The sequence below is a fragment of the Sciurus vulgaris genome (assembly GCF_902686455.1).
Source record: "Sciurus vulgaris genome assembly, chromosome: X".
Classification (NCBI taxonomy): Eukaryota; Metazoa; Chordata; class Mammalia; order Rodentia; family Sciuridae; genus Sciurus; species Sciurus vulgaris.
This window is the reverse complement of record NC_136471.1, coordinates 102,331,815-102,606,413: the sequence shown is the minus strand read 5'-3', so window position 1 is coordinate 102,606,413 and position 274,599 is coordinate 102,331,815. Positions and strand designations below refer to the sequence as shown.

Sequence of the window (274,599 nt, the reverse complement as noted above, 5' to 3'; positions counted from 1 at the left end):
AACCCAAGGGTACTTAACCAATGAGCCACATTCCCAGCCCCTTTTTATTTATTTATTATTTATTTATTTATTTGCGGTGCTGGGGATCGAACCCAGGGCCTTGTGCTTGCAAGGCAAACACTCTACCGACTGAGCTATCTCCCCAGCCCTTATATTTTATTTCGAGGTAAGAGCCTTGCTGAGTTGCTTAGGGCCTCACTAAGTTGTCGAGGCTGGCTTTGAACGTGCAATCCTCCTGCCTCAGCCTCCTGAGCTGCTGGGATTACAGACGTGCACCATCGCGCCCAGCTAAATTCACATTTTTGCAGCAAAATTATCTTATTTTGCGAATGCTGCAGCCCTTCCCCTGTGAACTCTCCTCGTGTTAAGTATTGGCTATTTCTGTCTCTTCTTTGGAAATACTAGATCATTCCTAAATAACATTTTGGCAGGTTTGACAAGATGGGCCTATTTAGTTGTTTCCTACCATTGATTGTGAGATGCTTTTGAGAATAACTTGCTAAAACTCTACAGTGGAGGAAACTTTCCTTTTGCCTCTCATTGAAGTACAAATAATAGAAAGGTCTACATTGTTCTAAAAATCAATCAAGTGTTCTTACCCCTACCCTCTCCTGGGTTTATGGGGGTGAGTGCTTTTCTGGAACCTAACAGGGAGTGTGTTCGGGGGCAGGAATCAGTCATGCTGCAGGGTAGTTAGAATCCATTTTTCTTTCACAAGTATCTTATGTAAACATTGCCATCGAAGTTGGATTGTTATGATTAAATATGAAGTAAACCAATGCCTTTGTAATTTAAAACTGATGAGACTTTAAGTTCTAGGGGAAGAAAAAAAATTAATTGCATGACAGCACTAATCCTTATAGGGTAAATGGTATCAGCATCCTTCTATCTATGTTAGGCAGAAAGCAATTAATTAAAATAAATGTTCTGCCAAGATTATTATACCTGTTGCTGATGATTTGCTCTTAAATTAAGTCTAATTTGTTCAGGAACATAAATCACAGTGTCAAGACTTGTGTGAGAGGCAGGAAAGGCAGACTCATGGCAGATTGTTCTAGTGACATTGAAAAGAGAAAACCTAATCTTTCCCATCATACTGGTGTAATATTCTAGGTTTCTAAGATATTTGAGATTCTGCATGGGGTAGTAATTGCTTAGGGCCTGATTCTACTAGGAATAATATACAATTGACCTTAAGAAAGTATGAACTGGGCGTGGTGGCGCACACCTGTAATCCCAGTGGCTCAGGAGACTGAGGCAGGAGGATTGTGAGCTGAAAGCCAGCCTCAGCAGCTTAGTGAGGCCCTAAACAACTCAGGGAGACCCTGTCTCTAAATAAAATACATAACAGGGTGGGGGATGTGGTTCAGTGGTTAAGCGCCCCTGGGTTCGATCCCCCCCAGTACCAAAAATAAATGAGAATCATGTACGGGGCTGGGATGCGGCTCAGTGACAGTGATTCCTGTCATGTGTGAGGCACCGGGTTCCATCCCCTGCACTGCACTGCAAAAAAAGAAACAATCGTGCACACATATAGAAAACTTTCAACTCGGAAATACGCTTGAAAGACACAAAATGAGACGACAAATGAAAAGAGATTACGCCCTGTCTTTGGGGATGGGAAAATACAATATCTGTAAAAGGAGTCTCCAGAGAGTGCATCAGCACACGTGCACACACCCACATTTGTTTTAAGGAATTAGCACACGTGATAAGGAAGGCCAGGAAGCTGGAGTCTCAGGCAGCATTTCTGTTACAGTCTTGAGGCGAATTCCTTAAAAATACAACCGTCACGCTGTGGGTGGGGTAGCTCAGTGGGAGAGCACTTGCCTAGCCCGGGGAAGACCGTGGGTTCCATCCCCAGAACTGCAAAAAAATTTAAAACACCAGTCCTCGGAGTAAGGGCCCGCTGCACTGCAGTACGACCTCATCTTAACTAATTATGTGTGACCCGATTCTCAAATAAGGTGACGTGGAGGTGGGGAGTACAACTTTACCATTTTTTTCAGGGACACAAGTGAACCCGCAAATACGCCATAAATGTATCAGTTCTCCCCAAGTTATTGACAAACAAGGTAATTCCGATGGAAATAACAAAAACAGTTTTATGGGACCAGACAAGTCGATCCTGAAGTTTGTATGAAAAACAGAAAACACTGGAAAGGAAAGGTTACAAGGGTAAACTAGCTCTATCAGGTAAGGTGCTAGCAAGCATGCTGGAAAACCTCCATGATTAACCCATTCTGGCCCCTTTATCCCGGATGTGGAGCACTATTAAGAAAAAAAAAAAAGCAAGTTGATAACTTTGAAATAATTATGTTTTAGAGGTCAATTCTTATGAGAAAATAGGTGAATGACTAGGGCATTTGAAAATGTATATACATACATTTCATAGATAAATGAAAATACAAAAGGATATATAAACTCTAGATTATGAGATTTCCAATCTATTTCAATGCATCTGTCGATTGCATTGAAATATTTGCAGAATTATAAACTTGGGATTTAATGGGTTAAATCAGTGCTGAGGCTGGGGTCATGGCTCAGTGGTACAGCGCTTGCCTAGCACGTGTGAGGCACTGGGTTCGATCCTCAGCACCACATTAAAGTAAATAATATAAAGGTATTGTGTCATCTACAAAAAAAAAAAATCTTTTTTTATTGTAAACAAAGGGATACATGTTTCTCTGTACATGGAGTAGAGGCGTACCATTTGTGTAATCATACATTTACATAGGGTAATGTTGTTTGATTCATTCTGTTATTTTTTCCCTTCCCCCCACCCCTTAAAAAAATTTTAAAAAAATTGTGAACAACATGCATCCAATTTGTTTACAATAAAAAATAATAATAAATAAAAAATTGTGCCTGGGTTCAATCCCCAGCATGGCAAAAAAAAAAAAAAAAAAAAAAAAAAAATTGTGGTGTTGTTGCCTTCATAGATAAACCACATGAGAGTCCCCCATCTTTCTTTTCCATTTTCCTTCTGGCTTCCATATATAAGAAACACATATGACTCTTGACTTTCTGTTTGGCTTATTTTGCTTAAAATAATGCTCTCAAGCTCCATCTATTTTCTGGCAGATGACATAACGTTGTTATTCTTTATGGCTGAACAAAACTCCATTGTGTTTATATACCCCCCCCCAAAAAATAGATAAACCAGTGAGATAGCATTTCTCATCCATCTAATTAGCAACCATTTTACAGCCTGACGGTATATTCTGTTGAGAAGCTGTGAGGTAACACTCTTGTACACCGTTTGTGGCACTAAAAATGGAGAGCAAATTTGCCAGTATCTAACAAAACCAAATATATTTATTCTTTGACCCCAGAATATCACTTTTAGGACTTTATTCTTAAAACATGCCTATAACAACAAGAAAATACCTATGTATGAGGATGTTAAGCGTTCCACGTGCTTGTAAAATGCTACCAGAGCATACGGGTTAAATAAGCTAGAGTACGTCCACCCCCAAATACTATGCAGCTGCACCAAAAGGAAGGAGGGAGGGAGGGAGGAAGAAAGGAGAAAAGAAAGGATACATTAAGTGAAAAAAGTATATTGTTAACGTCTGCGTAAGGAAGGGGAAATAAGGAAACACGCACTTATAGCCTCACTCTGTGTGAGAAAAAAATGCAGCAGGTGGGCTGGTGTCCTGGCCCACTGGCAGAGCGCCTGCTAGCACGCGTGAGGCCCTGGGTTCCAGCCTCAGCCCCGCATGTAAATAGAAGGTATCCATCTACAACTAAAAATATATTTTTTAAAAATGCAGGAAGTAAAAACCAGACAAAATGAAGTTAGTTCCTCTAAGGTAGGAGGGGAGATAGGATGGACTACATAAGGGAGGGAATGTGCTGAGTGAACTGTTCTGTGCCGTTTAATGCTAAAGGTCAGAGGAAACAGCCTCGGGAGGCTCACCCTGTCCAAAGCTGAGCATCAAAGTGAAAGGGAGAGGGAACGATTGTCACCCCGTGAATAAGCTAGGAATCCGTGGAACCATACTGATAAATGTTAGGGACTGAAAGGGCAGGAAGGGAGGGCCTCGTTCACGGTGGTGAAAGAAGCCGTAACTTCCAATCCATTACAGTAAATCTGTCAGCTTTGTGTTGCTGCGACCAGAATACCTGACCAGCACAACTCAGAGGAGGGAAACTTCATTTTGCTTCATGGTTTCAGAGATTCAGGCTACGGTGGGCAGAGTCCATTGCTCTGGGCCCAAGGTGAGGCAGAACATCATGGAGGAAGGACGTGGCAGAGGGGAGCTTCTCAGGACATGGTAGCTGGGAAGCGGAGGGAGAGAGAGCAAAGCAGAAGGGCGCAGAGAAGATGCACCCTTCCAGGGCAGGCCCCCAGTGACCCGCCTCCTCCAGCCACGCCCACCTGCCTACCGGAACCGCCCACTCAGTTCATTCAGCTCGGGTGGACAGATTAGCTCCCAGCTCTCATGAGATGATCGCTTCCCCTCCAAACATTCCTGCATTAACACAGGGGCTTCTGAGAGATCCCTCGTGTCCAAGCTGTAACAATATCGATTCAGAATCAGTGGCGAGTGCTAACTCGATGGCAGAGGAAGCCTGACAAGCAGCAGACTGTTCAAAGACTTCAAGTAGCCACGTGCCAATGGCTTATTAGGTGCCAAGGGTTGTATCTGCAGCAGTGCAGAAACCGGACGATGCCTCGGCCGGGCAAAACGTACATTCCAGATGAGGAGTCGGGGGTCGTGTGCTTCTGAGGAGGCTGCAGATCACTTTTACAGTATTTTGGCTGACATACAGACGAGTGAAATTATGGCATTTGCTGGTAAAAGAAAGGAACTGGAAGCTATCATGATAAGTGAAATAAGCCAGTCCCCCCAAAACTAAGGCCCAATGTTCTCTCTGACGTGTGGATGCTAACTCACAACTAGAGAGCCGGGAGACAGATAAGTACCGTGGCCAGACCAAGGGCAATGAAGGGAAGGGAGGGAAAGGCGGGGAGACGGTGCAATGAGTAGCTTTCCTGTGTTCACACACGAATACACCACAGAGAAACTCCACATTGTGTACAACCACAAGAAGAGGAAGTCGTACTCCACGTGCGTATGATTTGTCAAAATACACTCTACTGTCCTGTATGTCTAAACAGAACAAATAAAAAATTTTAAAAAATTAAATTTTTTAAAAACTAACAATATTTTGGCTCAGATCCTATAACCTGAATGTAATGGTGAGGAAACATCAGGCAAACCCCAACTGAGAAATAGTCTATAAAAAAACTGGCCTGTACTCTTTTCAAAAGTATCAGTGTCGTGAAAAACTAAGAAAGGCTGAGCGAACGTTCCAGATTAAAGGGGACTACTAAACGCCCCACGGGATGCTGTACTGGATCTTGTACTGAAGAAAAAAAAAATGCCATAAAGGACATTATTGGGACAATTGGCAAAACTGGAATATGGACTACAATTAAAGTTTTATATTAGTGTTACACTTCCTGAACTGGATAGCTATTGTGGTCACGTCACAGGAGACCTTTGTTCTTAGGAAATGCATGCTGAAGTATTGAGTAAAGCAGAATGATGTCTGCAATCTACTCTCAAAGGTTCAGATAAATAGTAAAGTGTTTGGAACACACGCACACACACACATCAATAAAGAGAATCAAACATGACAATGTTTACATGTAGTTGTCATGGTTTGTTCTGTGTCAGCTTAGTTGAGCGGCAGCCATGTTTCCCAGAATCCTCTATCTGTTTGGTTCCAAGTAAGAACTGGCTCTCAAACGAAAAAGCTTCTGAACTGCAAAGGAAACGATTAAGGGCATGAAGAGAGCCCACAGAATGGGCCAACTACTCCTCCAGTAAGGGATTAATATCCAGAATACACAAAGAACTCAAAAAAATTAATACCCAAAACACCAAATAGCCCAATCATTAAATGGGCAAAAGAACAAAACAAACTTCTCAAAAGAAGAACTATAATACAAATGGTCATCGAATATATGAAAAGATGTTCAAAATCTCTAGCAATCAGGGACATGCAAATCAAAACTACAACTCACTCCAGTCAGAATGGCAATTATCAAGAACACAAACAACAACAAATGTGGCAAGGTCTGCACATTGACTAGAACAGCCACTCCGGAAAGCAGTGTGAAGATTCCTCAAGAAACTAGGGAGGAGCCACCTGTGACCCAGCTATCCCACTCCTTGATATTTTCCCAAAAGCTCTAAAATCAGCACACTCCAGCTATACAGCCACATCAATGTTTACAGCAGCACAAGTCACAATAGCTAGATTTTGGAATCAACCCAGATGCCCATCAGTTGGTGAGTGGATTAAGAAATTGTGGTATATCTACACAATGGAGTTCTACTCAGCCATGAAAAAGAATGGAATTATGGCATTTTCCAGTAAATGTTTGGAACTGGAGACTATTATGCTAAGTGAAATTAATTTTTTTCCCCATATGTGGAAGCTAGAGTAAAATAAAGGAAAGGGGGAGGGAAGAATAGGATATCATAAAGAATCCATCAAATGTAAATGATTAGAGGAAGGAGAAGGGGTCGCGGGGGGAACACATCACCTTTCAGACACATCACCTCCCAGCTCCTTCCTCCACGCTGTCCCAGTATCTGTGCAGCAGAGCAACAAGGAACTTCAGCGGTTTAGGATCTGACAGGCTGTGGTCGTGCCCGCTGACACACAGCAGCTGTGCTTGCTGACATTTCACCGTCAAGGCTCACAGTGGCTGATGGGTACCTGGAAAGGGTAACCGCAGTAGCAGAAGCAGGAAACGATGTCATGGGACAGAACACACTCCCTTTAGGCTTAGCGCAATACAAGTTCCTAAGCTGTATGAGCTGGAAGTCCCCAGGTGGTTGACGGACTCGCACCCACGTAGGGAATATAGAATGCACCCTCCAACAAATTGTACCAACTCCCTTGCCTTGATGTACCCCAAACTTGCTTATGTGCTCGGGGCTCAGACTTCGGGAATTATCCGCTGGGCTGTGGCGCCACTAACAAAGTGCTGCTTCCAAATCTCAGTGTCCCGACCCTCATTTCCCGCCACACCTGGAACTCAGCGCTCTGCCTTCCTGGTGACGCAGGTATCCCAGAAAGGGTCTGTGGGAGTCCTCTGTATTATCCTTACAAGATAAAAGTTTCAGAACTGGGGGTGTAGGGCACTTGCCAAGCAATACATGAGACCCTGGGTTCCAAAATTCCTAGCAACCCCCGCAAAAGTCTTTCAAAGGCAAAACCCTATGTTTTTATATATCTTTCTGAGATTTAAAATATTGGATGAGCTTCTCACTAAAAGGTTAAAAAGTTCTTACTTCTGGTGCAAAGACTAGGTATAAGAAGTAAGTGCTAACCTATTTCCTATGACAGGGTGGCAAATATGCCACTTCAAAATGTGTCACTTCAACATAGGGATTACTTTAAGCTAAAAGCACCGGATGAATAGCAGGTGCAAAAAGGGCCTTGTAATCTTCCCCCTTTGTTCCCCCAGAGCACGAGATTAAAAACCCCCATGTGAGCCAGGCGGGGTGGGGCACAGGCCTGTAATCCCTGGAGCTCGGGAGGCTGAAGCAGGAGGATCCCAAGTGCAAGGCCAGCCTCAGCAACTTAGCGAGGTCCTAAGCAACTCAGTGAGACCCTGTCTCTAAATAAAAAATAAAAAGGGCTGGGGATGTGGCTCAATGGTTAAAAACCCCTGGGTTCAATCCCTGGTACAAAATAATTGATAAATAAATAAGTTTAAAACCCCATGTGAAAGACACCCCGTCTGTACCAGGAGAAACACTTTTTGATAGTCATAGCAACTTCTGTCCAAGCAGACCTTGTTAAACTAATTCTTATCTTCCTTTAGCCTCCCCACTTAAATTTACTTTTCTCCAATTGCCTCTTTCTGTTCAACCTAGTCCCAAAGCACGCGGGCCTTGCCTGTTCTTTGGGGTCTTGGTTGCCTTGCGAGGGCGCCTATGTCAAGTAAACCTTCTACTGAATTTGTATGCTTTCCCGGTTAATCTAGCTTGTGTCAACTGAAGTCTCGGGCCCAGCTGGGACCCTAAGAGGGGAGAGGTAAAGTTCTGCCTTCCCTACAACAGGATCCTCCAAAGGAGACCCTGGCAGGAGAGTGAGCGGAAGGAGATGGCGACCTTCTCTGCTCATTTTGCCCTTGACCTGTGGGGTCAGGCGACTGTGGACACTTGACTGGGGCGGAGAGAAAGGGAAAGATCAAAAGATGGGCAGGAAGCAGCAGCAGCTCCCTGGGGGCTGAAAGCAACCGACTCCCTTCTGCCTCTTCACTGCACAGAGGAACCCGGACTGGCAGAGGACAAGACAAAGGGGCATTTTATAGTTAGAGAAACTGAGGTCCGAGACCCCGAACTTGCACGGCTTCCTCCTGATGGCTTCTGGAAGATGCTGGAGCAGCTCCCGGCCTTTAGCCACGACTCGCAGGCGCACAACAGCCAAGAACACAAAGGAGTCGAATCAGGGCCACAGATGGCTCTGAATTCCTTTCGGCAGTGTCTGAAAATAGCAAAGCCAATATATCCGCCTATTGTTTTATTCATCCAGCTTCTCGGAGGCACCGTGCGATTTCATCGCTTTGGTAGCACTGAAGAGCAATCAAGGAAATCAGCACGGGATATGGCAAAAAATGAAAGTTTCATAAAATACTCAATTCCTTCGCGTTCTGTTTTCACAGCCGTAATTCAGGGACACGTTTTCGTAAGGGTCGGCCAGCATTCCCGAGAAAATCCACGGAAATACATTTCTGCTTTTTATTGTCTTAAACTACAAGACCGAAAATCATTTTAAGAAAAAGTGAAAAGCTGCGACCATTAGAGTAAGAACTTGAGTCAGATAAGAATCATCAATAGAGTTTACAACCAGTGGGTTAAATATCTGATGAGAAAATAGACATTTAAATAGTCTCAGAGTTCTCTCCCCAAATTACTGATTAATTGCAAAGGGGAAAACACTGACTTTGCCGTGGAGAAACCTGGCAAACCTACTTTAACATCTCTAATAATAAGCAGACAGACATCGCGTGCTCCCTTACGTGCCGCCCTGGGGAGACACCGTCACTTCCGTGGTGTGGCTGCCAAAAGTGAACACCCCGAAGGTAGCTCTCTTAGTCAGCTTGGGATGCTACAATAAAATACTTAAACTCAGCAATTTATAAGCAACAGAAATGGATTTCTCATAGTTCTGGAGGCTGAGAAGTCCAACATCCAGGCACTGTCAAAGCTGGTGTCTGGTGAGGAGTCTCTGCTTCCAAGATGGCGCCCTCCAGCTGTGTGGCCACATGGCAGAGGTGGGAAAGGGGGCTAGAGCGCTCCCTCAACCTCTCCCATAATGGCCCTAATCACATTCACAAGGGCTGAGCCCTCATGACTGAGTCACTTTCCCAAGGGCCTATGACTTAATACTGTCACCTTGGGGAGTAGGTTCCCAAATATGAAGTTTTGGGGGGGACACAGACACACTGAGATGATAAAAGTAGGCCTGAGGAAACACCAAATGATCTCAAGTTGAGGGACATTCTATGAAACTGCAGGCTTGAACTTTTTTAATATGCCGAGGTCACAGATCAAAGAAAGGAAGAGGAACTCTTCTAGATTAAAGGAGACTGAAGAGACATTACAAGGTCATGTGTGATCCTGGTCTGGATCCTGAAGTAGAAAACCAATATTGTTGTAAATACTGAAAATAATTAGGCTCATTAGTATTGAAAAGAATGAGGCTGGGCGTGGTGGACAGTATTGGGTCAATTGGCAACATTTGTGGATTGAAGAGTATACTATTACATCAACATTAAATATCTTGATTCTGATGGGCGTGTTGCGGTAATATAAAAGGAAGTCTGTGACTGTCTATGTTCTTAGGAAGTACATGCTGAATTTTTAAAGAAATATCCTTAGGGGTGGAGGAGAACCAAAGAGAATGTAGCAAAATGTGAATGGCTGGTGAACCCGGGTGAAGGGTGTATGCGAGGTTTTGGAGGTCATTTCTTGCTTTGTTTCAGGCTATTCCAACTGCTCCCCCAGTCTGACATTATTTCACAATAAAAAAGTTTAAAAGAAAAACTAAAATGCAATCTCTTGGAACTGGGGGTGTAGTTTAATGGTAGAGAGCTTGCCTAGCATATGCAAGGCCCCTGGGTTCAATCCCCAGTACCGCAACAAAACAAACCAAAAAACAAAAATGTACCCTCTCTGGTCCACTGCCCTGGAACTCACGGGAGAATCATGTAGGCCCAGGGTTATTCATGACGAGCAGGAAGAAAATATGTGACGACACATTTTCAAGACTGGGAAGAGGTCTGAATTCTTCTTTGTACTTGCTTGTCTTCTCCCATCTTTTTCCTTTGAAGGATGATAATGAACTTGACAGCGATGTTCATGTCAGTGTCTCTTAGTTGAGTCCCACAGTGGGCTTCACGTTAAAAAGGCAGCACAAAGAGTAAAAATGCCAATTCCAATAATATTAATGGTAAAGGAATATTATTGAAAATAATGAGGCTGGGCGTGTTGGCACATGCCTGCAATCCCAGCAGCTTGGGAGGCTGAGGCAGGAGGATCGTGAGTTCAAAGCCAGCCTCAGCAAAAGCGAGGAGCTAAACAACTCAGTGAGACTCTGTCTCTAAATAAAATACAAAACAGGGTTGGGGATGTGGCTCAGGGGTGGAGTGCCCCTGAGTTCAATCCCTGGCACAGACAAAAAAAAGAAAGAAAAAGAAAATAATGATAAATCGGTAGCTGTTCAGTCTCATCTACTAAAGCACTGGAAAATAACACAGCAGACTACTCCATCTGTGGGGCAGGATCGTCCAGGATGGCATTACCACTGTCCTCTAAGTCTGAACCAATTTGTCACTCACTACCTTTACTTCAGACAGGGAAAGTTTTCTATAGTTCCGTTCATTCCTACCTCTGTACCTTTTCAATCTATCTTGGAGACTCTATTGCTTCTGCTTCTTTCAACTGCTAGCCAAGTTCCATTATGCTTTACCTTCCATTCCTAGAGGAAGTCTGGCCATTCATTATAACTATAACGGGTAAAAAACATCTCAAGGCACCAACTTCACATGAAGGCTATACAGTTGCACCCTGGTATCCATAGGCTTGGTTCCAGAATCTCCCATGGATATCAAACCCTGTGTATGCGCAAGGCCCTTATATAAAATGGCATAGTGTTTGCATAGAACCTACACACACATCGTCCCATATACTTTTAAATTAAAAAAAAAATTTGGGACAGGGGCTCTCTAAGTTGCTGAGGCTAGCCTCAAATTTGTGATCCTCTTGCCCCGGTCTCCCAAGTTGCTGAGATCACAGGTGTGTGCCACTGGGCCTGGCTCATTCCCTATACTGTAAATCATTTCTAGATGACATAATATCTCATACACCACAGTGACACAGCCACCTCAATGTTCACAGCAGCACAATTCACAATAGCTAAGCTATGAAGCCAACCTAGGTGCCCTTCACCAGAGGAATGGATAAAAAAAAAATGTGGTATATATACACAATGGAGTATTACTCAGCCATAAAGAAGAATAAAATTATGACATTTGCCAGTAAATGGATGAATCTGGAGAATATCATGCTAAGTGAAATAAACCACTCTCAACCAAAGGTTAAATGTTTTCTCTGATATGTGGATGCTAACACACAATAAGGCAGGGGGAAGGGAAGAATAGGAATAGACAAAGGGGAATGAAGAGAAGGGAGGGGGATGGGAAAAGGAAAGACAGTGGAATGAATCTGACCTAACTTTCCTATGTACATGTATGAACACACCACAGTGAATCTCACCATCACATACATCCATAAGAAATTAATTTGGTGGGGGGCATTTCCAGGGATTGAACTCAGGGGCACTCGACCACTGAGCCACATCCCCAGCCCTATTTTGCATTGTATTTAGAGACAGGGTCTCACCAAGTTGCTTAGCACCTCACTTTTGCTGAGGCTGGCTTTGAACTTGTGATCCTTCTGCCTCAGCCTCCCTAGCTACTGGGATTACAGGCGTGCGCCACTGCACCTGGCCATAAGAAATTAATTTTAAAAATAATAACTATAGGTAAATGGTAAAAAGATGAATAGCAGGAAGAGAGCAGGGGAGGGGTAAGGGAAGGGGAAGGAGAGGTGCCGGGGTCTGAATTAGATTAAGATATATCCCATGCTTGTGTAATTATGTCTGTGATGGTTTGGAAGTGAGGTGTCCCCCAAAAGCTCACGTGTGAGACAATGCCAGAAGGTTCAGAGGAGATATGATTGGGTTGTGAGAGTCTTGACCCAATGAGTGAATGAATCCCTGATGGGATTAGCTGAGTGGTCACTGGAGGCAGGTGGGCGTGTCTGAGGAAGGTGGGCATTGGGGGCGTGGCCATGGGGTGTATATTTGCATCTGGAGAGTGGAGTCTCTCTCTGCTCTCTGATCACCATGTGAGCTGCTTCCCTCTGCCACACTCCCCCACCATGATGTCCTGCCTCAACGTGAGCCCCGAGGAATGGAGTCTGCTGTCTATGGGCTGACACCTCTGAAACTGGGAGCCGGCAGATAAACTCTTCCTCCCCTATAATTGTGCTGGTCAGGCCGTTTAGTCACAGTGGCAAAAATGCTGACTAAAACAATGTCCAAATGGATTCTACTGTTATATATAACTAAAACAAACCAAGAAAAAGAATGAAAAATACTTAATAAAATGCAAATGGTATATAAATAGTCATTCTATGTTATTTGTTTAGGGAATAATCGCAAGAAAAAGTCTTGTGTTCTGTACAGATGAAATTTCTCTGCAACTGTCTTCAACCCTTGGTTGGTTGAATGCATGGACGCACAGCCCCTGGCTATGGGGCCAGCCGCACATGACCGGCATCCACCAGCAAAGCTCCTTCGACGCTACACTTCCATTTCTCCAGCTCCAAAATGCCCTTTGGAATGGGACCCCTTAGGGGTTGGGGAGATAGCTCAGTTGATAGAGTGCTTGCCTTGCAAGCACAAGGCCCTGGGTTCAATCCCCACCACCCCAAAAGAAAAAAAAAAAAAAGGCAGACCTTGTTATGGTCAACAAGGGCCACATTTAGTCAACACCTTAGAAAGGCTTGAGCGGAGAAGAAATATTTCATTTTTTTGGCAGGGGGTCGGGTGCCAAGGGCCTCACACATGCCAAGTACACACCCTCCCACTGAGTTACACTCAGAATCCTCTCAGCTCTCCCCTTAAGCTAACAGAAGACAGTGACTTTAACTGGAGGAGAGGATGGGGACACAGACTCATATGTGTGTGTGTGTGTATATATATATATATTTTAAGTACTGGGGATTGAACCAGGGGCACTCTACTACTAAGCTGCGTCCCTAGCCCTTTTATTTTATTTTGATATAGGGTCGTGCTAAGTTGCCCAGGCTGCCCTTGAACTTGCCATTCACTTGCCTTCATCTCTCGATTAGCTGGGATTGCAGGGTGTATGCCTCCGTACCCAACCCTTAAGAAATAATTCATTTGGTGATTCTTTCCCCAGCCTAAAGGAACTTACGACATAGTTAGAATGACAAAAACTCATCAGAAATTACAGTGATCTGTGCAGAAGATACAAGAAATAGGAAAACTTAATCCTGTTTTCTCATGCATTTGCTATGTCGCCATGGCAAATGACATGATTTCTTATGGCCTCAGGCCTTCTTTGTAAAATGAGAGTGGATTGGATGATAATAATAACAAGTCAAGGGTTGGGGTCGTGGCTCAGTGGTAGAGCGCTTGCCTAGCAAGCATGAGGCACTGGGTTCAATCCTTAGCACCACATTAAAAAAAAAAAAAAAAAAAAAAAAAAAAAGTAAAGAGGAAATCAAGGTTAAATTCTTTTAAAAATAATAACAGGTCAAATTCACTGAGCACTTAGTACATGCCCAGCCTACACCAAGCCATCACCGTGGATTAACACGCTGAAACATCACAACACCACCGAGGTGGGGGCCACGTCACGCTCCCTTTACAGATAATCTGTGAGATCCTTTCAATTCCAGTTCTATAATTATGTGATTTCAAGTAATGTGGAGGTAGAGTGTATTTTTCCAAAAGTGGCTACCACAATATTTCCCACCTCATACACTCTTCTTTGACTGTGACTTGGCTACTCCTGCTGCCTTTGAGAGGTGAGTCTCTGTCCCCGCCTGTTGAATTTGGCTGCATTTGTGACTACAGAGAAAGCAAGACTGCGTGACTTCTCAGGCTAGGGCCATAAAAACTCATGTGGCTTATATTAGTTTTCTGTTGCTGCACAAGCAATTACTACAAACCTAGTGGCTTAAAACAACGCCCATTTATTAACTCATGGTTCTGTGGGTCAGAATAATGGACACAGCACAGCTGGGTTCTCTGCTCAGGGTCTCAAAAGCCTGAAATGAAGGTGTTGGCTAGACTGAGTTCTTGGTGGGTCAGGGGAAAATCTGCTTCCAAGTTCATTTGCGCGGTTAGCAGAGTTCAGTTTGTTATGGTCCCAGGACTGAACTCTCTGCTGGCTGTCAGCCGGGGGCTACCTCCACCCCCAATGTCAGCTACGGAGAACCTCTCTCACATCAAATCCTCCATGCTTTGAATCTCTGACTTCCTGTCTCTGATCTCTAGACTCTTGTTATGGTTTAGATATTAGGTGTCCCCCAAAAGCTCATGTGTAAGACAAGTTTTCCACAATCCCAGAGTGCTGGGGACTCGACCCCGGGCCTCCAGCATGAGAGTCAGGCACTCTACGAGATGGGCTAATGGCCTGCACTTATGTAAGACAAGTTTTAAAGGAGAAATGATTGGGTTACGAGAGCCTTAACCCAATCAGTGAGTTAATCCCCTGATGGGATTAATTCAGTGGTGACTGAAGGTGAATAGAGTGTGGCTGGAGGAGGTGGGTTATTGGGGGGAGTGCCTTCGGGGCGAGTGGAGTCTCTGCTTCCTGATCATCACGAGTCACTTCCCTCCACCACACTTCTGCCACATTGTTCAGTCTCACCTCGAGCCCCAAGGAATGGAGCTGGCTGTCTATGGACTGAGACCTCTAAAACTGTGAGCCCCCAAATAAACTTTTCCTCCTTTAAAATTGCTCTCATCAGGTCTTTCAGTCCCAGCAGTGAAGAAGCTGACGAAAACAACCCTGATTTAAACAGCTCAGGTGAGCAGGCCAGGTCCCCTTGGACAATCTCCCTGTGTTAAGGTCAACCAAGGTGGGATCTCAGCTACATCTACAAAATATAATCATGGAGTAACATTAATGATAAGCAGAGGTTCCAATCACACGCAAGGGGAGATTATACAAGAATGAGGATCACTGGGGTCATCTTAGAATTCTGCCTACCACATAACTTCTGTTCATTCTTATTTTTCTTTTTTGCAGTACTGGGAATTGAGCCCAAGGTCTTGTGCATGGCCTCACTATACCACTGAGCTACATTCCCAGCTATACTTGATTCTTTTATGTTTGCTCTTAAAGGTCAACCACCATGCTATAAGGAAGTCGAAGCAGTCTGTGGAGTAGCCCAAGTGGAAAATAAGCCTCCTCACCCTGTAGCAGCCCCAGCTGAGCTCCCAGCCAACAATCAGCATCAACTTGCCAGCTGTGTGAGCCTTTGTTTCTTTTTTTGGTACTGAGGATTAAACCCAGGGGTGCTTAACCACTGAGTAACAGCCCCAGCCATTTTTTGTATTTTACGTTGAGATAGCATCTTGCTAAGTTGCTTAGGGCCCCACTAAGTTGCTGAGGCTGGCTTTTTTTTTTTTTTAAGGTTAAAATTTTTTCTAATTAGTTATACATGACAGTAGAATGCACTTTTTTTTGTTTTTTTTTCTTTGAGGTTTTTTTTTTTAATTTATTTTTATTGTAAACAAATGGGATACATGTTGTTTCAGTTTGTACATGGAGTAACAGCATACCATTTGCATATTCATATATTTACATAGAGTAATGATGTTTGATTCATTCCGTTATTTTTTTCCTTCCCCCCACCCCTCCCAGTTCTCTTTTCCCTCTATACAGTCCCTCCTTCCTCCATTCTTGTCCCCCCTCCCACCCCTCATTAAGTGTCATCATCCGCTTATCAGTGAGATCATTCCTCTTTTGGATTTTTGAGATTGGCTTATCTCACTTAACATGATATTCTCCAATTTCATCCATTTGCCTGTAAATGCCATAATTTTATTATTCTTTATAGCTGAGTAATATTCCATTGTATATATATACTACAGTTTCTTTATCCATTCATCAATTGAAGGGCATCTAGGTTGGTTCCATAGTCTGGCTATTGTGAATTGAGCCGCTATGAACATTGATGTGGCTGTATCTCTGTAGTATGCTGATTTTAAGTCCTTTGGGTATAGGCCAAGGAGTGGGATAGCTGGGTCAAATGGTAGGTCCATTCCAAGTTTTCTAAGGAATCTCCACACTGCTTTCCAGAGTGGCTGCACTAATTTGCAGTCCCACCAGCAATGTATGAGTGTACCTTTTTCCCTACATCCTCTCCAACACCTATTGTTGCTTGTATTCTTGATAATTGCCATTCTAATTGGGGTGAGGTGGAATCTTAGTGTAGTTTTGATTTGCATTTCTCTTATTACTAAAGATGTTGAACATTTTTTCATATATCTGTTGATTGCTTGTACATCTTCTTCTGTGAAGTGTCTGTTCATTTCCTTAGCCCATTTGTTGATTGGGTTATTTGTATCCTTGGTGTAGAGTTTTTTGAGTTCTTTATATATTCTGGAAATTAGTGCTCTATCTGAAGTATGAGTGGCAAAGATATTCTCCCACTCTGTAGGCTCTCTCTTCGCATTGACGATAGTTTCCTTTGCTGAGAGAAAGCTATTTAGTTTGAATCTATCCCAGTTATTGATTCTTGCTTTTATTTCTTGTGCTATGGGAGTCCTGTTAAGGAAGTCTGATCCTAAGCCAACAAGGTGAAGATGTGGACCTACTTTTTCTTCTAAAAGATGCAGGCTCTCTGGTCTGATTTCAAGGTCCTTGATCCATTGTGAGTTGAGTTTTGTGCAGGGCGAGAGATAGGGGTTTAGTTTCATTCTGTTGCATATGGATTTCCAGTTTTCGCAGCACCATTTGTTGAAGAGGCTATCTTTTCTCCATTGCATATTTTTGGCACCTTTGTCTAGTATGAGAAAATTGTATTTATTTGGGTTTGTGTCCATGTCCTCTATTCTGTACCATTGATCTACCTGTCTATTTTGGTGCCAATACCATGCCGTTTTTGTTACTATTGCTTTGTAGTATAGTTGAAGTTCTGGTATTGCGATACCCCGTTTCATTCTTCCTGCTAAGGATTGCTTTAGCTATTCTGGGTTTCTTATTCTTCCAGATGAATTTCATGATTGCTTGCTCTATTTCTGTGAGGTACGTCATTGGGATTTTAATTGGAATTGCATTGAATCTGTATAGCACTTTTGTTAGTATGGCCATTTTGACAATATTAATTCTTCCTATCCAAGAACATGGGAGATCTTTCCATCTTCTAAGGTCTTCCTTAATTTCTTTCTTCAGTGTTTTGTAGTTTTCATTGTAGAGATCTTTTACCTCTTTGGTTAGATTGATGCCCAAGTATTTTATTTTTCTTGAGGCTATTGCAAATGGAGTTGTTTTCCTCATTTCCCTTTTAGCTGTTTCGTCGCTTGGGTATAAAAATGCTGTAGATTTATGTGTGTTGATTTTATAGCCTGCTATTTTGCTGAATTCATTGATGAGGTCTAGAAGTTTTCTGGAGGAGGTTTTTGGATCCTCTAAATATAGAATCATGTCATCCGCAAATAGTGACAGCTTAAGTTCCTCTTTTCCTATTCGTATCCCTTTAATTTCTTTAGTCTGCCTAATTGCTCTGGCTAGAGTTTCGAGGACAATGTTGAATAGAAGTGGTGAAAGAGGACATCCCTGTCTTGTTCCCGTTTTTAAAGGGAATGGTTTCAGTTTTTCTCCATTAAGAATGATGTTGGCCATGGGCTTAGCATAAATAGCCTTTACAATGCTCAGGTATGTTCCTACTATCCCTATTTTTTCTAGTGTTTTGAGCATGAAGGGGTGTTGTATTTTGTCAAATGCTTTTTCTGCGCCAATTGAAAGAACCATATGATTCTTATCCTTAAGTCTATTGACGTGATGGATTACGTTTATTGATTTATGAATGTTGGACCATCCTTGCATTCCAGGAATGAACCCCACTTGATCGTGGTGCACAATTTTCTTAATATGTTTTTGGATATGGTTTACCAATATTTTGTTAAGGATCTTTGCAACTATATTCATCAAGGATATTGGTCTAAACTTTTCTTTCCTTGATGTGTCTTTTCCTGGTTTGGGTATGAGGGTGATATTAGCTTCATAGAATGAGTTCGGTAGGGTACCCTCCTTTTCTATTTCCTGGAATATTTTGAGAAGTATTGGAATGAGTTCTTCTTTGAAGGTCTTGTAGAACTTGGCTGAGAATCTGTCTGGTCCTGGGCTTTTCTTGGATGGTAGATTTTTAATGGCTTCTTCTGTTTCATTGCTTGATATTGATCTGTTTAAATCGTGTATGTTCTCCTGGTTCAGTTTGGGCGGAGCATATGTCTCTAGAAATTTGTCAATGTCTTCGGTACTTTCTATTTTGTTGGAATACAGATTTTCAAAGTAGCTTCTCATTATGTTCTGTATCTTAGTGGTGTCTGTCGTGATATTTCCTTTTGCATCACGAATTTTAGTAATTTGAGTCTTCTCTCTCCTCTTTGTTAGTGTGGCTAAGGGCTTATCTATTTTGTTTACTTTCTCAAAGAACCAACTTTTTGTTATGTCAATTTTTTGAATAGTTTCTTTTATTTCAATTTCATTGATTTCAGCTCTGATTTTAATTATTTCCTGTCTTCTACTACTTTTGCTGTTATTCTGTTCTTTTTCTAGGGCTTTGAGCTGTATTGTTAGGTCATTTAATTGTTGACTCTTCATTCTTTTCTGGAATGCACTCTATGCAATGAATTTTCCTCTTAGTACCGCTTTCATAGTGTCCCAGAGATTTTGATATGTTGTATCATCATTCTCATTAACCTCTAAGAATTTTTTAATCTCCTCCCTGATGTTTTTTGTTATCCATGTTTCATTCAATAGCATATTATTTAGTCTCCAAGTCTTGGAGTAATTTCCTTTTTTTATTTTGTCATTGATTTCTACTCTCAGTCCATTATGATCTGATAGAACACAAGGCAGTATCTCTATTTATTTGCATTTCCTAAGGGCTGCTTTGTGGCATAACACATGGTCTATTTTTGAGAAGGTTCCATGTGCTGCTGAGAAGAAAGTGTATCCGCTCATTGATGGATGGAATGTTCTATATATGTCTATTAAGTCTAGGTTATTGTGTTATTGAGTTCTATGGTTTCTTTGGTTGGATTTTTGTTTGGAAGATCTTTCTAGTGGTGACAGCAGTGCGTTAAAGTCACCCAGAATTATTGTGTTGTGGTCTATGTGATTCTTGAAATTGAGAAGGATTTGTTTGATGTACAGGGATGCACCATTGTTTGGGGCATAAATATTTACTATTGTTATGTCTTCCTGATTTATGGTTCCCTTAAGCAGTATGAAATGTCCTTCTTTATTCCTTCTGACTAACTTTGGCTTGAAGTCCACTTTATCTGATGTAAGGATGGAAACCCCTGCTTTTTTACTGAGTCCATGTGCGTGGTAGGTTTTTTCCCATCCTTTCACCTTTAGTCTGTGGATGTCTTTTTCTATGAGATGAGTCTCTTGCAGGCAGCATATTGTTGGGTCTTTCTTTTTAATCCATTCTGCCAGTCTATGTCTTTTGATTGAGGAGTTTAGGCCATTAACGTTCAGGGTTATTATTGAGAAATGATTTGTATTCCCAGTCATTTGGCTTATTTTTGGTTTTTAAGTCGGCTTGGTTTCTCCTTTGAGTGGTTTTTCTCTAAGGTAGTTCCCCCTTTGCTGACCTCCATTGTTGTTTTTCATTTCCTCCTCATGGAACATTTTGTTGAGAACATTCTGTAGTGCAGGCTTTCTATTTGTAAATTCTTTTAACTTTTGTTTATCATGGAAGGATTTTATTTCATCTTCAAATCTGAAGGTTAGTTTTGCTGGGTATAGGATTCTTGGTTGGCAACCATGTTCGTTCAGAGCTTGAAATATGTTGGTCCAGGCCCTTCTAGCTTTTAGAGTCTGGGTTGAGAAGTCGGCTGCTATCCGTATTGGTCTCCCCCTATATGTAATCTGATGCTTTTCTCTCGTGGCCTTCAAAATCCTACCTTTATTTTGAATGTTAGGCATTTTCATTATAATGTGCCTTGGTGTGGATCTGTTGTGATTCTGTGCATTTGGTGTTCTGTAAGCCTCTTGTATTTGATTTTCCATTTCATTCTTCAGGTTTGGGAAATTTTCTGATATTATTTCATTGAATAGGTTGTTCATTCCTTTGGTTTGTATCTCTGTGCCTTCCTCAATCCCAATAATTCTTAAATTTGGTCTTTTCATGATGTCCCATAGTTCTTGGATTCTGTTCATGATTTCTTACCATCTCTGTTTGGGCGACTTTATATTCAAGATTAAATATTTTGTCTTCATTGTCTGAGGTTCTGTCTTCCAAGTGGTCTAGTCTGTTGGTGATGCTTTCCATTGAGTTTTTTATTTGGTTTATTGTCTCCTTCATTTCAAGGATTTCCGTTTGGTTTTTTTTTTTTTTTTTTTTTTTTTTTTTTGAGAACCTCTTTTTTGAAATGATCTTTTGCTTCCTGCAGGTGCTCTTTCAGCTTATTGCTATTATCATTCATTGCCTGCATTTGCTCTCTTATCTCATCCTTTGCTTCACGAATCATCTTAATCATGTATAATCTGAAGTCCTTTTCTGACATTTCTTCTAACATACTGTCACTGGATTCTATTACTATATAATCTAGATTTGTTTGGATCATTTTCTTCCCTTGTTTTTTCATGTTGTTCATATGTCTTCCCTTTTAGCGCTGCAGATCTGGGGTATTGCAGATTTCCCCCTATAGGCTTATAGTGGCCCTACAGGTTTCCAAAACCCTTTCTTTTAGGGGAGATCAATATTAGCAGTGCCCAAATCAGACACTATGCAATCCTAGACCAAATAGCCCCTATGGGGACAATAACAAAATTGTCATAATAAACAAAATGAGTTCAAATGTTATCTTCGGTAAAACAAACAGGTTTGCAGTAAGGTCTGCAGTTTCTAATGGAGGACAAAGAGGATGCAGAGGGATGTAGAATATGGCTGTTAATGGGATAAGAAAAGAATATACAGAAGTTCTAGAAAATAGAAAGGGTGAGAGTGTAATCAAAAGAAATCGGATGTTAGCATGCAAAAAAGGGAGAAAGAGACTCTGAGGGAACAGGTAAACAAAAGGAAAAGAGAACAAGAAAAGTAAAGAAATAAAAACAAATTTTTTCAATAAGGAGAAAAAAGAAAATCTACAGTATAACAGTCATATAGTAATGAAACCTCCCAGAGTTCAGTAGCCTGATGCATGAGAGGTACCTGACAATGAGCTTCAAGCCTCCAGCAGGCGTCTCAGGATGGGATTTGCCCCACCCGTAGATCGGAGCTAGGGCTTCCAGGATTATCCAAGATGGCTGCTCTGGCTTTGAAATGTGTTGGCAAATGGGGAGCTGCAGCTCAGGGGTGGACGTGGTCAGCTGGAGGTCCTGGAGACGGGATGCAGTTGGTCCGGCAGGGGTCCTGAAGGTCCCGTGTGTTTGGTGTGGTTGTGGGATCCTGGAGGCCGGGTGCAATCAGTCGGTCTGGGTTCCCAGGGATAGGGCTCAGTCAGTTGGTCTGGGGGTCCTGGCGGCAGGGAGCAGTCAGTCGATGTGAGGGCCCCAGAGGCAGGGAGTGGTCGGTCGGGCTGAGGGATCCTGGAGATGGGCCTCAGTCAGTCTGGCCAGGGGTCCTACGGGGCCTGGCTGTTGTCTCAAAATGGCCCTGAGGCTGGCTTTGAACTTGCAATCCTCCTGCCTCAGCCTCCGGAGCTGCTGGGATTATAGGCATGCACTGCCACACCAGCTGAGTGAGCCATTTTGAAAGTGGATCCTCTAGTCCCCAAGATGAACCATGCTGCTAGTGATGGAGCTGTCCCCATTAAGTCCTGCTCAAATTGCAAATTTATTGCCAAATAAAGGATTGTTGTTGTTCTCATCCACTAAGTTTTGGGGGGATTTGTTTCCTTAACCATAGACAATCAAAATCAAGTAACAACCTATGTGACATGACCTACAAGTACCAAAAGCTGCTTGTACAAGGAATAATAGCTTATACTTTTTTAGGATATTGAATCATCTGATATGATGATTTAGTATAGGCCTAAAATGTCATTCAAATCTGGGCACAATGGTGCATGCTTGTAAACCCAGCAACTCTAGAGGCTGAGGCAGGAGGATTGCAAGTTCAAGGCCAGTCTCAGCAACTTAGCAAGACCCTGTCTCAAAATAAAAAGAACTGGGGTGTAGCTCAGTGGCACCCCTGGGTTCAATCCCCAGTATCAAAAAAAAAAAAAAAATCATTCAATACAGACTGGATTTTTTATTTGGGGGGGGTATTGGGGATTGAGCCCAAGGGTGGTTAACCACTGAGCAATATCTCCAGCCCTTTTTATTTTTTATTTTGTGACGGGATCTTGCTAAGTTGCTGAGGCTGGCCTCAAACTTGCAATCCTCCTGCCTCGGCCTCCTGAGTTGCTGGTACAGGTGTGTGCCACTTCACCTGGCTTAGGCTTGCTGATTTATTAATTTAAACTTATACTGAACTGATTTAGGTCAGAATATCTGTCATCCATATCTGGAAGCCTAACATTTTAAAAGGGTTATCTAAAAATTATGCCACTTTTCTTTTGAGCAATGGCTATATTATATATTTTAAGCAGCATTTGTAAAATATTTGGAATGTAAATGAACACAAAATGAATATTAATTTTGAAAGATACAAAAGACTTGTTTGTAATCACTAAAGTATTAATATTTCAGTGCACATTCAATTACTTTGCAACAGTTGCTATTTTATGGGAAAAAGAAAACACTGGGAAAATGATCTCTAATTTTGTCATTAAAGAATTTTCATCAACAGATATTAAAACTACTAGGTAAAAGATTTGGAGAATATAATATCCGTACTCTCTCAAAGCAGCCCCCTCCTTGCATTATCTGTTGATTACTGAGGGGATAAGTTTCCTTTACCATGGAGAAAAATGCCGGACAATTCAACCATGTATCAGATTTGCCATCAATGATGAAACAGCATGGTACCAGGCGCCTCCCACTGTGTTGCACTAAAGACACATTCCCTGTGTAGTTATTTTGCCAAAAAAATGCTTAGCCTCAATCTGTGACAAAATAAACAAATCCAAATTAAGGACTTTTTTTTTTTTTTTTTCGGTATCAGGAATTGAATCCAGGGGCACTCATCCACTGAGCCACATCCCCAGACCTTTTTAAATTTTATTTAGAGACAGGGTCTCACTGAGTCACTTAGGGCCTCGCCGCTAAGTTGCTGAGGCTGGCCTTGAGCTTATGATCCTCCTGCCTCAGCCTCCTGAGCCGCTGGGATTACAGGGGTGAGCCATGGTGCTCAGCCTGGGGACATTCTTTTTTTGTGTTTTTTTTTCCAAATTTGTTTCTATTGTTTGTTATTATTTATTTAAACTTTGGTTTTTCATTTCCCAGAGGAAAAGAGTGGTATAAAGAGAGGTTTGATCCCATGGGAAGAGTCTGTGGGACTCACTCCTTCTATTCCGTTTTTTCCTTGAAGATCCTGTAGAGATCCTCCACTGTGGGACCCACAGATGTGTCCTATTGCAGGTTTGACAGCCGTCCAGGAGAAAAATGTTCTAATTCTCCAACCTGGTCACAAATCATGTCATGCCACCACTGTTTGAAGAAGGAAGAAGAGCTGAACGTGCTGTAATCCCAGGCCGAGACAGGAGGATCAGCAATTTAGAAACACTTTGTGTCAAATAAAAAGCCTGATGTGGTGGTGCACACCTGAAATGCCAGCAACTTGGGAGGCTGAGGCAGGAGGATCACAAGTTCAAACCGAGCCTCAGCAACTTGGCCAAACCCTGTCTCTAAAATATAAAAAGGGCTGGGGAGGTGCTCAGTGGGTAAGTCCCTCTGAGTTCAATCCCCAATACCAATAAATAAATAAGAGGGCTGGGATGCAACTCAGTGGTCAGGCACCCTTGGACTCAATCCCCAGTACAAAAGAAAAAAAAAAAAAAACAGAAAGGAAAAAGAAAGAATGTAAATTGGTCCACTTTAAGCTTTGAACGTGGCACTTGCTGCTCGCCACTGCAATTGAGTTTTGAAATGGACATGTGTCTTTCTCTTCCTCTCTCTGCTCCTCCCTAATCTCTCCCCATCCCTAATCTCAGGGGAGACAGGATTGCCTTTCTTCCCCAACCTAGGCAGAGTTCTCTGTCCCTGAGCACTCACCTACCACAGGAATGAAATAATCCAGACTTTGGGGATGGTACCAGAAGATCTCAGAAATGACTGTCTCCTAAATTAACAAGTGATCCAGACAGAGAATATGTGGAATGTAGCCTTTGAGTCACCTCTTTAAAAGCCCCTTGTTCCCGCTGATGAACAGAATCACACCTTTCGGACAGGAGTCCCCTGTGTCTCTCCTTTGGTAGCAAAGCAATAAACCTTTTTCCTTTTTCTCAAAACTGTGTCCTTTTTATTGGATTGGCATTGGGGACAAGGACTGAGCTTTAGACAACAGGAAGAAGAAAGAGAGAAAGAAAGGAAGGAAGGAAGGAAGGAAGGAGAAGGACAAGGTCATATCAACATAGTCCCACCCTGCACCCCCACTGAAGGGGGGGTGTGCAAAAAAAACCCAGCAAAGCAAAAGTAAAGGGAGAGAGAGAGAGGAATGGAGAGAAAGAAAAAGAAATAAAAAGAGAGAAAGAGAGAGAGAAATATGAGAGGTAGCCTAGGAACATTCCTAAACACCACTGACTTGGACTCTTCAAAAATGTCAATGGTGCAAAAAGCAAAACAAGTTGGGAGCGCTCTTAAAATGAAAGAAGATTTAACCCAAAGAGTTAAGGAAATGTGAACTTTGATTAGATCTTGAATCTTCTCCCCTCTGACAAGAAAAAAAAAAAAAAAAAAAGACATAAAGCTGTAAGATTTAAATATGCACTGCATATTAGATAATAGTGCTGTACTAAATGTTAATTATCTGAGTGGATTATTGTGTTGTGGTTAAGTAGGCGAAACTCCTTGTTCTTAAGAGACAGATGCTAAAATATTTACGGGTGAAATGTTGCTATGAGCTGGATGCCGTGGCTCACGCCTATGATCCCAGCAGCTTGGGAAGCTGAGACAGGAAAATTCTGAGTTCAAAGCCAGCCTCAGCAACTTAGACCCTAAGCGACTCGGTGAGACCCTGTCTCTAAATTAGATATCAAAAAGGGTGGGGATGTGGCTCAGTGGTTAAACACCCCTGGGTTCAATCCCCGGTACAAAAAAAAAAAAAAAGAAAAGAAAAGAAAAGAAGAGAAAAAAAAAGTCTATGCCTCCAAGTAACACTCGGGTCAACTGTGTAAGGACTAGAATTCTACACCCGGTTGAGGACTTTTGCATCGACAGCCTCCTTGCCGAAGCTGGTAGCTGGAGGATTTCAGGTCACAGTGGTGGCACAAGGCAGCAGACAGCCTGCATACTCTGCGCACCAGGCTGGCGAAGGTGCACGCCATCGGCAGCATGGACAAAACAAGCAGTTTCCTGTTACCGGATGCAGAGAGGTGGAAGCTGGACCCTCAGCTCCCTGGGTTGCACGTGGAGTCCTGAGTGTGTCCACAGCAGAGTGGGGAAGGGAGAGCGAAGCCACGGTTCCACCTCCGTCACAGGAACCAAAACACTGGCACACTCGGGCGACGTTCGGTTCACTGTACACCAGGGCGCAGCCACGCGTGCCCACCCCAATAGCCGGCACACAACGGTGGGACGTGCGCCCTGACGCACTTTACGGCAGACACGCAAAGGCGCGAAGGCGAAGCCACGCCCCCACGCGATAGCAGCACGTGCGGTCAGACACACTTTACGGCAGTCACGCGGAGGCGCGAGGCCGCTGGAGGACGCCGCGACGGGGGCGACTGCGTGCGCTCCACGTCATTGAGGGCTGCCAGTTCAGCCGTTGGCGGCCCCACTGCCAGGCGACCATGGGAGTCGTGGCAGCGTGGTTGAAGCAGACGAAGGACTACGTGAAGACGAAGGAGTTCCGGGATTACCTAACCTCCACCCACTTCTGGGGTCCTGTGGCCAACTGGGGCCTCCCACTGGCCGCCTTTAAGGACATGAAGGCGTCGCCGGACATGATCAGTGGCCGCATGACCACAGCGCTCATCTTGTACTCGATGACCTTCATGCGCTTCGCCTACCGTGTACAGCCTCGAAACAGGCTGTTGATGGCGTGCCATTTCACCAACGTGGTGGCACAGAGTGTGCAGGCAGGCCGCTACATAAACTACCACTATCGTGGTGGCGCCCAGCGGGCCACCCCCCACAAGACCTGCGGCCCTCCAGCAGCCAGCTCCGGTGTCCAGCCCCCAAAATAAGCTTCTTGCTGTCTGTGGACTCCATCAGATCTTTGCAGCGTGCAGGCGATGAACCACATTTCCTTCTGAAGACCGATCAAAATTGGTTTTGACTCTCAACAGTGAGAAGCTGATTGAAAACTGCAGTTTGGTTAATAAACAGCATCAAACTGAAGCCGTTGATCGTTGCCTGTTTTGTTAACTGGAAGTCGTTTTTTAGTGTTGGGTAGTTTGGCTTCCAGGATCTGCACACTGGGGGCTACAGGGGGCAGGAAGGCTTTGGAAAACGTTTAACATCTCCCACTCAGCTCAGTTTTTTGTTTTCTGCACCTTGTGGTTTAGCTCTCTGGGGAACATGTTTTCGATACTTGTTTTGGGTGCCCAGGGCAAGTCAGGGTGCTTAGTATCACGCCTGACTTTTTTAAAAAAATTAAAAATTGGTTCTAATTAGTTCTATATGACAGTAGAATGCATTTATTCACTTTGATACACATAAAGGGTAGTTTCTCCATTTTCTGGTTGTACATGTTGAATCACATCAGTCGTGCAAATATGTACATAAGGTAATAATGTCTGTTTCATTCTATTATCCTTCCTATCCCCATATCCCCTCCCCTCTACCTAAAGTACCTCTATTCTTCCCTAGTGTCCCCCTACTGTGAATTAGTATCCACATATCAGAAAACATTCAGCCTTTGGTTTTTTGGGTTTGGCTTATTTTGCTTAGCATGATATTCTCCAACTCCATCCATATACCTGCAAATGCCATAATTTTATTCTTCTTTATGGCTGAGTAATATTCCATTGTGTATATATACCACAGTTTCTTTATCCATTCATCTATTGAAGGGCATCTAGGTTGGTTCCACAATCTAGCTATTGTGAACTGAGCTGCTATAAACATTGATGTGGCTGTGTCACTGCAGTGTGCTGATTTTAAGTCCTGTGGGTATAAACCCAGGAGTGGGATAGCTGGGTCAAATACAGTCACAAGTCTATACCAAAATAGTTTGGGGAGCTATTCTATTGAATGAAATGTTTCAAAGTGGGTTTAAACATGAATGTGAAATCCAGTGTAAACGTTTAAGGCCTAGAGAATCTAGAGTCAATTATAGAATCTGCCATGGAGACGGGATAACAACACTGAGGATGGTTGCTGTTGAGGACGGTCTCTGTGGGTTCTAGGTCAATACAAAGTCAAAACAACGCCCTAATTCTTTCCTCCTTATCCTTAAAAATGGAGATGGCCATTTGTAAAACTGGCTATCACCCACATTGAATGCTAGCTAGGGTTGGGATGTGAGAGTAAGTGATCAAAGCAGTATAACCCAGAATATTCCCCTAGAGATCCTGTGGGTGCTATAGACTTAAACCAGGGAGCAGAAGAGGGAAAAGGGAAGGGTGGGGGCTGTGGGACCATTACCTCCAGGGCAGAGGCTGCCCTCTAGCATTCGACCCTAAATTTCCCCCTGCCCTTGCCTCTGGAGGATGCAGGAGGATCCAGATTGGTTATTGGGGAACTCAATGTATATTTGGAAGTGCTTAAACTATGCTTTTATTTGTTTTGGTACTGGAGATTGAACCCAGAGGTGCTCTACCACTGAGCTACATCCTCAGTCCTTTCTGTTTTTATTTTGGGATGGGGTTTTGCTAAATTATTGACGCTGGCCTCCAACTTGTGATCCTCCTGCCTCAGCCTCCTGAGTCACTGGGATTACAGGCATGCCTCATTGTGCACAGTTTAAACTACTTTTAAGATTTCAAATGCAAAGAAATTGGAAAGGAAACTGAAAGGTTCTGAAGACAACAGCTTTTGGCTCAGTTACATTAGTAGAACTCTGGAAGATTCCTCACCTTCCGGCATCTAAGCGTTAGACCTCTTTGGGGACAGTCTTTCACATTCTGCATATGGCAGAAGGGGTGGGGCACAGAGTATGGGACAGTATACTGTATTATCTATTGCTGTGTAACCAATCACCCCACAATTTAACAGCTTAAAAAACGAATCCTATCACAGAATTTCTAAGGGTCAGAAATCTGGGCTGCAGGCTCTGAGTATCTTCATTGAGCTGGAAGATACACTTCCAGGCTCACTTAAAGAGTTGTTCACACGGAGTTTCTGTTCCATGTCATGTCACTAGGGCTGCTAGTGAGGTGACACAGCTTCCTCTAGTGGTGTTCCAAGAGAGCCCAAGATGGAATCCTAGTCTTATACCTTAATTGCAGTGACATATGATCACTTGTGCTACGTTCACACAGACCAACCATAGACACTGGGAGGACGATGTGAGGGTAGGATTACCAGGAGCTGAGGAAGCTGGCTACCACATGGTTCTAATAAAAATTGTCATGTTTCCCATACTCAGTATAAAGTATGTTAGGTCATTGCCCATCTTTCCAAAGAGATGTCACAAGAAGCTTAGTTTACAGTTGTGTGATCAATTACTACTGTGCATACATATCAGAGCATGGGTTTGAGAAGTTTTTGGAAGAGCAGCTCTTAATATTTTAAATAATCCAGACTACAATGTAGTCATAAAACCCAGCTCTTTGAGTTATGAATATAACTCATAAGAGTTATAATACATCAAGTCATAATATATCAAGATTTCTATTAAAACAATAAATGGTTTTTTCAGAGTAGAAATTATATTTTTAGGCACGTCTTACAAAACATATCGTGTAGCCCGGTACGGTGGTGCATGCCTGTAATCCCAGCAGCTCGGGAGGCTGAGGCAGGAGGATTTGAGTTCAAAGCCAGCCTCAGCAACTTAGTGAGGCTCTAAGGAGCTCAGTGAGACGCTGTCTCTAAATAAAATATTTTGAAAAGGGCTGGGGATGTGACTCAGTATTTGAGCGCCCTTGGGTTCAATTCCTGGTACCAAAAAACAAAACAAAACAAAACAAAACAAAAAACATTTTCTCATTTGAACATATTCCAATAAATGGTCATTGTCTACCAAACACATTTCAGTGCAGGGAGGTTTCTAATTAACCTGTAAGGAAAAAGGAGGTAATCTCTGCTGATAATTTCCTGTCACTCTACATTTATGATTTAGAGGTCAAAATGCCCAGAGTCCCCAAGACTGTAGCACCTCTGTGCTAATGCCACGGTGCACACTTACCACATCTAATTTGGAACATGACCACCCAACTAAGACGTGCCTTTGTTGCTTAGGCTATTAGTGTCTAAAGCAACAGAAGTTATTAACACTTTAATAAAAAATGAACCTCTTCGTATCATTAGGGTAACAATTTCATAGCCCCCTCAAACTCTCAAACATTGTGACCTTGGCAATTTAAAACTGTCTACAGATCTCTACCACTACTTTATGAAGCCAGTAATAACATTATCTGAGTTTTCCAGAAGTTTTGTCACCAACACACGAATCATTTCCCAGAATTCAGGTGTTTTTATTGAATTCAATGTCACATCTTCCTCCCCGAGTTCTTGGAGATCCCTGGTGAAGAACAGGCTAAAGCCAAGGAACTGCCTTATGTTTGCAAAAAAGTTTCTCCTTTTTCTGGTACTGGGGATGGAGGCCAGGACCTTCCTTGCACATGCTAGGCAAGCACTCTACCACCGAGTTACATCCTTAGCCGTTTTTAAATTTTGAGAAAGATTCTTGCTGAGTGCCCCAGGCTGGCCTTGAACCTGTGATCCTTCTGCCTCAACTTCCCCGAGTAGTATTACAGGTGTGCACCATCATGCCTGGCTCTCAAAATCTTTCCAAATTATGAACCACACACTTTGTATCCCGTGAAGAAGCGGAGAGCAAATCATAGTGCTGGACGATGACGAGGCACGAGGCACCCTACAGTGAACCAAGACAGCTCGAGGCAGAAAGGAACACACTTCCCGGCCATCCTGCCGTGGCCCCTGGAGGTGGAGTCATGAAACTGAGGCTACAACAAATTCTGGGATATGTGACACAGATGTCTTGCAATTTGAATTTATACTCTTTATTATTTTGAAATTTAAAAAATTAAGAAAATTCAAAATACATGTTTATTGTAAAAATTTCTTATAGGAATATACAAAACAGAAAAACCAAATAACCTGTAAGTACCCCATGGCCCCAATTCCTTTATAGACATAGCACAGCAAAAAAGGTTGGGAAAAACGCGCAACTTTCCAGACATGTTATTATAACATAAAATAGTCATACGGCATGCTACGTGCTATTAAACATTTTGATTTTCTATTTATCTACTTTTGCCAGTGGTGCTGGGGAAGGAACCCAGGGCCTCACGTGCTGGGTGAGAGCCCCACTTTCTACCCCACGTCTCAGATCATCCTGCGGTACTGCGCTGCAGTGCTGTCGTGCTGACAGTTGCATGCTGTTCTGCAGGACGGATGCGCTAGACTTCCTTTAACTGGTCCTCTGTTGGCTTACCAATTCGACTGTGTGCACGCCCCCGGGCCCCTCCCTGCTGAAGAGCATCCACAGGTTGATGTCCGTGTCCGTGCTACATTTGCTTTAGAGCCTCTCTGGGCATGGCTTCCTTTCTGTTTAAAAGTTATTGATATGAAGTTTTCTGAACAATGCCTTTGATTTTTCAGAGCACACACATTCAATGAGATGACAGCTTGTCCCTCATCATTATTCATACTTTATAAATCTTTATACGCACGTCTCTTTCAGTGTCTCTAACGTGGTGGACATTCAATAAGTGCTTTTTGGATACATAGGGAGAAATTAACCAGACACAGGTATAAAATGGAACAGTTCACTTCCCAAAGTTCCTAGAGTTAGGAATCAGGTCTTAAACTGCTTAGTTTAAGAGATTCCCTCTGATTCCACATTTTGTATCTCAGAGCTAGAAGCTAGGGGACATTTCATTGAAGTTTCTTAGTTTGGGAAAGTTGCAAGATGGATGAAAATTCGTTCACCACTGAAGTCTTCTCAAAGAGCTCCGTGAAATGAAGAGGGAAAGAAAACACAAGACCAAACACCGCACAGCGACTGGCAAGACTAAAGCGCAGAGTTGTAGGCCCATCTGCATTCACCCAGGGTTTACAGATTCTATTAAATGCATTTTAGGGTACATGTGTATGCCGAATATGCCTCCTCCCTCTGCCCACTCTCTACAAATTACAACCTTGACGGGAAGCTGAGTAGGCAAAGGAGCAGGTCACTTTCACTCAGGCTTGGCATGGTGCACTTCCCGGGCAAAGCTCTGGGAACGTGGCAATTCTGCCCCTGAAGGTTCAGAGGTGGCCTGACCCAGTTTAGTAGCACTGGCCTTGCACATGATCACATGGAGGCTAAGGTGAAAGTGAGGCCGGCCCCACAGACCACTGCCTACGATGGCACAGGGCCTGTGCGATTCAGGAACAAGCGGGCCGAAGTCACGAGTGCAAGATTTTGGGGGGTAAAAGGAATAGAGGAAGTAGGAATGAATTTGTCAATCTGTTGAAAGGAAATGCTGTCTTAGTTTACCAGAATGCTGAAATTTCACAATGAAGGACCAGGCTTAGTTAGCAGTTGACCTCCAACTACTCAAAGGCCAGCAGAAGAACATGCAGCTGGATGAATACTCACTGGCCACGGCTGCCACAGGGTTCACTTCCCGTAAGTGCACTGTAAACAAGCTGCCAACTGAGTTTCCCCTTGATGTCCCTGATATGACGTGGGCCTGGACCTGTCCCCTGCATGGGTCAGCCAGGTCACTCACTGTTCTCCAGGCCTGCGCCGACCACCATGCTGTCCCCTGGCCAACAGCTACAGTCTATTCAAACGTGTTAGTAACAGGTCTGTATTAAGTTGGCTATTACAGGCAGGTTTTCCTCTTGCCTTCTTCCAAAATGGAAGGGTTCCATTGCAACACTTATGTTCCAACCCACCCCTAACTATCTGCGTGAGTGACACTGTCAGGTAGCAGGCAGGGGGACAGGACACATCCTATCCTCCTCTGTGAGCCCTTGACACAGGCCTGGCCTTTAGCATGATAAGCAGCTACAGGCCAGAACCAGAAAAGAATTTCACCTCTGAAACAGGAAAAAGTCCCTGGCTAGTCAAGCACAGTGGCACTAGCCTGTAATCCCAGTGGCTTGGGAGGCTGAGGCAGGAGGATCACCAGTTCAAAGTCAGCCTCAGCAAAAGGGAGGTGCTAAGCAACTCAGTGAGACCCTGTCACTAAATAAAATACAAAACTGGGCTGGGGATGTGGCTTACTGGTTGAGTGCCCCTGGGTTCAATCCCCAGCACCCCCGCTCCCCACAAAAAGTCCCTGGCTGTTAACAGCTATGGCAGAGTATCTGTTTGGATTGGTATACATTAATCAACCCCAAATTTGTGAATATGGAAAAACACATACACACACACACACACACACACACACACACACACACACACACACTTCCAAAGAGTCAGAGCAAAGTCCAGGACAACAAAACCTCCTTTTTGTCGAGGGTACAGTACTCTGGAAACTCCTTCCTTTTGTACAGAAAAGGATACCTGAGCTGGAAGCCATGCTGACTTTCACAGGACATGCCTAATTTTTGTCAAAGGCCAACCTAGAATGAAAGAGAATGTTTTTTCATTTCCTTTGTTTGAGGACAAAAAAGGTAAATACCAAAGATGGTAAGTAATGTTAACCAGTTTTCCTTATAGAAAGAAAACTAGTCACTTGCTATTAGTGCCATAGTAAGAGCTGGGTGTCTTCCTGGGGGGCAGAAATGGTCTTGGATTATGCTATGAAGTTGATTCACCAAAGACCAGATCAGTGACTTCAGGTGTATTTGGCTAAACAAAGCTGCCAGGGAGATGTTGTTGAATTTCCTCCCAGACGTGAGAACCATTCATTAGAAAAAGAGCGCAAAGCTCAGCGTCCTTCCTTTGAAATAATAAGGACATAGGGAAGCCCGGGAGGTTGCTGTGTTCGTCATCGACTCACACAAGAGAACAGACATCAAAGAAGCGAGGCGACCCTCTCTGTAGTTCACATCCTAGGCCCACTCACCTCAGTCCTTCCTTTCCAGTGCCTGTCTCCCTGGTTCCTTTGAATCTCTTTTTTGTGGATGGAGGCTGTCTAGCCTCTGCATGTCTTCTCTAAGACCATTTCTAAGATCTTCATTGTTTCTCAGAAATTCCTTCACCACTTTCAATCGATCTGCGATCTGCAAGAAGAAACCATACAAAGCAGGGCTTAGGGTAATTCTTCTGGCAGACTTACAATTCAAATGAAAAACCTCCTAGCTACAAGCCAGGCTCCAAGGGCACGTTCAAGTTCAAGGCCTTAGGTTCCATCCCCAACACCCCGCCAGCCCTGACTGAAAGACTGGCTCCTGCTCAAGTGGCCTCGAAGAAACGGAAATCTTGCCTACAGGTATCTGTCCATAAATGGGTTAGAGTTTGAAAAACAGAAACGAAACAAACCCTTTTAAACAAGGTACCTTCCACTCACACAAAACACAACCCAGGATAGCTGGTTTTCACACCATGCAAGGGGGTGTTTGTTTATCTACTAAAAAAGCATATTTTTTTTTTTGCTTTAAAACTTCCTACGTTTATATGAGAGCTTCATCACACACGTGAATGTGTGTATTCATCTATATAGATGGATATACGCATATATAAAATGAAGCCCTTTCGTTTGGAATTTTGTACCTACTTTATTGCTGTTAAATAAACAAACAATTTATATAAATATACAGGTATAAAATTTGAAATCTACAAGGTAAAAGGTAAAAAGCCAGCCCAGCCCTCTTCCGAACCCTATCCCTAGTTACCCGGCTCCTCTCTCTAGAAGTGGCCATAATGAGCCATCTGTTCCGTTTCTTCCTGAGACATTCCATGCATTTCCGTGGAAGCGTGTCTGTGGGCACTTTTGAAAACACAACTGGCAGGGTACTAGCCACTGTTCTTCAACTGGTCTCTTCTGCAGATTACCAAGAGCACCTTCGTTATTTTTTAATGGGTGAATAGTATTCCAATTATGGCTGCTTCATATTTGAACACATTTCAGACCTTCTGTTCAAATAATGCTGCAGCAATTAACCTGGTACATGTGTTATTTTGCACAAATGGCACGTCTGCTTGTGGGATCTGTTTTTAGAAGTGGGATGCAGTTTGAGTCTCCTACTTTAATAGATTTTGCCAACACTGCCACGTATAAAGGTTATGCCAATTTGAAACTGCTCCCAGCGACATGCTTCTCAACGTTTGAGCTAATATGAGTCATGAGAGCAGTTCCATGCGGCATTTTCACTGGGCTTGTCTCTCACTGGTCACTGTACTGATGACAAAGGTGAGTTATTCATATTTTGAGGTGTGGTGAAATGTTTTTAGATGGGCGACCCCAATTCTAAGCTAAGTCAAGGTTATCTAAAATCTAATGGGGGGAAAAAAAGTGCAGTACCTACCCTAGTGGAGCGGTAGCTCTTACACTTTAGAGTGGATATAAGCGACCTTGATAGAGTAAGTCCAGGGTGGGACCCCAGCACACACTCAGATTACTGTGACACAAGCAACCAAAAGTCAGGGGGAAGAATGACTAAGGCTGTGGCCAGGATGATCAGCGAGCAGCTGAAACTGACAGTTTTCAGATTGGTTGGTAAGCAGACTGGGGCTGTGCCCTTCGGGTGGAGCTGTTAATTACATGACTGGCTGCCAGTTCAGAGCTTCAGCAAGATGCCTGCACTCTCAACAACAAACCTGGAAACCATCAAAATGTGAAAGGACAGTTATTCAGGAGGCTGAGGCAGGAGGATCCCAAGTGTGAGGCCAGCCTCAGCAACTCGGTCTTGCCTCAAAATAAAAAAGGGCTGGGGGATAGCTCAGTGGTAGCACTTGCCTAGCATCCACGAGGCCCAGGCTTCCATCCCCAGCACTACTACATGCACACACACTGAAAAAGCGAAAGGAAGACCACGCCAACGACATTATTCATGGCATGCGTTGAACTGTTAGCTCTTATGGACCACGCCTGATGTCATCCAGTGCCCAGGACTGCGCAGGGCAGCTCTGTGCCACAAGAACGTTTTCAGAAGGACTTCTGATCCTCACTGGGTCCTCCGCTCTCTGAGACCTTGGGAACTGTGGAGCTGAGATGCTTGTGCTGTCGCCTCCTGACCCTCTCTGTCGGCCCTCAGAACTGGATGGCTCTATTCTCAGTTTCTTTTTCTTTGCTCAAGGGCTTATGCAGAAACCTCTGTGCTTCCTCCACCATCTGCTTTAGTTTTCTTTTCCATTCCAAGTTGCCTTTCTTTCACATGCTTTCCAACACGAGTGCCTCAGAATTGACATTTCTTGGAATTTCAGTTTTTCCCTTTATGTAAAGCAATGAATGCAATAAACGTGTTTAAGAAATGTTCATGGCCAGGGTGATTATTTTAGCTTAGGAATGAGGCAGTCAAAAAAAGGCTTAAAAAAAAGTTACTGGGGCTGGGGATGTAGCTCAGTGGCAGGGCACTTGTCTAACATGCATGAGGCCCTGGGTTCCATCTCCAGGCCCACAAAATAAAAATATTAAAAATTATTAAGAATAAGTGAGGCACTATGTGCAGTGATGTACACCTGTAATCCCAGTGACTCAGGAAGCTGGCCTGGGCAACGTAGCAAGATCCTGTCTCAAAATAAAATTAAAAAGGTTCAGTGGGAAAGTGCCCCTGGGTTCAATCCCCAGTACTGCAAAATTCTTTTTTAGAAATTTTAAGAAGTTAAGGGGTTGGGGATATAGCTCAGTTGGTATAGTGCTTGCCTTGCATGCACAAGGCCCTGGGTTCAATCCCTGGCACTGCAAAAAAAAAGAAAGAAAGAGTGAGGGAGGCTTGCATACTTTTATATGTAAAGGGGTGGGGGGAAGCAGAGATGGGAAACTGCAAGTACTAGAAAAATCATCAGTGTGGTCATACCCGCTTGGACACTGAAGGCCAGCTTTGTCATTTAATTAGCTAGCTGTGTGATTTCGGGAAAGATATTTAAGACATTTGACCTCTCCAAGCTAACTTCTATGTATGCAAAATGAAGACAATAACCCAACACCACTTAGGATTCTTGCTGGGAATCAGAAGGGATCTACTAAGAGCACCTGCCAGCGTTCGGTCTGCCTCGGCCTTTCCTTCCCACCTCATCAAACAAATGTTTGACTTATTGAGAGACAAAGTCCCACGCGCCGGTCTACTGTTCTGATAAAGGAGGCTGGCAACTCCATTCTTCAGGCACCTGAGCTGAATTTGCGTCATCTTTGAGCCTCTCACAGGGCACGCCTGCCCACCTCGCCACCTCTGCCCACCCCCATCACCGTCCTCTTACTGGGACATCGGCAGTCGCCTCCTTCCAGGCCTCCCTGCTGCGACCTCTGCCCCTCTCCTCCGCCACCCCAGGGCAGCCTCAACAAGAGCTGGCTCCTTTTGTCATCATTACCACCTCAAAGTCAAGAGCCTGGCTCCTTCGAGGCCCATGACCTGCCTCGTCTCCCTTCACTTCTCATCTCCTGGTTATATTTCTCCTCCCTCAACTCGGCCACATGGCTCAACTTCGCTTCCTCTGCCTGTGTTTTTCCTCCAGGTGCGTGCATGACTAATCCTCGCCTCCTTTGAGGCAGTGCTAAATCTGGCCTCGATGAGGCCATTCTGACCACCCTGACACTTGTCCCCACAGGGCCACTCCTGACCTCGCCAGGCTCTGCTCTACGCATTCTGCCCCACGTCATTTACCTGTTATGCTTCCTCTTTACTGTCCATCTCCTTCTAGGGGATCTTTGGTTCACTGATGCGGGCCAATTTTCCAGGGCTGTGCCTGGCATGTAGTAGGTGCTAAGTACTCTGGAATATAATAAACGAGGCGCCATTTTCTATCCTGTCCTTGATGATGGCGTTGAGTATACACGTTCGCCATCCATTCTCCCTAGGCTTCCCTATGGATCTCTGTGAAGGTGGTTCCCTCGTTAGGGTTTAAGTAACCTATAATGATGTCCAAGTATGTGCAAATTCCTCACATTTTTCAGCCATTCATTGTGACCAATGTCCTCTCACTGAGGGTTGGCAGGACTACGTGGAGGGAACTTGGCAGCAGTGGAATTCTGGGGCCTGAGCAGTCGCTGCTCCCATTTGGCTCCAAAGCAGAAAGCATCTTACCATTTCGCTCCATGGGCTTTCCAAACCTACCGCCACTGTTTTAACCAAACCCAGAAAAAGGCCTCAATCAACAATCACAAAAAAAGTTCTGTGGTCATAACATTATCACTATTTCTCGACTCCTGGACATGTTTTCTCCTGCCACCTTAAAAGAGAATGCATCTCACCAGTGATAGAGTCTTACAGTCAACTGGCAGCATTTTTTTCTTTCTTCAAAGTGACTGAAATAATGGTGTGTCTTACAATTGATGGCATTGTAGACTGACAGAAATATGGTCTTATTGCATCTTGACTTTGGAGACTTAACCCTAAAGAACATGGATCACCTATGCGGTACTGAACTTTCAGAAAAGTACACGCTGAAAGCCGACCTTCAACTTCTTTGAGATAACATGCCAATCAATCCCAATTTCCATTCTGATCAACTGAAATGTGAGGGCATATACCATGGTCAGCAGAACAGAAATCAGAAAAAAAGGAGAATTTATCAACCCTACAGAGAGACCTTGTAACCCAGAGGACAGGCCAATTAGCCCTTATTTCCTCTCTGTAAGAGAGAGAAGGAGGGTTTGAAATTCACAGTTACCAGAGCATCAGGGACACCAGCTCTCAGCACAGCGTGTGGAAAGCCACAGGCGCTCTGGGCGGCCCTCGCGCCCCAGCGCCAGCTTCTTGGAGCCCTTGCCATCTGTGTGACAGGGGAGATGGCCAGACGACTGCTGGGTTCCCTTCCAGCTCTCAGTGACAGACTCCTGGCTCTAGCGTATTGCCACACATACACTTTGCTCTTTGCTATACCAGCAGGAAAAGAACTGCAGCTCCCCCAAGAGAGGAGAGAAGCACTGGGGACTCAGCAGGGAGTCTGGACTCCTGGTTGTTTTCTCTTGTCCTATTCTGCTTCCAAAAGCAGCAGCAGGAAGAAAAGCAGGGCTGGTTCTAATGACATTTTAAAATAAAGTCAGATGCAACAGGATTTAGAAGAGAAGACTCAGTGTTCTAAGTTATCATTTAAAAACCCCTGGCAGGCACACGCACACACCAGTGGTACTGGTCTTTGGGTTAACAGAGCTTCCCACACTGACTACACAACTGGATCAAAGCCCAAATGGTGAATACTGGCATATTTACTGGGAAGGAACACCGCCTGCATTAAGTAAATACTCACCCTGTGTTTAATAAGGCAACCCAGCAAAACCATTTCCTTGGCCAAGGAGGAATGCAGTTTGGTGAAAGGGTGTGTCCCAGATCTCCTGGTGATCTAGAATTTGAATCCAACTAGGACTGGAATACTTCTGAACCTTACCTGAATGCAGTCCTGGGGCTGTTGCTTTTAGACCTTGTACATAACGAAGGAGATTCCTGCCTCCTGGGCTCCCCAGTAGGGCTGGGGACCACCCAGACTACGGCTAACCTGCATGCAGGTCATGAGCTAGAAACCTCCATGATCCTTTACCCCTTCTCTGCTACTTGTAGCCTCATGCCTTCTCCCAAGTATGTACCTGGCCACTAAGCCCAGCTGGCTGAGCAAAGCCTCCAGAATCGGGCTCCTCCTCCACAGTCTAGCTTGTGTCCTTGTTCTCAAACCCTCACGTGACAGGACAGTCTCTGGTTACTCATCCAACCTCAACTCATCCAAGTTCACTTTTTGTTTTTTTTAACCTTTATTTTATTTATTTATTTTTATGTGGTGTTGAGGATGGAACCCAGTGCCTCACACATGCGAGGCGAGCGCTCTGCCGCTGAGCCACAACCCCAGCCCCAGAGTTCACTTCTGAAAAGCCACATCTATCATTGCTGCTCTTTCTTGCTTACAAACACGCCAGCTTCCCACGGCTTTTTGGGAGTAAGGCACGAACCCCTTGGTGTGGCACAGAAAACCTTCCAAAACAAGGCCTTGGCCCCTCGTCCCACACTCCTAGCTGACCACACTTCCTGTGCTACCTGGGCATCAACCAGGCCCAGCGCAGTCTCTTGTGCCTTTCCAGGTGCTGTTCCTTCTGCTAAGAACATCCTTTTTTCTTTGCTGATTTGCAGAAATCTTGTTCAATCCGTGACTTCCAGCTCAACCGCACCTTCTTGGTGAAGACGTTGGGCAATTCCCTTGCCTAACAGAGAACCATGCCCCCAGCATCTCGTTCAGAATTTTGCTGCAGCCCCTACGCACATTAGGCCCCATGCACGAATTCAGATTCAAGTGAAAATATTTGTTAAAATGCAATATTGGCTGGGGTTGTGGCTCAGCGGTAGAGCACTTGCCTAGCATGTGTGAGGCACAGGGTTTGATTCTCAGCACTGCATACAAATAAAGATTCATCCACAACTAATAAAAATATTTTAAAAATGTAATATTGACCTGTGCCAAAAGAATATTCACTTCTGGGAATTACTTGTCTCATTATTACTGTGTCAACACTATCTGCTCCTCCTCCCGAGCACCCTTCTTTCCTTACTCACACAGAGCACATAAGTCTTTCCTTTACCTCTTCGGGCAACACCTCTTGTTCTTCTGCTTGAAGATACATCTCTTGAAGTTTTTCTTTCAGTAATTCCATTTCGATTTCATTTACTTGGCTTGCACTCAGGTAACTTCCTGTATCACATTCATACCCATCTCGCTGGTCTTCCTCAGGGATGTGAACAGCCCAGTCAGATGTCAACAACTGTGGGATGACAGCACAAATATATGAACTGATTTATTTATTCTTTTTTTTTTTTTTTTTGATATTTTTTAGATGTTGATAGACCTTTATTTTTTTATTCATATGTGGTGCTGAGGATGGAACCCAGTGCCTCACGCATGCTAGGAAAGCGCTCTAGCCCTGAGTCACAACCCCAGCCCCTATTTATTTATTCTTAAAAATCATTGTTTTTGTTGTTGTTGTTGTTGCTTTTTTGCAGTGATGGGAACGGAATCCAGGGCCTCGTGCATGCTAGGCAAGTGCTCTGTCACTAACCTACACCCTACACCCTCAGTGAAGGGATTTGATGGAAAAGATATTCCATTAGATTGCTCAAAGAATGTGTAATTGAACACCATTAACTGGATCTATTTTAACAATACACTGTGATTACAGAAAAGCTTCTCAGTCCAGAATAATTTCAGATTTCCTTTGGTACTATTTCCTCTGCCAATTCTAAAATTTAGTTTGGGGCTGGGAATGTAGCTGAGAGCACTTACCTAGCACACATAAGGCCCTGAGTTTGATCCCCAGATCTACAAAAAGATAAAATTTAATTTAAATCTAATAAACATCAAATTCTACATGAGTGACCAGTTGCTTCTGACTCCTTAGTTCTGTATACCAGAACTGATTTTTTTTTTTTTTTTTTTTTTTTTGATGAGGGGATTGAACCCAGGGCTGCTTAACCACTGAGCCACATCCCCAACCCCTTTCTGTATTTTGTTAGAGAAAGGGTCTCGCTGAGTTGCTTAGGGCCTCGCTAGGTTGCTGAGGCTGGCTTTGAACTCAAAATCCTCCTGCCTCAACCTCTGGAGCCACTGGAATTATAGGTGTGCACCACCACACCCAGCTCAGAACTGATTGTTACCTGCTCTATTCTGGAGTATACTGCCACTATCTCTGGGATATTCTTGAATTCATTCAGAAAATTTTGGATCTTTATCTGAAAGTCTCGGAGCCACGTAGATGATACTTTCATCTCTGAAGAGTGCATGATCTCATTGCGACACTTAATCACCTACAAAAAGATAAAAAAAATAAACAGCTTCAAAAATCAATGGGGTGAACTGAGATCCCGTGGCTCCAAAGAAAAAGCGCAGAAAGGCTTTATTAATTACAAAATCAACGAGTGTGGTCTCAGTTGGTGGGGGGTGGGGAGTGGGCAGAGCTTTCTTGGAACCATATGCATAATGTCTTATCAGCATAGTGGGTATGCAGAACTCCAGCCCCCAAGTCAGATCTATATTTAATTTCTTCTTGCCCAGAGAGCACACATCAAGAAGTCACTTCACGAGTTGAAATGCCATCAAGGTATTCATTCAGATAATAGCAGGGAGACCGGAAGGGACCAAAGACAAATTGGAGTGTGGATGTCCCATCTTAAGAGAAGCCTCTACTCAACTCATGGCTTTTTGCTGTGGTAGCTATGAGGCTGGTGTCACCAGGCCTTCTGATTTTTTTCAAGAGAAGCTAGAAATTAATATTTTTTATGACGATTAATTATAATCTAAAAAAAAAAAAAAATAACAATGAGGCAGGACAAATAAAACCTGACTGCAAACCAGGGTTTGGCCGCAGGACTCCAGGAATAAAGAGGTGACCACAGGACTGCAGTGGTTGTGTCTTCTCCCCAAGGCTCTGGAGCAGATCCCCAAGCAATCCCAAAGTTCTTGATCTGCACTGTAGGTGCCTGGAAGTCCTGTCAAGTCTTGAGGGGATGTTCAACCCCCTGCCACGCAAATAATAAACTAACCAGAGAAAGGAACAGAAAGAGCCTACAAATATCCGCAGCCTTTGTGATCTTGTGTCTGGCTGGGTATTTCACATTTCTCCAAATCTCTTAACTAAAAACGACCTGCCAAAGGGCAAGCTTATCAGTTCTGGGTATAACCACAGGCCGAAGCAGACAATGCAAAAATCTTTTAAATACTGCTGGAGTGCCAGGGAGTTGGGTCAAGGGAGTTTTCTGATATGCAAACCATGATGAAAAGAAAATCAACTTTTGCCTGTATTTTAGGAAAACCGGTGCTATCATACATGTTAACATATAATTCACAGAAAGTCTTCCACAGTCTTGGTTAAAAGATAACAAAGGGGCCTAACCATTGTGATAGGTCTTCGTAAGGTCGTAAAGAATTCTTAATCCTTTCAGTTGCTGCCCACTGGCAAAACATTCGGCATTTTCCCTACATATCATAAATAATCCAGCAAAGCTATCTGCTCTTTTCAGTGACCCCCCAGAATAAAAAAATGTTCAAGCGTTGTTATCTGCTTGGTGAGCTAGTGAAAAAGCTAAATCTTCCAGAGGAAATCTGACAAGCAGAGTGATCTGACAGTTTATCCAAGCACTCTACCAACTGAGCTATATTCCCAGCCCCTCCCTGTGTTTTTTTAATTACGGTGCTGGGGATGGAAACCAGGGCCTTGTGCGTACTAGGCAACTGTTCTACCACTGAGCTACACCCTTAGATTTTAATTTTTTCCCAAAAGAGAGAATTACTTTGCTTCTGTTTATGGCAAAACAGGGATGAGAAATCTGAGCTGTGTCCCTTTGAAAAGCAAACATCACAGTAACAAGTTGCCAGGAAACGTTAATTAGGTGAGAACTAAAGGGTCAGTTCTTGATTGCATTTGCAGGAAGGTTCTTGGACATCACACATCAAATGAGCCCACGAACCAGCCTAGTGATGCCAACTTTGGACCCAAGTTTAACTTTCTTTGCACACCACTGCTCTGGGGAACTACTGTGCTGTGCCCATAGGGGTGCCTTACAGTCACAGGGTGTGCCTCACAGCTGGCCTTGGCAGTCCCCACCCAACTGACTCAGGGTATGGTTTTGAATCTAACAGCTCTTACCTCTGTGACTTTCTTTCGATCAACCACAAAGTGATCGCAGGAGTTGATGAGACTTAAAAGAGCAACTGCATCACATTCCTCGGGTCCTCGTTTGTCTGTTAGTCCTCGGGGCATGAAGGCCTGTAGTAGGGGGAGGGCAAGTGGCCTCTGAGTCTCCTCCAACCCTAGGAGCTGGAGAGGCAAAGTCACCTGCCTATTTCCCAAGCAATGACTGAAATTCTCCTACACTCGAAGTTTCAAGTTAGAGACACATGAATTCAACAAGTGAGAAAACTGTCACAGCTAAGCCTCGGCCAAGGGCAATAACTGAAGGGCTGCACTGTCCCTCTGTATTAGATCCACCTGACATGACTGGGTTCTGACCTGTCTTAATGGTGCATGAGCAGAAAAGGACAATAGACGGTGCCTTCTTTTTTTTCCTTACTGAATTTCAGTGCCCGAGTTGTCAAAAAGCGTTTGAAAATGATAGTTACTCCAAAGTGGATGCTTTCTAAGTGACTTGAAAAAGTTCAGTACAGTTGCATTGAGTCTGGGCTTTAAAGCGTGAGGAAGCTGGTTTAAATGCCAGCTCAGTCACTCGCTGGCTGTGTGACCTTGGATAAATTACTTATCCTCAAATTCCTCATCAGCAAATGGAGGACACCTGTCCTCATCCACTGTGAAAGATGAGAAGCGAGCGAGTACAAGCAGAGGATGCGTGCAGTGCTGGCCCGGCCAAGTACTGGCAATTACTAAGTCGATGGTGTGAGGTTCGGCAGGACTACAGGGGAGTCGCGGAGGGAACCCTAGGATTTGAGGCCCTGCACACACCAGCAGGCCTCGTTTTAGCACAACCTTGCCTTCAGTAGGATTTTGTGGCATGGGCCACAAAACTTGGGCAAACTTCTTTCCTGAAATGTCGCCAAGCTTACATCTGGATGCAACAACTTTCCCAGGCGAGGACTCTCAAGGGTACATTCTGCCAAGGGACTAGAACAGACGATACGTGAAAAAATTACTCTCAACAAGAGCTCTAAGTAAAAGAGATCTTCTCCACTGAAAGCAAACACATTTCAATAAGCAGGTAACTGGGATGCCTTCTAGGGTGGCTTGTAACTGTACTCCGAAAACGCCGAGGAGAGTCAGGGCTATGCTCCTGCTGGGAGGGGCGCTGAAAATCTTAATTCAGAATTTTTGTGTATACTGAATGCCCCCTACAAAGGCACAGTTGCCAGTACCATCATTATGTTTCTTTGTCTCCATGGCCACCGACATGCCAACAACTCAAAGAAGCCTACACAGATGCTACAAAGGTCAGCAAACTAAAACAACGAGATGGAAGAGAAGAAACTTTGCTTAATTCCGCTTTGCTGGAAGGAAAATGTGAAGGTAGTGGGGCTTTAGCTGCCTCCGAAGCAGGCCTACCTTTTCTTTTCCATTGTAAGGTAGGTCCTATCTGGCACTCTCTCACTGATATAAACCAGTCTCTTGCACATTACCATTTTATTTTAGTAATTATCAAACTAGAAGCCTCTCTCCCTGCACTGCAGTCACTGTGCTGAGGAGGAGATGAGGCCAGATCATGCTGGGGCTCACTGGATCTGGGTAGAAGTGTGGGGTGTGTTTCAGGACTGTCAGGCAACCATGGGTTTTAGGCCAGGGCATGGGACGATCGAATCCCACTTGAAGATGGCCCACCCAGACGTGCCGAGAGAAGCGGAGAAGCCTGGGTGGGAGGCCTCAGAGTTCAGGTGGGAGACAGGTATGAGCTGTGATGTGGAGATGGAGAGGAAGAGGGATCCAAAAGTGTTTCGCAGTACAAACAAGGACACTGAGAGGGAAAGAGACAAACTAAGAACGATTCCAGGAAGTTACTGGTGTGAATGGGATGGGGGTGGAGTCTTTAGAACGCAATACGGTGATGAGAAGGCATTGAAGTGGAGGAGTCAGGTGAGCAGTTGGATCCCTGCCCCTGCAACTCAGAATTCTGAGACAGAAGAGCTACAGACAAAAACCTGGGAGCCTTCAGCATGAAGGCGACCTTCAACTCCAGAGGCCTGGCGATATCATCAGAGAAGGAGGCAGAAAAGGCGCCAGGGAGGTAGGAAGAAAGGCAGGAAAGAAAGATGTCACAAAGCCTGGAGTGCTTCAAGAAGAGTGGCTAGGCTGGGTGTGGTGGCGCATGCTTGTAATCCCAACAGCTTGGGAGATTGAGGCAAGAGGATCATGAGTTCAAAACCAGCCTCAGCAACTTAAGGAAGCCCTAAGCAACTCAGCGAGACCCTGTCTCTAAATAAAAAATAAAAAGAAGGGTTGTGGGTGTGGCTCAGTGGTTAAGTGCTCTGGGTTCAATCCCCAGTATCAAAAAAAAAAAAGAGTGGCCAGTAGTCCAGTAGCACTGCGTGCCTGAGAGGTAAGAAAGACGAGCTGAAGGTCACAGATGCTCTGAAATAGCAGGCAGAGAAGTCAGGGTGGAGTGAACTGAGTTCATGGGAGCTGAGGGAAAGAGGACAACACTGTTTTTGAGAATGCCTCTGGGAGGCAGGCAGAGGAATGGGGATATAGCTGGAAAGAACGGATCAAGGGAACTTTCATTTTTTTCTAAATTTTATTTGCTAAGTATTTACTCAAGTGATTTTTAAAAATAGCTTTATTGAGATAAAATGCCTCCAAGTATACAATTCAGTGGTTTCTATAATATTCAGAGTTGTGCATCTATCACCACAGTGAACTTTAGAATATTTTCATGACAAGAGAAACCCCATATCCATTAACTATTATATCCATATCCCACAGGCCCTGACAAAAATGGACGTACTTCTGCCTCTATAGATGTGCCTAATCTCAGCATTTCATATAAATGGAATCTTAGAGAATGACTTCACTTAGCATTGTTTTCAGGATTCATCCACGTTGTGACATGTGTCAGTACTTCATGACTCTTTAGGGCAAGACAACATTCCATTGTATGGTTCTGCTCACCCATTCATCATCTGGTGGGCATCTGCGTTGTTTCCACCTACTGCAAACAGTGCTGTTATGAACACCTGTGTACATGTTTCTGTGGGGATGTACGTTTTCATTACTCTTGGGTGTGCACTGGGGTAGAACTGCTAAGTCATACAGCAACTGTCTGATCCTTTCTTTTAAAAAGAAAAAAATTAAATAAACCAAGGTGATATTCAAGCTATTTGTATGGTGATGGGACTAAGTTAAGGGGAAGGAAGAGTGGACAAAGACAGACTCACAGTCCCTGGGCAGGTGGGAGGGGATAAGATCCAATACACAAGTAGAAGGAGGAGACAGGAGATACCCTCCTATGTAATAAAAGGAAGTAAGGGATGTACCTGGTAGGCTTGGGGAAGATGAGGAAGTCTGTGTTTGGGGACATCCGTCTACTCCATGACATGTGAACAGGGCTAGTGGCTGGGAGCGAGAGTGGAGGAACCAGAGTGGAAACTTAGTGAGGAAAGGTAGGAAGAGTAATCTCCAGGGAGAGGAGCGGCCAGACCACTGGGGTCCTGATCAAAAACCCGATCAGCTCTCTTGTGAGCCCCCTCACCAAGTAGAAGCAGATAATGGTGTCATTAGGGCTAGAGTTGGGCTGCAAGGGACTGATCATAATGATGGATGATGGAAAGGGAAGAGACAAAGGCAGGCAGGAGGGTCAAGGTTGCTGGATATTGTGAAAGTAATGGGAGCCTCAAAGGCGTGATAGTATGAGGACAAGGGGTGGGGGTGGGAGTGTTTGAAAAAGTGTGCCAAAGGCATGCAGGACGTTACCATACTGAGCATTCCTGTGCCAACAGAGTCCAGGTGTGAGGATGTAAAAGGAAGGATGAAATTAAGTGGAACAAGGATGCCAGAATAGGGAGCCCAGGAACTAAAAGGTCTTTTGTTTGGGGGCACTGGGGATTTAACCCAGGGGTGCTCTACCACTGAGTCCCACTCCCCAGCCCTTTTTGAGACAGGGTCTTGGTGAGTTGCTAAGGCTGGCCTGAAACTTGTGATCCTCCTGCCTCAGCCTCCTGAGTAGCAGGAATTACAGGTGTGTGCCATCACGTTGGTCTCCCAGGAACTAAGAGGATGGGGTGGGAGAAGGAATATAAACACAGGCGTGGACTAGAAGGTCTGCAGGTGACCAGCAACAAAGAGGATGAAAGAGTGGCATGGGCTTCAAGGGGATTCAAGACTATGAAAACGGCAATGAAGACTAAACAAGTGAGGCACAGTCACCATCAAGGGTAGAGTATTGTTACCTTAAGTTTTTTTCTCTTTTCTAGGTAAAAGACGTTGGCAACTCCATGGTGGCAAGGAACAAAATGGGGAGGAGGGTGTGTGATAAGTTTACTGGTCTCCAAGTCTCGGGGTCATGGGCACACTCCTTTTTAAAGGTTAGGAAGCAAAAGCTGGCCCAAGGTCACACCAGCAGCTGAGTCGGGGTTCATGGGCTTCCCAGAAAGCAGACAGAAGAAAGTTTCTACTTCACTAAGCTGGTTTGGGTTCATCCTAATAGTCCCAAACTGCCTAGACACTAGACCCAGATAACCAATCTCTCTGCACCTCTGTTCCCGGGGCCCGGGCTTCAACACGGACCCACTAGACGCCCGGGGCGAAGGCGCTTACCTTGGCTACCTCCCAAGCGTCCACCGGCCAGCGGCCCGGCCGGCAGTTTCCCCAGTGCACGTCTCCGTTTCGGTTGATGTGATGTCTCAAAATCTCCCGTTTCCACTCCGCGCACACCTGACACTGCGGCTGAAACTACAGGGGGCGGCGCTGAGGAGAGCCCGGGAGGGAGGGATGGCATCGGGGACTCGGAGCCACGCGCAGGGAACGGAACACTGCGCTCCGGGACCGGAACAGGAGTAAGAATGGGAATGGGGTGGGAAGCTCTGGTGAAGGCCCCGGGCCACATGCTCACCTGACGGGCACGCGGGCTGCACCGTGAGCCGCCGCGGCAGGTGGCGCTGGGACCCAGGCCGGGAGCCGCGGCGAGCAGGCCGCGGTGGAAGGAGAGCACCTCACGGCCGACGAAGCCCTGCAGGCAGCTGCGCAGCAGCAGCAGGCAGTGTCCGGCTTTCACCCAGTTCTTGTACTCCGCGCAATTGAGGCGCGCAGCCAGTTCCGAGAGCACCATTTCCCACACTAGCCATGGGCGGGGCGGACCGCAGTGCGCAGGCGCCGGCGCCTGGGAGGCGCCTCAGGCGCAGGCGCGGCCCCGCCCAGAAGTTGCCGCATGCGCAGGGTGGTAGAGCGCAGCGCTGCGTCACCGACCCCGGGGGCGGAGCGATTTTGCTTCCGGGACACGTCGGTGACCGCTGTTTAAATGCTTGGTGCTCGCTGATGTAGCCTCAGCCTGAAACCCTTTAGTTCCTCTTCTCTGTCCCCGGAACCGAGACCCTGCCAGCCTCCCATCCACTTCCTCTCAATGTACAGGCTCCTGTTTTAACTTTATCGCAGAATTAGTGTAAGGTACTCAAGGCACGCTTCCTGAATTATGTGTATTCCTTCCATAATGCAATTCTAGAAAGTTCACTCGTTCCTAAACCCACAGACCACTGTAGCAAATCCAGACATTAGTGAAACGTGACCGCTGGCTCCCTGCATCGCGCACCTATTATGTGCCTGCGGTGTGCCAAGGTGATACAAAGCTCAAAAGCTCCACTATCGATCACCAAGCAGAGGCCGACAGGGCTTGGATTCTGGAGGCTGCACAGCCCCAAGCCGGATAATAGTGCCCGGAAGCATCGGGCAAAGGTTAGATTATTCAGATTGCACAAGGCAGTCTGATTTAATTTCCAATTAAGTGCCTAGGAGTTAGAGGGCATCAGATTGTCAAGTCCAAGTGATAAGATGTCATGTCAGTTTTAGTTGCTTTTAGTGAGTTTTCTGAGCTTAGAAAAGCATGTCCAAATTGTATGTAGTTAAAAAGGCACTGAAGGAGGAACTAGTGTGAACAATAGAAAACCTTCCCCTGACTGCATGGTTCACAGCAGACATAGTGTTGGGGAAGCAGCAGCTCTGGACACGAACTGCCTCTTTGTGGTTTGAACTTAAGCAATACCAATTTCATCCCAGGTTAATTTACTTCATTTCTTTGGGCCTCCATGTGTCATCTGGATATTGATACTTATCTCGTATGGTAGGTGGGGGTGGGGATGAAATGCTCGCTGAAACACAACAGTGCCCAGGTAAACTTAGTAAATATTAACTATTATTTTGTGTTGACCTAAATATGCCCTCTTATCAATCAGTTACATTCTTGGGCAAGGTATTTTAACAAATCACTGCCCACTTCGAAGTGGAGGCAATTTATAGAAAATTGTGAGCAGATGATGGTGTTCCTGGAGGGCTGACTGGCCTCTGCTGTCTTAATAACCTCAGTACTATATCCATCCTAAATAAAGCAAATCGTACCCTTTGACACCTTGTCCATTCCACATGAAACCAAATGAAAATTTCACGAGAAACAATGGAATCTACATTAACGCTTTTCCTTCCTGTCCTTTGTAAATTCTCTTAAAATTTTCTGTATATTTAATATCAAGAACACTTGGAGCTGGACAGAGGCACACACCTGTAGTCCCAGCTATTGGGGAGGCTGTGGCAGGAGAATTGCTTGAACCCAGGAGTTTTGAAGCCGCCTGGGCAGCATAGCAAGACCCTGTGTCTTAAAAAAAAAAAAAAAAAAAAAAGTAATCCTCTTTATTTCTTTGGGGGGGGGGGACAACATAAAAGAGAGGAGTAACTTTTATATTGAAACTGTATCAGAACTCAGAGTAGCAAAGTTATACTTCCTGAAGTTATCAAATTAAACACAGTCCAAAGACTGTTAGCATTCTGTAGCCAAACAGGTTACTGTGTTAACTGCAACAAAGTTATGAGTGGTATTTAAATTCAAAATCGTGTAAATTTTTGTTTATGCTTGCACTTAGCTCAGAGTTAATTTTCAAATGTAAGGTTCAGCTCCTGCTATTAATAACTTGGTATATTCTATTCCAGTTTTCACTTTCCTCCTTATTCTAAAAGGACTTCTACACATTTTGAAACAGCATTTCTGCAGATGGAGAAAAAAAAAAAAAAAAAGGTGACAAATTAGGATGGGTTTCTTCTTTCAAGGTTAAACTAATACTAAACCAGACTACAATCCAAAGCATCTTCACCAAAATTAACTAGAGAGAGTTGGTAGTTCTCTGAAACGTGTACAAATTTTATTTATTAATGTAAATACTAAAATCACATTGAAAACAACTTAAAGTTAAGTCCCACACCACCTACTATGGAAAATTACTATGGGCATCCAGTCCCTTTGATTGAACCTGGGTAACAAATGAGGCAAAAGACATGGTTTGTGATGAAACTTACGATTCAAATGCTAAATGTTTTCAAGATTTAATAAAGTGTGTGTATATATATATATATATATATATATATATATATATATATATACATATATATATCTCAATTCCAAGTACCAAGCATGATATCAAAATTCAAATTCATGGGTTGACTCTTAATAAGCATCAAAAGCAAATTCTTTTCACTGAATCCTATCTTACTCTTGATTTGCACAATGCATTCAAAGATGAGTTGTGATTAGGAAAAAAGTGTCCATCGAATGCACCATGTGTAAAAATGCAATTAACATTTCAAAACCACATTTAAAAGGGAAAATACCTGAAAAGTTAACTCTATTAATAAAATTATTTGAAACAATGTTATCCTATCGATAAAAATACACTTCTTATATATACATGTAGATTTCTACATGAAAGAAGGGATTCAGCTCCAAATAGAAAAGAACTGACCCTTGATAAAGACATCTTAGATTGCCAAACTGATGTGATTATCACTCTAAGGAAATTGAAAACAGAAGGATAAAAAGGCAAGTTAAAGGAAGGATAAAAGTTTAGTCACCTACTCTTGAATAGGGGCAGAGTTGGGTGAGAAGCAGGAGATGAAGGCAGAAGACAGAAATAAGACAAAGAAGGCCTCAACTCTGACCAGAAATGAATGGAGAATCAAGCAAAGTTGAGAACAGACATGACATCGTTGCAGCGAGAGGCTTGAAGCTATAATTTGGTGGTTATAGTTGCAGAAGCCCAATTAAATTATCTTAAAATGGAATTAGACAAAGCATCTAAACTTTAATGGAGAGCCAGCATTAGAGTGACCAGATAACTCAGCATGGCAATATCATTTTAAAAACGTTCCCAAATAACATCAAGTCACCAGAAGATCTCTGATTCAAATCATGTTCTCTGAAGCCGAAAAAGTCCCCGACTGGGAGAGAGAGTACAGGTCTCCAAAAAGAAACACTGCTTAGATGCATCAGTGCCAGAAACTCCACTGGACCCGGGACAGGTCCTGAATCTTGGACTCTTCAAGATGCCTGGACCAGGTTTCTTCTAAGTAAAACATTCTACTATTTTGTTGACAATGGATTGAGATTGTTTAGAACAACCCCAATTTTGGTGGGGAAGGCAAGGAGAAGCGAGACAAAGAAATGTCACAGAAACTTCATGCAAGCGTAGAACATTAGAGTTTTTGTTTCCTAATTAATGTTGTACACAGAAGCATCCTGTAAATGAAATTTGCCTAACAGAAAAGTCTCTGTATCCTCAACAGATGAGAACGATTGCATTATTTGAGATCCTTGATCAGTATAAATCACTGTCTCTTCTCAAAAGACTAGGTTCCTTTTAAATGTTTCACCCAAATCCTACACTGAAAGACAACCAAGGTGCTAAATATTATCAACAGTCAAGTTAGGCATGATTCAAGAAAATAAATTAACCTTGAAATAAAGAAGATGTTTCTGGTCAAATTTCAGACATATCTTATTAGAAATTACTGGCCCCACCAGGTTAAAAATGAAGGGAGGCCCTAAGTCTAGAGAGCTTATACACACACAAGTGAGTGTCACTTTTTTAAACCTAGTTTTATTAAATATTGCTTCTTTGGGATGTGTTTATAACAACTCCCAGAACATTTTCATGTAAGGATTCAAAGCGGTCATATTAAAATACAGCTCCAATATAAAGTTTATCACAGTTTTACAGTATTCAAAAATGACAGACCTGCCTTAAAAAACAAAAATCAAAAAAGGACTATTACACCCAAAACATAAGAAAACAATTAAATAAACAAGTTTGGCATTTTCATAACTTTATAGTATAAAACAGAATATTAAATCTATTACTGGCAAGCGGACACTAATGAATTACCTAATTTGAAATGTGTCCCATTTAAACACACTATACAAGTTCACTATACAAAAGATTGAAGGTCTTTTTGATGAAAGAAGTGCACCCTGAAAATTTTTGCCAGTTTAGAATATTTATCTCTGAAAGTAAAAAAAAAAAAAAAAAAAAAAAAAAAAAAAAAAAAGTCCTTTTTCTTTTTTAAACTGAAGGCTGAATTCAGATTTTTTTGTGTTGTTTTGTCTCATTTGTCAGCCTTCCTGGTTTAAAAACAATAGTGTCTATGGACGCCCACCAGGGGGCAGTGTAAGATTAGCCATTAAATCACGAACAGCTGCAAATATTGTGCATTCACCTGCAACAGAGAAAAATGGTCATTAGCTATTCGCAATACAGGAAAGATGATGTTAACACACCGGTGGGGGAAAGGGGAATTAAATCTAAAATTACTAAGAACTTTACTAAGAAATACTAAATGTTTAACTGTTCAGATTATAGAGAACTAAACTGGTGTGAAGTATTGGATTATATTTGGTTTGCAATTTGTTTTCTCAAGAGAGAATTGTGGACAAGTCCCAATTAGGTGTGAATTTAAGAATATATGCCAAGGGTTGTATAGAAACGATGTTCCTGTGGATAAGCCTTTAAAATTGGGCTTTAAGCTAAAGTTGAAGGCTTATGCATTTTGGACCTACTGAAAAGATCGAGTTTGTATTTATGTATTAGTTCCAACTTGAGTGGTGTCCTTCTAATGTTGCATTATAGGCCGAATAAAAACATCTACGACAGCACTGTCCAACGGAACGTTGGGATGATGGAAATGTTGTATATGTGCACTGTGGCTACTGAGCACTTCCAATGCAGCTACTGCGACTGAGACTGAATTTAAATTTGAATTGAAAAGGTTTCTTTTCATTAAATAGTTACATCTGGCTAGTTACAGTTATACTGGACAGTGCAAGTCTGACATCTATTGGAGATTTCTCCCAAATTTCAAGGAAAAGGTCAGCTGCTGGAGTTCAACTTTAAAATTCAATTAAAACCAATTAACAACAAAAAAGAAGTGAATTTTCTTAGAAACACTTCACCACAGGAAAGTGATGGTGTAGGAGGCGGGCAGAGACTGAAGTAAGTAAGTAATCATGGCCTCTGGCAAAGGGCAGGATGTGCGGTGACCCTGTGGAAGTTACTGCCAACCTTCTCTCCAACCACAAGGCACAGAAAGAAAAGGAAATCCAAAGGCTTGTCCAGTCAAAGGGGGAAAACAAAAAGGAAAAGAAAAACACGTCTACAGTATCTCACCAATTTCATAAATAAAAGAACCAAAATATCTCACCAATTTCTTAAATAAAAGATTGATATATATACATGTTTGTGCATATATATATATATATAATCTTATTAAAAATATTTTCGTTGATAAGTAGAAAAACTTGCTTGATCCAACAGGATCAAAACATTTTCCTTTTCATTTTAAATTCCACAAGACATAATACATAAAAACACATAAGATAATGATAGCCACAAGCTCGTGAAGGAAGGGTTGTTTATTATCAAAGTTCTACTGGACTGCTGCTTTGAGAATTCTAATGGCTTTGAACTTTGACTCTTGAGGGCCTATTTTTAGCTGAAAGAAGAGAGAAGTCAAAGGATGAAAGCAGAAAATTGTAAGAAGTGGAAGAAGTATTACAACAAAAGAAGCACACCGTTCTCTACTGCCCAGTGTATTCCTTATGAACTAAGTGAGAACCTGCCTAGGTACAATATGGGGAAACAAAAGGTTAAAAATGTCAACTCTCGTGATTCCTTAAGCTGTGGTACCTACAAATGTTTCAGAGAACAACTTTCCCTCATTGACCATAATTTTGTCATCAAACTATTCTGAGATACAGAGGACTTCCTCAATATTAGAAAAAAGCAAAATTTCCATTGAAATTTTCTCAATATTAGAAATGAACAAAATGGAAGAAAAGTTCCCTTTGCTGAGCTTCATGTTCTGAAACCGCAAATCTAGCACTGCCAGGAGTTACGTGTTAAGCGTAGGCTACTCCAGTATTGAAGGGACCTCGTTTATCTTTCTAGAAGCATTCTGGTTTCCTCGGAAATGTCCAGTTTGAGAGCTTCATTGTGCACTTGGTGAAAAGGCTCACTTGCACCCGCCTGACACTTATATAAGAAGCCCAAAAAGCAGTGATGCCATTTGTATCAGCTTTTATTCTTCACAAAACATTTAGAAGATACAGAACTTTTAATGAGAGTATTCTATTCATGATTGAACCATGAAATATGAGAAACCAACATGCATTGCGACTTTGTGATGTACAGAGTGGCAGATATTGATGGTAGGGCAGGAATTCACAGCCATGGAAAATTCTATCATCCTAACCTAGGGCTTCGTGGCAATGTGTGCTATAAATACAAACTTCTGGCATTAGCAACTGGGTCAGTCCCAACAGTCAATCACTAACAAAAATAAAAGTCCAGGCAGCAGAGAAATGGACAAAAATGAAGAACCAGTGAGAAAGGAAGAAAGCGACAGGCAGACATTAAGAGGGCCACAGCAACCAGAGCTCTATTCCTAGGGTTGGAGGGAGGGAGGGAGGGAGGAGAGAAGGGGGGTATCTCAAAAGAACTTTGATAACAGATATGCAAGAGAACATCGTCTACTGGTCATGTACCTTGTCGTGGTGGGTTCATCTCTGCAAACCTCTTCAGAATGTTGCTGACCATCATGGGAGCAGCAACTGAAGAGTTCTGCTGTCTGGGAATGTCTGCCTGCTGAGTTGTACCTGAAGCCATGTCATAAATGATGGGAACTATAATACTAACAGGTTCTTGGGGAGGGACCGATGTTTTCTGAGTTAGTTGAAGCTGCAAACACACAAAGAGAATAAAAACAGAAGAAAATAAAACATCTGTGTACATTTGTCAAAGGTAATATCATTACTCTACTTTCACATTAAGATATGGCAAGGACCAGAAAATGAAATAGGATAAGAAAAGTGACAACTAAATATTAAGATGAAACTGTGTCACACAGTGACCTAGTTGAATTCATTTCTACCGTTCCTAAAGGAACCAGGGTCCCATCAAGTCTAAACTGTCCATCAGGGACTCTGGGCCTCTGTTTGGCCGTAATGAAGAATTCATGCAGTTAGCCAAAAGGTGTTCTGTTACCCCCACGTGGCACTTTTTCCAGAAGCTCTGTACACACACACAGATACTGGGTGATACTTACAAAAAATAGCATTTTGGATTTCAGCACCACAGCAGGCGTCCCAGGAGGTGCGATTGGCGGTGCGCTGGGGGGAATCGTCAAGCAAAACTGAACGTTCCATTTCAGCTGTGTTGCCTGGTCAGGGAACTGTTTCAAAAAAGCAGACAGACAGAGAAAAGTCATGACAAAGTCCTAGAAACGTTTAAAATCATGAGTCTGAAACGTCAGAATTTCACTTTACACCCAATTGTTAACAGAATATAAAGCACATAACCTGCATTTTCTCAAAAGAACTATATACATACAACAACTGAAAAGTCAACTCTGAATTGTGCAATATGTTGCCCTTCCTTCCCTCTCACACCTTTCATTCCCAAGGCCTATGGATTCAGCTTCTGCAGTGTCCCTGACACCTGACCCTAACCCTCTTTACATGGAGGCCACCAAGTTCAGGGATTCCTTATTTCTCCCACGGTCCCCTAAGGTCCCCTAACAGCCCCATCCAGTGGCTGCCTCTCCCAATCTATTCTACTATCAGTTACATATCCAAGACTGTGGTTCTTCTGATCAAGTTCAGAAATGTTCAGTGGCATTCATGGGTGACTGCATTCAAGACCCTTCTTAACTGGCGGCAGTCTAGACTTTCTAGTTCTGCTTCTAACTCCTTCCCTAAACAAACTAGTCAATGTGTTAATTTCAAATCCTATCTCCTGGTGTTTTTTTTTTTTTTTTTTTTTTTTTTTTTTGGTACCAGTGATTGAACCCAGGGTCACTTAACCACTTAACCACTGAGCCAACCCAACCCTTTTTTCGGTTTTTATTTTGAAATAGTCTTGTTAAATCCTCAGGGCCTAAGTTGCTGCTACTGGCCTTGAACTTGCCTTAGCCTCCTGAGTCGCTGGGATTATAGGAGTGGGAAGTGGTGCCTGGCTCCCCTGGTACTTTCTTAAAACATATAAATATTTACTCCTTTAAAGAGTTATACATTTCTTATTGACATAAATAGTTGCTGTAGGCCTAGTACATCCGATGCCAAATGTTAAGACTATTAGCAAAGGACATTGCTTCCCAAATACTAATAGTAAAACACCAACTAAAAGGAGGAATGAGGTATTAGAGTTACTCAAATAGACACTAGAAACATTAAAACAAGAAGACTACTGTAAGATTGGAAAAAAAATATAATCAGCTGCCACCTGGATTCTGTCTATATAATTTTAAGAAATAGTTAAACCTACCGAAAGTACAAATGTAAAACCAGGAAAAAAAATATTTACAACTGGGTAGGAATAGAGCTAAATGGTCAAATGCTTACCTAGCATCCACGAGGCCTTGGTTTCCAACCCAGCAACACACACACACAGACACACACACACACACACACAATTATAACTAATGTTTCAAGGGACTAACTTCTATAATATACACAGAGCTCCCACAAATCAGTAAGAAAAGACCCCAAATCTAAAGATCAATAAAACTGTTGATAATGATGTGCAAAAGCAGACACTCTCATAAATGGCTGTGGGAATATAAACTGGCATAACCTCTATGGAGAAAAATTTGGCAGCATCTGTCAAAATTACAAATATATATATATCCTCTGACCCAGCAATTCATTCTAGAAATGGTTCCTACAGATATACTGGTATATCGATAAAAAGTCTATTATGACCCTGTTTGTAATAGTAAAACATTAGAAACCATTAAATGACTATAAGATTGCTTAGCCATTTTAACACATTCATTAAAAACTGCTAAACTTTGTTTAAAAAGGAAAACACTCTTTATGTACTGATATGGAAAGCTCTTCAAGATTCATTCAGTGAATTAAGCAAGACATTACTCCATTTCAAGCAATATGTCAAGCTCAATATTCTGGAAATCTTTCCACCAGAAACACTAACAAATATTTGGAGTAGGGAGACATCATTTTAAATGCTGTTGTGGGTTGAACTGAGTGCCTGAAAAAGATATGAAGTCCTAATTCCCAGTACCTGTAAAATATGGTCTTTGCAGATATGATCAGGTTAAAGATGAGGTCATTAAGGTAAGCCCTAATCCAATATGGCTATTGTCCTTTATAAGAAGAAAAAAGACATAGGCAGAGATACACAGAGAGGATATACAAGCTAAGGAACACCAAAGATGGCTGGCACCGCCAGATGCTAAGAGAAAAGCACAGAACAGTTTCTCCCCTAGATACTTCAGAGAGGGCATGGCCCCACGGACACCGTGATTTAGGACCTCTAATCTCCAGAGATCTGAGAGAATAAACTGTTGTTGTTTTAAGCTATTCAGTTTGTGGTAATTTGTTGTAGCAGGCCTAGAAAACTAATGCAAATGCAGACAGAGCTACACAGGGGAAAAAAAAAAGAAATCCGCAAAGACCAATAACAGAGCAAGAGCAGATACCTAGCACTCCAAAGGTGGCTGCTGCCCAAGCAGCATCTGCTGTCTGTGACTCAGCATTTCAATCTTAACAGCTATTCATGGGACACAAAGTCTGTGACCAATAAAGGTGGGGACTCAGATCTTTAAAAAATGTTCTAACATGTAAATGAATGTTTCTAATATTTCATAATAAAATGGAAAAAAGTACGAAACAGCATGTGTAAATGTTGTTGCTTTATTAAAAACGCACATGGGAGAGATGTATTAGTTTTGATGAACGGCCCACCTCTGCAAAGAGGGGCCAGCCACTTCGAACTCTGGTTGAATTCTAGCTGGACAGGGATAGAGAGCGAACTTCTCACTATATCACACTGTTCTGAACTCAAGAGAACAGAATAAGTCAGCTGGTCAAAGAGAAATAAAATTTAAGTTAAAAATTAAGAATTGAAGAGAAAAATGGAATAAACAACATAAATAAGTGAAAACTAATAAACGTTGATCCCAGCAGTTCTAACCTCCTCAAACAGACCTTGCCAGAAAAGGATGCATTTCTCCAGAACTTACCAGCTCTAGCTTCATAATATGCACACAGTCCCTGAGGATGTGTGTAGGTGCTCCTAACAGCTTGGTGAAGGCTATTAATGTATTGGCTTTAAAAGGTGGTCCTGCAACCTATGGGGACAAACAAAGCCAGTTATTCTTCGTCCCACCTGGACTTCTCCGTTTCATTAATCATTTTAAAATCATGCATTGAACACATACTCTTGTTTCAAAGAATTTCTCCAAAACTTGAAGTTCATCAGGTTTCCACTGTCCTGCGTTTTCAGGTGTCACTTTTAGCTGAAGGGTCTGGTTGGTTTTGGGACTAAGAGCTACTCTGCATTTCAGGGCATCAGTTTTAAACATGATCACTCCAGGTTCATTGGAATTGATCAGCTGCAGCTGTAAAACAAGAAGGATACATCAAATGAACATGAATTGTTTCAAAGGAAAAACAGCAGTTCACACAGATGAGAAAAATGAGGTTCAAAGAGCTGGAAGCTTACCTGGATTTAAAGTGGTAGAACTCAGGCTAGGACACAGGTGGGATGATTACCAGTTTGCAGGCTAATTTGTTCAACTTACGCTAAAACTTTTATTATTTTTCCGAATCTGATATTTGAAACATTCACCATTTTGACTAACTCATTAACACATACAGATATCGATAGTAAGTAGAAGTAACTGACAGGTATCAAATGCAAAGACATTATGCAAAGGACTGTTCATAAAATCTCTCTCATTCCCTCAACTGTTCTTAGATTGATACTATTTTTGTTCCCTTTGGAACTGGGGATTAAACTCAGAGGTGCTTAACCACTGAGCCACATCCTCAGTGCCTCCCCCCAACCCGACCCGCTTTTTTTTTCTTTTTCTTTTTTTTATTGAGACAGGGTCTCACTAAGTTGCTGAGGCAGGCTTTGAACTTGGATCCTCCTGCCTCGGCCTCCCAAGTTGCTGGGATTACAGGCATGCACCTCCATGCCCAGCTGTAGATACCATTATCTATTTTTACCGAAAAGTAAAGAAATCTGCCTGAGTGTATATTAGCAGGTGATACGGCCTGGCCACAAACCTAGGCAGCCTGAGTCTAGAAGTCGTGCTGTGAATTATGAACTATCTCGCAAGGGTAGCATCACAAGATCAGATGTCTTTTTCTGTAAGCGCTTTAACTAAATCCAATTGTTCATGTATTTTAAAAGGATATTCTTCCTTGTGATCATAAATAATTTTACTTCAATGGAGACTCAGATTCAAAGCCAGCCTGCCTGCAAGGGCACTCTCAAGGACAGAGAGTTATTCCTACACCATTCTCTGCAAGGTCATATCCTATATGCACACTGTGGCGACCTATTTATTTCTAGGTTCACGTTAGTCCTGTACCACGGAAGCCACAGCACAGAAGATTATGAAATGTAGAAACGTGTTAACACAAAAGAAAATGGTCCCTTTTGAAGGCTAGAGCAGAATGAAAAGCATAATCCTAATAAGCTAGTTACAGGAGGTGCGAGAAGCCTCACTTTGGTTCAGATCCTTTTCTGCAGGACAACTCAGCATTCTGCCTTTGACAGTCACCACTTAGAAGGTTACGAGGTACTCATACCGTTTCCTGTTGAATGATTCTCTGAAGGTGTCGTCTCATGATGACTGATCCAAGGAATCTCTCCAGTGGGGAACAAAGGTAACTACCTGCCAGGCCGGGCACAAGGCCTGGCGTTGGAGAGGGCAGCAGTAAAATGTTCAAGGCACTGTGAGTGAGGATGGTAGGTATGGACGCCGCCCAGGAGCGCTGAGGTAGTTTGCGAGGTGGAGGCATGTTTGTTGGCATGGTTTGGGAACCTTTAGGGAAGGAAAACATCATTTCATTTACAAACACATACTACCTTATTGCTTCCTGTTTTGCTTTCATTATAAATCATTGTTATTCTAAATCATTTTGGACCCGTTTAGTTACTCCTTGTGGTGTTGCACTCGTCTATTAATTTCCCGTTAGCAAAAACAGTCCTAATTTTTCGCCTTCCTGCAGCCAGGCCCCTTGCAAATGACTCTGCAGGAACTCCTCACGGGGCGGGGCGCAGTCTTCTACTCCACCTGGAATCTGGCTGGCCTTGCAACTTGCTTTTGGCCAAAAGGATGCAGCAGAAGTGACACTGGGCTGACTGCAAGCCTAGACTTCTACTTCCTCTTTTGGAACCCTCTCCAGTCACCATGTGAACAAACTGTGATCAAGCAGGAGACCACGCAGCCAGCAGAGGCCATCTTAGGCCAGCTAGTCCCAGTAACTGACCAAACACACGTGAGCGAGCCCTGCAGAGCTTGCCAGACTACACAATCGGGAGCTACTGTATGATTGTTGTTTTAAGTATTAAAAGCTGTGCAGCAAAGGCCAAGAGATACATTCTTATCATTGTTCTCTGTGTTAATCTGTATAACCTATTTCTAGGTTCATGTCAGTTAACCTAAGGTATCGTCTATGGTTCAACATGACAGCTAACAATGTAGCAATCATGACAGATACTGGGACTTGCTTTCTAAGGCTTCTGGAAAAGATATCCCCCCTTTCTTACATTTGGCCTAACTCTGCAAATTAACAGTTAGGAGCTGATTTACTATGTGGATAAATGTGAAAGTTTTTAAGTATCCCTATTCAACACATAGGTCATAACCTTCAACTGTGAGAATGGAAATAAATAGGCCATCTATTGATTATATTACAAAAGAACATAAAAATGTTGACGACACTCACTTGTTCCAGCTCGAGGGGAATGAGAAGCATCAGGAACTGGAGAGTGTAGTGATGGGTTGGCTGGTGACATTCCAGGCAAACGTGTTGCTGGTGAGGGGCCGGACACTTGAGGAGACCCGGGCCAGTTCCCTGCTCGTCCACTTGGTGACACCATAGTGTACGGAGAACTAGGGTCAAGAGTTCCTGAAAAAAGTAAACAGATGGTTCTCAAAATCTGCATTTTAATAACCAAAAATTATGTGATAGCATTTGAAACCTTACATGGCGGTGATTTAATTTTTCTTTCAATAAGATATTTCACTAAAGCTTGATGCTTTTTAACATGTCATGCCTGAATCTCTATGTTGTGTAGATTATGTACTTTTCAACTGAACGGATGGAAGAATTTAGGAAAAAAGACTAAGAAAAGCTAAGATTTAATTCACACAAGCATTACGTAATACGTCACAATCTACTTTATGCCACTATATCTGCCTGAAAATATTAAGCCAACAATCTCAAAGCTCCTTTAAGGAGAGAAAAATTTTATTTTTAAACTAACCCAGACAAACTATTTTCATTCTATTCAGAGAAGGACAAAGAGAGGGAAAGTTTCCATTTTCTTTATTCACCAAAGGCCACCTTTACTAAAATATGAACTCAGATACAAGTTCTGAAAGCACAGACTTCCTAAACAATTTAAATTTCATCCTACAGACTACCTTTGACATATAATTTATAGATCTGTCGCCCCAAAAAACCAGAAAACACTTCTACCTTATATGTCAGCGAGTAAATGGTCTTTAGAAAGGGTTCAATTTCACCAGTAATCAATGAAACACATATTCAACAATAAGATACCCTCTTCCACCTATTGAAATGGCCAAGACTTTTAAAATTATAACATCTCCCCTCCCCCATTGGCACTGATGCAGGACAACAGACATTCTATAATGTACAATGCTATAGGAAATTAGTACAGCCTTTTCAGGTGAGCAATTTGCAATGTTTCGAAACTTTAGAATTTCTCAAACCCTTAGACCAAGATGCCAAGTCTAGGAATTTTTCTAGGAAATAATCATGGGTGTGGGCAGAGACAACACCTTTATTTTTAACTGTGAAAAAATGGAAACATTCTCAACATACAGTAAATAGGACAGCAGTTAAATCATGGTATGCTCACACAAAGGAGTACTATAAAGCCATGTAGTAAAATGATGTAGTTATTACTAACAAATAGTTCCACAAATATTAATAGTAAAATGTAAAATCACAGGGGTGTGCAGCTTAAAAACTGAGGAAGCTCTTTATGTTCTCATATGACACAGTATTCATGATACATCAAATGAAAAAAATAAGGCACTGAACACTATATGGTACACTGTCACGTGTGTAAGAAAGATACATATTTGCTTGCATGTATAAAACAGCTCTGCGAAGTATCAGAAATTCATACCAAATACCTCTGGGAAGAGGAACTAGGTGGTTGGTAGAATAAAAAGGAAACATTTCGCTACATCTCCTATCCTTTATTTGAATCCATTCAAAAGGTATCTTTGAGTTAAAAAGTTAAAAAATTCAAGTGGCAAAACAATTCATATTGCCACTGGTGGGGGAGGTGTCTGGGGAGGCAGAGAGCAAGCAAGAGCCACAGAGAGGTGAGAAGGCAGGAGAACAGGAAATGCATGACAGGAAGGGCCAAGCAGAGCAAGGCAGTGGGGGCAGAATCCAAAGCAGAGAGGACCAGCTGGTCATTCATTACCTCTGTGTGGTGTGATTAGGAAAAACTGATTTTCTTCTCCTTAAGCAGTACTTTGGCTACTTCCTTAGTAAACAGGCACGGATTTAGCAATAAGAAAATTCACTAACAAAAATTACTTTCATGTCAAGCTCTTATGCTATAGAGATTTCTACGTGTGAACTCACCATGTGGACTAGCAAAACTGGCCCCTGGTCCTATTGAGATTCCATGCGAGGATGGGGGAGGAGTTGGAACAAATGACGCTGGTGATGGGGCTCTCAAAGCCCCACTGGGGGAGCTGGCAGCATGCAGGTTTCCTAATAAAGGAAAATAATTATAGATGATCTTGCAGGACACCTTTTATGTCCTGTCCAAGGACCCCAAGTTAAAAATCTCCCTAGAGACTAACAAAACAAGTAGTAAAGCTCCCATAAATAATGTAACGAAAACTGGGAAGATTTCATTATTGAAAAAGAGAGCTCAATTCCATGGGCCCAAATTCTAGCTCTTATATTGACTAATTAAAAAAAAAAAAAAATCCAGTGTACTTTTTACTCACTCACTCAACGAGTAGGCATGAATGCCAACTTCATGCCAAGCACTGTTCTAGGCATTGGGGATGCAGCAGTTAACAAAAGAGACAAAAATTCCTGTCCTCGTGGAGCTTATATTCTAGTAGAATGAGAAAGACAAACATCTATGTCAGGTAATAATAAGAGCTATGGAGAAAAACTAGAGCAAGTAAGGGGGCAATTTCATGTGGTGGTGGAGTTGAGTGCTATTCGTTATATATAAAGTTATGAGAGGAGACTTCGCTCTCTAAGGGGGCATGTGAGCCAAAGACAGAAGAAAGTGCAGGGGGAGGCATGAGGACACCCAGGGAATAAGCTATTCCAGGTAAACAAAGAGCTAGTAGGAAGGTCCCAAAGGAGGAAGCAGTTATGTGCACCCGGGAGGCAGCCAGTGTGCTGGAAAAATGAGCAAGGGCAAGGGGAGAGGGGAGGGGTCCGAGAGCCTGGGCCAGGGACCAGGTCCAAACCACAGGAACGTGTAGGCCACTCTAAGGACTCAGGGTTCACCCCGAATGAGTGGGAGGCCAGGGTGGAGTTTGGAGCAGAAGCCTTGCCCTATCTTCTGTCATAGTTGCTACGGGGCAAACAGACTACAGAGCCAGGGTAGAGGTAGGGACAGAGAAACCAGTCACAGGTGACCGCAACAATCCAAGTGGTTGGATTCTGGGTAAAATCTGACAATAGAGCTGACAGTGACCAAATGTGGATATGAAAGAAAGACTTCCACAGAATGAGTCTAACAGGTTTGGCCCAGGACACAGGAAGCTAGCGGCTGCCATTTTCTAAAGTGGGATGTCGGTGGGAGGAGCAGGACAGGGGCGCAGGGGCCAGGAGCTTAGTTTCAGCTATGCTGAGTCGCAGGTAGCCACTAGACATTATATGTAAATGGTGAACAGACAACTAGAAAATATAGGGCAACAGTTCCAGGGTAAGATCTAGATTCGATATATAAAAACTGGAGACTTGAACTTATAGAATTTAAAGCCATAGGATTTATTTTAATTTAGGATTAGAAGGGGGAACTATGGCTACCAGGACTATGAATGAACACAACATTAAAATATTTGTTACATTACCATCACTATCTTAAACACTGGCAGGTTTCAAAGTCTCTACTACTATTAAGAAAATTTCATTTTTTATATTCTATAGTACCTAAAGCAATATCTTATACTCAAAACTATGTTGATCAACTTGATTAACCTTTAAGTGTTATATTTACTTATTTAGCTATATGATCTGGACAAGTGATTTAACTTCTCCATACCTCAGTTTTTCTCCATAAAACGGGGTTAATAACAGGACCTATGCCACAAGTTTGCTGTGAGGATTAAATGAGTAAAGTGCTTAGAATAGGGCTTGGCACACAGTAAGCACTACATACTTGTCTGCTACTATAATTATTTCCAAATTATTTCCCCTTCTTCCTATGCAAAAACAATTGCAACACACATCCTAGAAACACAGTCCCCTGGGGTTCCGTTTCGGTATTTGCCTACTTCCTCCCTAGCCATTCTTTCAACATAGACCACTGGTGCTCCTAAGGGTTGAGCTCACCCACCCACTCGGGCTTCAATGACCCTTGGACATGACAATAACTCCAAGTCTTCATCTGTGGTCCAACCATCTCTGACGGGCCATAGGCCTCAAAAGAGCCAAATGCCTATGGCAAGCCACATCTTAACTCAGAAGTCTCTGGGGACTTGCAGAAGCAACAGGTTCCAGAGAAACCACCCCCCCTTTCCCATTGAAACCTGCCCCTCCACCACTCTTACCCCTTTCAGTTATGCAAATTGAACCCCGCAGGGCCCTGCTTAAATGCTACAATGGCTTCTTAAGGGGGAGGGGTGCAGGTGAGGCATCTACAGGAAATAACAGTCAAACCCCCGCTGAATGTTCTTGCAAAAGCCTAACCCCTTTTGTAACACTCACCACACCTGGTATTACAGGTGCAGCCTATTTATCTAGGAATCTAAAGGAGAGGAAGCATGTCACACACCCCCTCCCAGAAAAGGGGGGATTAAAAGATTTTTTTTAGGTGAGGATTTTTAAATTTCTTTTTCTTTTTTTTTTTTTTTAATTTTTAAACCATGCCACTGTAGTAATTTGAAGAGCCATGAGTGGCTAAGTGTGACACACCAAGTGGGGCTGGGATCTGCCAGGATTGTTTTGAGTTGCCTGGGTAGTGCTGGATGTCAAGTAGCCCAATCTGGGCAACAAAGCCAATCATTACCCCGCGTGTGCCACGTGCCGGGCCACAGACTAAATAACTCATGTGAATTCAATTCTTGGAACATCTCTAAGCAAAATGTTGTATATTATCCCCCACACCCCGCCCATTTTACAAATGGAATTAGCTGGTTTAACAAGTGATATCCCTACATTTCCTATCTACAGAATAATAGATTCTGCTGATCAATACAAGTTTCTTTTATATATATATATATATATACACACACACATATACACACACTCATATAGACATACATAAATCATTTTTTGTATCTTATAAAGGAAAAAAAGCACACACCGCAAGGTCTGCTTTATAATGTGAAAACTTAAAAGTGCAAGTATCTGTTGGATTTGTCCCTTAAAAAAAAAAATCAGTTTTATGTTTATCCTGTTTTTTAATAAGCTAGAATATCTTCAAATGGCAATGTATTCTTTAGTTGACTAGACTGATTTATTCGCATCAAATAACAGGATTTTACTACACAAATGCTTTAAAAAATTATTCCTTATTACATCCCACGTTATGTATCACATTTTGTATGCTCAAACTTTTCGTTGAAAAAACATCATACTTCATATCATTATCACTGATGCAGAACAGATTAAGTATGGGAGCTGGCAGGCAAGGGGTGGCTCCCCACAAGAAATCTGATACCCATCTTCCTGCTAGATAAGCAGGAGAGGAGGGAGAGCCACTATCAGGCTCCCTGCTGGAGCCCTAGCACCAACTAGCACTTGGTACAGAGCAAGTGCTCAAGAGATTCCACTGACTCAGTCAAAAGTAAAGCTGTGTCACGCACTTTTACAGTGCACTTCGTGGGGCTGCCCACAAAGCCATTTTGTCTGGATTAACAAGATGTTCACTACCTAACTCTGGAGCCTGGGGAGTAGGCCTCCTTCACATATATTAAGGCTTGGAAAACAAAGTTAATGTAGAAGGAACCTTTATGTATTTTCAAAACTAAGGTAGTGGACAGGATGTGACCCACAGGCCTCAGGTTGTTGACCTCTGACACAGATCATGTTGTGATCAGTACTCCTTGAAACTGTGCCATAAGTCTGGCTCTGGATGACAACATCTTCACTTAGTTCAAACCTTTTTTTAAAAATTTTTTTTAAGTTGTTGATGGACCAATACCTTTATTTTATTCGTTTATTTCTATGTGGTGCTGAGGATTGGACCCAGTGCCTCACACGTGCTAGGCAAGTGCTCTGCCACTGAGCCACAACCCCAGCTCCTCGAACCTTTTAAAGTGCTCCACAACCATGAACATAGATTTTATGACCTTGACATAAAGAACACACGGCATCTATCTAGCCATAGACCAGAAAGGGAATTCTCTCTGAAGCCTGAGACCACACACACGGTTTGCTCAGTGTGTGTGTGTGTGTGTGTGTGTGTGTGTGTGTGTGTGTGTTCTGGATTTGAAGGCTGAACATGACAAGTGAATAAGTGGTACCTTACCTGGAGACTGTGTGTGCATCATAGAGGGAGACTGATTAACTGTGCTGTGATAAGATGTGGGGGGTGAAGTAAGAGGATACGCGCCTGATGTTCCTGGCTGCTTTGGAAATGGCTGGAAAGAAGAAAATTCAACGTTGACAAAATGGCTGACTCTAGACAGTATAAGCGTGTGGCTTTCCTCCACTGTAGCTACAGTATTAACAATTACACACTTTGCTGGTTACCAAATAGAAATAGGACATATGAAAATATCCAAAACATGGTCTTTAAAAACTCATTCAAAAGGTGTTTTAAACAGCAACATCCTCAATTCCTGACCTTGTAACATCACTGCTTCTAGCCACCTAGGTTATCTTTTGCCCATTTTATCTACCATATCCATATCACTGATTTATCTCGACCATTTATCAAGATTTCTTTGAGTCTAAGGTGTGTTCCTACACATTTTCATATCTCTGAAACTAGAATATATTATTCAATACCTGGAATGTTGGTTTAATGTGCAGTGTGTTGCTTTCTTTCTTTTAGAATACATAAAAATGCTGCATCCTACATTTGGTGGAGTTTAGAGTCAATGAAATACAATAGTTCAACCTGACCTCTAGTTACCTTGATCTCTAATAATAAAAAAAAAAAAGGATTATCTAATTACCTTCCTCGTTTGATATTTTAAATTGAGGCATGGGTCACATACAGTAAAATGGATAATTGTTAAACATGTGAATGGATTTTCTTAAAATGTTACCTACCAGAGATCAGGATACTGAAGACCATTACCAGAACCCAGAGGCCTCCCTATATACCACCTGCCAAATCTCTTATCTTTTCCCCAAACATAAGCACTGTTCAGACTTCCACTAGTCAACTTTAGTCTTGGTTTGTATTTCATAAATATACTGAATGTACTCTTCGGTGTTTGGCTTCTTTAACATTATCTCAGTGAAATGCATCCAGCATGTTACAAGTGACAGTAGTTTTTCTCATTTCGGTAACATATTCCATTGTATGAATACACCCCAATTTACTCACTCATTCTCCTGTTGCTGGATGCTTGAGTTGTTTATAGTTTTTTGAATGTTGCTGCTATAAACATTTTTGGTTTTTGATCCACTGCAGTTGCATATATACTCAAGATTAGAATTGTTAAATCATAGTCACATATAATGTTCAGCGTTAGCACCCTGGAATACAGCTAAACACCACAACAAGGCAGTTGTAGCATTCTACATACTTTCTGGCAGTAAAGGAGTGTTTTACTTGCTCCTAATACCAAATTTTGACACGAATTAGTGATTGTTTTTCTTAAAGCCATTTTCTGTGGGTGTGGAGTGTTATCTCAGTGTGGCTTTTCATTTGTATTTCTGTGGTGCCAAATAAGGTTTGAATATCTTTTCTGTTCAGTTGGTCATTTGGACATCCTCTTTCATGAAATGCCTTGAATCTTTTGTTCATTTTTAAAACTATGTTGTCTTCCCCGCCCCCTTTTCCTTATTGATTTTTCCTTAGCTATATGAAAGAAATTATAGAATTCAGCTAATTCACAAGCTACAAAAATCCTACATTTTGTAGTATTATTTTATCCAATAACACAGTATGTATCTTTCTTTTTGGAAATTTAAACAATGCAATCTTATAACCAAAACTATGACATTCCTAAGTTTTTATTATTTCTTCCTTTTTCATGGACTAAAACTGCATTTTACATAAAAGAGGAAAAGCCACCTGCTAACTTCATTCAAGTACATGAAATTCTTTATGAACATTTTTTCCTCCTGTCTTACCAAGAAGATTAACAGTTTACAAATAAGAATATAACATAGATATCCGGTAAACAAAAAGGAATTGAAAACTGAAATTGTTCAATAAAATGCTCAATTCTTAAGAGTACCTAGAGCCAAAGACACTAACTAAACACATTTAGCCACAGCAGATGAATATTCTTTTAAAAGATCTACTTACAGGTTGAATATAGAACAAGAAAAAACAAAATTCCCAGAGCTTTCACAAAATGACAAATGATTCTAACTTTTCTGGAGCATTCTAACTTTTCTCCAACCCAACTACTTCTAATCCTTTGGCCCTGGTCTGTAACTATTTTCCTAGATAAAAATCTCATGTTCAGTATGAAATGCTACTGGTACAGACAGCTCTCAGCAAAATCAGAATATTGAATAAACTACACTGTAGGCTCTCACTGTGGCAGACAATGAGTTCTACACGACAAGAAATCCTTGTAGAAAGGTCAATGAACAACTTATCTTGCAGAGAGAGAGAGAACGATGGATCATGTTCTCCATTCATTCTCCAAGCAACACTGGCCCTACTATGGCTGTGGTCACTAGCCAGCCCATTGTAGTGTCATCTTTCCCAAAGATGTGGCTTACGCTCTGCCATATATCAGGTACAGGAAAGACCTACAACGCAAGCGTGTGGTTTCCTCAAGAGCTGGGCCAAGGCGTTCTTCCTCCACCGTGTCCCAGCATCCTCAGAGGACTACCATTTCATTTGAGTCCAAGTCTGTCACAACAGCCCCACACCTTGGCTACACAGAGGCACTCATGTGGGGCTTTAATAAACTTTCCATCATTTTCATGAAGGACGAGAAGGGAACCAAGTCCAAAGGGGAAAAAACTAAATAGCTGCCAGGAACAATATATTTTCTATAAAACCCTCCTTCTGGAAAGAGCCTGGCACTCTATCAAAGATACAAGCACCATAAAGTTGCAATCACTAAGTGCCAGACCAGAAGCTAGTCCACAAAAACAAGGAAGTGAACTCTCTGCACAATGCTGGTTCTACGCACTGCTGTTTCAAGGAGATTTCTGGATGAAAAGCAGTAAGTTACTGTGTAAACCAAATCTCAAGGATGTGCCGAAGAGCCTTGCCTATTGGCTATGTGTCCACATGACTAAAAAAATGGAGCCACTGAAGGCTCCAGTCTAGAGACAGGAAGCCTCTACAGAGCTGCAACAAATCTCTTCCAGGTTAAGGAGTCACCCAGGACTGTTGCAGGGGTAAGGGATCATTGGCCACCCTCTATTTCAGGAAAGTCAGCGTGAGAACAAATGCCGGTTTAAGGGCCTGTTCAATTCCCAGACACCCAAAGGTGACAGCACAGACCTGAACACTTTGACGATTTGATAACATGGCTCATCCAAGGGGCCTGAGGTAGGAACCCTTGCAATTTGTCCACTTGCCTTTGCAGGAGTCTCTACTGAATATGTCTCACCAGACATTTGACTCTCTGTGCTTTGGGGTGGGGGTGTGACGAGCCCAGGGGTACTATACCACTACGCTACATTCCCGCCCTTTTCATTTTTAAGTCAGTGTCTTGGCCAAGCTGCCCAGGTTGGCCTTGAACTTGTAATCCTCCTGCCTCAGCCTCTCAAGCAGCTGGATAAAAGGCGTGTGCCACCATGCCTGGCTCTAACAGTCGTCTTTCAAGACATGGTAAGGACATTCGCCCAAAGATCTCAGCTCCTACGGAGAATGTTTCCATCCTTGGAGTCACACCATTTTAAGTGCACAAATGGTTTCACTGTCTGAAGTCACTGCTTTCTCTAACACTATTCACTTCCTGTCACTGACAGCCTCCTCATCTCTCTCACCATTTTTCCATAAGGATTGCCTGGATATCCTAGGCCCACCAAGAATGTCCTTGGCCTTTCAACAAAGAAGCCCCGACACCTGTTCAACCTATAAAGCTATGCAAATGTGACACTGTTTGGAATTTGGGAGACATTACCTGCTGCTGGGGTGGTGGCTGGAGTTGTGATATTAAAGAATCCATCATATCTCCTCCTATAGGAGAAGGGGGATTATCATCCTCATTTACAGACCTTCTTCGAGCATCCTGATTGCTGTCAACAAACATATTCAGGAAAGTCTACAGAAACAAACAAGTGAAATTTACGTTACCTAACCTTATTAAAATATTTTTAATCATTTAGAATATCTGAACAGAAACAAAACATTATATCCATCCCTGAAAACTATTTTAGGACAATCTAGAAGAGAGACAGCTAAATTTTGAAAGGGTATAATTGAGGAAAATAATAAGCAACAATAAAAACATCTAAGTAAAAAAAAAAAAAAAAAAAAAAAATTATAACAAAGTAGTATTGTGCAAGTGAAAAGGTGAAGGAAGACGTTTACCCTGGGCTGAAAACATAGCTCAGGGGAGGAATCCCTGCCCAGCATGTGTACGGTCCTGGGTTCCATCCCTCAGCATAGCTTTAAAAACAAGACCATCCTGGCACCTCCTGCCACCAGGTCTAAATATTTTCTTATCAACTTCTGACCCAGAAATCGGAGAAAAATTAAAAGCTGTACATTGGCAACCTAAAGTAACTTGCAAAATTTTCCATTTAGTGAGAGTTCTCCCTTTTTAAGCTAGAAAATCTGACAGGAAAACTGAGTAAGAATTCATCCAACTTTTGGCTCTTTATATCATGGGTGGGGCAACTTTGTTTTATAGAATATAGCATCAAAAAAGTAAGCAAAGCTGCCAGAGTTTGTGTCCCAAGCACAGATTGTTTAATACCCCCCCCACCTTGCCAATTTAAAAAAAAAATGTAGATCATAAGCTTATCAAAATCATCAAAGAGGGCTGGGGAGATAGCTCAGTGGGTAGAGTGCTTGCCTCGCAAACACAAGGCCCTGGGTTCAATCCCTAGCACCGTGCCAAAAAAAAAAAAAAAAAAAATCATCAAAGAGCTATCAAAAGTACACAGTCTGACTTTAAATTAAAGATGATAAATTTGCAACACATATTTCATCTTCTCTCAATACCCTACTAAAATTTACTGGAAGGGCTGGGGATATAGCTCAGTTGGTAGAGTGCTTGCCTCACAAGCACAAGGCCCTGGGTTCAAATCCCCAGCACTGCAAAAAATAAAATAAAAAATAAAAAAAATTTACTGGAAAAAAAAATTTAAAGCAGTAAGTTACAAAGACAGAAAGAATGGGAGAAGAGAAAAAATAGCAATCCATTCTGCAGGCTGTGAAGCAGATGGCTGAACCATCCGATGTGAGAAAGTCTGAGCAAGCCACAAGGGAAGGCCAAGAAGCAAAGCTATTTCCATCCAGACCCCCAAGACACGTTGGAACTGGCAGCAACAGAGACCTCTGGAAATGGGGATACAGGTGGCACTGAAACCAGAAGGACTGGGTGAAAGTCTCTTGAAGAAACACTGAAACTCCCCCAGACTCTGTACTGCTCTCAGTGAGCTCGGCTGATCTCTACTGCGCTGGAGGAGCTCCGACTTGGGGAACTCCAGGATCAATGGAGGGAGTGCCATATTAAGAATGGGGATTCAAGTACGCAAACTGAAAGTCAAGGGTACCAGCTTTCATTTTCTGTGTGTGTGTGTGTGTGTGTGTGTGTGTGTGTGTGTGTGTACTATAGATTAAACCCAGGGTCTCAAGCATGCTAGATAAATACTCTACCACTGACCTACATCCCTTTTATTTTAGTTTGAGACACGGTTTCTCTAAATTGCCCAGGATAACCTCAAACTTGCAATCCTCCTGCCTAATTCTCCTGAATAGCTGGGATTATAGGCTTGTGCTACCATGCCCAGCATTCATCTCTCATCTGACTTCACCCAGATTAAGAGCCAGATGCATGCCATTTATTCAGGAGACCTGGATACTCTCATCTTGGTATTCATAACAATCCAATAAAAAGACTGAAAGCTACTAACATTGGGAGTTTCCCTAAAATATGGTCCAGGCAGATCATCCTGTAATGAAGACACAATCTTACCCTTAAATAACAGTAAAGGTAAGAATTACTTAATATATGAAGAAAGGCACTAACATGAAAAAGATCAAACCACCCCCTTTCCCCCACCCCAAACAAAAAGCAAGAATGGAGATTATGTAGGAAGAAAAGAGGTAAGAGAAGATAAAGTAGCTATACAAGTATACAAGGACATGACGTCATAAAATGAACATTTAGGAGCAAAAAATAGCTTTGAACATTTAAAAAAAAATAGCAAAAGAAAAAATCTTGGCAGAAAAGGTAAAAAAAAAAATTGGAAGGGGAAAAAAAAAAAATACTCCCAGAAACAAAGGTAAGAAAATTAGAGGGCAAGTCTAGGATGCCCAGCATCAGAACAGTAGGGTTACCGAAAAGAGCTGAGAGAAAAGGAGTCCAGAAATAATGCAAATAAATTTCCAAGTGCAAACGGTAGTAAGTTTTCAGATGGAAAGAGCCCACTCAGTCACGTAAGGTTCAAGAATCAGAACAGCATCAATTGTCTCAATCGTCACAATGGAAACAAGAGAACAATGAAGCAAGGCCTCAAAATTTTTACAGAAAATGACTGCAGCCTCGAATTCTGCACCCAGCCACTGTCAAATAGATGAGGGCCAACTAAAGATGCTTGCAGCAATGCAAAATCTCAAATAAGCTCCTGTGTTTAAGTTACCGTGTACCTTCTCCCAGGAAGCTAGTACAGAAAGCCTGCCGCCAAAACAACCAAGTAAACCAAGGCAAAGTACACCAACATGGGGTCCAAGGCACAGGGCATGCAAGAGAAGCCAGAAGTGAAGAAATCGCCCCCCCTCGTCCTGCAACAGATCCCTATGTCACAATTCTGTAAAAGGTCTACAGTGCTACCAGTCCAAACTGGAGCAGGTCAGAGGACTGTGAACGAGATTTCTTCGAGATGAAAGACACGAGGTATTTGATAGATCTGAGAGGAGAGTTACATAACTGGGAGAGAGTGTAAAGGTGAGTTAGTGGGAAGTACAGAGAAAGCTGGCCAGAAAAAAGGACCAATGAAGGGCTCCCAGGAAAATAAAATATTGAGCAAGAAGGGAAAAATAATAGTAAGCTGTGGTGGAACAGTGTCTACATATTCCTAATAATCTGAACACTCAAAAATGATTGCGTCATAATTACTATCCAACCATATTTCAAAGACAGAAGGAAAGAACAAGTTTATGTACTCGAAGCAAGCTAGGAGGAGAAAGGGGTATGTAAAAATAAATAAATACATCCTCCTTTCCCGTGGTAAGAATCAGATAACGACCTCAGCCGAAAGGTGAACAAACAACACTGTAAGCATGCTACTTAAGATATGGATATAAATTCCAAGAGACTTGACTATCTATAAATTAAAAACAGGTGTGTCTGAAGAGCCAGAAAATGGCAAGAGTGGGTTGCAAAAGACTATTTTTCAATACGGCCTTCTGGAACTTTTTTTTTAACCTTTGACGCTGGGGATTGAACCCTGGGCCCCATGAATACTAGGCTAGCACTCAACCACTGAGCTACATTCTTGGCCCACCTTCTGGAACCATTTGACTGAAAATTATAAACACAAACAACTGAACCACCTCATGAGAATCTCCAGCACCTGTGGCCCAGAACGTCACATTTTTGGAAAGCATCATAGTGGAACCAATGATGACACTTTTTCAATACTCAATGATAAAGACAACCTTTTAAATTCCTTAAAGTTTCAAAGAGCAAATATGGCGGTCTTCAGTATCTTCCACCTTATTCGTCACTGGGCAGAAAAGAGAGGACTTCTCGTCACCTTGTACATATGGGTACAGCACTTCATCAGAACTTTCAGCTCCCTCAGAAAAAACTTACAGAGATGATGAGGTAACATTGATACTTATTAAATTCAAACAGGACTTTGTTACTTCTCCCTGTTATTTCTCTCTCAAAGAAATGTTTTAGAGGTCATTTTTTTAAGTTGACTATGTCATACTCTAACGCTGAAGTCTGCTCATTACCTTTAGCCCTGGTGCAGGATAAAAACCTTCAACTAATTTGCTGTTATCGAAAAGACTATAGGCACCATCTCGTATTGCCACGACGCCTCGACTCCGACAATATATGTCAATGCAATACATATTCCTGAAGGCCAGTCTGATGTGGGTGGAGGACTGCGGCAGAATGGAGAAGCACTGGTAGGCAGTGTTGGTTCTCTGGGTCAAGCCCAACATGGGCACGGTGGGGAGTTTGTTGATGGCATTTAACGGAGCCTGAGTGTCAAATAGTACCTATGAGGAACAAACGCAGTGAGAGAAGTCGGTTTCTGTACAAATGCTAAAGCCTCAAAATTTTCAATATATAACTGTCAAGAATAAGACAGTGTCTTTCTGTAAACTATCCCTGGGAAAGGACACAAACTAGATCATGTGTCCACTCTGATCAAAGAAAACTCCCAAAGAACTATTCAAGATATAAAAGACAAAGGTACCTATTTAAATCATTAAAAACAATTCCACGTGATTTTTTTGAGTTTTGCATGAGAAACTAACTGCCAAGGTCTTAGATTTTAGACAGAAAATAAACTAAGATTACCTGTAATAGCTGAACCACATTTGGTGTTTTGTTGAACATTTCTTGAAGCTGATGGAGAATGGTATTGTGACAGTTACTGCAACCTGAGTTTGGGCCAACTGTTCCCAAAGAAATGTGAAATTTCTGATGGATGGAATTCCACTGGATACTAATCTACATCAAAGAGATCACATATTTCAGAAACTGGGGAAGTTACGAGTCAAACACAAGGTAAAATTTTAAAAGGCAAAATGCCAAAGATCCAAATGTGATATTTTTTTGAAAATAAATTAGACTGGATTCAAACTCCAGATGTGCTGTTAACAAGGACCAGTATATTCCCTAAACATGTGCATATTACCTTCTTCTATTATATAAAACAGAAAGAGAAGATGTTAAAGAAAAATTTTTGATTACATTTTATTTGGTAATTATCATTAGCATTTCTCACTTTCTATTTTCCTCTTGAACTGAAGGAAAGTCACACTCTTGGTACCGTGAACTAAGGAGCGCTGTTGTAAAAGAGAAGGAAGCCACCTCCAACACAGATGCATTTAGTTAATAGACTTTAAAACGCTCAAGTGATTTCTGATATTATTTGATATGGAGGAGACTGGAGACAAGCCAGCTGGTTGAATTTTTACATTCAATTTCTAGGACTTTACATATGAGGTGGGGAAAAAAAAAACCTAAATTACAGGGAATGCCTTCAAAATTGATAGGAAGCCAGGCGCAGTGGCGCACACCTGTAATCCCAGCAGCTTGGGAGGCTGAGGCAGGAGGATGGCAAGTTCAAAGCCAGCCTCAGCAACTCAGTGAGGCCCTGAGCAACTCAGCGAGACCCTGTCTCTTAATAAAATAGAAAAAAGGACTGGGGATATGGCTCAGTAATCGAGCATCCCTGGGTTCAATCCCCAGTACCAGAAAAAAAAAAAAGATTAAGATAGGATCAAACAATAACATTCACGGAACCCAAGGGAAGGCGTACTATATCGCTTATAACCATTCAGACATACTCTGCCTTTCAGCAATCATGTTGCCAAGATCATCTAGAATCAGTGGGAAAAAAACACGTATTAGCATCAAAAGCATATTATCTTGTCCAAAACTCTTCACGATCACATGTCTCATCCAAGAGGGTATGTTTGCTTTCAATCTGAAGAATTAAGCTTTACAGTATGTCATATTATGTCAACAAAATATTTCAAATTTACCAATTTATCCATTTTTACTTGAGCCCTTACTTATTTTAAGGCAGTTTTCATGTTTCTGAAGTTCTTGATCGTACAAAGATTTATAAGAGAGGGACTTCAGACTTACTGAACTTCCCTTGGTGGTTCCATAACACAAGATAAGTTTTCGATAATTATAAACACGAACTTCTGAGAAAATATTTAGATGTGCTGGTATGTCTAAGCAGAAAGGAAACAAAAAGGAGATTAATATACACATGTAAAACTTAAAATATAAATGGTAATGTTATGTGCCTAATTAAAAGATCTCTAAGTAATTGAATTAAAAAAAAAAAGAAGAAGGAGGCAACAGCATAAATAGACAATATATTTCCATTTCTCTAAAAAGGGGCCAGGGCAGGAAAGAGATTACTGAAACACTCTGGCACTGTCACTTGCTACACGACCTTCAGCAAAGTTCTTAGTTTCTGTGACTTGCCTTCTTTATTTATAAACATAAGGAATAATACCTACTTCCTCAGAGGTGATTGTGAATATTAAATATTAATGCAAGCAAACTGTTTATCATATTGCATGGCACATAGTAATAAGTATTATATGAAGCACACAGGGATTATTACACAAAGGCACATCTCTGTGTAAAAATTTCTGGAAGCAAAATAACTTAACAGTGGTTGTCTCTCGGGGAAGGAAGTTGAAGTCTGAGGTAAAAGGGACATAATTTTCACTAGACATAATTTTGATTTTTTATTTCTTTTAACTTTGTGCATGCTCTACTTCATCATTTAAAAGGGGGATATATATATTTTTTTTTATTTAAAAGGAAGATTAGCAACTCAGGAGGCTGAGTCAGAAGGATTTCAAGTTCAAAGTCAGCCTCTGCACCTTAGTGAGACCTTGTCTCAAAATCAAACATAAAAAGGGTCGGGGATGTGGCTGAGTGGTTAGGTGACCCTGGGTTCAATGTACAGTACCAAAAAAAAAAAAAAAAAAGAAAAGAAAAAAAGAAAGAAAAGGAAAAAAGTAAGATTATCACATGTACCTGGTAGAGAACGTGCAAATTCCAACACACACTCGTATAATCGTGCAATGCTGTTCCAGTCATTAAGGAACATTTCAACCACTTTTCTACCACCAACAGGTTCAGACAACAGATTTTCATAGGTCAGGTAAACGTGCCGGGACGGGCCTACGGGATTAAATGAGAAGATTAATAGTAATCAATACGAGAAAAAGAAAATCCAGAAATTTGCAAAGACAACGGGTGTGAAACATCTCACCTTGTTCCCTCGTAGAAGTGCCATTAAGTGGACAATTTGCAAACACCAACTCTGCCACCCACGTGCGGTTATTTCTACCTTGTAATCGGAAAGTGCAATCAAGAAGAGAGCGGTCCAGAGCCTTTTGGGTTTCCTCATTTACACCCTTACAGGGGGGAATTCTGGTGATGAAAGATAGTATATGAAGTGTACTTTACACAGAAAGACAAAGCACAGTGTACACAATAACAGGCAGGGTGTGACATTAGCGCTGCAGTTTAAGTTTTACGTCTAGGTACTTTCTGCAAAGGAAGGAAGCAATTCACAGCAATTAATGGTATTTAACCCATTTCCATTCCTATCAGCCTGAATTAGGACCTCTCGCTTCAACAAAGTAATGTTTGTATTTTTCCTAATCTTGTTAAAAAAGACTTCAATTTTACAGAATGAAAATTAATCAACAGTGCAGGTTCTATCCTTCAAAAAAAAAAAAAAAGCTAAGGAGAACAAAATACTTGTAAAAGTACTCTTTGAAGACAGGACAATACACTATAATGAACAGGGGCTTTGGAGTCTGGGACTTGTGTGCTAGTTCTGTCGTGGCCACATTTAACCCCTCTGAATTTCAATTTCCCAGCTATAAAATAAAAATTACCTCATGAGTCACTGATGACAAAATAATATAGAGAAAATGCTTACTGGGGCTGGTAGAGCAGATACTTGTATATGTTCATACTCTTTTGTAGTAAAAGCAAATCTCAGTTACTGGTTGAATTGCCATGACAAAATTCTGGGTGCAAGATCCTTCCTTCACCTCCTCTCTGGAGAGGTAACCCTATTATGATGGAGCTCAACATGTAGGAACTAATTGAACATTCACACTGTCATAGATATATCACATATACAAAGAGTATAGTAGCTTTGGTGTCTTAAAAATACTGACAATGTATTTTCCTTCAGTAGCTTTATGGATTATTTCATTTTATCATAAAACATTAGAAGGTAATATATTTGACTTGTTAATAAATTATTTTAGTAATGGATGAAATACTGAGGTGATACGGTAATTCCACATTATTCTTTTAACTTAGGGATAATGGTTAATTCTCAGATGTGGTAGAATGGTTATCTACATCAAGACAAACAATAATCAAACAAAAAGAATGTAATTGGAAATACGGAATCTTGGCTCAGTCCTCTTATTTAGAATATAACACCTAGAACAAGGTTTCTCAATATTTCAAACTGGATAATTCTCTATTGTTTAGCGAGGGGGCCTGTCTTGTCTTGCCCAACCTTGGCCTCTCCCTACTAGATGTCAGTAGCATGTTCCACTCCCTCTTCTCAGTTAATGATAACCAAAAAAACCCCAACATTATCAAATGTTCCTTAAAGGGCAAATCTGCCCTGGGGTTAAGAACCCCTGACCTAGAATGAAAAACTTAAGACAACAAAAATGAGAATTACATGTGGTAAAAATAAAATTTGTGGGCTAGTGATGTAGCTCAGTGGAAGGTGCTTGCCTAGCCTGCGTAAGGCCATGGATTCCATCCCCTGACCACAAAAATAAAAGAAATTTGTAGCGGGGCGGAGAAGAAAGCTATGTAGATTGCATAAAAATACAACTAATGTACTCTAGAAATTTACAATTAAAACTTCTATCACATCTTCTCATCAAAACATAATTTTAAAGTTTTTCAAAAGTTAAATCTTTCAAACTATGTACTTTGCATCACTACCAGAAAGAGTTGTGTATTTTGCAAACATGTTCTTCAAGTTGACAGGTATACTGAGGACTTGCCTGCCCTAACCCCTCATGACATAACCTTCCTCACAGAAGCAGGCAATTCAAACTTCATGTCGAGTTTGAAAATATCAATGCAGAACATTATCTTCCTTAAGGAAGTAGGTTTTTCATGAAATACACCTGGTTGGAAAATGGAAACACAGAAGTCAACATGTTCTGAAGTGAGAACTAAGGTAACGTGTAAGACTTCTTTTAATTTATGCTCTCGGGGACAGCTGGACCCTGAAAGTGCACTATGTGTCGGTTTCTTAATCTGTGACACAGATATAATTGGCTCCATTTCATGGAACCTATAAAATATTTGTCCACTTTTATTTTTTATTTGTGAAGAACCCAGGGTCTTGTGTAGGCCAGGTAAGCACTCTGTACTGAGCTACCCCCACACACATTCATTCATTTTTAAGATTGTAATAGAAAATAATCTATGACTAAAAGTTTAGAAAATTTTCTCAAGATTAAATACATTATAGTAATTACATACTAATTAGATCTGATAGGATTTTAATTTAATAAAATAAAATCAGAGACATTTATTACTTTTCCCTCTTCACTTCTATACCCTATCCTGATAATGAACAGTATTTACTAGACAAACGTATCTTTAATTTATCCATTTCCATATATTTTCCTATAAATTTAAATAAAGAAATCAAAAGCCAGGATGAAAGATTTTGTTTAAAAATCATTGTTAAATGAAGCTAAAAAATATGAAGTGCTTCTCTGGTACGTAAGACTCATATATTCTCTTGTGTGAAAGAAGAAAGGAGATTCTAAAACTTCTCTTGGAAAAAATGATGAGAACAAGATATTTAAAAAATCTTGTAAATCATGAAAAATATAACTTTAGAAACAGAATACAAATGTTAACATCACTGACTTATCTGCCATTTCCAGGAAGAGTTAAAAAGAAAAAAGAAACCTATATTTTAGGCAAAGCAATTCAAAACCAAATGCAATTAAAACATATTACATTTTTCTACTGAATTCCAATATAAGACCAGCTCTGTCTCCTGAAAACTTTGTGTAGAAATGGTATTAAGATGGTCAGCTGGGGGCCGGGGAGATAGCTCAGTTGGTAAAGTGCTTGCCTTACAAGCACAGGGCCCTGGGTTTGATCCCCAGCACCAAAGAAAAAAAAGATGGTCCATTCTTAGGACCCCAAGTGAGCACCATGCCATGTGCTATGCCCACACTTACTTGCTAGCCCTTTCTACCTTCTACAAAAGGAAATACCCACATAACAAAAATTAAAGCTCCATTGCTTAAATTTACAGACCTATGTCTTAGCAGACAATCAATAAAAATTGTTTCTATATTAATAAAATACATCAAGCAACTTCTAAGAAACAATTAAATGGTCCTGCCAAGGGAGTCCCCCCCAAAAAAACTGTTTTCTGGACCAAAGCGGCTCATCTCATAGATGGTACGCCAGCACTGCAAATTCACACTGGATCACTGTATAAAGCACAGGGAACCACTTTAGCTTTACTTCTAAGCATCCTTCAGCTCTTGTCCTCTGTCCACTTAGAACCAAGCCGTCTGCTCACCTCCTTTTGTATACTTGCTCCCGGTGATCTACTTTATTGCCCCAGCTCAATCCAGGATGAGGACTTTATCTACTTACGTGCGGACCCGATACGAGAACTTGAGATACGCCCCTCCCTGCTCAAAGGATGTCTAGGGCACCCGAACCTTAGCAAAGCCCTTTCAAACATCTGCTGTGTCCCTTATCTCAGAAACCACCACCACCATCCATCATCTGACCAAGATAGAACTAAGAAGCATCTTTGCCCCCCACCCCCCACCTCCAACATCAACCTAATCACCAACCCTTGTATATTTCATCTCCGAAGTCATTGTGGAACCTACCCTAGTCCAAGCTACCAACGACTCTATGTGAACCAGTTCAGTAACTGGTTTCTGTTCCAATTGATTCTCCACACTGCTACCAGGTTAAGCTTTCAGAAACCCTTATCTAACGATGTCAGTTTCCGCTTAAAGTCACCTAATGGCTTCTGAGTGCCATTAAGATCAAGTCCCAGTTACGAGACCTGACCCTTCCTTCTTCCATCTCTAGTCTCACCTCTCCTACCTGCCGCCATGCTGAACTCCCTTCAGCTCCAGGATATCTAGCTCTCTCTGGCCTCCAAGCCTTCACATTGGCAGTGGTCTCCTCAGGTAAGGATCTCAAAGTCCCACCCCACCTCCCTTTCCTCCTCTAGAGACTTTGCTAGAGACTTCTTCAGTCTGAGTGTAACTGTTACTTCCTCAGGTATACCCTTCCTGACTTCTGAACTGGCCCACATTCACCTGCTTTATGAACCCCAAGTGTCCTATCAAAAGTCAAGTCGGACACAAAGTCACATTCAGTAAACATCCGCTGAATGAGTTAAACGGGGAGGAAACATTCTAAAACAGCAATGGTGCTGAAATGCCACTCCACAAGTTAAAGAGAAAATGCCCCTGGACGTTAGTAATCCTACACAGAATCCATGACACTCACAGGTTCTACCGTCTTATGGAAGGAGAGGTACAGCAATGGCACTGTGACTGCAATATGTGATACCAAGTGAGACACACAGCGGGGACTTACTTTAATAAGCGAATTGCATGGCTAAAGCCGTCACCTTCAACTTGCACTCCTTGATGTGGAATCTCCAGATTGGACAACTGGAAAGAGAAAGGCACACGTTCTAACCGACCATTAATTTTACAAAGGGAAGGAACTACCTTTACTACGTATTAGTATCTCTCTGTTCATGGCGTCTGTTTTAGGGCCAGACTTTCCCAAAGTTAGAACATTATCAGGAATGAGCATTATCCCCATCGTTAGATTCCCAGGGAAACTCATTAAATCCAGTCAAACTCAAAGCTGCCTCAGTCTCTAGTTTTTTCAAAACGCCTTCACAGGTGGCAAATCTTCAAAATTCAGGAGATTGACCTAATTTTTTCAGTGAGTCAAAAGTAATCCAGATTCAATTCTGGTAGTTCCAAATGAAGCAACTGAAAAATAAGACAAGTTTTCTTGTGTAATTCTATTGTTTGTTCAAAATAAAGCTTAAGTCACAGTCATATCTTATTTCTAATCATTAAACAATTACTTTTTAGTTTCAACTTTGACGAAATACATTTTGAACAATTAAATCATTTTCTATGTGAAACCCAAGAAAATAAAATTTCAAATTTATGCATTTTCCCAATGAAATCTCTCTCCCAATTGGAGAAGTCAGAAAGCAAGTTAAGGAGATGAGTGTGGAAATGGTGCCTAAAAACCCTTTCTATGGAAACACGAGCTGTTAAGGTATGCCAGAAAGCCATCTGAACGACCAGAGAAAGGCTTGCTGCCCTTGGTGATACTGCTGGGTCTTGTATGACAGAGGATTTATACATACCTTGTTCCAGAAAGAATTTAGGATAGCTCTAATTATCTCACTGAGGCCTACCTGCTCTTTAGCCTAGGAAGGGCAAAGGTTTAGAAAACCAGTTGCTGGGCACTACAGGTTCAGATTCAAAGGGAAATAAAGTGTGGGATGGCGATGGCTCAAAAAAATGTTGACACTATTCTATAAATCAGACAGATAAACATCCCTGGTAAGGTTAGATTAGTTACTCATATCTCAGTGTAAATTACTGGAAGCATAGAAAGGTGCTTGCCTTTGCTTTAACAGAGCTACAATTTTCACTAAAAGAAGTAGAGTGAATTTTTATGAGCTTGACTGAGTTCAACAGAGCATCACAGAATGTTCTTATAGGTCCTACGTGTGTACAGGTATTCAGAGAAAACATACGTCTACAGGCATCAGTCTAAGGGGCCTGCAAAAACACACATTTTCACAAATTCTGGTCTGTATTTGGAGAAGAGAGGACACAAATGCACTGCACTGCACTGTCCCAGCACCATGTATCCTCCCTTCCCATAACAAAGGTAATAACTAAATGACAGTCATATAATCCATCTAAATGACATGATGAAAGAGTCCAAGAACATGGTAAGTAAATAGGAAACACGAATACTTTGTACAGTTTAGGAGCCATGACCAGTTCCCAGACAGAAGGACATTCATCAAGCTCACTCACAGTTCTAGGAGCTAGGGGCCATTAAGGACATGAGGACCTATTTTAGGTGTCTGTTTCTGGGCTTGGGTTTCTCTCTGGGCTACCGCTGCTCTTTGCAATTCCACACCTTATCCTCTTCCTGCAGATCCCAAAGCCTGCTTAAAGCAGGGGCTGGCAAACAGTTCCTGGGCCCATTCCAGTCCACTGCCTAGTTTTTGTAAGTAAGGTTTTACTGGAACACAGCCATGCGCATTTGCTTAAATATCAACCATGGCCAGTTCACACCGCCACAGAATGTTTGAATAGCTGTCAGAGACTGTATGACCCACAAAACCAAAAACATTTACTCTCTGGCCCTTTACAGAAAAGGTCTGCCAACCCACTTAAAGGCCTGAAAGGTATACTGAAAAAGTCTTCCCAAGGCCATCATAATCAGCCCAACTGAAAAAGCCCATTTTCATGTTTCTGGGGCCTCTTCATTTCCAATAACTTACAGAGAAGGGGATTCGAACAAAAACTACAACTTTAAACTAGAGGGAAATAGGTAGGGTTTTAGTGTACCACTTTTGAAGGATTGCCAACCCTTGGCCAAACCCCTTTTTGGAAATACAAAACATTCACATTGTTACCTCCCTTTACTTTCATGTTTGGGAATCACACTGGATATCACAACTACATATTTTTAAAAGACACTGATTCTGCTTAAGTCCATTGCTTCTTCCATGTGACAATAGTAAAAATTTAGTTTAATATTTGTTCTCACTTGCTTCTCAGAAAGCAGCCCAGTTTTATTAGTGCTTAAGCAACACGCACAGCTTCACCAACTCAAAAAAGAGCCACCCCTTTATTAAATAACCATCTCTAACAGGCTTAAACAATGCTCCAGATAAGAAGGAAAAGTAAGGTGTTAATTCTTAAAAGCTGTCCATTTTTTTTTTTAAACTGGGAAGAATTTACTATCCATTTGCATAAAGAGCAGAAGGCTCAGAATCTGGAATAGAGAGATAAAATAATTTAAGTTATGTTTTACACGTACACCATGAGAGGCTGATTGTAGCCCTACCCTTCCCAAAACGAACAGGATGACAACCCTTCTGGTTCATCTAATCAAATCCACGAAACTCTAGCAATGAGTTTTTTAAAAATTCACACAGAATATTGAGAATAGTTCCAAAAAATTACCTCCAACCGAAGTCCTACAAATGGCATGTTTGTATCACACATAGCAACAAAGTGAGCTAGAACTTTATTGAAGGCACACGTTTCTCCTGATCGCTTGGTTTTCTTGGATTCTACTGGACACAGATCATCAGACAACTAGGATTAAAGTAAAACAGTACAGATGACGCAACTCAGTAAGGCAGTCACACCAGTCACAAGACTCAAGGTCAACCAAAACAAATGTTGCACCTTCATCAAGGGTTTATTGAGGAAATATTAACCTGAGCACTGATCATTTAGTTGAAAATACTGTGTGCTTAACAAGTTCACTTGTGGAAAATGGTGTATAATTAATTAAAAGAAGCACCAGTAGCAAGAAAATGTAGAAAATTGTTACTTAAGTATCATTGCTGCCCTTTAAAAAATCTTATCTTTTCCATATTAAAAATGGGTAGGGGTTGGGGATATAGCTCAGTTCATAGAGTGCTCGTGGTCAAGCACAAGGCCTTGGGCTCAATCCCCAGCACCGCAAAAAAGAAAAAAAACAAAAAATGGGTAAAGAACACACAAATGGGTAACACACTCACACAAATTCTGTGCTCACTTCTGTATATGATCATACCTTACGCTTGGTTCCAGTTCTAGTCTGTTTCCCAGGTTTTGTACGAAAAATCAAGTCCTGGACATTTTCCTTGAACTGCTGAAGCAAGAGGGCCACAACAGGGCTGTCTTCACGATCGGTGGCATTCACAGACATGAAGTAGTATTTGTATGACAGCTGCGTAGGTTTATTGGGAACCTCGAGCATCTCCACAACCTACAAAGGCCGGGACCAGAAAGGAGACTCAGAGAAATACGAAGTGTTGGCACACACCTGTAATCCCAGTGACTCGGGAGGCTGAGGCAGGAGGATGGCAAGTTCAAAGTCAGACCCAGCAACTTAGTAAGGCCCTAAGCAACTTAGCAAGACCCTGTCTCAAAATAAAATATAAAAAGGGCTGGGGATGCGGCTCAGTGGTTAAGCATCCTTGGGTTAAATCCCTAGTACCAAGAAAAAAGAGTCAGATTTTTTTCTCATAATAAGTATGGCTCAGAATTGTAAATCCCCTGTAAGTTTTATATAGACAAATCAATCACCATGTCAGAAAGCATTCCTAGTAAATATATATATATATATATATATATATTTTTTTTTTTTTTTTTTTTGGGAGGGGTGTGTAGGATACCTGGGATTGAACTCGGGGGCATTCAACCACTGAGCCACATCCCCAGCCCTATTTTGTATTTATTTAGACACAAGGTCTCACCGAGTTGCTTAGCACCATGCTTTCGTTGAGGCTGGCTTTGAACTCGTGATCCTTTTGCTTCAGCCTCTCGAGCCACTGGGACTACAGGCGTGCTCCATGGCGCCCAGCATAAACACATATTGTTTAAACAATAGACCAGACTAAAGAAAAGTGATCTAAGTAAGCCAATCATAAACCACAGCAAATGGGACATTTAAATTATTAGCAATAGGTGTTCTTGATATTCATACTTAAGGTTATAAACTGAAAAACCAATTTATGTCTAATTTACGTCTATGGTGGCTGCTACATTTTCTAGAATGGTGTCTATTTTAAATTGCCCTGCTCTTTCCCTATAACCATCAAAACACCTGAAAATTCCATCATTATGCCAGAGAAAAATGATAACTCTTTCTCACTGGGAAGAATATAAAAATAAATCCCCATTTGTCAACTGAAAACTCAACTCACTGTGAGGACCACAACATCAGCAACACTTCACAATGATATGGAGCTAACCATGTACCAGGGACCGTAAAAAGTGCCTTACAGGTGTGAACACTTTTAATCCTAAGAACCTTATGTAGCTGTATTTTTCTGAGGAGGAAACTGAGGTGCAAAAATGTCAGTTACACACCCAAAGCCATACAGCTAAGAAGAGATGGGCTCGTGCTTTAATCTTGGATGTTTGGCTATATAGAAACCTGGCTCTTACCCACTATATGAGCTTGCTATTTTTAAGATCAGGCTAAAAAAATGTAACAAAAGTGATCTAGTGACAGAAATTAATGTCATTAGAAAAGGCTCCTGCTGGACACAGTGATGCACGCCCGTAATCCCAGCAGCTGGGGAGGCTAATGCAGGATTGGGAGTTCAAAGCCAGGCTCAGCAACTTAGCGAGGCTGTAAGAAACTCAGTAAGATCCTGTCCTAAATGAAATATAAAAAAGAGCTGGGGATGTGGCTCAGTGGTTAAGTGCCCCTGGGTTCAATCCCCAGTACCAAAAAAATAAATAAAAGAAAAGGCTCCTGACCAACATATTCTTTCCTGTCTCCTCCCCACATGTTCTCTTCAGGAAAGCATCACATTGCTGATGCACCTCAGGAAACAGAAAAATTAAAAGGTAAAATGAACACTTGACCAAAGAAGACAGATGAATGGCTCAACATCGTCAGGCGGTAGGGCAGTGCAAATTAAGACTATCAGAATGGCTATTTGAAAAATCACAATACCAATTGCTAGCTAGATTGAGGAACAACTTGAACTCTGAAAACACTGCTGGTGGGAATGCAAAATGGTTGACACCTTAGAAAATAGTCTGGCAATTTTTTTTTGGTACTGGGAATTGAAACCAGGGACACTTACTTAACCACTGAGCCACATCCCCCAGCCCTTTTTTATTTTTTATTTAGAGACAGGGTCTTGTTGAGTTACTTAGGAGCTCATTAAGTTGCCAGCCGGGCTTTGAACTTGTGATCCTCCTGGCTCAGCCTCCCCAGCCACTGGCATTACAGGCCTGTGCCACCATGCCTGGCAGCAATTTCTTATACAGTAAAACACACACTTGTGTGTTCCAACAGTCCCGCTTCCAATTACTCATCAAAGAGTAATGAAAACTTAGGTTCTCACAAAAATATATGCAAACGTTTATAGCAGCTTTAGTCTCAAATGCCCCAAACTGGAAGCCACCCAGATGTCCTTCAAGGGGTGATGAATTAAACTGTAGTAACTCCATACCACGGAATACTATGCTGCAATAAAAGGAGGAACTATTATGTACATCACAGCATGGACAAATATCAGAGGCCTTATGCCAAGGGGAAAGAACTAGACTGACAAGGCAACGCCAGAGACAGAAAAGGGGGGAGTGACTACGAGCGAGCGCAAGGGTGGTTACTCTAAAAAGACAGTATGAGGGAATTTGGGGAGGTGACAGAACTGTTCCATCCTGATTGAAATGGAGGCTGCATGGTTGTATGCATTTATGAGAACTTACACATACGCTAAGATGTCTGAATGTTTCCTGTATGTAAATTATATCTCAATAAAGCTGACCAACTGGCAGAAAGACATTTAAAGGGAAACCCACTGCGGCAAGCCTCTCCTCTGTTCTTAATGTCCATGGTAGTAGTTCTTTTCACGTTTATGAACATATCATCCCTACATGATAAATCTGAACGACGTGGGAATAACCTACATTTGGTTTTTAGTGTAAACCATATGAAACAAATTATTGCTTTACCACTGGTCACTGACCCTAAAACCTGGGTATTTACTGATGCTAAATAAGGTCAGAAAATGAAAAATATATGTTAACTTTCAAATTTTATTTTGTGTGAGGCTGAGTATAAAAAATCTATATGGCCAGGTGCGGAGACGCACACCTGCAATCCCAGCAGCTCAGGAGGCTGAGGCAGGAGGAGCGCAAGTTCAAAGCCAGCCTCAGCAACTTAGCAAGGCCCTGAGCAATTCAGTGAGATCCTGTCTCTAAATAAAATACAAAATAGGGCTGAGGATGTGGCTCAGTGGTTAAGTGTCCCTGGGTTTCATTTCTGGTGCAAAAAACAAAAAAACAAAAAAACAATACGTGTTCATAGGTGTAATTACTATGCATATATTCTGCATTACCACTTCACGAGTGAGTAGGCAGCTCACAGAGAACTAAAATAACAGCCCTTTGGTGTGTGTCACATCTAGTTTCACAACAGGTGTTTTAAAATTCAGAAAAAAGTAAAATTCACATCAGTGACAGATTTATGAGCCTATGTAGAGAGATATCAGCCTACACAGGGTATCTTTTTAAGACAATATCTTTCAAAACTTTAAAGACAATTCACTCCCAATATCTTCAACCAACAATCTTGAACTAAAAATTTCGAACACCTTTGATTCTTCACCAAAAGTATCTACTTGGTGCATAAGAAATTCCTACGAGGAGGAAATGTATTAAAGTAAGCTCATATTTTAAATGCTTTCAAGTTCTAACCAATTCAAAAAAACCAATTGGAAAACAACCAGGAAGACTAAAAATTAAAAAGAAAGGATCTTATTGTATGCTGCAATGTACATGCAACCAACATTGAATATGCCTTCAATTAGAGATGAGAAAATAAAGCTGTATCAACCAGCCCATATTCAAAAGGCTGCTTTACACACGCTCATATTTAGTTAAAGCAAATAAATTTATCTAACACCAAAGCATCTCCAAACCATAACAGTACCTCACAATTTTTTTTCTTTTAATAGAGATGCCTCATTCTAATCAGAAACTAGAAATCAATATAGGAAAGATTCTAGAACGAAAGATGTAGATGACCTTAAATTCCCCAACTAAAACTTGACTTTCCTCCCTCTCTAATCCCTACCGGCTGAGTTGAGAATCACTACATAAAAGTCAAATGTTCAATAAAATTCATTTGCAAACTAAATTCAATAATAAATCATTCAGGATACTAACAGAATTATTGGACTTGATCACTCCAATCAACTTTCTGCATACTTACAATGTAGTATTGCGGAAGACGGGTAAGTTTAATAAACAGCTTATTCTTAGAAAGGTTTCCAATAGGATGAGTAGAGTAATTGGAAAGCTGCAATGTCTCACTGCTTATCGTAGGCAGATGTTTTATAGATTGCTTGCAACGCTGCTGTCCAAGCCAAAACCTTAATTTAAAAGAGATAAAACACATCATAAAACCATACTTTTCTGATTAACTGCAAGTTACTGATTTACAAATAGATTGAAGATCACAAAAAAACCAACAATGGAGCCAGGTGTGGTGGCGTACACCTGTAATCCCAGTGGCTCAGGAGGTAGAGGCAGGAGGATCACAAGTTCAAAGCCAGTCTCAGCAACTTAGCAAGTCCCTGAGCGACTTAGTGAGACCCCGTCTCAAAATAAAAAATAAAAAGGGCTAGGAATGTGGTTCAGTGGTTAAATGCCTCTGGATTCAATCTTCTATACCCAAAAATTAAAAAAAACAATCAATTGGGAAACTTAACTGAATTAATAAAAGGACACATGACCATATCAAAGAATTATTTCATCACAGCTTTGTATTGGACTGTTCTCATTCTAGTTTAAGAAGTTTAAACTGTGATGTGAATAATTTTGATTATTTATAAGGCAAAATTAACTGTAAGGCTGAGATACTAGCTTAGTTTATTATAAGGAATGGCAGACTTCCTATTTAAGAGGGCATAAACTAATCTCAACAACTGTTTTTAAAATGCTTGCACTGTTCATAAAACAAAACAGAAAAACAACAAATAAAAGTTTTTCTCTTTTCTTTTTGGTGTCATTGAAGATAAATAGTTCTAGTATTAGATTATGTATGTATATAATGCCTGGTGTATCTAGCAGATGCAAGTATTAATTACCTACTCCTCCCTTGCTTTCAGGGAAGTCCCCATATTTCGCTTTGCTGCTTCCACTAGAGTATTATTCTTATTCCCTTTATTTGGTTATACATCCTTGAGGCTAGCATAGCACATAATCAAATATGTAACAAAGGGATAAAATGATTGGTACGCAAATTCTCACTAAAGCACAATGAGATAACTATAACAATTTTCATAGCAATGTAACAATGCCAAAACATCCATGCTCATGATCACTAGATTCACCTACCTCACTGAAAGGTCATAGATCCGTTGGGGTGCTTTTACATTAGCACAGTGAATTGCATGTGGTACAAATCACATACTAGTTATGTGCACTAAAACCATGTTAGAAGCTAGGCAAGGTGGCACATGCCTATAATCGCAGCCACTTGGGAGGCTGAGGCAACAAGATTCCGAGTTCAAAGCCAACCTCAGCAAAAGTGAGGTGCTAAGCAACTCAGTGAGACCCTGTCTCTAAATAAAATACAAAAAAGGCTTGGGGATGTAGCTCAGTGGTTAGGTGACCCTGGGTTTGATACACAGTACCCCTCCCCCCAAAAAAAGAAAACCCACACTGGAGCTGGTAGCACACATGCCTGTAATCCCAGCTACTCAGGAGGCTGAGGCAGGAGGATCACCAAGTTCAAGGTCTGTCTGGGCAATTTAGTAAGACCCTCCATCAAAATTTTAAAAACATAAATAAAAAGGGCTGTGGTTGTGGGTCAGTGGTAGAGCACTTGCCTAACATGTTCAAGGCCCTGGTTCAATCCCCAGTACTGCCTAAATAAACAGAAATATGTTAGACTATACCACATTTTCAGGGTAGTTTGCTAGCTGTTACCCAAAAGTGTATAAAATCTGAAAACCATTTTATCCACTAGAACACGAATTAACTACAATGACTTTAAAAGATCAATTGCTAGACCTGGCTACTGACGAAGGAATGAAGATAAATTTTGAATACTTATCATTATTTGCTTCATTTTGGATAAAAGTTATAAATGAATATCCCGAATTTGTTAAAACTGCTTTCAAATCTCTACTTCTATGACCATCAACATGCCTTTGTGAGACTCACCTCTCTACTATGTATGTTATTAAGATAAAAACAAACAGGGGGCTAGGGCCGTAGGTCAGTGGCAGAGTGTTTGCCTAGCACATGTGAGGCACTGAGTTGGATCCTTATCACCACATAAAAACAAATAAGATAAAGGCATGCTGTTCATCTACAACTATACATTTTTTTTTTAAAAAAAGCACAGTTAAAAAACACAGTTAAGACAGATATACATGGGCTGGGGATGTAGCTCAGTTGGTAGAGTGCTTGCCTTGCATGCACAAGGCCCTGGGTTCAATCCCCAGCACCACAAAAAATAAAAAATAAATAAATAAATAAAGATAGATATACATCATCTCTCATGATTAGTACTACCATCAATCCAACCTAAATCAGTTAAAAGAAGCAAGAAACAAGCTCTTCTGCCGTATCAAAAATTTGAAATGATACACAAGGTAGTCCTTTCCAAGTGTATGCTGAATTGCTATTTTACTCTTGATTTCTGTTGTGTTATGATTTGCGGAAAAACGTTTGTAAGACTGATTGTCTAGGGCTGGGAAGATAGCTCAGTTGGTAGACTGACTGCCTTGCAAACACAAGGCCCTGTGTTCAATCCCCAGCACCTCAAAAAAAAAAAAAAAAAAAAAAAAAAGAGTGATTGTCTACACTAAGTGCCTGTATGTATATATATTCCATGGATAATGTGCAGTTTCTGAAATTTTCTTTTTTCCTGATACATTTGTTCAAATTTTATTTACTGAAGTGCAATTTTATGTCTATTGACTCTGCTAATAAGAATTGGGGCTTATATTTTGACATGTCTTATCATTTTTTTCCCCCTAGAATTCATTTTTGTTGCCTAGTATAAAGAAGTTATCACATGAACAGATGTTCAACATCATTAGTCATTAAGGAAATGTAAATTAAAATCACAATGAGGTACCTATTCACACTTTCTAAGAGGCCTATACTCAAGGACAATGACAAGCATTAGCAAGGACATAGAAAAATAGAAACCCTCACACATTGCTGATAGGATTGCAATATGACACAGTTACTTTGGGAGAGTTTGGCAGTTTCTTTAAAACGTTAAACATAAATGGACTGCATGCCCCAGCAATTCCATTCCTCGATATGGACCAAAGAAAAATGAAAATGAAAGTTTACACACACTTGCTATGAGTAGTAATAGCAGCATTAATCACAATAGCCAAAGAGTGGAAACCACCCAACTGTCCACCAACTAATGAACAAACCAAAATGTGTCATTGTACAAAACAATTTAGCTATAAAAAAAAAGTACTGGTACATGCTACAATATGAATCCCCCAAACATGCTAGGTTAAAGAAGCCCATCACAAAAGAACATATATCTTATGATTACATTTATATGGAAAGTCCAGTAAAGGCAAATTTACAGAAAGTGGATTTGTAGTTGCCTAGGGCTGGGAAAGGTGATTAGCTATAAATGGGCAATGTTTTGTGGTGGCGGAAATGTTCTAAATGTTCTACAAGTGAATTGTAATGGGCACAAAGCTTGGTAAATTTACTACAAATCAGTGTACTGTATACTTAGGATGGGTAGAGCTTCTGGCATATAAAATATACCTCAAAATGTTGTCTTAAAAAAATTTATCCTGTGACAGATTAGTGATAAACTGGTTATTCATCACAGAAAACTTGAGAAGCACTACTGTTGTAAGTAAAAATCAAGACTTTTCTTATAAATAATGTTAATTAGAATAAGATATATTCCATTCATGTATAATTTTATCAAAATGGACTCTACTGTCATACATAACTACAAAGAACCATTAAAAATAAATAAGCGGGGCTGGGGAGATAGCTCAGTTGGTAGAGTGCCTGCCTCACAAGCACAAGGCCCTGGGTTCAATTCCCAGCACCACAAAAAAAATAAATAAATATATAAACAAACAAACAAACAAACAAGGGCTGGAGATGTAGCTCAGTTGGTAGAGTGCTTGCCTCGCATGTACAAGGCCCTGGGTTCAAATCCCCAGCACCACACACACACACACACACACACACACACATACACACATATACACACAAAATAAATAAATAAATAATGCGAGCTAAAATGCATACATACATTTGATAAGTGAAAGGCTTCTGGGGACTTGGCTTTTAATTTTAAGTTATATTTCTTTTCTCTTTTTGTGTGTGAATTTTTCTTAATTTGTTCTAATTAGTCGTACGTGACAATAGAATGCATTTTGATGCACTGTACACAAATGGCACATAACTTCTCATTCCTCTGGCTGTGCATGGTGCAGTCACACCTGTAGTGAATCATACTGTATATAGGGTAATAATGTCTGTCTCATCCTACTGTCCTTCCCATCCCCACCACCCCTCCCTGCCCCTCACTCCCCTCTGCATATTTCTTTTTTCTATTTTAAACATACTTTTTAAAGATGTATTACTATTTTTTAGTTGTAGATGGACACAAAACCTTTATTTTATTTATTTAATGTTATGCAGTGCCAAGGATGAAACCCAGTGCTTCACACTTGCTAGGCAAGTACTCTACCACTGAGCCACGACCCCAGACCTTAAGTTAGATTTCTGAAAGTTACAAATGACAGATAAATAACCTCACAGTGATGTTGCATGCATGAATTATTAAGCATGTTAGGCATTTACATCTTGCTTGTTTAGCCAAATGTACAAAACTGATGCTAAAACACTAAAAACTATTGTAAATTATTACCAGATTATTGACTATAATTGTTTTTTTACAATTAGATAAACAGTTGCTCAAAAAAAGGGCTCATGTATTACCTACTGGCATTACCAATCATGCCCTGTTCATGAAAACATTACTTAATTTTAATAAATTCTTCAAATATTTAAACAAAAAACGGCAAAAGGAGGAGAAGAAAGAATAGAAGACAGAAACAATAGATTCCCATGAATAGCCCTTCTGTTGTCTTTTGGCCTTTCCTTCTTCACCATCTGTCAATTTTTCATCTCTGAAATTTATTTTTAGTCCTTGGAATCCTGTTTTATTAATTTTAAAAAAGAGTTTGCTGGAATTGTCATAATGGCACCTCTGTGTACCAGGGTGGTAGTGAAGTCTCATACAATGATCTCTAGCTTCATTTTCAATTTTATTTCATTTAAAAGGCTCAAGCATTACCAGACTTTGAGACAAAATGAATGATGGTATTAGAGAAGCAAAAATGACTAATTCTGGGACAGTGTCAGCTGGTACATTCATACCATGAAGATTTTCCTGGATAAAAACACCTAAGACACTATTACAGAGAACACTTGACTTTAAAAAAAAAAAAAAAAAAAAAAAAAAAAATCATTGTGTAAGTGATCTATAAAGTGCTTGTACAGGAGAAAATGTGGTAAGGACTGCAAGGTGAATGTCATGCCCTTCATACCTATATTTGCTCAAGAGGGCAATCTGATACGAAGCACTGCCATCTTGGATCTATTCCAAGAGAATTTAAATCCTCAAAAGATACTCAAGTTACATGTCATAAAACCTAAGGACAGTGACTGATCAAGAGTAATGATGGAGAAGAAAATATATCCTGTCAAAATAGATTTCCATTTTTAGTGTTGAGCTGAAATAAATAAGCTTACTTAAGCTGCTGAATCCAAGGAATGATCCGTTTCATGTCATCATTCACAGATTTTTCCATGTCATCCAAAGTGGCCTGGTCTACAGAATAAAGTACTTGATTAATTAATTGTTTACATGAGAAACAAAATCTTCATCTATGTAACCCAAAATTAAAATGAGAACTATTGCTTTAGGCAGAAAACCACGTTGTTTTTGAGTCAGAGAAAAACTAAACTAAATGCATCATAAGCTATATATCAACCTAATATGTTTTCCTTCTTTAACATTTTAGGAGATTTATAGATAAAACAACTAACAGCAAATGTGCACTAGCAAGAACAAGTAACAAATATGCAAATAATTATTTGCCTTTATTTTAATTACCAAAATTCTTATTCTAGTTTATTAGTATTTTCAAATTAAATGTATTTAAAACTCATAATATTACTAGACTTGGAGCCTTAAACATTATTTAAAAAGACTCCACTGAAATGTTTATTTACCAAACACCAATGATCTTTGGCATAAACAAGAACTGGTGTATAAAGACTAGCTTGCTATATATCCCTCTGAACTTTGAATAACATTAGAAAATGATAATAAAATACTAAGCAAAAAAGGCACAACACAAAACAATTTCAATTAGTGGAGAAAAGCATAGAAGAAATTAGAAGATCAAAGAACAAAAGAATAAAACAAAAAAGCATTGCTATGGAATGAACTGTTTCCTTCCCCCACCAAATTCATATTTTGAAGCCCCAACCCTCAATGTGATATGTAGAAAAGGGGTCTTTAGGAGGTGATTAGGTTTAGAAGACATCATGAGGTCAGAGCGCTATGATTCAGAGCAATGAGTCCTGCTGTCCATGAGCAGCTCATATTCAAATCTATATAGCCACAACTGTGACCAGAGAACCCCTTATCTTCATCAATCTATTTGGCTTAATTTTGATGTCAAATGGTGAATGTGATAATATATTCAAGAATACCGTTTCAGTAGCAATGCAAAAATACTATTCCTAGTATTTCATTATTTCAGAATACCCACTCAGTAACAGAACAAGTCAGAAATCAAAGTTTTAAAAATATCTTTTGTGTTCAAGCCAGAGAAAAATGCTTTCCTTCAGAACCCTGTTACCTCAAAAGTCATCATAGATATTTATACTATCATAAACATGTTCTCCAGCCATGAATGACATTAGAATCTCTTGGAGTGATTTCCATGTCACCCAACTAAGCAAAAAAACAGAAACTATGGGCTGGGATTGTGACTCAGTGGTAGAGCACTTGCCTGGTATGTGTGAGGCCCCGGGTTCGATTCTTAGCACCACATTATATAAATAAGTAAATAAAATAAAGATCCATCAACAAAAATAAATTAAAAAAAAAAACCAACAGAAACTGAGCTACTGAATAAATTAATCTAAACAACACCAGTTATCACCATTACTACTTTTATGTAAGAGAAATAGCATAAATGCACTTTTTATTGGGAAGTTTAACTTCTGGTACAAGAAAATCCAAAGCAAGGTTAAAACAGGGCTCCGAGAAACAGATGTTAGCCAGTTATTCCTTCCATACCTATTTTCAACACTGTAAAACACCCCTTCCGATACCTAAAGGCAAAAAGGTTTTATTTTGTTAAAAATGTTTTTTCTTACACTGAGTGACTATATCATTTAGTAACTTACCAAGTCCATAAAGCATCAATTGGAACATCCCAGAATGCAAATCTACAAAAATGTGTAGGCATTCCGAATTACCACAGGGCTCCAAGATGGGAACAACAAGAGCCGGAAGTGCAGTCTCGATGGAAGCTGAACAGTTAAGAATTTAAAATTATTTTTCTATCTGAATATTTTCCAAAAAATATATATATATCTCAGTGAGTAGAAACACGATTGAAAGATTAGAGGAAAAACATGATTCTGTGAAATTTGGAATGGAATTATTGTCAATTAGTAGTAGCTCAAATGGAAGAATATAATTTTCAAATTGAATTGAAACAAGCTACCCCTTTCAAATATTACAGGAAAAAAAATCCAAGATTCCTTTAAAAGTGTTTAAAAACCTAGTGGAAAGTCAATCTCATCACTTAACGGAGTTCTAGATTTACTTTCATGCAGTGGTTACTAATAAATGAACTTTTAGGAATTTTCTCCTTGATAGTAGTTGGAAAATATCAAGAAGAAAATTAATTATTTGGTAAACAGAATAAATCTCATCTACAGCCTAAAGATTTTCAATGTCACTCTGCATTTTTAAAAGTGTTTTTCCGGCAATTAGAGGCCAGGTGTTTCAAGAAAGACTTGAAAACTATTAAACATTATTGATTGCATAGGGAAACATTCTTTTCAAGTCATTTGTGTACCTCATTTTCAAGTCATAGATGAAACAAGAATATAGGCAATTGCTAAACACAAATCCCAGAGCTGACAAGATACTTGATCTAGAGTTTCACAGTATTTCCACTAGGCCCAATTAACTTTTCCTTTAATTCTACAACTTGGCAAAATGAAATCCAGTAAAGAGCAAAGCACACTAAAGAATTTCCTCTTCTGGTTACCAAGTTCCTCTAAAGCTACAGCACAAAAGGCAGGCAGGGAACACAGCGGGCATATAGGCCTTTCCACCAGGCATGAGTCCTCTGTGCCACTTTAAAAACCAAGGACAATAACATCTTCCCCTCCATGCCACAGGTAGTTAAGAGGAAGAAATAACAAGTCTGTGAAGGCGCCTTTAAAAAAGTGGGAGCTGGGTGAGGTGGTCCATGCTTATAATCCTACCTATTCGGAAGGCTGAGGCAGGAGGTTTGAAAGTTCCAGGCCAGTCTGGGCAACTCACTGAGGTCCTGTCTCAGAATTTAAAAATATTTTTAAAGGGCTGAGGATATAGCTCAGTGCTTGCCTAGCATGTGTTTAAGGGCCTGGGTTCAATTCTCAGTACCACAAAAAAAAAGAAAAAAAAAAAAAATGTAGAGGCTGGGATGTAGCTGAGGCCCTGGATTGAATCCCCAGCACCAAAAAGAAGCGGTGTTCAACAAATGTACATTATCTGTATTCCTTTATGAATTGAACAAATAACCCAAACCCTGTTATGAATTTGCAATGCTTTGGGTGAAGTTACCATTGGTACTAACTATCCAAATTATCAAATTAATTAAAGAATGTAGGAGCATTTAATGAAATGAAAATAAATTGCTTTCAAGTTCATCTAGTACATATTTGTATACAAATGTTTAAGGTCCAGGTCCAGCAGAAGTTTCACCTGAGGCGGGGAAAAACAGAACAAAAAGGCACACACAGGAATTTCTTTTATAATATTTTTATAATTCAAGACCAGTGTGACAAATTAGTTCAAATCAATGATGTTTTTGCTGAACTTAACTAAATTAAGTAATATAATAAGAAAGTACTTAAATTTGAAACAGGGTTGCTGATTTTTAAAACATTTCTATACAGTTGCAATTACTAATGGGGTACAAATGTATCCTTTAAATCGAAACTATTTCTAAAATGTAGCAATGGAATAAAACTACTTCTGGGAATTGGGGTAGCAATTATAATTACAATCTAGTTATCAAATTTCAGTATTCTCAAAAACACAAGAGCATTGGTAGAGAACACAGTCCATAAGGTAGAAAATACTTAAAGATACATGTCTATGATGATCTTCTATTACCACCAATGTCCATATTTTTCTTTACAGAAAATGAAGGGAAGTAACTATAAGACCAATGAGGAATGGCTGTGTGGGGTTCAGTTTCCAAACTGATGATGTTGCCCTGATTCAGGTGCGAGAGGGTAGAGTACAACACAAAGGAACACAACCTGGCTCCCAAGGGTCAGGCAACTGCTGGGAACTGGGACATATCTCAACTTACTTCTAGCACCTTGCACTGTCTATTTTGATCTTCTCTCCGAAGTCCTGAGCTTCCTCTTGCCTGAGCCACTTCCGCCCCCATGCAACCACACGCTGCGGGCACGCTGCCATCTGAGCTGCCTAAAGTGTGTTCTCCTCTCTCTCTTGAAAGGCTCCCGTCTCTCAGCTACTCATTCGCTCAGGCTATTCCAGTTAGGGGTTGGAAAACACTCCAGCTGATTAAGGGCAACTGCACTAAGGGATTCCAAGAACAGACTATATTTCCCGCCACAAATGAGATCAAACAGGACCACAGGAAGAGTCTGAATTCGTAACTGTGAATTTTTAAAATGAGTTATGCCCTAAATGGTGGATCAGCAGACCCTTTCCTCTAGCCGTTGTATTTGCGGAATCCCTTGATTAAAGCAGGATTTGGGGGCTGGAGAGATAGCTCAGTTGGTAGAGTACTTGCCTTGCAAGCACAAGGCCCTGGGTTCAATCCCCAGCACCGCAAAAAAAAAAAAAAAAGCAGGACTTGGGACAAATCCACGTGCAAACTCCTTCCTTGCCTCAATCACAGTCCCCGAAACACTTTTCTCTGACACCTAGGCTACAAACACCTAAGGCTTGAAAGTCACTGCTGTAGCACACTCCTACTAGGAGTTAGAGATGTAGGTAGAGTCTGGACTAATACCCTCAAATGACAGATGGAGAATGGGGCCCAGATGTGTAAATGGCTAGCTCAAGAGCACACAGTTGAACTCAGATCTGCCTGTGCAGGTAGTGATATCTCTACAAATGCCACTAAAGAAAAATCTTCAGATGAAGATGAACAGTACACAAAACCATTCCTATTTAGATATAAATTTAGCTTACTTTTCAAAATAATTTAAATATCCTGGCAATCATACTGATTTCATTTTATTGTTTGGTACCAGGGTGCTTAACCACTGAACCACACCCCCAGTCCCCTTTTTTAATATATATTTTATTTAGAGACAGGGTCTCACTAAGTTGCTTATGGCCTCGCTAAGTTACTGAGACTGGCTTTGAACTTGTGATGATCCTCCTGCCTCAGCTTCCTGAGCTGCTGTACGCCACTGCACACAGCTTGATTTTATTTTATTTTTTTTTTTACTTACTAAGCTTTGTTTATAGATGATACCAAAGTAAACCAGTCTATCAAAGGATCACAAACCTTATTTCCTGGAATCCTAAAAAATAAAATTTTAGCATTTTACTATTTTAAAAAATTAGAAATTAGGATTGCAAAATGCTTAAAAGTCTTTTTGAAGAACAAAATGGAAACTTCAACAAAGGTGAAAAAGTAACAGGGAAAAACAGTCTTCAACAAATGTTACTGAGACAACTGCATATGTTCATATAAAAGAATGCAGTCGGACCCCTACCTTATACTAGTCACAAACACGAACTTAAAATGAAGCACGGATCTAAATGTAAAAGCAAAATATGAAACTAATAAAAGAAAACAGTTGTGTATCTTTACCACTTCAGGTTGGAGAAATGCATTCTCAGGCTGGATGCAAATGCACAAGCAACAAAAAAGATGAACATGAACACCCTCAAAACTACAAACTTGACCAGGTATGGTGGTGCACGGCCGTAAATCTCAGCCACTTGGGAAACTGAGGTAAGAGGATCACAAATTTGAGGTCAACCTTGGAAACTTAGTGAGACCCTGGCCTGGGGTAGGAGTAGGGGTAGGGGTAGGGGCGGAGCTGGAGATGTTGCTCAGCAGTAGCATGCTTGCTTGGCATGCACATGGCCCTAGGTTCAATCCCCAGGATCATCACCACCACCGCCCCCCCCCCCCCCAAAAAAAAAATCAGTAGTGCAAATACCATAAAATGAAAAGACAACCCCAGAATACTGGGGGAAAATTCTTACAAATCATAATATATGAAAAGGGACCTGTATCCAGAATATATAAAGAACTTTTACAACTCCATTAAAAAAAAATCATAAAATGGGTAAAGGATCTGAAGAGACATTTCTCCAAAAAAGATATATGGATACATGTTCAACAATCATTAGGGAAATGCATGTCAAAACCACAATGAGATACCACTTCACAATCACTAGAAACAAAAAGACAATAACAAGTGTTGGTGTGGACATGGAGAAAACAGAACTCTCACACACTATCATGAGATTGTAAAGTGGTGTTAAACACAACAAAAGGTTAAACAGTTACCACATGACCCAACTATTACACTTCTAGGCATATATCCAAGAGAAATGAAAATATATGTCCACACAAAAACTTGAACAAATGTTCATAGCAGCATTATTCACAATAGCCAAAAAGTGGAAATAACCACAATGTCCAGCCATGATGAATTAATAAAATATGGTATATCCATACAGTGTATTATTTGACAATGAAAAGGAAGTATTGAAATATGGATGAACGTCAAAAACATTATGTTAAAAACAACATGCAAAAGACCCCCGATTATACGATTCATTTATGTGAAATGTCTACATAGGCGAATCTGTGGAGACAGAAAGTAGATTGCTGGTTGTCAGGAGCTGGGGGAAGGGTAAATAGGGAGGAACTGCTAATGGGCACAGGGTTTCTTTCTGGGATGATTAAAATGTTCTAAAATTAGACTGAGGTGATGGTTGTACAACTCTTGAGTACAGTAAAAACCACCAAATGAGGTAATCCTATGTGAATTACATCTCGATAAAGCTGTTAAGAAAAAAGAACAAAGGGGGGATTAGCACCCTTTCTAACTCCAATGGGTTTCAATTATGCTTTCTGATCATAATTTTTAGCCATGTATTTAACATCTTTGCTTGAGAGATTGGTGGAGGGGGTTCCCACTGAAGATAATAATTAAGATTATTAAGCACTGACAATTCTAATGCTAAGCCCTGATGAGGCTAATGGACATCCCATCTGCTCCCCACAAAGTAAGTTTTCATCAACACATTCACCGGAGTTCTGATATGCCCTTTCTATTTTTCTTATGCTTCATATTTGCAATTTCATTAATTCATGCCCTTCCCCTTAATCTCTTTAAAAATGTAAGCTAATACTTTGGCTCGTCTTAGATCCTCTTCTTTCACATCTATTCTTCATTTTTCTTGAATGAACACATATTTTTTTATTGACACAAAATAATTGTACATATTTATGGGGTACAACATGATGTTTTGACACATGTATACATTGTGTAATGGTCAAATCAGGATAACGTATCCATCACCTTAAACATTTATTACTTCTTTGTGGTAAGAACATTCTAAAAAACCTCTTTTCTATTTTGAATGTTGTAGTTTAGTCATCCTACTATGCAACAGAACACCAGAATCTATTTGAATATTATAATTTTTTCTGACTTTGCCTTTTCTTCAGGCAGTGGTTTTATACACTTTTGTTCAAAGTGGCTTTAATCCGGGTTACTAATATACCTAAGAAGCTGATTTTAAGTATAATGGATTGAGCTGGGCTCTGTAATGATAAAAGGCAGTACCTTTGCTACAAGCACGATTAAGACTTCCTACTTTGAAGGCACTTCACTTACATCATCTCCCTTAATTAACTTTGCGGGTGGGGTACAAGGTAATCATGGTCAAAAACAAACAGGGCAGGATAATAAATAAGCTCATTATGATGTAAAACTATATAAAATGGAAGGGTTTTGCTTTCTAAATGACTAGGTAAATTAGGAAGATTTTTCACTCTGTTTATAAATGAATGTCTTATTTTGAACCCTGTTACTAACAATCAAGTCAAAAAAAATTTTTTAAGGGGATGAAATTCCTATTTCATTGTGTTTTATAAATATAAATATTTGCAATGCTGCCTCATCACTAGAAGAAAAACTAAAGGAAGTAAGATTCATGTTTAAAAGCTTCCATTTCAATAAGAAAAAAGTTTGAAAGAGAGGCAATATGCAAACATTTCAAAAATGAGGCCAAGCAAAGAAAGAATAAAATAAAGGAAAAATTAGAACAAGTTTGATAGATTTACAAGTTAAAACATGGAAATGCCCGGCCTCCACAATAAAACCAATGGACCATGAAAACAGTCATATTAAAAAAGAATCCTTCATACAACAAATGTGGATGCTAATTTAAAGAAAAGCAAAGCAGAAATGTCAATTTAAAACACCTACAGTTTTCATTGGCATTGAAGCCTCTAAGAATGGCCTTCAGTTCCTGGAGCTTCTGATGAGCTCTTGCATGGACGCTGTCAATCAAGAGTTTTTCTATTGATAAGTGGTCAATCTGCATAAACAACAACAAAATTGCACATGCAAGTGAAATATTTTTACCTTAGAAGCCTGAGAGCAGAATTCTGTGCTACAAGATATTTTTAGAATTGTACTGTTAACCAGTAAAGTAAGCAGAGATGAAGTTAAAAATCAATTTATATCATATTAAGTTAAAAATTAACTTGTATGATATTGGAAGCATAAAAAACTATAGTTAATATTTTGATGAGCAGATAAAAAAATACGTATGTGTGTGTGTCAATATCAGTCATTACAGTAATCAAATGCCAGACCTTACAAATGAAATGGTGTTTTGAACTACAAAATTTGCAATAGAACGGAGGAGTGACTCAGTGGTACAGCGCATGCGCACTGCCCTGGGTTCACTCCCCAGCAATCCCCCACCAAAAGTGAAAGTAAATGTTATAGTATCAGATGTTCAGTAAAAACAATGAATACAGAAGTGTAACACTTAAAACAAATTTCATACAGGATTTTAGGAACAATTAAGTATTTTAAGGAACTGGTTATATGATTTAATCATGTTATAATCAAGTATAATATAATTGTAATAACAATTATTATTGATCTGATTATAATTAAGTTATACTGATTTTAATCAAACCAATATTAAAATATATGGAGATCTTTTACCTTCATAGCTCTTTCGACTAATTTGGAATCGGAAGCTGGCAAAGGGGGATCATGAAAAATCTGTAGGGGCTTGGAGACATCATTCTCATCAATTTTAATTGTAACTTTGTGAACAGAAGCTGTTCCTGTTTTTCTACCAAGAACCTGTTGGCTTAAGAGAAAAAAAAAATATTAAAAAAATTTTTCAACACAGCTTAACTTCTGAATAATCAAGAAAGAACAGAAAAACCTGTCTTCCAAGAGGTATCTATCTATTCACCTCTAATTCCTTTGGAGAAAATGGGAATCAAGCAAAGTTCAAAGAGGAATTGGGGAATATAAACAGTCTGATATCTGATTTTCTCCAAAACAAAGTTTTTAAAAAGGTATAATTCAAAACAGAAAACTGTGATAAGCAAGCATGTTAAAAAAAAAAAACAGATACTCACCAATCTAATCTAATGGTCTTTTAGCAATTTGGTATGAATCTAGAGTAAACTAACCTTAAGTTTTTAAAAAATATTAAGTCTTAATACAAACAGATAAATGTTTATGGATCTGAAACATGTAATGTTCTAAGAAAGATGTGAGGTTGGGGATATGGCTCAGTGCTGACCTAGCATGAATGACTAAACAAAAGCAAGTTGGTACAGGCACATGATTTTTAGTATATATTAAGTCAGACATGAGAGAGAGAAGATAAAAGAGTACTCAAAGCACAAACCCACCAGAACCAATTTTACTTACTTCCAAACGGACAGGGAGAGGCACTTCCCAGCATGATACCTTTCCACCTGCACAAGGTCTCCCCACCGCTCTCGGATTAACATTAGAGTCTGGGAATGTAACACTTCTAACTGAAGTGATAAGCAGAAAGAATCTGGTAGATCTTGTTAAGCAAATCTAAGATATATATTACTTCAGCAGACAATAAAATGTAGGTAAACTTCATTTAACAAAAGATCTATTTCCAAAGAGCTGTCTATGAACTTTTGGAATCATATTTTGGAACTTTGGAATCACATTCCTCCAATGACTCATACTAAAAAGTGGTAAAATTTGTGACATTTTTAGAAAAAAAGTTTTATATTTAATTCTGAACCATTGTAAACCAACCATAAGGTCCACGTTGACCCTCAGTTCAAAGTTTAGAAAATATGAATTAACTAAATAGTACTACACAGTCCCCAAACAGTACTATTTTTTAAAAATTTTGGGGACTGCCTACAAATTCAACAATAAGATTTAAAATTTGTTTCATTATAGATGTGGAGGTATGCTTCACACTGGCTGGTTCCCCAGTCCTGTGTCTACCCCAAAAGGGGAGAGCGGGAGGAAAGGCTAAGCTGTTTCAGTTCAGAAATAATTAAATGGAAAAGGAGGAGGGAAAGGGAGACACAAAATCCTTACAACGTCTCAAATTTCAGAAGGATACGTAGGCAGTTGTACATGTCCTGAAGAGGTTTCTCATCAGCAAAGAGCCTAGACTGCACCAGCTGATGGATAAAGTTGATCTGCATACTGTGAACCAAGGCTCGCCCATCTTCCATTGGCAGGAGAAAAGAAGGCAGTTAATCAGAAAAGCGTACGAATCACATAATACCACCAACTAAGGACGTGTATCTAACTAAACGATGAATTTTAAAAAGGAAAGACCTGAAAGTATAGGGCTGGGGTTGGAGCTCAGTGATTGAGTGCTTGCCTGGTACGTGTGAGGCACTGGGTTTGATCCTAGCACCACATAAAAGGAAATAAGTAAATAAAGATATTGTGTCCATCTACAACTAAAAAAAAAATTAAAAAAAAAAAAAAAAAAAAAAAACAAGAACATTATACTCTGAGAAACAACTGAACTTCTATAGGCAGTATGTAGTTATGATTATGGTAAAACTTGCTTCAAATTACAGGACAAATTACTACACAGATTTATTATGGTGAAGGAATATTTCAACAATATACCAAATATTCAAATCAGTACTTATGACTTAAATCAGTATTTGTAATTTACCTCCTGTTTCTTTATCCTCAACTAGAATTTCTAGCTTGAGAAGGCGCCATGGAACATCAGGATCATCTCCCATCACTGTCAAAGTAGCTTCAAATTCTCCCTCAACTCGAAACTTCACGCGGCCATTTGCTTTTAGAAAAAGAGGAAGAAGTGTACTTTGCTAGAAAACAAGTAGCCTCCTGTCTTACAAAGAAATTTAGGTAGACTGAGAGTTCTTTCATAAGTCTTCAAACCATTCAGTGGTTCTCTCAGAAGCCAGGACCCAAGTCATTCAGAAACTAAAAGCAGCAACAAACAGCCATTTTCTTGAGACTCAAAACTGGGACCCTTCTCTCCTTCAACTCCACATGATCTCATTCACTCCCTGACCAACATGAACATTGTATTTTTAGGTACTAAAGAGGTGGATGACTCACAAGTCATGGATTCGAATGCTACCAAAACTGTGTGTCAAAACTTCATAGTATTTCTTTGAATAAAACCCAAAAAACTATTTAAGGAAATATTTCTTAAAAAATGAATTTCAGCCTGGTGCTGTGGCACACCCTCCTACAGTCTCAGCTAGCTGGGAAGCTAAGGAGGAAAGATCACTTGAGCCCACGAGTTCAAGACCAGTCTGGGTAACAACACAATAAGACACCATCTTTAAAAACAGAAAGAAAAGAAAGAAAAAAGTTTCAGATACATACCAACTGTAAGATTTGCTAGCTGAGGAGGAAGATCTGTGGTACAAGTCGAGGTCTAAGAATCTGATTAAGCTGGATGAAGTGTGGCTTGTTTCTCAATTTTGGTAATAGGGTCTGGAGGAATGATTTTATCCTAAAAATAAAATTTAAGTGATTTTTAAATAATCACTGTATATCTTTCCACTGAGCTATACTCCCAGCACAAGGCATAATTTTTGCCTGTGCCTGTCTTTACCAATGTTTTCTTAACTTTACCCAAGAGAATCTCAACACTCATTTCTGCAGTCCACATCTAAAAATAGTGAACTAAATTACTACCAGCATTAGGGTGCCAAAAATTCCTCTGGTCACCTAGCTTAGACCACTATACCCACATGGTCTTCTTCATGCTCCATTTATTAATCAACTTAATATCAACAGATGACTACTTATTTCTCTAATTTATTTTTCATGCTGAGGATCAAACCCAGGGCCTGGTGCATGCCAGGCAAGCACTCTACCGCTGAGCCATACCCTCAGCCCCCTGTACTTCTCAAAGGTGTAAAATACAATAGCACCAACTCAGTAACCAGTAAATCGTAAAAACGCTTCCAAAAAGCAATTAGCATGCAGTATTCTCGCACCTGAAATCAATGTTAAGTTTCGTCAGCACATCGGCCCATTACCACCCAAAAAAAGATGCACCCATTTTGATACCTACTCACATTCTGGCCCCAATTTATTTCAGAAAAGCACAATTTTACTTATAAGAAAAAGGACTGTATAAACTACTTGTTTTGAAAATGTTTTTTTCTAGGCTACTTAATCCTAAAGCAAAGACTAACTTTTATGAGCACAAGGTCAAAGCACTTACCCTAATGCAGGTTGGCAGCCGTGGGTAAGAACCAGTAGTCAGTACATCAATGGCATACGGGATAGCAAAACTAGGCAGGCGTGCATGGACCAGAGCATCTCTAGCTAACGAGGCCAGGCGATCAGCAGTATCCACAAACAGGATGGCTTGCTGATCTAAGAAGCTTGAGATCATCTTTAATGCAAAGGGAAATGTATTTTGGCTGCTTGAAAACTTTTTTATATTAAACATCATTCACTCATTCCAAAGAAAACGTCAAAAGAAGTTAATATAGGTTTTCCATATGTATTCAGAAACATTCCCAGTAACTTGAAGAAGACATATTTAATGCATGTGGGGTTTTTTTGACATTAAAACAATTTTGTCACTTTAAGTAAAAGTTTTTAAAATACATTTCTCCATCCTTAACATTACACACAAAAATATCAAAAGTTAGGAAAAGTCAAGAGGAAAAAAATGCTTCTACTCTTAGTAGATATTCAAGTTGGCTGGTACTGAAGTAGTTAAAAGCATGAACTCCTAGACTTAGACTGACTTGGTCTCAATTTTAACTCTACAACTTAGTAGCCCGGTAACCTTGGGCAACTTACTTCGCCTCAGTTTTTGCAAATGTAAAATGGACACAATTCCCAACTTCATAAAGTTGTTTTCAGGATTAAGAGTGAATGCAAAAAAAAAAAAAAAAAAAAAAAAAAAAAAAAAGTTGAAGCATATTAAAACCCTTAGAACAGTGTCTGGAACATACGAGACAGTAAATGTTGCTCATTATAAGATACAGGTCAACTTCATGCCCAATACAAAAATCCTTTCCAACAGTTCTCTCAGTGCATTTCCTAAGGATGCCTGAACTAGCAGAGCTCAACACAGAGCTGAAAACTACCTCCTTGAATTTTTATATTCTAGTTCTATCTAGAACAATACTTAATATTTCTTTTCATGTTGGCCAAATGAAAACATGGCACTTGGAAGACATCATGCACACACAATGCCCTACATTTTCTTCATATTTCCACAGTTAATTTACTGTCTGGTTTTCAGTCTAGGAAACAGAACCAGATAATTACTGAGATGAGAAAATTGAAGCCTACGTAAAGGTGGAGGCACTTACACACAGGAAAATGGCCAATAACTAAGAAAAGTTTTTTCTCTTAGACCCCATAGAAATGTTACCTCCCATGACTAGTACAGTGGATTTCTATCAATGCCACCAATACTTAACTTATTAGCAACACACTCTCATCTCCTGAACTGAGTTTCACTGATATTTAGGCTATTCTAAGACTCCCCTCAATGGTGTCTTAGACTACCAAAGACCTCTCTCTGGGAAGATCTGCACCAACCCTATTGGGATGTCAATTTATCCAAACCCACCTGAAACATGGGTAACAAAACACCTGCAGAACTCAAAATACACTAGTTGCAAACATCCCTTTGACTAAGAAATCTAATAAAGATAAAACTATAGTTATTAGTGAGTTCATTAAGTTCCTAATGATCATCATGTTCTTTTCTTTCTTAGGTATTTACACACCAACTATTAATCTGGTTAACAGCAATCTCCTTTGGAACTTCACTGAGCACTGAATAGACATTTCTCTAAGATACACAAATGGCCAACACAGACATGAAAAGATGTTCAACATCACTGGCCACCAGGAAAATGGATACTGGAGCCACAGTAAAATACTTCTTCGTACCTACAAGGATGGCTAGATTCAAAAAGTCAGATAACGTGTTGGTAAAGATGTGGAAAAACTGGAACCCTCATATATTGCTGGTGGGAAATAAAAATGCTGCAGTCAATTGATTTGTTTATTTTGGTAACAGGGATTTAACCCAGGGGCATCACACCCCAGTCCTTTTTATTTTTTATTTTTTATTTTTGAGACAGGGTCTCTGTAAATTGCTTAGGGCCTCACTAAGTAGCTAAGGCTGGTCTCAAACTTGCAATCCTCCTGCCTCAGACTCCAGAGTCACTGAGATTACAGGCGTGCACCACTACACCCGGCTGCAACCACTCTAGAAAGCACTCTGGCAGTTTCCTCAAATGATTAAATATATATTTATCATATGACCCTGATGCTCTACTCTTAGGTGTGCTCAAAACAAATAAAAAGCATATATTCATACAGAAACTTGTACATGATTATTTACAGCAGCATTATTCATAATAGCCAAAAACTGAAAACAACTCAAACCCCTATTAACAAAGGCAGATAACACAAAATGTATATCCATGCAATCCAACCATAAAAAGGAATGAAGTACTGATACATTCTACAACACAAGTGACCTTGAAAACATTATAAAGAAGCCAGACCAAAAAAACCCATATATCATATGATCCCATTTATATGAAATGTTCACAACAGACAAATCCAGACACCAGAAGCAGATCAGTGGTTGCCTAGGGCTAGAGGAGATCTTGGGGGTGATAGCAAAAAGGTCTAGGTGTTCTTTTTGAGGTGATAAGAACATTCTAAAATTGACTGTGGTATCAGATGCGCTAATCTGTAAATATAATAAAAATCATTGAATTATACTCTAAATGGGTGAGTTGTATGGTATATGTGAATTATATCTCAATCGATCTATTAAAGGGAAAAAAGTTATGATAATGAGAGGTTTTTCTCTTTTCCACAGACAAAACATACTTAGATTATATTACCACTACAGTTCTATAAACTGTGCAGTTACACAGAAGAACACACATAGTATGGCTCGTATCACTAAAGAGTGTTTTCCTCCAGTACTGGAAACTGAACCCAGGGCCTTGTGAATACCAGGCAAGTGCTCCACCACTGAGCTACATAACCAGCCCTTTCCTTTAAATTTTATTTTGAGACAGGGTCTCAAGAAGTTGTCCAGGCTGGCCTTGAACTTGTGTATCCTCTGCCTCAATCTCCTAAGTAGCTGGGACTACAGGCATGAGCCCACCTAAGATCATTACGTATTAAGAACCTCTGAGACCAGTTAAATGATCATTAGGTTGAGAACATAAATGTCAAAATATGAACAAACCTCTAATTGTCCAGTTGATGGACTTGATCCCTGACACACACTTCCATGTCTATATTCACAAACAAAAATACTAAAACTTTCTGTAAGTCCAGTGTGGGACTTTATTTAGAATGTTACTTATTTGAACAGCAAATTCAGAAGAATGCTACATAGTACTATTCATTACTCAAAGATGATACAATGTAGCTTGATATCGAAACCAAGAGTTTCCAATTTGCTTGATAATGTTATGGAAGCACGCAACTTAGTACTACTATCAAACATGATTTCAATACCTATGGTATAATTAGGGATTTAATACCAGATTTGAAAAAACTGAACAACTGACTTTGATACAGCTCAGTAATGCCTAACCATTTCTTTTTGACCCAGGGGCTCTTTACTACTGAGCCACATCCCTCGTCATTTTTATTGAGACAAGGTCTCACTAAGTTGTTGAGCCTGGTCTTGAATTTGTGATCCTCCTGTCTCAGCCTCCCAAGTCATTGGGATTACATGCATGTGGCACCACACCCGGCTAGTAATGCCAAACTTTTTACTAAAGGTTTGAACATGTGTAATAAAATATCACCCCAAATTAACTAACTACTGAAAGAAATCTGAGACTTTTCAGAAATGCTATACCAATATTGCTTCATTTAGGCCAAAACAGATTAATTAGACTTGCTGCCCAAATTTCCAAAACAATGAACTGTACACTTCAAACTTGGAATAAGCTTGTTTATATTAATATTCATAACAAAAACTATCCTTTAAATTCTGCCTTACAGCGTACAAAAGACTTTGTTTCTATATCAACAGATGACAAAGGATGAACAAACTGAAATTTCCCCCCATAAGGAAAATTTAATATATGGTACAAAATATTCTCACCCTAAACAAACCTTTGATCAGTATTATATAGATGGATATGGGTCTTCTCAAAGAGACCCAAAGTATGTGACTAGATACATCTTACAGAATTATTCCAGCCCTGCCATTGGCTGTCAGAGTTGGAATTGTGCAATGAAAATCAGGGTTGGTTTCATTTCTTTTCCTTTTTTAAGCTTAGAAAAAAACAGAAGCAGCCTGGTGCTGTGGCACATGCCTGTAATCCCAGCAGCTCAGGAGGCTGAGGCAGGAGGACCATGAGTTCAAAGCCAGCCTCAGCAACTTAGCAAGACCCTAAGCAATTTAGCAAGACCTTGTCTCTAAATAAAATACAAAACAGGGCTGAGGATGTGGTTCAGTGGTTGAGCACCCCCGAGTTCAATCCCTGATACTCCCCAAAAAAACAAAAGAAGAATCTACATTCTAGAATTTAGAATTCTGAATTCTTTGTAACTTCTTCTATCCTTTCATTCTGACAACTTTCATATAAGTTCTGTCTAATGATAAGGAAATCCAGTGAAATAGAGGATAAGCAAACCCAGCAGGCTAAAACTGAGGTGAGATGTCAGGAAAATTATATGCAGAAACATATGTGCAGAAATTATGTGCAGATTTCTTTCTGAAGTGGTATTTCATGTAACAGGCAAACCCCCAAATGGATTTGCAGATATAAAAACTGCTATAAAAATATTTTCAACTTAGCTTGTCAGGGTGCTAAAAATAAACTATTATGGTACCTCTACACTAGATAGCTGCTAATTTTAATTTATCCAGGAAGTCTTATAAACTTAAAGAGAATTTTTAAATCTCTTAAATATAATTTAACCAATGTAAAGTTGTTTTTCTACTTTAACCTACGAAAACTGGTAACATTTTACAATGTCATGACATAAATGAATGGAAAAAAAAAAAAGGAATTTGAGCATTATTGTCAAACTTGGAGCATCTCCCCATTTTGCCCACTTCCCAAATATAACTGACAGGAGCCAGAAGTTTACTTGGCCTTGTAGAGTTGGGCCTAGAGAGCTGACCTCAATTAAAGTGGGTAAATGCTCTCATTATTTCAGGGGTTTAATTCATTTTATGCTAATTACTTTACCCTTTCCAATATGAACTCCATTCTCCTCATTAGGAGTGACAGAAATAAAACAGGAGCAATTGTGTGCCTCACCTGTTGCACCACACCATCATCCCCAAGTTATGAGCTCAGTGAGATCACGCAAGATCCCTACTGGCCAGGCACGGTGGTGCATGCCTATAATCCCAGCAATTGGGGAAGCTGAGGCAGGAGGATTGCAAATTGAGGCCAGCCTCAGCAACTTAGCAAGACTGTCTCAAAATAAACAATAAAACAAAAGGACTGGGGGTGTAGCCAGTGGTAAAGCGACCCTGGGTTCAGTCCTTTGTACCAAAACCAAAAGAAAACAAAAACAAAAAATAATCCCTACTGATGGTTTTCCTCCTTAACACTTCTTGAATATAGCTTATAACTTCTGGGGTGGGTAGATTTCAGCATCTTTGGCATATTTCACTGCATGTTGCTTCTTCAAATGCAAATGTGTGATTCCATGATCAAAAGACTAGGAGATTTTTGAAGGCAGGGATTGTTCAATAGCGGTTTGGATAATAAATGGGTAAATAAACAAATGAACAGATAAATGCTGTTATCAGCTCTGTGACCTTGAAGAACCTATGTAATTTCTAGAAACCTTATCGTCTCCTCATCTATACAACAGGGAGAAAATACCAACTCTGTCATTCTCACAAGGATGTCAAGAATAAAAAAAAAAAAAAAAGAAAAGAAAAGAATCAAAAAGCTGCTCTCTGCTTCCTGGTTGTCAGGAACTAGGCAGCTTCCCTCTGCCACGCCCTTCCACCAGGATGTTCTGCCTCACCTTGAGCCCAGAGCTATGGTGTCAGCCAACCTGGACTGAATCTCTGAAACCTTCTGGAGGCTGGGAAGTTCAAGATCAAGACACTGAATGAGGCAAGTTACTGGGCACAGGCTACACTCAAGGGGAGAGGATCATGCAAGGGCATGAATGTCTAGAGGAAAGGATCACTGGGAGCCATTTCAAAGTTGCTCACCAAAGAAGCAGAACTGAAGCTTAAACAAACATAAAATTCACTCAAAAGGCACAACGGAAGGATGACATGGAATGAGAAGATGAAATCACTCTCCCAAGGCCATTATAAGCCTTCATGGGCTTTTGTGGAGGACACATGATTTGTGAACTTCTGAATAGTGATTGCAAAACCTCTCCATCCAAGTACTGAAGATAATAAATGTACCCACAGAACTCAAAGCAGGATTATAACTGTGTGGACTGTGATCACTGGATATAACTAACACTCTGTGGACTAGCCTCGTACTTACTCTTCTGTCACGGCTTGATAATTCTCACAATAGTACTCTGGAGTATACACTGAATTAGCCCTTTTAAAAAATAACATCTAGGGTCAAAAAAGGCTCTGAACCATCCCACCTCATGCTCAGTATTCATAACTTTAACTTAGGGAATCTTGTCTGCATATATCCCTCATTCTATCCTGTTCCAGTAGTTCTTAACCAAAGAATCACTATGTACCTGAAATCAACTGCCAAATACAAGTAATTTATCACTGATAACTAAACTAATATGAGCTAATGATTTAGGCTGAGAAATCAGAGTAAATTCAGGATTACCTGAAAAGTCCTTACTCGTATTCATTTATTTAGGTACTGAAGACTGAACCCAGGGGCACTATGCCACTGAGCTATGTCCCCAGCCCTTTTGCTGTAATTTTGAGACAAGGTCTTGCTAAGTTGCTGAGGGTCTCACTAAGTTGCCAAGGCTGGCTTGAACTTATGATTCTCCTGACTCAGCCTCCCAAGCTGCTGGGACTACAGGTGTGTGCCAGCACACTCAGCTCATGTATTCTTCTTCAGTGGGGAACAAAGGAGGGAGGGTGCAATCGACGACACCCAGATGAAAGGAAACACCTCGTTCTCTAGGGTGAGAATGTCTTTTGCTAAAACAAATACTGAACAAAGCTCCTGACGTGTGGCCACCTAAGCCTAGTCTGGGGCTAAGGTAAGTGATTTAGACAGACATCACTTATCAATGTCTGCTGCCTGAGGGACACAGTTTAAAAGGGTGAGGGTTAGGAGTGGGAGGAAAGAAAATGAAACTTCTGCATAATAGCAGGAAGGACTAGCAAGCCTCTTTTTGTGAGAGTCTCATAAATTGAAAATTTTGGAGAAAAATAAGTATTTCTTTATGATTTGACTGTTAAAAAAAAAAAAAAAATCAGGGCTAGGGAGATAGCTCAGTTGGTAGAGCGCTTGCCTCGCAAGCACAAGACCCTGGGTTCAATCCCCAGCACCGCAAAAAAAAAAAAAATCAATAAGCAAAGGTTAAGGAAAACTCTTACAAATTCTAATACAAATTTTAGGCTAAGCACTTCCCCTCTTTAGTTCCAATCTCATACTTAAAGTCTCCTTGTGTAATGATGTCTCCAGATCTCCTACTCTCCTGATTCAGTGTTCACAAGAAAATACTAGGTTCCCAAAGAAATCTACTATACATTCTCCTGGAGAAATACGATTACTTATGAAGGCGACATCACTTAAGTAAGAAGTGTTAAAGCTACAATTAGAAACTATGTTTACTATAACATTCAAAAGCTTTTTATACAAAGTAAAACCAAAAGTTTAACTCACCGCACATTTTTCCACTTTGCCAGCGTTATTAGCCCATTTTACTAAAGCTAATAATCGAACGAAGAGTTGGCGTGTCCGGCTAGCAAACTGTACTATTTCTATTTTCCTACAAAAGAATTTTCAGAAAACCGATATATTACAATGAATATCTCACAGATTTATTTCATCTGCACTAAAAAAATAAAATTCACCTTTGTTTACAACCGCTACATCAAAATGAACCTCCTATTTATCCAAGTATGGATTATCACATTTTGTATGTCATCTGCATATGCTTTTTTTTACCTCACAGTAACAAACCCAATAGGTTTTAGCAATAAATTAGTTTTTAAAATCAGTTTCATAATACAATATAAACTGTTTACTAAAACATACTAAATTCATGGATATATGGCAGTAGAAGTTAACTGCATCATAGAGGGAATCAAATTAGGAGTTATGATGTATGAATTTCCTAACTGAAATTAGCAGTTAGTTAGTAAGGGCAGGGAATTGAAATACATTTTTACCAAAGCTTGAAACTATATTCTTTCTACAAAAGCAAGAGCCAATTTCCCATCTTGCAAAAGCAAGATTTAAAAATCTGAATAAAGAACTGGACAACTCTTTATCAAATGAATTTCAGTGGGTAAACTTGGAAACTAAGTCAAAGAAAGTGTGTTGAGTAATAAAAGTAAAAGGTAGAAGGTATGTTTATATCTATTTTTTTAAATTGGTGCATTCTAATTATACATAACAGTCAGATTCATTATGCCATATGCAGTTCATATCGATTTTTATGCTATACCTGCGACTGCTTTTTCTCCCAACATTCATCAGTATTTTTATCATCTCCTCTTAAAGTCTTAAGAGATTCACTAAAAAGCTTTATGTCGTCAATTAGCGTGTTAGCTAGACCTCTCAACTTCATGGCAGCTATAAAACTAATAATCATATTTTTTTACCTTAAGACACTAAAAAAAAAAAAATATACTCAAGATGCCAGGACTTGGGCTGGGGAGGTAGCTCAGCTGGTAAAGTGCTTGCCTCATAAGCACAAGGCCCTGAGTTCGATCCCCAGTACCGCAAAAAAAAAAAAAAGATGCCAGGACTAATGGCAGGACCCAGAAGAACACCAACCTCCCTCCATGTGGACTGACCTACGAATTTTCAGACATCTTGAATTTTCATACATCACCACCATGATGAAATGCATCATAAGAAGCTTTTGCTTAAGTATAATCCTGACTAAAGGCTCCAGAGTCAAACTGCTATCAAGAGCCTAAGAAACCCACAACCAACCTGAAAGGATTCCTTAAGACCAGCCAACATGTAATTAGTGGCACTCTAGAGAGAAAAATCAAGGACAGCCTGGCAATGACTCTTTGCTAATGTCTATGAAGAATTATGAAAGAAAACAAGCAGAACATCACAGACAAGGGAGACAAAGCAAAGTGTTAAGTGTACAAGATGCTCTGGCAGGGCCGGCATGCAGCTCAGTGGTAGAGCACTTGCCTAGCACGTATGAAGTCCTGGCTTCCATCCCCATAATCCCCCAAAAAAGATCTGGCAGCCACCTGAGGGCTAAGACCCTCTACAGTGTCACTTTAACTCAGCAATGAATTACAGAGGATATGAGGTCTCTGTTCCTCTCCCAGAGCAAATAGATTTGTATATCGTTAATTTGATTTCTTAAATACACGAGAAAGAAGATGTCCCTTTTGGTAAACTATTGTAGCGTGGTTTTCTGAACCATGCTGTCTCAGTAATAGGGAATGTGAGCCCAATTTCCAAAGGCCCAGTGTCCACTTACCCCACAGCGGACAGAACAAACCCGACTGCTTCCTTCAAAATTGACCAGCCAGACCATAACACAAGTAAGTTTCAATTGTTTCTTTCACCTCTTTACCAATGTTTAATTCTATCAAAAAAGGTGAGACCAGTTCTAGATGCTGTTGGCATCTGAGTGTAGCCACTAATAAAAGCTCAAATCCTCTCTAGTGAATTGGTATTAAAAAAACCAACCAGGAGTATAAGTAATATCAAAGATATAATCAAGCGGCCTATACTATAGCCACGATGTAAATCCCCATCATATGATTTCTTTGAAATCTTCATTTATCTTGTTCCTTTGGCCTATGCAACATATTCATATGTAGTTAACTCTTTTTTTTTTTTTTGTGGTGCTGGGGATTGAACTCAGGGCCTTGTGCTTATGAGGCAAGCACTCTACCAACTGAGCTATATTCCCTTAAGCCCTAAACTTCACTGAACCAAAATTTTCTCAACCATACAACAGCAATAGCAGACAGCAACTATCAATTCATCAGGAAGATACCAAATAGGATCATTATAGCAAAGAGTAAATTAGCGAACAGATTCTTTAATTGGTATGCGCCTCAGCTTCTTCCACTACAGACTATTATCTTCTATATCTTCCTATCCTGCTCAGGGACTTGATCTGGTCACTCAAAGGTTTATAGAACAAAAGATCTAGAACTGGTCTCACAGACGAATACTGTTGAGAATGAGATAATTACATTTCCCCCTACTCCTAAACACATGGTGCTAGATTTCCAATCCACAGTCCTACGCCAGCAATATCTGTATATCTACACCCACACATAGGTCAATAAAGAGACAAATTGCAATTTTTTATACTTACCTTTCCACATCGGATTTCCTTGGCAATCTAAGAAGAAAAAAAAATTGATTAAATATATGCATACCTTCATCAAAATGTGACAATGGCCTTTACTCTGATACTATTAAATACCTTTAGTGTTTTAGAAAGACTGGGTAAACAGCTACGACAGGCTCATGGCCTACCTACTCTTTGTACTTATGAGTTCCCTACAATACGACTATAAGAGAAAAAAACAACAGAGGAACACTTCTCTCTAATCAAAATGCTTCAATAAGTATTACATGAACCTCAAACATTTTTTAAAAGCCAAGTCTCACATCAGCACACTACATCATAAAGAGTCAGGGAAAATATTTTTTTAAGACCAAAATGATCACAGATGCAGAAGTACGACTTGGTTGCCAGCCTCCCTGTACCCAATGGACACTGCAGATCGAAGCAATCCTTTCATATTTTGTTATGGTAGGCAAAATTGCAGGGTAAGCATATGAATGGGTCAGTGTCAAGGGTTTTATGATGATGTTGTAAGGTGGTTAGATGAAAAGATGTATATTACTTTAAAACAGCTCCAGTAGAGTTTTGATTTCTTTTTGCTAGTTCTCCAGTAGTGAGAGCCAACACCAATGTCAACTTTTTCTCTGATAAATTGTACCATTTAATATTCACATCTACTGATGCTTAGAAAAGTCCTCTTCAGCTTCCTGAATTGTCACATTCTGTTAACCTCTGTCCCCATGGTCCGAGATTCAGTGGTCTGAATAATTCCTATACCTATCCCACGTCTGTCAGATCCTGAAGACTCTACACCCAGTCACTTAGGCTCTCTCCCACCCATGTGTCACAGGATCAGAGAAACTAAAACCACTTCCGAAGGCTCAAGGTGCAAGGAAGGGGAACTGTTAGAAATGAGCTCTGGCTTGTCAGTTCCACTATTCTCAGGGAAAAGTGTGGAATGGAAGCAGAAGTTATGATCAGAGGGATAGAGGGAACTAGGTAGGGACTGGAAAGGCTGGGCAGATCAGAGGATGAAGGGGAAAGTAAGGCCCTATTAGGAGACTGCAAATAAAAGCCCACTGGTAAATTCCTTTACATGCAAAAGCTGCTGACAACAGTCCTTGAGAAGCCACAGCCCTGTCCTCAAGAGAGAAAGAAAACGAGAAGGATGGTTGTCTGTAGGAGTGGGAGGAAGAGAAGATCCTTTGGGGGCAGAAAGAACAGGAACCATTGTTCCAGCTCCTCCCACCTGCCCCAGAGACCCTAAAAGGATCATCTCACTTCAGAGGTGCTATCATTTCAGGAACAATGGACAGGCTTTGCAGCCTGCCTCCTCTTTCCCCCAATGCCTTCTAATCTATTTAAAATTCCTTTATGAAAAGAAACCCACCATTTGGGATAAAAGCCTTAAAATGCAAATGCTGGAGGAAGTAAGGTACAGAAACTCATTTGCCCCAAAGTGCAATCATACAGCTTTACATGACTGAGATCCCAGCACTTTCTGATTTTAGCGGGTGGTGGGGGGGGGGGGGGGGAGGTGGCAGACGGAATCTAATTCCCTACAAAGTCAAGGCAGAGGGTAAACTCATATATGTTGGGGGGAAAGGTGGAGGACAAGCAGAAGGCAAAAAAAACCCAGAAATGTGGGGCCACAGCCAAAGCCCAACCAAGGCTGTCCAGTTTACCTTCAAGAGTTCACAGTCTAGCATCAAGTGCTACATAAAAGTAACTGTGTCCCTAAAGACTCTCATATTAGAACACTGGCTCTACATGATACATTAATCCCAACAGTGTTCACCTGGAACAAGGGAAAACACTATTTAGGAACCTTCACAGTAAGTTCTTTAATTTTGGTTACCACAAATCAAAAATGAAAAGTTATTTTATATACCTATGTATCAAGAGCAACAATGACTCTTCCCAGTACATTCTCCATGGTTAACAGTGACAATTCTAAAAATTCACTCATTCATGTACTAAATCAAGAAACAGTTAAGACCCAAGTATGTGTCAGGCATTGTTCTAGGCCCTGGGGAATGTAGTAAACAAATCAAAATCTCTCTCCAAAAGGAGCTTACATTCCAATGACGAGGGGAGAGAGGGCTATGTAATAATAATGTCAGGAGGCAATAAGTTCTGCAGAGAAAACTAAAGCACCCAGTACAGAGAAGAGCATGAAGGGGCAGAATACTACTTTAATGGGTAGTGAAAGGAAATCTTTCTGATAAGTTATATGTCAACTAAGACCTAATGAAAATGAGAAGGCAAATCACACAGATTTCTGAGGGAAGAGCAAAGGCTCCAAGGTGAGATCGTGCTGAGAACTATCAAGAAGGGTAGTGAGCTCAAACAGAATAAGCAAGATGACAGTATTAGGACATGAATTAAAGGCATAGGAGAAGAAAGGCACAGATCATGGAGGGCCTTAAAAGTAAAATGAGGGGCTGAGCCCTGTAATCCCACTGACTCAGGAGGCTGAGGCAGGAAGATCTTGTGAGTTACAGGTCAGCCTCAGCAATTTAGTGAGACCCTGTCTCCAAATAAAAGCAAATGGACTGCAGATGTAGCTCAGTGGTAAAGCACCCTTGGAGGGTTCAATCCCCAGTATAAAAAAAAAAAAAAAAAAAAAAGGAAATAACCACATGTCCTGGTTTGCACAAGACAGTCCTGGTTGGTTGTTGTTCTGACACCACTGTTAATGCCACCTGTTTTTATGCTTAAAAGTGTCCTGTTGGATCATAAACTTTAAGGACACTCTATACATAGGTGATTACAAATTTTTTTTTAATCTAAGTGAGATGGGGAACCATTGGAGGGTTCTGATTAGATAAGTTTTAAAAGGACCGTCTCAACTATTTCATGGGGAAGAAACTAGAGGGGCAAGAGCAGGAAAGACACCCACAAGCAGACTACTACAGAGCACAGGCTGAGGACTGTGTGGCCTGGACCAACACCTGGTGAGAAAGTGTTGGGAAGTGGAGGGATTCTAAAGTGAGACACAAAACTTGCTGATGTGCCCTGGGAATGGAATGTGAAGAAAGAGGAGCCAGAAATTACTCTAAAATTTTTGATCTGAACAACAACAGGAAGAATATATTCTCTGAGAAAGAAAAGGAGGTTTTGACATAGAGTGGGGGATGGCAAGTAGAATCAGGAGTTTGGATCTGGACTTGGTATGTTGAAATGCCCACTAGATTTTAAAATGTAGGCATCTGGACATAACATCTGGAGTTCAACAGAGATGTCTGTGCTGGGCTGGGTGTGTGTGTGTGTGTGTGTATGTGTCGTCATACAAAAAGCGTGGAACTATAGCTATAAACAGAATAAATATACAGCAATAAAAACAGATATTTCTTCTTTATAAACCAAGTCTTAAAAGAATAAAAACAAGACAATATAATTCAAGGAATCTCTACACATCTCCTGTGGAAAAACGAATTACACAGTTACTGATGGCAGTAGTCTTCAACATTTTTTTCACAGCTATACATAAGACAGGTGACCTTCACATACATCAGATTTTCTCATGGATACTCTTGAATTCTTATGAAATCCAACAATAAGCAGTGCAGAGAATTATTGCAATAAATCCCAATCGTGACGGCTATTTAAATTTCTCATTAGACAGGGGTAGATTTCTTTACTTTTCCTGTCTCATTCAATGAAGTGTCTCAAAACTAAGTGAGAATATGCTGTTTCACAGGAGTAAGTCTCTAGTAACAAATTAGTGTGACAATGTACAACCTAATATCTCCACACTAATGTAACTGAAATCCCTGACCTGATGTCTTCCAAAATATCAAAAAATTAATCTACATCAAAACTAATCCTTATTCTTTTTCTGACTTACCTTTCCTGAACCTGGGTTAAAAGATGTAAAACAGAGCCCCCAAATTTTATAGTCTTTTCTTCATGCACTGAATCATTTAGTGTATTCTGATCCTATTCTGAAGGGATTAACACCCTAATCATGCCCCAAGGCATTTCATAGGTGACTAGGTGATCGAAATAACAGCAGCAGGCTGGTTACAAAAAATTTTTTTTCCTTTCTCTAATTCATAAAGACTCAAACATTCTCAAATGTTTCACACACACAAGCTCGCAACTGAAACTTTGAATTATTTTAAATACAATATATCTCCTGCGTTTTAACAGAAGCAATGACCACCTCTATTTAAAATGTATCAAGATACAAAAGATTTCCTGCCTTCGGAATTTTTTAAAGTTTGAGTATAATGTATTCCTAAATACTGTACTGCAATCTTGGGCTTTGGGCTAAAAAGCTTTCAGCCAGAAATCAATAGAGTTCTGTTGGGAATTCGGACAAAAATCCCAAAGACAATCTTCAGCTTAAGTGCTACACCACGCTGAATTAGCCAAGGCCCGGGTATTCCATCGCCAGAAAGACCCCCAATACAAAGCTTCTCCTCCACCTCCCCTGAACCCCACGAGTTCAGAAATTCTAGACTAAGCAGCCCAGCGGAGAAAACAGGAGCCTTTCGGGCAAAAGGGAGGCGCAACCCTGTCGCCTGGGCGGGAAGGGGGGGCTGGGGAGCAGGCGTGGGTTTCGCGGTACTTACAGGTCGGTCAGCACCATGAGCTCCGAGTAGGCCCGGTGCAGCAGAAATTCGATGAGAGTGCTCAATCGGTAGCCCGGGCTAGCCGCAGCCGCAGCGGCCGCCGCCACGGCGGCTCCTGGAGGAGGAGGAGCTGGGGCTGACGCCGGGCCGCCGCTGCCCCCGCCGCCGCCTCCGGGCGGGACCAGCTGGTGGTTTTCCAGCTGCACTGGGGCCATGGCGGCGCAGGGCCGGGCTTGGTGCGGCGGCACGAGATGCGGCCCGTGGACCTCCCGGGCGCTCGGTCACCGCGCCGAAGCAGGCACGGGCAGAGTCGCCGCCGCCTATTGCCGGGCAGCCTCTGAACAGGAAGCCTTGCCCCGGCCACGGAGGCCCGCCCCCATGTAGCGCCGAGCCCGCCGGCTCCAGAGACGGGAGCGAGGGGCGGGGGGAGGCAGGGAGGGCGGGGAAGCGGGCCCGCCGCCGCAGAAAAGCTGCACCTCCGCGATGGCTCAGAGGCCGCTCCGCCCGGCAGCAGCAGCGTCCATGTTGACGGCCCAAAGCGGAAGTCTTTAGACAGAGCGGAAGGGGAACCTGCAGGGGGCCTTCCGATAGCAACCTGTGACTGTTCTCCCCGCCGTCCTGCGCGGTAGCGCTTGGTGGCGGTGGAGGGGGGTGCGTGGGAGTGGGGCGGGGCCGACGCGTGGGCGGGAAAGCGGAAAAGGGACCGCGTGCAGCCGGAAGCCGGGGCGAGAGCAGAGCGGGCCGCGTCACCGCGAACGTCAGTACCCAGTCCTTGCCCTCGCCACCCCCCTCCCCGCCCGCTGTCTTAAAGACAGCAGTTTGCCCCAAGGAATCGGTCATCTCTCCCTAAGCGGGGCACACACACGACCGAGGAGGTCGACTGTAGAAGCTCGTGAGTTGTGGCTTTGGAATCGCGACGAAAATGGAGTGGCAGCGCGCGTGTGATTTTTTTCAGGCCTTTGCTCCTCCCACAGACGTGTTGCGTGGGAGAGAGACGTATTGTCCTTCTTTTCTTTTTTTTTTAAACTGTGGGAAAATGTGCGAGAAGACATGACTCGGGGTAGGGACAGAGTCGCCCGCGAAATGACTTATTTCTAATAGGGTGGGGCGTGTGCTGAGCCCGTTGCCGTCACGAAGAGCCCTAGTGCAACCCAGAAACAGCCCTTCTGCCCTCTGCGGCGGCCTCTCAGTTTTGTCCCTGCTCTTGACATAGCTACCCTGCCCTCCAAGGGCTTTCAATGAATCTATTCCTAACCGTGAATTTTCCCGCGTCAAAATCCACGTTGAATATTCCGCCCCTGCTCTAAAATGATGATTCTCAACCTTGACTGCACATTGGAATCACCTGGGGTTTGGGGGACAAAAAAAGGAAAAAAAAAAAAAAAAGCAGCCCTCTGGGTTCCACCCCATAAAGTCAGATGTAATTAGTCTGGACCTAGGGATTAGTTTCCCTGACGATTCTAATGTGTAGTCACGTAGACATTAACCGATGAAGTGTCAGTTGTTGCGATCTTTTAATGACATTTTTGCAGCTTCAACTCTTAGGTGTAAGCGATGCTGGTGCTGTTTTCCCTATGGTTAGGATACTCTCATTTTATCGGTTTTGTTTTTTTTTTTTTTTTTTTTTTTTTTTTTAATTGTTCGGTTTGGGGTTTTTTAATGCTTTTATCAGTGCATTACAGGTATACATAATAGTTTAGTTTATTCTTTTACTGAGACGAGGTCTCCCTACATTGCCCAGACTGGCCTCGAACTCCCAGGCACAAGCAATCCTCCCACCTCAGCCTCCCGAGTAGCTGGGACCTACAGGACCGCGGTATTGTGCAGGCTACTTCTTAGGTATTCTTGACAGCCTTTCACTTGTCTTCTGAAGGTTTAACCTGAGTGTAATCACTTCTCCCTCCTTTGTGGGCCTAAAGCACAATTACACATATCACCATGATACTTAACAAAATGTTTTAGGATTGTCTGTACCCCCTACAAGTGCAGTGGCTGGAGGCCAGGAACTATCATTCATCCCTATGCAAGCTATCCCTAGGGAGCAAATTCTTTCGTACTTTTGTATTTAATGGAGAAATAATTGTATATGTTGGTGAGATACAATGTGATGTTTCAGCGTATTAATACATTGTAGAATGAGGAAGTCAGGCTAGTTAATATATATCATCACCTCACTTATTTTTTTGTGGTGAGAACATTGAGCTATATACATTGTTAATAACTATAACCACCTTGCTCTGCAGATCACCAGAACTTACTCCTCCCCTCCTGTCTGACTGAAACTTGAACCCTCAGTACAACAACGCTCCTTCCCCTGCCCACCAGCTCTGCCCTCACTCTGCTAACCACTATTCTACTTTCTACTTGACTTTGATTTTTTTAGGTTCCATGTACAAGTGAAATCAATAGACATTTGTCTTCTCTGCCTGGTTTATTTCATTTAATGTAGATCACTTAATGTAGATCACACTAGACTCTACCATGTTGCAAGTGACTGCGTTTCATTCTTTTTGAAAGCTGAATCATATTGTGTATACAGTATACCACCTTTTGAAAAATCCATTAGTTTGCAAACAGGCACTTAGGTTGTTTCTTTATCTTAGGTGCTGTGACTAGCACTTCGATAGACAGACATCTCTTTGGCATATTGATTTCAATTCCTTTTGGTATATATTCAGAAGTGAGGTTCCTAGATCATATGGTAATTTTTTTAGTTTCTTGAGGAATCTCCCTATTGTTTTCCAAAATAGCTATATTAATTTGCATTCCTACCAAGGGTTTACAAGAGTTCCCTATTCTCTATATCCTCATCAACATTTTTCTTTCTTTTTTTTTTTTTTTTAACTACCATTCTAACAGATTAAGGCGTTATCTCATTGTGGTTTTAATTTGCATGAGGAGCAAACAATTTTTATGTTAGGTAGAATTGGACCATCTCTTTTGGAGTTTTGACTTGTTTCATTGTATCAGTATCTCTGTGTTTGTGTCTTTCTCCTGCCCCCTCCCTCTCTTCCTCACTCCCTCCTGAAAACATTATTAACTTCCTTTAAGAAACCTGGTTGTCACCAAGCACAGTACCACATACCTATAATCCCAGCAACTTGGGAGGCTGAAGCAGGAAGAGCCACAAGTTAAAGGCCAGTCTCAGCAACTTATCGAGACCCTGTCTCATAAAATAAAAAGGGTTGGGGTTATAGCTCAATGGTAGAACACCCCTGGGTTCAATCCCCAGTACGGGGGTGGGGGACAAACCCTGGTTGTCACATATACAGAAAAAAAAAAAAAAATAGGTAGTTGTGCAAGGTGATCGATCCTGAAAGTCTTTTCTAACACTGAGATTCTGATTGTGTGTGGCATTCATAGGGTTTTATTTTATTTTTTCCTTTAAATTTTTTTTCCTTTTCTTAAAAATGTTTTTAATTTTTATTTTTACAGACTGCATTTTGATTGATTGTACACAAATGGGGTACAACTTTTCATTTCTATGGTTGTACACAATGTCCATAGGGTTTTAACTCTACCTTATTGTATAAACACAAATATACATCTTGCCTTTTGGCAGCCATTCTGTTTAGCATTGAGTTTCTACCTAGAAGGAGTACAACCAACTTGTAAGTAGAAGGAAAAAAAAAAAAAAATCAATGGATGGGGAAGTTGTTTTAGAAAAGAGAAAATTTCATCCACATCAATTGTAGATTATATTGAGATTCCTGTGTTTGAATAGGTATCTTTAAAAATAGATAAGTTATCAGAAAGGATGACCTAAAGGAAAATAGGGTGAAAATACAGGAATAGGACTTGTGGACCTTGCTCTGCTTTAATATTGAAGACCAGGTAGATAAAGTAAACGAAAATTCCAAGTGGAGTAATACCTCACCTCCTAGATACTACAAGTTAACCACTTGGCAGACACAAAGGGCTAGTAGAAGAAATGAAGGGGGAAGGAGAGAAAATGTTAGCATGTTGGCCTGAGTTACTAAAGGCATGACTCACATTCGAACCACATTTGGAAATAATTTATAATTTGTCACTTGAAAGTCTGTAGTACTGTTTGGCACTGGAATAGAGTTACATACTTTTTTCATTCACATTTTCCAGTTCCTTTGTTTGGACATCCTCTGATTCTGTCACATCTCAGATTTAGAACTAGCAGTGTATTTTCTTAGCTCTTGAATTGACCTACGCGCTTTAGATCTTTGATGAAGTCTATTAGATTTTAACAAAAGAAACAAATTGATTGCAAAACATGAACTGGGGAGAAAAAGCATTTCTTTTAAGTCTTTTTGGTCGAAAAATGAAATTGGGATACGTCTGGTTTCATTTTGAAATTTATAAATGCTGCTCAGACACAAAAGGGTAGGGAAGGAATTGAAAAATATTTTTTCTTCTTATAATATATTGCAATTCCTCCAAAATGGAAAATTCCTCCCGCATTCGTTTAACAGGTACTAGATGCTATATTCATTGTGAAGTTGAGAGAAGGAATTTACAATATTGTGGGCATGGTCTGATCAACCTAGAAAAAAACAAGCATGCTTTAATAGCTTTGCATTTAGAAAAAAAAAAAAAAAAAATCCAATTTCTTAGTGAGGTCTCTAACGCCATTAGCAGAGCAGTACTTTCCTGCTTCTTTCTCCCCTGTCCCCTGCCACTGTTCCTCTTACTCACTGCACCATAATGTCACTGAGTCTGTCTAGTATATGCCATTCCCTCTCACCTTAGGGCCTGTCTGCCATTCCAGATACTTCAACAGCTTGTTGCATGGCTGACTTGTCATTCTTCAAGTACCAGCTTAAGTGAAAATCCTCAGATATTATATCGGCACGTGCCAAGGAAGTTCATTGCAGCACTCTTTGTAGAAACAAACAAACAAACAAAAAGCAATCCTAACTGTCTCAGTAAGAGAATGGATGATTAAATTACTATATTTCTACAGTGTTCTAATGAATTAGAGCTGCTTGCACCAATGTGAATACATCTAAACACCAATCCTGCCTGGGTGCCATGGTGCATGCCTGTAATTCCAGTGGCTTGGGAGGTTGAGGCAGGAGGATCTGTGACTGTGAGAATAAATAAATGTGTCTTTGTGTGTGTGTTCAAAGCCAGCCTCAGCAACTTAGATCCTAAGCAACTCAGTGAGACACTGTCTCCAAACAAAAAATAAAATGGGTCGGGGATGTGGCTCAGTGGTTAAGCACCCCTGTGTTCAATCCCCAGTACCAAAATAAAATTAAAACCAATACTGAATGAAACATTCAGTCTTTTTTGATACTACTTCTGTCTTCTTTCATAGCATGTAAAATAATTATGACATATTGAAGTATAAATGAGGATGATATACACCACCTTCAAGATTGTAGGTACTTCTAGGAAGGGGTAAAGGATGAGGTGATGCTTTGTTGGTTAGCAGTTACTAGTTAGCTAATGGATTTTTAAAATTAATTGTTGTTAATTTTATAATTATATATAATGGAGTCATTGTGAGATGTTCATACATATATGTATCATGATTGGTCCCTTTTATTTCCCAGTGCCTCCCCTTTGCTTCTTTGCCTCCCTTTCCCTGACCCCCTTCCTCTACTGTACTGGTCTCCCTTCTAAGTTCATGAGATCTGCCTCTTTTTTTTTTCCTCTCTAGCTTCCACATGTGAGAAAACCTATAACCCTTGACTTTCTGATTCTGACTTATTTCACTTAACATGTTCTCATGGATTTCTTGAAGAAAATATGACAGTTTTGCTATCTGCTAAATCTGGGGATAGAAATATGATTATTTCGTGTATTCTGTATGTTTCACTATTAAATATTTGATCATTTTAGAACATTTAAATTAATGCTTGTCTTAGTATAATTTACACTAGTTGCCATAACAAACTCCAAAATCTCAATAACTTAACACAGTTTTACTTGCACTCCCAAAGTTCAATAAAGATGTACCTAATAGGAGGCGTAACCATTCTGGGAAGCCATTTTTCTAGGACTTTGAAAATAAATAAATGTGTTTTTGTGTGTGTGTGTATTTGTATGTGTCTGTCTCTACCCACCTTCCGTTAACCACAGTTAGTCGTATGGCCCCATTTGAAGGCTAGGGAGCTGGCAAATAGTCTATGTGCTTACAAAGGAAACAAAATAGTTTGATGTATATATAGCATTGTTTTTAACCACAATATTAAAATAGTTCCCTCTTTTTTCCCCTCAGGGCACAACCTCTGAAATCAGCCTGCTTAGATCCAAATCCTGGCTCTACCACATACCATCTGAACTCTTTCCATCAAGTTATTTCACTTCTCTGGGTCTCAGTTTCCTCCTCTGTAATAATCATATTTACCTCAGAAGACAATCAAGAATAAAAGAATTCACATTTGCAAAGGGCTTAAAACAGTAAGTGACTTATAAATATTAGCTATCATCATCATCATCATCATTTGGGAGCAATGTCTTATATTTATTCACCTAATAATCCATGAACTTTTTATCTTCTGTATGCAACATGATTATCTTTCTGATATCCCCAGCACCAACCTTAGTGCCTATCTATTGTCTTTGCTGAATGAATGGGACACGAATATTCCTTCACTCATGTTCTGTTATTCTATTTATATTGCATTAACTTTTATAGAATTAAGACTGACGTACATATATTTATATGGAATGAAATGCCAGGAGTTTCTTTTCAAATACTTGAGGAAAAAAAATGTTGGGGAAAGTAAATGAAATAAGATTGGAAAAATGTTGATATTGTTCTGTTTTTCATTATGTTGATAATTGTTAAAGTTGATGATAAATACGGGGGGCTCATATTCTTTCTCTTCTGTATATTTGAGGATATATACAGCAAAAAGTCTTTTAAAAACAAGATTGGGCATGAGTAGTCAATTAAAGGCCTAGATCTTTTTTCTTTCCTAATGAGCAACCTTTAATAAATACCTACTCAATCTTTCAGATTTTAAAACATTTTTGTAATTTTCTAGAATGTTTAACACTAACATAAAAGAAGGCTATAAGGAAACTTCAATTATAACTGCTGCCAAACAGATGAAAGTGTCAGTTTAACACTTGTGGTTTTAGGCCTTAAAAAGACTGTTTCCAAGGAGATCTTAAAAAAATTTACCCATGGGCTGGGGCTATAGCTCAGTTGGTAGAGTGCTTGCCTCGCATGCACAAGGCCCTGGGTTCAATCCCCAGCACCACAGGAAAAAAAAAACTTACCCAGATGTATAATCTAGCTATTTTCTAGCTGTGCTGAAATGCAACCTCTTGGAAATAAGTGACCCCTAATGGGTGAATAAAGGAAGAAGAAAACAAGCGGCACCCTTAGAAATAGAAGGAGCTGGGCACAGTGGCAAACACCAGTAATCTGGGGGCTTGGGAGGCTGAGCCAGGAGGATCGCAAATTCAAAGCCAGCCGCAGCGACTTAGTGAGGCCCTAAGCAACTCAGCAAGACCCTGTCTCTAAATAAAATATAGGGGATGTGACTCAGTGGTTAAGCAGCCCTGGGTTTAGTTTAATCCCTGGTACCAAAAAAAAGGAGCCCATTTAGAGTATAATTCTATTCTTCCTTAAGAAATGAAAAATCTTATCTTGCCTTGTTCCATCTTTGTTAGGCAAGAGTCCCCACCTCTGTCTGGCAAGGTGTAAGCCTGCCATGGATAGGGGCTGAAAGTAAACAAGATGAGAGGGCCATCAGCGTGGTAGCGCTGGTCTCATGGTCCCTATTTCTTGAGGAGTGATGCAACAGGCCCACCTGGAGACCAACATGCACAGGAGGTGTGCCACAGCTAAGGACCAGGGCCACAGGCTCCAGGCCTTAATTCTTATTAGTCTGATTGAAGCAAGGTTGTTTTGGTATATGCGAGGAAGGAGCTGAGGTGTGATCTGTGGCAGACAGTTCTACTGTCTTCAGGCATGGCTGAAGAGTACTACTATTGTGAGGGTATTAGGCTTAGCACACAGCTGGATCCAGCCACGCCTGTGTCAGTGTTTCTGTTTCATAACAGGACGATGGGGATGCTAAGCCCAGCACAGGGTCTTATTACCAATTGCAGCTGCTGCCTGACTGGGGTGGACAAGGGGTTTTATGATGCTGCAGTACTGGATCTAGGGGGAAAAGCGCATTAAATGCTCCCCTCCCCCAACTCCCAATACCTCTTGGGAACTAAGGTATTCCTTCCTCAGATGTCAGGGTTCTTGTTCTTTCCATGGCCACATTGTTCTAAGTCAGTGGCTATTATTTCTCCCTTCGCCTGGGCCTCTCCCACCTGCAATCTGATGGGTGATGGCTAACTGAGCACTGTGTTAGAACTTGCAACAAGCCAGGATGTCCCCCTGATATTGCCCAAGCAGGCCAGTACAGGTGTCGTCTAGGGTTCATGAATTTCAACACCTGATAATTCTCCTTGTGGTCAGCAGTCTTCCATACCCGGCAACTGAAACCAAGTGGTAGCAGAAACAAAAGACTGCAGTCATCTTCCTGTGTTGCCTGATTGCCACCTTAAGATGAAGCCAGTCAGGCTTTCTAGCCACGAGGGCCATCAGAATTTAAAAAAAAAAAAAAAAACTATACCAGTGACTGGAGGTTGTCAGGGTGGGATCAGATATGAAGTGCTGGTCTCTTATTCCTCCTCCCTTCCATCTGACCTTCCCTGAGCAGTGGGAAATTTTAATGATAATTGATCAGAAAAAGTATTCCATCATGTGCATATTCTAGGAATATCTAGCACAGATAGTCACAGATGTTTATGAGAAAGAAAAAATTTAATAAACAGTTTCACTTTTAATACCGATAAGTTTAAATAATAGCCTTTGTTACTATGCTTACAAGATAAAAAGAATGTCTTCTGATTTTAATCTACAAAATTAATGCAAGCCAGTGTTCTGGTTGAGATATGACTAAAACCAGACTTCTCAAGATTTCAGCTTCCTAAATCTCCTATATTGGTTTTATGGATCAAATAAGTTATTGTTTCCACTGAATATTGAAGAGTACAAAACATAAAATAGTATTTTACTAAATGAAATTTTAGTTATAGATGTCATTTAAAAGGATTTGAGCTTATAAATTTCTTGTAAGTCTACAGATCATACGGGCTTAATGTGTTAGCTAAAATTATAATTTCCAGATCTTTAGTTAACATTTGCTAAAATTTTAAATATTAGGCTGAATTCATTGACAATCTGTGGATATTTGGACAGTTTCTAAGTAAAAGAATATATAAAACTTTTGGTCACTAACCATAGTTTTCATTTACCCTTATTTTCATATATTATAAAACAGGTACACATTAAAATGTTCCAGTGCTTTGGATGATGTTATAGGCTTATTTTGCCACCTTAAAATTTATAAAGATAATCTAAAAAATGTGCTCAGAGAAAATTAGTTAGATGTTTCTTAAAATTAGTTAGGTGGTTTTCTAGAGAAAACAGTTTAATTATTTAGATTAAAGAAGATAAAAATAATCAAGACTATACATGATATAGTAATTACTTAAAATACAAATATGTATGCAAGAAAATGGATATGATTTGCCCATTAAGGATACTATTTGTTAAAATAGGTATTTCAATGTAATACTTAACATTGTTCTATTTAATATACTAAGTCTAATTATATTTTTAAAGCTAAAGCCTTTCATTTTATCGTATCTTTATCTAGCTATGTATTTATGTCCAAGCACATTAAAATGGAAGAATATTAAGGAATGGTGTCATCAAAAATCGCAGAGTAGGGTACTCCCTCTACAAAAGCAACTGATGAGCTAGGAAAAACTGTCACAGTCAACTTTTGCAGAACTTCAGAATCTGGTCAAACCAACCAGGAGAAGACTTATTGAAGACAAAAGCACTGAGGTAAGAGAGACCCGCCCACAATCTCCCACACCCCAGATGGCTGGCAGCCCTGAGAATAACAGCCCATACTCCTGTGGCAGGGTGCTAATTTCCAGAGGGACAACATGAGCCATCATCTCAACCCCTCTGTTGCGATGGGTTTATACTTGTCCAGTGGTTCCCTGAAGGACTGGCACGAGGCTTACCTGCGCTTCACTCCACTCAGTATTCCCAGGCCCAGGGAATACTGAGCAGCTTTTGCAAAAAGCATTCAGAGGCACAAATATTGATTGTCATAATCTGGGATAGGGTACAATAATCAAAACGATAAACAGACTGAAAGACCTAGGTAGGAAAAGATTGAGAAAGGGGATATGTGGGGGACTAAGGACTTTTAAAGCTCCCACTTAGCCGCACGCCTGTAATGCCAGCTGCTCAGGAGGCTGAGGCAGGAGGATCACGAGTTCAAAGCCAGCCTCAGCAAACGTGAGGTGCTAAGCAACTCAGCAAGACCCTATCTCTGAATAAAATACAAAATAGGTCTGGGGATGTGGCTCAGTAGTCAAGTGCCCTTGAATTCAATCCCTAGTACCCCCTCCAAAAAAACTCCCACTTATACCTGGGAATCAAGAAAGCCACATTCATGCCTGGTGTGGTAGCGTAAGCCTATAATCCCAATAACTTGGGAGGCTGAGGCAGGAGGACCACAAGTTGGGAGGCCAGCCTCAGCAGCTTAGCAATACACTGTCACAAAATATAGAATAAAAAGTCTGGTGGTGTAGCTCAGTGGTAGACTGCCCTTAGGTTTGATCCCTAATACTGAAAAGAGAAGAAAAAAGGCCACATTCATGCCCAGAGCTTGTTCCATGTTCTGAAAAGACCCTAAGCATTCACCTCTGACTGGTCGCCAGGCTCCAAACATCAAGATATAAAGATTAAGACCAAGATTTTAGGTGACCTGGCCCACCATCAAAGGAGTACCCCAACACAGAGCCAGTCTACAAGGACTGAGAGAGTGTTTGTGTATTCTCCCTCCTCCTCCTCCTGTTTTTGGCACTATTTCAGGAAACACTGTCCAAAGACTTAACCATAAGCTAACAGACCAGAGACTTCAGTGCCACGTGACGAACAATACAAACTTTACCAAAATGGTTTTGAAAAGTCACTAAAGCAAACAAAAACATATAAATCAATGAAATAAAATTTAAAGTCCATAAATAAGCCCATATATCTATGGCCAATGATTTTTTTTTTTTTTTTGGCGGGGGGAGGTGCTGGGAATTGAACCCAAGACCTTGTACATGCTTGGCAAGCACTCTACCAACTGAGCTATAGCCCCAGCCTACCAATGAATTTCTTGACTCACAAAATTGCATACATTTATGGTTACTATGTGATGTTTCAATGTGTGTACACATTGTATAACATTCAAATCAAACATCATTGCAGTAAAAACATTCAGTATCCTTTTTTGTAACTTTTTGAAAATTTGCTACACAGTGTCATTATCTGTAGCCACCCTACTGTGCAATAGAACACCAGAACTTATTTTTCCTAACTGGAGCTTAGTACCTCTTGATTAACTTCCACATCGCCCAGCCCCCTACTCTCCTCAGCCTGTTTACCACTATTCAACTTGGAACTTCTGTGAGATTAACTTGGTTTAGATTCCACTTGTGTTTGTCCTTCTGTGCCTGGCTTATTTCATTTAGTAACTTCCAGTTCCATCCATGTCACAGTGGCAGAATTTCATCATTTTTATAACTGAATAGTATCCGATTGTGCATATATGCCACATTTTCCTTATACATTCATCAGCTGATGAACACTTAGGTTGATTCCATTTTTATTGACTGTCATAAATAGTGCTGCAAAAAACGTAAGAGTACAGACAGTACTTCAACTTACTGATTTTATGTCCTTTCATTGTGTACCCAGTAAGGGGATTGCTGTTCGTATGGTAGTACTATTTTGAATTTTTTCGAGGAAACTCCAGACTGTTTTCCTTTATGACTGAGTTAATTGACATTCCCGCAAGTAGTATGAAAGCCATTGCTTTTGTCTACATTGGTGCCCATACTTGTTATTGTTTGTCTTTTTAGTAATAGCCATTCGGCTAGAGTGAGGTAATACCTCATTGTGGTTTTGATTTGCATCGCCCTGATGATTAGTGATGTTAAGAATTTTTTTCATTTACCTGTTTGGCCAATTGATTTTTGACAAGATGCCAAGACCATTCAATGGGGGGAGATGTCTTGTTAGCAAATGGTGCTGGACAGTTGATGATTCACATGCAAAAGAATGAAATTGGACCTTTACCTTATGCCATATACAAAAGTGGGTCAAACATGTAAATACAAGAGCTGCAGCTTTATAGTTTTAAGAGAAAACAGGGCTGGGCACGGTGGCACACACCTGTAATCCTAGCAGCTCAGGAGGCTGAGGCAGGAGATCTCAAGTTCAGAGCCAACCTCAGCAACAGTGAGGCCCTAAGCAACTCAGTGAGACCCTGACTCTAAATAAAATATAAAAAAGGGCTGGGAATGTGACTTAGTGGTCAAGTGGCCTCAAGTTCAATCCTGGTATCCCCCCACAAAAAAAGAAAAAGGAAAACATAGGGTTAAATCTCATGCCCTCAAATGTGGCAATGAGTTCTTAGATCTGAAACCTAAAGCAAAATCAGTATAACAAAAAAATTAATATTGGAATCTTGTGCAACAAACGACAGTATCAATCAACAGAGTGAAAAAACAACTTATAGAATGTCACAAAATATTTGCAAATCATATAAGGGTCAAATATCCAGACTACATATAGAACTCTTACAACCTAACAAAAGGTAACCCACCTAAAAATGTGCAAAGGACTCGAATAGACATTTTTGTAAAAAAGATACACAAATGGCCAGTAATCCCACGTAAGATGCTTTAACATCACCAGTCATTAGGAAAATACAGGTCAAAGCCACAATGAGGTGCCCCTTTGCGCCTATTAGGATGGCTATTATAAAACAAAACCCAAAAAATAATAAGTATTGGTGAGGTGGTGAAGAAATTGGAGCCCTGATACATTGAGCGTGGGAATGTAAAATGGTACAGCTGCTGGGGGAAGAGAGGTTGCCAGTTCTTAAAAAAGTGAAGCATGTAATTACCATATGACCCAGCAATTTTGCTCATGAATATGAATAGGTATATATGTGCATATGTACATTTTCCCCAAAAGAATTAAAAACAGCCAAACAAACACATACCAACATAAAAATGCTCATAGCAGCACTCTTTACAATATCCAAACGATGGGAACACCCCAGATGTCCACCAGCCAATGACTAGATAAACAAAGGTGGTATATCTGTGTAATGGAATATTATTCAACCATTAAAAAAGAAATGAAATATTGATACATGCTACAACGTGGATAAACCTTGAAAACAGGCTCCCCGAAAGAAGCCAGGCATAATAGGTCGCATATTGCATGAGGCCATTTGCGTGAACTACTCAGAATAGGTAAATCCTTAGAGACAAAAAGCAGCTTAGTGGTTACCAGGGAGACGGCACAGTGGGGAGTGACTGCTTAAAGGTGTAAGGCTTTCTTTTGGGAAGGTGAAAATGTTTTGGAACCAGGTAGATGTAATGGTCGTACAATACTATGAATGCACTAAATGCTGCTGAATTGTGCACTTTAATTTTTTCTGATGTGAATTTTACCTATATATAAAAGTATATTGCTGAGCACAGTGATACATGCCTATAATCCCGGCTGCTTGGGAGGCTGAGGCAGGAGGATTGCAAGTTCAAAGCCAACCTCTGTAACTTAGCGAGGCCTTAAGCAACTTAGTAAGATCCTGTCTCAAAATAAAAAATAAAAAGCACTTGGAGATGTGTCTCAGTGTTTCAGTGGTTAAGTGCCCCTGGGTTCAATCCCCGGTACCAAAAAAAAAAAAAAAAATACTAATTATATATATATTATATATATATAATATATAATTATATAATATAATATGATATATAATAATATATAAAATATAATATGAAATATAATATATAATATAATTTTATATATTATATATATTAAGAATATTTTTTAAAATGTAGTTATGGCAGAAATAATTAAGGGTATATTTAATATTGATAGATTTATTTTAAAAGGTATATAAATATACTTTGCAAATTATTGTGTAGATGATTTTTAAAATGTTAAACTAGATTTGGGTTTTCTTCTTCATACAATAGCTCAGTGATTCTCTACCTGGATAATCGAGGTTCCCATCATGATCCATTTTCAATGTCATAGGACATATTTTGTTAAGACCCAAAATACTCTTTTTACTCCTTTGTACTTCTAGAAAACTCTTGAATAATTTTGACAAAAGTTTCTCATTTTTAAGTAAGTTCCTGAAAAACAGTTAAGCATTACTGTGGTTTTAAAATATTTATAACTGTGTTAGGTTTTTTAAAGCAACCACTTATGTTAGTGTCTTCTGCCTCCTGACAGGTCTTGACTCTGTCTTTCCCTTATCAGACCCTGAATATGAAATAATAAAACTGTTAAAGATGTCTTTCATGCCTAAGCTATCTTTGCATTTCCTGGAATGGCCTCAACAAAAATTTGCTCCTTCACCTTATAAAAAAGGAAATTAAGAGAAATGCTAGGAGGTTTGTTTCAGCATTCTCCACACTTAAGTAACTCAGACCTGTTGTAAATTAAGATTGTGGGGCTGGAAGGGTCTAACAAATCAAAGGCGTTCAGTCTTCCTTGGTTCCTTGTGTGTAAAATAAACATGAGGTTCATTGCAGTGACTGCGTGCTTTCGGGTTAAAGGGAATGTACTCACATGCTAGCACACAGATTGGTCCAAAAGCTCCCACAAAGGTATTTTCTTTCTGGGTTCCAGTCGCCTTGTCAATCAGGGGCAATCCTGTTATACTCTAAGATAGAAAACAAAAGGTACTGGAAGTTTGCCAGTGCCCCTGCTGTGCCTACTGTGTTCTTGCTGCTGGGGCAATTTGGACTATCCTTATAAATTAGTTGTGTTATACCCCAAGAGAGGATGCCAGTCCCTTCTGTTCTGCTAGTGCTGATTAACAGCACATTAACTAGAGTACTCAGTCACAATACCAAAGCAGAGATAAATTGACTAATTTTTAAACCAGCATTGGTGGGAAAACTTCTTTATTATCATTTTATTTTTTATTAGTCCATATTAATTATACAGAGTAATGAATTTCACTGTGGCTGTTCAAACATGCATGTAACATATTTTGATTGTTTCCACATCCCCCCCCCCATTACCCTACTTATCCTTCCCTCCCCCGATCCCCTTCCTTTTCTGTAAGAGTCTCCCTTCTACTTTCATGTCATCTTGGTATTTTCTAGATTCCACATATGAGAGAAAGCATGTGATTCATGTCATTCTGAGTCTGGCTTATTTCACTTAACTTGATGTTCTCTAGTTCCATCCATTTTCATGCAAATGATATGATTTTGTTCTTTTGTGTGCCGAATAATACTCCATTGCGTATGTATACCACATTTCTTTATCTATTTATCTGTTAATGGGAACAAGGACTGATTCCATGACTTACCTATTGGGAATTATGCCACCAAAAAACATGAGTATTGGGCTGGGGTTGTGGCTCGGTGGTGATGCGCTCGCCCAGCATGGGTGAGGCACTAGGTTCCATCCTCAGCACCACATAAAAATGAATAAATAAAATAAAGGCATTGTGTCCATCTACAACTAAACAATATTTTTAGTAAAACAGTATTCTGGTATCTTTATAGTATGCTGATCTTAGTTCCTTGGGCTTTATACCAAGTTGGTGGGAAAAATTTAAATATGTAGCTAAGGAAGTTTCTAGTGCATTTTCTACCTGCCTATGCCATAATTCTGTCAAAACTGTAAAGATGGGATAGAAACTGGAGCCAAAGCCTCAAATCTCCTTTAAAAACCTCCAAATATGCTAGGCACAGTGGTGCATGCCTGTAATCCAAGTGGCTCAGGAGGCTGAGGCAGGAGGATCGAGAATTCAGAGCCAGCTTCAGCAGCTTAGCAAGACTCTATCTCTAAATAAAATTCAAGATAGGGCTGGGGATGTGGCTCAGTGGTTAAGCACCCCTGGGTTCAATTCCTGGTGCCAAAAAACAAAACAAAACAAACAAAAAGACCCCGATCATAATATAAAATAACTGCTCCCAGTAATTTCTTCAGTTTTTATCTTCAGAAGTTGAACAGTTCACTTTACCTCATTCTTAGAAGCCTCATCAAAATTCTCCACAAGATCTGGAATTCCACCTTCATCCTCCTCTCCAGTAGCAGCAAATGGTGCTTTTCCATCCACAGATTGTTCGGGCAGAGCTTCAGCCAGTCTCCTTCAGCTAGTCAGACTGTCTACCAACAGCTGGTTGAAGATGCTGGGTAGCATTTCCGTCAGCTGCGTTGTCTCAGCGTGGCCTGTAATGGTGAAGACATTTGCTGCCAGAGATGCCTGAACTTTAGGGTGGTTAAAGTGGACCACAGTTTCTTGGTTTGTAAACATACTCACCTCTTCAATAACCACAGATATTGTTTCCTCATACCTTCTTTAAGGAGAACTGAAAGTTTTTATTATCTGCTGTAGCTGTTGTCTGAACCACTTTTCCGTGAGAAGTTCCTTTCCCACCAATGTGTATTTGTGCCGGAAGTTGAGTGAGTTTTTCCTGGTTCATAATAGTTTCTTTCATCTTGTCAGTGGAAATGGGGTTGTGCAGGGGGCTGGGGTTGGTGCTCAGGGGGTCTCAGGTGGACCAGCTAAGATGAGGCACACTCACGTGGGGACACAAGATAGCAGTTCAAGTTTGAATTCACTTTCTGCCCAACTTCCTTTAGTACAGATTCCTTGTGATAAACCAGTTGGTTCCTTGGGAACTGAACTTAACATTTACTTGATCAACAACAAGGAAATTTCTTTAAGAATGTAGGTAGTTTAGCTCATACTGCCGTGTCCGGATCTGAACCTTTCAGATTGGGGATGAGACCTGTTGCCTTAGTTTAATTCAGATACACCTGGCTTCTAATGTAAAAGTATACTATAAAGTCTGATTATAGAGCCTGTTATATATTCTGTTTTTAAAATATTTTTTCAGTTGTCAGTGGACCTTTATTTTACTTATTTATATGCGGTGCTGAGAACTGAACCCAGTGTCCCACACATGCTAGGCAAGTGCTCCACCTCTGAGCTACAATCCCAGCCCAAGCCTGTTATATATTCTGTACAGCTCTCTCCACCGTGCCCAGCCAGGGGAGAGATTTGTACAGAATTCATTTTGACCTCCCCCAAATTTAGCCCATTGTTTCTAGAAATTTTTGAACAAGATAGAGCCAGAGGAGAAGGAAACTCCAAATTCTAAGCAAAAAGTAAAGCTTTGAGAGAAAAGAGTGGTCCTCAAAAAAATACAGATTATGACTTGAGTTTTGCTTTGATACAGGTGAAGGATGCCAAAATTAGTTCCTTTGAATGTTATCAAAAGATTGTTGAATTTCAGATACTGTTGAATGATAGGTAGCAGAATAGCAGCATAGTCACTAAATTTACCGAAGGTCAGTTCTTCAGTAATCTCATTTGTAAATATGTTCTTAATTTCACAAAGCTTTATCTTTTTGCTAATCCAATCACCAGAAATGTATCTTCTGTCCTGAAACCTAGACTGTATCGAATCCAAACTAGTCGACTTTGAGGGTCACAAGATAGAAAAGTACACGTGCATGAGTCTGTACCCTGAAAAGTGACATTGGGTTAAACATTTATCATCCCCTGGGAATCATTGTATAACCATTTTTTCACAGCAGAAAAGTTAGATGGCATTGCCTTATATTTGGCAGCAAAGTAACAGTTCTGTCATACTGAATTTCCACATCACTCTGTTACTTCCTCTTTATGGATGTTGTATTCAATTATTCTGACATTGTAGGTCATGATTTAATGTCAAAGCATTTTCTCTTTGACAACAGAACACTTTTCTAGATAGAACAAATAATAAATAGATTTAGGAGACCATGCAGATACCTGCATTGATGAGTAGTGGCTCTGAACCTTGGCCCATCTGTCTCTGTTATGTAATTGTCACTGCCCATTTACAAACTTGCCCAGTCCTAGACTGACCTCAGCCAAATACTAGATTGTGTTTCAAAATCATTAGGACTGTTGGCTGTGACTCAAGAAAAACAGAATAAATGAAATCTAGCCTAAGTGAAAACCAATTCTGCTTTATTTTTTGAAATTCTCAAAGCCCCCATATCTCCCATTGTTTCAGGACTGAGTTGGGCCACAAGAACAGAAAATCTGGCTAACGGTGGGCAGGGATTCGTTTTTCTCATACATCAAGATGTCCCGGAGATTAGCAACTGCTGGGAAATGGTTCCGTGTCTCAACTGTGTCAGGATCTTTCGCTCAGTAACTTCATGGCCGTGAGATAGTTGCTGCAGCTCCACATTTAGCATGAAACAGAAGCAAAGAAATGGTCCCAGAGTATTTGTCCTTTCAAAAGCAAAACGTTCCCAGAAGCCCTCCAACAGATTTCTGCTTGTAGTTCATTAGTCAGACACAGTGTAGTATAGCCACTATTAGGTGCAAAGGAGGCTGGGAAACAAAGGCTTTTGGAGCCCTTATAATGGAGACCAGGTGAGAGTAAGGCAGATGGGAACAGATGTTGGCTTAGTCCACCAGCCCATGGGAAACACGTGGAATGTTTTTGCTGTTAGGTCTATTCAATGGGACACAGGACAGAAAAATTAGGAAGGAAATAAAAGTAATTCTGTCTGGGAAGTTCAAAATCTTGTTCCATTTATTTCACCAAAATACAAATCAAAGCTACCATTCAGGCCTATTGACTATCATTTTAGTGTACTATACGATGTGACCCAATTTCATTTCTCACTAACATGCATTTGCTCACGCTGTTAGCTCAGCCATAATGGACCCCTTTTCCCATTTCTACATATTGAACATTTTGTTGGTTCTTTACAACCCAGCTCAGATATTATCTTCCATGAAGTGTTCCCTCATCTCCCCAAATGGAAATTATTGGTGAACTCCAAGGCATGTTATCGTCCAAAGTAACAATAACTTGAGTACTTCACACAGGGTAGCTCAATGTTCACAACCACCCAGTGAGATAGGTATTGTGTCACCATTGTGTGGTTGCCGACACCAGCACTGTCAAATGCCAAAACCCACTCACTTGACAGGGTGCCACACTGCAGACCCCTGACTGCAAATGGATAAATTCAGGTAGAAATGGTGTCTTATTCACCCTTATACCCTCTCCTCCACCTGTACCTTTCTCACCCACTGCCTTAGAATTCAGAGGTGCTCAAAACGGTGTTTTGGTTTGCTTGTTTCATTTTGTAGTACTGGAGAGTGAACTCCAGGCCTTGCACATGCTAGACAGTACTCTACCACTGAGCTACATCCCCAGCCCCCAAAACAATTGTAAATTGCAAATTGTAAAAGCAAAGTGAAGGCTCTATCATATGCAAACAACGGAGTACATCAGAAAAAGATTAGAAATCAAATCACCGGGGTTCAAATCGTGACTTCTTTGAGCAAGTTATTTACCTACCCTATACCTCAGTTTTCTCACCAGTAAAACAGGAATAATAACCCTTTTCCCTATCTTATGTTTTATTGGGTTTAAATGAAATAATACGTATGATATACTTTAAAAAAGTCTTTGGCACCTAGTAAGTGCTCAGTAAATGTTAGCTTCAATTTTTCCAATAGCCTGTGTCCAAACTAGGATAAAAGATCCTAAGAATAGGAAGACCATTTTCAGATAGGCCCACTTAACAGGCCAGAATGTAAATACAACTATGAAAAATTTACTGAGTAATTCTCTTTGTGTCATATAGTTGTTCCTGTTTCATTATTCAAATTTATTTTTCACAAACATGCAGCATCAATGACTCTAACTCCAAACCCCACTCCAATAAAAGAAGAGCCTTAGCAGACCTTCAGTTATTCAGTTCCATGTTCTACCTATGCCCCTCACATACTGAGATAACCCAAGAATTGATCTGGACTTTTTTTTTTTTTTTTTAACAGTATGCAACAATATTTACTTCATTTGTTTTCTTTTTTCTTCCCTCTTGATTCATTTTTATGTTGCCATACCCTACCTTCAAATACCTCTTTCAAAAATAGTTTACATATCAAAGCACTGAATAATTTTGCAATTGACAGGGTCTGAGGAAAAGTTTAGAGATGCTAAATAAGCAAAAAATGTTTTCATTTCACACTCAAGGTTGAATGCTAGTGAAGCTAGGTATAGAATTCTAGAATCAAAATAATTTTCCCTCCGAACTTTCAATATACTGTCTCATAGCGTCTATTGTTGCCAATTTCACGTTCTTTTCTTTATAGGTAACCAGTTTATTTTTCCTCTGAAAGTTTTAGGATTTTCTTTAAATTTTAAGATCTAAAATGTTATAATAATATGAATAAGTGGGGAATTTTGTTAAAAGGGGGGGGGGGGCAGAGAAATCTGTGCAGTTGGCAGACCCAAGTAGCCTAAAGACTCTTACCTTCCTGAGCTCCAGTAACATTCTGGTATTTCTTTATTCCCTCCTTTCCATTATCTCTGTTTATCCATGAAGAGTCAGTATCATGTGGATATTTAAACTTTTGGATCCATCTTCCGTGTCTTTTGATATGTATCTTTTACTTTTCATTTCTTTGCCTCTGTGCATTACACTCTGGAAAAAAAATCTCCTGGCTCAATCTCATTTGTGTTTAAAGCTGAGATTATGCCAGTACTCATTGTTAGGACATACTCTTCTGAGGCTTATTGGTTAGGTGTATATTGGGATTGCTTGATACCTGTGCTGTATTACTCAGTAAAGTGTGTGTGTGTGTGTGTACCAGGAATAGAACCTTGGAGTACTTAACTACTGAGCCACATTCCCAGCCATTTTTTTGTATTTTATTTAAAGACAGGGTCTCGCTAAGTTGCTGAGGCTGGCTTTGAACTTGCAATCTTCCTGCCTCAGCCTCCAGAGCTGCTGGGATTACAGGCATGTACCACAGCACGCAGAGCAGTAAAGATTTTTAACATCATCCTCAGATATGTCCACTACCCTTTTTAGCTTATCTCTTGCGTTTTCTTTTCATTTCAATGATCATATATTTCATTTCATTTCCAAAAGCTCTAGTTACAACCATCTCTTCATGCACTTTTCTCTAGACTATTCCTGAGGATATTATACTGACTTTTTTTTGGGGGGGTGCTGGGGATCGAACCCAGCGCCTTTGTGTTTACAAGGCAAGCACTCTACTGACTGAGCTATCTCCCCAGTCCTTATGCTGACTTTTAAAGTCATCGTCAGTTTGCTACTGTTTCTTCCATTTGGGAAGTGTGTTTTCTTTCTTGATTGCATGCTTGTTTCTTTGAGATACTTTGTTATTCTGTCTTTGGATTTTTGTTACATATAATGAATTTGGTATTGTAAGCAATGAGAGGTTCTAAATAAGTTTCAGTTACCTGAATTAATCTTTAGCATAGCTCTTTTGGCACTGAAACATAAGGATTTTTGTGTAGACATTATTATAGCTCTGTAACAGTACCACGTAGGAGTGGGGTCTCCTTTACTCCCGGCAACGTTATATGGGAAGCTTTAGAAGTTAGAAATGTCTCTTCAAAAATCAAAAATCAAAATTTTAGGGATCTAGCAGCTGTGGGCTTGAAGTCCAAATTTATACTATTCGTGTTTTGATAATCCTAAAACTCTAAAAGTCAACATTAAAAAACTGATCCTGATCCCCTCCTCAAGAACCTGATATGCGAATTATTAATTGTATTATTATTAATTGTCCCCTTGCAGCTCCAGATCCATCCTTCTCTGCCCTGCTTTGTGACTTTGAGCCTTTGAAACATTTCTCCTTTGCCAGCTAGCGCAATGTCGAGCTTTGTCAGGTGAGGGTGCTGGAGGAACAGTGCAAAGCCCAGCAGAGACAGGAGCTTTGCTTTCTGGTCTGGTATGTTTACTTTTCCAGAAATCTGTGGTGCAATTGCCAGTGGTATGCAGGAGATTGAGCGGCACCCACCGTCCAGCAGGTTTCGCCAGAATCCCAGCAGGTGACGTCCTTGCCAGCACTGTACAGGAGACCCAGTGGCATGCACCCCAACAGGCAGTTCCCTGCTCACCACCCCAGCACCCCAGCACCTGCCTGATCAGGTGAGCAAGCTGCCTGATCTCCCGCCTTGGCCTGCGAGCTGTGGCCCAGCTCTGCCCTTTTGTGCCTCCGAGAATTTTTCCACCATCCAACAAACAGCAGCCTGCGGTGGAAGGAGATCTGAATCAGCCTGGGCTGGGACAATGGGCAGTGCTCCTGTGTCTGCCTTCCCTGGTTCTGTCTCCTCAACTCTAGAGGAGCAGCTGCTCCTTGAAATGCTATTCCTCTATTCTTTCAAGTTTTCTTTTATGCTTTTAGTGACCACCTTTAACTAGTTAATAATTCTTGGCATTAATTATGTTCAACTTTCTGGTGTGGTTTCGATTGCCTGCTGGGACCCTAATTGATAACACCTGGCAAAAGTAAATGCAAAGGGCCCTGATTACATTGAATTCCCATAGAAACAACCCCCCACCACTCTCGAACTTCTGATAAAACATTTTAAACCTCACAAAGAAACAAACAGAAATCAGCAGACACACTATGCAGAAGGATTTAGAGCCCCCAAACCAGAAATAATAGGTCACATGGTTTGGATATGAGGTATCCCCAAAACCACTTGTATTAATGCAGGAATGTTAGGAGGTGAAGTGATTACATCATGAGAGCGGCGACTTAATCAGTGGATTAATCCACTTGGTGGGTTAATAGTTTGAATGGACTGAGTGGTAACTGAAGGCAGGGGGGCATGGTTGGAGGAAGTGGACCACTGTGGGTATGCCTTGGGGAGTATATATTTGTCTCAGGCTCCTCTCGTGGATGTGCTGTCCCTCGAGTTTCCTGGCTACATGAGCTGAGCAGCCTTCTTCCTCCACGCCCAGCCACCATGATGTGCTGTCGTCACCTTGGGCCCAGACCCACAGAATCAGTCAGCCATGGACTGAGACCTCTGAAACCAGTAGCCCAAATAAACTTTTCCTCCTCTAAGCTGTTCTTGTCAGGTATATTGATTCACAGTGAGGGAAAGCTGACTTAATAGGATAAGATTTGAAAGGGAATATAAAAATCACTGTAGCTTAGACCCTTAGAAAGCTAAAAGGATTGAAATACTAAGCAAAGAATAGGTAATATGAAAAAAGAAAAAGATAAGGAAAAATCAGAAATGTGGAGACTAAAAAGCAGGCACTCAGCAGAGCATGGTGGCGCATGCCTGTAATCCTAGCAACTTGGGAGGCTGAGACAGGAGGATTGCAAGTTCAAAGCCTGCCGCAGCAATTTAGTGAGGCCCTGTCTCAAAAAATCAAAAGGGCTGGAGATGTGACTCAGTGGTTAAGTGCCCCTGGGTTCAATCCTTGATACCAAAAAACAAGCAGGCACTAGAAGGCAATTTCATGGATAATTGGAAAGCAGATTAGATGAGCTAAAAAGAGAATAAACTAGATTGAAGGAAATTTTCTTGAATGCTGTGACATGGAGTGACACAATGATTAACAACATTTAAACAAATTTAAGAGACCTGGAAGATAAAATGTTGAAGAGCTATGTTCATAGTAGGCTACCTTTTGCCCAAGAAAGAGGAAAATAAGACTATGTACTTATATTTCATTTCTATAACAGATTCAAAAAGTTCACAAAAAATAAATTGATAAAAAAAATGGTACATCATTTGAATGGGCTCGTGGTAAGGTTTTGGTAGATGGGGGCAAGGGAGGAACTGAGACTTTTCTCACTGTAATGCATTTTGTGTGGTTTTAATTTACAAAGCGTGTGTTAGTCTGGGCCCTCTGACAGCAGAAGCCAAGATGGGGTTGGACATGCAGGGATTGGTGAGGGAGATGCTGCTCTTCCCAGGAGATGGGAAGAGTTCTCAGGCAGCCTGCAGAGGAGGGTTGCTTATGCAGATTGTGCAGAATGCAGGACAGTTCTGAAAGGCTTGGCCGGGCCGATGAGGCAACCCCAGCCCAAGTAGCCCATCGGAGGAGTCACAGGAGCCACGCCTTGCAGAAATGGGTCTGCCTTGTAATCCTTGCCGAGCTTAGTCATCAGCCGAGAGCAGCCTTTGTGAAGTGTGGTCTCCATGCTAACGCGGTGGTAGATTCAGAGTGCAGCAGCTGAGGCCATCTGTCAGTTGTGCTCTCTGTAGCAAAAGATCTGTGTGGCATATTTTCATAGCTGCCACACTCTAGGACTGAATTTTGCTTTGAAACAAAGGCAAAATAAAGACATTTTTCGGAAAAAGACGGAAGGAACTTATCACTCTGAGACTGCCATCCTGAGGACCTCTAAAGGATTCACCTTAGAAATATTTTGAATCCTGAAGGAGAGGATAGAATAGGAGAAGCAATGATGAACAAATAAATGGATAAATATGTGGGAAAGAAATTGGTAAACATGCCAGATAAATCTAGAGTTAAAATCTAGATTTAGATTTCGATAAATCTAATAAAAAGAAATAAATTTAGATTTAAATCTATTCAGGTAAATCTATTCAAATTTATCTAGATTTAAAATCTAGATTTACATAAATTTAGATAAATCTATAGTCTTTGACTACAAAAATAACAGAAATGACCATAATGATTCATTTGAGTGTATTAAAAACAAGGTAGAATTTAAAATATTACCAATAACATGTAAAACTGAGAGGGAAAATTGCCCATGCATTTGTCAGAGGATGATAGAGATATAGATAAACTTCTGGCTTCAAACCAAGTATCTTAAAAATCTAAGAGAAATAACTAAAAGAAGAAAGAGATGACAAGAGTACAGACCAGAAGAGGGGAAAGGAAGGAAAAAGTAAAGCACTTGTTGGCATGAAATGAGGGGCTAGGATAAAGAAAAGGCATGCAAAATAGAAAGCACAAATTATGAACCAGGCATGGTGGTGCAGGCCTGTAATCCCAGCAGCTCAGGAGGCTGAGGCAGGAGGATTGCAAACTTGAGGCCAGCCTCAGCAACTTAGGCACTAAGCAACTCAGTGAGACCCTGTCTCTAAATAAAATATAAAAAAGGGCTGGGGATGTGACTCAGTGGTTAAGCGTCCCTGGGTTCAATCCCCGGTACAAAAAAAAAAGAAAAAAAAAAAAAAGCACAAATTATGGTAGTAGAAATAAATACTAATTTATCAGGAATCATAAATGTGCATTATTTTCTTTCCATTAAGATTATCCCCCTTATAAAGGAATTGAATGAGTTGCAGATCAGTGCCTTTAATTCTTCCTTGAAATTGTGAGTGTGTCATTTAGGATTATTATACTTTCTTGAAGAAGTTACCCTATTATGGTTAGGAAATGTTCCTCTTAATCTCTAAAAATACTTTTTCTTGAAATTTATTTTATATCAATAGCTCCACTTCAGATTTCTCATGCTTGCTTTCTTCATCTTTTGCTTTTAACCTATTGGTGTATTAATATTTAAAAAAGTATGACATATTTATAGAGCATATAGTCATTGCTTGCTTTTTACCCTTGTTGAACATTTATACTTTTAGTTACAATATCTATTTCATTTATATTTAAATTAATTATTGACATTGTCAAAAAAACAAAAGAATACTTGACCCAAAGGTCAGTGGAAAAGTGGGTAAACGGTAGGTTTGATGATGGAATATTTAGGAAAACAGGTTGAATAGTCCTGCTGTCAGGCTCAGAGAGAAGACTGCTGGAATGCTTTTGTTGCAATTGTTCATTCTCTCATTTCTCATATTGGTACACAGTAACGGATTTATTTTATTGCTTGTTAACACTTTTTGTGTTGGAAATAAAAATTCTGTCATCAGTAAAAAAAGAAATTGAGTGTGTGTACACATCTATGCTTTTAGTATGCATGTTCTTAAGATATTGTAAACAAGTCCAGGATTTTGTCCATTTATGAAATTGGTTTATTATTGAATTGGTAAGAGTTCTTTGTATATTCTGAATATGTAAGTCCTTTATCTAGATATGTCATTTGCAAAAAATTTTCTTCCAGTTTCTGGCTTTTCAGTTTCCTAGTAGAGTCACTTGAAGTTCAAAAGCTTTAAGTTTTAATGGTACTGTATTTATTAACTTCTTTTATGAATCGTGCTTTTGAGGTTGTATCTAAGACATCTTTTCCTGAGGTCATTAAGATTTTCTCTTGTTTTGTTTTGTTCATTTGTCTTATTGTTGATGTATGTTTGTTTTGCAGCACGGGGGATTGAGTTCAGGGGAGCTTTACTATGGAACTACATCCCCCCATCCTTTTTATTTTGAGACAGGGTCTCTCTAAATTGCCAAGGCTGTTCTTGAACTTGCAATCCTCCTGCCTCAGCCTCCTGAATTGCAGATTATGGACATGCACCACCATGCCCAGCTGATTTTCTCCTGTTTTTTAAAATTTTCAATTGATGAATAATAATTGAATATATTTATGGAATACGAAGTGATATTTGATGTGTGCTTATATTATGGAATGATTAAATCACAGGAAATTAACATCTTGAGACAAAGTAAAATGGAAACATAACACACCAGAATTTAGGAGGTGCTCTAAGGAGGAAGTTTAGAGTAATAAATCCCTACATCAAAAAAAGAAGAGAGATCTCAAATTTAAAACCTAACATTATACCTCAAAAAGCCACAAAGAGAGCAAAACAAGCCCAAAGTCAGGGCAAGGAAGGAAATAATAAAGATCAGAGCAGAAGTAAATGAAATAGAGGCTAGGAAGATGGTAGAAAAGATCAACAAAGAACTGGACATGAAGGCTCACACCTGTAATTCCAGGGGCTTGGGAGGCTGATGCAGATCCCAAGTTCAAAGCCAGCCTTAGCAATTTAGTGAGGCCCTAAGCAACTTAGCAAGACCCTGTTTCAAAATAAAAATTAGAAGGGCTGGAGATGTGGCCAGTGATTAAACATCCCTGGGTTTAATCCCTGGTACCAGGAGGAAAACAACAGATCAACAAAAGTAAGTGTTGGTTTTTTGAAAAGAAACAAAATCAACAAACGTTTTTAGCAAGGCTAAGAAAAAAAAGACCCAAATTCAGAAATGAAAGAGGAGACATGGCACCTGATACTACAGAAATATAAAGGAGCCCAAGAGACTACTATGAATAATTATATGCCAACCAATTACATAACCTAGAAGAGATGGATCAATTTCTAGGAATATATAACCTGCCAAGTGAATCACGAAGAAACAAAATCTGAACAGACCATAATTACTAATAGGTTGAATCAGTAAACAAATACCTCCCCACAAAGTATCTGCTGTGGGATGCAGGCTGGCAAACCTGATCCGGTGACAATACATGAGCCAGTGTGTCTCCCAATAATTCCCTGTGCCTTTGGGGATTGCTCCTAGACTGCAGCTGAGAAGATCTGGAATCGAGCGTCTCCTTTAAGAATCTATGGAACATAAAAGCCAGCAAACTTGTCCTCGTGGTGTAGATAAGCAAGTCTCTCTCTGAGTCCATGTGCAAACAGTGCTAATCTGGGAGGGACTGGAGCCGAGTTACAGAATAACTTTCCAATCCACCACCTAGACTGATGTTGATTGACCTGTCTGCCAAGGGACTCACGTGCATGATTCCTCCAGTACCCCTTGACTAAAGGTTTTCACAAAATGGCTCAAGGCCAAAAGAGTTACAACCAAGCCCTTTAGGGAATGAGTCCGTTCCTGGGTCTGAAGCTGGGACAGTGACCAGGTGGTCTGACACCTCGGTGTGGGTCTGCACTTTCAAAATGACCCTCCTAAGTCTCGGATTCCACTCAGGTTTCACAGCCTCCTAAGTGAATTCCAAAGCTCCCCCAAACACTTCTGTTCATAGATGGGTACAGAATTCTTGTTGTAAGATTATAGAAGCAGAGGAACTTCTATTCTGCCATCTTGCTCTCTGTTTTCTGTTATAAGTTTTATAGATTTAGATTGTACATTTAGGTCTCTGATCTGCTTTGAGTTCATTTTCAGGTATGATGCGCATATGGAGATTTAATTTTCCCAGCACCATTTGTTCAAAAGTCTGTCCTTTCCCCATTGAAAAACCTTGGCACTTTTGTCAAAAATTGACCATAAACGTAATAGTTTACTTCTAGATTTTCAATTTTGACCCATTGATCTATATGTCTGTCTTTATGTCAGCACCAAACTGTATTGATATCTGAGCTCTATAATAAGTTTTGAAATTGAGAAGTGAAAGTCCTTCAACTTTGCCCTTCATTTTCAGGATTGTTGTGGATCTACTAGGGCTATTCCATTTTATTTTAGGACAAGTGTGAAGTCAGTAACTGAGGGGTCTGAGCTTTACCCTGCTTACAAGCTAACAAGTTTCACATACATATACTTACAAAAGATAAGCCCCCTCTTGGGGGACACAGATGATTTATTATGTATTTATGGTGAAAACAGCATCCAGAGTAGTATCTTGGATCTGTTCCCCATGCCCCAGTTCTCCACAGTGCAGCACAAAGGAGGGCCAGATATTTATCAGCATGTGGTAGGTTTCACCCCAGGAGGGGATCCCCAACATTAGTAGACTCTGAACTTATATAAGGTTTACTGGCACATCTGCCCATCCTCCCCTTTAAAGAGAATGCTTTCCTTTATCTTTATTCTGAAATGCAGATTAAATCTTCTCTGGAGATGGGAGTGAAAGGTCTTTAGGTTTATTACCTTGAAACGTAAGCAAACATATTTGGGGGGGATACATCTCCAAATCTCTGGTTTCCAAGGTTTTTCCTGTTCAAACATGTTCTTTGTTCAGAAGACCTAGATGGTGCAGAACTGTAAAGTAGGCATAGGAAATTGTCTCCCAACAAGAAGGCTGTCAATTTCCACCAAAAAAAAAAAAAAAAACAACTTGGAATTTTGATAAGAGATTGTGTTGATCTGTTTATCAATTTGGGAAGAATTGTCATATTAACAATACTGAGTCATTTCAGTTCGTGAACACGAAGCAACTCTCTATGTCTTAATTTCCCTCCTCAGTATTTTTAAAATCTCTATGTACATGTCTTATATTTACTTTGTTAAATTTACTTTTAAGTATTTTACTCTTTTTAATGCTATTGTGAAAGGACTTTTTTTTCCTTAATTTCTCTTTTGAACTGTCCATTGCTCATGAACAGTAATGCAGATGACTTTTGAATACTTAATATCCTATGACCTTGCCGAAGATGTTTATTAATTCTAATAGTTTTATGCATGTATGCATGTATTCCTTAGAATTTTCTACATATGGGTTTGTCTTCTGCAAATCAAGACAGTTTTACTCTTTACAGTCTGGGTGTTTTTTATTTTTCTTGTCTGATTGCCTTAGCTAGAACTTCCAGTACAGTGTATAGAGATGGCAAGAGCGGGCATCCTTGCCTTCCTTCTTCCCAGTCTTGGGGGGAAACATCTAGTCTTTCACCATTAAGTATGGTGTTCATTGCAGAATTTTTAAAAAATGTTTAATAGATGCTTCCCAACTTCAGGAAGTTTGTTGTGAGTTTGTATTATGAATGTCAATTTTTTCTTTATCTATTGAAATGATTGATTTCATCCTTTATTCGGTTATTTTGTTCACTTTCAAGTGAATTTAATTTTCCTAAACTTTTAAAAGGTAAATAAGGGTTTTATAACTTCATGGCTACAACCCTCTTCTGTTGTTTTTGTGAAGTGTCCAGAAATATGGTGACTTATTTTCTTGTCACCAAGCCAGGCCTGTTTTGCCTGCCACACTGTGTGCCAATCATGAAACAGTGGGTTTTATAGGAGAGAATTTATGGGCAAGTTGGTGGAGACCCAGGTCTCAAATTGGCCTCCTCTTTAGAGATATTCATGGATTAAAGAAGCAGGGTGGTTTAAGGAGTGGACAAAGGCGATTGGAGGTGAGTAACCAGAGGTCTGCGCCTGCATAGTAAATCATCATGGCTCTTCATGAAATGCCTGTTCAGAAAATAGTAGTGTTAGCGCCCATCCAGCACTTGAGTAGACCAAAGTAAAGAGTCAGTGGCTTTGACAAAAATGGCCTTCAAGTTCCTGAAAAATAACCTAAGCAACCATTATTATCATAACCCACCCTCAGCGCTGTTGTCTGTAGTAATGCTCGTGGGAGGCACATAACACATAGCTTAGCTCCAGAATCTTTAAAGGCAACTAAAAGCAAGTGACTAAGGTGTACCGTGGGGGCTCAGAGTCAGAGAAGCAAGTGCAAAGGATTGGCTAGTGTGAGACTAGACCAGTTATGTCCACTGGCTGATAATTATCAAAGTTAGAATTCTGTCATGGAGTCTTGGAGACTGAGGGCTTAGTCTTTCGATGGCTCTCGGGTCCTTGAGGGATGCTTCTAAGCTTCAAAATACACATATTTACAATCGTGAGCCCTTCTTTCAGTAGCTGCCTGGCAGATGGTTGTGGCCCATCCAGCAAGGGCTCAGTTTTATTCTAAGGTCTCTGGACTATGTTCCCCTCTTCTGTTTCTTCTGGCTCTGTCTCTTCCACTATCTCTAGTGTCACTATCCTCTTTAATTTCGATTAGCTAGCAGCTCTCCTCAGTGTGGCTCTTTATTCTCAAATGATGCTTTCGCTGATTGGTTCCAGGAGCTCACGTGACCCAGACTGTTTTGTGTCCTCTTATGATACCTTTTTGCAGATCATGATCAGTGGGCTGTCAAACCCCTTACACTCTCAGCTCCTGTCCTTACTTTGGCTTTCTGAACTTTCTGTACCTACCCGTTGGTTATTTTGTTGTTCCCAGGTCAGTGAGATGTCCTGTTGCCTCTCTAGGTCCTTTCTGTATATGTGCCAAAATTGGAGGTCTTGTGGCTGTTACTGCTTTGTCCAACTCACTTGTACTTTTTTATTTATTTATTTATTTGTTTATTTTTTATTTTTAGTACCAGGGATTGAACCCAGGGGCACTTAACCATTGAGTCACATCCCCAGCCCTTTTTGTATTTTATTTAGAGACAGGGTCTCAAGAAGTTGCTGAGGCTGGCTTTGAACTCGAGATCCTCCTGCCTCAGCCTCCCGAGCTGCTGGGATTAGAGGTGTGCACCTCTGAGCCCGACTGTATTTTGTTTTTTGAGAGGGATAATTTATCATCTACTTTTGTTGTACAAATACCTCCTACTTTAAAAGAAACCTGGCGGTTGAATACCTTGAACATGAAAATGGAAAATCAAAGAGCAAAAATGAAGTATGTCAACTCCTGGGGCTATAACGGAGTGTGTGTGTGTGTGTGTGTGTGTGTGTGTGTGTGTGTGTGTGTGTGTGTGTGTGTGTGTGTGAGAGAATCCCTTTTGTTGGGCCACATCTTCTGTGTACCAGCTGGTAGAAATAATTGGGAATGGACAGGGAGTAAACAAACAACAACAACAAAATGCCCCTCTTCACCCCTACTACTCCCACTACTACTTTGACTTGCTAATTTAAAAAGCTAATGAAAACTAAGTTACATTAGGGAACCTGGAGTCATATTGCAGGCAGGTAGGTACAGGTGGGGAAGAGAGGCGATTTACGAGCTGACTTACTGGTACTGCAACAGATGTAATCTGAAGCTTTCAAATAAAGATGCTCAGCTTTCTTATCATGGTGGGATAATGACATCTGTAATTATACAGTATATTCTTGTCCTAGGAGGGAGACCTGGAAAGTAGGTTTTACTCACAACTGCAACTAGCAGACAAATAAAATAAATGAATGCTCATACCTTGGGTGCACGTGTTACTGAAAAAGTGAATAAAGTCTAACAAATACAAAACCAGTCAAAGTAATCTCCATGCTTTAGGGGAATACTGATACACCAAATAACTGAGCCTGAAGATTATAAGGTAAATATATAGATTCAATTTTAAAAATAAACATTTTAAAATCTGGCATGCTCTGTGATTAGAATTCTCGTGACCAAAGTAAGGAATTTCCATTTCAAAAAGTAAAATGTTGGTCTTGTGGATAATTCAAACCCTCCTCCACACACACTATTCTTATCCTGAGACTTTTATTTCAGCCATCATGTAACATTTCTCCACAAATAACTTTATGCTTTTGTCTTTAAATCACCAAATGCTTAAAATGGTGCATTTTTAACCTTAAAAAAGATTTCTCATACACTTAGTAATTTAATGGTGTCCAAGTGTGGGAGTGTAACACCAATTCATGAGTTGAGAGTAACTTTTAAAAAACTATAAATAATCAAAAACATAAGGATTGACAAGAAGCATTTGTCTTGAATGCTAAGCCTCCATATTAGAAAGTAGAAGCTATCCTCATTATATTTTATTTAGAATCCATGAAAGGAAACATACATGCTTACAAAGTATTTTCAATGTCCATACCTTAGAAAGCAAATCTTTATATATATGTATATACAAATATCTTTAAATACATGTATATGTATATATTTGTAGGTGAACACAATACCTTTGTTTTACTTATTTATTTTTATGTGGTGCTAAGGATCAAACTCAGTGCCTAAGATGTGCTAGATGAATGCTCAACCACTGAGCCACAACCCCAGTCTCAAATCTTAATATTTAAATCAACCACGTTTCACATATTTTCTCCTATATTCCAATTAAATACCATAGTGTGTGGATATGCTTTAAAATTATAGGCAGATTAATTAGAAGTTTCACTCAGGAGTGTTGACAATATATTGCAGAGTGATAATGTCCAAACAACTTGAAAATCCAACTTAAAATTGGTGAACTACTGCCACATGGACACCATCGAGCAGTTGTAGTCTTCGAGGAATATAGATGCTAGTTCCATAAGCGTCAGCCACCGCTCTCTCCATCCTACCAACGCAACTGTTCCATGGGGTCCGCAGAGAGAGATCTATAGTAAGCAGAGCTAGCATGATGAAGGAAGCTATCTAATATCTATATCTGAGAAATACTTACTTCCCTCGAGTCTATTCAAAATTGGGATAATACTGTAAAGGAGATTATAGTAAAATGTTAGATTTCCTCGATATTAAGCAGATTCTAGTTGGTTTTTTTTTTTTTTTTTTTTTTGGGGGGGGGGGGCACATGCTGGGGATTGAACCCTGGGCCTTGTGCTTACAAGGCAAGCACTCTACCAATTGAGCTATATCCCCAGCCCATGTTTTGAGTTTTTTAGAACCAGAAGTAGGAGAAAAGGTAAATAAAGCAAGAAGGGAAAGCTCACAAAAGGATTGCTGACAGGGTAAGAAATATACATACCAAGAACACCAAACCTGCCTTCTCAAGATCTACTTATTCCCACGAGTCCTGGCAACACATGGAACGGGGATCCCATGGACAGTATTATCTTTTATTACTTAGTTATTGATAGCATTAAAAGTCAGTGATAGAAGGATGTGGAAGAAATAGCTTGTCCAAAATATTTGCCCAGTAACTACCATTATCCTTAAAGCATGACATTCAGCCAACCATTCCCAATTACAGTGCAATTAAAGTATACAATATGATTAATTTAAAATACTGAGTACCTGCTATATTATGCCAAGGATGGTTCTAAACACCAAGACTAAACAGAAAACAAAACAGGTAAATATTCCTACGTGCAGCAGGGTGCGGTGGCGCACACTTGTAATCCCAGCGACTCAGGAGGCTGAGGCAGGAGGATTGCAAGTTTGAGGCCAGCCTGGGCAACTTAGCAAGACCCTGTCTCAAAATAAAAAAAAGGGATGCGGATGTAGCTCAGTGGTAAAGCACCCCTGGGATCAATCCCTAGTACCAGGAAAAAAAAAAAATCCTCCCTCCGTAAGAGGAGGGAAAAGATTAAAACAGACAAATAGTTAAAGTTGTAGAATACAGATATAGGGCTGGGGGTGCAGCTCAGTGATAGAGCTCTTGCCTAGCATGAGTGAGCCTCTGGGTTCCATCCCCAGCACTGCCAGAGAGTACGTATAGAGTTCTATCTGCAGTGCTAAGTACTGAAGAGAACAAAATAAAGCCAGGAACGGGTGTAGGATGTTTTGGCAGAGGTAATGGTGATGTGGAGATTCATAAGAGGAGATGTTAGGCAAAATCTGAAGGAAGTGAGGGTATCTGGGGAAAGAATTCCGGACAGAGGAAAAAGCAAATGCCAAAATCTGGAGGCAAGTTTGTCTGATGTGGTAGATGAATTAATGACAAGCAGGCAGTGTGGCTTGAGTGAGGAGATCAGAGAAGTGCTTGAGGGCAGCTCCTGCCCAGCCCACTGGAGACGGAATTTCACTCTGAGATGGAGAGGTACGGGAACGTTAGGAGGAGAGTCATCATCTGATTTAAGATCAGAAGAGGATCATTCTGACCGCTGTGAGAAGAAGAGAATGAATCAAGAGAGGGCTTCCTTTGAAGATGAGAGAAATAAGAGGCTCTTTGTAGGTACATTGCTAGAACGGTCCAACAGAGGGGGGTCGGTAATGCAAATGAGGGGAGGGTTACCACTACTGGCAACTTGGCAGAAGTAGGTAAGCACTTACCTTATATAATTTACTTATTTCTCCTGTTTGTTAATTGTTGTTATCTCACTAGAATGCCAGCTCTCTGAGGGCAGGGACTTTTTTTTTAATTGGCTTATTCATCACATACTCTGACCTGGCACATAGTAAATGCTCAATAAATTTTTACTGCATGAACATATTTTTATGGGCATAAAGAGGAAAAGGGTCTATTGTGTAAGTCCAAGCACTTGGTTTGGGGACAATGACAAGACATGGTGCCTAAAGAAATTCAGAAATAAATGCTGGACTAACCATTGGCATAACACCACCCTGTAGGGACACAGAAGCAAATTGTCCTTTTATGCTTCATGCTTTATGTGATTTTTTAAATCCCTTTGTACCCAGAGTAAAATAGAGAAAGGTTGCTGTTACATGTGTTTACCTGAAGCATATATGTCCTAGAGTTTGCAGGACTACCTAGATTTTTCACAGGGCACACCAGAGCAATGATTCTGGTATTGGGCCATGTAATTTTTTTTTTTTTTCAGTGCTGGGAATTGAACCCAAGGCCTTGTGCTTGCCAACTGAGCCATATATATATATATATATATATATATATATATCTCCCCAGCCGAAAATCACTACTAACAATTATATATTTTTAATTTCTTACAGACTATTTTAGGGAAGTATTGAATTGTATTCATTTGGCCAGACCAGAGAAGTCAGTTTCCTCAATGCTTTTTATACAGCATGTTGAGTATTCTCTGACAAGCCACTAAGTCCTGGGGAAAGTGAAGCTGTTGTGACACAGTGACCCTCTTATCCAGAGCATTCGACTAACCATCATGTTCTCCTCTCCACTTTGGAAAACGAGAAAGGGCACATTCTCTATAAATACAAGTTACAATTCCTGACACTTCCAAAGGTGATTGATTCAAAACCAGTACAGACTGAATTGCTATGTAAAGGCTGAAGCTCATACTGCTTTGAACCTAAATGTGCATTGCTCGGCTAATAAACTGGACATTCTCGTAATGAATAAATCCCTTTTTCTCTGTGTAACAGAGAACAATTAACACGTGCCTTTCCTGTCTCCAAAGAAAGAGTTGTCACCGTCATAACCTGATAAGTTTCAACTGAATTCATTGTCTTAGTCACACGAGGCAAGGGAATTACTGCAGGAAACAGCTTATAAATAGAATAGACAGAAGCTGTATCTTGGAAAAGATTTCTTGACTTTTATATCTTAGAGGGAAAGCAGTCATTGATCTCGCTTGTGACTGATGAACTGATCCAATAGGTCACCACTTTTTTTCCCTTCTAATTAACATACAATATCATCGACACTCGGGTGTGCATACACTTCTGTTCATAGGTGCCTGTAACCACGCCCCCGCCCACCCCTAACTCCTAGAAACCACCAGTCTGTTCGATTCTTTTAGAATATGTCATATCAACAGAATCATACGGGACATAGCTCTTTGAGACTTTTGAGCACTTTGCCTTTGAAGTTCATCGATGTTGTTGCATTTATCAATAGTCTTTCCTTTTGATTGTCCAAACAGAATTTCATTGTATGGCCGTCTCATCATTTGTTCATACATTCACCAATTCAGAGTTGTTTTTTTTTTGTACCAAGAATTGAACCCAGGGGTGCTCCACCACTAAGCCACATTCCCAGCCTTTTTCAGAAACAGGGTCTCCCAGAGTTGTTTAGGGCCTCACTAAGTTGCTGAGGCTGGCTTTGAACTCAAGATCCTCCTGCCTCAGCCTCCCCAGCCACTGGGTTACAGGTGTGTGCCACTGTGCCCGGCTCTCATGTCCTTTTGAATGATGAGTTTTTTCGTTGGGCCAAAGGAAACAGGCACTATGATTCTTAGTTTTGTGTGGATACTGGGTACCGTTTCCACTAATCTTTTGAAGTGCCTATTTTCCCATCATGGATATTTTTCTCATGGTCTTGTGCTGATCAGACTGCTGAATATTAGGGGGGCCCTCTGCAGATCTCCTGAGTTCCCACCCTGGGTGCACCAGCTGCATTGGTCTCCCTAGACCTTCACCCCCATCTCTCCCACGTCACTCTATCTGCCACACTCCACCTGGCTCCTCCTCCCTCCACTGCAACCTGCAGACTGTCTCAACAATTGTGGGGTTCACCTCATTTCTTTCTTGTCTCTCAGGGATCACTCTCCTTCATTGCCACATACCCAGTGCCTTAAAAACCATTTCGTATATTTTGTTGGGGTTTGATACCTTTTTCATCGTTGTTGTTCTTTTTAGGTATATATGACAGTAGAGTGTATTTTGACATCTTACACATACATGGAGTATAACTTCCCATTCTTGGGGTCGTACATGATGTGGGTTTTCACTGGTCATATATTCATATATGAACATAGGAAAGTGATGTCCCATTCATTCTACTGTCTTTCCTATTCCCATCCCCCGTCCCTTGGCAACAAGTTACCAGCCACAGTATTAGGAGCATCTTAAGTGAGATGTCCTTCTACGTTCTCTAGCATTAATACCTCCTACTCAATAGCTCTTCAGGACTATTGAGTAGTCTTTAGTCAGAATTTCAACAAGTATGTATTTTAAGTGTAAGAGGATGATTGTTTTAGATAAGAGGATGATTTTTTTTAGATAATCGGGTGATGGGGAAAAAAAAAAAAAAAACCTAGCCAAGTTAACTTAAAAAGTACCAGGACTCAAAGGAAAAGATAAGTAAGCCAATATAATAAGTGCCTGGACTTGTACTTGCTAACACGTGATCACAGAATTGTGATTTGTTGAGGTCTTTTCATACAGGTATGGGTAGCCATGTGACTAAGTTCTGGCTAAGAAGATATAAACAGAAGTTTTCAGAAGTTTTAGGTGGAGATTCTGTGAAAACTCTTTTAAAGGGAGGTTGACTTACCTGACAGGTGTCTTTCTGTCTCTTTCACTTTCTTCCAGCCTGGAATACAGATGAGATGGCTTGAGTTATAGTGGCCATCTGGAAACCAGGAGGCAAACTGTAGGGTGGAAGTTGTTTCTTTTCTTTTCTCTTCAAATATTTTTAGTTGTAGATGAGCACAACACCTTTATTTTATTTATTTGTTTTTAGGTGATGCTGAGGATGGAACCCAATGCCTCTCACTTGCTAGACAAGTGCTCGACCATGAGCCACATCCCCAGCCCTGGAAGTTGTTTCTAAGAAAGGCAATGTGACAGGATAGAAGGACCCTGAGACTTGATGACTTCATAGGCTTGTCATGCCACCCACTGGATCACCTCCCTGTGCCTGCAAAAGGAAAGAAATTACCTCCCAATTTATTTAAGCCATCCTTTTTTGAGTGTTTCTTACTAGCAGCTGAACACAATCCCTACATGATACACTCACACTCAGTTAGTAGATACCATTTTATCCCTGATACTCTTGCGATGAGGCCATTGTGAACCAGACATGGAATACTTGGGACCACTGAGTTAAGCCATTGTGTCTTTGTCAGCCTTTCCTCAGTTTAAACTGACTGATCGTGAGCTTGATGAAGCATGCAGCCATCGCTTTCACACACCAGTCTTCAGTTTGGCCACGTGATCCATGTTCTGTTGTGGTTCCTTGGAAACAGCAAATGAACCTTTTATCACTTTCGAGGTAGTAGAGTCCAAAACAATCCCAGGGATATTTAATCAAGATTCATTGGAAAGCATGATCAAGACAGTCTTTCTCTTTTTCTCTCTGCCAAAAAAATTCAGTCAACTCTTGTCTAGGGAAAAAAAGGGTCTGAATACCACGTCTAGGAAAAAAGACATGCCAATTTAAGCTATAGAACATTTGAAATTCTCATACATCTTTTTCTTGTGATATGGGTCAGGAGCTTATGCCCCTAAAGTTATGGAAGTGTGTTTAGTTCCTAATTTAAAGAATACACGGCACATGATAACAGTGTTCTAAGGTGCAGGGTGCACTCATAGGAATACAGCCAAGAGAAGTCACAGATTTGAACTTTCAGTCTGTACTCCTCTTGCAGTTTGTCTCTGGCTCAGCAACTTTATTTATTTATTTATTTATTTAGCAGTACTGAAGATTGAACCCAGGGTCTCAGCTGGGCAAACACCCTACCACTGAACTACACGAGCCACCCTATTTTATTTTAGTTTTTACAATTGTCATCTTTTTCCTACATTTGGGGGGAAATTTTTTAATCCCATATAAAAGTTGTAAAAACAGTACAATGGACTATTATGCTTTAAATAGATCCACCAAGCCAGGCACAGTGGCGCACGCCTGTAAGCCCAGCAGCTCGGAAGCCTGAGGCAGGAGGATTGCAAAATTAAAGCCAGCGTCAGCATTTAGTGAGGCCCTAAGCAACTCAGTGAGACCCCATTTCTAAATAAAATATAAAAAAGGGCTGGGAGTTTGGCTCAGCGGTTAAGTGCCCCTGGGTTCAATCCCTGGTACCAAATAAGTAAATAATAATAATAAATAAATAAATACTTAGATCTACCACTTGTTAATGTGCCAAATTTATTTTCTATTTAAATGTGTCTGTGTAAACGTATACACACACTTCTGTGAAAGATCTGAGTGATTTAAACATAAGTTTCAAACATCTTGACATTTCACCAGTGCCCACTAAAAACATTTTTCTAAGAAAAGGACATTCATTCTATATAAGTATAATATATTTATACATTTATCACATTTAGGAAATTTAGCATTGATATCAAACTATTGCCAAATATTCATATTTCTTATAACAGTAAGAACAAGTGTCCTATATACTTTTTAAATCCAAGATCCAATTAAAGATTATTTTGCATTTAGTTGTCATGTCTCTTTCTTTAAAAGATAATCCCTGAATTTCTATTTTTTACCTTTCATAACATTGACATTTTGAAGAGTTCAGGTCAGCTATTTTTTATACTGTTCCTGAATTTGGTTCGTTTGAATTATTTCCTAATGATTAGAATCCTTATTTTGCAGGGGACAGGAATATCTCATGCACTATTCGTGTCCTCAGTGCATTACATCAGAGGGCTTATAATGTCAGTTTTTTCTATTCTTGGCAATATTAAATTTGAGCATTTCATTCAAGTGGTGTCTACCAGACCCCTCCATTCAAAAGGCACCTTTTCTTCTTTATAACTCCTAACCAGTGGTAATTTGAGACTTTCTGATTATATTCTTCCCCGACAACATTTCATTCAGTGATTTTACATCTATTGATGACTTGAGCTGGAGTCAATTATTACCACCATGATTGCAAAATATTGGTTTTAAAATTCTAACACTCCTACATTAATTAGTTGGCATTCTTTTAACAACGTTTCCTTCTACTTCTTCCCTTAATTTTTTCTAGCAATGGTATTGGTTTGAATTCTTCTAAAATTGAATGTATTATAATCTGTTACAGTTGTTATTTTGATACTTGAAATTGTCCCATGTTTAGCAAGTGGGAGTCCTTTCAAGCTGGCTTCCGTCTTTTTTTAATTTAAAGCCAGCTTCAGCGTTTAGTGAGGCCCTAAGCAACTCAGTGAGACTCCGACTCTAAATAAAATATAAAAAAGGGCGGGGAGTTTGGCATAACCCCAGATGTTTTGGGGTGCTTCCATATTTCGGGCACAAGAATATTCCAGGCTTCCATTATGTTGTACTTTTCCCTACTCCAGCCTAGGATTACCTTCTCCAGGGAAGTTTATCGTGGAATGTAACCCTACAAGCTAAAATCTTGGCACTAGATTTGTTCATTGCTATTGAGGTATTATTCACAGATATTTTAAACAAAAGAAATACCATTGAAAACCATCATTTGAGATGGGCTGTGTAAGACTGAATTAAAGAATGTACAACTTACAAGAATAATTTTAGTAGGTGGATAATAATTCCAACAGTGCTTTTCGTTTATGTGAGATGTTCTACGTGATGACACCTGGTAATGTCAAATTTGACATTCGTAGATATACCAAACATGTTGAACATGTTGTCATGGGCATGGTAATATATGTTTTCCACATGTATAATCTAGAACGGGATTTACATCATTTAACATGGATGTTAAACTCCAAATTTATGTCGAGTAAATTTTTCTGCTTAGGTTCTCAACTTCATTTGCACTTAAAATTATTTGCAGATTTTATTTGAGAAGAGGGGGAGAAAACATGAATGAAGAAAGAGGAAGGAACCACGAAATACTTTAAATAGAGAAAATTGCAGGATGTCTAGTAGTCGAATCTGTCAAACTTTCTTCCACGTGACTCTACGTTTTTGCATTTCACCACCAGTGAATGAGTTCCTGCTGCTCTGTATTGCTGCTAAAATTCGGTGTTGTCAGTGTTGTGGCTTTGGGCCATTCTAATAGGTGGGTAGCGATATCTCGTTGTTCTGATTTGCATTTTCTTGATGACATATGATGTGGAGTGTGTTTTCTATGCTTATTTGCCACCTACATATCTTTGATGAGGTATCTGTCTAGGTCTTTAGCCTTTTTATTCAATTACTTGTTTTTTTATTGTGGAGTTTTTAAAACTCTTTGTATCTTTATCACATCTTTTGCAAAGGTTTTCTCCTAATCTGTGACTTGCTTTTCATCTTTTTTTTTTGGTGCTGGGGATCGAACCCAGGGCCTTGTGCTTACGAGGCAAGCACTCTACCGACTGAGCTATCTCCCCAGCCCCTCATCTTCTTGACAGTATCTTTTGCAGAACTGATGAAGTTCAGCTTATCAATTACCAGTTGTTCCTTTTGTGGATTATGTCTTATGTGTCCTTTCTGAAAAGTCACCACCAAACTTAAGGTGATCTACATTTTCTTCTAGAAACTTATCTAGGAGTTTTATACTTTTACATTTTACATCCAGGTCTCTGATCCATTTTGAGTGCATTTTTGTAAAGAGTGCAGAGTCTGTGTCTAGATTCCCTGTTTTGCATGTGTATATCCAGTTGTTTGAGCACCATTTGTTGAAAGACTGTATTTGCCCCATTGTATTGTATCTTCCTCTCATTAAAGATCAGTTAATGATCCCTCTGCCTTTTTTATAGTAAATCACTTAGACTTGTTCAAGCACCTTTTCTTATTCCCTTCACTCATATTCAAGTCCTGAAAACCAGATTCTCATTGAACAAGAAAATGGGTTAGGGAATGGATAATTCTTTCATTAAAATGTTTTTCTCTGCCAGACTTGGTGGTGCACGCCTGTAATCCCAGCAGTTCAGGAGGCTGAGGCAGGAGGATCGCCAGTTTAAAGGCAGCCTCAGCAACTTAATGAGGCCCTTAGCAACCCAGCGGGACCCTGTCTCTAAATAAAAAGCATAAAAAAGGACTGGGGTTGTGGCTCAGTAGTCAAACACCCCTGGCTTCAATTCCCAGTACCAAAAACAAAACAAAACAAAAAAAACTACAGTTACCTACTAATGGGATGTGTGTGCCTTGGGCAGTGCAGTTGCTCAAATGCTGGAATCTAATAGGATGGCACCATACTCATTTCCTGTTCAACACTGATTTTCATGTGGCACTTGTTTTTCTCACAGCAACTGCCAAAACCTCAGCTTTGGGAAGATGTGCCATTGATGGAAGGAATGTAGTGTGATCTGTTTACTAGAGGATTCTAGAAGAGGGCCATATCAGAGATCCCTCAGGTTCCATGATGGTCAACCCTTTTGACTTTTTAAATGAACAACCTTTGTCCACACAGTACAACATTAGTGTACTTGGTCGGGGAGGGCTCTAAGTAACAGTCACCACACTGTACTCTTTAGATATAGGAAACTTTTTCTTCCTTTGGGAGTTGTTAACCTTCAGCAGAGACTCATGATCACTTCTTAATATTTGAGACTCACGATCATTTCTTAATATTTGTTTCTAGTACTTCCCCTTCTGATATCTCAAGTCTTTGTCTGAACCCAATCAATTGCTGGCATTGTTCAGAGTCTCTTCCTGTTCTGGCTTTAAATAAATCAGCTGACAGAAGTATCCCAGAGGTAGAAGCTTCCTAACACCCACTTAACAGTCTCTGAGTAAGTTAGAATATGCAACTGCAAGAGTTACTGTGTACAGAATTTCGTTTGCCAAAATAAATGTTTTAAATTTCATCTTTTTAACATATTAAAAATTGGGATAGTGAGCAGCCATTGGATTGTGGAAAACTTAATTTTCAGCTTAAGAAAAAGCAAGAAATCAAGTAAAAGTAAACGCTCCTAATGCTTGTGCTGACTGAGAGAGCAACAGCAACCATGGTTCCATTTGCAGAAAATGTCTAGTCTAAAGTTACAAGATGGATTTTTTCAATGGGTGGTGGACACTGTGATGTGCTGTCTATATCTCTCTTCAGTGAAGGACTTGTTGTTGTCCCAGCTGCCAGGAGTAGATACGCATAGTTCATACATATGTACCAAGGTCACACCCTTCCCAGGGCAACCCAGAGCCAATGACCAAGACATGCACAGGTATAAAATCCTCGCCATCTCAATTCACAGGGAGACAACTTAGCTCTGAAGCTCCCCTTGAGGTTGGCCAAGGCTGTTGTCAGGTTGCACTGTTTCTCAGCTTCTCTTTCTGCACCCCTGTGAAGCAAGAAGCCTTCAATAAGTGTTAGTCCCAAGGACACTTCTTAACAAGCAGCCTACATAATAATCTCCATTGCAAGATTTACTTCCTGAGGAACCCCAAACAGCAACACAATGCTTTGCCTTCTTGGATAAGATTCCAGATATGTGGTCACTGCATGTTTACTTTACATGAAACTCTGCTATGAAGGAGGATCATGAGTTCAAAGCCAGCCTCAGCAATTTAGCAAGGCCCTAAGCAACTCAGCGAGACCCTGTCTCTAATAAAATACAAAAAAGGCTTGGGGATATGGCTTAGTGGTTAAGTGCCCCTGGGTTCAATCCCTGGTACCAAAAAAGAAAAAAGAAAAAGAAACCCTGCTATGAGTGATATTACTGTCACTTCTCATATTGTGAATTCCACTCTCAAATATCACCTCTGAGAAAACCAATTTGATAGATTAGATATAATGACACCAAGTGCCACAGTGAGTCGATCTATCTAGTTAATTTAAAAAGCAGCCTTATGAGCCCATAGCATTAACTCCATTTGCTTCCCTACAATAGCTAACCCTTTGCAGATAGGCAGAGCCGTGTGATTAGTTCTGGCCAATGGGCTTTGAGGGGAGGAGCCATCCCTGGGCTGAGGCAGCGAAAGTCCAGATGTGACTGTCCTGTTTCTATTCCTAAAATGGGAGATTAAAGAAGCTGTATGTAGCAGACAGCAGAGATATAGGATGCTGAAGCCTGGGACAGCCTAGCTATCTGGGTGACTGTGAGAAACAGCCCTTTGTTGTATTAGGCCATTGAGATTTGGGGTTGTTTCTCCTTATAACCAGCCTATCCTGACTGATATACTTTATAAAATATTGTCACTATAAAAATCATTTTATGTTAAGCTATTTAAGAGGAGGTATATTAAATACATATGTTAAAAATTAACTATCATGTATAAATTTTATAAAATACATATTATATGTGTTATACAAGTAATATATTAAATATGTGTATTTGATACGCATCTGCTAAATATATGAAACACATATACTATACGTCTCGTGCCTTAGCCGTGACAGCTGTTATCATTTTGGTTCATGTGCTTCCACACTGTTTCTGTATGAAGATGTGAAAACTGCACATTTCGTACAGCAACTGTGGCCAACATCAAGCTCTACCTTCAGAAAGTAATTCCAGATCCCCAAAGTGGAGTTAAAAACCCCTTTTGGAAGTTTGTCTTCGGTATTTTGCTCAGAGTAAAAGCTGCGTGGGCTGCTGTTTTGCCTTCCTCTGCGTCACCTGGTTGTTCCATCTTGGCTGAATAGTTAGAGTGAATCACGAGGAGGGCAGGAACCTTCCATCTCCCTGCCTCTCTGACAGTTGCTTCCTTTTGCCACAAAGGTTGAAGCCAGAAAAGAAAACAAATTCCAAAGCACATGTCCCAAAATGTCATTCAAGCAGGAAGAGTCCTTTTCCAATGTACTCCTCTTGGTTTCCCCACCTACCACCTAGTTAGCTCTTTCAGCTAGATTGCTACAGCAGATGCTATCAGGGCCTTACACGTACTCCCTTGATATCTTTGGAGTATATCACCAAAGATATACTCCTCAGGCACACTGATGGCTTCTTGTACTTTCTGTGTGTCCTGGATGAGGAATCATGCTGGAAATATGTGAGAATTAACAACCTCAAGGGTAATTCTCAGGGCCTCAGTAAGAAATAAGAGTAGATAAATACTCCAGCCTCCTTGTTCCTCAGCAGGCAGATCTGAGGTACGTTGTACTCTGTGTCCCAGAGTGGCTTCTGCTGAATTAAGGTTCCAGTTGCTATGATGGTTTGGACCTAGGAATGCCTCCCCCACCAGAAGTTCATGTGTTAGGCAATGCAGCAATGTTCAAAAAGATTGCATGATGAGGACTCTAACCTTATCAGTCGATTAATCCATTTGACGTGTTAATAATTCAAATAGACTGAGCGGTAACTGTAGGCAGGTGGGGCATGGCTGCAGGAAGTAAGTCCCTGGGACATGGTTTTGGAGGCTCTCTCTGTCCCTGGCCCCTCTCTGCCTTCTGACTAGCATGAACTGAGAAGCTTCCCTCCTCCACACCCTTCCACCATGATGTTTTGCCTCTTCTTGGGCCCAGAGCCATGGAATTAGCCATCTACGGACTGAGACCTCTGAAACCATGAGTCCCACATAAACTTTTCCTCCTCTAAGTTGTTCTTGTTGGGTATTTTTGGTCGCAACCATGAAAAACTGACTAACACAGTTGCCCACAGTAATGATTTGCTCAATGATATGCCCTTCATTATCTTCCCTCCTTTCCTGTTCCGCTTCCTCACTCTCTCACTCTGGGATCATCTCCCAAATAGACTACTTGTCTCTAAATCTTTGTCTGAAGGTCTGGATGGGGAGGGGTCAGCCAAATAAAGACAATCATAAGGAAACTTGATTTCTGTTTGCAATACTACCTTCTGTCTCTGGAGACCAGAACTTAGAATTTCTGCCTAGGCCAGGGTTTCTCCCACCTGAGATGTCAAGATCAGTCAGAGGTATGTTGAATATACAGATTTTTTTTTTTTTTTTTTTTTTTTTTTTTTTTTTTGCGGTACTGGGGATTGAATCCAGGGCCTCTACCAACTGAGCTATATCCCCAGCCCATATACAGATATCTATGAAGGGTTTCCTTTGAAAGTGCAAGGCAGAATAAATTTAAAGTTACCCTGCCAATAGTGCCATTCTCTCATTGGTACTAGATGTGGACTTACCAGCTCACTAGCAATTGCTCCCATTTGTGTCCCATCCTCTGCATTTCAGTGGGGAGATTCCTAGGCAGGTTTTCCAAAAGCCCCTCCCCTCTTTTTTCCATAAAAGGGTCTTTGTTGTTATTGTTGTCGTTGTTCTAATTAGTTATACATGACAGCAGGATGCATTTCGACTCATTGTACACAAATGAAGCATGACTTTTCATTTCTCTTGTTGTACACCAAGCAGAGTCACACATTGTTGTAATCATACATGTACATAGGGTCTCATTCCACCATCTTTCCCATCCTCCCTCCCCTCCGCTCAATCCACAGTTGGTCCTTTCTTCCCTTGCCCCACCTTATTATGGATGGGCATCCACATGTCAGAGAAAACATTTGGCCTTTGGTATAAAAGTGTCTTTATTCAGTCATTCAACAAACATTCATTAAGTGCTTACTGTGAGGCACGATGGTAGGCACTAGATGTCATGTTAAAAGTATTTAAGCTGGGCACGGTGGTGCACACCTGTAATCCCAGCGGCTGGGGAGGCTGCGGCAGGAGGATCACAGGTTTAAAGCCGGCCTCAGCAACTCAATGAGGCTGTAAGCAACTTAGTGAGACTCTGTCGCTCACTCTTTTTATTAAAAAATAAAAAGGGCTGGAGATGTGGCTCAATCGTTAAGTGCCCCTGGGCTCAATCCCTGATATATATATGTATTTAAATTATTTATATGTATTTAATTTATTAATATATGTATTTAAATTATTATGTGAATAGTTGATAACTGTGATACTTGAATTTAAACTTTTTGGAGGAATTCATATACTTAATTTTGTTCTTTACATGTACTGAAAAAGAAATGGAGACTGTCAGTCAGATAGGTACTGTAAGTTTTCTCACTGAATTCCAATGTCGATGTTGGTAGAGTTTTTTGAGTTTTCTTGTTTTTCTTTTTTGTGGTACTGGGGATCGAACCCAGGGCCTTGTGCATGCTGGGCAAGTGCTCTACCACTGACCTGTGACCTAAGCCCTTTTTATTGATTTAGTTATTTTTTAATTGTGAAACAGGGTCTCGCTAATTTGCCCAGGCTAGCCTAGAACTTGCCATCCTCCTGCCTCAGCCTCCTGAGTCGCTGGGATTACAGATGTGTGCCACCGCGCCTGGCTACATTGGTGGTGTTTCAAGTGGAACCTTTCCATGGGGTCGTTGTCTGTTTTTGTTGGCTACATTTTCCAGACTGCATTATTTCTGGCTGAGTTGTATCCAACCCCTTTCTCTTTAAATTAACTGCGATGAACCTGCTGTCCATAACTAAGAACCCCAAGTAAGAAAATTACAAATACCAGGTTAGGTAAAGGTCATCAAAGATCCTCTGGGGAAGAGGTGTGTGGATAAACCCACCAGCAAGTATCCACATAGGTACAAGGGATGATGTCAACCCCTTTCCTCAGCCACCCTAGTGCCTGTAAAGAGTGGGTATGGGGGCAGTGATGGACACCCTATGTGGGCCCAGTGACATGGACTCCTTTTCACCATGACTGTTCTAATTGCCGCCACTGCTGAATGCCCAACTTTCCAGCAGTAGAGACCAATGCTACGCCGTCGAAAATGGGCTATTACTCTGGGGATATCGGCCAGCCAATATCAAACTTTTCAGTTTTTCCTTATCTCATAAGTGAGAAATGCTATCTCTATATAGTTTTTTGGTTTTGTGTTCTGAGACAGGGTCTTTCCAAGTTGCCCAGACTGGCCTTGAACTTCTGATCCTCCTGCCTCAGCCTCCTGAGTAGCTGGGATTACAGCTGTGCGTCACCATACCTGGCGTTTTAAATGGCATTAAGTTGCTTTTCTCTTACTAGAAGTGAAGTTGAACATTTTCTTATCTTTACTACTTGGTTATATGTTGCAGATCTTTTTCCCTGTTTGTCATTTGTCTTTTCACTTTTAATGTTTTCTGTCGTGCAAAACTTTTTGATTTCTGTGTGATCGAATTTATCTACCTTTTCCCTTTTTGCTTCTGGGGTTTGGGTCATAGTTAGGAGCGTTTTCCCACACCCAGGCTTTTCACCTATTTTTCTCTCATTACTTATGTACTTTCATTTTTCATATTAAGGATTTTGATTTATCTGGAATTCATCCTAGTATAAGGAATAAATCAGATTTTATCTTTTCCCACATTGCTATTTACTTGTTCCAATGCTACTTATTAAAAATTGCTTCTTTTTGCCACAGTTGAGATAAACCTTTATCATATATTATATTTCCATGTGCATGATGTGGTTCCATTTCTGGCTTTTGTATCCTGTTCCATTTGTCAATTCTTGTGCCAATATCATACTGATTTAGTTATAAAAGCTTTATAATATGTTTTCATTATCTGTTAAAGCTAACTCTCCTCATCGCTTTTATTTTTTTTAAGAAATATCTATTCCTGCTTGTTTGTTCTTCCAAATAAACTTTATAATCTACATTTCTGGCTCCAGGAAGAAAGATTGATGACGTTCTATTAAGATCGTGTTTGCGTTAAGCTTATAGATTAGCTTACAGAGAAACAACATGTTTATGTTGTTGCTTTCCTATCAAAGAATGTGCTCATCTACTTATTCTAGTCTTTTAAGAGTGTTTTATAGTTTCTTCACAAAAGTCTTTCACATTTCTTATGTTTATACCTAGGCACTCTATTTTATTTTGCTGCTATAAATGTTTTCTCTTCTAATATTTCTCCTAACTGGTTATTGATTACATATTTAAAGTCTATTTATTTATCTATTTATTTGGTAGTGGAGGTTAAACCTGGAGCACTTAACCACTGAGCCACACTCCAGCCCTTTTTATTTATTTTTTATTTGGAGACAGGGTCTTCCTAAGTTGGTTAGGGCCTCACTAAGTTGCTGAGGCTGACTTTGAACTCACGATTCTCCTGCCTTAGCCTCCTAAGCCATTGGGATTCAGGCATACGCCATCACGCCTGGCTAAAGTCTTTTTAAAATATATATTTTTATTTGTTTGTAACTGGCAAAACTGTATGTATTTATTGTGTAAAACATGTTGTTTTGAAATATGCATACATTGTAAAGTGGCTAAATTGAACTAATTAACATATTCATTACCTTACATACTTACCATGTTTTTGTGGTGAGAACACTTAAAATCTACTCTTTTAGCAATTTTCACATATATGCAATATTACTATTATTATTATTTTATTTTATTTTTTTGCGGTGCTGGGGATCGAACCCAGAGTCTTGTGCTTGCAAGGCAAGCACTGTACCGACTGAGCTATCTCCCCAGCCCGCAATATTACTATTAACTGTGTTTTCCATAATGCACAATAGATGTTTTGAACTTATTAATACTTCTTCCTCCTAACTGAAGTGTAGTGTCCTTCGACTCACACGTCCCCTGCTCCCCTCCTTGCAGCCACCAGTTTCCGCCCTACTCTCGACCCCTCTGAGTTGAACTGTTTTAGATTCCACATATAAGTGAGAACTTGTGATACACGTCTTTCTGTGTCTGGCTTATTTCACTTTACATACTGTCTTCCAGGTTCATCCGTGTTGTTATAAATGAAAGATTTCCTTCATTTGAAAGGCTGAATAGTATATTCCATTGTGTATATATACTCCATTCATCTCTTCTTTTTTTTTTAATATTTTTTTAGTCGTGAATGGAATTTTATTTATTTATTTATTTATTTATTTATTTATTTATTTATTTATTTATTTATATGTGGTGCTGAGGATCGAACCCAGGGCATCTCACATGCCAGGCAAGTGCTCTACCACTGAGCCACAGTCCAGCCCTCCATTCGTCTCTTGATGAACACTGCAACGAATATAGGAGTGTAAACATTTCTTCAGCATACTGATCTCAGATGCTTTGGAGGCGTACCCAGAAGTGGGACTTCTGGATCAGGGGGTAATTCTTGTTTAGTTCTTCTGCGGAACCGCCACACCGTTTTCTACTATGGCTATGCCAGTCATGTGCAAGGGCTCCCTGGACACCACGCACTTTCTAACACTTGTTCTTTCCTCTTTTAGATAGTAGATATTCTAACAGGTACAAGGTGATACCCCCTTGCAGTTTTAATTTGTATTCCCCTGGTGATTCATGGTTTTGAGCATTTTTCATATACCTGTTGACTATTTGTAGGTCTTCTTTTGAGAAATGTCTATTTAGTTCCTTTGCCTTTTTTCTTCAATGCTGGGGATTGAACCCAAAGCCTCACGCATGCTAGGCAAGTGCTCTACCACTGAGCTACATCCCTATTCCTTTTTATTTACTTATTTTAAAATTTTGAGACAATATCTTGCTAGGTGACTCAATTCACAGTAGCTAAAGTGCTGGCCGTATAGCTTCTCACGTAGAGTGCCTGACTCTCATGCTGGAGACCCAGGTTCGAGTCCCCAGCCCTCTGTGATTGTGCAAATACCAAACAAACAAGTGCACCACAGTAGCTAAGCTATGGAACCAACCCTAGGTGCCCTTCAGAAGATGAATAGATAAAGAAAATGTGGTACATATACACCATGGAATATTACTCGCCATTAAGAAGAATGAAATTATGGATAGAACTGGAGACTATCATGCTAAGTAAAATAAGCCAATCCCAAAAAACCAAAGGTCGAGTGTTCTCTCTGATATGTGAGTGCTAACACACAACAAGGGGAGGAAGAGGGAAGAATAGAAGTTCACTGGATTAGCCAAAGGGGAATGAAGGGAAGGGAAGGGAGTTGGGAATAGGAACTACAGTAGAATGAATCAAACATTACTTTCCTTTGTTCCTATGTGAATACACGACCAGTGTAACTCCACATCATGTACAACCACAAAAATGGGAAGTTATACTCCATGTATACATAATATATCAAAGTAAATTCTGGGGCTGGGGAGATAGCTCAGTCGGTAGAGCACTTGCCTTGCAAGCACAAGGCCCTGGGTTCGATCCCCAGCACCACAAAAAATAAAATAAAATAAATTCTATTGTCATGTATAACTAAAAAGAACAAATAAAAAATTTTTTAAAAAAATCTTGATAAGTCACCCAGACTAACCTTGATTTTGTAGTCTTCTTGCCTCAGCCTCCCATGGAGCTGGAATTACAGGCAGATGCCACTGCATTCAGGTCCTTTTGCCCATATTTTTATTAGATTATTTTATGACTATTGAGTTCTCTGAATTTCTTCTGTGTTTTAGATATTAACCCCTTGTCAGATATATGGTAACAAGCAAAACAAGACCAAAAAACCCAACAAACAAAATCAAAACAGATCATCATGGGATATTTCAGAAAAACAAGAGGTATATAAAACAATATAATAAACACCCAGCCTAAGAAATAAAATATTTCAGATATAATTAGACCCCTCTGTGTACCAATTCTCTCTCTCATTCTCTCTACCCCTGAGACAACCACAAATTTGGTACAGTATTATTTCCATTTGTGGTTTCATTCTGTTACTACATATTTATCCCATATATACTCATTATAAATCCTAAATGTGTTAGTCATTTTCTGTTTTTATAATGAAATACCATACATCGGTAGATGTCACCAAGACATCAAAGTGCTTTGGTGCAGAGCTGATCAGAGGGAATAGCGTGAGGCCACAGGCACGTCCCGACACTCTTCTTCTAGGAGGCCCAGGAGGCTGCCCTCAGCAAAGCTGGCCATTCACCTTCCCAGGCCACTTGAGAACCATCCAACAAGTCCCAGCTCGGCCAAGTGGCGTTTTCCCTCCACCACATAGTCTCCTCCTTTTGCCATCTGACACCTGAAGTCTTCCCAGATGAGGTGTCCATGGCATTAGCTGTGAACATGGTTCCCAGTTCCAAGGTTAACACAAGTACTCTCAGCCACTTCCTTCCCAGGACAGATGAGAGCCTACAAGAGCAGACTTCACTGGGAATAAAAGAAGAGAGCAAGACACCCGAAGACGTGGACCCGTTTTCTCCTGGAGAAGATGGAGACAGTTGCCTTGGGGAAAGTTTGGAGAAGGAGAGATTGGCAATCAAACCACCTCTCCTTCTGGTCAAGACTGGCAACCGAGTGTGGTGGAATCATCAGGGAACCAGAAATCCTACAGACTCAATGCCTCCGGGGGCAGCCCTAGTCAATGAGGGATGAGAATTTGGTGATGGATCCTACATGTGTAGCATGCGTCACGGCCATTCCCCCGTCACCCAGCGGGACGCACCAGGCTGCTTCCTGCGCCTCTCACCCAGAAGTCTCCTGTCTTCTGCCTGCAGCTATGAATTTGTGGCAGGCTAATGCCTTCTTGGCTTGCAAGTAGGGTAAAACCTGAATCTTCACACTTCTTGACAAGTATATCATGTAATATTATCTGTATAATATATGTATGTAAAGATATATGTATATATCTTTTCTGCAATTTCTCCGGGAAGCATATTTTTTATTTTTCATATTTTAAATGCATGAACGACCCTTTCTAGTTCTTGACAACCATACTTCCTTATCAGCTTCTCTTTGCTTCCTGTTTCACCTTTCCCTTCCCCCACACGCATTTTGTTGGGTCACCTCCCAAACTCCTGACACTCAAAATCTTGATTCAGGGTCTTATTGTTGGATAATACAGCCTAAGGCAATCGATATGGCCCACCTGTGGGTTCCCCACCCTTTGCACTCTGAACCCCAGTCTGGAAGATGTCGTCATGGAAGCTTCCACTGGATTAGTGAGCTAGGGTCTGGCAGAGGCTCCTGCGGGAAGCTGGTGCTCTGCATAAAGCTACCACTGCCTCCCTCCTCCCCTCCCCGCTTTCGATGCCTGTGCCCTTTCTTTCCGTTCATTTAATTCCCAATAACATATTAATTTAATGATTCTGTGAAATGGTTGAGACCCCCGCAGCAGGGAGTGAAATGAGGGATGTGGTATGGGGTACATTTTTCTGAACAATGAATTGCAATAATAAATGGTCACCAAATTCTGCATAGGAAACAAAAAAGTATTTAATTTAAAAAGGCTTTCTGGTAATAAGTGCAAATAAATAAAAGGCAGGGTCGAATGAAAATGCAAACTAGCAGCTAGACAAAAACCTATAAGGGATAGACAAGCCAGTGGGGGCCTTAAAGATAGATGGCAGGGAATTTGATTCAAAATGTTTTTCTCTCGTACGCATAATAAAACATGCTATTCATACTCAAGTATCCTGCAAACTGGGATGAGAGCAAATTAAATTTTAAATAATGAGGCTTTTATGCAACTTAATATTTTTTTTCCTGTGCTGAGGATTGAACCCAGGGCCTCATGCATGCCAGCCCCAAGTCCCAATAATAATGCTTTTACAAGGCAGTTGGACAAGAAAAGCAGTTAGGCCTTTTAAAAACTATAAATGAAAATGAATCACTGTCTTGGTATGACCTTTTAAAATTTAAAGATCTTTCCTCTTCTACCTGGAAAATTCTCTTTTTTCTTCTCAACACTTTGTCTATTCAAAACCTACCCAACTTTCAAAGAACCGACTTAAATGATCTCCTCTTCCGGAGGTCCTGAAGAGCATGTATTCTCTCTGCCACTCGTCCTGGCATTTGATAATAACAGCTACCATTTCGTGAACATTTTTTTTTATGTGCCTAGTCCTGAACTAAATCTTCAGAAACAATTACTAAATGCTCCCAACAACCCTAAGCTTGCAAGCGTCATTGTCTCCATTTGCAAAAGGGAACGCAAGGACCTGAGATGCTGAGTAGCCCCTCCAAGGCTGCAGGTGCAGTTAGAGCCCAGATCTGGGTCAGTTTGGACCCAGGGACCATTGTACTATACTGTCCCTGCTCTACAGCCTAGCATTATTCTGTAATTGACTAATGTGACCACCCTTCTCCTGGACAAACACACTCACCTATGATGTCACCATCATCATGTGTCACATTCTACATTAACAGATTTTGGTTGGATAAATAATGTCAGGACCAAGATAAGGAGGCCCTTTGGCTCCGCTGCTTTGAAATGTTTATGTTGGAGGTGGGATCCAATGTAATTAAACAAGAAAAGTCAAGTAGGAGTACAATAATGGGAAAGGAAGAGATAGGTTTACTGTTGATTTTGGTAGCTGATATTATTATTTATTGGAAAAACCTAACAGAGTCAATTAAAAAAGCTACTGCAAACAATAAGAAAATGTAAAAACAGGATAACAAATTAGCATGCAGACATCAAAAGCCTTTATCTAAAACTCAGAGTAAATATCACACCCAATTTTGCCCTTTGGAAAGGATGTCATTCTGGTTGTGAACTAAAAATCCAACAACCTCTGTAAGGCAGAAAAGAAGAATGAGTATATGGCCAGGTCCTGAGTCTGGCTCATAAAAAGATGTGTTTATTCAGGAAATGGAATGCTATATGGCAGTTAAAAAGGATGCTGCAAGCCAGGCATGGTGGTACATGCCTGTAATCTCAGCAACTTGGGAAGCTGAGGCAGGAGGATCACAAGTTTGAAGCCAGCCTCAGCAACTTAGTGAGGCCCTAAGCAACTCAGTGAGACCCTGTCTCTAAATATAATAGTAAAAAGGGCTGGGGATGCGGCTCAGTGGTTAAGTGCCCCTGGGTTCAATCCTTGGTACCAAAAAGAAAAAAAAAAAAAAGAAAAGAAAATGGATGCCCTACATCTATACTGTCAGCATGAACTAGAGAGAAAAATGAAGTTTCAAAAAGATACATAGAATGTGCTACCATTTATAAAACTTTAAAATATTATAAATCATTACAGATAAATATATCCCTAAGTCACTATAACAGAATATAACTTATAGAGTGCTGTGGTTTAGATGTGATGTGAGTGTATACCCAAGGGTTCTTGGGTTGGCAACTTGGTCCCCAGTGTAGCAATGCTACATGGTGGTAGAACCTTTAAACGATGGGCCTAGTGGGAGTTGATGAGGTCACTGGGGACACTGTCCTCAGAAGGGATTAAGGTAATTCTCATGGGACCCTGAGTGAGTGCTTGCAAGAGCAAGTTGCTGTAAAAGAGCAAGCCTGACCTCTGGGTTGCTCTGGCTGCCTGGCTCACCAAGTGATTGCTCCCTCTTGCGTGTAATTCCATTGTGACGTCTGCCATGTTGTGCCATAGCCAGGCGCTCTCACCAGATCTGGCACCATATTGTTTGGATTTTCAGCTGCCTGAACTGGGAGCTGAACAAACCTCTTTTCTTTATAAATAGCCCAGACTCGGGAACTTTACCACTGAGCCTCATCCCCAGCGCTTTGAAGTTTTTATTTCGATACAGGGTCTCACCTAGTTGCCGAGACTCGCCTCAAACTTGAAATCCTCCTGCTTCGGCCTCTCTAGTCTGCTCTTGTAGGCTCTCATCTGTCCTGGGAAGGAAGCGACTGGGAGTACTTGTGTTAACCTTGGAACTGGGAACCATGTTCACAGCTAATGCCATTGACACCTCATCTGGGAAGACTTCAGGTGTCAGATGGCAAAAGGAGGAGACTGTGTGGTGGAGGGAAAACGCCACTTGGCCGAGCTGGGACTTGCTGGATGGTTCTCAGGTGGCCTGGGAAGGTGAATGGCCAGCTCTGCTGAGGGCAGCCTCCTGGGCCTCCTAGAAGAAGAGTGTCGGGACGTGCCTGTGGCCTCACGCTATTCCCTCTGATCAGCTCTGCACCAAAGCACTTTGTCTTGGTGACATTTATAGGAGCCCAACAGTCTTCCAGCATTTATACTGTATCCATTTTCCTCCTTCTTTTCTCCCTAAATGACAACTCACTGGGTTAAAACAAAATTCACTTGTTTCAGATGGATGGGTCACAGCATGACTAAAGTACAGAGACTCCATTCTTACTTCATTCCAGAACATTCTAGTGAGAGGCCCTGTTCCCCTCCTCCCACAATTCACTCTGGAGGCTAGACAGCTCTGCATAGCTTACAGACTTGTGAGCAGCTAGCACCACCCTCTGGGCCAGGGAGCAGCATGGGAGGGAAGGACCAGGACCCGAAGTCCCTAAGAAACAGTGTTCCCTGGGACTTCGTTCCAGCATCCACAATTGTTACTGTGGTACATGCTGCTGAACTCAGTATGTTTTCATTCTTGCTTAGGTCTATCTGAATTTAATTTATTCCACTTTTCTTTTCTCCAGGCTCAGAGTATGCAAATGAAATATTCATATAATATATGTATATATCCCATTTTCCAGTGACTTTTCATATCCATGAAATAATTATTTAGAGTCTTTAGCACCTTGTTATTATGGTTGTTACTGTATCCTATGACTGTTCAGGAAAGATCTGGTAGTTTTCCAAAACATGTCCTTATTTTGTGACATTTACCTTTCTCCAACTTTCCCTATTTGTCTATTGACATTTATAATCTTTTCTCGTAGACTATCAGATATCAAGTCATACATCTTTATATTCCAGGCAGTACTCTGATTGTAACTGAATAAGTACTCAATTAACATGCAGTTAGTTGAATTCACATTTTTCAAATGAGGTTTAGAGAGACTAAAAAGTTGTCTAAGGCTAGTTTCGTTTCCAGTCCAAAAATGTACAGTAAATATTTCAAGCAAAGAAGGTTTTAATACAGGAAATTCTTCCCAAAGGTGTTGAGAGAGTGAAAGAAGTCAGGGACTCGGTGTGTCTTAGATATAAGCGCAAAACAAAGGATGCAGACCTCAACAGATTCAGAGATGCTGTTTATTCATTCGCTGACTCGGGTACCTTCGGGGCTCATTTTCTGGGTGTGAAAACAGCCATCGATTCCAGAGAAGATTTTAGTTTTAATGGGTACAGTGAGGATGGTTTAATCATTGGGAACTGTGAAAGTGCAGTTTTGACCATCAGGGGTTAATTGTACAGGTCAAAACTTTAACTTAGGAGGGTGGTTGTAAAAAGGTTGAAACTCATTGTTATCTGGGGAGATAGGCATCCAGGACCCAAGGGATGAGTACTCAAATCTTGCCTATTGCTTTTCTTTCTCTGGGATCCGTTTTTCCCAGAGTTTTGATATTTGCTGTGCCTCCATTTAGAATTTATTTGCAATGAAGGAAGGTCAAAGTCCAGGGCCCTGCATTCAGTATCCGCCCCCTTCCTTCAGGGCCCATTGTTATTACGAAAGGATTTACTGGGAGGTTAATGCTTGGCTACTTCCCCTCCCTCTTCCCAAGCTGCATGTGTCTCTGCTTTTCTTCAGGAGCTATCTTGTAGGAATATTATTTTCCACAACCCTTCATTAGACACAAGAAAACTGCTACTGTTCCAAGGGGAGAAGGTGTTGACGAGATTTGAGGAAGTTGCTACCATACAGGAACTGAAGGTCACAATCCCGTGCCGATTACCCATGTTGCCTAGATCACTGCTAGTCCACAAACAAAATGTCTTCTTTCTTACTGCCTTCTAATCTGCCATGACAGTCTCCTATGATCAAAACCCAACTGGCAAGGGAGCCTGGGAAATGTAGTTTGTAGGCATCCAGCCCCAGTGATAACAGAGAAGGTGAGTGTGGAGCTGAAGTTCAACATGCGACTGAGATAGATGATTGGGACCATGCTGATTCCACAGAACCGCTTACAGTGAAAGAGGTCTACAAGTGGAGAGCTAATCTCCATACCTGTTATGGTTTGGATGTGGTGTCCCCCAGAAAGTCCCGGGTGAGACAACACAAGAAGGTTCAGAAGAGAAATGATTGGGTTGTAGCCTTAACCTAATCAGTGAATTAATCCCTGATGGGATTAACTGAATGGTGACTGGAGGCAGGTGGGTGTGGCTGGAGGAGGTGGGGCATTGGGGGCGTGGCTATGGGGCATATATTTTGTATCTGGAGAGTGGAGTCTCTCTCTGCTTCCTGATCTCATTTGTAAGCTGCTTCCCTCTGTCACACTCTTCCGCCATGATGTCCTGCCTCATCTTGAGTCCCTAGGAATGGAATCAGCCACTTATGGACTGCGACCTCTGAAACCGTGAGCCCCTAAATAAACCTTTCCTCCTCTACAGTTGCTCAGGTTGGGTCTTTCAGCTGACTAAAACAATACTAGAACTTTGCAGCAGCCCCGCCTCAGGGTCTGAGGAAGCCATGTCTAGCTGCTGTCAGTCCTGACTCCCTTGGAGGAGCAGAGGCAGGTAGAAGCAGAGCTCCCTGGCCTAACCAGTCGTCAGTGAGCCCTCCCTCACCTGAAAGCCTGGGACTCTAAGGTGAGTTATCTCTTTCCTCACAAAAATGGGAACACAGCAGGTACAGCAACCCCAACCTACTGAGAGTGTAAATTTCAACCATTTAGGAATTTGGACCATAGTGATCTTTTACTTTATCTCCTTTCTACCATCCCTGAGATTGCAAAGTTTGGCATTATGGCGTGCTACTGGGCTGTGGAGAAAGCCAGATCTGATCCCATACAGATATATGAACCAAAATTACCTAGTCTGCTTTTCCACACAGCTTGATCTCATCTGATAATGGTACTTTTCTTGACACTGCCCATATGGGCATGGCTTTGTGGAACCAATTCTCTCCTGCTGAGGTTGGGACAGGGAAAATAGAACTAGGTATGGTTACCCTGGCATTGCAAGCACAAGTGGTTGTCCCTCTCTGTGCCTGCCTGCTGCTCTAGCCTTAACCACAGGCTATAGTGCCCAAAGATGATAATGATTGCAGCAGTATGTGACAAACAGCCATATTTGTCTTTGGCATAAACCATCTTTGAAATAAATGAATGAGAAGAGATTGAATTCCCCTTCATCACCAAACATTTCCCACTCTGGTTTGTCTTGAGAGAAAAAAAGAAGCATAAATTTGTTTGGTCTTGTCTTTAGTCTACCTGGAATTGATTTTTGTGTGTTGTGTGATAAAGGTCCAGTTGTTTTTTCCCCACTATTTTTTTTTTTTTTTTTTTTTGGAATTGGGATGGAATCCAGGGGCGCTTTACCACTGAGCTACATACCTGGCCCCCCATCCCCCTTTTTTAAATGTTTTATTTTGAGACAGGGTCTTTCCAAGTTGCTTAGGGCCTCACTAAATTGCTGAAACTGGCCTTGAACTTGCAATCCTCCTGCCTCAGCCTCCCGAGTCGCTGGGATTACAGGCGTGCACTACCACACTTGACTCCCCAAATGTTTTTACTGGTGCATTATAGTTTGTACATAATGATGGGATTTGTTGTTGCATATTCATACATGCACACAATATAACAATATAATTTGGCCAATATTATTCCCCAGCTCTTCCCCCGTTCCTTCCCTTCTCCCACCTACTGGTCCCTTTCCTCTGTTGATCTTCCTTTGACTTTCATGAGATCCACCTCCACCTTTCTTTTCCTTTTTCCTCTCTAGCCTCCACATAGGAAAGAAAACATGTAACCCTTGACCTTCAGAGTTTAACTTATTTCGCTTAGCACAATGGTCTCTAGTTCCATCCATTTTCCTGCAAATGACATAATTTCATTTTTCTTTATAACTGACTAGAACTTCAGTTATATATTTTTCCCTTTTGCACAGATAGTCAATTGGCTCAGACAATTCATTGAAAGTTTCATCTTTTTTCACTAATCTGGAATACCACCTCTGTTATATATCATATCTAGGCCTATTTTTAGGTATTTTATTCTGTTCCACTAGTCACTTTGTCTGTAGCATAATACCACTCTGCCTTAATTATTATACTTTATATTGACTTTTTATCTGGATGGGCAGTTTTCCTTCCCTTCTTCAGGAATAACTTGTATATTCTTATCTATTTGCATTTCCACATAAATTTTGGAATCCGTTTCCTAGGTTCCACACAAATGTCTCCTGGGGTATTTTTTTTTTTTTTTTTGGAAAGTTTTTTTTTTTAATTTATTTTTATTGTAAACAAATGGGATACATCTCTCTTTGTACATGAAGTAGAGGCATACCATTTGTGTAATCATAAATTTACATAGGGTAATGGTGTTTGATTCATTCTGTTATTTTTTCCCTTCCCCCCCACCCCTTCTACCCCTCTTTTCCCTCTATACAGTCCCTCCTTCCTCCATTCTTGCCCCCCTCCTTCTCCTGGGGTTTTAATTGGGTGTGTATTGACCTGTAGATCATTTGGAGGATAGATGACATCTTCACAGTATTAGTTTTCTAATCCACAAGCATGGCATATTTCTTAATTATTTAGGTCTTTAAAATCTTTGTCTGTGTATGTAGTACTGGGAATTGAACCAGGGGCTCTTGCACGCTAGGCCAGGTACTCTCCCACTGAGCCCCAGCCCTAGATCTTCAATATCTCTTAATAAAATTTTATACTTTTTCCATAGAAAGAACATTGTTCTTTAATGTTTACTGAAGTCAAGGTGTGCTTCTTATTCACCTTTACATTAAATGGATACATTTTGGGGGGGACTTCCATATTGTTTTACTCCAGAAGCTACCATTTACATTTTCAGTGATTATATTGTAGACTACAATATCAATGGAGTTGCCCTCTATTGTTGGGTCATTTTAACAATAAATAATAGTCATCCATGGATATATAGATTATATGAAAGTCCATCCAACTCAAATAAATGATGGGTTTGAAATAAACTTTTTAATAATTAATTTTTTAAATCGGTATAAATAAATTTATGAGGTTCTGGTCAATTGGATACTACTAATTATTATAATGATAATCTAAAAGAACAATGATTTAGCACTTAGAGCCTTTTAGTCACAGGAAATTAAACATTTATTTTAATTTTAAATATATCTATGTATATACATAATATATATATAGATGCACACTTTTTAATTTCAGAGAAGTATGGTAAGAAGATTAATAAAAGGTTTTCAAATCTAAAAATATATTACATTAGCATGACATTTTGTGGAGGAAGTAAAATAGAATTATAACTTCTAGTAGAAAAAGGAACAAAGTTTATTCAAGTTTTTAAAAAATGGATAATGGTGGATATTAAATCACTATAGAATTTATCATTCATTGGATACATTTGATAAAATGATGTGCATTCTATTTTGAAGGTCAATTTTAATAGTACGTCAGAAATTATATCCTGTAATGGAAATTACCAGTTTTCCACAAAACTCTGTTCTCTCCATTATTATAACAGATACTGCTACTCAACCAGGGCCTAAATTTCCTCTCTCCTGAAATTAGATGCAACCAGAGGACTGAGTTCTCAGCAATGAAATTTAAGCAGAAGTAATGAGGGCAAACTTTGGCTTAAGGGACAATTCTTGACCCTGGATGATCCTTCCATCTCCTGTCCCACTGGCTGTAATGGAAATGACTGTAGTGACCTTGGAAATCTTGCATTATAGATGGCAGATCTGTCACAAACCTGGATCTCTAATTTGACTGTGTGGAAACCTAGAACCCTCAGCTCAGAATGTGACATGAAAGAAATAGACTTCTTTGCTTATTAAGACTTTAAATCTTAAAGGACCTCTTTGTTACAGCAATGAGACCTACCTTAACTGATACCTGCTAAGTGGGTTTAACAAACACTATGGACCAACGACTCTTAGTGTTTCTAATTCTTCCTTTCTCCAAATGGGACTTTGATGATGTTTATCCTGTTCTCAAATGGCCATTGGATATTGAGTAGAGAGGGAATAGATAATTTGTCTTTTAGTTTATAGATCTACAGACCATGAGGAGTCATACTCACTAAAATTCATTTGCTCTTCTTCCGTAACAGTAGTTATAGCTAGGACGTGACTGTGCAACCTGGATTTACATTTCCCAGCCTCCCTTGCAGCCCATCTATGCTCTACATGACAAAGATTTTTCCAAAGGAATGTAAGCAACTTCATTTTCACTTGTTTAAGAGACTTTTTTTTTTTTTTGGTCTTGGAATTCTGCTCTTTCTCTCCGCTGCCTGGAATGGTAACCACCAAAACCATCTTAGAAACCACGTCCTGATGAACTGGCCTGAAACTTCAAACCACAATATGAGAAAGAAAAAAGTCTTTATTGTTTAAGGCACTAAATGTTGGAACTCTCTTTGTCACAGCATGTGACCTTTCACCATAACTATTACACATAATTTGCAACTGTTTAAACTTATAAAGTAGATTAGAAAACTTCCAAAAGCATGAAAACATAAACAGCTGTTTGGGGGTTCTGTTGCCTCACACATGCGAAGCAAGTACTCCGCCCTGACCTACACCCCAGCCCTTTGCATTTTTGTTTTGAGACAGGATCTTGCCAAATTGCCTAGGCTGGTCTTGAACTTGTGATCCTGCTGCCTCGGCCTCAAGGGTAGCTGGGATTATAGGCATGCGCCACTGTACCTGGCATTTGTTGTTGTTGTTGTTTGTTCATTTGGATTTTTTTTTGCCATACTGGGGATTGAACTCAGGGCCTACCAGCTGAGCTATCTCCCCAGCCCCCTGTTTTGTTTTAATTTAAGCGATTTGCAAACAAAAAGTTTCAAAGAGGGATGGGGATGTAGCTCCGGGATAGAGTACTTGCCACACATGTGCTTCAGGCCCTGAGTTTAATCCCCAGCACCACCAGAAAAAAACAAGTTTTGAAGGCACCTGGAATAGTTCACACCGGATGCTCTGCCCTTCCCCTTCCAGTCGCCCACCACCCATTATATTCCCACTCTTCTCCCTCCAGAAAGAGAGGATGCAGGTTTCAAAGAGGGCCACATATTACTCACTCGCTCCACCCGCCGCACCCTCTCCATACGTCCAGGACCTTCACCCACAGTTTCTTGTAAGGGAAACTACCCCACTTTGGACTCCTGTTGAGATAGCTGCTCCACAGTTTATTCCGTATGACCCACTGTGTGGCTTTCCCACCCCCCAGTCATGGCTTTGGCAGATTCGGTCAGGATGGGCACCTGATCAGTGAGCACACATTCCATAGGCAGGCCAGGAACCTGTGATGTAGCCTAGCCTCAAAGCCAAATGGACTATGTCATGTTACCTCTCTCACATCAGAGCTGGAAAACGTGAAACAGATGGCAAAGGAAACTAAAGGTGAACGCCTAGAGAGAGGCCACGAAGTAGTGCTGGGATCACGAAGGGTCACAGCAAACGCGGGTTATAAAGCAGAAACTGAATTCACAGAAGCCAAGAGAGAACTGTATTGAAGAGGACAGGCGTAACCAGAGAGGGCTTTTCTGTTTCGTGGTGGTTTTTTGTTTTTGCTTATTGGCACTGGGCATTGAACCCAGGGGTGCTTAACCACTGAGTCACATCCCCAGCCCTTTTTTATATTTTATTTTGAGACGGGTCTCGCCAAGTTGCTTAGGGCCTGGCTAAGTTGCTCAGGCTGGCCTCAAACTTGCAGTCCTTCTGCCTTAGCCTCCCAAGCTGCTGGGAATACAGGCGTGCACCACAGCACCTGGCTCATGCTCGTCATCTTAAAAACCTTCAACGACAAATGCAGGCCACTTTGAATATAATTAACATGTATAACTGAGATAAAATAATTAAATGTGTAAGGGAGGTGGGACAAAGGAGAAGTTGAAATCCAAGTGACAAACTTACGTAAATGTTTTGGTGCCATGGGGTAAAAGCAAACAAGAAGCATGGCAGGTATAAAGAGGAAAAGAGTTCATGGGTGACAGGATGGACTATTGTCCCACCCACAAGCAAGGCACATGATGGGGATTCTTGTCGATCTAAGATTGACAGTTATTTTTCTGCACCCCCAAGTGTGACCTGTGTCATTTGGGGAACGCAGATTAATTGTGTATCCAATGTGGCCTTCTCAGCACCTGGTATACCTTAGGGTTCACAGTTCTGTTTGAATAATTGAGCCAGCCCTTATTTTTAGAGATCTTGAGTGACAGCCATCAGTGCAGCCTGTTCTGTTTGTCCACACAACCAGCTGGGTGGCATTAGTCCACCCCATAGAACGACTGAGTGATGACCACGGAAATGGGGTTGGGGAGACATCTGGAGGGACTGACAGGTTACTTTTTGTTTGTTTTGTTTTGTTTTCTAGTCTCAATTCTTTTTTTTTTTTTTTATTCTTTTTAGATATACATGTCAGTACAGTATATTTTGACATATCACACGTACGTGGAGTATAACGTCCCATTCTTGTGACTGTACCTGATGTGGAGTTTCACTGTGGTGTATTCATATGTGAACATAGGAAAGTGACGTCCCGTTCATTCCACCGGCTTTCCCATTCCATCCCCCTCCCTTCCCTCCACTCCTCTTTGTCTAATCCACTGAACTTGAATTCTCCCCACACGCCAAGACGCATTATGAGTCAGCATCCACATATCAGAGAGAACATTCGGCTTTGGGGTTTTGGGGGATTGGCTCATTTCACTTAGCATGATAGTCTCCAGTTCCATTCCATTTACCTGCAAATGCCATCATTTCATTCTTCCCAATGGCTGCGTAATATTCCACTGTGTTTACTGCTGTATTTTCTTCATCCATTTGTCTGTGGAAGGGCACCTAGGTTGGTTCCATCACGTGGCTATTGTGAACTGAGCTGCTCTGAACACTGATGTGGCCAGGTGACCTAGTATGGCTGCCAGGTGTTTTGTGTGGAAGCGTGTCAGCGGGGCTCCTCCTCTGCTGTTTCTGACAGACTTCTCAGCAGAGGACATCAGGCCCAGAAATCAGTTTGATTTAAAGTGAGCAAGCAAAACACTTGTGCAAAGTCACACCAGAGTGTCTTTCCTTCATGCGAAGGTTCTGGGTGGCTCTAAAAGACAAAAGTCACTAAGGTCCCTCCCTGCTCTGCTTATCTTGGCATCCGAGGTGTTCCTTCGCCAGGTACTTGTGTTACCATGCTCCCTCCATCTCCAGAAAATCGGCGTGGCCCATTCCAGCAGCTACAGTGTCACCTCTTTCCATTCATCCATTACTCACACCCAGATTTTTTTGTCCACAAGGGTCAGATGCAGAAGGGACAGGGTATTTTTATGAAATTTATGGAGACCTATTATGTCCCCCACTTTGGCCCATGGGATCATTGCGGGGATCTCATTAAATGGTGTACTCAACAAAATGGCCGTTATCCTTACGATCTAGACCAGGGCAGTCCACCGAGACAATGCAGGTGGTCTAACCAGAATTGAGTTCCATACCCTAGGCCCTTTGGGGGCTGAACTGCCACCCAGAGAGTGCACCAACCAGGCTGGCTTGCGGTTGCCATTAAAGGAAAGAAAGAAGCAACATGCCTAGAACAGTCTGTATAGAATCCTGAATTTCCAAACTGGGTCTCTACAAACTCTATTCTTTTTGTCTTGATCATTACTCAGGAAGTAACTGAGAAGGGCTGATCCATTTCTGGGGACAGCTCCATTCAGTGACCATGCTGCCTTACAAAGGCAGGAGGAGGTAAGGAAAGTAGAATCCAAAATCCTTTTTATTTATTTATTTATTTATTTAATGTGGTGCTGAGAATCGAACTCAGTGCCTCACATGTGCTAGGCAAGTGCTCTACCACTGAGCTACAACCCCAGCCCTGAACTCTTTTTAAGCAGATTTTTTTTCTTTTTTTTTGTACCAGGGATTAAACCCAGGGGTGCTTTTCCATTGAGCCACATTCCCAGCCCTTTTTAAGTACTTTATATGAATACATTTTTTTTTTTCGGGTGCTGGGGATCGAACCCACGGCCTTGTGCTTACAAGGCAAGCACTCTACCGACTGAGCTATCTCCCCAGCCCCTAAATACATTTTTTAATACTTTATATAGAGACAGGGTCTTGCTAAGTTGCTCAGGGCCTCACTAAGTTGCTGAGGCTGGCCTCAAACTTGCAATCCTCCTGCTTCAGCCTTCTGAGTTGCTGGGATTACAGGTATGTGCCACTGCACCTGGCTTTAACAGATTTTTGAGGAGGCTGGTCAAACTCCCCAATGCCAGATGTCTGTGGATGGTAGGGAGCTTGGAAGGACCATTGAATACCTTGACAATCAGCTCATTGTGTGTTTGTGAAAAAAAGGGGCATTATTATCAGCCTCCAAATAATCTAGGAAGCTGATCACATGATACGGATTGATCTCAAGGGTCACAATGATTTGTTGAGATTCAGCTGATCAGACTGGAACAGCAACACAGTAACCTGAAAAAGTGTCAGCAGCAGTGAGTCCCCACTGATAGGCCCAAGAGGATGTTCTCAAAGGTCCACTGTGGCCAATCTTCCAGGAACAGGTAGAGGGATCGCCCCTTCAATATGGCCACCCTGGCTGTGAGACTAACAGGTCAATTTTTGACAGAAGTCACAAGTTCGGTGTGCAGTGGTAGTCTCTGCATCAGAAACATAAAGTATTTTATTTTGTAGCCAGTCTATGGGAGTCTTGCCAGGTCTGATTCAGATAGCAATAGTGGTAATCTGGCAGTGCAGGTTTGATTAGCAGCTTGATTAGCATCTTCAAGAATGGGCTTTTCCATAGGCATCTACTCGAATGACCTAGAGGGTTTCTTGAACCACCATGATTTATTTCCATGGTACATGACCCGAAAGAGAGATGTCTTTAATCTGTCAGTCTGTATTTTTCCATGTGGCAAACCACACAAACAAACCATTGGCAATAGCTGACAAGTTAGTAAAAACCTAACAAGGTTCATCAGAGGGAATACTGGTCAGAGCGAAGAGAACAGCCTTGACCTTTGCCCGTTAAATGGCGCCACAGTCGTGTTTGGTTCTTGGTGGCTGGTGGTGAGTTTGAACAGCTGCAGCATTCCAGGGGACACCCCTGGGTTTCAGTTCTGAGATCCAGGCCTGGGCTTTAGAGGAACTCCTTTGAACCCAGGGTCCCACTGAGCCAAAGCAGCTTTGCTTCAGGTAACAGAGCAGGGGATAAATTATCCCCCTAAGTGATAGCTGTCACCTTTTCCTCTAAAGTCAAGATGCTGTTTGGGTCAGGGCAGCTACTTTCTTCAAAACACTTCCTGTCAACCAGTGAAACCTTAATGGGTCCATGCCACCCGCTGATTCTATTCACTCATCCCAAAATGGGACTATCAGCTGAAGAGTCACACACCTCCATGAGTCAGGTGTTCCAGCTTTTGTTTGTTGTTGTTTGTTTGTTTGTTTTGTCTTGTTGGCAGTGCTGAAAAGGGTATTCCATTTTGACAAGAGCCCAGGAGCAAGTTAACCGCTCCTTTTCAAAGGGTTATTTCTAGTAGCTATTGTCAGTTAGGCGACTTGTTCCAAACCCGAAGGCGCATTTCTGGGTGGAAGCTGTCTCCCTGTGCCAGAGTCTTCAGTCAGCAAAATCATCCATTGTGATCATTAAGTTTGCAGAACCCTAAAGGTGAAGAGCATGTCACAGCCTGCGAGGACATCTGCAAGCACAGCCTGTTGGTTTAAGTCCCATTCAAAGGATGCTGACTCGTCAGGTTAACTGACGCAAAAGACCAAGGAGCATGGCCGAATGAGGTACGAACTGCTTCCAACCCCCAAAGAGTCCAATAAGGTTCTGGGATTCTCTTGGTTTGGCGAGGCAGGGAAGAGGGTGTAAACGGGTTTTTTTCTATGACCGCCAGAGGGATTGCTGCCGTAAATCCATCCACACGGTGCCAGGAAACCGCTTGGTAAGCAGGTTCCTGAAATTCGTCAGGGTTTGTTAGCCACTGCTGTTGGCTACCCCTGGGGTGTGATGGTACCTCCAGCAAGGTCATCCAGACCGGCTTCTCGCCGGCCACAAAACATCATCTGTATAGTGTGAGCTTTGCTAAATCCTGACTCACTCACTGATGGCCGAAGGAACTTCAGTACACTTCCTGTCGACAAGCGAAACCTTGCCCCTTTGGGGGTGAGTCAGTTCAGAATCAGCGCATGGCATGGACCCATTAAGGTCTCACTTTTCCAATGGCACCCCGGAGGGAATTCGATAAACTTATCTTGGAGACCTTGCTACGTGAATGCAAACTGGTCTTGACCTTCTGGTGTCAGAAAGACAGCAAAGAAGGTGCTGGTAATGTCTGGGACCGCAGACAAGTGCCATCAGCCTGTGTGTAAGGGATTCAGTAGCAGTCACAACATCTGAACAGCTAGGACTATGAAAGCTACAACCCAAATCAGTCGGCAGTAATCTGTTCTAAGCCTTTGGCACAGGCCATGTTGGGGTGCTGTGTTGAGTTATTGTGTCATTTCTCGCCTCTGGTGCATTGTGGTCTTCAGTTCTGGCTGTCATTTCCCTTTGTCTTCTTGGGTAGCTTTAGCTTCTGTGGGACCACCAGAGAGGAGATGGGGAGATGGATTGAGAAGCACTTTATACTTCCCACCAGCATCTATCCATATGCCATTCTTCCCGCAAAGCCCAGGTGCTTACGGGAACGGACTTAACACGTTATAGTCCTATTGTGCATTCAGATGCAAAAGCCACAAGCCCAGTACATGGAATGGGCTCTATGGACCCCATTCACAACTTAGATTTTGCTCCCCACTGTGAACCTTACCTAAGTAGCAGGAGCTAGACCTCGTAGCTTCTTGCCTTCCCAAGGTCCAGGTGAGATAGGGACTTGGGTGTCTGTATTCAGCAAACCCGTAACATTTTGAATACTTCACTTATCCCAGTTCCTCTTGGATGAGTGCATATGGTTTTCAACTCCCTGCAGGATCAGGGAAACCTTGGCCCCACCTCTGATCATTTTCTTTTTCTGTTTTTTTTTTTTTTTTTTTTTTTTTTTTTTTTGCAGTGCTGGGGATTGAACCCAGGGCCCTGTGCTTGCGAGGTGAGCACTCTACCAACTGAGCTATCTCCCCAGCCCTCTTTTTGTTTTTGTTTGTTTGTTTTTTGGTACCAGGGATTGAACTCAGGGGTGCTTAGACACTGAGCCACACCCCCAGCCCTTTTTTGTATTTTATTAGAAACAGGGTCTCACTGAGTTGCTTAGGGTCTCGCTAAGTTGCAGAGCCTGGCTTTGAACTCGCGATCCTCCTGCCTCAGCTCCAGAGCCTCTGGGATGAAGGTGTGTGCCACCATGCCCGGCTCCACCCTGCTTCTTTACCCCATAAATATCACCAAACCCCATCCATGGGTTATGCAGATTTGAGACTTGGTATCCTGTCTCCTCACACTTAGCCACCTCATGAATAAACTGTCCTATGCAGAACTCATCCTTTCAGTGATTGGCATACTGAGTGGCAGGCAGAGCAGGCCTGCTTCGGGTGACAATAAGCGCCTCGACAGTAGTGAAGGGATCCTCCATGGTTTCCCATGGGACTTTGTCAGGGAAATCTCCCTGGGAGGCCTGAAGCTCACTGTAAAAAACTCTAAGACATTTACTGCCCTTTCCCAGCGGATCAAAGGCAGACATGGTAGAGCACAGTAGGGGCTATGGCGTAAGATGGCCCACTTGTCACCACTAGGTGCCCCACCCTCGTCTTCCAAGTGAGCCAGTTATACTTCTGAGGATGCACCTGGTTTCTGCCCTTGGTGCTCGTGAGTTTCCCTCCTTTAACATATCTCTGCATCTTGTCTGAAGGAGGACAGAATCTCTTGCGCATGCTGGACAATTCTTAGCCTTGGTTGTGACAGAGGCGCAGACTGAGGCTAGCTGCCAGTTGATAAGGAAGTCCTTTACCTGCAGGAGAGCGGGCAACAAGCAGAGCAGTCTTAGGGCGCTATTTCCGGTACTTAGCCTACATGCACCTTCTCAGTCCTTCTCATCAAAAGACAATAAAACGCAAGACCACACCTTGCCTGGGAGATCAGATAACTTGCTCAATGCATTTACTTCCAGTTCTCATGAACTTCCTCAGCTTCCATTAGTTTACCCATCACATGCTCATCCTCCCCCTTCTAGAAAGCCATGTCTCTCAGTATCCCGTCCACCTCACTAAAACTGTCAAGGACTGTGAAAAGGCTGAGATTTTTACCCACCTCACAAATTAGCAAGTTAGCCTGTCATAGTTTCATGGATTCCGATAGAAAACACAGATCTACTAGGTCACAGATGCAGCAAGAATAGAGGCCAGATATTAATTTTTGTTGTTTTTGTTTTTTGGTACCTGGGATTGAGCCCAGGGGCGCTTAACCACTGAGCCACATCCCCAGCCCTTTTTATTTTTTATTTAGAGACAGGGTCTCACTGAGTTGCTTAGGGCCTCACTAAGTTGCTGAGGCCGGCCTCAAACTTACAATTCTCCTTCCTCAGCCTCCCAAACCACTGAGATTACAGGTGTGTGATACCACATCTGGCTCAGATATTAGCATTTTGGTGTCAGTTTTACTTATCTGTTCATCAGTTGATGAACACTTGGGTTGTTTCCATCTTTTGATTATTGTGAATAATCACATGAGCATACAAGTGTCTGAGTCCCATTTTCAATTATGTTGGATGTACATCTAGGCATAGAACTGCATGGTCATACGGTAATGCTATGTTTAGCTTTTTGGTGAACTGCCAAATTGTTCTCCAAATGTAAGCATTTATATTCCTGCCAGCATTGTATGAAGATTCCAATTTTCCCACATCCTCACCAATACTTGTTATTTTCCATTTTTTTGATTATACACATCTAGCAAGTGTGACGTGTACTTCCTTGTGGTTTTGCCTTGCATTTCCCTAATAACTAGTGATGTTGAGCATCTTTTCATTCCTATGTCTTCTTTGGAATACTTCCTTCTATTGAAGTATTTTGCCCATTTTTTAATTGTGTTGTTTCTATTGTTATCATAGATTAGTAGCTTTTTTGTTTGTTTGCTTGTTTTTGTACCAGGGATTGAACCCAGGGGTGCTTTACTACTGAGCCACATCCCTAACACTTTTTATTTTTTATTTTGAAACAGAGTCTAACTGAGTTGCTTAGGGCCTCACTGAGTTGCTAAGACTGGCCTTAAACTCATAATCCTCCTGCCTCGGCCTCCCAGGATACTGAAATTACAGGCATGTACCACGACACCTGGAGTGCAATTATTTTTGTAACATTTCTATCTTAAGCTGAATAGTTGGTACACACAGGGTCTTACATAAGTCAGTTTTTTTTTGGTATATCTAAAATACTTTAAAATTTGGGACTAGGGTGTAGCTCAGTGGGAGAGTGCTTGTCGAGCATGTGTGAGGTCCTGGGTTTGACCCCCAACAGTGCATAAATAAATAAAAATATTTTAGTCAGGCATGGAGAATTGCAAGTTTAAGACCAGCCTCAGCAACTTGGCAAGGCCCTAAGCCACTTAGCAAGATCCTGTCTCACAATAAAAAACAAAAAGGACTGGGGATGTAGCTCAGTGGTAAAGCGCCCCTGGGTTCAATCCCTGGTGCCAAAAAGTAAAAATACTATTTTAAAATTTATAAACAACAGCAAGAAGAAGGAAATTCATAAGTGATGCTTCTAGAAATTACCTGTAGAGTATGTATGTCACACTAATGGTGAAGCACAAGAGGGAGGCTGCTCAGACGCATGCTGCTGGAGTGCCTGGTGTCTCATGTCCTGGACTAATGCCCAATCCTTTGAACCTGCTCTGTTCCTTCCTGCCTCAGGGCCTTTGCTCACTCTGCTCTTGCTGTATTGTAGGGAATACCTTTTCCCTACTCTACCTAGTTCATTTCTACCACACTGCATATCTCAACGCAACTCTCGAGCCTTCAGTGCAGGCTTCTGTTGTAGCTGCAGTTCCTTCTGGGGAGTTTTCTAGAAAGCGGAAGCTGCAATGCAAACTACATTTCCAAGGCTTCCTCACTGTCAGCGTTCTGGATGAGAAATGGGTTCCCCCAAGTCGATGTACTTCCTGGGGTTTGAGAAATGAGGGTGAGGGAGAGGCCATCTTCTTGCTGCCTTTGCTGTTTCTGCTGGCAAGCAAGGTCACAGGGACATTTGTTTTGTTCTGCAGTAGCACTGCAGTGTTAGCCTCATGATTGTCAAAAGACTGTTGTGGTGCTGACAGTGGTTCTCTGATCGCAGCTTCTCAATCCATAAAGCATAGCCAAAGCAGCGTTCTCGAACTTTCCAGACGATCAGGGCCTTTCTGGACGATTTCTCCACCTTTCTGGATGTAGCAAAGTTAGCAGCTTCCCTAGCACATTAATTCACAAGGGCATTCTGGGAGTAATTCTGGGAGACCTAGCCTAAAGCTTCCAGTACCTTCATCTATTTTGTGAACACCTAATTCCCTTTATTAAATGCTTTTTTTTTTTTGGCACCAGGGATTGAACCCAGGGGCACTTAACCTCTGACTCACATTCCCAGCCCTTTATATATTCTAATTAGAGACAGGGTCTCACTGAGTTGCTTAGGGCCTTACTAAATTGCTGAGGCTGGCCTCAAACTTGCAATCCTCCTGCCTCAGCCTCCCGAGCCACTGGGGTTACAGGCACGTGCCGCCACCAGGCTAGAGTACACTCTTTTTTCCTGTACTGAACCCTGAATGATAAACGTTTATTGACCCCTTAGGCTCATTCACTTGCCCACATCAGAGAATTGTATGACATTAGGTTCCTTCCCTACAGTGCATATTTATACATTTGTTTTTCATGATCCTTGATTAATGTCTACATCTCCCTGTAGACTTCAAACAAAATGGGAGCAGGAAATAATTCCAAGTTGCCTTTTATATGTGGATGCTCAACCAACAAGTATTTAGTAAGTGAAAATAAATAAAATTAAGTACCATACTATGGTCAGCAAAACAGTGGCCCTTCAAAATTGTCCTGTGCTAATCCCAGAGAGCTGTGAAGATGCACTTTGCCTGGCAAAGGGAGTTTGCAGATGAGATTAAAGTTAAGGATCCTGTAAAGGAGAAATCGTGCGGGGTTATCTGGGTGTGAACAATCTAACCCCATGAGTCCTTGAAAGTGGAGGAAGAAGGCAGAAAAGTAGATCAGCACGATGGGGCACAAGAAGGACATGACCTGCCATGGCTGGCTTTGAAGACGGAAAAAGGCCACCAAGGAATGTGGTGGCCTCCAGAATCAGGAACGACCTTCACCTTACAACCAGCAAGGAAAATGGCGAAATGGGGACACAGTCCCAACAAGAGCAAGGAACTGAATTTTGCAAACAACCCAAATAAACAAGGAAATGGAATTCTCTGGAAATCGCCCAGTAGGAAGGAAGACATGCCTGCTGACACCCTGATTTTAACCCGGTAAGACCCATGCTGAACTTCTAACCTCCAGAGCTCTAAGATAATAAATCTGTATAGTTTTAAACCATTCAGCAGAAATTCATTACAGCAGCAACAGATAACCAATACATACACTTTAAATGGAGCCCAATATTCAATGTTCCTTGCTTTTATAATAATTATAAATTAATCATAGTAAATGTAAATCAGAAAGTGGATCTTTTATCTCTATCCTTTACATGTACCTCAGAGAAGCATCCATATTTTACAGAAGATATAAGCTTTAAATGTTGTCATGGAATGGAATATAAATTGATACAACTTCTTGGAAGGGAATTTGCAGTAGCTAGCAAGATTTTAAAGGCGAATATTCTCTGGCTCAGCAATGTATCTTGAAGAATTTGCCCTATTGATTTTCTTTCATAAATTGATAACCAATATATAGATAAGCATGGTTACAAGAATGTTATTCATACTTTAAAAATTGCAAACAACTTACATGTCTATCAAAAGGGATTGGTAAAGAAAGAGTGTGCAGCTGGGTGAGGTGGTGCACGCCTGTAATCCCAGCGGCTTGGGAGGCTGAGGTAGGAGGATGGAGAGTTCAAAGCCAGCCTCAGCAATTTAGCGAGGCCCTAAGCAACTGAGCAAGACCCTGTCTCTAAATAAAAAAATAAAAATAAAAAGGGCTGGGGATGTGACTCAGTGGTTAAGTGGGCCTGCGTTTAATCCTGGTTAAATGTGCAATGGTATTTCATATAGAATTCACTACATCTATTCATGCTAACAGCCTGTAATACAGTCAGTGAAAATGTAAATAAAAGGCCAGGGGATGTAGGTCAGTGGTAGAGCCCTTGCCTACCCTGAGTTCACTTCTCAGTGCTGAAAAAAAATGTAATATTAAAAATAAAGCAAGTAGGGGCTGGACATGCAGCTCAGCGGTAAAGTGCTTGTGTAACATTCACACGGCCCTGGGTTCCATCCTGGTACCAAAACAATAAAGCAAGGAAAAAGAAAAGATTATGAGTATATGTATATTTATGTAGCACAGAAAAAGTTGTAAACAAAGACAGCAAATGGTGAACACATTCACTTACTTTTAATTCTCTGCACGTCAATTATAGTTTGTCATTCATTTTTTGGCAGTTGTGATATACCAGTTGTAGCATAAAGTGAAAATCTAAGAAGTAAAGCAATGTTTTGTAATGAACCATGAAGCAATTTAATACTCTTGTTTGTGATTAGTCGTTTGTCTACCCCTAATTGCCAGCTGGATTACTAAATTCGTGTGTGTGTGTGTCATTCTTTTGTCAATGGACCTTTTTATTTTATTTATATGTGGTGCTGAGAATCGAACCCAGTGCCTCACACATGCTAGGCAAGCGCTCCACCACTGAGCCACCACTGCAGCCCTGGATTACTAAATTTATGAATGACCATGGAGATTCACAGTAGCCAAAAGCAATCTTAGTGGCCATAAACAAAATGTGGTCCCTCCATACAGTGCAGTGTTATGCAGCCTTAAAAAGGAAGGAAATTCCTACACTCACTCCGCCGGGCAAACCTCAGAGGCCTCATGCTGAGTGAAAGAAGCCAGACACCAAAGGCCACGCTCTGCCATTCCGCTTATCTGAGGTACTAGAATCTTCTGACTCATCGCAGAGAGTAGGGCCTGGGGGAGGGGACAGGGATTTCATGTTTAATGAACATGATCAAGTCCAAGAGAACACTTGGACACTTGGACTTCCAGTAGGAAGGAAGACATGCCTGCTGACATCCTGATTTTAACCCAGTAAGACCCATGCTGAACTTCAAGAGGACACTTGGACTTGATCGTGAACTTGGACTTGATCATGAATTTCAGTTTGGGAAGACTGCTGAGTTCTGGAGATGAGTGGCGGTGCTAGTCACAGAGTCATGTCGGTGTTTGTTCTGCCTCTTACCACAGTCCAAAGGACTTGGCACACGAAGGAAAGGCTCCCCTCCGCACTCTCCTACTGTACCTGACACCAGAGTCTAGTGTCCCACCGGTTCTTTCTCATCCACCTCTCCTTCTTCTGAGCCCATGTCACGTGGACTGGAGCGAGATGGGGCTCTGACCTGTGGGGAGCGTGGGCCTTGGCTGGGTCTGCTTTTGACTCCATCCGCATGGTGTCCTCCTTGGCTAGATGGGCTCAAGGTCTATCTGACACCATGGTGTAGACAGTAGGGTGTTGAGTAAATGTATACAGTTGTCACAGACATGCAGGGGCAAGCATGATCTGAAGGTGGAGGTTCCAGCCTCCTGACATCAAAAGGTCACCCCTCCGACACTTGAGCAGGTCCAAGTGAAGAGTCGGTGCTTTTGACAAAAGTGACCTTCAAGTCCCTCAAAAGTAACCCAGGCAACAGTTATCATCACAGCCCACACATTAGGGGTGTCGCCTATAGCAAAGCCAGTGGGAGACCCACACACCGCTCAGCTGCGTGACGTCCAGAATTGGTGATTTTTAGTCAACTAAAAACAAGTGGCTGCTGGGCATGGTGGCGCGCGCCTGTAATCCCAGCAGCTCTGGAGGCTGAGGTAGGAAGATTGTGAGTTCAAAGCCAGCCTCAGCAACTTAGCAAGACCCTGTCTCTAAATAAATGTTTTTAAAAGGGCTGGGGATGTGGCTCAGTGGTTAAGCACCCCTGGGTTCAATTCTCAGTCGGGTTTTCAGGTTCTCCCTCAGTTACAAACTCTGGGGCAGAGTCTGCTCTGATTCCTGGGGCCCCAGAAGGGTGGAGGCCGTTCCCAATCTCCCTTAGCCCCTGTCCTTTTACTGTTGTCCATAATAATTTTCTTTTTTTGAATAGATGAGATCATTTACTTGTTCATTACATTTATTCCTGGGAAGGTCTACTCTGTGGAACCTAAAACTGCAACCCAGGGGGTCTTCTTTCTGACCCACATCTCTTCCCCTCTGTTCTTGGGATCTTCATGCCAACTCTTTCTGCAGATCAGCTCATCTACTTCCGGCATACAGCTTAGACTACAGCTGCCCATGAATTCCCAGTTACCCAGCTCTAGCCAGAAAGGAGAAACTGACTCGCCCTCATTCCCAATTCCAAAATTAAGAGGAAATGATTCTTAGTGGCTCAGCCTGAGTTAGGCGGCCCCTTCTGAACTAATCAACCACATGTGTATAGGAGCAGAATGCAGGTCACAGCTTGAAGGATTATGGAGTCAACTTTCAGCCTTCAAGTGTGGCCACAGGGGCCAGTGAGGGAGGTTGGCAAGGGGGTCATTGTTAGCTATCGTAGATGTTTCCGTCTGCCACGAACAGCAAGATTTGATGGGAAGTGGAAAGACATGTAAACTCTTATTTTGTATAGCTTTTAAAATTGCACAGCTCATACATGTTTGCAAACTCTCAAGAAAAATAGACAGCCAGGCGCGGTGACGCGCACCTATAACCCCAGCAACTTGGGAGGCTGAGGCAGAAGGATCACGCGTTCAAAGCCAGCCTCAGCAACTTAGTGAGCAAGGCCCTAAGCAACTTAGAGAGACCCTGTGTCTAAATAAAATATTTAAAAAGGGCTGGAGGGCCCCTGCGTTCAATCCCTGGTACCAAAAAAGTAAAAAAAAAAAAAAAAAAAAGAAGAAAGAAAGAAAGGAAAATAGGGCTGGGGATGTGGGGATGCGGCTCAGTGGTTAAGCATCCTTGAGTTCAATCTCTAGTGCAAAAAAGAAAGAAAGAAGAAGAAAACTAAAGAAAGTTGGGGTACAGTTCAGTAAGTGGTACAGTGCTTGCCTAGCATACGCAAGTTCCTGGGTTCCATCCCCAGTAGTGCAAAAAAATAAAATATATTTTTTCATATATATATATATGTGTGTGTGTGTGTGTGTGTGTGTGTTTAATATATATTTTAAAATATACATCAACAAAGAATGTGTGCCCCATGTACTTTGAAGCATCCATTTTTAAGCCTTATTTCTGAGAATGGCAAAGGTAGTATGGGTCTAAATATCATTCTGCACTGGATACAGCAAATATAGCAGCCACACCCTAATAATCTACTGACTGCAATACTGCCACAGCAAAGTAACTGTCCCCCTCTGTAGGTAGAGGAGAAATCCCCAGATGCCAGGGTGATGAAGTCCATAAGGAAAATAAACTAATGCTATAAAGAGCAGTTTGTGTCAATAGGGCGAACAGCTAGATTAGACCTTATTTGGCCGCATAGGACTGAGGTCCGTATTTTCTGAGCTGAATAATAAGAAATGTAGTGTGAAAATGGGAAAGACAATTGGAAACAGAGCTGTCGACATTTAGACTGTCTGGTGGCAGCAGAGTGAAGCAGGGATTTAGGATGAAGAGAGATACTTGTCTTCAAGGAAACGTCCTTGAGCCACTGAAATGCAGAAAGCACTTTTGAGCAGCAGGCCTTGACCCTAACCCTTAGAAAATGGGGAAAATACCAAGTGCTGGGAAAACAGACATGAAATCGTGCAGGCCCCTAATTGCAGCCCTTCTATAAATATTGGATCCCCCCCAGCCCAAGATGGGGCTTGTCACGCTCCAGGTGGTCCACATTCTGCCTTGAATGTGTATCTACTGCCTAAGTCAACCTTTGTCTGCTGAAATTCTTTTCAGTCACGAATGCCCGGAACTGGTCCTGAGTTGAGTTCCCCCGCCCCCCGGGACCCTTCTCTTCTGTACAGTAGCATAACAGCCAGGGAAGGCCCGGGTGGGTGCCTCAGGCCAAATGTGGGGCTTAAGTGGCTCAGAAACCTAAGCGTTGAGACTTGGCTGTGGAACTTTCTGGATGAGCTTGGGCGAGCCACTTCACGTCTCTGAATAAGTTTTCTTATTTTTTTAAAAAAACACAAAGGTTGTTGATGGACCCTTATTTTATTTATTTATATGTGGTACTGAGAATCAAACCCAGAGCCTCATACATACTAGGCAAGTGCTCTACCACTGAGCCGCGACCCCAGCCCCAAGTTTTCTTATCTTTTATAGAGAATAATGGTCACACAATAGATGTGGATAGCTGTAAACTGAGCTTATTTCATAGACTGTAAATCCACATGTAAAAGTCAAAATTTAACTATACAGTGACAGAATGACCTTGTCCTTTCCCCTGCCTCTTAGTCAAACAGCACTTAATTCCCCAGACATCTTGGTCCTCTGCCCTCCAGGATTTCCCGGAACTCAGGTTCTTAGTAACTTGGTGACTTTTCAAAAGTAATCCTCTGTCATTTTGTCTTGGCTTATGACCAAGAAATTCTTCTATAACCATAACTTAAATCTTCCATGTGACAGCTTGAATCCCTCTGTCCCTGCAGCCCTGTTCTCTCTTCAGAGATGGAACAGCTGCTGGTCACCCTATGATGGCCTTCAGAGGCTTGGAGGGTCGTGAGGCCACCCAGCCAGGTTTGCATGCGCTCTAAGCTTCGGCCTCGGTTTCTTGTAGATTTCAGAACTCCAAGCCCAGATCACTAGTCCTGACTCTGTAACTCGACCCCTTCTCCAAAAAGAAAAGAGTGAACTATGGGCTGGGGGTGCAGATCTGCGACTGCGCACTTGCCTAGTAGATGCAAGACTTGGGTTCCATTCCATCGGTCACACTGCAAATAAAAGAAGCCGCCTCTGGGTAACAATACCTAAGAAAGGCTCAATAAATTTCTCCATTTGATATATAAAACTTCTTCACTGTTGAGAAAAATGTTCCCTACCCAAAATCACATGCCAACACTTTGCAGAAAATGAGTTGCCAGAAGATTATCAGATATCATACTTACTCTCCAAACAAAAGCCCTTGATGTTTGAGTGAAGGAGGAGAAGCGAACCATTCCAAAGAAAACATCTTACTAAAACATCTTCCTAATACCCTTCCGCTGCCCAGCACTTTGGAGATTGTAACAGTGTTTTCCATCCATTAAAGGCTTGTGAAATCAACTTAACAGGTGGCACATCCACTTACAAAAAAAAAAAAAAAAAAAAAAAAAAAAGCAAGAAAGAAAAGACTCAAAGAGATTCGAATAGAAAGGGAACTATCAAAGGGCCTTACAAGTAGCAAAGGCAAATATACTGTTTTGCAAAAGCTTTTGCTACATACTTGCATGTGCATTAGTATGTTTGTGGATCTGAGATTCACTTTAACAAAGGCCTTCAAGTGTGGTCTCTGGAACCAAATTCCCAGGTTTCAAACCATAACATTTGTGTGCTGGTGATATAGCCCATCACGCAGAGTGCCTGCCTAGCATGCTGGAGACCCGGGTTCGAGTGCCCAGCACTGTTAGATTGCGCAAATAACAAACAAAATCATAACATTACCATATACTAGCTGTGTGACCTTGGACTAGTTAACCTCTGTACCAATTTCTCCTCACATGGGAAGGTAGGAACAATAATAGTACCTTCTTAAAGGGTTGTTTTGAGGATTAAACGAGATAGTATAAGTGAAACATTTAGAATAATGTACATGGCAAATGGTAGTTAGCATAAAACATAAGTTCTAGCAAAGTACCTGGAAATGTCAAGGAATTCATAACTGTGCCTACATTTTAGAATCAGTTTGTTTTCAGTTTCGGGTTCACGGTCTTGTATCTATATGTTAAATTTATCCTCAAGTATGTCAGGTTTTAGATGCTAAGGTAAAAGATACCATGTTTTAAAATTTCATTTTCCACTGCACTTTTGCTAATATAACTGCTAGTAACTATAACTGATTTCTATATACAGACTCTGAATCCTGTGACCTTGCTAAACTCACTTATTAGATCTTGTTCCTTATTGTTTGTCATGTGTACAGTTACACTGTCTGCAAATCAAGACAGTTTTAAAGCCAGGGATGGTGGCACACGCCTGTAATCCCAGTGACACAGGGGGATCACAAGTTCGAGGCCAGCCTCAGCAATTTAGCAAGACTCTGTCTCAAAAATAAAAAGGATATAACTCAATGGTAAAAATCACCCCAGGTTCAATCCCTAGTAATAAGCATTTTTTTTTTTTTAATTTTTCCAATCTGATCTGTATTCCTTCCTTTCTTTTCCTTACTGCATTTGCTGGAACTTTTTTTGTGGAGAGGTGGGTGGGTAGTACTGGGGACTGAACCCAGAGGTGCTTAACTACTGAGCCATATCCCCAGCCCTTTTTTATATTTTATTTAGAGACAGGGTATCACTAAGTTGCTGAGGCTGGCTTTGAACTTGCGATTCTCCTGCCTCAGTCTTCCGAGCTGCTGGGATTACAGGCATGCACCACCCGCCGGCCTGGAATTTTGAGTATAATGTTGAATAGAAGTGATGAGAGTAGACATCATTTTCCTGATCCTGAACTCAGAGGGAAAGGATTCAGTCTTTGCCCATTAAACATGTTAGTTACAGGCTTTTTAGATGCCCTTTACCTAGCCCACGAAGTTCCTGCCTATTCCAGTTTGTTGAGAGTATTTGTCATGAATGGCTGTTAGGTTTTGTCCAATGCTTTTTCTGCATGTATTGAAATGATTATCCCAGCCACTCAGGAGGCTGAGGTGGGAGGATCACAAGTTCAAAGCCAGCCCCAGCAATTTACCAAGGCCCTGTCTCAAAATTAAAAAAAAAAAAGGGCTGGAAGTATAGCTCAGTGGTTGAGGGTCTATGGGTTTAATCCCTGTACCAAAAAAGAAAAAAAGAAGAAGAAAAAGAAAAAGAAAAGAAAGAATTAAGTATGTTTGTGTTTTAGCCTGTTAATGTGGTGAACTACATAGATTGATTTTCATGATATTAAACCAACCTTGCACTCTTGGGATAACCCCAGTTGGATATGTTGTATTATCCTTTTTATGTATAGTTAGATTGGTTTTGCTTGTATTTTGCTAAGCATTTCCATGTCCCGGTGGGTCATGAGGGATGATTCCATATAACTATTTTTTCTTGTAATATCTGTCTGGTTTGGGTATCAGGTAATGCTGACCTCACAAAATAAGTTGTGGCCTGGCACAGTGGCATACACCTGTGATCTCAGCTACTCCAGGAGGCTGAGGTAGGAGGATGGCAAGTTGAAGGCCAACCTCAGCAGCTGAGTTGAGACCCTGTCTCAAAATATAATTTTCAAAAGGGATGGGAATGCACCTCAGTGGTAGAGCACCTACCTAGCATGTGCAAGGCCCTGGGTTCAATTCCCAGTACCAAGGAAAAAAAAGTTATGAAATAGTTCAATATTCTCATGAGTTTGTGTAATATTGGTATTGTTCCTTCCTTAAATGTTTTCTAGACTTCACCTAGTGATGCTATCTAAACCCAGAGTTTTCTTTGTGAGAGGCATTTAATGACTTATTTATTTATGGTGCTGGGTATTAAACCCAGGGGCACTTTACCACTATGCAACATCTCCAGTCCTTTTTAGTTTTTTATTTTGAGAGAGGGTCTTACTAAGGTGCTGAGGCTGGCCTTGAACTTTTGATCCTCCTGCCTCAGCCTCCCCAGTCACTGGGATTACAGGCTTGTACACTGTGCCCGGCAAATTTATTATCTTTTACACGTATGGCCTATGGAAATTTGTTTCTTGTTGAGTATAAGCAATCTGTGTCTTTCAAGGAATCTCATTTAAGTTGTCAAATTCATTACTGTGACATGTTTTATACCATTCCTTTATATTCCTTTTAGTGTCGGTAGAATCTCTAGTCTTTTCATAACTGATATTACAGCTTATGTTTTCTATCTCTTTTTGATTTTCTTGATCAAGCTAGCTGAAGGTTTATCATTGTTAATTAGTTTTTTAGACCTAATACTGGTTTTATTGGTCCTCTTTCTTTTTGTTTTATATTTAATTATTTTCTAATCTTTTTGGTCTTATTTATTTCCATTTACTTATTTTGAACATAGTTTGCTTTTCTTTTGATTGTTTCTTAAAATAGACTATGCAGCCAGTGGGGGTGGTGCGCACCTACAGTCCCAGCTACTTGGAAAGCTGAGGCAGGTGGATCGCTTGCGCACAAGAGCTTCAGCCTGTAGTTTACTGTGGAGATAGTTGTCCACATGAAGTTTGGCATCAACATGATGACTTCTTGGGAGCAACGAACCATCGGTTGTACATGCTATCAATAGTGGGGTGCGTACTCAGCCATAAAGAAGAATAAAAGTATGGCATTTGTAGGCAAATGGATGAAATTGGAGAATATCGTGCTAAGTGAGATAAGCCAATCTCAAAAAACCAAAGGACAAATGATCTCACTGATAAGCGGATGATGATACATAATGGGGAGTGGGAGGGGGATAAGAATGGAGGAAAGAGGGACTGTATAGAGGGAAAAGAGGGGTGGGAGGGGTGGGGGGAAGAAAAAAATAACAGAATGAATCAAACATCATTACCCTATGTAAATGTATGGTTACGCAAATGGTATGCTGTTACTCCATGTACAAACAGAAACAACGTGTATCCCATTTGTTTACAATAAAAATAAATAAAAAATAGTGGGATGCAGTAAATACGCCATGGCACTCCAGCCTGGGCAATACAGTGAGACTCCATTACTTTAAATAAAAAAATAAATATACTCTTAGTTGATTTGGGGCCTTACTACTTTAATAATAATAATATAAACATTTAAAACTTTTAAACATTTATAAAACATTTAAAACTTTAACTCTCTAAGAAAATTTTTTAGCATCTCCCAAGTTTGGAAATGTGTTCTTATTTTCATTAAATTTAAAAGGACCACAAGTTCGAGGCCAGCCTCAGCAACTTAGTGAAGCCCTAAGCAACCTAGTGAGACCCTGTCTCGAAATTTTAAAAAGGTTTGGGGATGTGGATCAGTGGTTAAGCGTCCCAGGGTTCAACCCTGGTACCAAAAAAAAAAAAAAAAAAAAAAAAAAGAAAAGAAAAAATGTTTTCTGATTTCCTATGTGACTTCTTTTTGATCTATCAGTTACTTATAATTTATTCTTAGTTTCCAAATATTTGGAGGCTTTTCAGATTTGTTTGGTTGTTGCTGTCAAATTTAATTCCATTGTGGTCAGAGACAATATCTTATATGATCTCAATCATTTTGTATCTTCAAGGACACACATACGGTCTACAGAAGATTCTATATTTTTCCATTGTTGGGTGGAATGTTCTATAAATGTTAATTTGGTCAGTTTGGTTTTGCTATGTTGTAAGTCTTCTTGGTCCTTACTGAATTTCCATCTACTTGTATTAATTACTGAGGAAAAAGTAATGAAATGTACAAATATAATGATGGATTTGTCAATTGTTTCTTTTAGTTCCATTAGCTTTTGTTTTATGCATATTAAAACTTGTTGAATGCATACATAAGAATGATATTTCTTTCTGATGAATTGATCCCTTCACTATTGTGAAATATTTCCCTCTTTCTCTGGTAAAATTCTAAAGTACACTACTAATGATATGGTCACTTAATTATTTTGAGGTTAGTGATTACTTAAGCTCTATATATTTCCTTTTTCTGGTACTGGCGATTGAACCCAGGGGCGCTTAACCACGGAGCCACATCCCCAGCCCTTTTGATGTTTTATTTAGAGACAGGGTCTATGTTGCTTAGGGCCTCTCTAAATTGCTGCGGCTGGCCTCAAACTTGTGATCCTCCTGCCTCAGCCTCCCAAATTGCTGGGATTCCAGAAGTGCAACACTGCTCACGGCCTTTTCCTCTTTTCATGCCCCATTTTTAGTGGGAGCCGAGGGGAGGTGGCTACTGCAGAGCCCTTGTTAGACCTGTCACACTGTGGGGTTGCTATAGCCTCAGCCACAGCCAGCCACAGTCTGCCAACAAGGCTAGCCCTGCAGACCGTACAGTCACAACAGTATTTGAGTATATTTTAGTATTCCATTTTATCCTCTCTACTATCTTATTAGCTAGATCTCTTATTTTTTAGTGGTTATTATGGGCTACAACATGCACCTTTAACTTATCATATTGTACGTTCATCTGATGTTATGCCACGTCATGTATAATGTAAGATCCTCATAAAATATTTTATTTTCTTCTCCCATACTTTGTGATATTGTTAACTTGTTTTACTTCTCCATGAGTTATAAATCTCATAATACATACCTATTATTTTTGCTTTAAAGAGTCAATATCTTTTCAGTAAATTAAAAAATGAGGATGAGAGCGTTTTATATTTATCACATATTTACCACTGCCGTGCTGTTTATCCGTTTATATTGATCTGAGTTCCCATCTGGTATTATTTTGCTCAGCATGAAGAAGTTCCTTTAATATCTCCGTAGCTCCTCTCTGCTGGCCACGAATTCTCACAGCTCTTTGTCTGGAACAATCTGTTTCACCTTCATGTTGTAGCTGTATTTTCTTTGTGTGTAGAATTGTAGGCTGACGTTTTTTTCCTCTGTTTTACAGATGTCATTTCATATGTTTCCGGTTTGCACACTTTCTGAAAAGAAGTCTGTGGTATCTTTCTAATTTTTTAAATTGGGAGCTTCCTCTGCAATCTCTTCTCTCTTTAATATTTTCTCCTTATCATTGCTATATTGGAATTTGATTATAATTTTATTTGGTGTGATTTCCTTAAGATTTATTTTACTTGGGTCCACTAAGCTTCTTATATGTATATGTTTATAATTTTCATCCAGTTTTAAATTTTTGGCATATATATATATATATATATATATTGGGGGGGGTACTGGGGATTGAACCCAGGGGCACTTAACCACTGAGCCACATCCCCAGCCCTATTTTGTATTTTATTTAGAGACAGGGTCTCGCTGAGGTGCTTAGGGCCTCTCTAAGTTGCTGAGGCTGGCTTTGAACTCGAGATCCTCCTGCCTCAGCCTCCCAAGAGATTAAAGGTGTGCACCACCATGCCCAGCTGGATATTAAATGTCCCCAAAGGCTCACGTGTTAAAGACTTGGTCCCAGGGTGATAGCTCTTTTGGGAGGTTGTAGAAACTTCAGGAGGTGGGGCCTAGCTGGAGGAAGTACACCATTGGGGTTACACCTTTAAAGGGGCTATGGGCACCCTGGCTCCTTTCTTTTTCTTTCTTTTTTCTTTTCTTCCTGGCTGCCATGAGGTGAGCAGCTCTTCTGCCACCCATGCCCTGCCATGATGTTCTGCCTCACCCCAGTCCCGAAAGCAATGGAAATAGCTGGCCATGAACTGAAACCTGTCAAACTGTGAGCCAAAATCAACCTTTCCTCCTTTAAGTTGTTTTTCTCGTGTATTTTGTCACAGCAATGGAAAGCTGACTAACACACTTCTCTTCTATAGAATCTAACCTATTATTAGGTCCATCTGGTGAATATTTCATTTCAGATATTACCTTTTTCATCTCCAGAAGTTCCATTTTTCTTTTTATTTAAATCTTGAGAAAATGTACATAACATTGACAGTTTTTACCATTTTTAAATGTACATTCGCATTGTTGTGTAGTCCTCGCCACCACCTACCTCCAGAACTTTTTCATCTTTCCAAATTGAAGTGCCGTACTCATTACACGATAACTCCTCATTTCTGTCTCTCCCCAGTCCCTGGTTCCCACCCTTCTACTTTCTGTCCCTATGCATTTGCCTGTTCTAGACAAGTGAATATGAGTGGAATAATATAGTACTGATCATTTTTAATGTCTTCCATTTTTTTCCCTCTGTGTTTTCCTCTAGGTACTTTAACATATTTATCATAGCTGTTCAAGGTCCTTGGCTGCTGTTTCCCTCACCTCTGTAACCTTTGGGTCTGCTTCTGTTGGCTATTTTTTGGTCCTGGAATGGGTCACATTTTTATGCCTCTCAGCAAGTTTAGTAATTTTTATTGGATGCTGAACATCACAGATATCAAATTGTTGAGGTCTGGATTTTATCCTCTTCGTTAAAGAGTGCTGAGCGGTTTTCTTTTTCCGTGTGTGTGTGCACGTGTGCGCATGTGTGGTACTGGGCTTGAACCCCGGGGGTACTCTATACTGTGCTACGTTACCAGCCCTTTTTATTTTTTTATTTGAGAGAGGGTTTTGCTAAGTTGCTAAGGCTGGCCTCGAGCTTCTTATCCTTCCACCTCAGCCTCCCAAGTCACTGGGATTAGGCATGTTGCCACCGTGCCCGGCCTGAGTCTTTTTTTGACAGGCAGTTTAATTACCTTTAGTTCAGGCCGATCCTTTCAAGGTTTGTTTTTCAGCCGTGTTAGGGCAGGTCTGGAATGGCCTTTCATCTAGGGCTAGTCGAAACCTATTACTAGAGATTAAACCTCCCGGGCCCTACTGCACACCTGGGGCGTTTCTCCACAGAGTGGTCCAAACCCAAACCTCTCCTAGTCCTCTGAAGGCCCTGAGAGCTGTTCAGCTCATGGCTCCTTTGTAGCAGTTCTGTCTGAGGTAGTTCTTTTTCCCCTCAGGCTTGGGGAGTCTTACCTGGGTATGGGTACTGTGCTTGATAGGCAGCCAAACGGGACTCCGTGTGAATTTCTTGAACTCTGTCTGGTAGTCTTCCCCACAAATTTCAGACACGTCAGCTTTCCTGAGCTCCAGTCTCTATCTCCTCAACTGAGCAAGTCTCTCTGTGCCCTGCTTGGATTTTCCTGCTCCTACTGTGTTCTGGAAAGTGCCTCCAATCAAGTCGGTTGGCTTTCTGTCATGATGACAAAATACCTGATATAATCAACTTAAAAAGGGGAAAAGTTTCTTCTGGCTCATAGTTTCAGAGGTTCCAGTTCATGGTCACTTGGCCCTGTTGCTTTGGGTCTGAGGCAGCAGAAGACATCATGGCAGCAGAAGCAGAGGAGGCCTGTTCATCTCAAGGCAGCTGGAAAACAGAGAGAGAGAGAGAGAGAGAGAGAGAGAGAGAGAGAGAGAGAGAGCAAGCTGTGTGGGTGAAACACATCTGTAATCCCAGCAGCTCAGGAGGCTGAGCAGGAAGATACCAAGTTCAAAGCCAGCCTCAGCAACTTAGCGAGGCCCTAAGCAACTCAGTGAGACCATCTGTAAATAAAATATAAAAAAGGGCTGGGGATGTGGCTCAATGTTTAAGGCTCCTGGGTTCAATCCTGGTACTAAAAAAACAAACAAAAAAAAAAAAAAAAAAAGAAAGAGAATAGCAGGGGTCTCCCATCCCCTTCAGGGCACGCCCCCCTGTTACCTAACTTCCTCCCATTAGGCTCCACCTCCTAAAGGTTCCACCACCTTCCAATAGTGCCACTGGCTGGAGACCAAAACTTTAACACCTGAACCTTTGGGGGACATTTAAGATCCAAACTATAGCAAATCAGTAGGAATCTCTTCCTTTGGTTCCTTTCAGAGTTCCACCCCACCTGCTGTGGAATGTCTAGAGAGTCATTTCATCTGTTTTGTCCAGCTTCTAGCTGTTTACACAGGGAAGGCACACGTGGCACCGATCACTCCACACTGGCTAGCAGAGGAATTTACCCCATCTTTTTTTTTCTCTCTCCTTCTTGGTTTAATGCCAGATTATATGGTGGCTATATATCCAACTTTTTAAAATTCTTTTTGTTTTAATTAGTTACACATGACAGTAGAATGCATTTTGATACACCATACATAAATGGAGTATGACTTCTCATTCTTCTGGTTGTACATGATGTAGAGTTACATGGAATACATAATCTTATATGCACATAGGTCATAATGTCCCATTGATTCTACTATCCTTCCTACCCCCATGTCCCCTCCCCTCCCTTCACTCCTCTCTGTCTAATCCAAAGGACCTCCATTCTTCCCTAGCCAGCCCCCCTTATTATGAATTAGCATCTGCATATTAGAGAAAACACTCATCTTTGGTTCTTTGGGACTGGCTTATTTCACTTAGCATGATATTCTCCATTTCCATCCATTTACGGGCAGATGCCATAATTTCATTCTTCTTTATGGCTAAGTAGTATTCCACTGTGTATATGGACCACATTTTCTTTATCCATTCATCTGTTGAAGGGCACCTAGGTTGGTTCCATAGTTTAGCTATTGTGAGTTGAGCTGCTATAAACCCGATGTGGCTGCGTCACTGTAGAATGCTGATTTTAAGTCCTTTGGGCATAAACACAGGAGTAGGATAGCTGTTACCCCATCATTTTTAGAGAATGCTAGCAGTTCAGTTCCTCTTGCACTTGCCTTCGTGTTTCACAACCAATTAATCACCCATTCCTGCCATTTTCTCGCCTACGTCCATTTCCTGTCTCCAGCTACACTGCTGCCTCTTCAGATGAGGCAGTCCATAGTTTTAGTTTGGAGTGTTCCAGAATTTTCTAAGCCTTCACCTCTCTAGCACGGCGCCTCTCTACACCATCCCCCATACACTAGCCAGGAAGATCTGTATAAAATACCCACATGACCCTATGTTTCTGCAACCTAAACCTTCCAGCAGCTTCTTACTGCTTTTGACAAAGTCCATTCTTCTGAGCTTGGTTTACAAGACCCTTCCTGTTGAGCCCCAGCCTCCATGCAGACTCCTTCCTGCCCCTCCCTTCTCCTTACCCTCCAGCAACACTGAACTACCAGCCATCCCTTGAACACTGTGCTAGTTCAGAGTTTCTAAAAAGCAGAGGCCCAGACAGAATTAAATGCATGTGAGATTTATATCCAGGGAAGTGCCTCGGAAGGATAAAGGGCAGAGGGAGCAGGCGACGGGCGTTCTGGCAACTGTGAACCGGTTGAAAAGGAATGGAGGAAGAGTCAGACAGGAGAGGCCCCGAATTGGGGTGCAGTTCTCTGAGAATCAAAGTCCTGATCAGGCCGATGGGGACCTCCAGGGGAAACATCAGCCATTAGGGAATTCCACGCCAGAAAGAAAAATGGCTCAGCTCCAGTGCTAATGCTGTGCTCTGTCATTGGTTGAGAACAGACCCAGAAAAATATGTAATGTATACGCAGTGGTGGATCCTGAGAGTGAGGGATCTGGAAACCGTCAGCCAACTACAGTCCTCTGGCAGCTTTTCTGGGAGACGTGCTTAGCACTGGCGTGGCCATGGCCGCCTCGAGCATGGTACTCCCCACCCCCACCCCGTGTCTTTGTTAACCCAGTTCCTGCCAGCCGACACCTCCCCATCCTGTTCCCCCAGGCCTCGGCTTACAGGTCACCTCTTCCAGGAAGCCCACCCTGACTACCTGCCTCAGCCCCCATTCCCTGGCCCAGCACTTCCTGTTTATATTAGAATTGCCTTTCATGCCTTTGAGTCCCTGCCCCTTATTCTGGGGAACTATCTGTTTGTCTCTCCAGTACCTAGTTCAGTGTCTGAGACGGTAGATGCAGAATTGAACTTCACCTGAAAATGATTGCACCTTAAAACTATTGCACGTCCAATCCCTTTGCAAATGCCTGAAAAGGCGAGACCCAGTGCAATGATCCCGTAGCAGCAGGGTACGGTGGTCCCGGTCCCTAACACAGGCCTGCAAGGATACAATTTTCATTTTGTGTTAGACGGGTGCAGGGAGTCACTGCTAACCTCTGACAAACCGAGAAAATTGCACCCCCAGCCCTCCCCACCCCCAGGTTATTTGCATTTAAAAGTGAAGGCTGAAAAGGAGAATTCCTTTTGCCAAAGAGGAATTTCAAGCATCTGGGGCTGGCCAGCGAGGTGAGTTTTTTTTTAAGGGGCCAGAGGCCCATTCGGGGAGCAAATACCAAATATCCCTTCGAAGGAGGCCATTTTATTTGGGTCCTAATAGCAAGAAGAACTCTCCCGAAGACTTGAACCAAGTCCCTAAGGAGGCCCGAATTTGGAAAGACAATGAGAGTGAAAGCTGTAGCATTTAAAGAGATATTTCCATTTTCCGTGCTCGGGCTGAATCTCCGCCCCTTCCCCCCATGTTTTTGTCTGTGAGGGAAATTATGCTTCTGCCAGCAGTGCCTGGGATTCTGTCCAGACAGCATGCTGTCAGCAGCATCAGCCAGCAGGAACGCATAATCCTTCCACCGTTTGGTTTTCGAGGGTAATATTAGCTAAGAAAATACTCCAGATTTTTCTCGTTCGTGTGGTGTAACTCGCTCGCTTCAGACATGCGCCTTTCTCCAGTAATTACCTCCCACGCTTGGGGAAATTTCTTTTCTTTTTTTTTTTTTGCAATCCTGTGTCCAATTCAGTTAACTAGTCAGCGTCTCCCAGGACAAAAAGGCAGCTTTTCAGACTGCAATGTCACTTTTCTTTCATTACCACCCTTCCTCCAGTCAAAGGGGCACGGTGACCTCAAGTTTTAACATTTCTGCAATCAGACAGACTAACCGATTGCTTTTTTTCCCCACCATCTAAAGCTGTAATGAGATTGATGGTCAGCTAATGACTCACAGCATCTTCCAATGGAGGAAAGACATGTCACAGAGACGCTCCCCCACCCCTTGTCATTACCTTCCTCCTGGCACAAGGATGGGCTCCGATCGGGAGCCCTCCCCATCTCTGCTTAGACACAAAGCACAAAGATAATCCAGACGCGAGACCACCCGAGTTCAGGCCAACGAAATTTATTGAAGATTGATCAGATGCCAAACTCCATGTCGTACACAGACCTGAATAATTTCATTCAGGCAAAGCATATTGACGCTTGCATGGAGCTGGCACCCAGGGCTTCAAACAATAAATTGCGACCCTACTTTGAGTAGCTCGACGGGGTCAATCTACGCAGGATGATCAAACAATGGGATGATCAGGGACAAAGAATTGCAGAGGAAGAACCAAGAACATTTCGTGTGGGGAATGGGACTTTTAGGTTCCTTGGAGACCACTTTAATAGCTTTCAAGCCCTCGGCTTTGTTCTACAGTAAGGAAGACATTTTTTTTTTTTAATTTGTGCATATTAATTTTACAGAATAGTGGGTTTCATTGTGACACGTTCGGCCCGCACATAACACAGTGGGATCGATTTCACTCCCACTATCTCCTCTTGCCATCACTCCCCCCCACCCTTTTCTGTCCCTACTGGTGTCCCCTTCCCCCCCTGGTGTCCTTTCCCCCCCTTTTTCGTGCTAGCCTCCACATAGGACAGAAAACACACAGCACCTCTCTTTCTGGGTCTGGCTTACTTTGCTTAGCGTGATGTTCTCCAGGTGCGCCAATTCTCCTGCAAGTGACATAATTTTGCTCTTCTCTGTGACTGAATCAAACTTCATCGTGGATGTAGACCTCAATTTTTTATCCACTCATCTGTCGCCAGGCATCAAGGCTGGTTCCATAACTTGGCTATAGTAATACATATTTTTAATTGATGTTTTTATTGAGATCATTGTGAATTCACATATAGTTATAACAAATAATACAGAGAGCCAGGTGCAGTAGCGAGCACCTGGAGTCCCAGCTATGTGGGAGGAAGCAGCAGGAGGATCACTTGAGCTCAGGAGTTCTGGCCAGCCTGAGCAACACAGACCCCATGACCCCATCTCTTTTTTTGGTACGGGGGATTGAACCCAGGGGCACTTAACCACTGAATCATATCTCCAACCCTTTTTATTTTTCAGACAAGGTCTCACTGAGTTGCTTAGGGCCATGCTAAGTTACTGAGGCTGGCCTCCAACGTGCAATCCTCCTGCCTCAGTCTCCCAAGCCACTGGGATTACAGGATGGCACCATCTCACCCAGCTAAGATGCCATCTCTTAAAAAGAAAAAAAGAAGAAGAAGAAGGAAGGAAGAAAGAAAAGAAAAAGAGACAGGACTTCACACACTGCCCAGTTCTCTGCAATGGTAACATTTTAGAGAACTATATTGTAATCTCACAACTAGGATGTGGATGCTGATATAATCCGCCCAGCTTATTCAGATTCTCCTAGTTTTACTTGTACTAGTTGTAAAGTGTGTTTGTGTGTATTTTTAGTTCTCCACAATTTTGTCCCTGTGTACCTCCCGTATCCATCACCACAGACCCCCCTCCTGTTACCCTTGAAACCACACCCACCTCTCTCTCACCCCTGTCCCCAACCCCACCACTAACTTGTGCATTTCAAAAGCATTGTCATTTCAAAATTGTTACATAAATGAGATCATACAAAACTTTGGGGGTTGGCTCGTTTTCACCCAGCATAATTATCTCGCGGTTTATCCGTGTCGCGCAAGTAGCAATAGTTCTTTTCTTCCTGCTGTTAAGAAGTAACAGAAGACTACATGTTATGCGATTCCATCGTAGGGAATCCCAGGTTCCTTAACCAGTCATCTGTTGAGGAACAGCTGGGCCGACTCTGGTTTAGGCTATTATAAATAATAGGACCCTTGAGCTATGAACATTTGTGTACAGGTTTTCGTGTGGGTATGAATCTTCTTTTCTCTGACACAAACAGGAGTGTAATTGCTGGGTTTCATTTTTGTTTTTTTTTTAATGATGCTGAGGAATGAACCCCCCCAGGTCCTCATGTATGCTAACAAGCACATGCTGTGCCACCGAGCTATACCCCCAGCCCCCGTATCTAATTTTTAGAGAAACCCATAAATTCTTTTCCAGGGTAGCTGTATCATTTTACATTTCCACCAGCAATGTACGACTGATCCGGTTTCTCGTCACCCTCACCAGCAAGTAAGTTGTCACTGCTTTTAATTTGTGGTCTTAATTTGTATTTCTCTAATGGCTAATAATGTCGATCTTTGCACGTATCCATTGGCCACTTGTACGTCATCTATGGTGAAGTGTCTCTTCATGTGTTTTGCCTATGTTTAATTGGATTGTTTGTATTTTTATTGCAAGGTTTTGAGAACTTTTTAGAAATCTATTCTAGCAGGGCGCAGTGGCAAATGCCTATAATCCCAGCGGCTCGGGAGGCTGAGGCAGGAAGGTCTCAAGTTCAAAGCCAGCCTCAGTAACTTAGAGAGGCCCTAAGCAACTCAGCGAGACCCTGTCTCTAAATAAAATACAAAAAAGGGCTGGGGATGTGGCTCAATGGTCAAGCGCCCCTGGGTTCAATCCCCAGTATTAAAAAAATTAAAAATTAAAAAAATATATATTCTAGGGCTGGGGATATAGCTCAGTTGGTAAAGCACTTGCCTCTCAGGCACAAGGCCCTGGGTTCAATCCCCAGCACTGCAAAAAAAAAAAACAAAAAACAAAAAACAAAAACACACACACACACACACAAATATATATTCTAGATGATGGTCCTTTGTCAAATATGTGGTTTGTAAATATCTTCTCTCAGTCTACAGTTTGTCTTTTTATTTGTCTTCACTGGAGATTTTGGCATGTGAAAGTTCTTAATTTTGATAAGTTACAACTTATGAATTTTCCTCTTGTAGCGCGTGCTTTTGGTGTTAAGTCTAAGAACTCTCTTCACCTAGCTCTAGATCCTGAGGACCTTCTGTGTTGTTTTTCTCCAAGTGCCTCTTAGAAAACTTTTATCAATTTTAGTGGAATCATAGCAGAGCTTAATGGAATCCAGGCAGTGACTTAGAATTTAATAACAACACTGTATAGTCTGCTCCAGCTGCTGTAACAGACACCACAAGCTGAGTGGTTTAAGCAGCAGAACTTGATTTTCTCATGGTTGGGGGGGGGCTACAATCCAAGATCAAGGTGCTATCAAGGTTGGTGTCTGGTGAGGGCTTTCTTCCTAGCTAGCAGCCAGTCTCTTTGTATTCTCACATGGCCTTTCTTCTATGTGTATGTGCTCAAAGAGAGAGAGACAGAGAGAGGGAGAGAGAGGGCATCTGCTTCTCTTGGTGAAAGTGCGCCAATCCTGCGCAATCACAGACCCACTCTCCGACCTCCTTTCACCTCACAGCCTCCGCAAAGCCCCGGTCTCCAAGTAACCCTCACACCGAGGGTTCGGGCTCCAGCGCAGGAGCTGCAGGGAGGGGAGCAGACCCAACTCAGTCCATGACTGCACAGTCCCAGCACACACAAAGAGCTTCTTTGGCTTCTGTGGCTCAACCTGTGCTGGTTGCCACAGCCAACATTATGTACAGGCACAGGTGCCAAAATAGCCTGGCACTGAGCAGGTGACCATCGCGCTTGGGTGTTAGTGTATTCCCGTTCCCCTCCCCCTCCCCGATTTCCTGGGAAACCCTCCTGCCCCTCCCACTTTGGTAATGAGGTTGTTACCCTAAGAACTTAGTACAGCACGCCATGTTAGCCTGGGCAGTCAATTAGTCCAAGAAAGGGACTAGATGCAAGCTGTGCCACTCACAAATTTTCTCTACAAGTTTTGACTCGACGTTTAAACTCACTTTAGCTTTTTTTTTTTTTTTTTTTTTTTTGGTAGTACTGGGCGTGGAACCCAGGGCCTCATGCATGCTGGGCAAGCGCTCTACCACTGAGTTATACCCCCATCCTTAGCTCTTCTACCTAACTAAATAGATCTAAACTTGGGAGCCCTTGGGGAAGGCTATTTTCTATGTGACTAGGAAACAGGAACAAGAATTGTTCATGAGAAGGAAAATGGAAGAGATGCAAAGCGAGAGAAAGAGATAGAAACAAGGAACTGAGTATTCTAACCCCAAGCCCTTTCCACTGAATCCTATCTTTGGGTTCTATGAAGCACCTGAGAATAAATTGCCCTCTTTACTTTAAAGAGGGAAGGAGGAGAAAAGGGTAGGGAAGAGAAGACAACCCCACATACCGCTGTCCAACCTCTAGTCCCTCCTTATCCTAGTGTGCTAGTCAGCTTTCATTGCTATAACAGAATACCTGAGAAAAACGACTTAAAGGAGGAAAGACTAATTCTGGCTCATGGTTTCAGATGTTTCAGTCCATGGTCTTCTAACCCCATCCCTTTTAGGCCTGTGGTGGGACAGACACATCATGGCAGAAGGACTTGGCAGAGAGAAGCTGCCCAAGAAGCAAAGAAAGAATGAGAAAGGGCTAGAGACAAGATATACCCTTCTAGGGTCCACCCTGGGTAACCCACCTCTTCAAACTAGGCCCACCTCCTATGGTTTCCACCCCTTCCCAACAGTCCATTGAATTATGAACCCATTAGCGAATTGACCCATTGAAAAGACCAGAGTCCTCATGATCCAGTCCCTTCCCAAATCCCCACCTCGGAAAATGGCTGCATTGGACAGTGAGCCTTCAGCACCTGTCTCAGGGGGCATTCCAGGTTCAAACTGTAAGACCCACTGACACCTTTAATACCTTCCAAACGGACCTAGTTTGGCATACTCTTCAAAGAACCACAGTCCAATAAAATATAATGTGAGTCGTACATTTGTTTTCAATTTTCTAGTAACCACATTAAAAAAAAATTTTTTTTTGGTACTTAACCACATCCCCACACCCCAGCCCCATTTTGTATTTTATTTAGAGACAGGGTCTCACTGAGTTGCTTAGCACCTCGCTTTTGCTGAGGCTGACTTTGAACTGACGATCCTCCTGCCTCAGCCTCCTGAACCACTGGGATTACAGGCGTGCACCATGGCACACAGCTTTTGAAAAAATTTTTATTTGTTCTTTTTACTTATACATGACATTAGAATGTATTTTGATATATTATACATACACGGAGTATAACTTATTCTAATTAGGATCCCATTCTTGTGGTATACATGATGTGGAGTTTCATTGATCGTGTATTCATGCATGAACATAGGAAAGTTACGTCCAATTCATTCTACTGCCTTTCCTATCCCCATCTCCCCTCCCTTCCATTCATTCCCCTGTCTAATCCCCTGAACTTCTATTCTACCCCACTGCTTATTGTGAGTTATCATCCGCGTATCAAAGAACGTTCAGCCTTTGGTTCTTTGGGACTGGCTTATTTCACTTAGCATGATATTCTCCATTTCCATCCATTTACGGGCAAATGCCATAATTTCATTCTTCTTTATGGCTAAGTAGTATTCCACTGTGTATATGTACCACATTTTCTTTATCAATTCATCTGTTGAAGGGCACCTAGGTTGGTTCCATAGCTTAGTTATTGTGGACTGAGCTGCTGTAAACATTGATGTGGCCACGTCACTGTAGTGTGCTGACTTTAAGTCCTTTGGGTATAAACTGAGGAATGAGATAACTGGGTCAAATGGAGGTTCCATTCCAAGTGTTCTGAGGAATCTCCATACTAGCAGCCAAATTTTTAAAAAGAAACATGTGAAATAAGTTTTAGTAATGTATTTTATTTAACCTAGTGTATCCAAAATATTATCATTTTGACATGTAATTATTTCAACATGCAACTCTAAATTTTAAAAATTGTCCCAGGCAATTCTCATTCAAAAGGTTTGGGAAAATAAACTACCAGTTGCCTCAAGAGTCTTAGAAATTCCCCTGGGAAGTAGAAGCTGAAGGCCACCTCTGGGCTTCTACGAGGCTCCTCTGTGGCGACCCTGTGTCCTGGGAGCCAGAGCAACCCTATTTCAACTTGGCAACCAACTTGTCTGCTTCCGGAGGCCCCTTCTAAATAAGTCTGTGATTCTAGTTGACCCCCTAGGAGCTAAGAGTAGGGACTCCCTTCCTCATCAATATTATCCATCTAGCCGGGTGTGGTGGTGCTCGCCTGTCATCCCAGCGGCTGAGAGGCTGAGGCAGGAGGATCGAGAGTTCAAAGCCAGCCTCAGCAACTCAGTGAGGCCCTAAGCAACTCAGCAAGACCCTGTCTCTAAATCAAATACAAAGTAGGGTGGGGATGCGGCTCAGTGGTTAAGTGCCCCAGAGTTCAGTCCCCAGTACCAAAAAAATCATTCATCCATCTGTCTGTCAGTCTGCCTATGCATCTATCATCTCTCTTCAGATGGGCTCTGCGTCAGAAGTTTCTATTTTTGATTCTTAACTCTGTGCCTCTTTGTTGTCATGACTTTAGGCAAATTATCTCAACTTCTCTGAGTTTCTTTTTCCACACTTGTAAAATGGGGCTCATGGTATTACCTGCTTATCAATCATTGAATGAGGATTAAACAACTTTGAAACAGTGAGGTTGAAAAGCATAATGGCATATGTTAAGTGTATTCTAAGTGGTGGCCATTATTATGCAAGACCTGTTCTTTAAAGGATTAACAGCTTTTGGGGGAGGGCGTTTACTAGGGATTGAACCCAGGGACCCTTAACCGCTGAGTCACACACATCCACAGTCCATTTTACTTTGAGACAGGATCTCGCTAAGTTGCTTAGGGCCTCACCAAATTGATGAGGTTGGCCTCCAACTTGTGATCCTCCTGCCTCAGCCTCCTGAGTCACTAGGATTACAGGTGTGTACCACGGCACCTCGCTAATTTGTGGGCTTTCTTTTGGACTGACAGCTTTCTAACGACTCATAAGGACAGAAAAGTCACCTACACAGGATTAGGAAACAGACGCTTCACATTTTGATGTGTTACTATACCAAAGGCTCAGCACAACACTTGCAGTCCGCATTTGGGTTTCCAATTGAAGACCAAAATAAAATTCAAGCCCTTTCCTGTCTTAGCATCTATCCACTGTTTAAATTTTGGGTTCTTCAGAGGAAATTCTTCTTGTACGGTAGGCCCTTCTTCCCTTTCCAGTAAGTTAACGAATATCTGAGATCTTTTAACATCCTCATTGAACGCGACCACTTTCCATTGCATTCGCTTCTGTCATTCGAAGTGATTTTCCTCTGGAGCATACAGAGGTAATTTTAAACAGTGGCCCTGGAAACCGCTTTTTACTGGTAGAAAAAGAACTCCTGAGGTGATCTGTAAGTGGGTTAGCTAGAGTCCACCCACATCCCCACAGAGCTAAATGCCCTTGTTACAATAGAAGGAGGACTTCACAGAGAGAAAAAGAAACAGCAGAGAATTCACGCTGGAGGGGACTCTGGAAAATATGCGATGCAATCTTTTTGTTTCCTTTTTTCTTTTTTGTGGTCCTGGGGGTTGAACCCAGGGGTGCTCTACCACTGAGCCACATCCCCAGCCCTTTTTATTCTTTTCTATTTTATTTTTGAGACAGGGTCTTGCTAAGTGGGCTAGGTTGGCCTCAAATTTACAATCCTCTTGCCTCAGCCTCCCAAGTAGCTGGGATTACAGATGTGAGCCACCATGCCTGGTGTTGACACAGTCTTTCTTAAATGTCACACCCCTGAGCACCTGCCAAGCCTGCGACTCTACAGTGGCCCTTACGTATTGCAGGGTGCTTGGGACGTGCCTGACCTATCTGCTACCTGCCGAGACTGGCTTGCCCACCTGAGTCCCAGCATGGTACTTGATAGGTACTAGGTGTCTGATAAGCGCATGAGGTGCATCTGGTCTTGTAACAGTGCGCCGTGACATGGTATCTGGCAGTAATAAAAGATCAGAGGGAGATCTTTAGTTACCATGATTTTTGTTCCCAGGGTATGTGTTGTCTATGTTTTTGCTCTTCGTGGGGCTGAGTTTCTGTAAAATGTGGCTGACATTTTAAGAGACATTTAAAATGTGGCTGACTGAGGAGGTCCCCAGGGATAATGTGAAACATAATTAGCTGGTAGAGACTTCAAAGTGCTGCAAGAGTTAAAGATCCTCAACTTACCACACCTTCAAAGTGGACATTTTGACTACCAACTAGGAAAAAACCTGCCTGCAAATGAAGCTTAAACAAAGAAAATTTGTAGTAAGTGAAGGACACGAAGATGTCTTCTGATGACATCATCTGAGCACCTGGATCCAACCGTACCTGAAGTCAGTGTGCCTGTACTTGTCTCTCCTATGAGCTAATTCGTTGGCTTTTCATGTAAGCCAGGATGAGTTAGGCTTCTGACACTTGTCACTGAAAGAGTACTAGTGACTAGAATAAAGATCAAACAATTAGAGAACCATAAAATCCAATATATATTAAGTGTTGTGCTGCATAACCTGATTAAAATTTTGATGCAAGTCCAGAGGCACAATAGCTGTGGGAAGCTAACTGAGGTAGTAGGACTTGGGCAGGGCATAATCCCTGTTATAATCATGAAGGGACATAAAGGACTGTGTAGCTGGTAGGCTGTCACAGTGTAGTCTAGTACAATATGGAATAGTATAGTACAGTGTACAATCCCAGCATATTAGATAGACAGGAAGAAGGATTTACCAAGGGCAATGCTAACCTTTAACCTCTTTTGAGAGTATTAAGAGGACTGGTGGAGGAGGGTTAGATTCATGCCAATCCTGGAGCTGCTTGTATACTCATTTGGGTCAGACCTGATACCTCTTTTGTGAAGGGGCAGCTGAGGAGACTCTGGTGCTGGATAAAGCCCAAGGAAGGAGTCAGACTGAGAACAACAATCACATTAACTTGAAGGTAGCAGGGCAGGATGGTTCTGTGGTGCAGTTTAAGATTAAGAGACATACACCAGCCAGCTGCGGTGGTGCATGCCCATAATCCCAGTGGCTGGGGAGGCTGAGTCAGGAGGACCAAGACTTCAAAGCCAGCCTCAGCAACTTAGCGAGGCCCTCAGCAACTCAGTGAGACCCTGTCTCTAAATAAAATGTTAAAAAGGGTTGGGGATGTGGCTCAGTGGTTAAGCGTCCCTGGATTCAATCCCCAGTACCAAAAAAAAAGGGGGGGGGGGCATACACCACTTGGTAAACTAATAAAGGCCTTTTGTGAATGTCAGGGTTTGTCGATGAGGCAGATCAGATTCCGATTTGATGGGCAACCAATTAATGGAACAGACACACCTGCACGGTTGGAAATGGAGGATGAAGATACAATTGATGTGTTCCAGCAGCGGACAGGAAGGTCTACTAAAGAGCGAACCTGTGACTTTACTCCAGAACCCGGTTCTTACAGACCAAGAGTACATGCTCAATTAGAAGATGGCAATTTGGTTCCCCCACGTCTTGACTACTACGGTATAGTTTTCTCTATTCTTTCATTCCCCCGACCCTTTCTTTCATTGTACATGAAGCAACTGGTGTATGTGCACAAGCATATTGCTATTTGTTGTTGTTGTTGTTGTTTGGGGTACCAGGGATTGAACCCAGGGACACTTAACCACTGAGCCACCACCCCAGCCCTTTTTATATTTTATTTAGAGACAGTGTCTCCTAAGTTGCTTAGGGCCTCGCTAAGTTGCTGAGGCTGGCTTTGAACTCTCGATCCTCCTGCCTTAGCCTCCCGAGCTCCTGGGATTACAGGCGTGCCCCACCGTGTCCAGCCTATTGCTTTAAAAAAAGAAAAACAAAACGGAAAAACCTAAATGGCCAATGATGTTTTGACTGACATCAGATAAAGACGGGGTGGGGAGAAACACTGGTCCTGTGAACATAGCCCCTTCCTCCATTAGTGGCTTGCTCATCCCGCTCTTATCTTTATATTCCAGGAAGTTAGTTTTCTGTCACTGTTTTAACAAAAAAGAAAAGAAAAACCTGAACAACATAAAAATCCTAGCATACCTTATTCAACTAGAGAATTTTAATGTTTTTCACTTATCATTGTAAAACCAAGGACAATTTTATAGCTTTTTCTACGTACCTGTTACCTGTAGGGCAATCTGTCTTTAAGGAGGGGTAAATTACTCTTAAAAAAGGAAAGATTCCTAGATAATTTTCCCTTCAAGTCAAGCATTTTGTTGTTGGGTTTGGGGTTTTTTTTTTTGTACCAGGGATTGAACTCAGGGGCACTTGACCACTGAGCCACATCCCCAGCCCTTTTTTGTATTTTATTTAGAGATAGGGTCTCACTAAGTTGCTCAGGGCCTCCCTGAGTTGCTGAGGCTGGCCTCGAACTTGCAATCCTCCTGCCTCAGCCTCCCGAGTCACTGGGATTACAGGTGTGTACCACTGTGCCCTCACCTAGCTCAAGCATCTTGTTGTTTAAATAACTTTTTCTTTAAAAAAAAAAAAAAAGATTGTTAGCATACCTAGTCATCCAAGCATACCAAGCATCTGGGCTGAGAATTTTCTCTAGTCTAGAACAGTGGTTCTCAACCTTGGTTGCACATTTGAATCACTTAGGGAGCTTTTTTAAAAAATCCAGATACACAAGCTGCACCCCAGTCCAAGTAGATCACAATCACGGAGGTGAGACCCAGGCCTCAGTGTTTTTAAAAATTCCTCAGGTGGTTCCCCTGGGCAGCCAGGTTTGAAGACATGCTCTGAGATAGTGCTCTCAAACTTTAACACGTCTTTGAATTTTGTTTTAACAAGATTCAGATACAGAGGGTCTGGAGTAGGCCCAGAATTCAGGGAGTCAACTATGGGGCGGGGGAGGGGGGAGTTCTTTCCAATGGGCCCAGCCAGATTACCCAGAAATAACCTTTGGACAGCTAAGTGTGGCGAAAGGTCGATGAGTCACATGACTATCCCCGATCTGATACAGGATATAGGATGACCAACTGTCCTACTTTGCCTGGGACTGAGGGAGTCCCGGGAGATGGGGCTTTGAGTATTAAAGCAGGAGAAGTCCTGGACCAACCAGGATGGTTGGTCACCCTACCGGTCCCCAACCTTCTGGTCAGTGAAGTTCTGACCCCTGTTACAAAAGCTTTTCCAACCAAACAGGCACCGTTGATTAAGTGGGAGCAAAGAGAAGCTCAGAGGACGGTCCTGGGAGGAGAGAAGGAAATCCTCGGGCACATAATCCTCCCAGAGGCCATCAGTAGATCCGGGGACAAGAGCAGGAACGTGTGTTTTACGTGACTTACAGGCACTGGCCATAGAACAAGTGTCCAGCAAATTAAGGATATTACAGATCCAGGGGACTTTTATTGGAGATTCATGAACTGGGCAGCATTCTGCCTTTTCAGAAGTGACCCAGACAAGGGTGAGAAAGGAAAATCCTGCCAGTCGTTCATTTCGTTGGGAACCAGAGTGGCCAGAGGAACAGACCCACACTGCCTCACGGGAGCAGCTAAAGCGTTGTCTGCTTGGCCAGGGACTTGCCAGCACACCACGCAGGCCCATTAGGGACACGGGGCCAGGTCTTTTCCAAACTCCTCTGGCAATGGATCCTAGGGAGCCGGTAGAGCAGCAGAAGAAAGAGCAGGTGCCTCAAGAGTTAATGGCAAAGTGCTATGCATGTCCAACTTCATGACTCCATAGATCAGTTAATGCCCAGCACATAATGGGGCATTTTTGAAGAAGCTTTAAGAGTAGCTGTTGATTTTTATTTATTTTATTTTTTTGTGGTGCTGGGGATCGAACCCAGGGCCTTGTGCTTGCAAGGCAAGCACTCTACCACCTGAGCTATCTCCCCAGCCCTGATTTTTATTTTTATTTTTTATCTTTTTGCTGTGCTGGGATTGAACCCAGGGCTTATGCATACGAGGCGAGCACTTTACCAGCTGAGCTACATCCCCAGCCCTGTTGACTTTTATTGAAAGCTGTTACATGATCTGCAAAGATAGACGTGTTTTTTTTCTCTATTAATGTCATGTATGGGAGTAAAAATATTCCCACACACTGAACTATCCTTGCATTCTTAAGATAAACCCCACTTGGTGACGGTAATTCATATTTTTTAAATGATGCTGGATTTTGTTTGCTGATATTGTATTTAGGATTTTTACATTGATATTTGTAATTATTATTGGTCTGCAGTTTCATTGCTAGGCTTGACTCTGATATTAACTTTTTTTTTTTTTTTTCGGTGCTGGGGATTGAACTCAGGATCTTGTGCTTGCAAGGCAAGCGCTCTACCAGCTGAGCTATCTCCCCAGCTCTTAACTTTTTTAAAAGAGATCTTTTTTTCTAAATATTTTAACTGTAGGCAGACACAATATCTTTATTTATTTATTTATATGTGGTGCTGAGAATCGAACCCAGTGCCTCACACGTGCCAGGCAAGTGCTCTACCACTGAGCCACGACCCCAGCCCCTTTGATATGATACCTCCTCCTCCTCGTGCTCCTCCTCCTGCTCCTCCTCCTGCTCTTCCTCTTCCTCTTCTTCCCCCTCCTCCCCCTCCTCCCCTCCCCCTCCTCCTCCTTCTTTTTCTTCTTGTCCTCCTCTTCTTCCTCCTCCTCTTCCTCCTGCTCCTCCTTCTGCTCTTCGTCTTCTTCTTCTTCCCCCTCCTCCCCCACTCCTCCCCTCCCCCTCCTCCTCCTCCTTCTTGTCCTCCTCCTCCTCCTCCTGCTCTTCATCTTCTTCTTCTTCCCCCTCCTCCCCGTCTTCCTCCTCCTTTTTGTTTTAATTTGGTACCAGGGATTGAACCCAGGGTCACTCAACCACTGAACCACATCCCCAGCCCTTTTTATTTTTTTATTTTGAGACAGGGTCTCACTAAGTTTCGTACGGCCTCACTAAGTTGCCGAGGCTGGCTTTGAACTCGTGATCCTCCTGCCTCAGCCTCCCACGTCGCTGGGATTACAGGAGTATTTCCTTCTTTAACTATGCTCTGTCACTTATTAGGCATTAAAACCATCCCCTCCTTAGAGATTTGCTAGAATTCTCTCCTGAGTCCCTCTGGATGTGCCGCGTCATGCACCTTGACCATCAACCGTGGGTTCCGCTGAGTCTCTGGATCGGCTCAAGCCTCGGTCAGGAAAGCTGGTAAGTAACCCTCTGGCACATGGCTGTCTTTCTGTTCTTTCTATTTACTGCGCTCCATCTTATCCTCTGCCGTTCCCCCTCCTCCAAAGCTCTGTCTTGCCTCTTCTCCAGGTGAACACCTACTCTTGCTTCCCATGTCACCTCGAGTGTCACCATTTCAAGGAAGTCCTCCACGAATCCTGCAAGTCATTTGCAGGATCGCTTGAGGAATATTGGTCATCCCCGGCTTCCGTGCGCTGTCATGACTTATTCAATTAACAAGCTGATGAATTGATTGGTGTCAAGCTAGAATATGTCTAGAGTCCTCGTCAGCTCGCATTTTCTGGGCTCCCTTTTTGGGTCCTGCTGTGGGGCAGAGGGGTGATGGGCAAAGCAGCCAGCTGTGGTAAATTTGTAGCCTCCTTGCAGTCAGATCTGCTCAGCACTTGGAGAAGCCCTTTCCCTACTTCAAAGATCCCGCTGAGAAGAATGTGGCAGGCGCCAGCCCTCGACTGGCCAGACAATTCTCAAGGAATGCTCCACACAGGCCAGAGACTGAGTGCCAGCCATCTTGGGACAGAGCCTTTGCCAGGAGATTCCCTGCCTCGGTGAGCTGAGCCGAGAGGGAAATGGCTGTAAATGCCACTGATTAATCACCAAGGTGACACTCGCTCCTCTCCTTTGCAAACCATCACCTCCCGCCCTGCCCCGCCCCTTCTAGAAAGACCCCAAATGACGGTTGCTGTCTTGACATCTCCTTGGATGGTTTTCTTGGCTGGTGCCCAAGTATCTTTTGTCTTGCATGAGGGTGTTGGGGAGGGAGGGAGGGACCAGGTGATCTAGCACTTGCATTATGTGATTGTCTTATTCCAAATTCTGAGAATTCCTTTTCCCTTTGAAAAGAGTGAACTAATTCCACTTTGACAGCATTACTTGGACTCCATCCAAGGGAAAGAAGTAGGGGATTCCAGGGATCTGAGTCATCTAGCCACTGGAGCTGGAGACAGTTCTTTGGTCCTTTTCCCCTGGCAAGGACAAACTCTCTGTCAAGGTCACATAATGTTCTGAATCCACACACACCAAGTGGCCTGTTCTAGCCACTGGCAGCTTCTGGCAGGATGAGGGAACTGAACAATTTTGTCCTTAGAAAGGAGTGTCGCTCTGGCTGTGAACTAAGAATCCGGTATGAGGCAAAAGACTAAGTACATGGCTGGGTCCTGAGTTTGGCTGGTTTAAAAAAAAAAAAAAAAAAAGTGTCTATTAGGAAGATGGAATGCTATACAGCAGTGAAAAAGAATGCCCCACGTCTACCCTGTCCACATGGACTAATTTTATAAACATAATGCTAGAGAGAAAAAGCAAGTTCCAGAAAGACATAGAGAATGTGTTACCATTTATAAAATGTTAAAATATGCTGTGGTTTGGATGTGTTTTGAGTGTGTAGCCAAGGGTTCCGGTGTTGGCAGCTGGGTCCCTAGTGTAGTGTTGCTATGTGGTGGTAGAACCTTTAAGAGATGGGCTTAGTGGGAGTTGATGAAGTCACTGGGGACACTATCCTCAGAAGGGATCAAGATAGCTCTCATAGGACCCTGAGTTAGTTCTTACAAGAGCAAGTTGCTGCCGGGTATGGTGGCGCATGCCTTTAATCCCAGTGATTCAGAGGCTGACGTAGGAGGATCGCAAGTTCAAAGCCAGCCTCAATGATTTAGCGAGGCCCTAAGCAACTCAGTGAGACCCTGTCTCTAAATAAAATATAAAAGAGGGCTGCGGATGTGGCTCAGTGGTTAAGCACCCCTGAGTTCAATCCCTGATACCATAAAAAAAAAAAAAAAAGCAAAATAAAACAACAACAACAAAATAGCAAGTTGCTATAAAAGAGCAAGCCTGACCTCTGGGTTGCTCTGGCTGCCTAGCTCACCAAGTGATCGCTCCCTCTTGCGTGTAATTCCATTGTGACGTCTGCCATGTTGTGCCATAGCCAGGCGCTCTCACCAGATGTGGCGCCATACTATTTGGATTTTCAGCTGCCTGAACTGGGAGCTGAACAAACCTCTTTTCTTTATAAATAGTCCAGACTCAGGTATTTCATTATAGTAACAGAAAATGGACTAATATATTTAGGATTTATAGTAAGTGTATATGTGACTATGTGACATGTGTAATAAAAGAATAAAATTACACATGGAGATAATAATATGGTACCAACTTTGTGGTTGTCTCAGGGGCAGGGAGAACGAGAGTGAGAAGTGGTACATAGAGGGCTCTAGCTGTATCTGAAATGTTATATCATTGGCTGGGTGTTCATTATATTGTTCTGTGTGCTCTTTATATATCTGGAGTATCTCATGATGTTTTTTGTGTGTTTGTTTTGTTTTGTTTTGGTACTAGGGATTGAACCCAGGGCACTTTACTGCTGAACTACATCCTGCACTTTTCATTTTTATCTCAAGACAGTGCATGTTGGCCTCAAACTTACCATCCTCTTGCCTCATTTTCCCCAGTAGCTGGGATTATGGGCACACACCACTACACCTGGCCCTTGATGCCTTTTTTTCTTTTTTGTACTGAGGAATTAACCTGAGAGTGCTTAGCCACTGAGCTACATCCCCAACCCTAAGTTGCTTAGGGCCACTCTAAGTTGCTGAGGCTGGCCTCCAACTTGCAATCCTCCTGCTTCAGCCTCCCGAGTTGCTGGAATTGCAAGCATGTGCCACTGCAGCTGGCTCCATGATGATTTTTTAAAAGTGGAAAGAAAAGTTAGGTTTCAGCAGGCTTGAGTATAACGTTAAACTGCCAATTTTTTATGGACTGGGACAGTCCCTCAATCATGACTGCTCAAGATGCCAATGTCACATGAGCAAAATTACCCCTGTGTCCAGGGACTTTCCTTCTGATTTTAGCCCAGACTATCAACAGCCCCCTTCTCCCCATGGCTGGGCCACCCCTGCTCCTTTTCCCTTCCTCTTTCTGTTGCTGCTGGGAAGCACCCAGCCGCTTCAGCCTTCTGTGCTTACAGCTGTCTGGATGTCTTCCAGGTCCTTTTCCTGTCCTGTGCATTTCGGTGCCCCAGGCTGTAGAAACCCCCACTTCTGACGGCAAAAGAGAGTAGAGAGGAGATGGGGCGAGCTGTGTTTCTGTTCTCCCGAGATGAGACTGAGGAGTGGATTTCACCCGGAAATAACGCTCTCCAGGAATCGTCTCCTGCCCTTTGGTACCAGGGGTTGAACCCAGGGGCACTCAGCCACTGAGCCCCAGCCCCAGCCCTCTTTACTTTTTATCTACAGACAGGGTCTCACTGAGTTGCTTAGGGCCTCACTGCTGAGGCTGGCCTTGAACTCGCGATCCTCCTGCCTCAGCCTCCAGAGCCACTGGGATTACAGGCCTGCGTCACCGCGCCCGGCTGTAACCGTGTTTCTTGACCATCATTAATACCAGAGCCTCACTTTCTATGGGTGACATGGGCTCTGGAGGCCTGCTTGGGAACCAAAGTCATTCATATGGAATTGAAGAAAATCTGTTCTGAATTCTAAGACAGATTTTTCCAACCAACTTTTGGAACAGCATCAAGTTTTCAGTTTGTCACTCCTCCACAAAGTCCTGGGGGGCGGGGGCGAACTAAGTTTTCCTTGGCCAAAAAGGAATGGATTCAAGGAACCAAGATTTGCTGATGGGTTGAAATAAAACAGGGTACTTCAGGGCGACCCCAGAAACAATTTCCTGAGAAGTAAAATTACATCGTGGCTCACCTGCCTGAGCTGCTTAGTGTCCATGCGTTTAGAGAAAAACCTTGTTTTTCTCTCGGCCGCCACACATTTCAAATATGAACAATATAACCACTAACTCCAGTGAGAAGAGCTGACCGTTCGCCACACAATGTGATTTCTAATTGCTCGAATAATACTGCACAATGAAATAATTTCCTACCCAGTAAAAATGATTTCTCTTTGCCTGAGTGATAATATCCTGTTGAAATATAAGGCCGTTCCAGACAGTGACTACATAATGTCTGGAGTCTTTTTTTTTTTTTTTTCCTTCTTCTTCTTCTTTTTTCTATATATAACCTTTAAATGCTAAGCATTAGGAACAAGGCAAGACCAAGTGATAAAACAAGTTCCCAGATGAAGAGCAGAACTCTTTGGGTCTATGTTGGAATCTCTAATTACCCCACGTCCTTGGATAAAATGGTGTCGATAAACTTATCATGCATAGATGGTCTTTGCTCTGTTCCTTTAGAGATCAGTCGTGTGACAAGAATGGCAATGGATTTTTCCATAAAGCTGGTGTGCTCCGGAGCATCTGTATTTGGACGGGCACACACACACCATGTTGTTAATTTTAATGCACCAATTTAATCCTCATTACGTGCATCACTAGACTCATAAAGGCAGATTTTTCTTTAGAAAATGAAATTGCGAGACATTGTTGTCCAGTGGCCTACTGCGCCGGTAGGTGTGTAGAGTTTTCCGTGCCCGCTAGGACTATGGAAGAAAAAGAAGGCATGCCTCCTGTTCCCGGAAAGTTTAGAACCCAGGAAATAAGGGCCAGACAAGAGACACTCATCCGAAAGACAAGCAAAGTGAGGCCCAGAAAGGGAGAGTGACCTTCCCAAGGTCACACAGCTAAGGAAGGACATTGGTCAGGTAAAAACCAGGTGTCTAGAACCTGGCCCGCACCTGTGTTCGGACAGCCAACACTGCGCTAGATCAGAGTGTTTTCGTAGGTGGGACTGTGGTCCTGGGGATGTGGCTTCTTCTATGGGGTTCATGGGAGGCGCCTTTGCTGGGTTCCTTTGACTTTGGATCTTACCATACAGACCACACGCTGGTTCCCTACCCGCCACTCCAGGCTGAGGCGAGACGGTGGCAGTAGAGTGTGGAATCCGTACTCCTTCAAGAAATCCCTTTGGGGACTGGGGAGATAGTTCAGTTGGTAGAGTGCTTGCCTCACATGCACAAGGCCCTGGGTTCAATCCCCAGCACCACAAAAAAAGCAAAAGAAAACTTCTTGGGAAAGACTTAAACTGCTTCAGCTTTTATAAGTACCATCCCCATGACCCTGCCATCCCACCCCTAGCTATATACACAAGAGAAATATGCTATACATGTGTTAGAATGTCCACAGGCATTTATAATAGTCCCAAATCAGAAGCTCCCTGCCTTATTCCTTTTCTGTTGCTAAACTGGAATATCACAGACTAGATAATTTATAAAGGAAAGAAATTTCTTTCTCACGGTTCTGGAGGCACGGAAATCCAGTATCAAAGGTGCTGGCATCAAGTGAGGGTATTCATGCCCCATCATTCCATGGCGGAAGGTAGAAGGGTAAAAGAGCATAAGAACACAAGAGGGGCCGCACACAGTGGCTTAGGACGGTACGCATTACTGGGTGAGGTGGTGCATGCCTGTAATCCCAGCAGCTTAGGAGGCTGAGGCAGGAGGATCACAAGTTAGAGGCCAGCCTCAGCAACTTAGTGAGGCCCTAGCAACTTAGTGAGACCCTGTTTCTAAATAAAAACTAAAAAGGGCTGGGGATGTGGCTCAGTGGTTCAGTCCCTGGTACCAAAAGAAAGAACTCAAGAGGAGTAAACCAGCTTTGACAACCAACCCACTCTCAAAGTAACTGATTCCCTCCTATGATAATGACATTAATCCATTAATCCATCCTCTGCCTTCATGACCTAAACACCTCTTACTAGTCCCTACCTCCCAACACTGTTCTTTGAAGATTTTTTTCTTCAACATGAACTTTGGGGGACACATTTAAACCGTAGCACTACCCAAATATCTATCAATGTTAGAATGGATAAATCACGGAATATTTACTCAATGGGATGCTAAACAGGAGTAAGAATGAACTATATATAACATACAAAAAATATGGCCGGATCTCATGAATATAAAGTTGAGAAAATAGAACCAGACACCAGAGAGTACAAAATATGATTCCACTGGATGCAGTGGGGCATGCCTATAATCCCAGCTACTCAGGAGGCTGAGGCAGGAGGATCACAAGTTCAAGGCCAGCCTCAGCAACCTAGTGAGATCCTGTCTCAAAATCAGAAATAAAAAGGGCTGGCGATGTGGCTTAGTGGGTGACCGCCCCTGGGTTCAATCCCAGTACTAAAAAACGAAAATGAAAACAAAAACTGTATGATTCCAATTCTAGGGAGAACAGAAGGAAACAAAACCGAAACGAATCTGTGCAATTAGAGGTCAGGATAGTGGTTATCCTTAGAGGTTGCAGTGACTGAAAGGGGGTACAGGGGCCTTGGGATGCTGATAATTAATGTTTTGATTTGAGAAAGATGTTCAATGTATAGAAAAATCACTGTAATATCTTAACGTTCCTAAGAGCATAACAAAAGGAGACTCCGACCTGACTCCGCCCTCCCCCCACCCCCACCCTCACCCCCGTCTCCTACACGTGGAAGTGCAGCTCTTCCTGTTTGACCCCACGTCACAGGCTCCAGCTCTGGATCCCCAACCTCAGCAAACACATATTATCCTCTTTAAAGGATTCTCTGAATCACCTTTTCAGGAGGTACCAAGTTAGAGGGCAACCCTGCCCCTGCCCCTCGGTAGCCTTCTGGAAAAATCTTCTTCACAGACCCTCCTTCCTGCTCTCTTGATGCCTTTATAATCAAAATTGTTCAGGGTATTTGAGAATTTTAGAGCACATCTCTGGTAATGTCTGCCTCTGTGGGTCTGTCCGCATTCATTTTGGAATATGATACCTCTTGTATTGGTATAAAACTGCACTAGGAAGGTCCCACTTTAATATCGTATTGTGTAGGCAAATAATAAATCCATCCGTAATAATGACTTATGACATTCACACAGTACTTGGATCTTGTAAAGAGAATTCAAATCTATTGCCTTTCTTCATTTCCACAGCGATCCTCCAGGGTAGATGTTGTTGTTCTCATGTTACCAGTGAGAGTATTAAGACTTGTAAAGGGGAGGTTTCCTGCCCTGCCTCAGGTCACACGGGTACCATCTGAGGACACAGGGATCCCAGGCCAGGTGTTCTGACTCCAGATTTATTCTCCCTCTAACCCCCATGCAGGGAAGTCCAGGCCAGAATAAATCGCAGCCAAGGGAGAAGATGCTTGCAAATTTCAGCCCGCTGTTCTGAGAAGCCAGCTTTGAAACGCGGGCTTGGTTGGAGGGCACATCCTCTCCTTCCCAAGGTCCTGATTGGGAGTTAGGTTATTTCGCCTCTCTGGACCTTGAATGATACTATCTGCTTCTTGTGCTTCTTATGAAAAATCAAATGAAATCACCATGTGCATTGGCTCACGCCAGGCTTTTAAAAAATACTGGTTTCCTTCCCCTTTGGAATGAAGTCCACTAGCCCCGGCGAGGTGGTGCACACCTGTACCCAGGGACTCAGGAGGCTGAGGTAGGAGGATCGCAAGTTCCAGACCTGCATGGGCGACTTAGCGAGACCCTGTCTCAAAATAAAAAATAAAGAGAGGGGGGTGTGTCTCAGTGGCAGAGTGCTTGCCTAGCATGCAGGAGGCCCTGGTTTCGTTCCCAGCACCACCAAAAAAAGAAAGTCATCAGGCCTAAGGAAAAGGAGAGAGGGAGGGACAATAAGCACAACAAAAGAGGAAAAAGAGGGCTCTGAGTGACCGATATGGATCGTGGTGGCAGGTAGGGAAGAGTGAGAGGACAAAATATGCGCCCTTAGTCTGTCATCCCAGCGCTGGGGAGGCTGAGCAGGTGGATGGCGAGTTCAAAGCCAGCCTTTGAACTCAGCGAGGCGCTCAGCAACTCAGTGAGACCCTGTCTCCAAATAAAATATAAAAAAGGGCTGGGGATGTGGCTCAGTGGTTAAGCACCCCTGAGTTCAATCCCTGGTACCAAAAAAAAAAAAAAAAAAAGGACCCTCATCAAGTCAGGACAGAATTTATTCCATTTATTTCTCCATAACACAGACTGGTCAGTACAGGATTTGGGAATAAATAATTTAATCTGAACTGCAAAACCAGGCTAGACTTCAAGTTCTAGTACCTAGTAGCCCCCTGTCTAGAGCTCCCTAGTGGATGCCTGATAACCCAGACTGTACTGAACCCTGTATATACTGTTTTTTCCTATGCATACATATATGATAAAGCTTAATTTATAAATCAGGCACCGTAAGGGATTAACAACAATAATAAAATAGAATTATATCAATATACTACAATACAAGTTATGTGAATGTAGTCTTTCTCAAAATATCTCATTAGGGCTAGGCAAGGTGGCTCACACCCATAATCCCAGCGGCTCAGGAGGCTGAGGCAGCAGGATTGAGAATTCAAAGCCAGCCTCAGTAATTTAGTGAGGCCCTGAGCAACTCAGCAAGACCCTCTCTCTAAATAAAATATAAAAAAGGGCTGGGGATGTGGCTTGGTGGTTAAGTGCCCCTGAGAAAGAAGAAAGAAAGAGAGAGAGAAAGAAAGAAAGAAAGAAACAAACCAAGCAAGCAAGCAAGCAAGCTTGAAGTATGCTGTGGCAAGGGTGTACGTGACCTGTTTTCCCTCGCATATTGAGTTCCACAGACCTTCAACTTTTTCTTTTCTCTTTTTTTTTTTTTTTTTTTTTTTTTGCAGTACTGGGGATCGAACCCAGGGCCTTATGCTTGCGAGGCAAGCACTCTACCAGCTGAGCTATCTCCCCAGCTCCAACTTTTTCAATGTACAGCCTTAAAGTTGGCGTGGGGAAACCCAAAGCATTAACGAACAATCGGTGATGTTTCTTATACTTAGTATTACTGAAATTATCCGTTTTCTTTTCTCTTTTTTGATTTTTTCTCTTTAATGGTAAATGTTTTTTTTTTAACTGGGAATGATTTTTTTTTTTTTAACAAGGTTTAGATTTCTTGGATGATCACTTTGTTCCAGACATTGTGCTTGGGGCTCTATAAATATCATTTATTTTAATCTTTATGGCACCTTCAGCACATACTGTCTGTTGCCTACCTAACATCCATTTCGGCCTCTTCCTTGACCCCTTTAGATGCTTGGGGCGAGAGGGCAACCTCTCCTCCTCCTCCTGGGCCCAAGGGCGGTGTGGTGGCTGCGTGGGGGTGGGGGTAGGGTGTCAGTCACAGCATACCAACGATCCTCTCCAAGGAATTCTCTCCACTGATCCTTCTTCCTAACATGGCTCTGGTTTTTTTCAGCGTGACAATGTTCTCAGGTAAAGTCATCACCTTTCCAGACCTCTTTGTTTGGGGATGCCCCTGACAATCATGGCCAATGACAAATAAGCAAAGTTGCTGTTTGGATCACTCAGGAAAATTTTTTCAGGGGGTCCAACTCAGTTACTTTGTCTCTGCCCTTTTCCTTTTGCCGTTCCTTCTGGAATACAGATGTGAGGCCCAGAGGTGAAGCAGCCACCTGAGAAACATAGATGGAAGAGCTAAGTGTGACCTCACCAAGAGCAGGAAGGATACAGGGTACCCAGGGCGGCGTGGAGATGTTGGCTCACCTTGGGCTGCTTTTCCCTGCACTTCTTAATTGTGGGAGAAAAGTGACCTTCCATGGTTAAGCTTCTCATCTATACAGCTGAATACACGCTGATTGATATGGTTGAATGCTGAAGTGCACCTTTTCAAAAATTGTGAAATTGAGCCAGGTGCGGTGGCGCATGCCTGAAATCCCAGCGGCTCAGGGACTGAGGCAGGAGGATCGCGAGTTCAAAGCCAGCCTCAGCAAATTAGTGAGACCCTGTCTCTAAATAAAATATTAGAAAGGGCTGGGGATATGGCTTAGTGGTTAAGTATCCCTGGTTTCAATCCCCAGTACCACCCCCCTCAAAAAAAATTGTAAAATTTATCATGCACAGAATGATTGAAACTCGTATATGCTTGAGAAATGCAATCAAAGAAATTCCCCCGTCCATCTCCTCTTGGATCCTGCTCCCAAAAGACTACCATTCTGACTTGCTGTGGCAATATTTTTCCAATGCATACATATACGATATGCATTGATTTTTTCCTATGCATACATATATGATAAAGCTTAATTTATAAATCAGGCACCGTAAGGGATTAACAACAATAATAAAATAGAATTATATCAATATACTACAATACAAGTTATGTGAATGTAGTCTCTCTCAAAATATCTCATTAGAGCTAGGCAAGGTGGCTCACACCTATAATCCCAGCGGCTCAGGAGGCTGAGGCAGCAGGATTGAGAATTCAAAGCCAGCCTCAGTAATTTAGTGAGGCCCTGAGCAACTCGGCGAGACCCTCTCTCTAAATTGTTGTCCTTCTCTTAAAAATGACAGTTTCTTATTCTTATTTGTTGTGAAGTAATGGTTCCTTCCAACAAATTTCATTATAGTTGACAGTAAACTGGTCTAAAACCCTACAGGGGGCAAAGAGACAGGAAGAGGAAACAAGAAGAAATTTTTAGAAGCTGGAAAGCAGATGGAAAAGTACTTAGTGACCCAGCAGACCACAAGGGGCTGAATCTTGTTTTCAAAGGGGGTCAGGGAGACCAAGAAGCCAGGTAATTTTTGTTGGAAAACTCCAGAAAAGTCTGGAACTTGAAGGCAACTAAAGCTGTAAACGTGGGGTGTGGATGGCGTTAGAAATAAGAAAGTAGGCCAGTCAGTTGGGATATGGTCACCAACCACACCAATTATTTGAGACCAAAGGAATTTGGAGGAGGCGGGTACTGGGGATTGAACCCAGGGATGCTTAGCTGAGCAACAGCCACAGCTCTTTTTATTTTTTATTTAAAGTCAGGGTCTCACTGGCTTTGAACTCATGATCCTCCTGCCTCAGCCTCCTGAGCCACTGGGATGACAGGCGTACACCACCACTAAAAAGACTGAAAAATTTTAATGTAAAGAATTAAATTGGTTGGGCTGGGGTTGTGGCTCAGTGGTAAAATGTTGCCTAGCACGTGTGAGGCACTGGGTTCAATTCTCAGCACGGCATATAAATAAATAAAATAAAGGTCCAGTGACAACTAAAAAAAGATTAAAAAAAAATTGGTATGAGACAGAAGCCACACTGGTTATGTGAGACCAAAGGAATTTAACATAAAGAATGAAATGAGTGAGACAAAAGCCACATCCATTATTTGAACAGAAGGAATTTCATATAAAGAATTTTTTTTTTATTAAAAATCATAAATTTACATAGGGCAATGTTGTTTGATTCATTCTGTTATTTTTTTTTCCCTTTGATATTGTTAACCAGACATAAAGTCAACTAGGTAACTGAAAGGGTAAGAAGAGAACTCTTAGGGTATCATGGAAGGAGTAATGCCCAAGGCTGGGTGGGGAACAAAGGAAAGAAGTTGGAATTATTAAAACCTGGGAGCTGGAAGAAGGGACTCCAAAGGGCGGGAACCCCAGAGTCTCAAGGAGGGGCGCTGCTCTACTGGTGCCCAAGTCTCCAGAGTCTCTGGGGTGGCATGTCATGAGGCCGGTTGCATAACTATCGGAGAAACTGCAAAACTGCCTCCCACTGCAGGCAGGAACTTCTGCAGGGCAAAGAGGCCCTGCCGGAAGCTGCTCTCAGGAGCCGGAAGCCAACAGGAAGTAGCACGTCCCTCCATCTTTGCCTGGTCTCGCAGTTTCTCTCTATTGCCCTCTATAGGTAGAGCCCAACCAGGAACAGCTAAGCCAATCACAGGTTTGCAGAGTGCCTCAGTGTCACCAAGTATGGAAAGGTGGGGTTGGAGCTGGGAGGCCATAGCCGACTCACTGACAGTGCTGGTTTTAGAAGCAAGTTTCAAAACAGATCCCCGGGGCTGGGGAGACAGCTCAGCTGGTAGAGTGCTCGCCTCGGAAGCACAAGGCCCTGAGTTCGATTCCCCAGTACCACAAATAAATAAATAAATAAGTAAAACCCAAACAGATCTCCAAACTCAGCAAGGCAACCGCTGCCCCTCAGTGCTGTTCTCTGGAGGGCAGGGGGTCTCTGGACTGGGCAGAGGGGACAGTAAGCACAGTTGAGGGTAGGGTCCTCTACTGAAAATAGGCTTACTGGCCTTCAGGACCTCAGCCCTCGTCTTCCAAATGACCTCCACTGAAAGAACTTTCCAGAAGGGCTCTTCTCTGAGAGCGTGACATCCCAAGGCAAATGATCTCAATATTCTGATATGAGTTTAATGGTCTAACTGGATTGTGTGAGATCTAGACTCAATTGTCCCCACCCAATTCTCTTCCAATCACATTTCTAAATTATAATCTTAAACATGAGCAGAGAGCCTCGGACTCCCAGGAGACCTTCAGGAGACCTTCTGAAGTGCAAGACAGAGGCCAAAATGCTGAGAATAAAAGAACCTGACAAACAGACTGTGCTGAGAGATTTCATCTCCGATGTTTAATATTTTCTGAGAAATAAGACGAGATATTGCAACCGAATAAAAAGAAAACGCTTAGAGAATAAGAAAGGGTCCTTAGAAATTAAAAATAGGATAGCAGAAATGAAAAACTCAATGGGAAGATTGGAAACTCAAGTTGAGGAAATTGCCCATGATATGGAGCAAAAAGAGAGAGATGGAAAACAGGCGATAAAAGATAATAAAATCGGTGGTTCAGTCGAGAAGTTCAATATATGAACAAGAGGAGTTCCAGAGTGAGAACACATGACAAATGAAAGCTATGAACCATCAAAAAAATCATTCAAGAACAGTCCGCAGACTTGAAAGATACCTGTTTCCAGATTGAAAGGACTAATCAAGTGGACCACAGAAAGGCGAAGTTGAAAACAACAAATAATAGGCAAATAATCATGAAATTTTGACACACAGAGAACAAAGAAAAGATCCGATGAGCCAGGTGCGGTGGCCCATGCCTGTAATCCCAGAGGCTCAGGAGGATCGCAAGTTCAAAGCCAGCCTCAGCTACTTAGCGAGGCCCAAAGCAACTCAGCAAGACTCTGTATCTAAATAAAATATTAAAAAGGGCTGGGGATGTGGCTCAGTAATTAAGCACCCTTGGGTTCAGTTTCTGGTACCAAAAACAAATACATACATACATACACACAGAAAAGAAAAGATTCTATGAACTGCAGGAAGAAAATTAGTTACATCTGGCTGGGGCCAATCTCAGGAACCTTTGTTGGAGACCCCGTCCTACCACCCAAGTATTTGGACAATAATTATATGCAACTCTAATAACTAGCTATCATTTATTAAGCACCAAAGACTTTACACATGTCATCTCATTTCATTTTATGACCATCCAATAAATCAGATAATCCTCTCTCGCTTTTACAGATGGAGAAATTGGAGCTGGAGGAGGTACGTGACGTGAATAAGTTCCCATAGCTAATAAGAGTTAATAACAACAGCCAACATATATTTAATGCCTGCCATGTACTAGATTCCATGCTGTAAGACGCTGTTGGTTGCCTACCCAATAGCCATCTCATCTTTCATCTGCTAGCAGCATCCTAATTTTGTTTACATATCCGTTCCTCAAGAAAAGGAATTAACTCATCCCTAAATCTTTCATTATCATCCAATTCTTCCTTCCTTTCTTTAATTTTTGTGCCCCCCACCTTGACAGTCCAAGCCAATCGGGGTGTCTACTCCCCTTTTTCAGCGTTTGGGTTAACAATAGGCTGGCAACTCAGCTCTTGCCAAAGATATGGGAAGGGAAAGTTTCTCTTACTCTTAAAAAAAAGTACAAAAGAAAGAAATTATCTTCATCTTCTGCTGTATATTGTGGTCTCTGGGTGCAATGTCTAGACCTATGGCAGCCATCTTATGACCATGAGAGGAAATAGCATGGGAAATTCTACAAAGCTGAAGTTGGAAGAGCATACAGACAGCCAAAACCTTAGGGTTGTGATGAACTAACCAATCCTAAAACTTCCCTACTTTTGGACTTCTTATGTGAGATAATAATTTTTCCTCATTGTTTCAGAAAAAAAATTCAGTGGCTGGGGAGGCTGAGGAAGGAGGATCACGAGTCCAAAGCCAGCCTCAGCAACTTAGCGAGGCTCTGAGCAACTTGGCAAGACACTGTCTCAAAAGAAAACAGAAAAAGGAGCCAGGGAGGTTGCTTAGTGGTCAGTGCCTCTAAATGCAATCCTTGGTATCCCCCCCCCCCCCAAATTATATAGTATCATGTGTTTGGGTCTGGTCTTTAACAGCAACAATTGAAACCTAAAAGACAATGGAACAATGCTTTGAAGATGCCAAGGAAAATGAATTTCATCCTAGAATCCTATACCTGCAAAACAACCAATTAATGAGGACAGATTAAAGACATTTTCAGATATGCAAATCTCACAATATTTACCTCCTGTGCGTCCAATCCTTAGAAGCTACCGGAGCTGCTCAAGGGGAAAGAACCAAGAAAGAGAAAGACGTGGGAACAAGGAAACAGATGTTGTGACAGTGAAAGAGACTTTGAGGCAGCTAGTAAGCTCCCGTAGAGAGTGACTAATGGAGATAGCTCCAGGGTTCTTCAAGAAGATGAAATCAATGGGATATGTGTTTGAACATATTGAAAGGCGAATTAGATCTGGGTGTGGCAGTGCACGGCTGTGATCCCAGTGGCTCAGGAGGCTGAGGCAGGAGGATCACAAGTTTGAGGCCAGCCTCAGCAGCTTAGAGAGGGCCAAAGCAACTTAGTGAGACTCTGTCTCTAAAATAAAAAATAAAAAGGGCTGGGGATGTGGCTCAGTGGTTAAGTATCCCTGAGTTCTGTCCCCAGTACCAAAAAACAAACAAAAAAAAAAAAAAAAAAAAAAAGGAGAAAGGACAATTAGGATTGGTGGTGTGCCTCAAAGGTGGAGTAAGGTCCTAGGTTCAATCCCCGGCATAGAAAGGGGGTGGGGGCAACAAGAAGAAAAGAAAGGAAGAATTGGATGAGTTAATTGTAAGTACATAGGAAACTGCATTAGTGCGAAAATCAGACAACTTTTTAACTCCAGGAAAAAGAAAAAGTTGAGGGCTGGGAATGGGGCTTGGTGGCAGAGCCCTTGCCTGGCACTGGGTTCCATCCTCAGCACCAACGAAAATAAATAAATAAAATAAAGTTTAAAAAAAGAAAAAAATGGAGCAAGCCAGAAAAGATAATCAGGGGTTACTGTGTAGTTCAGCCATGGATGACGTTTACGTGAGCCTAATAATGTAAAGGTGGAACGCTGGTTTAGCTAAAATTATAAGGTACTATATGGGAGGCTTGGTGAGTGACGTCTGTGTGTGGGGAGCCAGGAGGGGGACACTGGCGAAAGAACCCGGATCTTCATTTTCCATATCGAGACACTGATAGATAATGCCTGTCGTGTGCAAAGCCACAGGTATCGCTCTGAACGTGTCATTCAGTGATAAGAAGGGCAATGCCACAAGGATCAGCTAAGCCCATGGTGGCTTTGGGGACTGGAGAACAAGAGGATGACTTCCGCAGGACTGTCCTTCTTGACCTCGTGGAACGCTTGGACTCTAGAGGAGTCTGAATAATTGGGGTAAAAACAAAAGCAAATTTCAAACACGAGAAACCAAACATGAAAAAAAAAAATGTCCTACAGAAAACGATCCAGTTATTAACTGCAAGGAAAAGAAGCGTTACTCAAGAAAGGAGAGCATGCTGCATGTACTCCGCTGTGACGCGCGTCACACAAGGTGCGGCTGCGTGGACCTCGCCTTGCAGATCCACCCACCCTTCTCCACCTGCTCTGTGGTGGGAGGCCAGATCCAGGGATCCCACCTTCCGGCTTCCAGGTGGGCGTGCCCCCGGGAGCCCCAGCTGCAGATCAGAGGGATGGGAGGGAGGCAGGGGATGGGTTATGAGCTCTGCGTTCCCTGGCTCTGTTCCTGGCGGGGACATCCAAGGCTGGCCTCAAGCCTTAACCAGTGATTACAGCTGCCATCTGGCAGATCTGTCCCCAGGTTCTTTGAGGCCTAGGAGTGGTAATGGAGTCCCCACAATTTTTCCAGCCGTATCTCTAGGGGTTTCCCTATACGCTACCCACTTTTATAAATAGTCCTTTATTCCATTGTTCTCAAATTACCCAATTTGAGCACGCCATCTGTTTCTCGCTAGGACCCTGAATGATCCACAGAGCCATGATCATATAAACAATGAATGCTGTTAACCAAGCGTTCATACTATCTTGGAGGTGAGGAGCGGAAATCCATGCCTATTTGAAGGTGTACAGACGAGAGTCAAATTCTTATTTTCCCCAAGAAGTAAAGAGATATCTAAAAACAAACCCCTTAAGAAATAGCAGTATAGAAACATGCAAGTAAATCCCAGAAAAAACAGCAAAAAGATTTGGGGAGGTGAAGATCTTTCTTATTTACTATTTGGATAACTGAGGAATACCTTCTTAAGCTTTTTTTTTTCAGACTGTGATTCCAGACTCATTAGTGGGCTTTGAAATCAGTGTAATGGGTATCAGTCAATTCTTTGCCTATGTCGTGGGGATACTGGGAAATGAACCCAGAGGTACTCTACCACTCAGTTACATCCTCAGCCCCCTTTTACAAAATTTTAATTTGACCACCAGGTGTGGGGGTTCACACTGGTAATCCCAGCAGCTCAGGAGGCTGAGGCAGGAGGATCTCAGGTTGAAAGCCAGCCTCAGCAACTTAGCGAGGCCCTAAACAACTCAGTGAGACCCTGTCTCTAAATAAAATAGAAAAAGGTCTGGGGATGTGGCTCAGTGGTTAAGCACCCTTGGGTTCAATCCCTGGTAGAAGAAAAACAATTTTACTTTAAGATAGGGTCTCACTAAATTGCTGAGACTGGCCTCCAACTTGAGATCCTTCTGCCTCAGCCTCCCTAATTGCTGGGATTACAGACATGTACCACTGTGCCCATCAGCCAATTCTTTAATTAATCAGAACAGAGTAGAAATTAAAAACATGCATCACAGGGCTGGGGTTGTGGCTCAGTGGTAGAGCGCTTGCCTAGCATATGTGAGACCCTGGGTTCGGTTCTCAGAACTGCATATAAATAAAATGAAAGATCCATTGAAAACTAAAGAAAAAAAATTTTTTTAAATCCATCACCAATAAGGAGAATAAATGTGGTTTTATTAAGCTTCTGTTCAGTTTTCTATCTGTTCATGTGTATGTAATGTAGAATGTGTTTCTTATTGGGGATTAGGCTCAAAAGAGCTTGAAAGTCTAAAAGAATGGTAGCTGAAGACAGGGCAGAGAAGGAAATTTCCTACCCAAACGAGGTTAAAGGGTCATGTTATTCTCCGAGGATGCAGTTAAATTTCAAATGACTGACAGGAGTAATAATTCTCTGCACTGATGCGAGGGCCTTCCAGGTTAATAGTTCCACACGCAGTTCTTATTATATCCACCCTGTGCATTATAATGTTCTTGGCTCCGCAGCTAATAATAAAATAAATCCAGAGCATCTCTGTTGAAATGATATATTGCTTTATCATGAAAGCCACTATATACAAAGAAATATAATTGTTGAGGACGAGGCTAGCAGACATTACAATAAGACTAGCAAGCAAGAATAGAAATTACATTCAACTCAGCAGGAAATGGGACGGAAAGCCAGGCCTATTTGCAATTCACTGGTACTTAAACCACCAGCCAGGTGATTCAGGATGGAAGTTAACAGAATTCCTGGAATCTAAGAAACAAATACAAAAGCATCGCCTAGGAAGAGACCTCAGCTCTTTTTGCATTAGAGAGGTGGAAAATAAGGTTCAGACTAATGCAGTCAATTGAAAAAGTGGACTTTGTGTTCAAACCAGGAAAGAAGTGAGTTGAAATGAAGTCTTTACAGTACCGTATTTATCATAAATGGTCGTAACTCAAATTGTGCAATGCAATATCATTTGCGTGATTATATAAATACAGACATTGAGACAAAATGAAGAACCGCAATTTTTCTTCCAACTTGTAGAAAATCAAGAAGAGGCGACACTGCAAGACCAAGAATTCCATGCATCAGAATGTCCACTTGTTCGAGTTCTTCCAACTGCTGAAAACAAGAGGCAAGTGCGAAGTTTGTTGTTTTTGTTTTGGTACTAGGAATTGAACCCAGCGGTACTTAACCACTGAGCCACATCCCCAGACCTTTTTCTATTTTATTTAGAGACAGGTTCTCACTGAGTTGCTTAGGGCCTCACTAAGTTGCTGAGGCTGGCTTTCAACCTGAGATCCTCCTGCCTCAGCCTCCAGAGCCACATGTACCACTTGTGCCCAGCAAGTGCAAAGTTTTTGATCACGAAGATGAATACTGATGAATGCTTTCTGGATATATTGTTGGCTAGCTGTGAACGGATCATCAATAGAATGTCAGCGCTTATGCCAATATTTGATCTGGCAGTGCATACAGGTCAGCGTGACGGTGGGAAATTGAAGGGGAATCAGGGATGTCCACGGATCCTGGTCTCAGGAAAACGTCACCACGCCACCTGAGATAACGATGTAGCAAGGAGCAGGTGACATCAAGGCAATCATGTCCTCTTTGTTCAGAGTGTGGTAATGAACCAGAAGTGCTGAAGTGAAGGCCGCCTTGCCACCCGCCATGCTGTCACGTCAAGCAGTCTATAGTGAAGATTCGCGTGGTTCACCTCTGAGCCAGGCATCACGGAGAGCCAAGGGAAGGAGGGAATGGGGCTCTTCTGTGGTCTTCAAACTCATCTCAATCGCAGTAGGTATTCATGAAGCGGCACTTGATGGCATCTGATAAAGAGATAAGTTGTGTGGGTTGAAAATAAGCTTGGGGGCTGGGTTGAGGCTCAGCGGTAGAGCTTGCGCTTAGCATGCGGGAGGCCCTGGGTTCGATCCTCAGCACCACATAAGTATAAAATAAAGGTATTGTGTCCACCTACAACCATAAAAGAAGTTTAAAAAAAAAAAAAAGAAAGAAAGAAAATAAGCTTAGCCAAAGGGATCAGTATCCCCGATGCCATCCTAGGTTTTGGAGAAGTTATGCCACCATTTTCTACAGTGCATTTGGCTGGTAAGTGACCATAAGGGCCAACGTGCACTTTTTTTTTTTTTTGGTACCAGGGATCAAACTCAGCAGAGCTTAACCACCGAGCCACATCACATCCCTAACCCATTTTTAAATTTTTTATTTTGAGACAGGGTCTTGCTACATTGCTTAGGGCCTTGCTAAGTTGTCGAGACTGGCCTCCAACTTGTGATCCTCCTGCCTCAGCCTCCGGATCCACTGAGATTACACGCATGTGCCACTGTGCCCAGCACAAAATGCACTTTTGAGCTCACTGCTGAAACCCACTAACTTTAAGAGCTGATTGATTAACTCCAGTTCTCAAACTCCCCAATGCCTATCTGCTGTCACTTGACCCCTGATAAGCTCTAGAAGACTGGCCTCCAAGAAGTGGGATGAGGATAACCAAGTCCCAGGGACTGCCCGCCAAGGCTGTCTTCTGCCCGAAACCATCATGCAGAACCATAGAGCAGGGATGTCAGGCAGGTTTTTGGTTACAAGGTCCATTCTGCTTGGTTATACAAACAGGAGCATCCTAGGAGAGTAGGGGGGCTCACATAATCTCTGTGACAATGAGAGAATCAGGCTTGTAAGCCTGGATTATGCATCAGACTGCTCTGATGAGACCTCACTTCTGGGCTGGGATGGATACATTAATTAGCATGATTGTGATGATCATGTCACAACAATACATATGCCAAAACATCACATTGCACACCCTAAGTAAATATAATTTTTGCTTGTTAATTATACCTCAATAAAACTGGAAGGAGAAACAATTTATAAAACTAGGACAAAGATACCTTAAGAACCTTTGGGTACCCACTTTTCACATTTTGATCATGGATACCATACGACTTTCATGAGTTTCTATTAGTAAGATGGTGATCCCACTACTATGAATGACATATTTTTTTTTTTTGCTTTAATGCAAATATAGAACTAAATTAAGAATGAGTCATTTGCCCATTTTCCAGCGTAATACATGGTTTTAGTTCGAAAAAGAAAGAAGGAATCCTTGAAAGGTACAGATACAAACCTCAATTTGGTCTCATATGTGGCAGTTTCTTTAGACACTGGCTTTCCGCTGGCTCAGCCTCGCTTAACTGCAAACTAGCATCAAGAGCCTGTATCAGGAGGCTGGGTTTGAATCCTGTTTTGCCTTGCTAATGGTTTGACCTGGGCAAGTTCTGTAGCTCTCTGTGCTTCCGTTTTCTCATCTAAAATGGAAATAATAATGATATTTATCTCGTAGAGTTGCTGTAAGGCTAAAATGAGATAATGTGCACAAAGACTGTCTGGAGGAAAATAAGCACTTGTATTTTTCATTGATGTCATGAAATACTCAAGGCAGGCTCCTTATGAAGAAAAAGGGGGTTATTTAGCTCGCAGTGTTGGAGGTTCAAGAGCATGTGCTGGCATTGGCTCGGCTCTGGTGCGGGCCCTGTTGGCTGTATCACATCATGGAAGATGGTATTGGCAGGAGCGCATGTAGCTGCCAGGGATTACATTGCCAAACAGGAAGGCAGAGACCGGGTGGGGTCAGGCTCAGACTTTTATAACAATCCTTTCACAAGAATTGACCATGGTCCCATGAGAAATCTCTTGTCCCTTTTGAAGGCTCACCCCTGATTGACCCCATCTCTTAAAGATTCCATTAGCTCCACATTGCCACATTGGCTATTAAGCTCCCAATGTATGAAACTTTGAGAGGGACAAAGAGCATTCCAAACATAGTAGCCCTATTGTTGCTTTTGTAATCATTGTGATATACTTTCCATGATATTTTATCTAATCCTTTTTATGCAAATATGTTATAGGAGAACCAAACCATCTTAAAGGGACCTTTCATATTTAAATATGAAATGAGTTGACCAGCGGCTAGTTACAGAAACAGAAATCTAAATGCTAAATTTGTTAAGTTGAAAGGAAAATAAAAACCCCAAAGTTATAGTACCAAGGAGACCTCAAGGGTTGGGGATGTAGTTCAGTGGTAGAGCGCTTGCCTAACATGCGCAATGCCCTGGGTCCAAAACTCAGTACCACACACACACACACACACAAAGTCGGTCTTAAATTAAGTGATATTGCTGTCAATTGTATGTCATGACAATGATTCAAATACTAAGGCAAAAAGTATTCTTCATATAAAAGGCTTTTTGAGACCTCAAGATGTAGAACCTATCTTCCAGGCTTAAAATAACTTCTTTCATAATTCTTAAAACATATGCACTTTCATGCAAGACAGCAGGGGGCAGCTTTAATAGCGCCATTTATCAGCTAAGTCGTAAGTCATTCCAAATATCTTGGGCTGCACCTTTTCCCCTTATCAGGCCAAGTCAACAAGCAAATGTACAAGTCATGTTTCTGTTTATATATTCTCAATAGTACTTATTTGTTTAATAAAGCTCACTGGTAATTGCCAACCAGGTTCCCTTATACAAAGTGCAAGACAATGAAATTTTATCATAATCGTGAGTCACAAAAGCCCTTTTAAGCAAATTAATGGTCTCTGATGGAAATAAACAAGGAGTGCCAACAAAACATCAATTAGTCATTTCACTAATAGTCCCTCCGTCTTAACGCTCAGTCCTTTATCCTGCTATATTGTCACAGTTTTTATGATTCATACAAGATCTTTTATTTGACATTATTTTGTTGATTGGTGACATATTGTGACCCAAGTTTAAAACTGAAACATAGCCTAAAGTTCATCAAATTTTGATTAGCATAATTAACATGACACATAAAACATATTGCTACTATTTCTATTCTCTAGCATTTAGAAAAGTAGCTTAGTAAATTGACAGAGTATATGTGGAGAGTCTACTTAAAATATACTTGTGTCTTTATTATGTTCTCTTAAAATAAGCTTTATAAAATTATTATTATTATTATTTGGTACCAGGGACTAAACCCAGGGGTGTTCAACCACTGAGCAACATCCCCAGTCCTTTTTATTTTGAGACAGGGTCTTGCTAAGTTGCTTAGGGCTTTGCTAAATTGCTGAGGCTGGCTTTGAACTCACAATCCTCCTGCCTCAGTCTCCCTAGTAGCTGGGATTACAGGCATGCACTACTGTGCCCAGTTTAAAATCTCATTTTTTAGTGAACTCAGGCTTGCAAATGGAAAGCGGTAGGGTCCCTTTAAAATCAGGTAACCTGCCAAGCGGGGACTTCCCAACTACTAGGGAGGCTGAGGCAGCAGGGCCACTTGAGTTTGAGGCCAGCCTCAAACAGAGAGAGATCCCTACCTATAAATAAATAAATAAACAAATAAATAAATCAGCAGCAGATATGTCTTAGTTTTAGTGCAGGGAATTTAGAAAAGCAAAGTTGAGCTTTTTTAAGCTAGTATTTTTTAGGTAGATATTTGGAAGGATTTTTCTCTAGGATAAAAAGGGGGAAAAAAGACTTTGATGCCTGGTAAAAGTAAGAAATGTCTCAGTGGTGAGTTTTGCCTCTGTTAAAGATGAACTGCGACTTCACATGCACATTTTTGTCAAGCCTGGAGAGTTAGTAATGAACAACCTTTATATCTCGGTGATTATTTCTCATTTAGATGTTTATATTCTTTTAATTGTCCTTAGACTTTCTGTGGTCTTCATTTATGCCTTAGGTTGGATTCCTTCAGAAGCTGACTGTGAGACCAGGGTTCAAGTGCAAGTAGTTTGTTTGGGAGGTGGAAAAAGTGCCATTAGGGAAGGAAGTCAGGAAGTAAGTCCTAGAACGGAAGCCACTGTAGGGTGGTCATCCAGCAAGGTACTGTGGACGCTGCTGCCTGGTCCCACTGGGGAACACTGGGAAGTGGTGCCGACTCTGATCCTCTGAGTCATCTCACCGGAGGAGAGAGGGGGTCCCAGTCTTGGGTGGGGGCTTGCTTCTGTGCTTCTGGGGTTGTCAAATCCCCTGCACTTGCAGCCTGCCATGTCCTCCGGCAGATACTAGCAGTTGGTGCACACTGAAGCAGTAGAACACCTGCTTCAGGTCACCTCGGAGAATTAAATTAAGAAATTAATTAATGCATATAAAGAATTTAGACTAATGCCTGGGACAGAGTAAGAAGTCGAGTCGTTCTGATAACATTTGCTTTCTTTCTTTTTTTTTTTTTTTTTAATTTTTTGTATGCAGGGATTGAACCCAGCGGTGCTTAACCCCTGAGCCACTGAGCCACATCCCCAGCCCTTTTTAGTTTTTATTTTGAGAGAGAGTCTCGGTGAGTTGCTTAGGGCCTCACTAAATTGCTGAGGCTGGCCCTGAACTTGTGATCCTCCTGCCTCAGCCTCCTGAGTCGCTGGGATTACAGGTGTGTGCACCACTGCGCCCGGCAGTCCTCCTCCTCCTCCTCCCCCTCCCCCTCCTCCTCCTCCCCCTCCTCCCCCTCCTCCCCCTCCTCCCCCTCCTCCCCCTCCCCCTCCTCCTCCTCCCCCTCCCCCTCCTCCCCCTCCCCCTCCTCCCCCTCCCCCTCCTCCCCCTCCCCCTCCTCCCCCTCCCCCTCCTCCTCCTCCTCCCCCTCCTCCTCCCCCTCCCCCTCCTCCCCCTCCTCCCCCTCCTCCTCCTCCTTCTTCCTTCTTTTTTTTTTTTTTTTTTATAATTTTGGTACTGGAGATAAAACCCAGGGGTGCTCTACCATGGAACTACATCCCCAACTCCCTTTCTAAAAACTTTTTGTGTGCCTTGCTGGGGATTGAACCCAGAGCCTTGTGCTTGGGAAGCAAGCGCTCTACCAACTGAGCTACACCCCCAGCCCCTGGCCTGCTCCTTAATGAACCTATCATAAAGCATCCTTTCTTGTTGTTCAAGGACTTTTCTTTCTCTGCCTGCGCTTTGGATGCTGGTGTTTCTCTTTACTTCCTGCTCTACGCCCTCTTCCAGGGCCATCTTATTATCTCGTCCAATGGCCACTCTTCTCCCTAGTGTTCCTATCCAGACCAGGCCACCACCCAGTGTTCTGGACTCCACCTGAGAGCACTACCGCAGGCCACGAAGCTCTTCAGACTCCCCCTGCCCTCTCAGAACTCCTGCCAAAGGAACTCTGTCCCACTCCCATCCATGGTTCCATGGACAAAGCCCACTCCTTCCTCCTCACAGACCACGGCCCTCCGTTGGCTTAAGTTCTTTCATGGCCTACATCCAGCCAAGCCCTGCAGGCAACTCTGCCCCTCTCCACCCCCAGTAGGATGGGGTGGGACCTATTCTAGGGTCAGGCCTCACAGCATCTGGAGGGCCCGTTCTGGGTCCTGAGCTCTGGGTTCTGGAGTGAGGAGGATCGGGAAGGCTGGACACACGTAGGGAAGCTTTCTCAGGAAATGTCCAGATGAAAGATGGCAAAGTTGGGCGACAGTGGCCTCTAATTCTCTTGCTCTCCTAGGTGCTTAGGAACCCTTCCATTGCAATCTTTTGTTGAAGGGGAGTTGGCCCGAGTGTCCCAGCCCCCTTGGAAAGAGACTGGAAGGGCCATGGCTTGATTGTCATAGGAAAGACTGTGAATGGGGCCTTTTGTGTTTTTCCTGGCCTGAAACAAAACAACAACAACAACAAAACTCTTTAGAAATTCACACCCTGGGCTGGGGCTGGGGCTCAGTGGTCAAGTGTTTGCCTAGCATGTGTGAGGCACTGGGTTCCATCCTCAGCACCACATATAAATAAAAAAATAAAAAATAAAGGTTAAATTCTTAAAAAAAAAAAAAAAAAAGTCATATTTTCTCCATCCTTAGGACTCTGAATGGACTGGGGGGGGGGGACACTTAAACCATCAAAACCCCAAATGAACAAACAACAGTGGGCCTGGTAGCACTGGATTACACAGGGGAGGAACGCTAGTAAAGCAAGCCTTCACACACCAGAAAGAAGGCTCCTTCAGGGAATTGACTCCCTCTCCAGAGCTCACAGGGGCAGACAAATTTTGATGCAAAAGGAGAAGAGAATGAATGATACAGACCACAGGCTCCAGGGAACTTCCCTTACTGTTCCCCTACCTGCCCTCCTGCCACGCTCTAAAAGAGCTGGTCACCCAAACTCCTCTGACCTGACCCTGCTAAACCCTATAAAACCCAGACCCTCCTGGTGGCCTGCTGCCATTTTCCCCTGAAGAATGTGCCACTCTGGTGCTGAATAAAACATGGCTGGTCCATTGAGGTCCGCCTCCATTTTGTTTTTCTCTTTGTATCCTCAGAGAACAACATATATTTAATCACAAATGGCTCCCCTCTGGCAGGGGACTCCATGTGGGTGGGTATTTTTTTTTTTAGGTGCCAGGTAATTCTCATGTAGCCTGGCCTAGACCAACATACGGGGAACACTAGCCCGGGATAAGGGGCCAACCCTCAGGACAACATTAAGAGTTCTCTAGTGTCCATCCCCTGCCCACCTCTTTGGCTTCCTTGCCTGACCCTCTCTGCCTGAAAACATCAGCCCCAGCAGGTAACCATCTGGAATGATCTTTCACCCATCCTACTGCCCAGACCATGTTACCTCGCTGATTCTTATTCACTCTTTTTCAACAGTGCTTCCATTTTAGCTCCAAGTTGGGTCAGCTACAGTTTCTCTGGAACCTGCTCGTGCCGTATACATACTTCATTGCACTTATACTGTTTTGTTTTGTTTTGTTTTTTGGTACAGGGATTGAACCCAGAGGTATTCAACCTTGAAGCCACACGCCCAGGCCTTTTATATTTTATTTAGAGACAGGGTCTCACTGAGTTGCTTAGGGCCTCGCTAAGTTGCTGAGGCTGGCTTTAAACTCCTGATCCTCCTGCCTCAGCCTCCCCAGCTTCTGGGATGACAGGCGTGTGCCACCGCGCCTGTCTTAGGCTGTGTTTTAATGATCTATTTAGGTCTGTCTCTTTCAGGAGACTGTGAGAACCTTGATAATTGAGACACTTAGTATTAATCTATGTGCCTTTAATGACTGGCACAGCGTACAGACGGAGCACAGGAAGCAAGAGAGGGAGGAAGAAAGAGGGGTGTTCGTTTGGGTCTTCAGTGAAGAAGACACAAAGAGGAAAGAAAATTTGCAAGGACTTTATTAAAGAAAACATCTATGAGAGAAAACGTGGGGGCACATGGAAAAGACGAGAAGATCAATTAGGTTCTGATGCAGGTATGTCCTGTGAAGAAGGAAAAAGAAGGACGTTTAGGTGGAAGCAGTTCCTTCTGAGAAAGGTTTGGCAAGGTCGATGGGAAGACCTTGAGCACGGATGGAGGTGCAAGGAGCTTCAGGTCTCTCAGGAATGGCCTCCCTCAGCACCTCCACTAAACTCCATCGCTGGTGGCGAGTAGGCCAGGGAAAGCCTGGCTTCAGCGATGCCGTAGTGATGGGTGGGCTGCAGCTGGGGTTAAAGGTCAAGTGCAGTTCTAACAGTTAGATATCTGAGAGGCAAATTGTCATGACCATGGAAGGAAGGAAGGGAGAGAAGGAAGAGAGAGAAAGAAGGAGGGAAGAGGAGAAGGTGCTCGGAGAGAGGGAGCGAGTAGAAACTTATTAACATACCAATACACACCATACAGGTAGTATAGAACAGTCCACAGGAAATCCGGCTTCTAGGACTCACATGCACAGAAATAACAAAAGCACACGAGTGGTCAAGGAGCCCCTGAGCTGGCATCTGACCTTCATGAATGACCAGCTGTGTGACTGTGGGCAACTTCATCCCTCCAGATACTGCTTCCCAGTCTTTGGTTGAGCATATTAATACCTGCCCCACCTTCTCCCAGGATTGGTGTCCCAACTGAAGCGTCTTAACTTCAACCCATTCACCACCCAATGTAGAAATTCAGCTTTGCGGACTCTCTAACATCACTCCAGGGTTATCCAGGATTGTCCCTTGGTTTATTAGACTTCTAGGTCTTTGTGGGGCAGACAGGGGGATCCAGCAATGTGTCCTGGTCCGGCTGGCCTCTCTTCTGCCTGACTTTCAGTAGGTGAGTGTGATGGTTTGGATATGAGGTGTTCCCCAAAAGCCCATGTGTGAGACAATGCAGGAAGGTTCAGAGGAGATATGATGGGGTTGTAAGAGCCTGAACCCAATCAGTTAATCCATGATGGGATTAACTGAGTGGTCACTGAAGGTGAGGAAGGTGTGGCTGGAGGAGGTGGGGCCTTGGGGGCGTGGTCATGGGGTGTATATTTGCATCTGGAGGGTGGAGTCTCTGCTTTCTGATCAACATGTGAGCTGCTTCCCTCCTCCACACTCTTCCACCATGATGTCCTGCCTCACCTCCAGCCCCCAGGACAGGAGCCTGCTGTCTATGGATTGAGACCTCTGAAACTGTGAGCTCAAATAAACTTTGTCCTTCCCTACAACTGTGCAGGTCGGGTCTTTTAGTCCCAGCAGCTGAAAAAGCTGACAAAAACGCTGAACTTCAGGTATGGAGCTCATTCATGAAGTCTGCTGCCAAGCGAAGCCCCTATTGGCAGCAGACTTTGGGTCAAACTGGCCCTGAGTGCAGGTGATAGAAGATTCCACTGGAGAGACAGCTGGGCAGGCAGGTGATGGGCCAGGACTCAGGTCCAACAAGGCCTTGGAGCCCCAGAGCAGTACCCCTGACAGTAGCCCTTCCCCTGAGTCCTTCACCAGGGATTTTCCAAATGATACCCATCCTTCCCTGCCCTCCAGGGTCACCGTTCATTTCCTACTATATATGATAAAAGCTGCTTATTATATACCAGGGTAGACTTGAGATAACACCCAAATCCTAGGCCTCCCTCCTCTGGTTCTTAACCAAAGGTGCATGTCAGAATCACTTTGTGATGTTATTCAACATTAGAAATTTCCAGCCTGACCCCTGACCTACTGAATCAGAAACTCCAGGGAAGGGGCCTAGGGATTTTATTTTTAAAAGGTCCCAGATGATTCTAAAGTATAAACATGCTGCAGGAAATAATCACAGCCTCTGGAGAGCTGATCTTACTAACCCAGACCTAAAATGCACCAACCAACCATTCCAGATGGGTCATGACAGTGCCCAACTCACACTTGTGATTGACTTGTACAGTTTTCTCATGTCACTCCTCAGAGTCTACATTAGGAAGTGAATTCAGAAGAGATTCTCAGATAGAAAACTTATCTGACCCCCCAAGCTCTGTCTTTCCATCTGGGTATTATAAAACTGTGCTTGATAAGCTACGAGAAACCCAACTGACTTCCTTCAAAGCATGATTTGTAATCTCATTGTTCTGATCATATCCCTATTTACAATGGCACAGTTCTCTGCTGACTTCTCAGGACCACCCAAGATGTTGGATGACAGTTTCCGAAACCAGTTAAAGCCAAGATTATTTAATTCATTTAATGCACAGTGAAACAGTCCACTAGTGCAGGCATTTTAATGGTGAATTCTTGTGAATTCCAAAACTGTCCAAGAATAGAGATTGTTGTTTGTTGACCTTTGTGTTTCCAGTCTTGTTCAGTCCTTGACACACAGTAAGTATTTAATAGATGTCTGTCAGTAAAGTTTATGCTTTGGATCTTTTTTTGTACCAGAGATTGAACCCAGGGGTGCTCAACCACTGAGCCACATCCCCAGCCATTTTTTTATATTTTATTTAGAGACAGGGTCTTGCTAAGTTGCTTAGGGCCTCACTTAATTGCTGAGGCTGACTTGGAACTCGTGATCCTCCTGCCTCAGCCTCCTGAGCTGTTGGGATTACAGGTGTGCGTCACTATGCCAGGCTATGATTTGGCTCTTAAATGGTCCCCAAAGTCCCATGTGTTAAAGGTTTGGTCCGCAGCCTGTGGTGTTACTGGAAGATGGTGGAACCTTTAGGAGGTGGGGCCTAGTGGAAGGATGTTAGGTCATTGGGGGTGTGGCCTTGAAGGAGATATTGGGAGTTGGCTCCTGTCTCTCACTTTGCTTTCTGCCTGCCATGATATGAGCAGCTTCACTATACCACTTACTTCCTGCCACAATGTTCTGCCGAACCACAGGCCCAAAGCAACAGGGCCAAGTGACATGGACTGAAACCTCTGAAACCAGGAGCCAATCCTTTTGTCTTTTAAATTCTCTGAAGTAGTTTTTTCACAGTGACAGAGAGTTGACTAACAAAATAAATGAACATTTAGGTCCTGTGACCCAATTCTATGTGCCTGCCACAATACAGCAACATGAACCACATGGCTTGTGAGCTTTGTTTGGTGTTTCTTTTGCTTCGATTTAATTGCAAAGGACTTCATGCACCTGGTAACCAGTTAAATGAGGAAGAGGGCATTTTGGAAATCCTTTACCTCCCCACTCCAATCCCACCCCTCAAGGTCACCAGTGTCAAGTTGGTTCATTATTCTTCCACACCACTTTTTATGTTCAAACAAAAATATACAAAGACATGTGTATTAGTCAGGGTTCTCTAGAGAAATAGAACCAATAGGTGTGTGGGTGTGAAGAGAAAGAGAGACAGAGAAACAAAGAAATAGTTTTGTTTTGTTTCGGTACCAGGGATTAAAATACCCAGGGGTGCTTAATTACTGAGCCACATCCCCAACCCTTTTTTATATTTTATTTAGAGACAGGATCTCCCTAAGTTGCTTAGGGCCTCGCTAAGTTGCTGAGGCCAGCTTCAAACTCGTGATCCTCCTGCTTCAGCCTCCAGAGCTGCTGGGATTACAGGTGTGGAAAAAAAAAAATTTTAAAGATTTTAGTTCTTAGAACAGTTTTAGGTTCACAATAATATTGAGCAGAAGGTATAGAGACTTCCCATATATCTCCTGACCCAACATATGCATAACTTCTCCAGTCACCAATATATTTAGAGTGGTATATTTGTTACAAGTGGTGAACCTACGTTTCACACATCATCACCACTATTTACATTGGTCCATAGTTTACATTAGGGTTTACTCTTGATATGCATTCTGTGAGTTCGAGTAAATGTATAGTGACACATGTCTGCCATGATAGTATCATACACGGAAGTTTAACTGCCCTGAAAATCCTATGTTCTGTTCATTCATTCCTTCTTTCCCAAGCCCTGGCAATCACTGCTCTTTTGACTTGTTCATTGCTGCTATGTAGAAAAGCAATCGACTTTTCTATATCAACTTTGTATCCTTCAACCTTGCTATGATCATTTATTAGTTCAAAGAGTTTCTGTGTTGATTCTTTTGAATTGTCTTTATAGATGATCATATCTTTGCTGAAAAAAGATAGCTTTATTTCTTCTTTCCCAATCTGTATGTATTTTCTTTTCTTGTCTTATTGCATTAGCTAAGACTTCACTCTGATGTTGAAAAGCAGTGGTGAGAGGATATATCCTTGCCTTGTTCCTAGTCTTAATGGGAAAGTTTTACATTTCTCACCAGAAGTGAGACTGTGGGAGCTGGCAAGTCCAAAATCTGAATTCAAGTAAGAGTTGATGTTGCAATCTTGAGTCAAAATTCCCCAGGATAGGCTGGTGAAAGTAGAAATTCAGTCAGGGTTTCTGGGTTGCGGTGTTGAGATAGTTTCCTTCCACCTCAGAGAAACTCAGACATTGCTTTTAAGACCTTCATCTGATTGGATAAATACTACCCATATCATGGAGGCTAGCCTACTTTATTCAAAATCTACTGGTATGTATTTAGTCACATCGAAAACAAAAATATTCACAGCAACATCTAGACCAATGTTTGAGCAAACAAACTGGCACGATAGTCTAGACAAATTGATAGATAAAATTAACCATCACAGTATATAAACATTTTTATAGGGATCTTTTAAGTTTGCTTTTTACATAAGTGGAATTATGTATATACTTTTCTGTACAACTTGCTTAATATTATAATATATCATATTGTTGTTAAAAATAATATCTCACGCTTAGCTCTTTTTTTTTTTTTTTTTTTCCATCAGTGCTGAGAATTGAACCCAGGGCCTTGTGCTTACAAAGCAAGCACTCTACCAACTGAGCTGTATCCCCAGCCCCACACTTAGCTCTTCAGGCCAATCCTTATAGATTTTCTATAAGGAAATTCAGGTTTCCTCATAAACTCCTAACAGAACCAGGGAAATGTATAAAGTCCCACTCCCAGTGAAGTGAGGGCTACCTTGATCAGAAATTTAGAATCTGTCTTCAGTGGCATCGGCCTTTCTTTCTTTGTCATTTTATTTTGTGATACACATCTGTAATTTGCACTATGGGCTTGAGGTGAGACAGAACATCATGGCGGAAGAGTGTGGCAGACTGCTCACGTGATGATCAGGAGGCAGGGAGACTCCACTCACCAAAAAATATACCCCAGGGACCCAGCTGCTCCAGCCATAACCTACCCCCCTTCACTTATCACTGTTGATCCCATCAGGAGATGAATTTGCTGATTGGGTTAAGGTTCTCACAACCCAATCATTTCACCTCTAAACCTTCCTGCATTGTCTCACACATGAGCTTTTGGGGGACACCTCACATCCAAACCATAACAATCATCTTGGTTTATTAAATTGCAAATTGGTTACATTTGGTTTGAAAAGGAGGAATATTCTACACCCAGTAGATCCCACTTGGCAGGCTAGGAATAAAGAGGAAGTGAGTTGGCCAGAGGGAGAGGCGCAGAGGCTAGCTGGAGCATGCAGGAGGAGTGAGCACAAGTAGGGACCCAGGTGATGTCCTCCTAAACAAAAAGAAGTATGTTCTGACTTCTGGTATCCATGGGGAGCTTGAAGGAACCAGGTCGGGTGTGTGTGATCCTGTGGGTTGGCCAGGACGGGCTGTCTGGTAGCCCACTTGGAGAGGTTGCTAGCTGTTGGGGCATGGCAGCGGAACAGGAACAGAGCTGGCAGGATGGACGCAGGCAGCTTCCTAGAGACTGGCACCCAGAGCAGGCCTGCTCTTTCAGGAATAGCACTGCCTTTTGTCAACTCTGGGGACCATCAGAGAGAAAAGAGTCCCAACCCCAAGCGGAAGAGGATCAGGTTGGCTGCCCCCATGTCCTACTAGGAATACACAAGGAGAAAGCCACCCCAACACCCAAACCTTAGAAGTGCTTTTAGCAGCAGTCCTGGGCAAGGACTATGCAGATGGTGCCCCACGTGGTTTCCTTTTGTCCCTCTAGATCCACTCCACCCTTCTCCACCGGTTCCATGCCCCTAGAGGGCATGAACTCCATCAAAGGGTTCCGATGTCCTCTGCCTTCCAGCCACCTTTGGCCAACAGTAAGAAATGGGGAACTGTGAGGAGAGAGTATTTATTTCCCCCAGCACCTCCTTAAGGGCTGGCTGGCTGTGTCTCTGGACCAAAAGCCACAGCTCCCATCAAGAGGCCCTTTTCACAGAATTTTCTCTCTCAAGTTTCCAGTAATTGCTTCCTCCTTCTGCTCCTTCTGGCCTGTGGTTTCCCTACACCCTGCTATGCCTTTGTAAATAGTCTCTTTATTAAACTCTTCTCAATTTACCCAATCTGAGGGTGCCATCTGTTTCCTTCCAGGACCTGGAATGATACAGATGGTTTGTCTGACAGGATCTATTGACGGAGAGTCCAAGTAGCCATTATTGTTCTAGGCAGAGATGGGACAGCTACAGATTACTGGAAGTTACTACAGGTACCTGGAATGAAGCCAGGTACGAGCCTTTTAGGGGTGGGACTGTGGCTTACTGGCTTTGCCAGCTCTGTGACGGGGCTGATCTTTAAGAACTGGTTCCTGTCTTTCTTCAGTTCAGGAACACTCTTTCATCTTAAAGGGATTCTCCTTCTCAGATGGTGATGTTCCTGAGAGGTTGTACTCCACATGATTTTCTGAAGGTCAAAACCATCATCCAGGCCTTAAGGGGAAGAAAGGGCCCAGGAAGAGGCAGAGATTGAGGAGATGAGGATTTGGAACATCACTGAAGGAAGACGATGGATCTAAAAGGGAAAAGGCCAAGGCCCCAGAGGCCTCCACTCATCCCGCAACTTTAAGACTGAAGTTCTTGGCCAGGAGGGGCTGCTCATCAAAAGCAAGAGCCCACGCCATCGTGCAAGAAAGCATCTACCTCTTGCCAGGTGGAAGATACAGGCCAGTTACCTACAAATTCTGTATTATAGAAACATGCTGACAGACGATTAGGTAGCTCTGGCTTTTTACCATGTTTTCAAAGCTGAAGAGCACTGTGATTATAACTATGTCCAACTATGAACTTGACAAAGACTGGAAGACTCGTGAAAATATCATATTGGGATATTGAGGTTAGAGGAAAATTCTTATGCAATTGTTAATCACATGATATTTTTCTTACGATAAATATAAAGGAAGTATGTATATGAAATTGGGCAAGATACTTTATCGGTCCCTTTTCTTTTTATATAATAAGGGGATAAATGGTCTCTTCCATTCCAGCCTATTCTAGGTTTTATAAAATGTGATTCTAAATTGTGAAAATGAGTTATATAAATGTGGAGAAAGAGAAGAGAGAAAAGGACAGAGGTTTTGATTATTTTAACATTTCTATACAACTCAGGACAGAGGATTGGTTTTGTCCCCACTGAGGACTGTCGCAACTTTAGTTGTCTGTCTAGTATGCTTTCCCATTCCTTCCTCAGTCCCTTGAAGAGCTCTTCCTTGACGTCGCGTGATGCTGACGGAAAGGTCAATGATAGTGCCCTGCCCCCTCCTTGATAATCATTTGATGGTCACATGACCAAAGCAGCATCAACCAGAACATTCTCTAAAATTGGTACATGGCTATAGATTGTTCTTTTCTTCTGGGGCTGCTAAGTCTTTCTGCCTAGTATCTGGGTGACCTTCGACATATCATTTAACTTCTTTAAGCCTCAGTTTTCTCATCTTAAATGAGGGTAATAATACCATCCCATCTCATAGGAATGTGTGAGGATTAAATAATATAATGCATGAGAAAGCTTGTTGTAAACTGTAAACCCTCTTGTAATGTCATTAACAAATTGATCATTATTACACATAAGTAAAATTATATTAATCCATCATAAGGTGTTGATTAATGACATCTTAAGACAGTAAACCTCCCAGAGAATGTATTGTTATTATTATTATTAGGTACCAGGGATTGAACCCAGGGGCACTTAACCACTGAGCCACGTCCCCAGCCCCTTTTTGTATTTTATTTAGAGACAGGGTCTCACTGAGTTGCTGAGGCTGGCTTTGAACTCAAGATCCTTCTGCCTCAGCCTCCAAAGCAGCTGGGATTACAGGGGTGCGTCACCATGCCCCGTGAATTTACATGTTTTAAAGGGACTCATTATAAAAAGTAAAAAGATGGGCAGCACTAAACGATACTCTGAGAAATTAGAAGAGTGTTATCTTTGCAGTTGGGGATATAATTTAATAACAAGTTTTTTAAACCTGGAGACTTCTGTTTCCAAGAAGATGGAACAGATGTACTTTTCTTTACTCCTCCTGCTAAGGATAACTATAAATCTTTGGGTATTTTATATGTAACAAACAAAAGAAGACTTTGAAAAGGGAGAGAAGTAAGGTCCTACTAAGGTCTTAGTACCCAAGAAATAATATGGTGGCGAATCCTCAGGATTTTCTTTTTAACTTATATATCTCAGATTTGTAGCTAAGGAAGAGACCAGGAGGGCTGGGGTTGTGGCTCAGTGGTAGAGTGTTTGCCTGGCATGTATGAGGCCCTGGGTTCGATCCCCAGCGCCACATATAAATAAAATAAAAATTTAAAAAAAAAGATCCATTAACAACTAAAAATATATTAAAACAAAACAAAAAAAAAAGACGCAACCAGGAAAGGAACAGCATAGGAAAAGGGAAAATATTTAGCCAAAAGCTGCTCAGCAGCTCTAATTAAACACAAAGAAAAAGTGTGGCCCCACTCCCTACTCATGCCACCAAAGTTCTAGTGGGAGCCTAGAATTCCACACTTGCCCGGATGTAATGAGGTACACCCATCCACCCGCTGGGGCAGCATCAGAGAAAGCCAGGTACGGAAGGAGCACTTGTACCTCCGCTAGGTGATAATGAGGAAATCATATGGGATATCCATGCTTTCACTCTGTGCCCTTCCTGCTTGGGTGGTATCAGAGGAAGCCTAGGAGAGTCAGGAGTCTCACCATTGCATAGTGACACTGAGGGCTCCCTCTCCCTGGGGTGTCAATGGAAGCCTACTAGGGAGACTGAATTCCCCACACAGCAGTAATACAGAATCCGCCAACGTGTCAACAGAGGTTGAGTGGACATCTATACCAGCCTGATGGTAATGGGACACCTGTGCTCTTCCCTTGCTGGAGCAGTTGTCAAACCAAGCCAACAAACAACAACGACGAAACCCTAGCAAAAACAGAAGGTTCAAATATGATATAGAATTGTAACATGATACTCAAAACGTACAAGTTTCAATCAAAAATTATTCATCACCAAAGGACTTAAAATCAGCATTCTATAGTGATGCAGCCACATCAATGCTTATAGCAGCTCAATTCACAATAGCTAAACTATGAAACCAACCTAGGTGCCCTTCAACAGATGAATGGATAAAGAAAATGTGATATAAATACACAATGGAATATTACTCAGCCATAAAGAAGAATGAAATTATGGCATTTGCCTGTAAATGGATGGACCTGGAGAATATCATGCTAAGTGAAATAAACCAGTCCCAAAGAACCGAAGGCTGAATGTTCTCTGATATGCGGATGCTAACTCACAATAAGCAGGGGGGTAGAATAGAAGTTCAGGGGATTAGACAGGGGAATGAAGGGAAGGGAGGGGGATGGGAATAGGAAAGACAGTGGAATGAATTGAATGTGACTTTCCAGTAAATGGATGGAACTGGATACTGTCATGCTAAGTGAAAGAATCAATGAACTGGATAACAGAACAATGGAAATTAACCAACCTGAACAACAGGGCAATGGTAAACTGAAAAACTAAATAAATGAAACCTCAGGGATATGTAGGACTTTAGTAATAAACCTAGCATTGATATAACTGGAATCCCAAAAGGAGAAGGTAAAAGAAGTAGGTCTAACAAAATATTTAAAGAAATAGTGACTGAGTTGGGTATGGTGGTGCACACCTGTAATCCCAGCAATTTAGGAGGCTGAGGTGGGAGGATTGCAAGTTGAAGGTCAGCCTCAGCAACTTAGCAAGACCCTTGTCTAAAAAAAAAAAAAAAAAAGAAAAAGAAAAGAAAAGAAAAAAAAAAAAGAAAGAAAAGACAAAAGAAAAAAACATTCTAAATATGGCCTTTTTTTTTTTTTTTTCCCCTTTTGGTGGTGCTGGGGATTGAACCCAGGGCCTTATGCTTGCGAGGAAAGCACTCTACCAATTGAGCTTTCTCCCCAGCCCCATGCCTAACAGATTTTTGAGGCTAAACAAACCCGAAAAAGTGTAAGCCCAAAGAGATTCAAACTAATACACATACAAACTTCTGAAAACTAAAAACAAAGAACAGAATCTTGAAAGCAGTCAGAGAAAAATGACACCTTACCACAGGTTCAAAACATCTGAATAACAATTTCTTGTCAGGAAACAGACTAGCAGGAAGTGACACGGTATCTGTCAAGTACTGCAAGAAAAGAAGAGTCAACTCTGATTCCTGTATCCAGTGAAAATACCCTTTGGGAATCCAAAGGAAATCAAGACATTCTCAAATGTAGGAAAATCAAGAGAATTCGTTTCCGGCGGATCCCCCCTAAAGAGTGACTCAAGGAAGTTCACCAACCAGAAAAGAGAGGGTGATACAAGGAAGCCGGAAACAACAGAAGGAAGAGAGAGCACGGGAAGGAAACAATACGAGTGACTTTCCTTTCCTCTTGGGATTTGTAAGGTATGCTTGACAGTTGAAGCAAAAATTTTAACACTTGTGATATGCTTCAAACGCCTCTAGAGGAAGTATTCAAGACAATTATAAATGGAGGACGGCAAGTAGACATAAATAGAGGCAAGATTTCTACGCTTCACTCAAACTAGTAAAGAGATGACCCAGGCAGACCAGGGTAGCTAGGTATGTATGAATCCTAGGAAGCCAATGAGAAAGCAGTACAGAGAGCTGGGCGGGTGGTGCACGCCTGTCATTCCAGCAGCTGGGGAGGCTGAGGCAGGAGGATCGCGAGTTCAACGCCAGCCTCAGCAACTCAGCGAGACCCTGTCTCTAAATAAAATATATAAGGCCTGGGTATGTGGCTTCAAGGTTCAGTGCCCCTGGGTTTAATCCTTGGTACTCCCCACAACCAAAAATGGTAAAGTGGTAAATGTTCTATGTGTTTAAACACAATAAAAATGGGTGGAAACATCTATATAGTTTATATGGTGGAAACTCCAAAATCAATTATATAAAGAAAATAAATTCATTTTTAACAAATGGTACTGAGGCATGGGACAGCCTTAGGCAGAAAATGGACTCAAACTAAGTCTGAGTCATAAAAAATTAACCCAAATAGATCACCAACTTATGAAAGGAAGACACGAAACTAAAACTTTAAGGGAAAATTTTAAAAAGCCATAGAAGATCTTTGGCATTTAGAAGCAGGCAAAGAGATCTTAGACTTAACACCGAAATCAAAACCTAAGGGGAAAATTGATAAATTGAACCTCAACAAAATTAGAAACTTTTACTGTGGGAAAGATTCTGCTAAGAAGATGAAAAGACAAGCCACAGCCATTTGCAGTGATGCACCCCTGTAATCCCAGGGACTAGGGAGGCTGAGGCAGGAGGATTACAAGTTTGAGAGCAGCCTCAACAATTTAGCAAGACCCTGTATCAAATTAAAAAATATAAAGGACTGGGGAGCCGGGCTCAGTGGCACACCTCTGTAATCCCAGCAGCTCGGGAGGCTGAGGCAGGAGGATTGGAAGTTCAAAGCCAGCCTCGGCAACTTAGTGAGGCCCTAAGCAACTCAGTGAGACCCTGTCTCTAAATAAAATATAAAAAAGGGCTGGGGATGTGGCTCAGTGGTTAAGTGTCCCTGGGTTCAATCTCTGGTACCAAAAAAAAAAAAAAAAAAAAAGACAAGCTGTAAACTAGGAGAAAATATTTGACAAAGGTCAGAAATCTCAAATATATAAAGAAATCTCAAAACTCACTTGTATGCTGGGCACTGTGTGGCATACGTGTAATCCCAGCGGCTCTGGAGGCTGAGGCAGGAGGATCGCCAGTTCAAAGCCAGCCTCAGCAACTTAGCAAGGCCCTAAGCAACTCAGTGAGACCTTGTCTCTAAATAAAATACAAAATAGGGCTGGGGCTGTGGCTCAGTGGTTGAGTGTCCCTGAGTTCAATCCCTGGTACCTGGCCCCCCCAAAAAAACAAACCTCAATAGTAAAAAAAAAAAAAAAAAAAAGAATTAAAAACGCACAAAAACATGAAAGAAACATTTCACTAAAGAGGCTGTATAGATGTAAATAAGCACATGGAAAGATGTTCAACATTCCTTAGCTTTAGGGAAATGTAAGTTAAAACCACCCATCAGAATGGCTGAAATAAAAAATAGCGACATCATTTTGATGAGGATGCAAAGAAATTGGATCACTCATACCTTCCTGACGAGAATGTAAAATGATACAGTCACCCTGGAAAACGGTTTGGCAGTTTCTTTAAAAACTAAATATATACTTGCCATATGACCTAGCACTTGAACTCCTGGGCATTTATACAAGATAAATGAAAACTTATGTTCACACAAAAACCTGTCCACATGTAGATAGCAGCTTTGCTCATCGTAGCCCCCAAGCGAAAACCCGGATGTGTTTAACAGGTGAGTGTTAAACTGTGGTACTTTCACACCGTGGAATCCTAGTCAGCGATAAAGAAAGAAGGAGGGCTGGGTTGTGGCTCAAGGGTAGAGCACTTGCCTAGCATGTGTGAGGCCCTGCGTTGAATCCCCAGCACCAAAAAAAGTAAAGAAGTTTTTTTGTTTGTTTGTTTGGTTTGGTACCAGGACTTGAACCCAGGGGTGCTCAACCACTGAGCCACACCCCCAGCCTTTTAAGATATTTTATTTAGAAATGGGGTCTTTCTAAGTTGTTCAGGGTGTCGCTAAAATTACTGAGGCTGCCTTTGAACTTGAATCCTCCTGCCTCGGCCTCCAGAGTCACTGGGATTACAGACATGCAACCGCCTGGATGGCTCAGAATGATGTGGAGTGAGTAAAGCTAATCTCAAAGACTATGAGTGCATTTCTGTAACTTTCTGGAAAAGGATAGAAATGAAGTGGTTGCTAGGGAACAAGGAGTGGTAAGACCAAAGTGGGTGTGGCCACAAGGGGCCAATGTTTGGGATCCTTGTGAGGATGGAAAGGCTCTGTGCCTTGATTTCTTTGGTGTTAATATCCTGCTTCTGATAATGCACTGAAGTTGTACAAGATGTTATCGTTGGGGAAAGGACACATTGGGGATCTATCATTTTTTTGGTGGTGCCGGGGATCGAACCCAGGGCCTGTGCCTACGCAGGGAGCGCTCTACCAACTGAGCTATGTCCCCAGCCCTCTATGGTTTTTTCTTACGAGTGCATGTGAATCTAGAGTTATCTTCTTTTTTTTTTTTTTTTTTTTTTTTTGATTCTGGGATTGAACCCAGGGGCACTTAACCACTGAGCCACATCCCCAGCCCTTTTTATATTTTATTTTGAGACAGAATTTCACTGTAAATTTTTGAAATAGCTTAATTTTCATAGTGAGAAAACATCTATGGTCTCAGACATGGTTACAGAATAATGGTCTCCCGATGACTCAGAAAATACTTCTTTTGGGGTAAAAATAAAATCTCTAGCATTACACGTGGGTTTGCAAAAAGAGTAAAAAGATGAGCTTTGTCAAGTCAAAATGTTTGTTTTGTTTTGTTTCTGGGTGTGGAAAAGTGAGGGCTAGCCAGGTCAAGATGGACAGCAGACTCTTAAACACTTTTGAAGCCTTTATCTCTGATAACCCTATAAATTTAGGAAATAATTCTTTTGTGTGTGTTGCTGGGGATGGAACCCCCGGTCCTCATGCATGCTAGTCTGGTATTTACCACTGAGCTACCCCCAGTCCAGAAAATATATCTTAAGATGGAAGGAATGGTACTAGTAATTTGGTCATCCCGATTCTAAAAGAGGAATGGGTGACAAACAGAAGATCCAGGGGAAACATATTTTGAAGACATGACTATGGAGGACTGACTTTCTTTTTTTTCTTTTTCTTTCTTTCTTTTTTTTTTCCTGCGGTGCTGGGGATTGAACCCAGAGGCCTTGTGCTTGTGAGGCAAGCACTCTACTAACTGAGCTATGTCCCCAGCCTGGAGGACTGATTTTCATGACTCATTGTGGACCCTGGTGAGATTGAATCTTCAGAGGCGGACCAGAGAGAGGTGTCAAGGGTTGGTTGAGGTAGGGACACCTAATGTCTGGGTTAGGTTGCTTAAAGCCACCTGGTAAAATGATTTGGTCTTCAGAAGAGTATGGCCCCTCTCAGACATTGCCAGGTAGAGTATAAACTGATACAACCTCCACAGAAGTCAATTCAGCAATATCTATCAAAATTTTAAAAGCATATGGTCTTTGACCTAATAATTGCACTTCTAGGAATTTACTCCATAGATATATTAGCAGATGTAAGAAATAAACTCGACTATACGACTTTATCCACTTGGTCATTCACCTACTCATTCATTGATTCAATACATGTGTATTGTAACAATAAAGATTGGAGCCAGGTGTAATGGGTGGTGCACGCCCCTCCCCCCATGTGTCCCAGCGACTCAGGAGACTGAGGCAGGAGGATCGCAAATTTGAGGCCAGCCTCCACAACTGAGTGAGACAGTCTGCAAATAAAAAAATAAAAAGGGCTGGGAATGTAGGTCAGTGGTAAAGTACCCCTGGGTTTAATTTTCAGTACCATAAAAAAAGAAGAAAAAGATAGAAAGATCGGAAGTGACCTACATGTCACTTAAATGCATTACTGTACAGTGGAATCACATGCAGCCAGAACAAAGAAGCTCTGTATGTATCAATTTGGGAAGAGCTCTAATAAATTTTAAGGGAAAACATATCATGCTATAAGAGCATAAATTGCGTTAAAAGGAGGGGATTGGAGATGTCTATTCCTATTTGTTCCTACCTGCTTTGAAAAATACCTGACAGGTTACGGTAGCTGCCTGTCTGGGGAGGACAGGGACTGTGGGGTCAGCATTAGAGGGAGACCTTTCACAGTGTAGATTCAGACAGGTGATACTTGTTATTTATACATTTTTATGTATTATATTTATACTGGTTATACTTTTTATTTCTGCGTCATTTTGAACTCTCAGCGAGGTCCAATGTCAACTGAATGTACTTTATAATGAAAACATTTTAAAAGAGGCTTTAACCCATTCGAGTTAGGAAACCACGTGACTTTGCAGCACAACCTTCTCAGTGTCCTTGGCTGAGTGAGAGCTAGATGGTCTGAGGAGGCCCTTTCTCCCCCTGACCCTGTCTCTTGTTTGGATGTTGCACTATCCTCTAATCGAGCCACCAATGACCTTTCCCACCCCAGCTCCCAGGGGGAGCACCTAAGGGCTGCTTTCCCAGAGGCCTCCAAGGATCTCCAGTAGCACGCCCAGAGCCACTGCTGACAGCGGAGATTCCCCCCTGGGGAGGTGAGAATCTGAGGATCTTGCTTACCACCAGGTCCCAGCCATCTGGGCAAACTGGGTTCAAATAACCCGGCCCGGCCTGTCCCGCAGGTCTAAATCCCTCCAAGCAAGGCTGAGATGGAGGCTAGCTGTTTACACGTGGGGCCCATTCTGCCCGACCCTGTCCTCTACCGGTTGGTGAAAACTTTGGTTATCACCCCTGTCCTCGCTTGCTGTTCCTCTCACTTCAATCTCTCCTACCCCTCCTTCCCTGAGCTTTGTCCCCTGATCAGGGCTGTTTGGTGCAGATGGCCTTCCGGTGTCAGACAGGGGCCCAGCCAAGACAGATGGCATAGTCCAATTGGGTAATTTGAGAAGAGTTTAATAAAGGACTCCTCAGGAAAGTATGGGCTGGGTATAGGGAAACCACCGGGACAGGGTGTGTCCAGGGACCAGGGGAGGGGCCAGCATGAGAGAGGACTGGGGGTGGGGAGAGGCACCGAGACTTGTGATTGGTTACTGGAGGCAGCCGGTTCACTGAGATTCATCAGTGAGAGAATTTAGGAGATTAAAAAGCCCAACTTCATTCAACTTTACCCTTGCACCCCAGTTTCAAAACCCAGCACAGGGCACAGGAACTCAGAGCATGATGTAGGGAACGGTGGATCCAGAGGGGCAAATGGAATCCACCTAACACCCATCCCATAATATTTATCTTTATCATGGAAGGTTTTCAAACATAAATATGCAGACAGACTAGTATTGTGAACTCCAAATACCTACCAGGCAGCTCCGACAATTATCATCTTACAGCCAGTCTCATTTTATCTATATCCCCACTCACCCCCCCTTTATTATTTTGCAGCAAATGCCAAGCATGATACCATTTCATCTGCCAATAATTCATATGCATCTCTAAAAGATGTACAGAAAAGGCAATGAAATCAGAATATCACCATTTTTCAAGCCCTAATACAGTAATGGATCTCTGATGATCACCAATGACTACTAAAGCCATTAGGTAAAAGCTTGAAGGAAACTTTTTAACAGATGAATCAGGCTGAAACCACCTGATCTCACAAATCAATTTTAGCATCTCCACAGCTAAGACAACACATTATCTACCTCTTGATATGTCGTGGTGGAAAGTACACAGCACTGCCTATTCCATATCGTTACCTATAACAACTTCAATCTAGCCGGGTGCAGGTGCACGCCTGTCATCCCAGCGGCTCAGGAGGCGAGACAGGAGGATGGCGAGTTCAAAGCCAGCCTCAGCAACTTAGCGAGGCCCTCAGCAACTCAGGAAAACCCTGTCTCTAAATAAAATATAAAAAAGGGTTGGGTATGGGGATCAGTGGTTAAGTGCCCCCTGGGTTCCATCTCCCATACAAAAACAAACAAACAATGACTTTAATCTAGTAAAGCTTTGCAAATACCCATTTTCAGGAAACATAGGGGATACAGAAAAATTGCAGAAGCGATCAACCAAATCCAGAATGTAAGGCAAATGATATCATTTTTTCCAATAAATCAATGGTATGGGAAGAAAAAGGAGATAGGGCTATCATAGAACAAAAAAAAAAAACTTAAGAACTGTTATAACTAAATATATTATACAAGTCTTGCTTGGATCCTGCTGAAAATGATATCTTTGTGATAATCAGGGACTCTGAATATATCCTAGGATGAGATGATATTAAGAAATTATTAGCCAGGTGTGGAGGTGCATGCTTGTAATCTCAGTGACTTAGAAGGCAGAGTCAGGAGGATGACAAACTTGAGGCCAACCTCAGCCACTTAGTAAGATTCTGTCTCAAAATCAAAAATAAAAAGGACCAGAGTTGTAGCTCAATGAGCATCCCTAGTTCAATCCCCAATACTATTCCACAAAAAAAAGAAAGAAAAGAGAGAAATTATTAAAGAAATTATTGTTCATTTTTAAAAAAGACTTTTATTAGTTGTTGATGAACCTTTATTTATTTATTTGTATACAGTGCTGAGAATCGAACCCAGTGCCTCACACATGCGAGGCAAGTGCTCTACCACTGAACTACAACCCCAGCCCTTACTGTTCATTTTTAAAAGAGTAATAGCGGTATAGTATTTATATTATTTTCAGTGTCCTTATTAGGTAGATATATTTACTGAAACACTTAAGGATGAAATAATACGGTCAGGGTTCTGCTTTAAATTACTTCAACAAAAAAATATCGAGAGATGGACAAATGAAACAAGATTAGCAAATGTGGACGAACATTGAGGCTTAGTGATGGATACATGGGGGTGCACGATCACAGCACTTCTATTTATAGATACATTTAAAATTTTCCATAATCAAAAGTTTTCAAAAATAAATATTCCTTAAAGATGAGGAAAGACCAAGGAACTGTCACAGATTTGAGTAGACTAAGGTGATATGGACTAAATGCAATGTTGGATTCTGGGTCAGAGCTTAAAAGAACGAAGGAGGAAATCCAAATAAAATCTACAGTTTAGTTAAGAGTATTATATCAGTCGAGTGTCTGGAATCCCAGCAGCTCAGGAGACTGAGGCAGGAGGATCACAAGTTCAAAGCCAGCCTCAACAACTTAGTGAGACCCTAAGCAACTCAACAAGACCCTGCCTCTAAATCAAACATAAAAAGGGCTGGGGATGTGGCTCAGTGGTTGAGCACCCCTGGGTTCAACCCCTGGTACAAACAACACAAAACAAAAAAATGGAATCGATAATATCAACAGGCTAGTGAAGAAAAACCACATGATCATACCAAATGATGAAGAAAAATCATGTGGCAAAAATCAACATCTATCCATAAGAAATCAAAAAACTCTTGAGCAGACCAAGAGAACAAAGAAACTTTCTCAATCTAATAAAAGGCATGTACAAAAAACAAAAAACTTACAGTAAACATCATTGTTAATTCTGAGAGATTGAATGCTTTCCTTTTAAGATCAGAAACACGGTAAAGGAATACACTTTCACTCTTCCTCTTAAATTTCATACTGGAAGTTCTAGACAGTGCGATAAAGCAAGAAAAAATAAATAAAAGGCATACATGATGTAAAGCATGAAATAAACCGTCCTTATTCACAGACAACATATTGGTCTGTGGAGAAAATTTCAAGAAATTCACACAAAAAAATCTAGAACTAATAAGGGGAAGTTCAGCAAGGTCACAGGATACAAGGTCAACACACAATATTTCTATACACTGTACTAACAATTTGGCAATCAAGTTCATATATACTAGCAATTTGGAAAGCAAATTTTAAAAAGAATATCATTTACATAGTTCCAAAAAATGAAATAACTCAGTATAAATTTAACAAATTATGTATAGGATCAGTGGGCTAAAAACCATAAAAACCCGGGACATTTAACACAAAGACCATTTATTTCATTTACTCCACAATGATGCCCAGGGGTATCCTTAGCCACAGAGGAACTTTAGGGCAGCCGGGTGTCTTTGTGGACAAATTTGTAAAATCTAGGAGACCACAAAATCCTCTTTTAGTGAATTGTGGAAAGTGTGCTCCAAAGACACAGAGATGCTGTTAGCAGGGCAGGGGGTCTACGGCTGCTATGATTCCATGGGTGTGGAAATTTGTTAGGAGCTGCACACTTTGGGGCTAATGGCTAAGGAGGAGGGAAGCAGCAGTAGGGGACAGGAGGCCTAGAGGCTTTTCAGGATGGGAACTGGCCAACTCCCTGCCCCCAGGCTTGATGACCAGAGCAAAGGCCGGCTGGCCAGCACCTGCAGCAAGCATTCAGGGCCTCTGCGCAGAGTCTGAGGACAGGGCTGCCACCTCCCACCCTAGGCACCCCAACCAACCAGCTCTTTTCAGGGCTCAGCGGAAATGAGCAGAGATTGGCTGTTTTGCTGGCTGGGGGATCAGTAGCTCTTTGGGCCCTGGTGACTAGGATAGGCTTGGCGGGCTTCCTCCTCAGTGCCGGCTCTGGGCTGGGGATGTGGCTCAGTGGCAGAGCGTTTGCCTAGCATGCATGCATGAGGCCCTGGGTCCCATCCCCAGCACTCCTAAAAATTAAAAAAATAAGCTGATGGAAGAAGTTAAAGGTGTAATTAAATGGAAATCCATGTTGTCTTCATGAATTGAACTCTGACCTGTCAGTTTCCCTGAATGATCTGTAAAATTCCAATAAAAATCCAGCAGAATCTTTTTTTTTTTAGATTTAAACAATCTGATTCTAGAATGGAAAGGGAATGGAACTAGGGTAGCTAAAACAATTTTGAAAAAGAAGAAGAAAGTTGGAGGAACCACAATGCCTGATTTTAAGACTTAACGACAGTTACAGTAATATAGTTACTATGTAGTACAGTAACTACCTCATCAAAATTTAAACTTTTTCTCTATGAAAGAGCCTGTTAAGAGGATAAAAAGACAAGTTCTAGCCACTAGAAACTATTGGCAAACCACATCTGATTTCTATTAGAACATATAAAGAACACTCACAGTAGAAGAAAGAAAGAAAGAAAGAAAGAAAGAAAGAAAGAAAGAAAGAAAGAAAGAAAGAAAGAAAGAAAGAAAGAAAGAAAGAAAGAAAGAAAGAAAGAAAATGGGCAAAAAAGTAGAATCAGGTTTTCACACAAGAAGACACACGGAGCCTGGTGTGGTGGCGCATGCCTATAACCCCACAAGCTCAGGAGGCTGAGGCAGGAGGATCGCTAGTTCAAAACCAACCTCAGTAACTTAATAAGGCCCTAAGCAACTCAGTGAGATCCTGTCTCTAAATAAAATACAACAAGAGGGCTAGGGATGTGGCTTGATAGTTAAATGCCCGTGAGTTCAATCCCCTGTACCAAAAAAAAAAAAAAAGGACAAATGGATAGCAAATATTCACTCGAAAGATGTTCAAGATGCTCAACATTATTAACTGTTAGGGAAATGCAAAACAGAATCCCATGACAAATGCTGTCATGGATAGAGCAACTGGAATTCTCGCACATTGCTGGTAAGAATGCAAGATGGTCACGATGTTCTGGAAAACTGTGGCGGTTTCTTACAAAGTTAAGCTTATGTCGTAATAATTCCACTTCTAGGTATTTACCCTAGAGCAGGGACCTTCAAACTAAGATAAGCAGGCCCAAAGAAGTCAATTATTCACTTTTGTAGGACCCGCAGGCCAAGAATGTTTTTGACATTTTCAAAGAAATGTTTAAAAAAAATAAAAGAACATGTGACAGGGTGTACATGACCACAAAGCTTAAGTGTTTACTATTTGACCCTTTACCTCTGCCCTAGAGAAATGGAATCCTTAGTTCGTGCAAAAACCCACATGTGAATTTTTTTTTTTTTTTTTTTTTTTTTTTTGGGCAGTGCTGGGGACCGAACCCAGGGCCTCACGCTTGCAAGGCAAGTGCTCTACCAACTGAGCTATCTCCCCAGCCCTGTATGTGAAGTTTTAAATCCTATTGCTTTTGCCCCAATCTGGAAGTAACCCAAATGTCCTTCAAATGGGAAAGGGATAAATAAGCTGGGCATGATAGATCCATAATAAAATGAAATTGCAATTTGAGCTTGCAGTGGTTATAATAGGCAAACAAAGACAACAATACTAGGTGCAGTTTAGGCAGGTTATTAACCTCTGTCATGTTGTCACCCACCACGGTAGAGATACTATAGAATGTTGCCTATGGCAGCACAAGGAGATGCTGCAGGGGTCACATGGTGAATGTCATGAATCCAGAGGCAGATGGAGGATCATTAGACATGCCACAAATAGTGTTCTTCTATAATATCAATGCCTCTAGAGTGACATTACTAATTAAGCCATTTTGAGCTTCATTGAGAATTTGGCATAGGTTAGATGAGAGGGATACAAATCACTCCCAGAGAGGATGAATAATATTTTCAGATTTCATAACCAACGCCTCAAGTGTCACTGCAGCACAATAAGGAGGCTCAGGCTTCATGGGCCGGTGCTACAGGGGTTGGGTTTCTCTCCGGTAAGCCTAAGGCAGGCTCCACAAGCTCGGGGAATTAGGTTAATGGAGCCCTGTGGGAACGAATAGTCTTACCTCCAGATGCTGGTGGTGGGGACGAAGAATAACTCTAATCCCTCTTTGTCCAACTGAAGAGTTCCCAGCCAGGTCTTACCAACCAACATGATATTGCCTTTCTTTGCCATCCAAGAGCAGATGTCTCCACCTAGTCTCTCAGAGTCTATTTTTATTTCTTAATTTAAAAAAAATTATTTGTTCTTTTTAGTTATACATGACAGTAGAATGTATTTTGACATATCATTTGCACGTGGAGTATAACTTCCCATTCTTGTGGCTGTACCTGATGTGGAGTTTCACTGGTGGTGTATTCAGATATGAACACAGGAAAGTGATGTCCCATCCATTCTACTGTCTTTCAGAGTCCATTTTTAAGTTAATTGATGTTGGGAGAAATCCTAGTTCTTTGTTCGAAGCAGTGAATGTCTCAAGTGTGTAAACTTGCAGAGAGGAGCATTCCGCTCTGGTCACCTAGGAATGTAAACAACTGCCCCAAGTTGACCTAATGTTACCAAGGGAACCTGTATAGGAGCCTGGTGGTCTGATCCCCCGTGGCACATTGTGATTGGGCAAGAAACTTATAAAACGTATAGCTGTTCCCACAATAAACAAGTTTGCAGGCTGCTCGCCACAAGCCTGCTTTCACTCAACTCCCGGAGTCTGGGGGTCTTGACTCCATGGCCCTTATCTGCGCCTGAGCTAACCTGGCACCCCTACAAATTGATGCAAGAACCAAGAAAAGGGAAACACCAATCATCCCTCTCAAAATCTACCATGTACTCTTTCGAACATGCCTGAATCACTATAAGAACCAAGAGAAGGGCTGGGGAGATAGCTCACTCGGTAGAGTACTTGCCTTGCAAGCATAAGGCCCTGGGTTCGATCCCCAGCACTGCAAAAAAAAAAAAAATCAAGAGAGAAAAAAATGCAGGGTTTTTTTTTTTTTTTTTTTTTGATGACCACCTAACTGCAAGGGAGGCTGGGAAATGTAGTCAATGAGTGCTCCCAGGAAGAAGAGGTAAAAGGTTTGCTGGACAACTAGTCAGTCTTTGCCACAAGCAAATAGGTGGTGGTGGAGGTTGAATTGGAGAGAAACCACTTGAACAACTTTCCTCAGAGAGTGGTAATTAAACGATAAATATCCTAGGATGAATGAATTTGAAGGACAGTGGGAGGGAAAAGTTTTATTGGTAGGTAATGCACGTGAGAGGTGAAAGGGGGAGAATTGCAGGCTGGGTAGGATCAACCCCATCCTGCCCTGAAGATTTGGCCAAGTCTCAGCCAAAACAATGAGAGTGTTCCAGAGCCAAGACTGCTCATTCGAAGAGTTCCACATGGGGAAGCAACGGCCAGAGCCTCCATTCCCACAACCTAGCCAGACATTGTCTGGGGGCTACCAAGGAAGAGCATAGCCTTGGCTCAAAAGCTGAGGCAAGATGGTGGAAACAGGAAGCCCAGACCCTCCTTCCTGTCATGGGCATACCGATTCCACAATACACACACCAGTTCCTTCTGTGAGAAATCCAGAAACAAACTAAGAGACTGATGCACCCCTGGTGAGTGAAACCAGTCCTATGGAAGTGAACAGGAAAATTCATGGCACCCTGTCACCCTAGTCCCTCTCCCGAGCACACTGCCATGTGATTGTGAGGAAACTCAGCTTCTGGCTTCTCCCTGTGGAGAAAAAGAGATGACTGGACAGTTGTCAAGTATCCTGACTTCTCTGGGGTCAGGGGCTGCCTGAGGGACTGGCTTGGAACTTGCCTGTATCACAGTGCTGACAGGATTCAGCATGCCTCAGATGCCTGAGGGCTGCTGGAACAAGAAGAAAAAGCTAGACAGCATGCTGTTGTCGCAGAGGTTCCCTCCCCCCAACATGGCAGACAAGGGCCAACAGAGCTCTCTGGCCTCTCCCTCAGGGGGAATGAAAGAAGTGGAGAGAGTTCAGCATTATCATTTTTCAGGCGCTGCCTGAGGGACTAATTTCTGTCTTGCCTGTTTCAGAGCAT

General features: G+C 41.6%; 4 protein-coding genes and 1 pseudogene across 8 annotated transcripts; 2 read left to right on the top strand and 3 right to left on the bottom strand.

Annotated features, from left to right (window-relative positions):
* Window positions 1–26,211: 26,211 nt before the first annotated feature.
* On the top strand, window positions 26,212–26,607 carry MPC1L (mitochondrial pyruvate carrier 1 like; the record flags this gene model as incomplete). The annotated part of the gene is made up of 1 exon (XM_079124256.1): window positions 26,212–26,607. The coding sequence occupies one exon, from the start codon at window positions 26,212–26,214 to the stop codon at window positions 26,605–26,607; it is 396 nt and encodes a 131-aa protein (XP_078980382.1).
* A 5,571-nt stretch (window positions 26,608–32,178) lies between these two features.
* Window positions 32,179–48,359, bottom strand: LOC306650714 (uncharacterized protein CXorf38). Of its 2 annotated transcripts, XM_079122963.1 has the most exons (7): window positions 48,107–48,359; window positions 47,812–47,946; window positions 43,207–43,326; window positions 41,219–41,368; window positions 40,150–40,329; window positions 33,553–33,709; window positions 32,179–33,106 (listed from the first exon to the last, which is right to left on the bottom strand). In XM_079122963.1, the coding sequence occupies exons 1-6, from the start codon at window positions 48,320–48,322 to the stop codon at window positions 33,554–33,556; spliced, it is 957 nt and encodes a 318-aa protein (XP_078979089.1). In that variant the 5' UTR covers window positions 48,323–48,359; the 3' UTR covers window positions 32,179–33,106; window position 33,553. The 2 variants fall into 2 exon arrangements, with proteins under 2 accessions (XP_078979089.1, XP_078979090.1); XM_079122964.1 differs by lacking the exon at window positions 41,219–41,368 and having other exon boundaries at window positions 48,107–48,358.
* Window positions 48,360–49,902: 1,543 nt separating this feature from the next.
* MED14 (mediator complex subunit 14) lies at window positions 49,903–122,991 on the bottom strand. Its single transcript, XM_079122813.1, is given in 33 exon segments — window positions 49,903–52,743; window positions 55,067–55,259; window positions 55,627–55,752; window positions 58,564–58,671; window positions 58,762–58,941; window positions 60,143–60,378; window positions 61,286–61,468; window positions 63,191–63,322; window positions 67,275–67,386; window positions 71,020–71,160; window positions 75,030–75,299; window positions 75,604–75,756; window positions 76,903–76,994; window positions 77,818–77,964; window positions 78,056–78,216; window positions 82,435–82,511; window positions 85,080–85,214; window positions 85,681–85,875; window positions 89,848–90,007; window positions 95,406–95,484; window positions 97,077–97,202; window positions 103,395–103,506; window positions 104,148–104,298; window positions 104,874–105,006; window positions 105,562–105,669; window positions 106,135–106,263; window positions 106,824–106,865; window positions 106,868–106,895; window positions 106,897–106,953; window positions 107,674–107,847; window positions 115,268–115,373; window positions 117,912–117,938; window positions 122,468–122,991. Coding segments are annotated over 33 exon segments (4,362 nt in total). The 5' UTR covers window positions 122,683–122,991; the 3' UTR covers window positions 49,903–52,669.
* Window positions 122,992–123,240: 249 nt separating this feature from the next.
* Window positions 123,241–258,610, top strand: LOC306650724 (uncharacterized protein). 3 transcript variants are annotated; one of them, XR_013760990.1, is made up of 7 exons: window positions 123,241–123,527; window positions 128,667–128,848; window positions 221,349–221,586; window positions 240,700–240,892; window positions 243,048–243,138; window positions 243,623–243,800; window positions 257,769–258,610. XR_013760990.1 is itself a non-coding variant. In XM_079122980.1 (6 exons), the coding sequence occupies exons 3-6, from the start codon at window positions 221,358–221,360 to the stop codon at window positions 243,630–243,632; spliced, it is 354 nt and encodes a 117-aa protein (XP_078979106.1). In that variant the 5' UTR covers window positions 123,241–123,527; window positions 128,667–128,848; window positions 221,349–221,357; the 3' UTR covers window positions 243,633–243,649. The 3 variants fall into 3 exon arrangements, 1 of the variants encoding a protein (XP_078979106.1); XR_013760991.1 differs by lacking the exon at window positions 257,769–258,610 and adding an exon at window positions 244,241–246,245; XM_079122980.1 differs by lacking the exons at window positions 240,700–240,892; window positions 257,769–258,610 and adding an exon at window positions 238,436–238,459 and having other exon boundaries at window positions 243,623–243,649.
* Window positions 137,993–141,479, bottom strand: LOC306651410 (transcription factor BTF3-like; annotated as a pseudogene). The gene has a single exon. The product of its transcript is annotated as a transcription factor BTF3-like (transcript).
* Window positions 258,611–274,599: the final 15,989 nt, after the last annotated feature.

Bases quoted from the DNA above. Each gene is read 5' to 3' on its own strand.
- LOC306650714 (XM_079122963.1), bottom strand. From the start codon at position 48,322: ATGGTGCTCTCGGAACTGGCTGCGCGCCTCAATTGCGCGGAGTACAAG. The intron at 43,327-47,811 runs GTAAGCGCCTTC...CCCCTACTACAG, and splicing joins ACGCTTGGGAGGTAGCCAAG to GCCTTCATGCCCCGAGGACT. The intron at 41,369-43,206 runs GTAAGAGCTGTT...ATCTTTTTGTAG, and splicing joins ATCGAAAGAAAGTCACAGAG to GTGATTAAGTGTCGCAATGA.
- LOC306650724 (XM_079122980.1), top strand. From the start codon at position 221,358: ATGAGGCAGATCAGATTCCGATTTGATGGGCAACCAATTAATGGAACA. The intron at 221,587-238,435 runs GTATAGTTTTCT...TCGCTTTTACAG, and splicing joins CCCACGTCTTGACTACTACG to ATGGAGAAATTGGAGCTGGA. The intron at 238,460-243,047 runs GTACGTGACGTG...TCCAACTTGTAG, and splicing joins AGAAATTGGAGCTGGAGGAG to AAAATCAAGAAGAGGCGACA.